A 243,793-nucleotide genomic window follows, 5' to 3' on the forward strand; every position below is an offset into this window, starting at 1 on the left:
ATTTAGAATTTTTGTTCAAGTAGATTTGGACAGAGTTTCAAATAGGAAGACTATCTTCTATAAAGGAGGGTCCACAAATGACTTGAACAAGGACCTAGGGAGAATATTGCACATGTTCAGTTTGTTTCATATGTATTTCTTTACTGATCTCCTCAAAACAAAAGCCTTGAGGACTTCTGCTTTTACAATGCAGATATTTTTATTTTTTTCTACTTTACAGATACTACCCACCAGGTGGAAGCAAGCAAACGTCTGAGATGAACTGAAAGTTGATAGTCACCTTTTAGCATCTCAAGAGCATCGCAGGTGAGAATGCGGCCAACAGAAAATTATGTTCAAGGTCTGGAGTTCTCCAGCTTTTCATTGGGCAAGGAAGCAAACAGGGAAGGTACAGAAGGAAAACAGTGGCTACTGTTGACCAGGGAATCTGCAAAGATCACAGTCTTAAGAGGGAAGAGGGAAGGAATTGCAGAGATTCAATTTATGCTTGACTTGCCACTGTGATGATTTTAGCTTACATTTAGGATAATTGACATGAAAAAAAACCAGTGGCTCCCCAGAGCATTTCTGAATGAAATCCAGTTTGCATATGGATCCAAAGAAAACAAGCACAAACAGAATTGTATCAATTTGCATCCCATCCCAACGCAACACAAGGCAAAGCAGGCAGTGATTAAGAGACTAAGAATTCAAGGGGGGGAAAAAACCATTCCTTTAGCATGAAGGAAGAATTAAAGAAACCAGAGGCTGTGATCTTTTCTATTAATGCGCAAAGATAAGGAATGCAGATATATCATATGGGTACCAAACAGAGGTGCATCATTCAAAAGAGTACACTTTCCAGGAAGATCATAATAATAAAAAAAACTGCTTATGTCTTCACATTAAAGTTATCTGACATTTTCAGATTAAACTGTTTTATAGCCTTCAAAATTATTTTACTTTTTCTTTTAGAAGAAGTGAGTTATATATTATTTATTCCCATTATCCTATTCTTCTGCTTGAGATCACGGCTTGGAATATGTATCTAGACACATTTAAATGCAACTTTTCAATGTTCTGCATTCTATAAATAACATTGTAATAGAAGCTCTCCACTCGCTACCTATTTTCACTTTTCTTGTGTTTTGGCTCTTTTCTCTTTGCAGCCTTGCTTTATTCCCCTGGAGAGCAGACTGCTGTCTTTCCAATAGGGTCGTGATAATCGAACCATATTTTATGAACATGAAGCTTCCTAGAAAATTAACTTTTGGAGTTCTGCATTTGCTATCTGAGTGCTGATATAAGGTACTAACCCTCCAAGGTTCCTTCCAACTCTTTTGTTCTGTATTCTGTATCCAGGAGGAAATAACAGGAACAGGAACCAGTTTCAGAAAGAGGGTTATTGATAGACCAAAATAGAACATGTGAAGTGATAGCAGAGGTAAAGCTGGTTAATATTACAATAGAAGATCTCCTAGAAGGTGGCAAATTAAATTGGAATTATTTGGGGAAAAATACTGCTAGAAGATGGTACTTGCAAATTCTTTTTTTTTTTGTACCATTCCCAAGGAACTCAACTTTTGAAGAAGGTGTCATTTTTAAATATAACAGAAATTATAATATACATTTCAGACAACCTGTCAAGAATAAAGGGAGGGTGGGAAAGATATGGAAAGAAAAATGAAGTGGTATAAAATTTTCAGTTGCTGGGTGGCAGGAAACTTTTGCATGCTACTGTGTATAAACAGACAGCAAACACCACACTCACTCTCACTGATGATTTTACCTTGTCAGATAATTAAAGGTCTGTAGGGAAACAATCAAGCTAAGAGAGCAGCATGGACTCCACAGGTAACTCTGCACATGTTAAACAAGTAACAGAGACCATTCATAAGCAAACCATATCTATATGTCAGCATTTCTCCTCTTTCACCATCTATACCTACAGCAGTGGGTCTCAACCTTCCCAATGCTGCGACCCTTTAATACAGTTCCTCATATTGTGGTGACCCCCAACCATAAAATTGGTGTCTCGGTTCCTAAGACCATCGAAAATATGTGTTTTCCGATGGTCTTAGGCGACCCCTGTGAAAGGGTCGTTCGACCCCCAAAGGGGTCCCGAGCCACAGGTTGAGAACCACTGACCTACAGCCTTACCATTTTTTATTATTCTCACAGCATTCATGACTTTCATCATGACTACAATATTACTGAATAACATTTACTCAGTTGCAATCTTCAGCCCATCACTTTCAGTTCCATACAATTTTCTAAAATGGGCCTTCCAGTATTCCTTCATTTCAGTTTTATTCCAAATCATTGTGACATATTTATTTTAAAGTTCCTTCTCTCTCCTGCAAGCTCCTTACTTAGCTCTCTTAACCACTTCCAAAAATTATTTTTATTTCCACTGAAATTGTTCTTAGTTTTCTCTGTCTCATCTTATATTAACTATTTCTTGCTCATTGACTATTCAATTCAATTCAATTTATTTGATTTGTTAGCCGCTCCCTCTCTACAAGGGACTCGGGGCGGCGTACAATAAATAGAAACACATATATATATTACATTACACGGAGGAGGTAACAACCATTACAATATATAAAAATAGAACAACCATTACAATATATAAAAATAGAAATTAAAATACCCCAGTTTAAAATTACTAATTTAAAAAGACTGTCAGGAGGAATAAGATGTAACTATGCTTGAGCCAGGCCAGATAATTGAAATAGGTGGGTCTTGAGTTAAAGTACTATGTACTTTATCTTTTGTGCATTAATTGTTCTGTTATATGCATTGTTTTTCATCTACTTCTTTCATGTAATCATTACATTAAGCATCCTTTTACATACTTCTTTACATTTTTTTTATTTTGACTCTGTTCCCAGTAGTAGTTTAATTGTCTTTTCTTATGTATATGTTCTACTCCATTCCACTGAGGGTTAATCTGTCTTCTGATTAAGGAATAGACTATTTCTTTCAACAACGAGTCACTCTTGTTTTTTTTATACACACACACAGATCAATAGTTGACACCACAAACAAATTGTCCTTCATTCCGAACATCTCATTAACCTTTGACTCCTTCATTAATTTTTTCAGTCTTTCATAACAAAGTCAAATCAGTGATGCATTTAGATTTTTATTCATTGCCAAGCAATATGTATACAGGTGAATGAATTCATTCTTTAGCTATAGTAGTACTTTGGTACTCCTCATTAATTGGTTCCAGGAGGTGAGATGAGTACCAGAAACAGTGAGTACCAAACAAATTTTTCCCATAAGAAATAATGTAATGAGCCACAAGGCAGCTGATGCCAATAAGTTCTAGCTTGTGCATTGAGTACCAAACAAATAATGAGTATCGGGATAAAATTTTCATGTCAAAATGTGTTGAATATCAAATTTGATGCATTTCAAAGCAGTCAAGTATCAAAGTGCCACTGTATATCTGAATTAAACATTTTTTCCCTAAATAAATATCTAGCAGCTCAATTCTCATTCTTCTTAAGTCTCTGAATAACTTGGGCACTTCGCCTTTTATTTCCACCCTAGATCTCATTCATTCAGAATATTGCACTTCCACCTCCCCCCAAAAAACCCTCATCTTTGGCCAGTATATATCAAAAATGCTACCCAACCAATTTTATTACCATCTTCTCCTAGATTGCTATACTGTGCAATCTAGATTTCTACTCCAGAAACTTCCTTCAAGCCATTATACTGTCTCCTGCATCTCTGCTGGAGTATATCAGAAATGTTACCCAAACCAACGTTATTACAGTCTTCTCCTAGATACCAATACTATGTAATCTAGGCTTCTAATCCAGAAAGTATTTTTCAAGCCAGTATACTGTCTCCTGTATCATGCTAATTTAAAAATGCATGCAGTATACCAAAATGCATTCAGGATACATGTATCACACTTTATTTGAATTTAATAGCATATTTTTGTTTCTCTCATTTTGTTTACTAATTCATGCTCTTTATTTTTTTTTTAATATTCCTAACTGCAATCTACTATGGTCATCATCACCCATCACAGTAATTTTGAATAAAGTAAAGCAGATGTAGATTAGTCCATCAACTTTAGTTTTAATGGGATTGCTCCAGTTCCTCTCAGTGACACCTTGCTATCTGGCAGGACCCAAGAGACATACACTATATTGCCAAAAGTATTTACTCACCTGCCTTTACTCGCATATGAACTTACTGTAAGTGACATCCCATTCCTAATCCATAGGGTTCAATATGACGTGGGTCTACCCTTTGCAACTATAACAGCTTCAACTCTTCTGGGAAGGCTGTCCACAAGGTTTAGGAGTGTGTTTATGGGAATTTTTGACCATTCTTCCAGAAGCACATTTGTGAGGTCTCACACTGATGTTGGACGAGTTTATGTGGCCTACAACTTCATGGCTGAGTTGTTGTCGTTCCCAAACACTTCCACGTTCTTATAATGCAGCTGACAGTTGACTGTGGAATATTTAGGAGCGAGGAAATTTCACGACTGGATTTGTTGCACAGGTGGCATCCTATTACAGTTCCACGCTGGAATTCCTGAGAGCCACCCATTCTTTCACAAATGTTTGTAAAAACAGCCTGCATGCCTAGGTACTTGATTTTATACACCTGTGTCCATGGGAGTGATTGGAACACCTGATTCTGATTATTTGGATGGGTGAGCGAATAATTTTGGCAATATAGTGTACCAGAGATGGCATTCAGCAGGTTCTGACCAGTTCTGGAGAACGGGTAGCAGAAACTTTGAGTAGTTCAGAGAATCTGCCTCCTGAGTCCCAGCTGATGTGGAGGAAATGGAGATTTTACAGTATCTGTTAAGTCCTCGAGGCTACGATGCCATTGACTATCATTGCCGGCCCCTGATTGGTTGGGACGCGAGCAGCCAACTGGCGGGAGAATGCAGCCATTCTATTGGTTCAGCGTCTGACAGCTCTAGTATAAAAGTACTGTCAGCTGTCAAATGTTGCTGTTTGCCGGTTCGAAGTTTGCCTTACATTTTGCCGTGTTAAACTGTTAATAATTGTGTTAGCTTCAACCTGCCTTGCCTCAGTTCCCGCCTGCCTCATTCTCCCTACAGAATAGTATCCTTCCCCTGCCACACCCACCAAGCCACACCCACCAAGCCAAGGCAAGCCCACCAAGCCACGCCCACAGAACTGGTAGTAAAAAAACTTAAATCCCACCATTGAGACATACCTTCTTTGTCGCAATACCTATTCTGTGTAGATAGCTCCACCTTGTCAGCCTTCTAGAAGATTGAGAAATCTGATATTTTTTTCCCCACAGGTGTTGGGGTTGCGTTATTAGCACAGTTTGATATAGATGAAACTGTGGTTAGGGGAAATGTATGAAATGTTTCAAGCTTTGGGGTTTTGTATTGATTGTGTTTGTTTGGATTTGAATGTATGCTATTTTTATCCTTTGGCACCGTGAGTCACCCCGAGGTATTTGCTTAAGATGAACAGCCATATAAATTTCATAGATGAATAAATTGCCAAGATTGATGCAATTGTACTTCAGTTGCCAGGAACAAATATTGTGGCAAGAATTTTTTTTAAAGTATCACATGGGATTCTGAATAGATTTTCATTTTCCTCATGGCTCTGAAAGAAATTGCTTCCCTCAAAGGCAGATATAGCAAATTTGCAAAACTATTCATAGATATCAAGTTAATTTTTATATTTTTAGCAACCGTGGAGGAGTTGCTATTCTGCCTTATTTTGTTTGCTTAGGCACAAATATGCTTTATGCAATTAAAAGATGCAGACTGGAGTAGTAATATCAGAATTGCCCAAATGAGCAATGTTGGTGGGAAGCCCTTTCACACATACGTTTTCCTAAACAGATCCAACCCCATGGACATCCACATTTCTTTCGTTTCTGTTGGTTTACCCTTCATATCATATTAGTTGGTTGGGCAAGAAATGACACTATTTATCAGTAATTGTATCTCTAATTTCAATGTTCATCCTTTTAACATTCAGTCATTAACAGCCTTCCTTCTTTCCATTTCCCATCTCAGTCATTGTTACTATTGCTAATCTGGAATGAGGTTGGGAGAAACTGTGGCTTTTCCATCAGCACCAGATAAAACATGATTCCATAACACTGGATAGGTTATCTGTTCCTTTTTTATTGTATGTGTGTATGTGTGTGTGTGTGTATGTGTGTGTGTGTGTTGTATTTGTGCTGATAAATAAATAAAGGGAGACTAGTATAGATCTATTTCAAACTATTTAGCTCTCATCAGCTAGCCATACCTTTACTGGGAATCGAACCTGGGCTGTATTACATATCAGGCAGTTGTACTAGCCACTAAGCCACAGGCTCTCCTCCTTTATCAGCTAAGCCAGGGAAATAGGTATGTATTGTGTCACAACCCCTGGTATGCCCAAATATGGGAGGGAGCATACATACATACAGGCAGAAAGCCATTTTTTTATATGCAACACAAATGTAACAAAGGCAACATTAAAAAATGGCTTTCTGCCTGGATGGCTCCTAGGCAGGATATATAGTATATAGTAAAGTAGAAATGGGAAATTAGGGAAAGAAAAAAGAGAGGGGAAAAGAAAATGTAAGGTACAGGGGAAAAAGAAAAAAAAGGTGTTGACTTCCGACTCTTTTTAGCACTGTATAATATAAAAACACTACCATCACAACTTTTTGCTTTTACACATTAGTGTATAACTAGCCATTTCTATAATGACAAATCTGTCTAATTGACACAACCAAAGTCAACATTTCTTTTTTTTTTCATCACAAGCACAAAATGCAGAATGATATCCAATTTGGATATCACTTCAGATTGTCTATTCCTAAACGAGAAGCAATATTTAGAGACGAAGGGTCATCTCTAGAACTTGAGAAGAAATGCTTTTCCAAAAGTTGTCGTTCAGACTTATTTTACACAAATATGCTTTAAGCAATCAAGAGAGGCATACTATAGTAGTGAGATCTTGTACGTCTAATAAGAGACAGAACAATCATGCTATCACTCAGCAATACATAATCAGTATGCTGCTCTGCTTTAGTGTCATTTTCATTTTGGTGTGTCGGTATAGCAATTATTTTATGAGTCTGGCTTATTGAAAAAGGTGCACTTGTTCTATTATCAAAGATGGGATTGCAGTTAGACAACAGAGTGAAAAAGCCGAGGAATGTTATTATATAATTGGCTTTTCAATTTATTGAAGGTTTTCTTTCTCTATTTAAAAGAGCTTCTATTTTATTGAGGATATTTTCTTCTTCTTTTGCATTACCCTTGGAAGTATTTTTCAGCTAACTTGGTTTATATTACTATCATATTTATTTTACATTAATTTTATGCCAGTCTTGGCAACTTATATCATCCTCCTAATGCTATTCTTGTAGAAATGGTGCAAGTTACATAATTTGCATCAATTTTTATCAATTGCATAACACCTTTATTATACATAACATAAAAACACTTATTTAATTTATATTTTAATCAATGTTTGGAATAATACACACTCTTTCCTATGCATGCCTTCAAGTCTCTGTTAATTCTTGATAGCTGTCTGGAGTAGTTCCTTTCCTAAATACTCAATTAAAGCAGGTTTTCACCATAGTGCCCAACTTGAGAAAACCCAGTAGAACAATTTTTCTCATGATGGGTTCCCATAGAATTTAATTAATATATATATAATTGCTGAAGAGATTACTGTACAATCAAATACAAGGGTTGCACACAAATCCATTATCTACTTTGAAGTAAGTTCCCAGAAGACCACATTCTATCCAAGAAGAACTTCTCCAAAAAGCTCCTCTTTGAAAGAACTGAATAAAGAATCATAAGAAAAAAAATAGATCAATTCTTAGAACATAGAATTAGAGTCGAAAAGGACCTTGGAGATCAGCTAGTCCAGTGTTTCTCAAACTTGGCGACTTTAAGTCCTGTGGACTTCAACTCCCAGAATTCCCCAGCCAGCTATGCTGGCTGGGGGATTCTGGGAGTTGAAGTCCACAGGACTTAAAGTCGCCAAGTTTGAGAAACACTGATCTAGTCCAAGTCCCTGAACAAGCAGAAGAGTCTACACCATTTCAGACAAGTGGCTGTCCAGTTTTTTCTTGAAAGCCTCCAGTGATGGGGCAACCACAACTTCTGAAGGCAGGCATTCCACTGGTTGATTGTTCTCACTGTTATGAAGTTTCTCCTTAGTTCTAGTTGCTTCTCTCCTTGATTAGTTTCCATCCATTGGTTTTTCTGCATGGTCTTGGTGTGGGAGAGGGTTTTTTTTCCCCTGTGGATGGTTGCACTCCCTTAATGGTAGCATGATGGAGAACTCATCTTACAGAATACAGAATACCAGAGTTGGAAGAGACCTTGGAAGTCTTCTAGTCCAACCCCTGATCAAGCCTATACCGTTTCAGACAAATACTCATCCAAACTCTTCTTGAAAACCTCCAAATACCCACAACTTCTGGAAGCAACCTATCCCTCTGATTAATTTTTCTTGCTATCAGGATTCTCCTTAGTTCTTGATTGGATCTCTCCTTGGTAAGTTTCCATCTATTACTTCCTGCCTAAACAGGGGGTTGGACTAGGAGACCTCCAAGGTCCCTTCCAACTCTGCTATTCTATTCTATTCTATTCTATTCTATTCTATTCTATTCTAGTCTAGTCTAGTCTAGTCTAGTCTATATGACTTCAATAGATAGTTACTTTATGGTGGAAAAATCCAAAGCAGATAGATGTGCAGATAGGCTAGTGTTAAAAAGGAAGAGAAACCATTGTTTTCTCTTCTTTTTCTCATCTTGCTTCCCCTCACTCTTTTTTTTATTTTTCCTAACACCCCCTTCTCTTTCTATTGTTCATTTTTCCAACCACTGCTGAGGGATCAAAGGCAACTGTAGGAAGGGTCAAAAGGTCGAGATGGCAACTATGCATTTGAAGCTTCACTCATATTTAGTAGCCAAAGCTACACACACATACAAAGGGGAAGGGCTTTGTTGTGCTGTCATAATTGCCATCTTGACTTTTTGATACCCTCTGCAGACACTGCTGTGAAGAGCACTTTCACCAGGATCTAAAATGCATCACTTTCAGATACCTTTTGAAATTAACACTGCATGAAATGAATCTGTGGGCATGTCCACTCTTGATCTTCCCCCCAAATAGCAAATCTCTCCCAAAAGAATTTGAATCATCATCATTGTCAAATCATTGTTACTAATGTAGCTGCTATCAAGGCAATTGTTGATTTACAAGCCACTTTTGCATGCTCATGAGTGAGGTAATGATACTTTTTTCTGTGGAATATTTGTATTTGCCTTTTCATTTGTGATTCTGTGTTTGTCCCCTTGTTCTATCAGCAACATCTGAAAAAGCTGGAAAGTATAAAGAGAATTGTGTGTCAGAACAATCCCACAGGTGTGTAAGGCCTAAATGCAAGGCCTAAATACTGGTTGAGATAAATTTTCTTGAAGCATCTCATTCCACATATGTTGTCTGCAGAAAGATTGTTAAGTGTGTTACGTTAAAAACCAATCAAATCCTTTTATGGTATGAAACAGACTTCCTAAAACTGATGGAATCCAGATGTATGGGACTATAATTGGCTGTGGATTCAATCCCACGTGAAATCCTAAAATTTCTGGAGGACAGCAGATTGGTGAAAGCTGGCATAAACTATTCTACTGTGCAGTGCATAATTATCCCTCTTGAAGCAGCAGTTCTCCAAGAAAACTTCACCAAGAGGGTTCTGGTTTCCGTTCTGGAATCAAGCCAGAAAAAAGAATTAGAGAAATCCAATGTGAAATATAAATTAGATACATTTCAAAGGAGCCAGAGCAGGAGCAAAGATAGCGTGAAAAATAGTAACATGGTCATACTAATCAAGAAGAAGGGCAGTGGAAATCAGCAGAAATGATTTATTGAAGCTATTCCTATGACTGCCAATCTGTACATAGGTTTGGGGTTTTTTTCCTACCTCTAAAATCAGGGAGGGTTTTATTTCTCTCGAATGTTTCTGTAACTTTCTCTTTCAAAGAATTGGCAGTAACTAAAATCCCGCACATCTGAATCAATTACCGTTTCTATCTTGCTTTGCATTCTGGCCAGAGGACTACGTTTCCACAGTTCTCCGCCAAGCTTTCTCCTTCATTTTTAGACCTGATTTACCTGGAACAATAAACTCAGGAAAGCACAAGCCACAATATCATCCAATGCTGAAGGAATGGTGAGAGTTTTAAAGATGGGATGCCATTATTACTTCAAACATGATGTCAGGCACTGGAAACAGATTTGGAAACTAAACCTGCTATGCCTTGGTCCAATGAATTGTATTTGGCTGTAGAAAAATGTGACAGCTCTTCCTTTCTCATATTTTATCCATTTCTGCATTGCAAAACAAGGTACCTATACTCACATTGGCACAACATTAAGTACAGAGGTGGGTTTCAAATCCTGGCACTACCGTTTCACTCTTGCTCGCACACATATTCACAGAAGCATCCGGGCGGAGCCTCATTCCTCCACCACTACCAGTTTGGCCAATCCAGGCTGAACAGGGAGCAACCCACCTCTGATTCAGTACTATAATACTATGCAAGCACCAATGTTCAGGTGTTATAGTGAAGGGGGAAAATGCACATAACAGAAGCTTCCAGTACGCATGAGGCTGTGGTAAATAAATAATGAATGCAGGTTTGATTAAGTGTTTGCCCCATTAATGACATTAGTCTCTCCATTAACGACACAAGAATTGAGCAATTTAGATCTGTGTTTGGAAAAATCAAGATTCTAATCTTTCCATCTGGCCAACCTTTCCAGACACTTGATTGCTTGCAAAAAGTAGAGGAAAATAAGACTTGATTGCTTGCAAAAAGTATAGGTATTGTTCAATGGGTTGTCGATGCTAACAGTCTATGATCTGTTTTCTTTCAAGGTCCAGGCAGGAAAGAACAAGAAGAGAAATAATTGTATTTTCTATCCCAATTTCCACAGTAATTGAGTACATTTTTCTGGAAATACAAACTTTTCAGTAGAGCAAAAAGGAGAAAAATTCAATCAGTCAAAATTTGGAATTGAACAGAATAATTAACAAAACAGAAAATAAAGTACATTTTTTTTTAAAAAATGATAACGGTATGCTTGCGAAAAACAGCTTATGGAAGAATACAGTGTATTAGTGTTCCTTGAACTCCTATGAGTATTGTAAGCTTTCAGAATCCCATTGTCTAGACTTACACATTAAACAAAGCCGAAAACATGACTTGGTTGGGATTTGTATGATCCTAACCACTGCATCTTGTAAACTGTGGTTATGGCTAGCACATTGGGTGAAGCCACTCAATTGTGATTTGAGAATCTACAGTTAAGACATGTTTTGTGTGATGAACCCAGTCTAGCTACTTTTGAATTCCAGGATGAGAACCTGATGAACAGAATCAGCCATTCTAATGTAATTCTGTTCTAAACAACTTTGAATGTTGTTCTTCCAATGGCTGACCAGAGTCCTAGGCTCTGATATGACTGCTGCTCCCTTTATAACAAAACTATCTTTCAATAATTAAGTATATTTGTATTAATAAAACTAATGCCACTATTAAACGATTTACTCTCAGATAGCTTGTTGGAGCACATCTTACAACTGCTGTAAAAATAGAGGAACTTTTTAAAGGAAATTTTTAAAGCAAACAGAAATGCAAATAATGGCTTATGTAAATTTTTGTCTTTTATTCCTTTGCCTTGGTTTATTTGTACAATATTTTGCTATACAGGTACTCGACTTACAACCACAATTGAGGCCAAAATGTATGTTGCTAAGTGAGAAATTTGTTAAGAGAAGTCACTTTATGACTTTCCTTGCTACATTTGTTAAGTGAATCACTGCAGGTGTTAAATTAGTAACATGTTTCTTAAGTGAATCTGGTTTTTCCATTGACTTTGCTTGTCATAAAGTCACAAAAAGGGATCACATGTCCCTGGGACACTGCAACTGTCATAAAGCATCTGGATTTTGATCAGGGGATGCTGCAACAGTTACAAATGTAAAAAACGGTCATAAGTCACTGTTTTCAGTTCCATTGTCGCTTCAAACAGTCATTAAATGAACTGTTGTAAGTTGAGGACTACCTGTGTTTTGAGGAATGAACTGAGTGAACTGATGGTCATGTAAAAAGGCTATATAACACCATACTTACTTTTTCTCACTGTTTTAAGCTAAAGCCACTACTGTATTGGCAAAAGCACTAGCAAAGCCAGACTCATTCCTGCATCTTCAACACATTGTAAAAGGGTTTGCCCTGACTCAAAGTTATTTAGAACAAAATTATAACCAGTGGCATCTAGGGAGGGAGTGTAGGAGCGTTTGATATAATGTAAAGCCCCAGGAGATGGCACAATCTTTATTGCTAGTAGAGTGATGTAGCACAGTCTTGAAAACCTACCAAATTAATTATCCTCTATAATTTATATTTAGTCTAATTAAAGCAGAATTACTGAGTCTCTTTCTCACACTCTGTCTGGTGCCCAGTCTCAAGAATCTCATTTGTCTTAATCCTGTTTCCTTCCCTAATTGTCTTGCTGCCTCCTGTTTTCGAGGTCTCTATTGGGCATCACAAAAAATCATGATACAAACCTCACACTTTTGTATGTGCATCCTGATGTTGGCTCTATGCACGGAAAGTGCAGCACTTGTCCCTGTGAGAGAGCAGAGTGCTCAGAAAATTGCTAGCATCTGTGCTGCTTTCTTCCTGTCCCTTTAAGCCCTCTCCACAACAGCAGCCTATTGACTATAAAAGCTTTGCGGTGAAGCAGCTGGGTGTGTGTGTGTGGGAGAGAAGGGGGGAAAGAGGTCTCTGTGCAGCCAGAAAGCGGTGTTTCTCTAGCAGTGCTCACAAAAAAAATAGTAGTAGCAATAGGGGAAGAAGTAGTAACAAATGGGAAGAGTGGACAAAAGTAGTAGGTAGTAGTATGTGTGCATGTTGTCTAAGGACTTGTGTTGTCATTAGCTCTTTTGTGTCCTGGAGCTCAACAAATTGGGTATATTTTAAAAGAACTTTGACAAAGTGGTGGCAATGGTGGTATAGCCAAAAGAAAGTGGGATAGTCATAAAAAGGTGGCACCCACACAGGTAGTATTGGCTCAGGGCTTGTTAAGTTCTCTGTATGAAAAGAAAGCAAGCATTAGCTGCAAAAGGGAGTTTGGCCCGCCCAAAGCTCAGGCTTTGAATGCAATAGCCAACATCCTGTGGGAGAAGCCACACCTCTCACTACACCAAACAAACAGGAATGAAAAAGGCAGAAGGGGCAGATTCTCCCTTAGACATAGAAGAGGCTACTACTTGGTAGAGATGGGTAGGTAAGTTTTTTTTTTAAAAAAAAAAAACCCAGAGCAGTCAGAAAAGGGGCTAAGCTCAGATACTCAGGCCAACGTCATTACAGAAATGTTGAAGAAACAGCAAGAGGAAAACTCTTTGATTCATTCAAAAGGAGGAAGAAGAGTGGCTTTGGAGAGACGAAGAAGGACATCCCAAAATGGGAAAAGAATGAAAGAGAAGCAAGGCAGGGAGAGTTCAGGAGGCTGAAAGACTTAAAGGGGTCTAGTCACCAAGAAGGGCATGTTCACTTCTAGAGTTTTCATAATATAGAAAGGAGATGGTAGCAAAGATATCTAGATACCTAAGTTAATAGAAGAAGAAGAAGATACAGAAACCTATTTTACCATGTTTGAAAGAGTTGCTATCTCTTGTAAATGAATGACGTGTCAGATTAGCCCCAAGTTTAACAGGAAAAGCTCTAAGAGCTAGTAATGTTCCAACTAGAGAAGTTAATGGGTTATTATCATGTTAAAGAGGTAATCCTATACAGGTATGGCATAACTCTTTATACCTATAGACAGAGGTTTAGCCATGGAACCCATGACAAACATGAAGGGATTTATGAATTGTCCTAGGTAGGAAATGGTTGAGACCAGATGAAAGGAGCAAATAAAAAGTAGTAGAGGAAATAATTTTAGAACAGTTTCTACCTGTACTCCCTTAATGTGAGGTTTTGGATTGGAAAGATCCAAGTTGTAAAGAAGCCCAAATGATAGGAAGGCAAGGGAAAGCTAGAGAACTTAGTATCTCTCTAAGGAAAGAAACATATTTGTCAAAAAAACTGTAAGTCAGAGAAAAGGAATATCTGCAGTTGTGCAAACACCATTGGGGAGAAAAATCATAGCCTAACTAAAATTAATGGGGCGACTGTTACAGACCTATTAGACACCGGATATTGGTAGGTCTTTATTTAGTGAAAAAAAAGGCAACATCTGTGGGAAAAGAGTATGTTTGCTAGTATGTATGAGCAAACTGAGATGGTCTCATTTGTTAAAACCATCATAGAAGCACAGGAAAATGAGCAGATAATAGTGGTAGGAATAATCTGTAATCTAGTGATAGGGACAGGTTTTCCACTTATGAAGAGTTGGACTCAGGCTAAGATAGTGGAAGTAACCACAAGAACCCAATTGAACCCATACTGCATTCAGTTCTGGTCACCACGATGTAAAAAAGATGTGGAGACTCTAGAAAGAGTGCAGAGAAGAGCAACAAAGATGATTTGTTGGGGACTGGAGACTAAAACATATGAAGAATGGTTGCAGGAACTGGGTATGTTTAGCTTAAGAGAAAGAAGGACTAGGGGAGACATGATAGCAGTGTTCCAATATCTCAGGGGCTGCCACAAAGAAGAGGGAGTAAAACTATTCTCCAAGGCACCTGAGGGTAGAACAAGAAGCAATGGGTGGAAACTAATCAAGGAGAGAAGCAACTTAGAACTGAGGAGAAATTTCCTGACAGTTAGAACAATTAATCAGTGGAACAGCTTGCCTCCAGAAGTTGTGAATGCCCCAACACTGGAAGTCTTTAAGAAGATGTTGGATAGCTATTTGTCTGAAACGGTATAGGGTTTCCTGCCTAGGCAGGGGGTTGGACTAGAAGACCTCCAAGGTCCCTTCCAACTCTACTATTGTATTGTATTGTATTGTATTGAAGGCAAAGATGAAGCAGGAAGGGCTATGGAACCTGGGATCCTCCCTAGTGAGACTGGTTTAATAGAAGGATGTCCTGGAAAGGAGAAAGCCTTATGAAGGGCCAACAAAGCTGTCAGGGGAAAAAACACCCTGTTAGAGACCGATGAACCGTGGCTGATTCCCTTCTGCATATCTTTTGAGATATTGAGAAAAATAAGTCTTTAAAAGTATTCTAATTAATAAACAAACTTTAGAAAAAAAAAAAAAAAAAAAAAGGGTTCTTATCTGAAAGTGATTTATTGCGCACGCGTCACACATTCCAAATTCCTCTCTTCTTTGTTCGGCAGCCAACTTTGGCAAACGTAGCTTTTCATTATCAAAATGTAACCAATTAGTTATTTTCTGTTTTATTTTATTATTAAAGTTTGTTTATTAATTAGAATACTTTTAAAGACTTATTTTTCTCAATATCTCAAAAGATATGCAGAAGGGAATCAGCCACGGTTCATCGGTCTCTAACAGGGTGTTTTTTCCCCTGACACCTTGGTAGCAGAGGATGGTTGACATCTTGGTAGCAGAGTTTTGGCTTTTGATGACTACAATTTATGGCTGTATTTTCCCTTCATGCTATCTAAAGATAACCGACTAAGCCTAATTAGCAATGTCGGAGAAAAAGAAAAAAAAGAAAAAGAAAGATGGGGCGAGCACAGATGGATCAGCTTCCTCTGACAAGGAGGCTCCCTCGGACACAGAGAAGCAAGATCAAAACGTGCTTCAGGAACAACAAATTCCTTCAGGTGCCGAGCCAAATATGGGAGAAGGAGCTACAGGACGCGACATCCACGAAACGAGGTCAGTGGTTCCTCCTTCTAAAATATCTCCAGGAGATTATGAATTTTTGGGGGCCAAGCCAAAACTTCCCACTCTGCCAGAGCCACTCCATTCCCAGACCCTCGCAGATTATCAAACGATTGATGAATGGCAACTGCCGGCACAGAAAAATTCCTCCCACGCAGAAAGCAAAGTTTATGAAATTCCCCCAGATGGTGAGCAAGAAATGCAAAGCTATCTAGATCAAATAGAACTGTTTGAAAAATATGCTAGGGAGGCGAGAGTGTGTTTTGAAGAGATAAGGCGAAGTAGAAGAAGCTCCCCCACTCCCAAAATGTCTGAGGACGCCATCTTGTCTTCTTCAAAACAACAGCCTAAGACACACCCCACAGAGTTCATTGGTCAATTAGAACAAAGAGACATGTACACGTCACCGAGGTCACGTGGTCCCTTTGAGTCAACCGAGCTTCCGCATACGTATAAAAAGGAGAGGCAGCCAAAAAGTGAAGCTGCACTGCCATCTGCTGGCGGAGAAAAATTATTACAGCAAAAGATTAAGAAATTGGACCAGATTTTCAGAGATATGTCTATGAGTCCTTTAGAAGCCAAAACTTTGTCTCCAAAGGTTAAGTCTTCAACACCCCCTGGCGGCGTTGAATTCTCCCTAGATGGAATAAGGCAAAGCCAAAGGCGAATTCGAGGAAGCCAATTTGATGTTGCCACGCAAAGGCCAATGATGCAACCCCAGCATCCCCTGGTTCAACAACCAGATTTGCAACCAGAGCAACAAATTGTTCCTCAGCAGGTATTCACAGTCACCCCCTTGACTGGTGAGTCCAAATTAAAGGAGTCAGGAGAGAATTATAAAGCCTGGGTCAGTGAAATTGCGCTCTTGCTTCGAAGAGAAGGCACATATTCCATGGTTTTTGATCCTCCCCGTCAACCCTGGACACCTGCAATAAGAAACCTTGAAAACAGAGCTATCACGACTTTACTCATGTCAATGGAAATTGAGATCCAAGGTATCTTTCCACCTGATGCAACTGCCCAAGAAATATGGGCTATTTTGGAAGATTGCTACAGGCCCGTTTCAATTGAATCCTCATGTTTGCTCATGTCTGAGTTCCATGGTTCGAAGTTGAAACCTGGTGAACGAATTGGTGGACATTTGACCAAACTGAAAAGAATGAGAAGTGAATTGAGACAAAATGGCCATGTAATCGATGATATCCAAATGATTAGCATCATCATTAACTCATTGAATTATGAATGGAAAGATGCTGTTGCAAAGATTAACTATGTGCCTATTGCTCAACGCACAGTTAACCACGTTTGCAGACTTTTAGTGGAAGACGAAGCTATCAGGTTAGCTACCCCACATCTGCAACGGCCTCCAGCACCAAAGGCTCCAGCCAGACGTCCCTTCCGAGGAAGAGGCTACGCTCCAAGGATGCCAAAATGCTACACCTGCAACCGTGTGGGACATGACACCCGGGATTGTCCCCAACGAGTTCCAGCTCCCGCCACGTACCAGCCCAGAGGAACAGATTCCAGAGGCAGAGGTAGAGGCGGAAGACAAGGTCGTCGTGGTCCAAGGCGTGATCCACAAGCTCCGCTTGCAACACTGGCCATAACCAACGTTCCACAACCTGATCCAAAGTTCGACAGACGTCTTTTGTGGACTTTAGATAGTGGAGCAGCTGTGCACGTTACCCACAGAAGGGAACTTTTCACAGAGATGGGCGAACCAGAGCCCGAGTATCGAGAACTGTATTCCTTCACCAACCACACTTGCAAGGTTATGGGAAAAGGAACTGTTTACATTGAAGAGCTCGATACACACATCCCTGATGTTTATTACATACCTTCAGCAACCAGTAATTTGCTTAGTCAAAGTCACTTGTCTAGAGAGTTAAAGTTCCAGGTTCACCACCTCGAAAAAGCAAGTTACTTAGTTAAAGATGGTGATATTGTTGCTGAAACCATGCTGATTGGTGGTGTTTATTACTTAAAGCCAAAGCCTAAAGGGCAAGCACAGGCAAGTATGCAAACTCCAAAAAGGCACAACGCAAACCCAGAGAGAGTTGTCCCAGAGAGAGAAAGCGTTACTGTGCCAAAGGCTCCTAAAGCCAACAAACAAAGAAAACAGAAACAGATTGCTCAAAGCAAGCCTGAGGGTCCTCATGAAACTGTTAATGTTGAGAATTCACTAACTGGTAAACCTTTGCATTCCAGGTGTATTCACAAGTGGCACAGAAGATTGGGGCATGCCAGTTTCCGTGTTCTTAGAAAGATGCCGGAGTTCGCAAAAGGTTTGGATCTAAAGGGGTGTAAGGTGTTTTTGGATTGTGCGGTTTGCAAAAAGGCTAAATCCAAGGCGGCTGCAATTCCCAAACACGCTACACGCCGGTCAACACGCATTTTTGATTTGGTACACACTGACATAGTGGGTCCTTTCCCACCAACACTTGGTGGCAGAAAGTATTTTTTAACAATTGTAGATAATCATTCTAGATATGGATTTGTATATCCTATGAGAGAGAAATCTGAGACCTTTCAGATCTTTAAAGACTTTGCAGCGTTTGTTTCTACACAATACCAAGTTCGCATCGCCAGAATCCAGAGTGACCGTGGTGCAGAATTCATGTCTCAGCGTTTCCAGGACTGGATGCGTAAGAATGGAATTCTTCATCAGACATCTGCTCCATATACACCGGCTCATAACGGAGTCGTAGAAAGAAGACAAGGGGTTCTACAAACCATGATGCGTTGTCTTCTAGAAGATGCCAATCTCAGTATCGCATACTGGGGTGAAGCAATCAAATATGCAAATTACATTGTCAACCGTACTTGGAGCAGTGTAATCAATCAAACTCCTTTCTACATGCTGTATGGCTACAAGCCTGATCTCAAGAACCTCCATATTTTTGGTTCATATGCTATGGTGAACACTCCCTTAAGTCAAAGAAGAAAGGGAGGTACAGTAGCAAAGAGACTAAGATTTATGGGTATTGATGATAATTCAAAATGGTACAAATTCATTGATACTAAACATGTGATTGTCATTTCACAATCTGCTAATTTTGAGGAAGACATTGACTGGTCCAGGATTCATTCCAATGATCCTGAAGTTTATTTTCCTAGAGATGGTGTTCCAGATGCCACGCAGCCTGATGACAATTCGCAGGCAGATATTCCTTCTACCAGTTCTTCACAACCTGATGTTCCGTCTTCTCAAGCCGCGGATGCTGATGCTAGCGACGAACGTGAGGACGAGGATGATGATGAAGAAGAAGAAGAAGACTGGTCTGTTGTTCCTAGACGCTCCAAGAGGGCCACAAAAGGAATCCCTCCACAACGTTATTCATGGCAACTGACAAAAACACCATTACCTTTGATTTGCAACGTTACTCTTCCTCCAGAGACATTCACACAAATCAAACAGCTTCCTGATTCAGAACAAGACAAATGGTATGATGCAATGCAGGATGAAATGGACAGTTTGAAGAAACTTAATGTATTCACACCTGCAAAACCTCCAGCAAATAAGAAAGTCATTGGCACCCGATGGGTCTACAGAATCAAGAAGAAACCGAATGGTGAGTCTTTATACAAAGCCAGACTGGTAGCTCAGGGTTTCGCTCAACGTTATCCTGAGGACTACACAAACACTTACTCACCAACAGTCAGAACTGAAAGTGTAAAAATTGCTTTAACCACTGCAACTATTCTTGGTTTAGAAGTTTTCCAATTTGATGTGGACACAGCTTATCTACATGCAGACCTAGATGAAGAGATCTACGTGAGAAGCCCTCCAGGATTCCGAAAGCAAGAAGGGGATACCTGGTTCCTGAACAAAAGTCTTTATGGTCTGAAACAGTCAGGTTTAATGTGGTATTTATGTCTTACTGACAAACTAAATTCAATGGGCTTTATTAAGTCCGAAACTGATGAATGCGTGTTCACAAAAAGATCTAACAATGCATATGAGATAATTCTTGTTTATGTTGATGATATTGTTTATATTGGTCCAAATAAGAAAATGAGTGAGATTTTTGCTAAAAGTTTGCAGAGATACTTCACACTAAAATCTTTAGGACACATTAGCACTTATTTAGGTGTTCAAATTGAAAAGACACAGAAGGGGTTTAGTCTTTCACAAGAGGAGAAAATTGACCACATTCTACATCATTGCAACATGAAAGATGCTAGCACAACAAAGACACCCATGCAAACAGATTTTCACAACTTAACACATGAACCAAGTCCTGAGTTCGAGGATCAAACACTTTATCGTTCAGTCATTGGTTCACTATTATACATTAGTAGTTGGACCAGACCTGACATCGCACTTAGTGTTAATCTTTTATCACGACACGTAGGTAAGGCAACACAATTTCATTGGTCATGCATTAAGAAGTTGTTGAAATACCTAAAACACACTAAACACATGAAGTTATTGCTAGAACCAACACACACTGATCAACCAAAGCTGATTTGTTTTGCCGACGCCGACTGGGCGAGCGACAAGAAGTCACGCAAAAGCACTTCTGGTTACATGATGTTCCTAAATGGTTGTCCTGTTTACTGGCAAGTGAGAAAACAGAGTTTTGTTTCATGTTCATCTACTGAAGCTGAATATGCTTGTGTTTCAGATGCTTGTAATTCTCTAACGTGGTTTGATGCTTTGATCACAGATATCTGGACACGTCCGATTCGACCAATCACCGTGATGGAAGATAATGTATCTGTTGTTTATATTTCTGAGTCACATTTTACAGGTTCTAGGTCCAGACACATTGACATTCGTTATCAAAACACAAAGCAATTAGTTAAGCAAGGTTTTGTTAAATTGCAATATGTTTCTACACATGATCAGATCGCAGACATGCTTAACAAACCACTCGCCGCAAATCAACACGAGTATCTGCGAAAGAAGGGTGAACCATAGGGTAGAGACTTCTAAATGGGAAATTCACTTAGGATCTTTACAAAAGAAATACCTTTCTTTTGACTTGTTAGTGGCAGAAAAGAGAGTAACAAGGAAACAATACCCACATTACAAGAAAAATCAGAGTTTCTGTTCTGAATTAGGCTTCATCCATATTCAAAGTAAGTTGAACAATAGTGGTTCCTCAGGAATATTGCAAGGTTATATTGGAACTAGTCCACGAAAATCCATGGTCTGGACATTCAGAATGTTAGGGAGATTTTATTGGCCAGGGATTGGGAAAGATGTGGCCCCATTACTATAAATCCTGCCCCTTTTGTCAAATAACAAAAAGGGGAACATGGATAAAGTTCCAGTGGAGAGAGAGAGAGCCTTTAATCCCTATTCCTTTTTCTAAAATAGCCATGGACATTGTAGGCCCTCTGCCGTGACACAGCAGAGGGAATGAATATTTCCTCATTCTGTGATTTGCAACCCAGCTTCCTGAAGCAATTTCATTAAGGAATATGACAGCTGCACAAGCAAGCGAAGCCTCATCCAGGCACATGTGGGATCCAGGCAATGTGTGAAGCTATGGAAAAACCACCCTCCAAGGAAATGGTCCCTAGTGCCCAAGAAGTTGGGGGGCTACTGCTTTTAAAGAGGGATGTGGTGGCTCGGTGGCTAAGACGCTGAACTTGTTGATCAGAAAGGTCGGCAGTTTGGTGGTTTGGATTCCTAGCGCCGTGTAACCGAGTGAGCTCCCGTTACTTGTCCCAGCTTTTGCCAACCTACCAGTTTGAAAGCACATAAAAACTCAAGCAGAAAAATAGGGACCACCTTTGGTGGGAAGGTAACAGCACTTCGCCCGCCTTCAGGGTTTAGTCATGTTGGCCACATGACCATGGAGACGTCTTCAGACAGTGCTGGCTCTTCAGCTTTGAAACGGAGATGAACACCGGCCCCTAGAGTCAGGAACGACTAGCACATATGTGCAAGAGAACCTTTACCTTTACCTTTTTACTGGTTTAAAAGTACCCAAGACACTCCCTTTGTTTGGATGGAAACAGTTAGACCCACTGGATGCCATGGCTATAATTTAAAACCAATGGCATCCAATGGCATGTGACCCACTGTCTACAAGAAGGATCAATGAAATAATCAATTATCAATGAAATAACTCATTGGAGATCACTTCCTTCATTCTGCCTTTTTTCCCCAGGCACATACAATGCTTTTGAGCCCTCCTCTCAGTAGGATGTGGCAAGCAAAACGATAGTCTTTCACCTTTCCTTATCATTTATATCTTTTTATTAGTTGTAAAGCCTGGTTCACTAGTCACCACCCAGGTCATATTCCAACTCTCAAGCACATATAATGCTTCAGCCTCCTTCCAAAAGAAACAGGAGTACCAGCTATACCAACTTCAAATCAATCAAAACACACACACACACAAACACACACACCCCTACATACATATTTTGAAAGCGATGTTTTATTGCCAACAGCAACATCTTCTCTTATTGGGGGCAGCATTTTGATCATGTTAACGGTTGGGTTTTTTGTTGCTTAAAAAAGGAATAAAGCCCTAACAGTCCACCGGCAACGGGTGTGGAATGAAAGTTGGACTGATCCAGAATTTCTCTCAACATGTTGTGCAGGTTTATAAATAATGCATCAAGCTGGGAACAGAACCAGCACATTTTGTGTTTTCTCATGATATGTGACACACACTTGTTTTTCCCTCCCGCCTGCTGATGCCTGTCAGAAGAGAATAAAATCATTTTTGTCTCCCTTTCATTTTCCAAAGTCCTGCACAGGGCTGAACATTTCCCCAGCAGGATTTTTTTTAAATTCTGTTCCCCTGCAAATCCTTTTCTATATGAAACAGACACAGCAGGTCAGATGCTGTTGCTGTTCCAAATTCCAAGTCCAAATAAAGTTCTTTAAAAGCAAGTCTCTTTCCATACGAATTAATTGCTGCAAAGAAAATGGGCGAGAGGCATCCGGAGTTAGATTCTGCATTGCTAACAATTCTGAATTGTTAAATTTTCAGACGCAATGCGGGCAACCCAATGCATTATTTCCTTTGAGACCTAGGACCCAGTTAAGTGCCACACACTTAGCTATTTATGCAAACAATGAAGGAACTGATATGGGTCTGTATACACAATTCTACCACTGCACAGATGCTATTTCCAACTGCCTAGTTCCTATTCTTATCTTTGTAATTAAAAGATGTGTGTTTCATGTTGTCACTGAGATCAACTATCCAGAATACAGCCAACTTTCAGAAATACTAAGGCCAGATTAAAGCTAACATGCTTTTTCTGTTTGAACAAATTTGACCTTCAGCTTGACTTAAACACTTTCTAAACAAGGGAAAACCTACATTGTATTCATTATTAACATATTCACCTCTTCATCTCTTTCCTAGAGATGTAGTTTCTGTGTTGGTGGAAAGAAACAAATATGCCAACCACAAGAACTGCAGTATGCTAATTCATCTGTACATCTCCCTATTTCTTAACCAGCTTCCTGTCAGAGGCGCCCACCTGTGGCAAATGCATCACGCAAAGGCCGCCTCCACGAAGTTTTGATGAGATTTCCCAATTCACCCCAAATTGCTGTTGCCATTATTTTCATGGCATGCCAATGCACCACAAAAAATTTTGTGGAAACTGGGGGTTATGGGAAGCATTTGGAAAAAGGTGCTTTGGTGTGTGTGTGGGGAATGCTTACAAATGCTTGTTTCTGAAGTTTCTCCTACTGTTTCCACCATTAGCCATCACTTTGCTTCTCTTCTTGGTTTGCAGGATCCTAGCAGAAGTAACGGATGGCGCTCTAGAGCCAGCCGAGACAGCAACTGGTCAGATAGAACCCATCTATCTTTGAACTGCTTGTCCACTTCCATCCTTTTTGCTTCTGGTGTCACATATAATTCCCCCCCTTTTCTACCTCACCTTGTCATCCCCCTTCACTCCTTTCCCCATCTCTTCATCCTTTTTCCTTCCTGCTTCCTCCTCACCCTTATATTTTTCTCTCTCGTTTCCTTGAAGCAAGAGAAACTGTACGAAAATCCACTAAGATCTGCATTCAAGAAAACTCTTAGCTCCTCGCATCAGCCTGCTGAGACGCTGGGAATGGATGGATGGTTTGTGCACAGCCACATCTTCTTTAGACCCACATGGATTTTGAGCAATAGAATGCTGAATAGAACGTTGGTTTAATAAGTACTAAATGCGTTTCCTTAACGAAGTTTCTAGCAAGTTTCTTGCTAACATGGAAATGGCACTGCCGTTGTTCTTTTTAAAGATAGTTCTTGAAGAATGGATCCAAGCACCTTCATCGTTTCATGAAGAAAGGCATTTTTTTTAAAAAAAGGAAAACCCATCCTTGTGCTTTTATTTAAGCAATATAACTTTACTTTTGATGTAGTTGTCTTACAAACATACTTAATGCAGTTGCTAACCAGTTTACACTGTCCTCCTTCCATTCCCACGGACTAGAACTACAAACAGTAAAAAAATAAATAAAAAAATACCAGTAACTGGCAGCTAAGTTTGTTCCTGGATTCCAATTAAGAGAGACTATTTCTGTCTGCTGTATGTTTAAGCCCCCTCTGCTGGACAAATAGTTGATTCAAATGTCAACACTTATAAGAAGAACAGTTGAGTCAGAGTTCCCAGCACAATCTACAATGCAAAGAACATTGCTTGTATCTACGTGAGAAAGACCTTGAGACAAGATGCTGCCTAGGGAACAGTCAGATAAGAGAGGACATTGCCTGCAGCTGCATAATAAGAGAAAGAGGCTCAGAAAGATCCTAGTATCTCACCCCTTTTCAGTAAAGGAGGCCAGTAGAAGATTTGTATACTTAAAACCTTGCAAGATTGTGTTAATGTGGTCTTACAATGAAATAGAATTAGCTTATCTGATCATTTTTTTGGTCTGGTTTACTTGGGAAGGCTGACATCAATCTTGCAAATCTGGGAGACTAATGGGCAAGGGGAAAAAAAAACCACCAATATATTTTTCCAGCTAAAAAGCCAGTGCTTTCAAGAATTTAATTCCTCATAGTCATTTTTCCATGATTCAAAACACACTTTTTTTTAAAAAAAAGACTCTCACTGCCAATCTGATCACGCTGAGTTTCAAAGTAAAGATAGTAAGATTTTTTTGTATGTGTGCGGGGAGCACCAATATTTCTGTAAAATCTACAAAGTAGATTTTACTTTAACTTTATTATTTTACTGTTACATTATACGGTCAACAGATAGAATGTTGTAAAATAAGAGTAGCAGAATGATTGGTTCCTGCCTTCATGAGGCTACAATCTATACTTTATTGAAAAAAACACTTTATAGGAAAGTGTTTGGAAAATAGATTTCTTAACATATATGTTCATTCTGGCTGTTTTAAAACACACACACAATGACAATCATAGTGTTATCTTATGTATGTGTGTCTATAGGGAGGGTCATAAGCAGTGGTGGGTTGCAAATCCCGTTCCAACCAGTACGGTTGGAATGGGGCCGGCATCCTCATGGATGCACGCAGTGCGCGCATGATTCCTAGCACCTCCGCGATGCTCCAGCTGCTCCGCTGAGCATCGTGTAGGCACTGTATGCGCCATGCGCCTGCGCAGAAGCCTTTAAACACCGGTAAGGAGCACGGTATCCGGTGCTCCGGGCTGGCTCTGGTACGCCCGTACCGGGGCGTACCGCCTGCAACCCACCACTGGTCATAAGTAAATTAGAATTCTGGGCTGTGCTTCAATCTTCTCACTGCCATATTCCCATACAGCATGCTGTACCCATTCAGCCACTAACCCAATCCAGGGTCTTTATTAGAGATTTTGATAGCACAGAATCAAATTGAGTAAAAAATCATTTTTATGGAAATATGAAGTACCCACTGAGTGTCTCCAGGATAATACAATAGCAGAGTTGGAAGGTACCTTGGAGGTCTTCTAGTCCAACCCCTGCCTAGGCAGGAAACCCTATACCGTTTCAGACAAATGGCTATCCAACATCTTCTTCAAGACTTCCAGTGTTGGGGCATTCACAACTGAATCTAGCATCTCATGTATCAAAAGAGAAAACCAGCCATCTACTCTGTAATTTCTCAGCTAACATTTTAGCCAGGTATCTATAGTTTTTTTTTTAAACAGTTTAAAATATTTTTTTAAGAAAACCCATTACATTAGCAGACTTGTTAGCACCTCAAATACCTTTTTGCCAGAGATGGCAAAAATCTCTGGCTGCAAATCCTCAATCCGCAAATTCTCAGTAATCACATCAGCTGAGAATTTTGGGAAATGTAGTCCTGTGGTGGGATGCAACCGGTGTAACAACCAGTTCAGTGAGTGTGCACTTCACACACGCACCATATGGTTTTCAGTTTTCTAAAAGGAATGTTAAATGCCACTGAAACACGATTTTTCAAAATGGGAGAAGTTGTCAATAACTGACTGCATTCCACATTAAAAAAAAAGTTGTACAAAAGAGTTAATGTGTACTGTGCTTGACTAGTTATTTAAGTACTCTCTCTAATTAACTTTTAGTTAAATGTATGCAAGCATAATAGAGCAAGAGTTAAAAGTGTACATATATATAATTTATACAAAGCACTTGCAATTCAGACCACCTTTTATGAAATTATTGATTCCCCCATTACCATTACCATTCCAGCTTTTGTTTGCGTGTTATTTAAATCATTTAAGGGCAGGAAGATTCAGGGAATGTACCACTTTTAGTGTCTAAGACTAGGCGCTCAATGAAGCTTGCTATTCTGATTTTTCTTTTCTTTTCTTGAGCTGAAATCCAAAAAATCTAGACTCACATAGAATTCAACTGATCATTATAAAATGTCAGTTTCTCAGCTTCTTCCTGCTGGAGATTGGGCAGTGTGTTTTGAACATACATTAAATCATCACCTCTATAACAAGAAGGGATTTAGAATTTAAAATAACGGAGTTGGAAGGGACCTTGAATGTCTTCCAGTCCAACCCCCTGCTTAGGCAGGAAACCCTACACCAATTCAGACAAGTTTACCAAACTCTGAACTTTTCTTCCTGGGAATTAAAATCCCAATTGATTTTTTTAAAAATTCAATGGATAATACCTATGAAAAATGATATGAGTCCTAACCTTTCCTCAAAGTATATTCAAAGACAGCAGAGAATCATCAACACATGCAGTTTTATAAAAAATTTATATTTTTGCAACATAGCAATGTTCTAATAAAGCCACATTTATTAGGCCTGATTTACTTGGTTGTGGATAGGTGCTCAGAGCTTTGGGATGGGACAAAAGAAAGGAGAAGACATGATTGTTAAACCATCACATGAAGCAGATTTTTTTTTGCAGTCTATGAAGTTTGCACAATGTTTTCTTAAAGTTCTACAATCACTGTAATGAGATAATTGATTTTGCAACATTGGGAAAACTTATTACTGACAATCATCAGTACAGGAAAGCCAAAAACAAACAAACATGGGATTTCAATATAATTGTGCACTTTAATGTTTACATCAATCAGTTACTCATCAAGAAAGAGCAAAACACCAGGAATCTGGTAGATAAAAGATTCCTGATTCATTTATTTATTTTGCCACAGTTTGCTCTCCTTACAAAAAGAGCAAATGTTTCTAAATTCATCCTGCTTGCTCCACTTAACTTTTGTAACTTTTGTTTTGTAAATGACAGCTTACATGTACTCACTTGGCTGACATTAGCTGATTTCAAAAAGTTAAGCAGGATCAAATCTGGTTAGCCCTTGTAGGAAAGACTACCAGGAAATACAGTAATAGAGTTGGATTTTGGTCTGAAAAGTTAAAAATCTCAGGAAGCAGCAGTGGCACATCATTTCCATACTATTCCCAAATTATATGGACGTGTCCCTGATGTCACAGAGAGTGGAGGTTTTATTTATTTTATAAATACGTAACTACAGTACCAGAAGCTGTATTAAGGAGAACTATGGCCTCCATCTGCAATTGTGCTGTGAATGTGTGTGTAATTCTAAAATATTTTATGCTCAAGTTCTGTTTAAATAACTTGTTTAGTTTATGCTCACAACATAATTTAAATTATAAAGCAACTCTGCTCTGTTTTATATTATAGGTGAATTTGGAACATTCTGGTTGGCCTGCTTTTTAAGTAATTTCAGCCGGAAAATGGTTATCTGAGGTCTTTTTCACCTCTCCATTGTGGACTTGTCAATTATCGCCTTAAAATCAGTCTAATGTTACTTAAGACTATACTGAATAATCAAATAACCAAACTTTGTGAAATAATCAATACGGCACTCGTTCACAATTTCAGAAAATGGCAAACTATCAATCCCACTAAGTATGTAGTCCCACAGAGTAAATCCAAAATTCTTAACCACAGTTAGCATACTTTAAAGTTGGATATCACCCACTGAACTGAACATTCAGTTAAACACTTTACAGTTTAATAGTTATATAATGGTCAGTCATTTGTGAAGCATACGGAAGGTGTTTTGAAAAACATGATACGATAATGGTTACTGTATATTGGGCAAGACATTTGCCTGCCATCATTCAGCAAAGCTGGAACAAGAAAGAGATTCTACCACAGTTCTACAAATCTTGCATTACGTAGTTCCATCAGTTGAAAGTATACTGTGAGAATTAAATACTCATCTTTACATATACACAACTTATGCTGTGAAAGCATATTTGCTTACAAACATATAAAAATACTTGTTAACTAGTTTGATAAGAAAATAATGTATAAAAGTATATAGCAAAAAACATTTAATCATCTGACAATGGAAAGAGCAAAATCCTCTTTTTATATTACATGAAAAACAAAAGCTACAGATTAACTTTTCGGGAATCTCCTATCTGGAAATACAAAAGGAAGACACAATTTTATTCCAAACCATGATGCAACATTATTTAAAACTAAAATGCTCCAGTCCATAATGACCCCAGGTATTTGGCCATAAAGATGTAATACTAATAATCCTGTAGCTATTACTGGAGCCATAAAATAAATACAGTAGACAGTTGAGCACTGGAGAAAACTACAGCATAAACAAGAGCTGTAACGCAAAACTTTGCCAATGAAATTCAGTGTATTGGCTTCCTGTAAGGCAGGCTGAATTTTGTTGTCTAATCTAATTAAAGGGAAAAACCTCCAAACCTACTTTTTAAAAAAATACTCTACATATTGATTAGAGAACTCTTTCTCTCTCTCTCTCTTGAGTATGATCAACAAAGATCTCCCTGGGGGTGGGTGGGGGGAGGAATACCCATACAGCCATTTTAAGCTTGACTTCAATAGACTCCTAAAACTACTTTTTTGTCCATTGTGAATAAAACTCCACAAAGTGCAGGTTTCTTGACGTAAGGAAAAAGAATTTGGGAGTATTAAAAGAAGCCTTAGTGTATTGACCTCTGATGTGAGATGACTAAGGTGTCTTCTAGGTCTGGACCAATCTGATTCTTTCCAACTAAGGCTATTTTGGTGACCATTTATACAACATGCACACATAAAGCAAGACAAAACATCAAGACACACAGGAAGAAAAGTGAGGAGAATTAATCTGGCAGTTGATAGCTTGTTTTAAAGGATCTTTAGACGATGACACAGTGGCACCCTTTCTTGTCCTTCTCCTTCCTCGTTGGCTCTGGGGAAGGAGGACATTCTTGTTCTTGAAATTTCCTATGAAAGAAAAAAAAATCAGATAAGACTTTGGGCTTCAATCCTATACAGTTCCACCTATACGTCTGCTTAGCTTATGCATTGCTCCAGCTATCTCTGATTGGATCACACTGACCAATGCCAGTGTTATGTTCTAGCGTTTGTCAAGGACACAAACAGAGAAGCAGGCTGGTATTGTAAATGCTTTATCTCTAATGTTGCCAAAACTTGCAATAACCGGCACCAGGTGACGAACAGCACAAAGGCAAATATTCAAAGTCAGTTCTAACCTGGTTAACCATACCATTGTAATATATACTCTCAACCCCACCCATATCCACCCATAAACCACACCCCCTCCCTGTCCCCCAGTGACGATGCCGCCAACCATTACCTACACCCCCACCCAAAGAGAACCAGCGTCCCACAGACTGTAAACAAATGGAACGGCCACCCTGCCCACAGATGGCCGAGGAGTGAGGGCTATCCAGGCGGGTGCTACCAGATAGAGGAGGGGCAGGGTCCATCCAGGCAATCTCCAGCAAACCGAGAAATGCATCCGCTACAGGGCTGCTGTGGCGCTCTGCTGATGACATCACCAGAGCCGGCTCATGCAAAAGGATTAAACATGGAGCGCCAAAGTCCATTGCGCTGCTGCAGACACCAAAGGCCCCAGGGCTGCTCCGAGCACCCAGAGCCTGAGGGGGGCAGGCAGGACAAACCGGTGGGAGAATGGGAGTCATAGGGTAGCCGACTGTTGGGACGCTGCGTTAAGCATGTAATCAGTTGTGGCAATGTTGTGGTGCTAGATCCGCTTGCCACGCAAATGGCAGCCCAAGGGCTGACAGCCAGATTTCCTCCCATGCACCCATCCCCCCAAAATGGGAGTGAACTTTAATTTTAAGAATCTGTTGATGAAGATGTTATCCATTTAGTCATGTTCAAATCTTGATGATACCATGGGCCAGGTCCCTCCACATCTTCCGATCTTGCACTACTTCTTTGAATTGTTCTATGCTTTGGCTGGTGTCAGCTTTGATGGTGTCCATGTTCTTCAGTGGCCTGGTTTCCTTTTACCACTAGTTTCCTTTTAACACTAACTCTTCTGCACCTAATTGCTTTCTCCAGTGAATTCCCCCGCATGACATGGTCCAAAATAAGTGGGACAGTTTCGTGATTTTGTCTTCCAGTGACATAACTGATGTTAGGTATTCCAGTACTTGCTTGTTAGTCACCTTTGCTGTCTACGGAGTACATAGGAGTCTCCTCCAGCACCACAGCTCAAGTGAATCCATTTTTTTCCTGTCTTGCTTTTCAAAAGTCCATCTGGAATCCACCTTGCCCAGGCTAATTACAGCACTTTGCATCCGCATAAAAGTAAAGTGGATGGAAGTGATTTTTTTCACACTAATGGGTTTAACTGAGATGGGCCATTTAGATATTTGTTCACATTCTGTGCAGCACGTCTTGTCAGCAATATCCGGAATGTTTCCATTCTAGCTTCCTCTCTTATACTATAGCGTGTCCTGCCAATATTTAGTTGGCATGCTCAACTTGTATGTTCCAGGCTTAACTTTTGTGGTCATATTTCAAAGGACAGGACATTGGATTTCCAATATTTTGGAGTCAGACTGCGAAGACCCAGATTGATATCACTATTCAATCACAAAAACATCCTAAGACCATCACAAAATAATAGCTGGGGGAAGTAGCAAGAAGATAATCCATGCTACTATATTCCTTTTATCTGTTAAAAACCTTTTTAGCCATTAACTCCCCCTGCTACTGCTATCTGAATGGGCGGTTCTCCATTTTATTTTTATTCTGCTTGATATTAGAATGATATTATTGTTTATGTAACCCAGTTTGGACTTTCTATGTGAGATGTCATATCCAAAGACTTTTAATTTTAAAAAAAAATCTTAGCAGAAGTATATATTCAGTAATGCCAACAATATGGATATGATAAAAAATATGGTAACATTAATAAAAAAACCATCTCGGGTATATTCAAAGTATTTAGCAGCAGGCACTTTTTACTGATAACATTAATATCAAAAAAACAAGGATGGCAAAGAAAAGAGATTCCAAATTTGAGAAAAGTTCCATCTATCAAATTGGGACTTGTGAACAAAAATAACTTTCCAAGGAATGTCATGTGAATAGAAAAAATAAGCACTCTCTTTTAAGAAACGGATTAAAAATGAACTGAAAACTGATTTGAAAAAAAGAGTTATATCACTGAAATGGAGTCATTATATTATCTAAGGAAAAGAGCATCCTGCAACTCTGGGCAAATTATTTACCTGAGACACAGAAGCTAATACTGTTGAGATTACTATACCTGAAATAACATACCTTCTGCTAATAAAGATAATTCATCTGCACTTTACAGTAGGTTTCGTATTTTTTCCCCAAAACATGAAAACTTTACCTATGACTTTGGCCCTCTGTATATAAAACAATCAAAAAATAAACTCCACAAATAATAAAATGGAAAGAGAAAGGAAGAAAATCTATTTTTAAAAAAAGAAAAAAAAAGGTTAAAGTGCAGTTCTATGCATTTTCAATTCAAGGTTTACCTTATAACTCGGACAAGTTCGTGAAAAGCTTGATCTACGTTGAGCCGGATTTTTGCTGAAGCTTCCATGTAGGTTACTTTCAATTGCCGTGCTAATTGCTGACCTTCCTCCTGTGTTACCTAAAGAAAGATATGCTGTATGTAATAGCAAACATCGATGTGTTTGGGTAACCAGAGTAGCTAATTCGTGCTCTGTCCTCACCGTAGAACAAATTGCATGTAATTTCTCCCATCAACTGTGATTAATTTTTTTGATCAGTTAAAAGGCTTTTTAATTTGAGCCACAAGATACTAAGCAAAGATAACTAATGAAGCCTAACAGACAATTTGTTATGAGAAATTATGCTATATAAGTGCTACACTCAGACATAACAGCAGTCTATATCAGTGGCCAGTTAATAATGGACATGGTGATGTGATAATGGACATGCTAACGAACAAATGGACATGGTATTCAGGGGGAGAGGAGAGCAAGTGATGCCATGTGCATCATGTACAAGTTATGTACTGTATACCATCCACCATATGGCATTTGCATGATATTGTCATGGCACCTGGGACATCACTTCAACAAAGCATCCATGATGCTGGCTGTTAATGGGAAAGGGGAACAGGGGCATCTCCCATAAATGCCAGCTACTTTCACTGACAGGAAGTTTCTACTCTTTTTCATCCACATTCCTCTTTATATGCTTATTTCTTTCAAAATAACTTCTCTTTCAGTTATATTCTAATAAATCAATTTTCTGAAAGGGTTATTATTATTACTACTACGAAGGAAAAACAATTCTCAGTCTCTAATGCGATGAGTAATTGTTGGTATCGGAAATGCTGGAAACATAATTGGAAAGAGACTCATGCTTTAATAATGATGTCATGATAATTGTCTCATCGCTTAGATATTGTCCTGAATAACATTCAAATGGCAGTTGCTCAGAGAAGAAGTTGATTTAATGTAGAAATGCTTTCATAAATTTGGAAGAATGGCTTCCTATCTAAATATTTAAGTATGAAACGTCTTAATTGCAGAGCAAGACAGTCTGATCTATTTTGGGCCAGAATGTGGTTGCTAAAAGTTGACACCAACTTGATGGCAAATAATTAATCCATCAAGAGGTTAACCTCCTAAAAAGTACCTCTTCGGAGTTTCAAATGGAAGCATTCTATCTGGAGATGTCAAGAACTGAGCCCATTGCCATATATTTTTCTATAATAGCATTTTTTAAAAAACAAAATCACATTCTTTTTGGCATTTTGTTCCTACCAAATATCTTACCTGTCTCTGATTGTCCAGGTCAGCTTTGTTTCCAACTAGAATCATAGGGAACTCATCACGATCTTTTACTCTAAGAATTTGTCTTTGAAATTTATAAATTTCTTCAAAACTGGGAAATAAAAGAAGAAAAACTGTTAAGAACTATCCAAGCTATTGGTTCCGTCATCTCACAATCCTTAACAGAATAAGAGTCAGAAGGGACCTTGGAGGTCTTTTAGTCCAGCCCCTTGCTCTGACAGGAAACCCTGTACTATTTCAGACAAATGGTTGTCCAATCTCTTCTTTAAAACTTCCCTTGTTGGAGCATTCACAACTTCTGGAGGCAAGTTGTTCCATTGATTAATTGTTCTAACTGTTAGGAAATTTCTCCTTAGTTCTAGGTTGCTTCTCTCCTTGATTAGTTTCCATTGCTTCTTGTCCTGCCTCGAAACAATCTTTTTGTGGGCTGATAAAGCTACACTCAAGAAAACTAGATCCACCATTTTCTTGTTTGAGCTCAATTAGTCAAACATTTCTATGGATCTTTGCAGAATAATTAATTCACTGTGTTGAAAACCAGGGCCAAATACTCCTAAGTAATCCATGTTGGTTTATTCTAGCCACAGTAGATACGATAGCTCTCATACAAACTTCCATTACCTTCCTCTATCTGTGACTGAAAAGACAAGCAGAAAGCCTTCTCCAGTCCTCATATACTGTTCCCGCATAGCTCCAAATTCTTCTTGGCCTGCTGTATCTAGAACTAAAAAAAGACTGGTTAGTTTTCCTACCTAAAAAACATTCTTTACAACCTCCATGCATTAACTATAGTTTAAATTATTTTTTAAAACTAAGGTCATGTTCTCTTAACCTAAACATGTCCCCTCCCATGCCTTTCTGTTACACACTCCAATGCTTCTTTTAAACTTTGTCTTCAGATTAACTGCAATATTGAAAGTCAACAAAGAGGAAACTTCAAACAGTCAAATGTTGGGAGGTACAAAAGGGGATATTTCCCTGACATACCAAACATAGTTTATTTAATCTCTAAAAATTAACTCTAACATGACTTTGTGGGAAAGCAAACATGAAGTTTTCTCCATCCTATATTACTGTTCTATAATAATTCTACACATGGGTGGTAGAAGGTTACATGGATTTAAGTTCTGCATGTGAAGAAGTATAGAAAAAAATTGTAGAGGAGAAATGGGGCTAATATGCTGCTCCTTCCATGGACGTAGAGCTCTACATGCTTACAGAAACTCAAGAGAGGAACAATTAAAGAAGTGAATGCAAATAATGAAAATGGATCCGGTCCTTAAATAAACATTCCACGCCCAATACAAATTCTATACAGGGACAACATGAATAAAAACTTACTATCTAATCTTGCTGCTCTTTCGTCTATTACACATTGTTTTGTGTAGGAGTCTTCAATTGTGGGATCATAATCTGTAACGAAGTACGACTGCAGAAAAAAAAGAAGAAAAAAGAAGCACATTAAAACACAAAGTTATCGTGAAACCATCAATCAATCCACCGGCATGACTCTAATCCTGAAGGAGAAAAGAAAATCATTGCAATACAATCCTTCATGTTCCCAATCCACTGAGCTGATCCAAAAGAATATCGTGTTCAAGAGTATCAAAAGCCATTGAGAAGACTCCTTCGGGAGAGGGTGCGGCTTAGAAATAAATATTCTATTCTATTCTATACTAAAGGATGCATTTACCAACGTTTGGATCCTTCACATGAGCCAACCCTGGAAGTTAACAGATCATGGATCTAACAGGTAGTTTCCCCAACAACCCAAAGGACATTTTCTGCTACACCAAGGCTAAAAGGGAAGGCCTACAGAGATGTCCTGTCCAGTGTCCACCTGAATGCCATTAGAGACATTTATGAAATTGAGATTCCCAATTGTTCAGTCTGTGCAGAGTGCCTTGTGGGGTAGAAAGGCAGTGTCTTTTTGTACAGAGAGATTGGGGGTGGGGTTACAGTATATAGGGATGGCTGCCATAAAAGAATACACTTTCTATCCAAGCCATAGGCTGCCTCAGAAGTGTATTTCATTGAAGGTAATATCGTTATACAGTCCTCTCCAGAGCCTCTGCCTGCCATCAGTTCACACCCTGCTGATGAAAGCCACACTGGGCAGGCCATGTTGCAAGGATGATAGACCATCGCATCCCCAAACAGCTCCTCTAAGGTGAGCTGCCTCAAGGAAAGCGATCGTATGGGGGACAAAGGAAGCTATACAAAGACACATTGAAAGCCTCCTTCAAGTCCCTGGATATTGACACCACCTCCTGGGAAACCCCGGCACAAGATCAACCGACATGGCGCACGCTGATCCACCAAGGCTGCCAGACACCTGAGGACAGAAGAACATCCATAGCACAAGAGAAGCAAACACTCCGCAAAGCTAGAGCTGCAAATGCTGCAACAATGGTGTCCATACATGTCTGCCCGACGTATGGCAGAACATTTTGTGCCCATATAGGCTTACGAGCCACCTGCGGACACATTGTGGACAGCCCACAACCTGTTAGATGTCAAGGTCCTCTTCAAACATGATGGGCAAACATCATATAGTTATACAGATAGTATATTGCAAACAGAGTGGCAGTTGGTCTTACCTGAACTGCTATTTTGGGGCTGGGACAGGAGGCTCCAGTGGATGGTATTAACACGCCCAATTGGCCACGAGACTGGGATGAAGCTGAAGCCACGCCTCTGTGCTCCACCCTTTACTTCCGGTTTTATCGAAGTGAGCTCCCCCGAAACCTGAAAACTAGGCACAAAGGAGAACTCCCACCACCCCAGCTAGACTAACTACCTTAGGGCAGGAACTGGAGCCTCCTGTCCCAGCCCCGGAAATAGCAGTTCAGGTAAGACCAACTGCCATTTTCCAGACCGAGGGACAGGAAGCTCCAGTGGATGGGACCTACCAAAGCTAAGTCCCATGGGCGGGGAACTAATGATCTGCAATGACCTGCTGTAGCACTCTGTGGTCAAACGCCGCATCAGCCGATGCGAACGCGTCAAATCTGTAATGCCGGATAAACGGCGATGGGGAAGTCCATGTACCCACTCTGCAAATGTCGCCTATCGGAGCCTGGGAGGCCCAAGCTGCCGAGGTGGCAGCGCTCGTCGAATGTGCCGTAATACCGGCTGGCACAGGCAACTTCTAGGACTCGTACGCCAGGGTAATAGCTAAGCAGATCCACCGGCTAATGGTGGAAGACGTCACCTTCTTATCCAGCGACAAAGGTTGGAAAGATAAGAACAGCTCCTCCGATCTCCGGAAGGAGGCCACCCGCTTCAAATAAATACGCAGGGCCTATCGGACATCCAACTGGTGCCACTGCTGTTCACGTTCCCTAACCAGATCCGGACAAAAATCCCGAAGTACAACCTCCTGGGAACAATAAAAAATGGAATTCACCTTTGGCATAAAAACCAGATCTAACCTCAACACAACCCTATTGCTGTGGAATATGCACAAATCCTCCCTGGAGGAAAGTGCTCCCAACTCTGATACTCATCCAGCCGACGTGATAGCCACTAAAAACACCACCTTAAGGGTTAGGAGCTTCAGGCTTGCCAACCCCAGAGCCAAAGAAGGTGACGAGACGTAAAGGACGACGCCATTGCCCTGGAAGCGAACTTCATGGCATTCAATCTGGCATCAGCTGAAAACTGTGCCACCGCCAATAACTTGTTTAGGTCTTGGTGGAACCGCACATCTTCTGGCGGGATGCGTTCCTGGATCTTCTCCATCCACAGGATAGCCGTATGATTGAAGAAAAATAATAGGTCTCGTTTTTTGGCCAGACTGAGATGAAACTGGAAGCAAAGGGTGGAGCACAGAGGCATGGCTTCAGTTTCATCCCAGTCTCCTGGCCAATTGGGCGTGTTAATACCATCCATGGGAGCCTCCTGTCCCTCGCTCCAGAAAATAACTGGATTCTGCATTAAATAGTTATAAACTATAATCCAATCTCTCTTTTAACAAACTGCAGTTTAATTCTGCAGCCAGTGATATGGGCTGGAAGTGTTTCCATTTTTAATAAATTAGAATAAATGAATACAATGCCCCACAACTTGAATTAATGTTATAGCAGCTGAATATAAAATACATAGATATTATTTTTCTTTTTACATGACTGACTATACTTAAAAAACAGATGGGCAGAAATGTTTAGACATGCTATACCCTCAGGAATGCAAGGGCAAGATTAGGATCAAGAGCAAGAGTAGGCTGCTGCATTTCTAAAAGAAAAATACAATTAGGACAGAAAACGGGTTAGCTTTAATTTTCATTCTTTCATTAAACATGAATGTTTTGTGAAATATGGTCTGCTTCTTCAAAATGCACTGTTAACTTTTCTATTCTTTCTCATTAAAAATTACAATTTGGTGGCAAATTTTCAAGGATCTGGGACTATACTTCTGGGTGCTTTTGTGAGTCACTGAGGCCTCACATCATGTGTTCCTTCTAGATTTAGCAATATCTCAAGAGTTTCTTACTCCCTTTTTGTTAGTTGCAATAATAAAAGTGTATGCAATTAAACTGTTTATATACTTTATTATTTACTAATGCTCTATAAAATGCAAACATTTCCACACAAAGTTTTGAACTCAGAATCAACCCCAGATTCAGCATGCTTAAACTCTTTTCCCCAGCTGTTTTAATTCAAGTTAAAATATTTGTCAAATAAAAGCCAGTATGATGGCCACCTACAATTTTCCATTCCACATTTTCAAGGAACCTACTCCAAGTTATTTCAAGAGAAAAACTTCAAAAGACAACCTGTTTCCTGCCTCAGATTCTTAACCTAGGTTTTTTAAAAAGCAATCTGTAGCATGCTGCTTAGCAACAGCTTCCAAATTCTAGAGGGAAAGGGCGTTGGTACTTACATGATACGCCTCTTCTCATAGTGGGGGAGGAGTATCCAGACTGGGTTAACCTTGTCCTCTCATTGATTGGACTGAGTCAGATAAGCTCTTTGGGACACGCCCCTAGTCACAGGTACTACCCAGTTATCAGGGAAGAACTCTATCCGACTCGTTGCACCATTCATTCCAGACTCTTATTCCAGTTATTAGCTTTTATTGGTTTAAATATCCACATAACCTTCTTTAAACAACCAACATAACGCTTAGCGACATAACATTGTCAGGGAGGGACTGGATATTCCTCCCCCACTATGAGAAGAGGTGTATCAGATAAGTACCAACGCCCTTTCTCCATAGTGAGGGGAAGGAGTATCCAGACTGGGACGTACCAAAGCCTACACGTCCCTAGGGAGGGAGACCTACTGAGGCAACATGCCTCCCAACTCCTGCCTGGTGAGGCATGGCTCCCACCCTGTGGACAGCCTGTAACACCCTGCAGTTGAATGAGGCCTCTGCTGAGGCAAAAGAGTCCAACTTATAGTTCCTTACGAAGGAAGAGGGGGAAGCCCACGTGGCTGCCCTGCAGATTTCGGCCAAGGAGGCTTGCGTGGCCCAGGCCTTGGAAGTGGCTGCGCTCCGCGTGGAATGAGCTGTGATATGACTTGGGGCCGGCAGGCCGTGTGATTGGTAGGCCGTGGCAATACAGGTCCGCAACCACCTGCCTATGGTGGTGGAAATTACCTTGTTTCCCAGAGACCTCGGCTGGAAGGAGACAAACAGGGCTTTGGATTTCCTGCTTGGCCTGGTTCTCCTGAGGTAGATCCTCAGAGCCCTCCTTACATCCAGAGTGTGCCACTTCTTTTCTAATGGGTGAGAAGGATCTGGACAGAAGTTGGGCAAGATCAGTTCCTGTGCTCGATGGAAGCAGGTGCACACCTTGGGGATGAAGGATGGGTCCAACCGTAACACCACTCTGTCTTGATGGAACACGCAGAGATCCTCCCTGGTGGACAGCGCTTGCAGCTCGGATGGCTGGCGGAGGTGATGGCCACCAGGAAGGCCACCTTGAGAGTCAGGAACTTAAGAGAAACCATTCGTAAAGGCTCAAACGGAGTGCCTGTCAAAGCGTCCAATACCCTGTGCAAGTCCCAGGACGGTTTGAGGTTGGAAACCCCCTTGAGGAATTGCCTGACCATGGGGTGGTGAGTCAAACTCTGGTTCCTGTCACACAGGAGAATTGATGAGATGGCTGAAACCTGCCTCCTAATCGTGTTGGGAGCTAACCCTCTGTCCAGGCCTGCCTGGAGAAAGTCCAGAACTTGTGGCACCGTGAACTGGAATAGGTGACTCCTGTCTCACTCAGTGGCCAGGGCAGTGTGCTGTCCCAGAGGGCTTCTGACAGTCCTTTCCTGGTGAGAGAAGGCTGTAACGAGGTGCTGGGAGGCAAATTTCATGGGTCCAAGTCTCTTTTCTTTAATTTTGTGCAATTTGCTGGAGATCCAGAATGGTCAACCGTCCAGTGAGTGGACTGAGTTGATAACTGGGTAGTACCTGGTGACCAGGGGCGTGTCCCAAAGAGCTTATCTGACTCAGTCCAATCAATGAGAGGACAAGGTTAACCCAGTCTGGATACTCCTCCCCCTCACTATGGAGAACACCATCCCTTTCTGCCACCCATACATACTGAACAAGAAAAAATGACCCCAAACAATGCATTGGTCTAGCACAGTGATGGCGAACCTTTTTGGTGCCAAGTGCCCAAAACGTGTGCCCCCCCAAAATACAATGCGAGCGCCCTCTGCGCATGCATCCATGTGTCCCCCACATGTGCCCCGCCCTCCACACATACGCCTGCGTGTCCCCCACATGTGCCCTGCCCACCGCGCATGTGCGGCAGAGACTCAGAGAGCAGCTGGCCAGCGGGAGGTACATGCGCATGCGTGGTGGAACTAGGCTGGGGCAATGGCTGGCCCGCAGAGAAAGCTATGTGTACCACCTGTGGCATGTGTGTCATTGGTTGGCCATCGGGGGTCTAGCACAACAGTTGTTTTTATTTTTGGCTGCAGGTTTGAAAGTCCTTTAGAGGACAGCAAGACAAATGCATCTGTGGACTTGCCTCTAATTCACACTCAACCAAAACAAAACAAAAAAAGCAAGTTTTGAATCATTTGAGGTAAGAGCTGTACATATTTAAGAGGTTTATGCTACTCAATGACCACAACACAGAGACCCCTGGAAACAACTGCTATTAAAATATGATCAGCTATCTTTTGAAATACTTGGAAAAATTAAATACTTCCCATCTCCAGCACTGAACACTACTACTTCTGAACTAACTACTTCCACTATTCTGGAAGTATAATACAGATCCTGAAAAAGTGATGCAACAACCTAGAAACAAGCATTCCTGGTAAAAGTGGGGGGGAAATAAAAAAAGTCATTTTTACAGCAATTTTAGTAAATGTCCCCTCGTATCAGGAACAGTCCTAGTGCATGACTCCATAAATAACAAATGAGGTCTAATGAGTCATTAAAATAAAATGATTTGACTAAACTCAGCAGAACAGATGTTGAATTAATCAGAGAATTAGCTTAGAATTTGAGTTATTACTCAGGGACTTTCCTAACCCTGACCAGTTGCCAAACAGCTCTTCACTCACCCACCCACCAAGCCATGTTCCAAAAAAGTATGTATTTGATAATATCTAAGAGTATTAGCCTATATTTACTCTCCAAACTAAGCCCAGAAGAGAACAAAATACTTTTTTTTTACTGTTCTTGACAATGTAACTGCTTTCCTCAACTCTCAAAATCTTATGTTTCTGCGGGTTTTCCCCTTGATGTGGCCTATCTGATCCTGCTAAACTTGAGTTTGTGGTCATTTCTGTAATTGTAGCAAAATTATTCTTGTTGACTTTTCTCCTTCTAGCCTACAGTAGGAAAAAACGATTGGGTACAAGATGGATTTTTTCCCCCTTATTTTATTCCTTGGTAAAATGATTAGAAATATTTCTATGGATTGGCTGTGCTAGTTGTTTCTGCATTTGTCCAACGAACATCCTTCCATAGGTACTATAGTCAGCCGACATTTTTCAAAAAGGGAAAATTACATATACATACATACATACTGTGCATACATATACTTTTCTATGCAGCATCCTTTCACTAGAATGGCCAGTGGGCTCCAAATAAGCTTACAGTAGTGGCCAAAATTGTAGAAACCTTTTGGGAAAAGTGTATTTTTGAGGTTTGATGGCTAATAACACCACTTTCTTTAGTAGTACCATAAAATTATACACCAATGGAAAGATAAGTTAATCAAGAATGTAATGCAACAAAGTTTGTTGAATTATTTGTATGTTATGAAAAGTTATAGCCAGCAATAAAACCCAGTTAATAGAAGCAATCTTTCAATCTTGGTTTCACATTATAACAGCTGCAGAACTAAAAGACTTGGTTCACTCCATGGGAAGATGTTGTAAGGCCATAATTCATGCTAAAGGTTACCCAACTAAATATTAAGTGACATGGTGATAATTTTTGTATATCTCGTTTTTTCTACGTGTTTCACTTTTCTTCTTTATAACTGCTATTCTAATAGAAAATCCTTCATAAAAGTTATTGCATTACATTCTTGATTAAATTATCTTTCCATTGATATATATATAGGTTTATGGTACTACTCCAAAAAAAAAGTAGTGTTATTAGCTGTCAAACCTCAAAAGTACTGTACACTTTTCCCAAAAGGTTTCCACAATGTTGGCCGCCACTGTATATTTAATGTTTTCTATTAGATAACTTTTAGATAAATTCTTGATCTGTGCCTTTTTTAAAAACTTTAGCTTGAAAGTAGGTTTAGGCTCAACTCAAAAGAGAAAAGGTCCTTTGGAACATGATCACAGCATCTGTTGGCAACTCCTGAATTCAAACATATCTCTTCTGGGATTGGGGAGCAACTGCAGGAGCACCCACATAGTCTCAGAAAGATATGCAGCTGCTTTAAAGAGTATTGACACCTGCTACATGACTACCCTACACCTATTAAAGAACCTCTTTCCCGTCAAATCTGACTGTTACAGAGCCTTGGGTTTAAATACAGGCTATTTTCTGTTCATTTTTGTACACCTAGTAATTTTGGATAGTCAATGGCACATTCAATGTACAAAAGGAAAGACCACAATCTTCCCACAAGCACTGGTGAGAATCAGCCACAGTCATTGCTTTACAATAGTTTTTCCATTCTTTAATCATTCTGAAAAAGAAAGTTTTTAGTTTCCAAATATGTCAGCTAGGTAATTCTTATAAACTGAAAGAATTTTATTTGACATCTTTGAGGACATTTATTCTTGCATGTGACCAAAACAGGTCTATATTAAATCAAGTAGTAGGAAATCTTTTCAACAGGTCAAAAGTAACAGTTAATATTTCTTTATTTTTTGTGTTTGGGGGTAAAGTTAGAGATCCTCTTTCAAGGATTTTACCTTGTATGGCAAGATTTTCCAAACAGCTGGAGCCATAATGGCAGAGAAGGCTCTTTTCTTGTATCGCATCAGCCGAAATTTCTTGGCTGACGGGATCCATAGTAAGTCCCTTCTGGCCTTAATGAAGTGGAGCAGGCCAATTCTATTGGGAAAGACAATTCTGCAGATATTTCAAATATACCTCTAATTTAACAAAGTAGGACTATTATCATGTTTAAATTACAATATCTTTACACGGTAATTACTCCTTATACTAATCATACTACATCTTCTATGCAGCATACGTCATTGTGCACTGCATGCCAATAATAAAGATCTGGCTATCATTTGATTCTGCAGGATATTCACACCAATGCATCTGGAAATGAAGTGGGGGTGATATGACTGTCATATGTTAAACCTACTAAAGTTTCTGAAAAGTTTTCAAAGCCAATTCTAAACAGAACTACAATTAGTTCTGTTTAGACTATTACATTTGTGTTTCTCTAGAAAAGGAAGCATCTGAGTAGCAGGCCAAGGGTTTATGGATTATTGTTGCCATTGGAAAATCTTGGGTTTATGGGTTCTACTGAACCACATGCCAGAACTTCAAAAGGATTGTAGTTGCAGCCTCCAACAAGCTGAATGCCTAATCTTAATTCAGACTAATTAAATTATCATATTGCCTACAAAAACACTCAATTTACAACACTGAAAGTTTTAAAGAAAATGTGGATAACCATTTGTCTGAAGTGGTGTAGGGTTTCCTGCCTAAGCAGGGGGTTGGATTAGAAGACCTCCAAGGTCCCTTCCAACTACTCTACTCTACTCTACTCTACTCTACTCTACTCTACTCTACTCTACTCTATTCTTATTAGAAGTGCATCTCCCTGAAACCCCAAGTCCAAGGTGAATCAGGTTAATATGGAACAGATTTTAACACTGGTGGACCAAATAGATTGAAATCCAGGCAGTGACAGTGTTTGGAAAGAGTTGAGAAACACTGAAAGAAAAATGCTTTGCTTCATGGTTTGCTTAGTTTCACTATTGGGGCATGGCATCTCAAGCAGTGAAAAGGGAAAATTAAAAAGAAGTTTTTATAGCCTGATATTGCTTGTTGTACGTTTTCATTGAAGAAAATGGAGTGTCCATCAATCCCCTTGTACTGCAACACAACCAGTTTATAACCTTTATAACAACTCAAACTATTTTGAGTTTTCCCCAGTCTAAACAATGACAGGGTGAAATTTCACTCTTCTAAACTTCATTCCTGATCAGGATTCCAAGTCAGACCTTTGCAAGCCTTGTTAGGTTCTTACAACGTTCCAAATTCACAATGAAAGTAGAATGGATAATTTCTACAAACCTGTTTTTCACCCATATTTAATTATTTTCCACTATTTAAAGAGAAGGCAGTTTTGGTCCTCTCCATATATCTAAAAAAATCAAAAGGAGCATTTTTTCCCAACAAACACATTTTATTGAGACATATATGCCTTTGTGAGGTAAGTTCATTTCATCAGATGTTGCAGCTCATGAAATATTGTGCTTTCTTAATAAAATGTGTTAAAAAATGGTGCTACAACATTCCTCCTGATTTTTTGCCACCACAGACCAGCATGACTCTCCTACAATATCCATGTATCTAAGTACATCTGTTCAAAGTGAGAATAGACTTAACACTTAACAAACATGGCTTCATTTATTAAACCACTGTAATGAATTATTTTAAACCTATAAAATTTTCATCTATAATTGGACTTGAACCTGACCTTAGCCCTTTTATTTGAAGCCCATATCCCCCATTTCATCTTGAGATATTCCCAGAACAGTTCACATAAAAACAAAAATCAGACACCCCTTGCTTCTCAGGTTTAGAATCCAGGTGCATGACCTCAAAATGAACTTGGCTGCTAATTTTATATTTTCAGGGATTGCTCATAGAAAGGCCACAGATTAAGATTTTCATTTTGAAAAGGTTCTATAGCCCTTTCCCTAACAGCAATGGGGCCCAAGGACCTCCATTTAGAGAGCAACTACCCTCCAGAACAATTCATTGCAGTACCACTGAAGAAGATGGCAAAGTAGAATACACGGCATACCCAATTTTTTAAGCAAAAGGAGATGCTGCATTTTGTTTTTCATCCCTGCAGTAGATAAGGGTAGCGAAGAAGAGATGCTGATACTACATACTCCTACAATGCAGTAACTGGATGCAAAGAGTGTTTAAAAGGCTGCATCAGCAGATTACCAGTGCAAAATAAAGTTGTGGTGACTAAAATCTATCTTTTGACATTTCTTAGAAGATGTCCTTTGTCAATATCAACCCACATTTCAGAAATGAAGATATTTGAAAAGCAAAACCAAGTTGAAGTGGGAAATTAAATGTGGCTGCTCTCAGAGGTTAGAATGAAGCAATTAAAGGAATAGAGGTCTGATGCTTGGAATAGTGTTAAGACTGTACACCACAGTGTCAAAACCAAGCTTTTCTTTTGGGTATATAAAAAACAAAATTTACTACAAAAACATGCTTATTAACACTGACGTGTCTTCTGGTTACAACTGACAATTATAAAATTAACCAAACAGGCTCATGCCTCCTGGTTTTAACCTCAGTCCCAAGCCTGGCTTTAGCCCTTAAAAACAACTGTCATATTAACTGAACTCTTGCTAATCACAAACCTAGCATTTTCTTGCAGAAGCCTATTAATTGACTATATTTTTCACTAACTTCCACATTCCCAAAGAAGCATGTGAGATTTAGTCCAACATATTTGGATGCCTCAAGGTTTAAAAGATTGCCAACCTCAGGAAAAGTTGTATTTTTAGAGTTAGTAAACATCACAAGCTAGGGATGTGGTGGCTCAGTGGCTAAAATGCTGAGCTTGTCGATCAGAAAGGTCGGCAGATCTAATCCCTAGCACTGTGTAACAGAGTGAGCTCCCGTTTCTTGTCTCAGCTTCTGCCAACCTAGCAGTTCAAAAGCATGTAAAAATGCAAGCAGAAAAATAGGAACTGCCTTTGGTGGGAAGGTAACAGTGTTCCGGTGTTTAATCATGCTGGCCACATGACCACAGAGAAGTCTTCGGACAGCGCTGGCTCCTTGGCTTTGAAACGGAGATGAGCACCTTACAGTCGAGAATGACTAGTACCGTGATGGCGAACCTATGGCACGCGTGCCACAGGTGGCACGCGGAGCCATTTCTTAGGGCACGTGAGGGGTTGCCCTGTCAGCTCCAGTGCGCATGCACACTAGCCAGCTGACTTTGGCCTTCATTTTTGGCCGTTTTTCGCCTGCCTCCGGAGGGCAAAAAACAACCCAACACAGAAACCGGAACTTCGGGAACGGACTTCCAGTTTGCATGTTGGGTTGTGCTTTGCAACAGCCATGGGGTCGGAGGGAGTTTGCTCAGAAGCGATGCCGGCAGGGTTAGAGGGAGGGGTAGCCCAAGCTCTCTGGGATGAGTAAGCAAGTGTGGGGAGGCGAAGGGGAGATAGAAAAGAGAGAGCTGGGCAGGAGCCACAGGAGGGGTAAAGCGGCAGCCGAGGGGGTGAGGAGATCCCGGCTTGCACACAGGAGCGAGGGCACCTTTAAGCTTGCGGCTTTCTCAGCGCTGTTGCAAACCATGGCGGCCCCGATGCCCAGCACCTTCCATCCACAGCAGCTGCACCCCGCCGCCTTTGGAGGCAGCCGCTTTTCTTGGTGGGGTAGCTTGTGAAACCCCCCCCTCTGCTGGGCCAAGAGCAGCTGACCTGTGAGGGTGCCGTTTCTCGCCATCATTTGTGGGGCTAAAAAGCTGCATGAAACAGTCTCTCCCACCCCGCCTCGCCTGTCTGTTTAATTCACGCCTCTTTGTCTCCCCCTGAAATGACCTCATCCTCAGTAGAAAGCAATTGGGAAAGGTTTGTGTGTGTTTCGGGCTGGGAGAAATAAGGTAAGGAGGAAGGACAGAGGCTTCTCGGCTCGCTCTCACCTCCCGGATAGCAGAGGTTCCTGTGTTGGGATGCCCTGCCCTTCCCTCCCTGAACTGGTGCTGGAGAGTGGGAATCTGATGTCTGTCCAGAGGCTGATGAGCCCAGGAGCAGCACACCCATAAAGCCCAGCTGGGCGGAGGGACACAGAGTCCGGGAGACGAGCAAAAATGCCTCCGTTCTTCCTCCTTGTCTTATTCTCCCCCACCGATCCACAGTCTCTCTCTCTCTCTCTCACTCACACACAAAAATCCTTTCCCAATTGCTTTGTCCCGCTCCGGCACTTTAGGCAAAGAGGCGCGATTTAAAGAGACAGGCGAGCTGGAGGGGGGGGGAAGGAAGCAGCAATCGCCCCGGCACATATTCCTCCTCGCCCATCGTGGCTGCCAGGGCTTCTTCATAATGGGCTGCAGGAGGAGGAGGGAACCCCATCTCCCCCATTGGGAACTCTGCCAGAAAAGCCATCCGGGAGGCGAGAGTGAGCGCACACACTCCCACCCTTTTTCTCAAGTCCACGGAGGGAGATTTCCTTCAGAATCAAAACGGCTGGTGGGACACCTCAGCGCAGCACTGCTCCTTCCATGGACTTGAGGGGAAAGAAAGCCCCCTTTCCCCCTTCTCAAATTGCAGTATGCCTGGAGAGAGTGGCGGGGAGGGAGGAAGAGCACATGCCACCTCCAATTAGTTATCCAAGCTCAGTTTCCTGCTGCCAAGGCCAGCGCTCTAAAGGCGGCAAGGTGCGGCAGGTCCTCCGGGTGTGAATGGAACGTGCTGGAAGCCTCCAGAGGGCCTGCGTGGGGGCGTTTTCACCCTCCCCAGGCCCTAGAAATCCTCTGGAGCCTGGGAAGGGTAAAAAAACGGGACCATCACGTAACAAAAGGGGGAGGGTGGGGGTCGCACGCGCATGCGGGGGGTGGTAGTTACATGCACATGCACATTGGGGTCTGCACGCATAGGATTATGGGTTTGGCACGCATGGCCATGACCCCCCTGCCCTCCCCCCCCTTTGGCATGCGAAGCCAAAAAGGTTCGCCATCACTGGACTAGTACATATGTGGAAGAACTTTTACTTTAAACATCACAAGCTGGCTTTAATATTCAAAAGCCAGCTCAAAATCATAGGATTTCTAATTCTGAATTGTTTGTCAAAGCTGGCTTGCTGATTGTTGCTAATTTTAGTTTTGTATATAAGGGAAGACAAGGGAGAAGCCATCAAGATCAAGGAAATAATGTTGACCTACTGTAACAATTATGACTAGAGATGTCTTAGTTCAATTTAACATCACTTGTGTTTTTAACTACTTCAAAAAAGATCCAAATATGCTTGAAGTAGCAGTAAGCCTTACTTAACTTTGCTTTGATGTAGTAAGTACCCTCTGAGCAGAAAACTGGAATGTAAATGTAAACTGATATAAGTAAATAAACTAGGCTTTTGCTTTGTGTTCCCAGAAATATTCAAAGCTAGGAAAAACATTATCAGTTTCTCCCATTTTTCTAACCAAATATAGAATAGACAAAACTAAGTCTAGCTAATTAAGAGATGATAGAAGGTAGTAGAAGTATATGTTTGAAAAGTCACATCATCACTGCTTAATTTTAGGGATGGAAGAGAATGGAGATTTACTTTGTATTTAGAAAAGTGAATAGAGAACCAGATTAGGTAACATTTTTGAGCTCGTCTCCTCAATTGAGGCCAAGTTAGATACAACATATATGAAACATACAATAAAATTCTCTTTGGATATTCAGTCTTTTACGCAGAAAAGAAAGAAAAATAAGTATCACTGCTAAAGATAGCAAAATGTCATGGATTTCCACCTATACAGGCAAAAAAACTTTTTAAATTTTATTTATGATCATAGACCAGCACTAGGAAGAGCAAAGATACAGACTTATTCCTCATCTTACATCCCTCTTAATATAGATATCTACCGTAACTTACAAGCATTTGTAACAGCACATGAGTTTGATAATGAGACTCCTATTAAAGACAGTAACTAGAAGCTTAATATATGTGTGTGATATATTTGGTATAGAATAGTCTAGAGTCAATTACTTATTTTATTTAGTTCAATCTACAAAGACACCTCCAGTTATTCATACAATGAAAATAAGAAGTACTGATTAACAAAATTTCTTATATCTTATCCTCCATTATAATATTGCCCTACATAATCCCTAATTTTACAATAACATCTAAACTCCAATGATTGTTATGAATATATATATATATATATATATATATATATATATATATATATATATATATATATATATATATATATATATATATATATATATATATATATATATATATATATATATATATATATATATATATATATAATGTTTTATATTTGTACTGATAAATAAATAAAGGGAGACTAGTATAGATCTATTTCGAGCTAATTAGCTCTCATCAGCTAGCCATACCCTTACTGGGATTTGAACCCGGGCTGTATATATCTTAGGCAGGAGTTTTAGCCACTAAGCCACGGGCTCTGTTCCTTATCAATTGAGCCAGGGAAATAGGTATGTATTTGTGTTACAACCCCTGTTATGACTAAATATGGGAGGAAGGTCACTACTCCCACTTTCTGTCCTTCGGCTTATCACAGAAGACCATTGCTTCTTGTTCTGTCCTCAGGTGCCTTGGAGAATAGTTTGACTCATTAGTTAACCCATTCCTGGCTGCTGTCTCCACCAACAATGGAAAAACAGTTGCAATGGTAGTAATTAGTTAGTGGCAGTTGGAAACAAGCATTATATGGTCCTGGAGTCCAGCCTGCAAGGACAAAGCGGAATCGGGGCATATCCACAGATCAAGCACCAAGTTGAGGACTACCTGTAATGATTTAGGTCTGGGCCTTTTTCATGGCCCAGTCGATTTAGATACTTAGATTATATTCCCCTCAACTCCCAGTCAGCATGGCCACAAGAGTTGGATTCCAATACAGCTGGAAGTCCACATTTATCTAATTTGATTTATATCTGGGAAAGGGGACAAAGCTGGAGGGAAAGAACCACCATTCTCATCTCTTTATTTTATAAATCAACATTTTAAATGTCTCCTTCCTTCTACTTACAAGGCTATAGATAAAATAAACGTCATTTTTGAAACTTTTGCTCAACAATTCGAAGCGCTTTTCTTTCAATACTGTAATTACTTTCAGTCTTACCACGGTTAGCCTCAATGGAATTTCAGGAATGCCAGTCCAAACGAGAGTCTATTCTGATGGGCAGCTGGGAACCACATTTTTTAAATAATTGGGTAAGCATAAAGTTAGACTGATGAGAAGGAAAGTTAAGAAATATAATGTTACTAATAGCTAAATTTGGAGAAGACATCTGCTCTTACTCCATTTTTTTCTCCAGGCACTTATCTTTTCTATCTTCATTTCTGTATCTCCTTTTTTTGTCATTCCTTCCATTTCTGTCCACTGTCATTTTCAAATCCCTCCCTTCCCCATGATCTCATTTCTGATCATTAATTCTGATAATGCTGTTGCCAAAAGTCTCCATTTGTCAGCACAACTCTAGGAGGAAGGGTGGTGGAAGAACACAGATAACATCGGTCATAATACAATCCATGCAGTATGAAGCATACGTTTCTTTTGCAGGGCTCACAAGTAACTTAATTAAAATATATATTTAGCCACCATTTGCTAAGTATGTTTTTTAACTAAAAAAAACCAGATTAGAGAATAATCTTTGGAACAAATAATGATTTTCGGTAGAAACCGAGATATTTTTTTTCTGACTAAGAAATGAATATATTAATAGACAAAATGAAAGAAGAGTTAACCAAAGGAAGATGTTTAAAGGAATTATACAAGGAACTTGCAAAGTTTCTATCTCCCTTGTTAAAGTTTTAAAAATGTGATGGTCATGTAACTAGAGTTCAAAGATATTGGAAGGCATGCATCAAAACATTCAGAAAAAAAATGAAAACATAAAATTTGAAAGAAAAATAAATTCGAAAAATATTTTTTGTTTTATGCGACATACAGTGGTAAGAACTAATTTGGTACAATATTGAAGAATATCCAGCAATAGCAAAACTATATCCATAACAGGAGTTTAAGTAAATTTAACCAGATGGCTCACTTATATACAAGACATTACATAGCAAGATGAATTAGACATTTAGAATACATTTTTAGGAAAATAGTGAAGAGATTAATTAGAAATACAAAATGAAATTATTTTAGTAGCAACAGTGTAAGCAATAAACATTCAATATTTAATGTTCAAGCCTAGCATAAATTCTTAGTACCTAGCAGGATAATGGTAGGGGGATGAGAAGGGGAGAATGTGTATCAAAAACATGCAAAATTTGTACTTTTTTGTCTTGATACTCGAATGTCTATTTTTGGAACTTATTGTGCAATTTCTAGTTAAACTAAGGCAGAAATTATAAACAAAACAAAAAACACAAAAAAGCAGCTATGTAGTGTAGATTATTGACTCCTTTTCTTAAAAGCAGCTAATCTGTTGGCAAATGAAAATGCTTTCAGAAACGGACATGCATGAACAATTTTATCCTTTTTATCCTAAAGCTCATATGTTTGAAATTAAGTTTTGGGATCTTTTGGCATAATTTCATCTTCCCAGAGGAATCAGTCAGCTATTTTAAGGAATGGATTTTCTCCAAAATCTAAATAAAGTGTTTCCTTTTAAATCCGAGGCACTTATTTAACAAAATATTCTCTCCACATAAATGAAATTAGGACCAATATACTCTGGAATTAGAGTTTCAGACTAATTCTCATAACACATATTATCCATCAACAGCACTCATTTAGCACTAGGAACATTAGAAGAAGTAATTAACATTATACACAGGACACTCAGAGCTGGAATTCTCTGAATGGTAAACTGGACAGCCCCTGGTTGAATGCCATTAAGATACCCTGAAATCCTAATTTCTTTCTTTTCCAATAAACAAAGCAAAGGCATTTGTTTAGTTTTTATTCCCAAAATTATGGAAAATACGGCATTCAAGTATTCTCTGATTTTTAAGCCTTATAAATGTAGGGTGCATTACCATCATTATTTTGAAATTATAAAAGCTTTACTAGATAAATATTGCTGGTCTGCTTGTTAGATGCTGTTTTAAAATGGTTCAGTATTTGATTTACAGAGGAAAGGCGAAGAGGGAAAGGGAGGCAAAAATTTAGTTCTAGATCTTGGATGGTTCCAATTGTTTCCTTATTCTAACAACCCAGCATGAAATATTTCTATTAGGCGATGTCTTCATTCTAAGAATTTTGTAACTGGTATCATCAGGCAAAAAAACCCTTAAAGAATGGATGCTTTGGGCAGAAGTCCCAGATTCCACATTATTCACCATTCAATAAAGAAATGTAGCCTCGTCCAAAAAAAAGTTAGACAATAGGAGGAACTCTGCTGAATCGGGCCCCAGACCTACAAAACTTTAGACCTTGTTTCCCACAATGACCAACCAGATATCTATAGCAAATCTGCCAGCAATTATCTTATTTTGATTCTCAGCCACTAGTAGTACTAAGCACATTGACTCAGATAAAATAAAATGGCATTTCACACCTGCTAATGTTTACTATTTTAACATTCTTGCCAACTGTGGTTTTTATTTTATTATTTATTTATCCTATTTATACAGTTGCACACTAGATTCTGTCTGGGGCAGTGGCACCCTATCTAATACCAAGTATGGTGTGTTTCTAGAACTGTAAGGTCCCAAAACTCAAAACTATTCAGTCTTGCCAGGGTTCAGCTGAAGCCTTTTGTTCCCCTTCTAGAGCCTCCAGGCACCAGGATAAGACATTCACAGTAATGCTTAATTCGTCAGGTATTAAAAGCTGCAGAATCTCTCTCTCTCACACACACACACACACTCACATACACACACCATCCGGCCTTTGTCAGAGATCATCCAAAAGTGCAACTAATGCCACTTCCATCCCATGCCCAAGTCTGAATCCTACTGAAAGGGATCCAGATAAACCATTCAAATTCCTTTGAAGCTATTGTGCAATCCTCTTCTCAATATACCTTCCATCAAAAGGGTATATCAGATTCTGGACAAAAATTATCCAATATAGAGGGGGGGGGGGTCTAGTGGGAGCTTCTTGAGGAGAAGGTGAACCAATGCCTCCTTAAGAGGGGAAGGAATGACCGCATTACTCAAGAAAGAATTAGCGTATTTTTCAAAGTATAAGAAGCACCAAGATTTTGAAGAGCCAAATTTTAAAAAACAAGTTTTTGCACTCTGCAGACCTCCCCCAAACAGCCCATTTTTTGCAAAAACAGGTCTATTTTTTTTTAAAAAAATTGCCTTTAAGAGGCTTCTAGAGTGCTCCTGGGGAGTGGGGGGGGGCAAAAAACGAGCCAAAAATGGCCTGTTTTTTGTCAAAAAGGGCATGCATAGCCTTTAGGAGGATTATAGAGTGCTCCTGGGGAGTGGGGGGGGCAAAATTGAGCAAAAAACGACCCATTTTTCTCTCATTTCTGCCCTTCCCAGTCCCCAGGAGCACTCTGGAAGCCTCCTAAAGGCTATACACCGCAATTTTGGTGAAGGGGCGGGGTTTCAGGAGGCAAAAAATGCTGTATTAAGTGTATAAGACGCAGCCAGATTTTCACCCTCTTTTTTGAGGAAAAAAAGTTGTGTCTTATACTCTGAAAAATATGGTAACCATTGCCAGAATCCACTCGCATGATAATCATTAGGCTGTTCTAATAAGCTAGAAGGGGCATGAATCTAAAGAGCAGGTGACTGAACTCACAGCCCCTGTCCACTTTCTCAGGTCCAACAATTTTAATCTGTCCCCAGTTAATAGGGCAAGACTCCTCCCTAGGTCCTTCCAATGGGTCCACAACAAGGTTGCTACCCCTCTGAGAATAAATCTGAGTGACTTTGTCTGACAGATGCTGAGCAAATTCCTTCACATAACCCTGCAAGAGGGCTTGTGTCACCTAGAAAAGGGCAGCTATCTGTGGACAGGGGCAGACAATCTAATAGGTCCAGCCTCTCTCAGTAGATAGTGGTGCAGGTAATCAGAGCATAATCTGACTATGACAAGGGAGACACCAAAACCACCCCCAATTTCAGATAAATTGTCACTGCTCCAGAAGGGACTACCAAATTTGGAATGTGACCACTGTGCCTTGTCAGCTCTGGATTATCTGGGATAGTCCTATGAACATCATGGTGGCCATAAACTCCTGAGCCATCTCAGACCACATTCTAGAGAAGGGAGATTGAAGTCTCCCACAGTGGGGAACTCCACTGCCATCCCATAAATGGCATCAAGAAGCTCAGACAGGCAAGTTGCTGTGCCTGTGGAGCACATACAAGTCCTGAAAGCAAGCTGTTCCACTGGTTAATTGTTCTCGTTGTTAGGAAATTTCTCTTTAGTTCTAGATTGTTTCTCTCCTTGATTTGTTTCCATCTATTATTTCTTGCCCTTCGGGTGCTTTGGAAAATAGGTTGACTCCCTCTTCTTTGTGGCAATCCTTGAGATATTGCAACACTGCTATCATGTCACACCTAGTCGTTCTTTTCACTACACTACACATACCCATTCTGCAACCATTCTTCATATGTTTTAATCTCCAGGGCTCTAATTATCTTCACAATACAATAGTAGAGTTGGAAGGGACCTTGGAGGTCTTCTAGTCCAAAACCCTGCCTAGGCAGGAAACCCTATACCGTTTCAGACAAATAGCTATCAAACATCTTCTTAAAGACTTCCAGTGTTGGGGCATTCACAACTTCTGGAGGCAAGCTGTTCCACTGATTAATTGTTCTAACTATCAGGAAATTTCTCCTCAATTCTAAGTTGCTTCTCTCCTTGATTAGTTTCCACCCATTGCTTCTTGTTCTACCCTCAGGTGCCTTGGAAAATAGTTTGACTCCCTCTTCTTTGTGGCAACCCCTGAGATATTGGAACAATGCTATCATGTCTCCCCTAGTCCTTCTTTCTCTTAAGCTAAACATACCCAGTTCCTGCAACCGTTCTTCATGTGTTTTAGTCTCCAGTCCCCTAATCATCTTTGTTGCTCTTCTCTGCACTCTTTCTAGAGTCTCCACATCTTTTTTACATCGTGGTGACCAGAACTGAATGCAGTATTCCAAGTGTGGCCTTACCAAGGCATTATAAAGTGGTATTAACACTTCACGTGATATTGATTCTATCCCTCTGTTGATGCAGCCTAGAACTGTGTTGGCTTTTTTGGGCAGCTGCTGCACACTGCTGGCTCATATTTAAATGGTTGTCCACTAGGACTCCAAGATCCATTTCACAGTTACTACTACTGAGCAAGGTACCACCTATACTGTACCTGTGCATTCCATTTTTGTTGCCTAAATGTAGAACCTTACTCTTTTCACCATTGAATTTCATTTTATTAGATAGTGCCCAATGTTCAAGTTTGTCAAGATCCTTCTGTATCTTAAGCCTATCTTCTGGAGTGTTGGCTATTCCTGCCAGATTGGTGTCATCTGCAAATTTGATGAGTTCCCCATTTATTCCCTCATCCAAATCATTGATGAAGATGTTGAAGAGTACTGGGCCTAAAACAGAGCCTTGGGGTACTCCACTGCATACTTCCCTCCATGTAGATGCAGTTCCATTGAGGACTACACATTGAATGTGGTTGGTCAGCCAGTTACGAATCCATCTGGTGGTGATGCTGTCTAACCCACATTCTTCTACTTTATCTAGTAGTAGGTTATGGTCTACCTTATCAAAAGCCTTACTGAAGTCCAAGTAAACTATATTGACGGCATTCCTCTGGTCCACTAATTTTGTCACATTATCAAAGAATGCAATAAGATTAGTCTGGCATGATCTGTTTTTGACAAATCCATGTTGGCTTTTGGCTATTACTTTGTTTGTTTCTAGGTGTTCGCAAATTCGTTGTTTGATTATTTTTTCCAGAATCTTTCTTGGTATTGAGGTCAGGCTGATAGGTCTGTAGTTTCCTGGATCTATTTTTTTCCTGTTTTTGAAGATGGGATGGTTCCCATCAGCTCTTTTCCAGTCCTCTGGTAGTTCCCCAGTGTTCCAGGATCTCTGAAAGATATAATTCAGTGGTTCTGAGATTTCGTCTGCTAGTTCCTTCAGAAACCTGGGGTGTAATCCATCCGGTCCTAGTGATTTGAACTCGTCTTTGTTGATCTTCTCTACACTCTTTCCAGAGTCTCAACATCTTTTTTATATTGTGGTTACCAAAACTTCATCTTCATCCCCACAATGGCAACCATCTTTATTTCCACGATGGCAGCCCCATCTCCATCCAAGTCCCTCATTTCTCAAGACCAGAAGCCACCCACTGTCCTCTGACCATCCCTGGCACCCTGAAGCAGTTTAGCTTTACCAGCTCTCGCACCATCAGGATATCCAGAAACCATATCCCCACTCTATTACAACACATTCACACAGACTAACTAGCATAGCAAAAATCTAGCCACAGATTGTTTTTAGATAAGATATCTGTCATGGAACTGCATCTCGCCTCTTCAGCTATATAATTTCAAGAACAATCCAGAGGCAGCTATTTTGCATTTGTATCACATGTTTCCAATTTGTTTCCTTTTTTAAAAAATTAACAGCACTAGATGCCATCTGTCTGGAAGAAATCTGAAAATATAAGACACTATTTAGTGTTATTTCTCAGAGCAGAAAATTCTAAGCCATATACAATGCCATTCTCAAATTTTCAAAATGATATGATTATAGTCCTTCCCCCCTTTTCATTATTGTTGCTATGGTTCACAGTGATCAGCTAGCAATTGTCAAAATAGAAGAACTGAGCAAGAAAAATCAATCTATTCTGAATTAGGTAATGTCCTACCTTTAACTACATATTATTCCCATCAGCCATTGATGAACATTTTTCCCAAAAGGATCCTTTAAGAATATTTCATGTCCTTGCCATTGCTGCTGTTCTCTTACCACTCACTGCTTGAAAGTTTATCTGGCTTCTGCTCAGATAACCATAATTTATCTTCTATGTACATATACAAACTATCAAACTATTCAGTACAGATGTTTTATATCCTTTGCGAAAGTTTGTGCGGCACCCGATTTGGTCGTGGTCAGAAGCGTTCGTGACCCGAGGTTCTATTGTATATTGTTTTTTCTCTCTTAAGAACACAAACACATTGATGATAATGCTCAGTGTTTGTCAGCCTCCTCCCTCAGGTAAATCAGACAGGAAACCTAACTAGAGGGGCTAATTCTATTTTATTGCAAGGCTGCGCTAATAAAATCTTGCCAGGTTACGAACTTCCCACCGACACATTTAAATGATGAATTAGAGCAAGTCCTTCCTAAGTTTCTTTCTCTGACTGTTAAGCCACTGGGGGGGGAGGGGGGAGTCCTGCCTCTCTTGTCCAATTGTTTCCCAGGCACCATCTCTTCCCTTCTTTCTCCAAGGCCATTCACACACCTTCCATTACATTGTTACACCTAGAAGCTCTGCACACACCAAGCAACTTAACATTAGCCAAAGCGCACTTTCTTAAAACTCTGGAGGATATAGAGATGCATTTATGAATGGCAGTGAAATGAGTTTCTTTGTGATGTTGGTATTTTTGTGGCTAAATGATTAGTCTTGACTTATATGCCCTGCATCATTCACAAGCTATTTAAGGTTGAATACTTTGAATACACTCTCCTAACATGGCTCACTAGATCTATTTATCCCACAGCAAAAATCAATTGCACTACTAGATGGTAGCAAAAAGTAAGAACATTCTTTTTGCTACCATCTAGGGAAGAAATTGCTATTTTCCAAACTTAGATATGATAGCTCTAGATCAAGTAAAGAACATGAGAATACATTCAAAGCACCTCGCCTTGGACTGGGAAATTCCCTCCCGTTGCCTATCCTGTCCCAAAGGAAAAGAAAAAAAAGGTAGTCATACTCCAAATACCGTCACTGTTTTCACATATAGCACATATATTATAAGACAGCTGGGTTAATCATTAGCTGCTAATGATTAGCAGATCAGAAAATCAGATTGGACACTGTTTAGATGTCAAAGCAATGTTAATCATTAACTTACACCAGGGCAAAATACTTAAGATAACCTGGCTATGGCTAATCATGTCCACCACCCCATTTACCGAGGGACAACATTGAAGCAAGACAAATATAGCAATCATTTCCATTTACCCCAAACCCCAAATTTAAAATAACACCAATTAGGGTAGTAATTCAGGCATCAGGCTAGAAACCAGGAGTCTCAAGGTGTACCCTCGCAAAGAAAGTTGTTGCCACTTGCCAGGTAGTCACCTGGTGCCAACACTCACTAGAAGGCACACACTATTTTGCAACCATGCTAGTTGCAATGCAGTGGAGCACAATGGCAAATATATCTACAAGATCTACAACTAAAAAGAAATAACGTTAGATCTTTGAGCACTAATAAGAATAAGAAACTTGCTTTTCAAAACATGAATTTGGGGGACATCAAAGTCATGGGCGAGAAAAGAAACTTGGAGAGGGTGGGGACAATTCTGAAGAAAGGAATGGCAATCCACTCCCATACCAGTGCAAACAAATCTACTTGATGTAGCCATGAGGTCACTAGGAGTTAATCTTTAACTCAAGGCTGCACGAGAAAACATGTACCATAAAATCAAAATAAGATTCAGATCATTTAAATACAAATAAATAAGAATAAACATGCATAGGTACACACACACACACACACACACACACACACACTGCAGGGGGTTTCCAGAAAGGTGCTTCCCCCTGATATCTTTCATCCCAACTAATTTCCATTTCTTGTTCTTTGCGTAACTCTTGTTCTCAGGTTACAAATAAATCGCCTAAGACAGTGAAAACAATGAAGCAATGTTAGCTATCTAAATGGGAAAGAAAAGCAGACCAAATAACATAGTTGTTCTCAGCAGGATTCTAGGTTTTGAATTCCATGCTCATAAAGCTCCCACGTTTGCAACTGTAAATGAAGGATAACCTGCATATTTAAAAAGGTACATACCCAAAACTCTAAATTTGGAGCTTATTTGAAACAAATAAGAATCATCTGATAACAAACATTGATTTCCATCTCTTATAATTACATACCGTATTTTTTGGAGTATAAGACACACTGGAGTATAAGACACACCTTAGTTTATGGAGAGTAAAATAAAATTCTGCCTACCAGGTATTCATCTGGATAGCATCCTTAGTCTGGTCAGCTTCAGCACATAGGTTTGCTGGTTTTGAGCAAGCGCACACACGCTTTTTATCCCCTGGTTGGGGATAAAAAAACAGCTTCTAACAGCTGATCATCGGAGACAGAAGAAATGAGAAAAGCAGGGGAAGCCCAAAAGAGCGCTTCACTCACTAGCGCCTCATTAGGGTTGAAAAAAAGCTTCGAAAAAGCTACATTCAAAGTATAAGACACCCCCCAATTTTTAGCCTCTTTTAGGGGGAGGAAAGTGAGTATTATATTCTGAAAAATATGGGAAATCTTTTCGATCATTAATTCCAGGTCATAGGAAATTCCATCAATTAAAACACCCTGAAATTTAATTCCTGGTGACTACATCCATTATGGAAGTAAATATCACTATCAAGCTTGGTTTTAACTTCCCCATCTATCTAACAGTCATGGAATTTCCAGGGAGTTCCCCACGCAAGTACTAACCAAGACGAGTTAGTTTACTTAGTTTCTGAGATCAGCCAGAGCTTGTGAGATCAGCTAACATCAGCTAGGTAATGTCAATAAGTGCAATAAAAATGGTTTTGTACATCTAGCCATAAACAGAGATAAATACACTTATTCATAAAATAGGACCCAATGATGTGGTGTGGGGGGAGATTGCCAGCCCTGAGCAGAGCCCCAAAGGCCTGAGGTGTCAATAGGGATCCTTGCTTGCAAAGCTGGGTCCTTCTCTGTGGCCTCGTTGGGTGAGGAAATCCCTGGAGCCTTCCTCTCTGTTCCCGGGCCTGGGGTAGTCTTTTGGCTGGCCGCCTTTTTGCAGATCCGCTCCAAGGCCTTGTGCCTTCGCTTTTCAAACTTTGAAGAGGGTTTAGATGGCTTGGGGCCACCCTCTGCATCTAACTCTGCCCTGGGGTAAATGTGCTTCCTCTTGGCCTTAGCCTTTGTGCCCCCCATTCTGGGCAGCGTGTGATTGTTGCGGCAGGGAGACAAATTCCGTATTTCAGTTCAGTATTTTTCCAAGTTCACAGGAGATCCAGGATGGCAAACAGTCCAGTTGAGGGACTGAGTCGATAACTGGGCAGTAACTGGTGACCAGGGCATGTCCCAAAGAGCTTATCTGACTCAGTCCAATCAACAAGAGGACAAGGTCAACCCAACCCATCCTGGATACTCCTCCCCTCACTATGGAGAAAGGAGCAGACCTGAGATATCAGCGGCTTGTATGTTTGAATCAATTTCTTGGTTAGCTAAGTGTCTCTGCAGAGGAGCTTCCTAACTGGCTATATGTAAGTTGAAACTAGAACTTAAAACTATTTTATTAAAAGCAACTTTAAAGCAGACAAGAAAAAAAAGGTATGTGAAATGTAGCTCTTCCCAACTACATTTTTAGCATCTTTACTTTCTATATAAGTATTTGAGATTGCTTTTTTTTTAAATAAAAGGATATGCAGGATGTGTATGCAGTATTTCTGTCAAGACATCTGGTAAGCTACAATTTGAGTTGTTAAACCACTTTCTTTTTATTTGCAAAATAAAAGCTTTTTTTGCCTTTTTTGGCAAATAAAAATAATTCACTAAATTGCAATTATGTGAATTGGAGCATTACATCAGTTTCTGAACTCCAGAGGAAGGTTTTAAGGAGACAATACATTTCCCTCCTATTTTGCTGGTTGATTTTTAAAGAAGAAAGACGAGATGCTTCATAAAATAAGCTTAGCTCATATACTCCAGTTATTCATTTACTTCAAGATTCTTATCCTGTCACAAATGATCCTTGAATTAGAAAGTACCAAGGACCCCCTACTCACAAAGCTTGCATTTATGTCCTTGGAGAAGCTTACATGGAAGCTTTCTGCATTGTTTGGCAAGAAGCAATGTCTGCAAACTACTTTCACATGTTTTTACATGTTAGTGATAATAAGGACACTAATAGTATCAAAGGATCATAAATGATACTAATATTGTCAAAGGATTTGATAGTAATCCTGTGTAACCCTGCCACATATTACTCTTGAAAATGCACTTGAGCAGTTTGGTAGAGAACTTGCAGGATCTATGGAATGAACAGAAAATTAATATGCTCACTGCTTATAGAATCTAGTTTCTTAGTAAAAAAAAAATGCCACTTCCACTCTGTGGTAAGTCAATGTGCCATTTACTTTTAATTGGTGGCTCAAACTGAGGCAGAAGGAAAGTTATACTACAGGAACAGATTCTATCTCAAGATGGGTCATAGTTATTAACCTTCTGTAACCCATTTCTCTCCAAATGTTGTGGAACTGTATACCCCGAAATTTTGATTTTATATAAAGATCCTGCATTCCTATGAAAGAAAAGACAGCATTAGCAGAAGGTGTTAAATGGAAATTACATTGTTTGAAGACCTGAAAGACTAGGTTATGGACAGATCATCATGGAAGAAATCTATATAGGTGGTTGCTCAGATTCAATAATGGCACATTATCATCATCCTACATTTCTGAAGTGCCTTATGTACCTCATATTTGGATCCAGTGATTCAGACAATCAAGTTATCATTTATTGTTGCTTTGGCATTTCTGTCTGATGAGCCGTTCTTATGGCATTTTCTTCCACCCTAACTGACCATCATGAAATTCCTATAAACGTATTGGCGTTTGTGGTAAATATTTCCTCGTGGTACATCATTTAGCCATGACATATTCAAAAGCTTTTTTAAAAAAAAAGTTCCACAAAAGGGAATAGATAATTATGGTTGTATTTCAGAAAACTATTTTAACATATTGCTATTGCGAGGCAAATTCAGCTTTTTTCACATTGATTTAGTCAGATTTAGGAGTAAAATCTTACTCAGTATTACTAAAACCCAACCTCTTTTCAAATCAGACTCCTTGCCCCACTTCTCTTAAGGAAAAGATTGTTTTTCTGCCCTATCTAACAGCAGGTTTGCAGTAATTATAGGCCACAAAACCAAACTGTTAAAAGTACTGTGACAGCTGGCCTCCTCTATTTGGATAAATGCGGTGGTTCTAGGAGGATAAACACTATTTCTGAAAAACTCTTCAAGTGAACAGACATCCCCATCGCAATAAAAGTATGTACAGTCCACAGATAAGGCTTCTGTATTGGGATTGCAAACATTCAAATTACAACTTGACATGAAATATTGATGCTAGTTTCTCTTTGATGCCACCTGGATTTTTGTAGGTCAAATATCACATGCCTAACATGCATCAAATGGCAGCCAAGTGTGCTTGGAGTCGTTGTGGTTACTGGAGTGCATTGCCCATAATACACAGTCATCTCTGGTGAGGAACGATGCAGTGGTGGCTCTTCTTTGGTTATTTACCATACCGGATTGCATATAAGCCCATCTGCAGATAAGTCAGCCTCAATTTATCCAAAATATGAAAAAGGACGTTGGTACTTACCTGATACGCCTCTTCTCATAGTGGGGGAGGAGTATCCAGGATGGGTTGACCTTGTCCTCTCATTGATTGGGCTGAGTCAGATAAGCTCTTTGGGCCACGCCCTGGTCACCAAGTACCACCCAGTTATCGGCAAAAAACTCTATCCAACTCACTGTGTCATCCATTCTAGACTTTATCTTAGTTTCAACCTTTTTTTATTTCTTCAACAGAACAGCTCAACCATCAAACATAACGCTCATGTTACATAACCATATCAGGGCGGGGCTGGATACTCCTCCCCCACTATGAGAAGAGGTGTATCAGGTAAGTACCAACGCCCTTTCTCCATAGTGAGGGAAGGAGTATCCAGGATGGGACGTACCAAGGCTTACACGTCCTTAGGGAGGGTTACCCATGTTAAGAGCTCACACAAACCTTATGCCTGGTGAGGCGTCACCTCCGCCCTGTGCACAGCCTGCAACACCCTACGCCCTAATGAAGCCTCAAGTCAAGAATCGCTCTCCAGCCACCCAAGTTTCCTTCCCCAGGATTCTGGCCAGGGGTAGCCCTCTTGCTGCTGGCCTTGTGGCAAATGTGCTCCAAGGCTTGGTGCCTCCGCCTTTCATATTTGGACCCAGACTTAGGGGGCTTGGAGCTGCAGCCTGCCTCTTTGCCCCGCTTGGAGGAGACGTGTTTTCTCTTTTCCTTTGCCTTGCCTCCTCCTCTTCCCTTAGCAGCCTCTGTAGCAGTCTCTGACCTGGTTAGTTGCTCCTCTGCTCCTCCGGTAGGACTGCTGGCTGCTGGGTTGGAGGCTTGAGTCCTGCCGGCATCCTCTGTGCTGCTGGGCACCGCCATGTTGGATCACATGGTTCCAAAATGGCCACCGGCTCCAAATTCAAAAAGTTCCTCTCCCTGGGAACACGTGGAAGCAGCTTGTGCCTTTGGGGCTTCCGTGTGGCTTTGCCACTGGAGAGCTCTCTCTATCACTTCCTCCACTCTCTTCCGAGCTCCTGTGGGCTGCCATCTCTTTCTGCCACTTGCAAGCAGGCGCGGGCGCTCCGCTGCGTATAAAAATACCGCATTTGCCGCTTGACCCTCTGTGGTGGTAGCGGCGGAACACTCCGGCGCCGGCTGAGCCTCTCCAGCGTGACTGCTTTCCCGGGACTTCCAGGGGAGCATCCCCTCGCCCGCAGTCTCAATTAGTGCCCTAGGTCTCTCTCTTTATGACCTGGGCTGCGCGTTGCCCTGAAGAGCTTGCTGCTCTCTCTCTCTCTTTCTGGCCAGGGACTCAGCCAAGAGCCAGTTACTCACTCAGGCAGGGAGGCAGTGAATGCAATCAAGTAAACAGTGAGTTCAATCCTTTCTTTAAAATTTTCCAGGAGTTTGGGATGATCACAGCCGCCCGTTGAGGGGCTGAGTCGATAACTGGGTGGTACCTGGTGACCAGGGCGTGGCCCAAAGAGCTTCTCTGACTCAGCCCAATCAATGAGAGGACAGGGTCAACCCATCCTGGATACTCCTCCCCTCACTATGGAGAAATGCTCCACTCGTAGATAAGCCAACTTGCACTTTTATTAATATTTGGGTTCAAGGATCAGTTTATCCTTGTATATATATACATACATACATACATACATACATACATACTTACTTACTTACTTACTTACTTACTTACTTTTTAAAAAGTGCACACATATATACTCACAGATAAGCCTATCCCTGGATAAGATGAACCAGAGTTTTGGGTGTATTTTGGTATTCTATCCCCATGATATGTGAACTGTCAAATTTGCATCAGGTTAGCACAGGCAATTCACTCTATTTTTTTCAACTCAGCTAACAGATAACAAATACACGCCAATTTATTCTTCCAGAAATAATATAAAATTTGTGATCTTTATATTAGGGAGAATGTTTTGAAAGATTACTTTGATACATTTAGAATTAGTACCAATTTACTCTGCATTTTTGCATAATATTTTTTTCAATTAGATTGAAAGGGAGCTGCTTATTATTCACTTTTTCACTGTCAAAAGTTTCATAAAATTGTAGATACAGCTTTTATAGTTACATTTAAACAGTGGGTAGTTGAATCTGTATATGTGCTGTGTGTAGGGAGGGGAAGAGAGATAGAGAGGGAGGGGGAAAGGGAGGAGGGAGACTGAGAGAGGAGGGGGAGGGAGGGAGGGAGGGAGGGAGGGAGAGAAAAAGAGAGAAAATATATTTGAACATGTAAGATACAAACACTTTTTAAATTAGAAAATTGTAATCCCAGTGTTCTGCAGCCTCCCTGGCACCCTATCATCCTGGCTCAGTTCTAAGAGAAGACATCATAGGGTCACTTTTTTTTCCAAATCTAACAATGGGTTCACACAAGGCTGTGACATGTGCCCTTCTTCCACTGTCTTCTGGAGTTTGCTCAATTACGATGACACTATTTAATCATCTCATCTTCTGCCATTCCTTTTAGATAAACTCACTAGAAATGAACAGCAATTAGATATGCAGGTTATTACATTGTAGGAATATGATTTACCAGTTAAGTTGTTTCCCAGATCAAACTGTTATTATCAGCTTTTGTTTAAGGGAAAGTTCAAGGCACCAGGACTAAAAGTAATAATCTTGTTTTGTATTCTTACATGTATACAGAGATAGAAAACTATTATTTGTTGTACAACTAAGTTTTAATTATAAATTTAGAACAGTTTACATTTAATCATGAGCAATATCATATGGACAGAATAAGCACTGTTTCACTTTGAGTGAACATGCTTCGTAATATCAATACCAAATTAAACTTACTCAAAAGTGGATAAAACTACAGGTGAGATAAGATACTGGCATCTGAACACAGGCCAAGGTCATTTATAAACAGTCTTACCGGTTTTGCCCAAAAAGAAAGTTATTTATTTTTAACTTCTACGATGCACCATAGACATGTACCTAAATCATTGCATTTAAAACACATTTCATTCAACTATCCAAGTTCAGCTTAGTGTCAACTAGATTGTTCAGCTTTAGCTCCCTTAAAGCTTAGCCATAAGCCATAGACAATTTAAAATGCCGGTACAATCTTATTTATTAAGCCATTTGACACAGTGTTATTTTAAGAGCATATATCATACATTCACATTCTACTTTAAGTTGTACGTGGTTCTTTTTTTTCTTTTTTCTTTTTTTGTAAAGTCAGGTCTTAAACACTTTGTTTACCACTTCCTTTACTCTACTCTACCAAATACATCCATAAAGAAAAGTGTAAAAACCTCAAAAACAGCTTACATACCAGCCCAGTGAAAAACAATCTCCTGGTTTTAAACTATAGAGAACTAAGCATTTTCAAATCTAATCTGTTATCAGTTATCTATTCAAACAGCTATAAATTCTTCCCAAAATAAAATTGTTTCCTCATATCTATTTTTGTAAACCTGTTAGAACGCCCAGGTATCAAAGTGCATCTCCAATTGTATGTTATTTCTATATTTGTTGCAGTTGTTAATATACTTGCAATAGCCTTATCAAAATATTGACAATAAAAATATTTCTCAGCTTCAAGTGGTTTCTTTCTTGATATATTATCCACTTAAAGAATTTTACAATTTCAGTATGATATAGAGATGCCAGTTCTACTCCCTCCCCACCACCATCACATATACATTGTGTAATGTTTTATTCTATTCTTTTAAATTCCTATTCTAATGGAGAAAAGCAAGCACAGATTATCAAAGCACCTGTCAGAAGCTGTTGTGAAATCAGGAATATGTCTGCAACAAGAATGAAGTTTTTTTTTAAAAAAATAGTCATTTCTATAGGAAGAATTGCATTCTTTTTCCTGCTTGGAAAAGTAATTTTACTAAGGGGAAAAAAAGATACTTTTAGAGCTTGACTTTAAAAAAAATTTAAATTGGCATATTCTGCAATGTCACTAAAATCTACTCTATATTCGGAAATTTGGTACTATTTAAGTTAATGTGTTCAGCAAGTAAATGTTCAGAATTCAGATAAAGTAAAAAATCAAAATATAAAATAAAGAACAGTAATAAGACCATAGGTTGTAAACAGAGTGAATTAAGTAAAAGAAATAGAAATACTTCTGTGTTACCCCTACCATTTAACCCAATCAGATGCACATATACAGTTATCAATTGCCACAACTTTGCTAACACAACTGGTCTGAAGATTCTTTATTAATTCCACTAATATAATGGGTCTTGGATTTTGTACACATTATTTAAGTTAGCTGCTTGAAGTACAATGGTTCAAACTGCTGCACTATGACGCACCATTTTGGCTAACTGAAGGTTACAAACAGACAAATACAGGGAGTTTTAGTAGCACATAGATGCAGTGATTCCACCACCCTCTGTTCTTCTAAGCAGAGAAGCACAAATGTTAAGAGGGTTAAACTAGAAGATAATGCAGAGTTGGCTGGCATGTGACAGCTGGGGAAAGCTCCGTGACAGCAGCTGCTCATGTTATATAGTAAATCACAAAGAAGCTCATTTCTACCTTATTTCAGGCAACAGCAATTGATTCAGCTCACTTTTCCAAGCAATTGGCTAAGATCAGTTTCTTCAATGAGTTCAGCGTGCAAACCGCTTTTGTCCCCCATCCTCATCTTTCAGCTGAAATAACTAACCTTATCTTACCCGTGTTTAGTGTAGCATTTCTTGTCCATGTAGCCAAACTGAGGCATACTTGACCATTTATTGATGTTTTGTTTGCAAGCAGAAACAAATAAGGATTAATTACATCCAGGAAAACAAAATTTGCATTTCCTCATTAGTCAATACTTCATTTACAATCCCTAATGAGATTAAATCATTGAAATGATGTTCTTTTTTTAAAAGGACAACAATCCAAGCAAGTTAACATATCATAATATCTGAGTGTTATATGGCTCTTCCCATTGTGACTGGTGACTATGCTTGTGTGCATACTTGGAGAATGGTCTTGCTCCTGATTAATACTGATCCGATTGTAAACACCATTGTTTGTCACTCTGAAACAATCCTTTAACTATGCCTCCCTGCCACTGTGGCTTAATCAAGCTAACAACAAACACACCTAGATCTATTCCATCACAGTGGGACTTTGATTCAGGATAGCCAGTATAAGTTGAAAACAAAGGAGAGCAGTTTTATGAGCACAGCAGCATAATAAACAAAAACAAGGCAGTGGTTTAAGTTTGAAATAGTCCAAGAATTCATGGACTGAAAACACTTCATCTATCTCCGCATTGAGTAACAGAGATATGGCAAACAGTCCTTGCACTGTTCAATAGACCGTAACATAGATCTAATACTACTTAATTTTAGGCACTCCTAAGAACTCTTTGCACAATCAGTTCATTATTTCTCTGCCGAAAAGATGATAGCAATTCTCCTTCCCACCCCCCAGTACTTCAGAATAGAACTGGGGGCTGGTTTATATAATAGCAATAACTTTATTTAGCCTTTAAAAGACCTCGTTTTATTGCTAAAATTAAATGAATGTTTTACTGTGTTTCTATGTCAATTATGAAGGGTTTTGTGCGGAGACAATGAATGGATTGTGGAAATAGTTGGCCTAATTAAGAAGCCTATTAACACGCTAACTTTGATCTAGAATTCTCTGCTACTGTCATGCAGCTACTGTTCAGGCCTGGCTACGTTATCACACATTTTCCCATATTTTTAATTGCTACTGAGCAATTAAATTTATTTTTTAATATGATTTCACTAAAAGTTTTATGAAAGAAAATAAAAAGAACAGAAATTAATGTAAAGCAAGAGGGAAAAAAGGAAACGACCCAGAAGCAAAGAAAATACAAAGACATAGCTTCCAATTTTCTTCACAGCAATTATAAATACAATAATAAATTTACCTTTTGCTCTTGTAGTATTACTCAGTTTTTTTTTCTATAGCTTATCCTATTTAATCATCAAAACCATAAATCATACGTTTATTTTTTTCCCCTGCTTCACGTAAAAAGTCCCTGAGAGTTTTCCAGTCAGCAATTGATGTAGTTAACATCTTTTGCTTAGTCAACTAAATCAGCTTGGCCATTTCCACAAGTTCGACCATCTTCACCATCTACTCCTCCACTGTGGATAACACCAAATCCTTTCATAATCTCACTGCAATTGTCATGCATAAAAGTTCCATGACTATTTTTTACAACTGTTCATCTCTCAGTACAAAATGGAAAGCCTTCAGTTCCAATTGCATATTAATTTTTAACTGCTCTGCATTAGCATGTGTATCTGAATCCAACTCTTTCCAGTTTTTTTTACAAGTCCACCAAGCATAGTTGGAAGTACACCAAAAATCATTACCTTCCAATATCTTGAACAAAAAAAGACCAGTTCAAATTGTCAAGGGCCTTTGCTACATCCAAGATTAGTGTGGATTGTTTTTTATTATGTTGCTCCCAAATATTCCAAAAATGTCCAGCACATTTCTAACAGTCCTTTAACTATCTTTTAGGTTAAAAAAAAAATAACAACACTGACCCTCATGAAATCTTGCACAATTATTTTCAATATATCAGCTAGAATCATTATGAACAACTTATAATCATTATTCAGTACTGGTATCAGTCTGTACAGCTTTTTGTTAAATTCCAATCTTGACCCTCTTCGGGCATTAATGCTTTATTAGTCTCTTTTCAAGTGTCTGGCAACTTTCCTCTCTGCAAGATTGCATTCATTGTGTCTTGTAGAGATTGTAAAAGTTCATCCTTAAGACATTTGTAATAAATATCTGATAGTGAGCCTAATCCAGGTACCTTTCCCGATTTAATCTTTTTTATAGTTTCAGAAACATATTGTTATACGCCTATTCAGATAATAACAATAAATAAATATTCATCTATTTTCTCTAAAGAGATGTCACTTCTTTATACAAATTAGAATAATGTTGATAAAATGCATTCTGCATGGTCATATTGTCTATTAATACGGTATCTATCTCCCTCTTGCAATTTCAATATCATATTTTTTTTGTCATTTATATGCCAACCAATATCCTGGTTGACTTGCTTTGCATAGTTCATTTTTATTTCCATTCCTCCTACTGTTAATATACCTAGATAACTGGTATTGTAATAGCTTAATCTTCTAGGAAATATTAATATTCTTGAGGAATTCTTCTTGAATTTATTGTTATATTGTAACAGTAAAATAACTTCTAATAAAAGCTTCACTTGTATCCTAAGCCATTCTTAGTGCCTTTGCATATATTACCATATCTTTAAAAATATTTTCTTTTTACAATTCTCCAGCATTGCTGATTTGTAACAGCATTTTATTTAGTCTCCATCTAAAAGATCTGGATTGCCTTTTATCAACACTACTGAGCAATTAAATTAAATGTAGCAAGAAAGACGTTTAACCAAGATATCATAGAAACTCTATAAATATATTCAAAACATTTACTTTAGTTATATATTAGGGCTGTGATTACCTTTGTATGTCTTTCTGACATGAATACAGGCAGACTTTGGATTCAATACCAAAACAGAAAATATGAGGGCATCAACCTGGCATCTGCCTGCAACACATTAAACCATCTCTGTCTTCTTCCATGATGATGCAACTCCTCTCTATATCTGCTCTGCAATTTCTGGGAAACCCATCTTTGGTTTAAGAAGTTGCAGATGGTATGCATCCCTGTGCATCAGTGGTGGGTTTCAAAATTTTTTGGAACCTACTCTGTGGGTGTGGCCTCCTTTGTGGGAGTGGCTTGCCGGCCATGTGACTGGGTGGGAGTGGCTTGCCAGCCAAGTTCAGAGAACACCAAAGGACCCCACAGTCCTCTCCCTCATCTTTTTCCTTTTTGTCCTTCGACTTCTCCTCCTCCTCCTTTCCCCACAACCCCACTCCCTTCTAGCACTGATGATGTTACCTAGTTTGGTAATGAAATGTCTGTAAGAAAACCACCAAGCTCAGAAAGCAGCAGGGATCCACTATCCCCCACCTCCTCTTTCTCCCTTTCATTCTCCTTTTTGTCTTTTCTGCTCTTCCCCCCCCCCCCCCTTCTAGCACTTCACCAGCTCAGGCGCGACCGGAGAAGTTTCTTTTCTCAGAAATGTCTTCAGTGGAGCGGTGGCAGCCTGGTAGGATCCGGTCGCGCCCGAGCTGGTGGAGCGCAGGCAAGCGCCGTCCCGTTGCCAGGGAGATAGTGAGTAAGGTGAATCACGTGGTTGCTCAGATCACACGGGCGCAACCCAACCGGAGAAATTTCTCTTCTCAGAAATGTCTTCTGGGGTTTTCCCGTGTGATCCAAGCAACCACGTGATTCACCTCACTCACTATCTCCCTGGCGACGGGACGGCGCTTGCCTGCGCTCCACCAGCTCGGGCGCGACCGGAGAAGTTTCCTCACTGGAGCTCCTGAAAGGGACACAGGCTGCCACCACTCCACTGAAGACATTTCTGAGAAGAGAAACTTCTCCGGTCGCGCCCAAGCTGGTGGAGCGCAGGCAAGCGCCGCCCCGTGACAGGGGCGGGGCAGGAACTTACTTCTGGGTTCATTGACCAACGGGATCGCGCAATCCGGTGCGATCCAGCAGAAACCCACCACTGCTGTGCATTCTTACGTTTCTTGAAACTAATCAAGCAAAGCAGCAACCTAGAACTGAGAAGACATTTCTTGACAGTTAGAACAATTACGGTAATCCAAGGAAAAACTTGCCTCCAGAAGTTGTCAATGATCCAACACTGCAAGTTGTTTAAAAAAAGAGATTGGACAACCATTTGTCTGAAATAGTATAGGGCTTCCTGACTTGAGCAGGGGGTTGAACTAGAAGACCTCTGAGGTCCCTTCCAAAACCATGTTATTCCTTTTTCTCTCTGTATACAAAGTGCTGCACAGTCTATTATATATAGGCATTACTGGAGACTGTGTTGTACTTCATGAGCCACTCCACACTACAGTCAGATTTTACAAAATTGGGCCCAACTGCAGTGTGCCACACATCTTCATAACAGTATCCAGGCTCAAATCTGCTCACGGGGTTCAATATATAATTGACACTGAAGCTCTTCAATACAAATGCCTGGGCTGTATTATCTCTACTTGCTTTCCAGTGAAAGCAGTAACCAATCTGCTGCATGCCAAGAGATACGGCACATGGATGACTCCTTCCATTTCAATTATGTGTTGCTAAAATTATGTCAACGGTAAAATCAATGAAGAAAACTAAGCTCAAGTCTAGACAGCAAATGTTGTCAACAGCATTAGCTTTCTAAAGTAAGACAAAGCAAATGTGAAACCAGTGATGTTTGCCCAAAAGAAATTTCTGCAAAGTCTGCACAGCTGAGATGAGATATACTGAAGGACAATAAGAACAATTTTGTTTAACATTCAGATGTAATAATGAAAGAAAAACAAACAATTTTATCCAGAAGGAAAATTGTTCAACAAAGGCCTAACTGGGTAAAGCTAACCTAGTAAAATACATCTTCTTAGGTGATTAAAAGTCAATTATTAATTTGGCAAACATAACCTATTCAGTTATTAACAACTATCTGAAGTCACATGTACCTTGATAAATGCTGATAGCAGGTTAGACATTTCAATGGAACAAAAGATAAGACTGCAGCCATATACCTTGTTTCCAATAATAGGGAGGGGGAGGAGAGTAGAAAGGAGAGAAGAGGAGGGGAGGGGAAGGGAGGGGAGGTATGTAGTTCCCTAGGTATTTTATTTCGTTGATGCTGAGCCAAAGAAACTTGACTAAATAATAGTTTTGTGATCCGTTTCTCAGATAGTAAATGACACAACTTGATTCCAGAATTCTTCTCCAAACACAGTTGAGGTCTTTCACGACCAAACATTTAAAAAAAGCAACCAAACCAGACAAAGAAGTACCATACCACATAGAATGCTAGGTATCAGAGGTATCATCTTGGTTTTTCCAGTAGTGTGGAGGGAGGGGTCACGGCAGGGTTATCGCAGCCTGATTGGTCCATTTGACTGAGAGAAAGCTTCTTAACCTTCGGCTTCTCCCGTTGGTTCCCAGTTTCCTCTCAGTCAAGGTCCAAGACTCAGGTTTGGTTCCTAGTTAGAGAGTTTTTATAGTATTTTAGTATTGGATTTGGTAAAAAAATTGAACATTCTAAATTTAAAGTTTTTTTGCTAGTTGGTCTGCCTTGCAGGGCTGTTGTTACTGCCCTCGGAAGGCTGAGAGACAGGGGGGGGGGGCGTTCCGTGCCTTTCCTCTCCCAGGGGATCGCCCGGACTGATGCCTGGAGTCTCGGGCGTGCTGGGCGATCCTATAACCTCTTTTGCTGCCTAGTTTGCAGCGACACGTTCAAATTGACTGGAGCCGCAGCGCGCTGGGGTTTTTCGGCGCGAAAGCGGCAGATCGGCTTCCTTTCCAGTCGCCTTGATCCCGGGGCCGGTTGCGGCTTGCGGCAGAGGCGCGGGGGCATTTTTTTCTTGCCTACGGGGGTTTTTGGGCTCCCCCAGTGAGTGCAGGCTTGGATCGGGGCGGCGAGCTTGCGAGCGGTCGCCCAGAGGCTCGGGAAGCGTCAGCCAAGGTCGGCGGCCATTTTTGGGCGCGCTTTGTCGGAGGACCGCCCACAGAAGCCGGCGGCCATTTTTACCACACGTGGCTGGGCCTGCAGCACGTAGAGGCCGGAGGATCGTGCTGGTGCGAGTAGCAGCATCGCAGGCAGCCCAGAGCAGGCGTCTTCTCACCAGCTAAAGGGCTGTGGCTGCTGATTTTCCCTGTTTTTCGGCTGTTTACCACCTGGAGCACGTGAGTGGGGCGATGGCGGAGAGATCAGAGTCCCAGCAGGCCGCGCCACCCCAGGCGGGCGAAGATAGGGCGGATCCCACCCCCACAGTTAGGCCTCGAGCTCCTCGGCCTTGCGCAGAGGAAAGGCCTTCAAGAGCTCTGCAGAGAGATGAGCTCAGGCGATCAAGGGCCATTGAAAAAGTTATTGAAAGGGCCGAGAAAAGGCAGGCTCGGGATCCTGGGCCTAGATCCGGATCCCCACGTGCTTTGGCTTCCTGTCCTTCTCCTCCTGTGGCCAGGGGGTTTAGCCCTTCATCTTCATCTGACTCCTCAGGTAGATCTGATAGGAGTCAGGGGCGGGGGGATCCTCGCTCTCCTTCTCCTTCCCGGGGGACTAGAGGGGCAGATAGGGAGGACCCATTGGAGGGTACCTCTGCAGGCCCGAGTAGGGGCAGTAAACGTAGCAGGGCCCATGTGGCACCAGATTATGATTCAGAGGGCGATGAGGAGGATCTGGAACACCTTCCTGAGAACCTCAAAAGGCTTATTTCTGCGGCCATCTCTAGGGGCATAGCCCAAAGGGACAGGCCGTATCATCACAGTAGGCTTACTCCTTTTGGTAGATCTAGGTCTAGGGCTTCTTCCCCCTCCCTCATGAGTGAGGTCTCCTCAAGGGGGGAGGCGAGGAGGGATGATTGGGGGTTTTCGGAGGAGGAGGATGCGGCCCCCGAGCCGCCTCGTTCCTCAAACCTGTTCCTTCAGGCCATGTTCAAGCCTTTACTTAAGAAGGCTAGGAGGACTACCAAGGTGGGCACTGGGGACCCCACAGTCCCCCCGCCCACTGATCCGGACATGGTCATGTTCTCAGCGACAGCCACCAATAAGGAGGAGATCCCTGCTCCTCCCCTGTTTTTGGAGGTAGCTACTAGTCAGTGGGCCCGTCCTTCTAACTTTTCTCCGCCTGGCAGCAACGACCGTCGCGCCTATAACATGGAAAAGTCGTTTGTGCAGGCTATTCAGCTTCCGAGTATAGATCAGCCCATAGCAGCTCTAGTCTCATCCTCCCCAGTGGTCTCGGGGGACGCGGCAGACAAGCTTAAACCAGAGGACAAGAGGGCGGAGCTCACTTTACGTAAAAATTTCAAGGCCTCAGCATGGGCGGTGCGGGCGGCGGCTGCCGCCTCGTACTTCAACCGTACAACGGTTATGTGGCTTCGCCAGCTTCAGGACCGTATCCCGATCCAAGATGAGCGGGTACACCAGGATTTGGCTAAAATAATGGCAGCGTGTCAGTATTCGGCTGATGCGACCCTAGACGCTGTTAGATTTGGGTCAAGTGCTTTGGCCACCTCTGTGGCCTCTCGTAGGCTCCTGTGGCTCAGGAACTGGCAGATGGACTATAAAGCCAAGTGGGATCTAGTAGCTGCCCCCTTTGAGGGTCCAAATTTGTTCGGGGCTTCTTTAGACCCGATTTTGGTGGAAAATAAAGATAAGAAGAAAGTTATGCCCACATCCACCAAGAAGGCGGAGTCCCGTAGTCATCCCTATCGCAGACCCCAGTTCAGGTCTTATGACAGGGATCAGGACCAGCGATACCAACCGTATAGACAGGACAGGTCTTTCAATAGGCAGAGTTTTCAGGACCGTTCTAGATATCAGCCGCAGGCCAAGCGGCCCTTTCGTGGGGGGGGCGGTCGCCCCTTCCGCAGAGGGAAATGACTCAAACCCGAGTCATCCCATCGGAGGCTGCCTGGCACTGTATGCGGACGAGTGGGATCGGATCACGTCAGACGGTTGGGTCAGGGCGACCGTTCGCCACGGCCTAAGGTTAGAATTCCTTTCCAAACCCCCAAGTTTTTTCAAAGTTTTTCCCCCGGCTCGGGACCCGAGGCGACGTCGCCTCATGGACCTCGCGGTCGCCCATCTTCTAGAAATCAGGGCAGTGGAGGTCGTTCCGGAGCCAGAGAGGGGGCGGGGCTTCTATTCCCACCTGTTTGTAGTTCCAAAATCCTCGGGGGGTTGGAGGGCGATCCTCAACCTGAAACGCCTGAACCGCTACCTAGTATACAGGCGGTTCAAGATGGCGTCCCTGAAATCCATTCTGCAGGGCATTCGGAAGGGGGATTACATGGCCTCAGTAGATTTGACGGAGGCCTATCTCCACGTCCCCATCCTTCAGTCTCACCGGCGTTATCTCAGGTTCTCTCACCGGGGCAGGCATTACCAGTACCGGGCCCTCCCGTTTGGTCTGGCCTCAGCTCCGCGGACGTTCACCAAAGTCCTGGCAGCACTGGCAGCTTACCTGCGTTCCGTCCCGGTGAGACTTCAGTGTTACTTGGACGACGTCCTTGTTCAGGCAGGGTCCTTATCCAGAGCCAAGTCGGATCTTCGGCTGACGATCCGTTGGCTTCAGGTGTTGGGGTTTTCCGTGAACTTTCCCAAGAGCCACCTGTCCCCATCCAGGCAGATCCTACACCTAGGGACAGTGATAGACTCAGAGTCAGGGAGGGTCCGCCTGTCTCCAGAACGTTTGTCCAGCTTACGCCAGCTGGTCTCTTCCGTACGAAAAAGAAGGTCTGTTTCCATCCTGACCTTGTCTCAGCTCCTGGGGAAGATGGTCTCTTGCATAGGGATAGTGCCCTGGGCCCGGCTCCACCTGCGACCTCTCCAGTGGGCCTTGATCCCAGTCCAGAGAAGGATGATGAGCAATTCCTTGCGGCCAGTCCCTCTACCAGCGGAGGTGAGACTCTCTCTTCGGTGGTGGCTGTCCCCAGCGCTGCAACAGGGGGCTTGCTTTTGGGAGCCCGAGAGAGTCACAGTGACGACGGATGCCAGCCTTTTCGGCTGGGGGGCCGTGATGGACTCCGACATGACCCAGGGGCGTTGGTCTGCCTCGGATCTCCGCCACAACATCAATTGGCTGGAGCTGAAAGCCGCCAGACTTGCCCTCAGGACTTTTCGTCATCACCTGCGGGGGCAACATGTTCTCTTGTTCACGGACAATGTGGCGGCGAAGGCCCATGTCAATCGCCAAGGGGGCACCCGCTCCCGCGCTCTCTGGCGGGAGGCACAGTTGTTGGGACTATGGGCGGAGAGGCATTTGGCCTCGATCGTAGCGGAGCACATCTCGGGAGTGTCGAATCTCCAGGCGGATTGGCTCAGCCGCACGACTCTGGACGAGGGCGAGTGGCAACTGGGCACGGAGCTGTTCCGGAAGATCTGCATCAGATTCGGCTTGCCGCTGGTGGACCTGTTTGCCTCACCCGAGAACGCCCAGCTGCCGCGTTTCTTCACCCGGTTCCAGACTCCCTCGGCGGAAGGAGCGGACGCCCTCAGGAGCCGGTGGCCTCCGGGCCTTCTTTATGCCTTTCCTCCCCTTCCCCTCATTCCCCGAACGATAAGGAAGGTAGTCACAGAGAGGGCTCTCGTGGTCATGCTAGCCCCGTACTGGCCGAGGAGACCGTGGTTCGCGGACCTGGTCCAGCTGTCGGTAGTAGATCCATGGAGGATTCCCCCAGGGGAGGTCGTTCTGCGTCAGGGTACCGTGGATCACCCAGAGCCACAGTGGCTTCATCTGACCGCTTGGCTCTTGAACGGGGGATTTTGAGGGGGCGGAGGCTCTCGTCAGGGGTCATTGCCACCTTAGAGGCGTCTAGGAGGCCTTCCACGGTTAGGATTTACAACGCCACGTGGAGGGCGTTCGCAAAATGGTGTATCCCACTGGGGTTGGATCCCTCTAGGGCTACCGTCCCGGATGTGTTGGAATTCCTCCAGAAGGGATTGGAGGACGGCTTGTCGCATAATACTCTCCGGCGACAGGTGGCGGCCTTGGCCACCATTTTGGGGGGGGAAGGTTCTCCGACTCTTTCCCGTTCCCCCCTGATTAAGCGTTTTCTGAAGGGGGCGGCTAATATCCGTCCGCCTCCGGTTCATAGATTTCCGACCTGGGATCTGACCCTGGTTCTCCAGGCTCTGACGGGCTCCCCGTTCGAGCCGCTTAGAACGATACATATGCGTCTGCTTACCCTTAAGGTGGTGTTTTTAGTGGCCATTACATCGGCCAGGCGCATTTCAGAGTTGGGGGCCCTGTCTTCCCGTAGTGACCTATGTGTAATTCACCAGGACAGGGTGGTCCTTCGTTTAGATCCTTCGTTCATTCCGAAAGTGAATTCACAGTTTCACAGGGCCCAGGAAGTTGTGCTCCCGAATTTCTGTCCCAATCCTTCGAGGGAGCAGGAGTTAGTGTGGCATAAGCTAGATGTCCGCCGGGCGGTTCGCATTTACCTAAAGCGAACGGAGAGCATTAGGAGGACCGAGGCGTTGTTTGTTTCTTTTCACCCAGGCTCGTTAGGACGCAAGGTGTCGTCTTCCACCATAGGACGGTGGATAAGGTTGGCCATAGTTGAGGCTTATGGAGCTTCCGGGAAGCCTCCCCCATCAGGGATCACTGCTCACTCCACCCGCAGTGCCGCTACTTCTGCGGCCTGGGCCACCAGGGCGCCCTTAGAGGATATTTGTAGGGCGGCTGCCTGGGCTTCCCCCACGCCTTTTATTAGGCATTATCGTTTGGATGTTTATGCCTCGGCTGAGGCATCGTTTGGCCGGAGGGTCCTTCAGAGGGTGGTGTCCGATTCTTCACCTGGGACCCAGTCTGCCCGCCCAGGGACGTAGCGTGGGTATGTCCCTGCCGTGACCCCTCCCTCCACACTACTGGAAAAAGAACGTTGGTCTTACCTGAACGTTTTTTTCTGGAGATGTGGAGGGAGGGGTCACATTCCCGCCCTAGTTAGTTAGACAGGGTCCGGGAGGTGTAGAATCGGGAGGCCCCGGGGGGGCTTGCCCTTGTTTGTGTTTGATTTACAGGTGCTGACCGTGACATTGCGGAAACTGGGAACCAACGGGAGAAGCCGAAGGTTAAGAAGCTTTCTCTCAGTCAAATGGACCAATCAGGCTGCGATAACCCTGCCGTGACCCCTCCCTCCACATCTCCAGAAAAAAACGTTCAGGTAAGACCAACGTTCTTTCTCTCCAGAAGCCACCCCCATTAATTATCGTAGTTTTTTTTTTATTTGCAGGCTTAACAATACATCCTAAAAATACACCATCCCCAAGCAAGTTCAGTGACAGAAGACATGGCACACCTCCACTTTTATCTGAAATTAATTGAAACATATTTATTCCAGGACTTGGGGTTGCCTCTTTTTCCTATAATAGTTTCCTGTATTTCTAAACTTCCATGGAAGGAAGCCAATTTTTCCCCAGAAAATCAGAAGAACTTGCTATGGTAGATTAGTAAAGAAGCAGCGGACAACATGGAAGAAGGCAGGTGGTTTGGGCTGCTGGCACAAAAAATGAGAAGCCAGATGAGGCTCTTCGGGTAGGTTCTCAGAGAGAGAGAGAGAGAGAGAAAGGATTGCCTTGATGGGTTTGTAGCTCCCATCAAGGTGCAACATTTAAGAGCAATAATGGAGGAACAGGATGAACAGTTGTCATAGTGAGCAAATGGTACCTAAATATACCTGCAAATTTGGGACTGATTGCACCCACAGTCTTCTCACTGGATGAGGAAATGTGCATTAAAACCAACTATGTGTCATATATAACACAGTGTGTAATACAGCAAAATGTTCTTTTTGGCCTTCAAACCTTACAGCAATCTTTCAGCTCTAAGAGCTTCAAAAGCTCTTAAGAGGCAACCATGTACAAAATAAACATACAGGGGCTCACCCTGGTTTAAATTCTGTTGCTAATCTTTTGCCATTGCTACTTACTGATCCCTGTACAGAACCAGGACAAATGAAGCACCACTACCCTTCTATGTATTTCTGCCTTTGGGGATTCATGAGATGAAAGCCTGCTTAGCAGGCCAGATCCTAAGCTCACAAAAGCTTGTACAGTTGCAGCATTACAATGCCACATCAATCAATCTGTGTTACAAAAGATTATCAAGAGGATCCTTCCACACATTAAAACTATCTAGCCATAGTCAGCATCCAGACAGCACCCTCTATACACAGCCTGCCTGAATGTGAACTAAAGCTTCAGCCATGCAGGGATAAACTAATTATCTCCATCCATCAGCAAAAATCCACTGATAAGATTAACAAAATAGGATTATAATAATTCTAATCCCAGCATTTCAGAGATGCCAAGCTATTCGGACCTTTGCTGCCACATGACAACAATGGAAGACAGCAAACATTCAGCGAGATAAACAAATCCAACAGTACGGTGTGGATAGCCATAAAGAGCCCTTTAATTCAAACCAGGACTGAAATGTAAATGGATACTTTTATGGTGCAACTTGGGCTTTCATTTTTGGCTTTATTAGTCTGGCATCCAAAATGACATCAGTAGAGAGGCAGAACACAAGAGGCACCAGATACAGTTACAACTCGATTCTGGGCACGCTTATGTTTAAAGGCAAGTAGCAGCAGTGAGTTCAGTTGGGAGGATCCCTTGGAAAGAATGTATAAGCGTATCATCTTAAAATGCAGCAAATAGTTGACAAGGCTTTAGGATAAGCTATCTAAGGCCAATGCAAAACTTTAAAAAATAAATTGTTCATCGAATATCTCCCCCATCTCCAGAACAGGATGGCTCTGACTTCCCCTGGAACAAGTCTTTAAAGCAGTGTTTCCCAACCTTGGCAACTTGAAGAGGTCTGGACTTCAACTCCCAGAATTCGCCAGCCAGCGCTGGCTGGGGAATTCTGGGAGTTGAAGTCCAGTCCTCTTCAAGTTGCCAAGGTTGGAAAACACTGCTTTAAACTGACCACAGAATAAAGCAAGAGGTATCCAAAAGGGCTCCTAAATAAGAGACTAACAGCTGTTACAGACTGCAGCCTCCTTCCCTTTAGATTAGAAGGTCTTCAGCCAGATTTGCGTTTCCTATTCAGGCTGCTCAGTTGTTAACTGTTTTGATCTGCTCCAAGACCCAAGATTGAAGTTTCCCAAAAGCTTGTCGGGAAGCGGGCGAGGGGCTACGGTCCCCTCCCCACAATAAAGTCGCCACGAAGGGCAGCGGTAACAAAACAAAACAAAAAAAAGGAGACAAGTTTAGACGGCGCATTGGCTTAAACCGATGACAGCGCTCGTGAAAAGCCTCCGCGCAGTGTTTCAGATCAAAGAAATTTAACCGGAAAAGAGCTTTAACTTTATGGAGTTTATAAACATAGGGTAGCGCCGTGGAAGTATTTTGCACGGTGTTTGGTCAGCCATGATTGCCAACGGAGGATCGGAACGGATCGAAGCGGGATAAAAAGCAACTGGAATGGACGATAAAGACAAGGAAGGCGGCTGGGCGCTGCTGGGTTCCAGAGAGCGACTGAGGGAACCTGTTGAACCCGCTTTCATCGCAACCAGCCTGCAACTCCAGCGAGCGCCGGCCGCCGCGGACCTTACGACTAAGGAAACGCGGCTGCTGCGCCCAGAAAAGCTCCAGCTCTCGGCTGCACAACAGCGACGAAGGCAAACCATGGGCTTCCAAGGCGCTCAGCTCAACCCAGCCCCGGAGTTCCCGTCGGGAAACCCGCAGCGAAGGTCGGATGCCCGGAGCAAAAGGGCGCCGAGGAAGACGGGCACCTAACACAACCAGGCGACACCCCCTCCCACCACCACCCTCTCAGCCTCCAGACAAGAGGACTCCCGAGGTTAAGCTCCAGGTTTCTCCCGCCGCTTCCAAGCAGGGAAGGGTCCCTCCCTTCCAGGTCTCGAAAGCCTCTGTCCCCAGAGCGCGCGCTGGGCTCTCTCCTTACGGGGCGAGGGCATCTCCCGAGGAGGCGCCCACCCCACCAGCAGCGAGGCCAGGACGGAGGAAGAGGAAGGGGCTCCAGGCGCTTGGCCGTTCTGCTGCGCCCCCTCCCCTTACCGGAGCAGAGCGCCAAGGAAGAGGAGGAAACTGCCGCCGACGCCCCATTCCGGGCCTCTCACCTGGATGAACTGGATGGTGAGCGCAGATTTGCCTACTCCGCCGCCTCCCACCACCACCAGCCGGTACTTTTCCTGCCCCGGGCCGTCCCTGCAGCCCGCGGCCATCGAGGAAGAGCCCAGGCCAGGAGAGGCGAGCGAGGCGCAGCGCTGCAAAGGTTGACGGCTCCCTCTCTGAGATCCTTCCCACCACGGGCGGTGGATTGCCGATTGCCGATTGCCGATCGCCGCCTTGCCAGCCACGGGAACCGCAGGCCCAGCCGCTTCTAAGCGCCGAGCGAACAGTAGCGAAAGGAGGGGCGAGAAGCCGAATCCGCGACTCGAAGGCGGCTCCAGACTCCTCCTCCCCCTGCCCTCCTCCTCCCCCCTCCCCCTGCTGCTTGCTTTCCTGCGCGGCGGCCTCCCGTCCCCGCCCCCGTCCCTTGCTTGGGCTAACAAATGGCCGTCGGTAGGTGGGGGCAGCCATGCAAATAGGGGTGAACATGCAGCGGGTGGACAGGGGTTTTCTTTCTCGGCGAGCGGAGGGAGGCGCGCCCGGGGGAAAAAGAGCCGAGGCACGTGCCCAGGCATTGTCTCAGCGCGGGAGGGGAGGGGACGATTTCACACTTTGGAACCTCTGGGGAAGATCGACGCCTTTTCCTTGCCCCAGCCCGGGCTAGAAAGAGATTTCCCTTTCTTTTTTAAACATCTCCTGAGTGAAGAACCCCGCCCCGCCCCAAACTGCCGCCTGTGGAAGGAATTCATCACTCCCGGCGGAATCAGAGGTTGCGCCACGCCTCGTTACTCATTCGCATAGTAGTAGGGCCACCTTTTTGGTCCTGAAATGTCTTCCAGCTTGTCGAGAGGAATGGATTCCAGATGTATAAATCACTTCGTTTTAAAGCAAATAACCTCGCTAAGCCCTTTGTGGAAATGTTTCATTTCAGGAAGAGATAAGCCCGGATGCTGCTTTAACCTAGCCGGGCAACATAAGAATAGAATAGAATTCTTTATTGGCCAAGTGTGATTGGACACACAAGGAATTTGTCTTTGATGCATATGCTCTCAATGTACATAAATGTCGGTCTTACCTGAACTGCATGTCTCGAAGATGGTGTGGGAGTAGTCACACGTGGGTATTAACACAGCCCTTTTGCCCTGGAGGCTGAGGTAAATCTTGAGGCCACACCTCCGTTCCTCCTCTGACCTCCCCAGATTAACCGATGGTTGGTGGTTCGTAGCAGAGCACCTGGAAGGAAGGAACAAAAAACACACACACATCCTTCCTGCCGGCCCTGACTGACCACTGAAATACTCAGGTGCGGGGCACCCTAAAAAAAGGTGGGTGAAGTGACTACTCTCACGCCATCTTCAAGACATGCAGTTCAGGTAAGACCAACTGACAGTCTCTGAAGTGAGGTGTGGGAGGAATCACATGGGACATACCAAAGCTAGATGTCCTTGGGAGGGAATCAATGGGCCTGAGCCCCCCGAGAGTCCAGGACTCCCTGAAGAACCCTCCTCCCAAAGGCCGCGTCCGCAGAGGCGTACGCGTCTAGCCGGTAGTGCTTGATGAAAGGCGATGGAGAAGACCAGGCGGTAGCCCTGCAGATCTCCTCTATGGGAGCCTGAGTGGCCCAAGCCGCTGAGGTGGCCGCATTCCTGGTGGAATGCGCTGTGATGCCCCCTGGGACTTGGAGACCTCGTGCCTTGTAGGCTTTGGAAATAGCCACTCTGATCCACCTGCTCATGGTTGCTGGGGAAACCTTGGCTCCCCGGGTGGAATTCTGAAAGGAGACGAAGAGGGCTTCTGAACGCCTAAAGGGTGCCATGCGCTTCAGGTAGATGCGCAGGGCTCTTCTCACGTCCAGTCAGTGCCAAGATCTTTCTCTATCCCTGGAAGGCTGCGGGCACAAATCTGGCATAACTATATCTAGTTCCCTGTGGAAAGGGGAGTTGATCTTGGGCATGAACACGGGATCCAGTCTGAGGATGACCTGGTTCTCCAGGAAGGAGCAGAGGTCCTCCCTGCTGGACAGAGCATTAAGCTCGGATACTCTCCTGGCTGATGTGATGGCAACCAGGAAAACGACCTTAAGGGTCAGGAATTAGAGGGAAACCTCCCTCAAGGGTTTGAAAGGTGCCTCCGTCAGTGACTGGAGGACCGTGGGTAGATCCCAGGTAGGGAATCGATGGACCACAGGGGGTTTCAGATTCGCCGCTCCCTTAAGGAAAAGCCTTAGGACCGGATGTTGTGACAAAGGCGGGGAGTCCACCACCCCCAGGACCGTGGAGAGGGCAGAAACTTGCCTCCTGAGGGTGCTGGGGACCAGACCTTTTTCCAGTCCTTCCTGTAGGAAGTCTAGAACCTGGGGCACGGAAGCTGAAGCTGGGACAATGTCTCTTGTTTGGCACCAATCCCCAAAAGCGGCCCAGGAGAGGTTGTAAATGCAAGTGGTGGACTGCCTCCTGGATGCTTCGATGGTCTTAATGACCTCCGTGGAGAAGTGGGCCCCTCTCAGTTGTTCCCGCTCAATCGCCAGACGGTCAGATGGAGCCACTCCGGGTCTGGATGCTCCAGCGACCCCTGATGCAGGACACCTCCCCTAGCAGAATCTTCCAGTGGGGAGCTGATGACAGCTCCACCAGGTCTGCTAGCCAAAAAGGAGCCACTAGAACCATCTCTGCTCTTTCTGACACTAACTTCCTCAGAACCCCGGGAATGAGGGGAAGGGGAGGGAAGGCATAGAGGAGCCCAGTCGGCTATCTGCAACGAAGAGCATCTGTGTCCATGGCGCCTCTAGACAGGAACCTCGACACGAAGGTTGGCAGCTGGGAGTTCGTTGGTGTTGCGAAGAGATCCACCGTCGGGCATCCGAACCTCTCGCAGATCTGTAGGAAGATGTCGGGATGGAGCTGCCACTCTCCATTGTCGACTGTCTCCCTGCTGAGCCAGTCCACCTGCTGGTTTTCTGTCCCGGAGATGTGTTCTGCTCTGATGGACCGGAGGTTCCTCTCTGCCCAGTTCCCTAACCGGAGGGCCTCGTCGTGCAGGGCCTTGGAGTGGGTGCCTCCCTGTCTGTTCACGTGGGCCTTGGCTGCCACATTGTCCGTCAGGACCAGGACATGATGGTCTTTCACCGTAGTCTTGAAGTGGTGAAGAGCCAGATGGATGGCCCTGAGCTTCAACCAGTTGATGTTGTTGTGCAGGTCTGTTGGAGTCCAGCGGCCCTGGGCTATCTGGGCCTCCAGGTGAGCTCCCCAGCTGAACAGGCTCGCGTCTGTCGTGAGTACCTTGTTGGTTCTCTGAAGAGTGACCCCTTGTCTAGGGCTGGGGTCAACCACCAACGAAGTGGTAGGAGGACCTGGGGAGACACTTGGACCTTGAAACTGGTGTCGCTCGTCCCGGCTCTCTGGTGTGGGAGCAGAAACCACTGGAGCTCCCTGGCGTGGAGACGAGCCCAAGGAACGATTCCTATGCAAGAAATAAATTTCCCAAGGAGCCTGGAAAGAAGAACTACAGGAACAGAACGTAATTTGCGTATCTCCTGGACCAGCTGAACGATGCTGTCCCTACGTTTCTGGGAAAGGAAAACCTCTCCAGACACCGAATCTATGATGGACCCTAGGTGTTGGAGTCAGGTAGATGGGGCAAGATGGCTCTTCTCGAGATTGATTGAGAACCCCAGGGACCTTAGCGTGTCGATGGTGAGCCCCGGTCCTGCTTAGCAGTGTCTGGGGACCTGGCTAGGAGAAGGATATCATCCAGGTAGCAATGGAGATGGACTGGGAAGGAACGAAGGTGGACCGCGGCCGTGGCCAGCACCTTGGTGAAGGTACTGGGAGCTGAGGCCAGCCTGAAGGGGAGGGCTCTATACTGGAAGTGGCTACCCTCGTAGGAGAATCTGAGGAATCTCCGATGTTCCGGGGCGATTCTGATATGCAGATAGGCTTCCGTGAGGTCTATGGAGGCCAGATAATCGCCGTGTCTGATGCCGTGAGGTCTCTAGAATGGACTTCAGCGAGGCCTATGGTAGACCACTCTGGAGTTGAGCAGTTTAAGGTGCAAGATGGCCCTCCACTCCCCTGAACTCTTGGGAACCAGGAACAGGTTCGAATGGAATCCAGAACCCTTCTCCCCCTCTGGTACTCTCTCTATAGCCCTGATGTCTAACAGGTGTTTTATGGCCTTGGCCATAAGGGCCCGTTTGGCCGGATCTGTGGAGGAGGCGAAGGTATGGAATCTATTCGGGGGCTGTGAGCGAAACTCCAGCTGGAGCCCGAGCTTAACCGTCTGGAGGACCCACTCGTCTGAAGTGACGCGATCCCAGGCATCCGCAAATAAGGAGAGGCGACCGCCTATGGGATGATCCACGGTCAGATCATTGAACCTGTGGAAAGGACGGCTGCCCCCTCTTCGAAAGGGCCGCTTGCTCTGCTGCTGGCCTCTGAATCTGTCCCTTGGGAACTGTCTGTCCCCCTGCCTATGAAACCTGGGAACTGGGTACCTCTGATTCTGGGGGTCTGTGTCAGGCGGGCGGTAAGATGCTCTCCTGGGGTACAGGATCTGACCTTCTGGTCATGGCCGGAAAGACCTTCCGCTTATTCTTGTCCCCCACCAGGATTGGATCCAGTGACGAACCGAACAGCTTGTCCCCGGTGTAGTCAGCTCCTGTCAGATGCCACTTAGTTCGAGACTCCGCCTGCCAGTGACGCAGCCATAACAGGCACCTGGATGCTACAGAGGACGACAAGGCTCGCGAGGCATACTTAACTGCATCCAGCGTGGCGTCTGCCGAGAACTGGGAGCACCTTGGAGATGTCCTGTAGTAGGCGTACTTCGGTGGCCTATCTCTTAGCTGTTCCAGCCATAGGACTGTTGACCTGTTAAAAAAGGAAGCGGTTGCGGCTGCCCTGATAGCCCAGGTTATGGCCTGAAAGGACTTACGCATAACCATCTCCGCCTTCTTGTCTTCTGCCTTGAGGCAGTTGGCTATGTCTCCAGTCACCACCGCAGACGCTGAGGCCAAGCTGGCGACTGGAGTGTCCACTGAAGGTACCTGCAGAGCTTGGGCAAAGATAGAGTTGAGATTATAAAATCTGTGTTCATTGCCCCCCGGATTGGGGAAAGACCCTGGCTTAATCCACTGGGACCTAAGCACCTCTAGGAACATCTCTGGAGTGGGGATCTCCTCCTTCTCCACTTGGGGCCTGTGGAAGGGCCTCTTCTTGTTCCCCCCGCTAGTGCTGGGGGTGACAGACGTAACACTGGGTTCAGGAGGGGTATCCAGGTCTGCTGTGGCTCTGGCCTTGCGCAGTAAGGAACCAAACAAGGAGGGGGGAAAAAGCCCGGTGATGTTGGGGGCCTCAGGGGCCTGGGCATCCTCATCCTCAGAAAACCCCACCTCCTTCAACTCCCCTTCCTCCAGATCCGAAGCCTCACTGGCAGTGAAGGGAGAGGATGACCTGGGTTCTCTGGTGGTGGAGGACCTGGGGCAATCCTGATGACCCCTGGCTTGATCCTGGGAAGATCTACTCCTGGAACCCTGTGACTGGTGTTTCATCCCAGAAGCAATCCCTTGGGCTATGGCCCTGGCTAGCACCTCTTGGAAACTCTCAGGAACCTTTGGAAGGGAGGGCTGCAGCTCTGGGGGTTGCAGAGACTCCCTTGGCTCAGGTGATTGCGGTGCCAGCCAGTGTCTGGCAGAGCTGGGGGCCCTGAGCCCAAAGGGGTCTCCCCTAGCCTCCGATGGAAGGGCAGGCAATAGGGGGGGGTGATAGGGAGCTGAGCCCTCTGCCTGGGCCCCTTGAGGAACCAGGGGATACCTCCCTGGTCTCTTCCAGAACAGGAAGCCTGCAGGGGGGGTGCGAGATCTGGAAGGGGAGGGGCTGATGGTGTCCCTGAACCTTCTAGCAGAAGCCCTGGTAATCTGAACCTCCTTCCCAGAGGTTCCCTTCCTATGGGGCCTGGGGGTGCCTTTCTTGGTGGGGGACCTCCCTCTGGGGACTGGGGGAACCCGCCTGGAGGTCCCCTCGCCTGGATCCGAATCTCCTGTGGATCTAGGCCCAGCACCCCCGCTCCTCGCCGCCTCCGCCATAGTACTCACGGTTACTGTACCACCTCCTCTCTCCCTGCCGGCCTCTTCTCTCTGTGTGGCTTGATATCCAAGCCCCATGCTATTCCCAGGATTGGGACTCAATTGCCGGCTCACCTCTGCTTCTGGGCCCTCCCCGGATTGCCAGCAGAGTTGAGGCATCCTCTTGTAGCCTCTTCCGGCTACAGTGGTGTCTTCTGAGTGCTCTCAGCCTCTGTAGGAGGGTCACATGCTCTCCCACATGCTCCAAGATGGCAGGGAATCCAAAATAGCTGCCGATCTGCGACCCGATCTCCTCCAAGGCTTGGGAACGTTGGAGGAAGGCCCTGGCCGGTTTCTCGATCGCTGGCGCCCTTGCGGAGGTCTCCTGGAGGTCCTGCAGACATCCCCGCAGACCTCGTGGTGCAATGGCTACTTTCCCCTTTACACGGCCGTCTGGCCGCTAGGGAGCTGCGCTGGTACACGGCGAGGCTTGCCTGCCAGCAGCGCTGAGCACGGGCGGAGAGAGGAGCAGATCTGAGGTAAAACCAAAAAGGGAAAAAACCTAAAGGCCTAGATAGAAACCTAGAAAAAACTAGAAAGAAGCCTAGACAAAAACATAGAAGTCTACGAAGTGAGGGAGAGTCAGGTAAAAGCACTCCTTCTGGGCCGAAGGCTGAGGTTAATCTGGGGAGGTCAGAGGAGGAACGGAGGTGTGGCCTCAAGATTTACCTCAGCCTCCAGGGCAAAAGGGCTGTGTTAATGCCCACGTGTGACTCCTCCCACGCCTCACTTCGGAGACAGAAAAGATACATTCGTCAAGAATCATAAGGTACAACACTTCATGATAGTCATAGGGTCAGGGATATGATAGTCAATAAGCAATCAGGAAACAATATCAATACAAATCATATATGAAATAAGGATTTTATTTTATTTTTATTTATTTATTTATTTTGCCAAGCATGTATTAGATAATAACATATAAGTATAAACATGATTATGGATACATGAAATGGATACGAATAAAAGGGAACATTAGGACAGGGATGGTAGGCAAGTTGTGCGCTTATACAGACCCCTTACATAGGAAGGATTTTTTAAAAAAAACTTGTACCAATCCTTTCTCTGAGGAATAGGCTCAGAATTGAATAGCCCTCTCAACAGAGGGAGAGGGATGCTTATGGCCCCACAATTCTGCAAAACAAAGAAGGCCGAGGCCTCTGGGCACAACTTTTCCGTGGCTGCAACCCTATTATAGACCAGCCTCAGGGATAAATCCCTTTAGCCCCCCCCCCCCCCATGTTGTTAGCTTCTGAAAGCTATTAAAAACTGAATCAGACAGGAAGAAATCAGTCAGCAGAGTCATGGCCAGTAGTTTCTTGAAATCATGAGTGGACGCTTCTAGATCAGGAGTGGACAGCCTATATCTGTCGCCAAGCTCTTTTCTGCACTCTCCAGAATTTGTGGTACCAACATTCAGCAGATGATCCTTTATAAATAGGCAATATTTTTCATGCCTTGTGAGAGGAAAACAACATGAAAAAGACATGGGGGTGATAGGATAAGGGGTGCAAAATAAAAAGGAAGCAATTGAAAAGAGAGAAAAGCTTATTTTCATGAATTCTTCCCTAAACCCTGTTCCGGCATATTTGTGTGATGTCATAAGAACATCACCCTACTCACTGCTGTCATTAGTGGCCCTTCTCCCAAAAATGTGCAACGTTCAATCTGTTGTAGACAGATGACGCCTAAGCATCATCAGCCTCACCACACTGTGCAGCTGTTGTCTTCCTTCAGCAGATGTTCTGTGAAAAGAAAAAAGATTAAGTTTGCCAGCAGAAAATGATATAGTGTAAATGTATTTTAAAATCTTATGAATGAGATGGAATTTGACCAGTGAGCATTCAACCTCAACCTTAACCTACAATCTTCAGGAGATAACTCGGTTGTACCTAATTCTGATCTTCTTGTTTTCACATCTTCATTTATATCAGCAAAATCAGTTTAAAATATTTTCCTGATAACCCTTGTAGCAAATAAAAATCATGTATGTATGTATGTATGTATGTATGTATGTATGTATGTATGTAGTGGCCCAGCAGTGGCCAGCTGAGCTGTTGCTGGACTCTGACAGCTCAGACCATTATGGGACTGCTCTGGATGATGAAGAAGACTCTGCAGAGTGTTTGGAGTCAGAGCAGGAACTAGAGAGGCCTGTTGGCCACCAGGTGGCATCTGAGTCAGGGAGCAGTGAGGAGGAACAGAGGGAGGTTGTCCCTGATGTGAGTGTACCTAGAGCTAAGAAGAGAAAGGAACAGCTGTGGAGACAACGTCATAGAAGGAAGTAAGGACAGCTGGCTAAGGGTGCAGCCCCTCCCAAAGAGTTTATAGGTGAAGCGACGGGAGGGGAATATTTGCAGGAAACAACAGTCCATTTTACAAGACGTTGAGAAAGCATTCCGTAAGTCTAATCTTGGTTCTTGAAGATAGCTTTCTAGGCTCCTAGCCAAGGGGTGGCTTTATCTATTTAATTAGTCGTGGCAGGCAGCCAAGTCTGTGTCTGTATATAGATCTATTTCAAGCTATTTAGTTCTCATCAGCTAGCCATACCCTTACTGGGATTTGAACCATACCAATCTCCTTGAGAGACAAGTATAAGATATATATTTGCTTAGACTATGTTAAATTAATGCTAAGTGGCTTGTAGAATAGTGACCAAGTTCAAGTAGGGCATCTCTGGTTAGAGAAGGCAGAAAAGATACAATGAACCTGAATTCTGAGGGTCATTGACCCTTCACTTTTCAGTGATTCAACATGGAGGCTTGTCTCTTAGTTCATGTCCCACTTCAATCATAGGTATCGGACATGAGCTGTACAGTATATGTAGACGACCTCCTCTTATTATCCTTTTTTCAGCCTCCAAGGGCCCTTAGGTTGAATGAAGGAAACATTTTTGTCTTGTTTTTGTTGTAAGACTAGTGCTACCCTCAAATATGTTATATTTAAAACATTGTAGGCCAAACTGAGGCTTCCCCAGAGATTACAGTTGGATTACAGTATTTAGCATCCACAAATAGCAAAGTGGTATGTTGAACAGGGATGACAGATCTTGTAGATTAAGATATTTGGAGGGCACTAGAGAAAGAAAGCGCTTATAAATTTCAGACTGAAACAGACAATAATGCCCACAGCTGCTGTGTCTCTGTGTGTGGTTTCAATATCCATTGTCTAGAATATGTTTCCTATGAAGCGGATTGGAAATACTTTTTGTTATAACTGTTCTAAAAAGAAGCATACGCTTTTCAATAATAACAATAAAGATACTCCTAAGGCATAGCCAAGAGAATAGATGATTAGTGCAGCTTGTAGTCATGAAACAAAGTTTTGAAAACAGAGCACACCCCTATGGTATTAATGTTGCTCTTCCATCTATTAGATTTTGGATTGTAATTTCTTTGGGCTAGAAAGCCCCTTCTTTTGTGCAATAGCGTAATTAAGTACAGATGCTGAGTTTTACATATTGCCAGGACTGCACATGGGGCTGTCACATAAACTGCTAAAAGAAGCAGCAAGCAATAGACTCGTGATGGTGAACCTATGGCACAGGTGGCACGCAGAACCATTTGTGAGGGCACGTGAGGCGTTGCCCTGTCAGCTGGCCAGTGTGCATGCCCCTGAAGGCTCCACAGGCTAAAACCGGCCCTACGAGCAAACCGGAAGTCTGTTCCTGAACTTCCGGTTTGCCTGCACGGCCTGTTTTTCACACTCCAGAGGCTTCAGTGAAACTCCTGAAGCCTCTGGAGGGCCTTGAGGGGGGGGAGGAGGCTGTTTTCGCCCTCTTCGGGCTCCCATAAAGTCTCTGGAGCCTGGGGAGGGCAAAAAAAGCATGACAAAAATGGAGGGGAGTGCTGGTCATGCATACATACACGGGGGGGTCGTGCACATGGCATTATGGGTGTGGCACGCCTGCGCACAACCCCCCTGTGCTCCCCCCGCTTTTGGCACACAAGCCAAAAAAGGTTTGCCATCACTGCAATAGACTCTTCCAAGTCAAATTTATTTCAGAGGTGAGGAGGACCACTCAATGGGAGTTTCCAAAGGAGCAGTCCAAATGGACAGAGGAGAACCAGTCTCAGATAGAATTGTGCACAACAATTTCCAATTTCACAGACTGCACTAAGAGGAGAAGTGGAATCTCCTTCTAACACCCAAGGAGGAAAATATTGTGCTCCAGCATCTTCTCTCCACCACCCCTCCGCAGCAGATGGCCAGGACTATAGGCTCTAATAGTACACCTCACTGTTTAAGGGGAAGATAGAGCCTGAGTTCTTATTTTGCTGCCCACCAGATGGCCAATAGATAGAGCACTGAACATCTGCACTGTGAGAGAAGGGAAGGACTTTGTGTCAGATCTTCAGCTTGGCTTCTACATGGTGGACTTCAGCCAAAGTTGCTAAACAGTCACACAAAGGACAATGATATCGGATGGGTAAAATGATGCCATGTTGTAAGGACATAGGGCTCACTATAATTGTTTGAATGAAAGTATTCCAAGGAGTATCAACTGTCATGAATAGAGGGGTGGGATCATGGTAAAACAAAACAATGAAAGTGATTGGACCAGTCAGACATTCAAGAATTAATTATAATGGCAATTGCTTAGAAAAGGGTTTGTTTTCAGTATGTGGCATATTCATCTATGTATATGGAAGAAGAATTAATCAAAACCACAATTGATTTAATTGCTTCAGATGAAATATTTAGAGCGTTGATGAAAGATCCAAAGATGATGAGATGGAAAGAAGGGGAGGGTTACTAAATATAAATAGAACACTTGCAACAAGAGAAAGTGCAAAAAAAGAAGAAGTTAAGATTAATCTCTCAGAATGAATTAAATCTGGGTGAGAAGCCGCCTTGAAACAGAGAGCAAACAATTATATTTCAGTGTGGATAGTTATGCTGGTGGAAGTAAGAAAAAGAATGATTGGTGCAATGATGAAATGAAAGAGGCCATGGATGTAAAACAAAGGCATATTAAAAAATGATTGCTGCAAAACCCCTCCAAGGTGGTTGGTTGACTAACTATGTGCCATCTCCTTGCTGTTGAGTCATTATAATCACATGGATAGATTTTCACCATGACAATCTGTTCTTTCAAGTCTTCTAAGGATGCATTCTTAGTTCGAAACCCTAGCACTGTGTAACAGAGTGAGCTCCCGTTACTTGTCCCAGCTTCTGCCAACTTAGCAGTTTGAAAGCATGTAAAAATGCAAGAATCAAAATAGGAACCACCTTTGGTGGGAAGGTAACAGCGCTCTGGGCGCCTTTGGTATTTAGTCATAGTGGCCACATGACCATGGAGACGTCTTCGGACAGCACTGGCTCTTTGGCTTTGAAATGGAGATGAGCAATGCCCCCTAGAGTTGGAAATGAATAGCACATATGTGCGAGGGGAACCTTTACCTCTTTAAGGATGCATCCAAGGCCACTGTAACTGAATCTACTCACTTTGCTGCCGGTCTTCCTTCTCTCTCTTTCCTTCTACTCCAGCAGTGGACACAATCAGAACTAAAAGTGATTAAATTTGGGTTGAAACAAAAGTGAGCCAATGCTGGAAAGAGTATTTTAGAGATTTGCATAGTAATAATAATGATATGTCAAAAATAGAATTGGAATTAGTGCTACAAGTATTAGTGTCTGTTAAAAAGGAAGGAAAAGGCAATCGCCAAGGAATGGCAAGCCTGATAAGGCTGCAGATACAGCCAGTGTAACCCGAGAAGCATTAAAATATGAATACAATATGAATGTGGGTTCTTATAAAACGATTGTATTTAATGTGTATGTGAGGACTGCATTTGTGCTTGATGGGGGAAAGAATGCTTTTATTGTTCCAAAGAAAAGGTACCAAGAGTGAATGCAAAAGTACAGGGAGATTATTTATTTGTTAAGTATGCCTGGGAAATGGTTTGGAAAGTGCAGTACAGTGCAGAGTTTTGCAGTGTTCATCAGTTGGTGATTGAGAAGTATCTGAATGTCAATATGTTTATTATATATCTGTTGATATAACATATATATATATATATATATATATATATATATATGTGTGTGTGTGTGTGTGTGTGTGTGTGTGTGTGTGTGTCTCTGTGTGTGTGTGTGTGTGTGTGTGTGTATGTGTATATGTATATGTATTTGTGTTACAACCCCTGGTATGCCTAAATATGGGAGGAAGGTCAATACTCCCTCTTTCTGTCCTTCGGCTCATCACAGAAGACCATGGAGGCAGAAAACCATATTTTTATTTTTAATGTTGCCTTTTTATATTTGTGTTGTATTTGTACTGATAAATAAATAAAGGGAGACTAGTATAGATCTATTTCGAGCTAATTAGCTCTCATCAGCTAGCCATACCCTTACTGGGATTTGAACCTGGGCTGTATTACATATTAGGCAGGAGTCTTAGTCACTAAGCCACAGGCTCTCCTCCTTATCAGTTGAGCCAGTGAAATAGGTATGTATTTGTGTTACAACCCCTGGTATGCCTAAATATGGGAGGAAGGTCACTACTCCCTCCCTCTTTAGGCTACTTTAGCCAGGTGATTGTCCTCTGTACGAAACCTTCTTACAGTGTCGGCAGTTAATAAAAGTGTCTCTTTTCTCCTCGCCTAGACTGATGCATTCAAGTCCTTCTTGTCTGGTGATGATTTCCTAGATTAGTCCCTTCAGCTTTCTTAGCAAGATTTCAGTGATTCCTTTGCCTCCTTATTCCAATAGCACTAGCAATAGCACTTAGACTTACATACCGCTACATAGTGCTTTACAGTCCTCTCTAAGAGGTTTACAGATATTGCCCCCAACAATCTGGGTCATCACTTTACCAATCTGAAAAGAATGGAAGGTTGAGTCAAGCTTTAGCCTCGTGAGATTTGAACTGCTGAATTGCAGGCAGCTGGCAGACAGCATAAGTAGCCTACAGTATTGCACTCTAACCACTGCACCATCGTGGCACCAATACTATGCCAGGGCAGGTTATAAAATGGGTTAGGCTTTGCAGGCTATTATTGGTGGGAGAAGGGAGAGTCAGGTGACCAGTCCTGATTAAGAAGAGTGGTAACAAAGGCCAGATTAGGATTGACAATAGGATCAATCAATATAAAGTGAGCATATTGCCGGAAAAGCTTTTATTTCAAAAGTAACAAAACTCCATGAAAGCACTTTTTAAATTTAATTTCTTTTTTTCCCCTCACTTCACCATATACCGCAAGGTTTCATGGCACTTATATAGCAAAGACCATTTAAGCTGTTAAAAAGGCCACTCCCCAGCAGCAGGAATCAAATGAATTAAAAAGCAGAGATGCCAAAACATTATTCGCTCTTTACAGTATATGCGTCTTTCTTCCTTATTTGTAAAGAGCAGAGAGCTCCTTACTGTATGAATGATCATGCTGAAGATAAACCAGCTAAGCTGAAAGCTGTTATTTCGCTGAGTTGGCTTTTCTCTTTCCTATTATCATTGTGCTAATCAACGTATCAGTTGGTTCAGGGGAAATATTTTTTTTATTTTTATAGTTGAAGTTGCATATACATTTTGTTCTTTCATGTTTTATGCTGTTTTTAAAAGGCTGCCCAGAGTTGTAAATTTGAGATGGGTGGCCAAACGAACAACAAACTCTAGGCAACACAAGAATATGTGGATTCCTAGAGTACCGGCCTGTGGATGGGAATTCTGCTATAATTTTAAATCTGTATGTATGTGTGTGTGTGTGCGTGTATGCACGCACATGTCCACCATCTTTTTTTTTTTAATGCTGAAGTCAGCAACATAAGAAATGAATTAATTACCATTATAATGTTGCCATTAAAATGGAAAGCCTATTCTCAATTAATGGTGAATTCCTTAGAGACTCTAGTGACAACATGAGTTTGTGAAGTGGTAAATATTATCGCGGTGATTTACAGTTGCTTCAGAAAGCAAATAATTCTTTGCTCCCTTTGCCAGCTCACATTCCAGGTTCCCTCCTATCTAATACATTTTTTAAATTCCAGAGATAGTGGAACAGCTTTGTGAATTTTTGCAAGAAAACGGTTGAATCTTAAACAGTTGTTATTATGTTTAATCATTATAATTTCTGTACATAAATAGATGCATATGTTTGTTTACATGTACATGTTACATGTACTGAGATTTCAAAGGGTTTTTTTTAGCCAACATAGGCAACATCTCACCAGGAGTCTTGCAATTATCATAAATATTTGTATTAGTTAGTCCCATTGTATTCTCAGCCTTCTGTCTGCTTTTTTTAAAATTGGACTGTTGCTTACTGTTCAAACTCTTGATCTAATGGTAATCTTGGTCTTAATTCTTGCTCATTTTGGAGTAGATTGTTGGTGAAGAGGTGTTTTGATTTTGTTTCCTTTTTGGTTTTTTGATTGTCTCTTTTGCATAGCATGTACAGGTAGATCTTGTTTATCTCTAGGGGTCTGCTGATGACCAATTTGCCAAAAAGGAAAGAAAACAACGAAGTAAACAAGCTCAGAGAGCACCAAGGACCCCATGCTAACCCTTTTCTAATCACATTTGGGAATTGCTTATTATCTACTTTTGAGTTGTTATAAACCTTAAAATGCCAAGTTCTCGGGTAAGAGATGGTATATGGGAAGAAGAAATCATGTTATTTAAGAAAAATGAGAAAAGCTACTACAATTGCTTATATTTGTTGTGATGAATGTTAGGAGTCATTTATTTATATATTTTCTTTTTCGTTACTATACTCTTAGTTATCTTTCTTTTCTTTTTTATTTCTATTCTTTATGTCTCTTCTAATTTTTATTCTTTGCACTGTTTACTCCTTTCTATTTTTCTATCTTTATTTCAGTTAGTTTTTACTATTATTATCATTATTATAAACTTAAGTACAGTTACTTGGGGAAATAATGAATGGCAGTAGATGTTTGAAAGCTGTATTGGGTAGTTTTGGATATTTAGAATATAAAAGCCAGACATTTGGAAGAGATTTCTTCCATGGGACATGATAACAGTGTTCCAATGTTTGTGGGGCTGCCACAAAGAAGAGGTGGGTCTTGTCTTGCCTTGCACCAGAAAGCAAGACAAGAAACAATGGATGGAAATTAATCAAGGAGAGAAACAACCTAGAACTAAGGAGAAACTTCCTAACAGTGAGAACAATTAGCCAATGAAACAGCTTGCCTTCAGGAGTTGGGGGTGCTTCATCACTGGAGGCTTTTAAGAAAAGACTGGACAGCCACTTGTCTGGAATGGCATAGGGTCTCCAGCTTGTGCAGGAACCTGAAGACATCCATGGTCCCTTCCGACTCTGCTATTCTGCTATTGTATTATTCTAACTGAGTCTCCTTCTAAGCCCAGCCATCAAGTTTATTGCCGTCAGAAGCTGGAAGGTGAAAGATTCAATTTGAAAGACAGCGGTGAATGTTTTGGTTTGATATAGATCTGGAGAACTTTCCTTAAGGTTCTGCTACAGCATCCTCATGTGTCATTTCAATGTTTGTATTAATTACAGTATCTATTTCTTTGCTAAACAGTGGAGAAAAAAAAACAGCAAGGGTGGAGAATGATTCAAAATCGTGTTGGTCAAACCATTTGCATCGCAGCTCATGCTTGTAAAATAAGTGCTGAGGTTTTGTAAGTTGCATTAAAAAGTAGTTATTTTGATCTAGAAGCAAAAGGTGAACATATCATCGAGGTACACTACTGGAGTAAACTACTTGTAATAATGGAGAGTGTCTTTACTGGGCTCCTAGTTGTCAGCAAACAACAATAATGCATACATGTTTGCTAGCACCTATAAATGATGGTTATTATTAGTTTACATCTTTTGTGAATTTTGAATGACATGGCACAGTGTCATTCAAGTAAACCTTATCAATTGCTTGTCCAACTTTCTTTCTGAGCACAGTATTTGTCATTGTTGCTTTTCACCTACAATATGGTATGACTTTCTATTTGCTTTTGCTATAGAGAACAAATGCCCGAATGATGCCTTGGGTTGTTTATTTTTTAACCAACGCTTGACAATAAGTTATTGCTTCCTGATCAGAATGAATTGTTCTGCGCATGTTTCAAAAGAAAAACTCTATTGGCTAGCTAGTGCATTCATTTATTTGAAAGTGCTGCAAAGCTTGACTGTCAGCGTTCCAAATATCATCCAAAATTAAATCAGAGTTCAAGGCAAAGTAATCCTCAAAGATCCAATTTATTAAGAGAGACATGTTGGTACATCTGTGGAAAACCTGAATCTGAAAGCTTCCTGGGTTTTCCACCCAGTTGAAAGTTCATGATCTTGCCCCCACACCCACAAGTCCATCACATGGTCCAATCTTCCACTGCCACGCTGGCAGTTCCACCCATCCAGTTCCGGTCAGGCTCAGAGGTGCAGAGACAAAAGATGACCTTGGGCTTCTAGAAAGGATTTTTTTTATTTTGACAACAACACATTCTACTCCTTACTATTCCCCCTCCCAATTCCCCACTAATGAAAAAGCATAGTAAAATCATAGAGAGTGTGGCAGGCCAAAGATCCTAAAAGGAACCGGCTGCTGGCCTGACACTGACATTATCAGACAAACATGCCTAGAAAAATACACACACCAATAAGGCATGAGTGGCATCTGAGCCCAATGAAATATCATCTTTAGATATTAATCATATTTATATTCAGAGTTTTCCTTTTTTTTTCTTTTTCATTTGCAAGATTACAGTTCCACTCGGCACTGCACATATGGACTCCCCGTCAGTAACTCACTTGAGACTTTTTGGCTATTGTCCATTCTCTTGAGTTTCAGTATTTACTTTGTCACTTGTATGTGTGCTTCCATTAAGCAATTTTCAGCCCCAGCTCCAGCTGGCTAGCAGAGAATACTGGATGCCAAGACCTGAGGTGTGAGGGAGCTAACTGGTGATGCACGTGGGGAAGTTGCAGTGAACTCTAAAGATCATTAATTGTCCATGGGCCAAAAGGTAACAGTCACGGATATACCGTAGTTAATTTCCAGCCCGTTCAATATCAGAGCACAGACATAGTTTGCTAATCAGATATAATATTTTCTGTATGATTATTCTTTTCTTCCATTTCTAAATGTCTCCCACACAACTGGCAGAATATCACTTGAATCATATTATTATAGAAATAGCACTAGGCATCTGTTAGTATAATTGGTGTAATTGATTGTTTCTGTTCATCTGTGAAGCATACTTGAGCTTTTGTCCCTACAAAATTAGATCTTAATTGAATTCATATTCATATGGCTAATAAGTGCTCAAGGAAATAATGCTGTCAAAGCCAGCACAACTGAGAGGCAGGCTGAAAATTAAGGTACAGTTCAAGGCAAGTTTAAATATCTATGCAGATTCTCAATCATCTAAGTCATTTTTCAAAAAGGCAACTGGACTTTCTTAGTTTTTTTCTTCTTTGAATATGTTTTACTTCTCATTAAAAAAACTTGTCAATTTAGTTCAATTTTGGGGTGGGGGAGGGAGAGGAGGGGGAGGGGAAGGGAGGAGGAGAGGAGGGAAAGGGGAAGGGAAGGAGGAGAAGAGGGGAGGGAGAGGAGAAGATTTGAGTAGTACTTGGATAAGACACCATTAGAGCAATGGTCCCCAACCTTTGGGACACCATGGACCGGTTCTGTGGGGAGAGGTTTTTCTGCAGATCAGAGAGGGTGTAGTTTCATGTGCTGCCTGCATCCCATGGATAGAACGTTGCTTGTTTGCAGTTTCTGGCATGTCACGGACCAGTCCATGGACCAGGGCGGTGGTGGATTTCAATTTATTTTACTACCAGTTTATTCGTGTGTGACACTTCTGTGCATGTGCAGAAGCGTCTCCGCATGCGCAGAAGCGTCCGAGAGGGTGGGTGGAGCCTCCCACTGCCGCCACTACCGGTTCGCCCAATCCAGGCCGAACCAACAGAAAACCAACCCCTAGGCCATGGTTTGGGGACCCCTGCATTCGAGAATCTTATTTATCTGGAAATGCAATATGCTACATCATATTGGATAAATTTAATAATGATAATGCAGAAAATATTTAAAATGCAAATATTAAGGAAACCTGAAGTCTCTCTTTGAGGTATTATGGACAAATTGGTTGAAAAACAATTTGGGATATTATTTTTCTACATGGTGACTGCTGCTAGGAGTCACAAAAATGGGACATCAATTGTTGAAGACTGGACTTTAAAATTGGCAGAGATGGCAAAATTAACCACATTGATTAGAGACAATGGATTAGATAAGTTTATAAGAGGCTGGAAGCCATTTCAGTAAGAAGACTACAGGAAGCTATTTTAGAATAATTATTTAGTGGAAAATTCTGTCAGCTATACTTTTATCATCTTGATTGTTCTCTATTGTTTCTGAGATGTTATCATTCTTAACTCATCCCTATGAGTCAGTATTTAACGTCATTAAAGTTTAAACTAAGAACCGCATGTAAGCAAATGCCGTGCTTTAAAAAAAACACATTCTGGATTTCTGAGTCATGTTGAGATGTAATTGCTAAACATTACAACTAAAAACACTACTTTGCTTCTGGACAAATTTGAAAGTTTAAAGCATCACTGAAAACATCTCCTGTTCCAGATTAGGGGAAGATGATTAGGGGACTGGAGACTAAAACATATGAAGAACGGTTGCAGGAACTAGGTATGTCTAGCTTAAGAGAAAGAAGGACTAGGAGAGACATGATAGCATTATTCCAATATCTCAGGGGTTGCCACAAAGAAGAGGGAGTCAAACTATTTTCCAAGGCACCTGAGGGTAGAACAAGAAGCAATGGGTGGAAACTAATCAAGGAGAGAAGCAACTTAGAACTGAGGAGAAACTTCCTGACAGTTAGAACAATTAATCAGTGGAATAGCTTGCCTCCAGAAGTTGTGAATGCCCCAACACTGGAAGTCTTTAAGAAGATGTTGGATAGCCATTTGTCTGAAACAGTATAGGGTTTCCTGCCTAGGCAGGGGGTTGGACTAGAAGACCTCCAAGGTCCCTTCCAACTCTGCTATTATATTGTATTGTAGATTAACTGAAACCAATGAGATGTCCACAAACATGTTAGATATTTGAAGAAGATGGGAAATAAACAAGAGAGAAAAAACCTAAACCTGTATCAAGGAGAAGAATCAGATCCAACAGAAAGCAAGTGTTACTACCGTCTTCCCATATTGTCTTACAAGAAGAGTTCAAGTTATCTAGATGTCACAGTGCAGAAGGCAGAGGTATGGTGGTTCAGCGGCTTAATGATGCTAGATGTCATTAAGCCTCTCCTCTGGCAGTTTGAGTCCTACCATCACTTTGGAGCAAGATCCCACCACTTGCCTCACTTTCTGCCCACCCAGCAGTTAGAAAGCATGTTATATGCAAGTAGATAAATAGGTACCACTTCGGTGGGAAGAAGAGCTGGTGTTTCGTGCAGACAGATCCCTGCTGGTGCTTCCCTGATGCAACACCCATTTTTGAGGTGACTTCAGTGGAGGGAGAAAATCCCTGTTGCTGCTGCAGTTCATCTTTCTTTGCAGTGTGGAGCTAGCTCCCTCCCTTGGTGTACCAATGTTAGTGTGTGAATTTGAACCGAATGAGCTAGCAATCTTAAGGCAGTCAAATAACTACTTTGTATCAGCATTGTAGTCTGCTGGCTATTGTAACATCACCATATGATAAACAAATAAACAAACAAGTAAACGAATGAATAAATAAATAAAATAATGCAGGAGGCAGAGCAGGTATAGAAAACTGGAGCTTGGATCTTACTGCTATGATCACTATCCTGATGGTGATCCAGAGGGCAGATACTGTGACAGAGAAGATATCAAATCCCATCAAATAATACTGTTTAATACATGGGACTTGTTGGATTATACAAGCAGAGGAGAAATCACAGAGGACAGGCAGTGAGCGTTACCTTTAGTACATCCATTCTACCTCCACTAATTCTGTGCCAGTACTATAACTGAAAAGTGTCCAGATAATTGTTTTCCTCCAGGGTATTCTGTAGTGGCACCCTTCTCTCCAACCTTCCCTAAGATGGGAAGACTGGAGACTTAAATGAATGAAAGCCCAGTACTTTTTGTCCAGAGAAGACTTCTTAAAGAGAGATTGTTGAACTACAAAGAAGGATCCACCCATCTTTCACCAAAGTAGATATTACACAGGGACCCAAATACATGTTTCCTCCTCATAGAACTTACCAACCATGAGGAACATGGATCTAATACATCTGTGGTTGAGTTACTGGTAGTAGACTAAAGAATCCTGCACATCTCCACGGAAGTTATAGGTTGAGTTGTATAACCATACAAGATCTTGCTTCTATCACCTTGATAGTACCTGCCTAGTCCAAGCACATCCAAGCAACCTCATCTACTAGATGCCTAGAATATTCTTCACAGAATATTAACAGGGAACAAGTTACATCAGTAACAGAAGATTATTCCTAGTAAGTCTGTTTTCAGTTGTCCAAAATCTTTTGGCAAGTAATTGTAGGAAGGTGCTGGATTTGGTAGACCATTTTTAGCTAAGGGGTTAAGGTTGTTAATAACATTCAGTAATTGAAATATATTTATAACCTGCAAGAAATGAATGGATCCTGAGAGTGCTATCCATTCAGGCAGAGGAATCGTATTATGAACTGAACAAAAGGTAAATCACAAATTGTATATGGTTTCCTAGGAAATTTTATTGGGGGGGAAATCTATTTTTTCCACATTGTGTTACGTTTTCTTTTGATTTTTCAGGTAACAAGAAGCAATTGCGGGAAGGCTGAAGTTGTTCCTCTTGTTGCAATGCAATGAGCAACCGAAAAATGCAGGTAGTCTATACAATCAAGCTAAGACAATTGCAGAATGTAAAGCAGTTGAAGAAGGAAACTTGCAGACATGATAATTTCTGTAAATGAAGGACTTGCAAGAACAGGCAAGGAACAAGCCAAACAATAATTGTTCTGAAAATAAACCTTATTACTGTACAGTGTAATTTATTTCAGACATTTCCTCGCCTTTACGATGTCTTTTACACAATTGTTTCTGCAATATAAGGAGGTTTTTTTAAAAAAAACCTATTGCTTCTCTTATTACGGAAAATCTTGGGACAGGAAGCAATACTGTCATTTGTCTGCTCAGGTGCAATTTTCCATTTCTCCTTTATATATAAATGTACAGCCGAGGCTTCTTTTTTTCATAAATAAATGGTCCTTAATGACTTACAGATGAATATCTATTGGTTCTTCATGTCAGCGCGATGGCAGTACAGATTTCCTTGGCATTCCAACACATAATTATCATTTCCAAAAGTGACAATGTTCCCATGGCAACATAAGCATGTTTATTATTGAAGAACTCAAATATTCCTAAGTGAGAACACACATTGTAATGGTTAAAAAGAAAAAAGAAAAAGTAAGTAAGTTATCACTTACTAAGGAAGAGGCATAAAAAGCCAGATGCAGTGCTCTAAAATGAGAGATGTACAAGCGTGAAGAACAGCCTCACTTAGTCTCCATTATTTCTTCACACGTATATTATTTGCAGAAAGCAGCTTTTAGATTATTTCAATGTGTGAAACAGCGTGGGCTAGTCTTTTTCTTTTCCAGCTGATAAATGCACTTTTTTTTAATTTTTACTTTTGGCTTCTGTAGCTAGGTCCAATACAGTAGTCCTCGACTTACAACAGTTTGTGTAGTGGCCGTTCAAAGTTACAACAGCACTGAAAAAAATGACTATTTTTTATGACTATTTTTCATACTTACATACTATTGCAGTGTCACTATGGTCATGTGACCAAAATTCAGCTGCTTGGCAGCTGACCTATATTTACAATGGTTGCAGTGTCCTGGGGTGATGTGATCCCCTTTTGTGGCCTCCTGACAAGTAAAGTCAATGGGAGAAACCAAGCTTCCACACTTCTGATTTTCAGCACCAATATTATTATTTAACGCATGATGAGAATATATATATATATATTTACTTATATACCGCTTTACAGCCCTCTCTAAGCAGTTTACAGAGTCAGCATATTGCCCCCAACAATCTGGGTCCTCATTTTGCCAATCTCAAAAGGATGGAAGATTGAGTCAACCTTGAGCCTGGTGAGATTCGAACTGCCAAATTGCAGGCAGCTGGCAGTCAGCAGAAGTAGCCTGCAGTACTGCATTCTAACCACTGCACCATCATGGCTCTTTACCTTTGACCTCTGTTTGCAGGGATCAGAGCACCCCACACCATAGCGCTGTCCTGGAGGCTGTCTCAACCTTGAGCCTGGTGAGATTCAAACTGCTGAATTGCAGGCAGCTGGCAGTCAGTAGAAATAGCCTGTAACACTGAACTCTAACCACTGTGCCACTGCGGCTCTTGTTGCACATATCAGCACCACAATCACAACGGGAGTTAACTTTCCATCCCCATTGATACAGAGCACAGACTATTCTTCCAGTATCACACCCAATTCTGTTCAATTTCAAAGTGAGGCAGGTCAAAACCTTTAAAGCTATTCAAGCGGAGTTGCCGATGGATAAATGGTTCCAAGAGAATCAGAGTATTCTTAGCTGTAGAGATGGTTTAGCTTGGAAGGAGAATAAGATCCATGTCCCTAAATCTCTCAGGTTGGAGGTACTAAGACGTTGCCATGATGCCCAGGCAGCTGGTCATTTTGGTTTCCTCAAAACCTTGCACTTAACAAAATGCCATTTCTGGTGGTCTCAGAATAAAAAGGAACTAGAGGACTATGTACGCAGTTGCGTGATGTGTACTACTATGAAGAAACAGCAAGGAAAGCCTTGTGGTCTGTTGCAACCAGTGGCAACACCTGAAAGATCAGGGGAGGAGATAGGCATGGATTTTATAGTAGATTTGCCAGAGAGCCAGGGCAATACAGTCATATGGACAGTTATCGACATATTCAAAGCAAGTCCATTTAGTTCAGGCTTATCACCCACCAGAAAGCTGGCAAAGCTCTTTATAACCCATGTCTATCGCCTCCATGGAATACCATGAAGGATTCTTACCACAGAGTATAATTTACTATGACATTTTGGTGACGGTTTCTGGCTATGGTGGGGTTATCGCAGGGGCTCCATTCGGCATTCCATCCTACCAACAGAGCTGCCGAAAGAACCAATGCTATGGGAAGCAGTATATCCGCTGTTATGTTGGTTACCAACAATCTGATTGAGCCGAACTGCTCCCCTTTGCTGAGGTGACATATAACAACACTGTTCACCAAAGCACAGGGTTTACACCATTCAAAATAGCTACAGGTAATGATTTTGTTCCGATACCTGAACGCCCATGACAAACCCCTGATGATGTTGGGAGTGCAGGATTGATTAACAAGGATGTAAATCATGTGGGGAAAAGTCAGTGAAGCCTTATGTAAGTCAGCCTGACGATATAAATATCAGGCCGATAAAAGAAAGCAGCAACCTAACTTCCAGGTGGGACAAAAAGTCTACATATCTACCAAGTATTTAAGATTAAAGGTTCCTTGTAAGAAGCTGGTACCAAAATACATTGGCCCATTTCCAACAGTAAGGATTATAAACCCAGTCACTGTCTGTTTACAACTCCCACCATTATTAGGGAAGACATAGCCTGTTTTCCACAGTAATGTTCTCTGTCCAGTTTGAACCTCAGCTGAGAGAACCCTGTCCTGATCTACCCCCTCCCATGGATGTAGGACGGAAGCGACATTTTGACATAGAAGATATCCTAGATGCGCGGAGGCGCCATGGTTGCTTACAATATTTGGGATTATGGAAAGGATATCCATTATTGGAGGCATCATGGGTGTTACAGTAGGGATGTAAACGCAGATCGATTGATCAACAAATTCCACCGGAAGTACCTAAGCCCGGGGGGTGGGGGGGTGGAATCCAGTGATGTGAACCTATCTCATTGTATATGCTCTTTTCCAGATGCGGTCTCCATGATAGGGGGGCAGAATGTCAGCTAGCTGCACCATGCAGTTCAGGGCTCCCATTCAGCCAGAAGGGGCAATCACTCTCCTTACCCGTTGCTGCTGAGAGGAGGGGGTTGAGTAGCTACGTCAAGCATCTGCTACACAGCTGATAGCCGGAACTGATGTTTGGGATTGGAGCAGGTGCAATAGGTTGCGCTTAGCGTCTGTGCACGGAACAACCAACTTTCATTATGGACATGCAGAACTTGTTGGGGGGGGGGTCTGGGCGGTGGGGAGGAGCTGTGGGAACACTTAAAAGGTGGAGGGGAGCACGGAGTGGCAGCTCTGAATTCAACTCATTCTAGTATTTCTCTGGGTGATGGTTGGAATGTGCCGGTGCGTCAGGGATAGAACTATCTTACACTTTGATCTGTGTGTTTCGTTGTTTATTCCTTGTTCACCAAACCGGAACCTGACATCAAATTTCAAGTTGATACCAAAGTAGCACCACAAGAAATGGCTAGGTTTACACAGCATGTTAAGCCATAATATGGCTTCATTGTTTTGGTTTATAATTATGTGGGAACCTAGCAAATGTTGGGCTTTTTAAATAAGCCTTACCTTCATTCAGTATGTGAACCCATCAGTGATTCATCATATTTGAACGTTTGACATTCATTTTCATTTAATATAAAGGAATTGCTCAGAGTGCAAATGTACTAATGTTGGAATGACCTGAAGTTCTGTTTCATGATCTGAAAATTTTGCTAGGCATTTACTCCTGAAGATCACAAGTCCAGAGAAAACAAATCCAACTTAAAGGGTTAAGAATGTGCTCAAGTTCAAAGCCTAAAAATAATCCCATTTGCATGTATAGACTATTAAGTTTAATGACACATTGGGGTTAGAGCCCCCAATCAGGATACCAGAAGACCCATACACAGTAACAGGTTTCACTGCTGTTACACTGCTTACTGGAACACATAAAACCTCAGGAAACATGGCATCCTTGCTGCTAATTTATATGAAATTAATTCATTCCAGAAGACCTTTTTTGGCATGGGCCCCGCTCTCTGGAACATCCTCTTCCTCAAGGTCAGATCTACCCCCATCCTCTTGGCCTCCATAACAGCCTAAAATCCTAGTTCTTCTGACTGGCCATAGGGCATTCCATATTGGAGGTGGTTTTTGGAGTAGGAAGATACCTTTTCACCCCATAGTATTCTATTTTTAAAACTTATTTATTTTTTAGTTTAATATTTAAATGTTCCATACTTGTTTTTATTATGTTTGTAAGCCACTCAAAGTCACTTGATAGTGAGTTGGGTGGCATATAAATTAAAGACGTCTATGTGTGTATGACAAGAAATCCTAATTTTGCTCATCCTCTATCCTAAAGTTTACTATGAAACTTTTGTTAAGATCTCAATAATATAGATCTGATGTCCAAGTAACACACCACAGCTATAGAGAATTGTATTTTATTTAAGTTTGGAAAGAGTACATGTAAGGGACTAGACAAATTGACTTTTACAGACATAGAGAAAAAATATATTTGAAGTTTTATCAACAATGATCTTGAATGATAAGTAAAACCTAAAAATTATTTACTGGAATTTATTCATTACAAGTTCGGTTTCTGCAACCCAACAACACAGAATATGCAAAATGTTCTGATCCCCAACAAGCAAAATTCCAAGCATTTAGTTGTAAATGTTCAGAAGAACCTTATAAATTAGTTTTCTTCTGAGAGAGATTGATCTTGTCACCAAGACTTAACGCCATTCCCTGTAAGGAACAGAATGACAATTTAAATAATCATTTCAATATTCAGTAATTCAGTAAGGAAAATATCCACTCCTCCCCCAAGTCTGCATCTGCATGACTCTTGATAAGATTTTTAGGAAATTTGGAGAGTTTTATGAGAAAACTCTGAAATAATTAAATCATAGTTAATTCTCCAGTTCAGTGCTGAACATATTTTCTCCTAGTTTCTCTTACAACTATAGCTCAGAAAAACTTTGGGTAATGCCTTTTAGTCAGTTAACTTTTAGTTACAATCTTAAAATTTATCATTTCATAGCAACCTCTCCATTTGATGCTATAATAAATCAAAACCCCTTTAGATCATCACATAAATGATGCAAAAGGCAGCCACCTAATCACGAGGGAGAGCATCCAATCACAATATTCGCCTTTCTCCAGAGCTTTCCGGATTATGAGTGTGCATACTGAGTAAGATGAAAATCTTATAATTGAAAACACTTCTCATTGAATATGTGTTTTTTGTCAGAATGAATTTAAATGTAATTTTATTACATTCTGATTTCCTAAGACTTTGGAGAAAAATTACTTTTGAGTGTATGCTATCATGGTACTGTATACATTTGGTAAAAAATAAGATGATCAGAATTGGTATGTCACAACATTAAAATTGGCAGTTCATAGGTTTTAAAAGTAACTGTATAATTCTTCATGAAGTGCAATGATACATAAATTTTGAGATTCTGAATTATTGTTAATTGCCAAACCCAACTATACTGTAATTGGGAATAAAGGAAAACCAAGTATTTCATGATACCTGGTTTCACTGAATTATAAGTACTTTTAAAAGTTTCTAAATCATGGCACTTCAGAAAATTCCCATTTCATTTTTTTTGGACTGGTCTACTTTATCAGCACTTCTACTAATAACATATTTACCTGTTTATTCTACAAAGATTTACAGGGCATTTTCTGTAGGCTGAAGAATTCATTCAGGATAATGTGCTATATCAGTCAATATACAGTAATCAGATTAATCATTTGAGTAATGATAAACAGCAAAATAAGAGCAAATATTTCACCAATGTAAAATGTTCCCAAATTTAAGGAGACAGCTGCATAACTACCTGACTTTTTGCCCGAATTCTTATGTGTCCTGTGACTGGAGCATCAGGTCCAAGATGAATTGGCTTTTCAATGCTGACATTTGCAAGTGCGTCTTCTCCAAATATGGAGCGTGCATACAGGTTGGCAGCCATGAAGCCACAATAACCTGAAAGTGCCTAGAAAACAGTATTTGATACAATGTTTATAAATATATATTTTCCCCTTGAAGCAGATCTGTGACTTAATGCTTTATCTTTTTCTCATTACATTACAGTTCAAACTATCCCAAAAGCAATGAACATATACTCGCCTTATTTATCCAATAACAGATTTACGTGAATGGTGAAGTGAAGCCAAATTAAAGCAATTTTTAAATCCATTAATCTCTTTAAAGTAATATTGGTAAACTGCACTTGTCACTGGTGTTCTTTGCACCAACATATCCTATACCATTCCAAGGATATAAGCCTCAAAAAAAGTTTTCAGCAGATGCATCCCTGGCATGGGTGATTAGAAAGGAAGAAGTACCAACAAAGCCCCAAATTAATTCCAGATCTGGATCTAAGGTCTTACCTTTTCTGGGGTAAGGCATTTCATGTTAGTTGATTTTAAGATATGTTGCAAGTATTCATTCAGATCCACTATATTGGTGTTCACTGTAACCTTCAAAAATAAATAGAAATTAAATAGAAAGACAAGCTGTCTTTCAATTGATAAGCAATAATTGAAGACATGGCTTTTAATCTCAGATTTCTTTAAACATCACTTTGGTTTTTAAATGGTACCATCAATTGTATTCTAAAAGAACCCTAGTTTTCAAATACTTCAACATAGCCTACGAGGATTTGTATCCATATCCATATCAATCAATCATTTTTTTTCAATATTTTTGTCAATGGTGATAATTCAATGATATTGAAGTATTTAAAACCTGATACTGATTAAATTCATTATTGCTTATAATTATAGTGATTTATATTATGCTAACCAGGTATTCTTAATTTAAAGCTTAATAGTGATTTTTAATTTTTCTTTCAGCAATGCAACACATTTTATAATCTCAGGGGTTGCCACAAAGAAGAGGGAGTCAAGCTATTCTCCAAGGCACCTGAGGACAGAACAAGAAGCAATGGGTGGAAACTAATCAAGGAGAGAAGCAACTTAGAACTGAGGAGAAACTTCCTGACAGTTAGAACAATTAATCAGTGGAACAGCTTGCCTCCAGAAGTTGTGAATGCCCCAACACTGGAAGTCTTTAAGAAGATGTTGGATAGCCATTTGTCTGGAACGGTATAGGGTTTCCTGCCTAGGCAGGGGTTTGGACTGGAAGACCTCCAAGGTCCCTTCCAACTCTACTATTGTATTGTATTGTATTGTATTATAACTTTATAAATAACTAATATATTTTAAGAAAATAATTTCTGTTCCATATTTACATATGTATATCTTATTAATTATATTTTAGATTTTTATTCTTTTAGATGTTTCTTATCCTTCATGGGTTACATGTTTCTTTCTTTAAAATGTTCAGTAATAAAAAGTATAAACATTGAAACAGTTTATAGAGCTCACTTTGTTTTCCCATTCAAATTCTGCCCACATCTGACGGAACTCAGCATCAGTACAAGTAGCAGGCTGGATGTAATCCATGATGTCAATGTGTATGTCACTAAGAACAACACAGTTTCTATCACTGGCTGCTCCAGAAACATCATATACTAAAAATAGAGAAAGACAAAAGTTAGTAGAAATTAACAACATGCCTTGTGAGAGTTTTGAAGCTGAATAAAGCACAACATTTCATTCTGAAAAGTGCCACATTTCTGAAAATAGTATTCCCCAGCATTTTAGGTGTTGCTGATTCCTATATTGCAGGGGTGTCCAAACTTGGGAACTTTAAGACTTGCGGACTTCAACTCCCAGAATTCCCCAGCCAGCATGGCTGGCTGGGGAATTCTGGGAGTTGAAGTCCACAAGTCTTAAAGTTCCCAAGTTTGGACACCCCTGCTATATTGTAATATACTGTATATAACTTATCCAACCATTCATTCATTTTCTCTGAACAGGGATCTGACACTTTCAAAATCCCATATAATATATAAAATAGAACATTTACCGATGTTGCCAAAAATAATTCCATTTTCAGTGGAAGCTACTTTCACATTTGCTTTTATATTGGCAAAATCATGGGGCGCAAGAGTCAGAGGAGATGGCTTTTCCACCAGCTTCAAGTCACCTAATTAAAATGGTTTGAAGGGAACACAACAAGACAATGTTAATGAGAAACACAGAAAAAAATATTCAGAAGAAATAAGTAAAAAATAGTGGATTACTTACCCAACGTAGCCAATTCTAGTGTACAATTCTGCAAAGTATCACTGGTCTGGTTTACCACAAGCACATCTAACACAATATCATACTGGTTGACGTGGACATATGCTTCGGCGTAGACTGGATCTGAAAAACCTGTCAACTGAGTTACCTATCAAGGATAAGAATTTTGGGGGGGGAAATGCATATTATTTTTTTTATTAGCAATACAATTTAATCCTGTTTAGCTCAACAAGTCACTCTTGGTCTCACTAATATCCAGTGGTGGGATTCAAATAATTTAACAACTGGTTTGCCCAGGGTCAGGTTGGCTATTGTGGGAGGTGTGGCCCATCCCTGTGCCTCAGCTCCGGCACACCTGCAGCTCAAGCCTCCAGCAATGGCCAACCTGACCCTGGGTGAACTGGTTGTTAAATTTCCACCCTTTGGCAAAATGCTGTTTCCGAGGGTGCTTGTTGCACATTGGTCTCGCGGCTGTTTCAGACTTCTGGACATGGCTCCTTTAAGAAGCGAGGTTTCTGAGGAACGAGGAGGGGGAAACTACCAAAGAGACAAGGAGTTGATGCTCCCGAGCGAGAATTCATGCGGGAAGATGAAGAATTGGGGGGAAGTGGAGGGATTCCCCCTTTTTGTGAAGCTGTGCGCAGGGGGTGTTGGTCAGTCTGTGGGCAAAAGTGGGAGGGCGAGGGATTAAGTTGGCAGCATGATTGAAGTTGGGCCCAATGTAAGGGAAACCGCGGGGTTAGTTTGGCCAGGCAAATTATTACAACCCCCATCCTCTGCTATGAATGTGGATCCTGGGCGCTATGCTGCAATGGAGAAATGGACAACGGAGCAGCCAGCATGAGGGAAGGAGGAGCAGGGAGAAGAAAGAGGGAAAGTGGCCTTCTCCTTCTGTCGTGCCGACCACTCTGTTGGCTGCTTCTCAATTGCAGCGCCCAGGATCCACTTTCATAGTGGGGGGAGAGAGATTGAACAACTGATTCGCTCGAACCGGTGCAAACGGGCTGAATCCCACCATTGCTAATATCCCAAAGCTATTAAAATGATTTACTGTATTCCAAAATACAATTACTCTCTTTCTCACCTGCATGGCAACTCATACTTGGAGAAATTCAATCATAGTTAAATAAACTTCATATTTAAAGTTCTAATAGTACTTCCTTGTTTCGGCCTAAGAAGCTATGCTATTTGTTTCTCTTCACCCACAGCTAAGCCCTATTTGTATTTTTCTCCAAGGCTTTCATTACATTTCACTATTTGAAATGAGATAAAGTACTTCCCTGGATTAAGACTGCCTGGAAAGAATCTATGTTACCTTGTTGAGCTTGGATGCCAGTGGGTCAGCAGCTTCTTTTCTCTGAGTATTTCCCATAGCTGCTAAAAGACTGAGCTGAAACTGATCTTCCTTTGAGCTCATTTCATTTTTAGCAGTGAGCTGCATAAAAGAAATAGGATCATCTGGCTGAATGGTCACGTTCCTCTTCTCAGACTCTTTCTGGTGTAAGGGGGGGAAAAAGAAATGGTTAAGAGAAGTGTACACAAAAAAGAAAAGGCTTCTCCTAAGAACTGATCCTTGGCATTGGCACTGAACTGATGTTTTCCAATGATCTTAAGTGCAGATGTGGAGATCAGTTCTCACCTTCTGAGACAGCTTCTCCTCTTCCAGCTTGGCAGACAACATATGAGAAAGGGATTGCCGGCACTCCTTGTTGAAAATATCATTCATCAGAGGGGAACATTCTGAGAGCACTTTCAGGCATAGAGAAATCCGATCCACATCATCATCTGTGATTGGCTTCTTGGGGAGAGATGATTTGCCCAAATGGAGGATACTGGCCATAAGCAGCATGGCCTCAGCTACAAAAGACTAATAAGGAAGCAAGAGAGATGATAATAAAACTTACATTTCTTTTAATCCCATGCATTCCACTATTCTCTTCTTCAAAATGACATGTAAGACTGAATTAAGACCTTAAAAAGTAGCAATTGCAAGACACAGGCTACTTCATGCTAAATATGTCCAAGTAGCGCCATATAAAAACCATAATGGAACCTCCCCTCTTTAGGGAAGATGGTATGGCAAGCAATTTCTAATCATCATGGTTTAAAAAGTCATCCAAATTGTGGTTTGTGGTGACACCTTCTCTTTCTCTCTCTAAATTAAATATATAGATAAGGCAGTTTTACAGCGTATGGTCTCCCTCGATTTATTTCAAATACTGTAAGGCACAATAAACCAAGCTGCTGCCTTGGGAAACCTGTGCAATAATAATATATTATCCTGACAGCAAACAGTTTGCTCAATTGTACCCCTATATGAGACTGCAAAGAACTATAAGCGAGCTGAGTACACAGCTATTGCCTAAAAATTGAAATTTAATGATACAAAACTCTCTATGAGAAATCACTTACATTTTGTTTCTTCTTTTCTTGAGCCAGAGTCACATAACGTAAAGCAATCTTGGTCAGAGTTGTTGCAAGGGAAGCCGCAACAAAAAAATCACCATCTAACAAAAAGCCTCTCAGTGGAGGTCTGCAAAGAAAAGGCAAAATTAACGTTCAGAAAAAGAGCAGCTGGCAATCCCTTGCGTTCTATTTGAGTTTAACTGTATGAAGGCGTTTGTATTCTTAATAGTATTCTACTGGGTTTTTAAATGATATATTGCAACTATGATAAAATTATCATAGTTGCAACTTTCCCCAGATAGGCTCAAGACATATGATGAATACAGGTGAGTTTCAAATGCCTTTGGGAACTCTGACCTGTCTCCTGCATCTAAGGTTCTTTCATTACAGTTTTAACTTCTGGGAAGTTCATTAATTTATGTACTAAAGGGAAATTTATGCTTCAGTAACTTTAGATAATTACTGTTAACTATTACCAATCTAATACTGGCTGGTAAGTGGCACATACTTTACATGGTTAAGGCACCCATCTAAGCAATAGGTACCAAAGAATTATGAGAACAGACATTCACAAGTGGTCAGTGACAAAGGCAATTATCTGTTCCATCTCCCTCCAAAAGTGGATAAAAACAGCGCAGAAATTTTGGTGTTTGTGGTAAGATTCCACGTTTTAGAAGGCATCCATGACCAAAGAAATAGCAGAAATCTCAGTTTTTTAAGGTTCTAATTCTAGTACAAAAATACTAAAATGGATGAGAAAAGTCTGCTGCCATGACAATCAATTTCATTTGTCAGGTACAAGAAACCAAGAGCAAGAACAGAGTTCAAAAGCATATTATCTATACCAAGACATTGATCTACTAATGTTCAATGCAAATTGGTGCCAAGTAACAGCCAAGAGACTTTGGTGTGGTGTGTGTGTGTGTGTGTGTGTGTGTGTGTGTGTGTGTGTGTTAGGGCTGGACTTAAGTGTCTTTTAGGGGCATGGGAGTCCAAACTGATGATACATTTGACCCCACCCTCAGACTCAGCCTGGTAATCTCCTACATATTTTTTTGTATAAGGCTTACTAAATAAGCCATTTTTATGGCCAAAATGTACAATTAAAAAACCCATTTCAGTCTTTTCAAATACTTCTATTATAATACATTATTATCATTACATTCTGAACTCTAGCCCAGCAATCAATCAAGTACAATATAGATATTATGAAAGATTAAAAAAAAGAAATCACATTAAGCGACTTGTGCAAAAATAAGAAAAAAAAACATGACATATGTATGTTTAGATATACACCATTCTAAGAACAGCAAAAACGTAAGCACCTCTCTTCTTCCTTTTTGGCAGGTCTGGAGCTACTAAGAGCACTCTGGGTAGCATAAGTTCCCATTTCAGTTACCAGCTTTTGGGCAGGACCCACAGTGATTTCCTCCTCAGGTTTTAGCTCACCAGCTTCTTTCTTAATTTCAGATTCTACTATTGGGATCTGAATGTAAAAAAGCAGCAGCAGTAAAGTGGTTAAAAACACAAACTTGCTTTCTTCTCTCTCATTCAAGCTTAATATTCTTGAAGCTGTTCAATCTGAACTTACTAGTTTTCAATGTGGTTACAACATGTATTAAGAAACACGCACAACATAAGTGCTTGTTACTATGCCAAAGTTAAACTTTTTTCCTAGTGGGTTTGGACCCATGAGAGGGGGAGAGGGAGTCCATGAAAAGCACTTTAACTTTGATTAAACAAAGCTACTGGCAAGCTTCACACTCTAGGACTTTCTTTGGGAAAACCTCTGCCTCCTAGGCTTTGAAAGTATGAGAAGTGCCCTGTATGTTCCTGTGAAGATGACTCAGGTTGTCCCTGACCCATATACTCCCTTTTTGTTTTTTCTATAGGGGATCTTAGATTTCATATATTCAACTGATCATTAAGAAATTCCCTAGTAGAGAATAAAACTTTGGTTTGCTTCTTTTGTTTGAGTAAGATCCAGATTGCTCAATTTTGTTCTTTCAAATGTACCACCCATCTGTTCTTGAGTCAAAACTAACCCAAAACCATGTACACTTTGCATACAGATCTCTCTCTTTCTCTCTCTCTCTCTCTCCACCCGCCCCCTCCTCTCTGTGTTGTTTATATTTGACTTCTGGTTGTAACAAAAATGATTTCAAACAATAAGATAAATGCATTGCAATCAAAAGATGGGAAAATAAAATATAGGTTTAGGAAATCTGATTACTAATAATCTTATTACCGCTGTATGCATTATGTATGTTGCAATGAGAAATGGTTGTAAATTCCAACTTGGGTTCAAATGAGGAAGTTTGTGATAGTCATGGGGATTGATGGTTATCAACCTTCATGGCAGTGAAGACCATCTGCTGGAAGACTAGTGAGCTTCCTTGTGCAGTTGTTTGGTCACTGTAAGAATAGATTGCTGGAGTGGTTAGGGCAGGGATCGAATCCAGCAGAGAATTGTTTATGTTCCTGTTAGACTCATAAGATCGCAATATTTGTAGAGTTGTGTAAATTTATTTCATTTAAGGTAAAGCCATCTCTTCATTATTACACAAAATCCTTTAGTCAAAAGACTTTGGGAGCAGGAAGACAATTTGGATTTGATCTTGGATCTCATTAGAATTTTCTGTACCATCTGTTCAACATTATCTGAGCTGCTTTGCAAATGTGCTGTTGGAAGTCTCATAATTGTCTTTGCTGTACATTTCCCCAATACCGCTTGCAAGGATTTCCGATTGAAACAAGGGCAGAAAAGAATTATTTCCACTGGGAGCTGAAAGTTGGCAGATACAATCCATTATCTCAAATGCCTTCCCAGTTAATCAATCCTTTTTATAAGAAAGCCCCTATTAATTAGATTTCTGTCAAAAGATTGCTATTAGTTTCCTTCCCCATCAAAGAGATGCTCAATTACTTCAATGTAATGAAACGCTGCTCAGAGTTTGAAACTTTATTAGAAATTGGGGATACTATCACATTGCTTTTTGTTTAAAGAATTCCTAAATGCATCTTCAAGAAACGAAGAACCAGCTTCAAGATTCTATAGAATTTTTTAAAGACTATGATTTTCCTCTGAAATACTGTACATCAACTTAGAAAAATAGTTCCAATTAACGAAAGTGCAAACACATACCTCTCCCAATGATCTACGGACCTCTGTCATTACACTCTGTATATCTTCCTTTGTGCTGCAGTATTCACCAAGGATCCAGAGTGCTCCCCGATAAATTCTGCAAAGCAAAGCAAAGCAAAATAAACCACAATTGAGACCAAAATTTTTGTTGCTAAGGAAGCCAGTTAAGCTGAGTTTTGCCCCATTTTACGACCTTTCTTGCCAGTTATTAAGTGAATCACTGTAATTGTTAATTTAGCAATATTAAGTGAATCTAGCTATCCCATTGATTTTGCTTGTCAGAAGACTGCAAAATGTAATCACATGACCCTGGGACATTGCAACCGTCATAAATACATGCCAGTTACCAAGCATCCGAATTTTGATCATGTGACTGTGGAGAATGCTGCAACGGTCATGTGAAAAATGGCTATGTCACCTTTTCAGTTCTTTGTAACTTCAAACAGTCCCCAAAGGAATGGCTGTATGTCAAGGACTACCTATAATCAGCCAGGTTATTTATGATAATAGATTTGTAAAATAAATAAATCATAACTTAAAGATGGTGTAATTTCCTTTTGCACTTTTCTACTCTATTGATTACCAAGAGTGAGAGTCAATTATGCATACAAAAGCAGAAGAGCAGCAAAGTAACTCTTCTTCTCTATTTCTCCCTGTCTCCAGTAAAAACATCTTTCCAGCAATAAGATGAGTTGTAGAAATGTCACAGATGCATGCTTGTGTCTAAGTAAAGGAACTGCAAAGAGAAGGCTGCCAGTGCAGGGACAATTTGTCAGGTATGACAGAAAATGTCATAGGAATGAACTTTCTGCAACTACCGTACTTTTCAGAGTATAAGATGCACATTTTTTCCTCAAAAAAGAGGCTGAAAATCTGGGTGCGTCTTACACATCAAATACAGCATTTTTTTTGCCTCCCGAAGGCCCTCCCCCCTCACCAAAATGGCTGTGCATAGCCTTATGAAGACTTTCAGAGAGCTCCTGGGGGCTGGGGAGGGCAGAAATGAGCAAAAAAATGGGCTGTTTTTTTGCCCCCCCCAGCCCCCAGCAGCACTCTATAAGCCTCCATAAGACTATGCATGCAATTTTTTTGACAAAAAACGGGCCATTTTTTGCTCCCCCCCCCCCCAGAGCATTCTGCACACCTCCCCAAGGCTGTTCATGCCTTTTATTTGGGAAAAAACGGGCCTGTTTTCATGAAAAACGGGCCGTTTGGGGGAGGTTTGCAGAGTGCAAAAACGTCCCCCCCCCCTTTCGGAAGCTCTTTAGTTAGACCAGTGGTAGTCAACCTGGTCCCTACCGCCCACTAGTGGGCGTTCCAGCTTTCATGGTTGGCTGTAGGGGTTTGCTGTAACTCCGCTTTATAAATTTTATAAAGTAAAGTTACTTCCCTACTTTATAAATCACCATTACTGTGGAAACGGTGGGCAGTTAGAAAATTTTACTACTAATGGAGATACAAAAGTGGGCGGTAGGTATAAAAAGGTTGACTACCCCTGAGTTAGAGTGATTGATGAGAATTACGTTGATCAAGTGCTGTGCCAACAGAAACAAGTCTTAGGTGCTGCAGGTTGTCAGATTTCCTTCTCCAGTACATGGATAAATACACCTGGAAACATCTACATATCTACTCTCTCTCTTTCTCTACTACCTACTGTATTTCTCTCTCTCTTTCTCTATCCCTCTACCTACCTACCTACTCTCTCTCTCCCTACCTACTGTATTTCTCTCTCTCTCTATTCCTCTACCTACCTACCTACTCTCTCTCTCTCCCTACCTACCTACTGTATTTCTCTCTCTCTCCCGCTCTCTCCTCTATCTACCTACCTACTTTTTTTAAAAAATTGCCTCTTCAAAACCTTGGTGCGTCTTATACTCCGAAAAATACGGTAACCAAAAAAATTTACTGATAGCAAAATCCTATACCTATCTAAGTTTTCTGACAAATTCACCCATCTACTCTCAGTATATACAATTGCATCCTTGAGAGACTTTTAATACAAGTTGTAGCTTATTAATTATGCTTCATATTCCTCCTGAAGCAAAATAAATAAATATATATTATTTGAAAAATAATCCAGGTTTCCTGGATCTTACTAATATAAGATTTTCTTTAAAAAATGCCCTCTTGGACATTGCCTTTTTAAAATTGTGTGGGCTAGAAAACTAGTTTATATAGATGAATGAAAATCAAAACTCCCTGAATGTTAATCTACATATATTTTACTCAGAAACTGTCCCTTCTACTTCAGATTGCTTTAAGTATTTAATGCAATTCTATGATAAAGTACAATGCAATTCTATGATAAAGTGATGTAACAAAGGCTGCAATCCTGGGAATACAGCCAACTAAAGACAATAAGATATTTTCAGTAGGCATTAGAGAACTGCAGTGCAGGCTTTTTTAAAGATGAGATTTAGATCTGGCAAGTTTTATATACCCATCAAAATGGAATTTTAAATGCATTCAGATACAAAGAAATCTTCAGCAGTAAAATAAATTCCTACCGCAAGAAAGTCATTTGTATATGGATTATTTCAGTGGTGCTGATGGTATTACAAACACCAAGCCTTAAAAGTAATACATGCTGAAATTCAGGTAGTGAATTTTCAAAGCAGATCTTAAACTTACTTGACAGACTTAATCGCATGGAAGACTTCCAACATTTTCTCTACAATTAACAGCCTGAGATTATCAAAACGCTGAATGGCTTCACGAACAAACTCCAATACATCTGCAGCTGCTGCTTCATTGTAATCACTTAAAAACTCCATCAACTAGAAGAGTAAGTATGAACATGAGTATTACAAAATTTGGAACAAACCACTCACTGTCTAATACTAGATACAGAAAGATGGTACCTGACTAGGTGTGCCAGCAATAACCCCCCTCCCACCATTAAATTAAACACTACTAAAATCTTAAGAATTTGGTAAAATTTGGAGATTTTATATGACTGACTCATATCTTTGCCTGGATAATTATGGACAACCATGGGATGACATAAAAGATTAACTTTTGGCAAATCCAAGTTTAAAAAGAGAATGACTGCCAGGTTAAAAGCATTTGTGTTCAAATGTTTTTGACATGGTAATTTACATTGACAAAAGGCATTTGGGTGCAACGTATTAGCACCATAGTACATTCCACTAATAAATTAGAGATCTCTTAACATGTAGATCAGGAATGCAGAATGGAAGGTCTTCAGCTTAGTAAAAGATGTGTTATCTTAAATGATAGCTGTGGCACAGTTCACTTTTTAATCAATATAACATATGTGAAATAGATTTGTCTCGAATTTAGGTCCTGACCCAGTGAAGCTAAATTATGAACACTTAAATGAAAGTGACATATCTCTGTAAACAGAAAATTCTTAATACAATTCTATAAAAGAAATGGTATGTATGTGTGAGGGGGTGGGGAGGGAGGGAGGGAGGGGGAGAGAGAGAGAGAGGGAGAGAGAGGACAGCCTCGCCAATAGGCTGACCTATAAACTATTCAATCTCATTTTAATCTACCCCAGAGGGTAGATTTGGAAAGTCGATTGATTCTACCATGAATCCAGCAAACTGATTGTTAACAACATTGTAACCTCGGTCCTTTAAAATCCAGCTCAGAAAAATGAATACAGAATTTTCCTAACCCCGTTGAAAGTAAATGGGAATGGAATAAGAGTTAAGACTGAGTTGGAAGTAACTCTGGACCCAGAACCTAGATTGCTTGCTTTTGGGCCAGCTTTTTGACTAAATCAGGCTAAAGTCAAAAGGTCATTGTTCTCCACTATTTTCAATGAAATGAAAATATATGTTTAAAATCTACAAATTAATCAAAACCAATCCTGGCTGGATGAAGCAAGCACCAGGCATTGGGTAGTGACTATTCATTACTTCTCAAATAAGTTAGAAGTATCTCAAAGATAAACAGTTAATTAAGGAAGCAATGTATAGGAAACCTGAATTAAGGATGAATAATGATTTGTCCAAAGTTAAGCTGGTAACAGCGTAAGTTAACAATAGCAAGTATTGCAGAGCAATGAAAACAAAGTTGATTTACATACCACAGGAATGACGTTGGCAGCCATGTCTGGGAAGCGAACACTACAAGAATGTAAAGTCCGAACAAGCAACTGTCTGTATTTATCAGTGTCTTCGTGCTCAGTCACATTATTTGTTTTAATGACTTCTTTCTTCAAAACAATCACCAACTAGTGACAAAATAATACTATTAATTGTGTATTATATAATTCTGCACAATGTTAATTTTACATTAAAATAAGAATCTAAATATTTCCAAGTAAATTGATAGAGTAACATTTATTTTACCTCTTCTACATTTCTGGAAGATACAAGATCAAGAGCCAACTGTAATGTCTTTTTGCGAACTTCCAAATCAGGAGTACTCAAAACTCTCAGTATGTCCATAACCAAATCCTGAAATAAAACATATTTCATTTAAAGGCATTCATTAACCAGCCTGGGAAAATTTAATTAAATTTTGTATAGAATCATAAGAATTTCCAAACAGCATCAAAAAGTATTACAAATGAAGAAATGGATACTGCATCTAGTGGCATATCACAGAAATTAGAACAAAACTGTTATTATTAAAAAGCAGACTTTGAGAGAGTAACTTAAAATCAGAGATGTATGTTTGAAAAGTTGTAAAATTCATTCTTGACCTGTTTAATAATCAAGGTGCCAACTACTCTCTTCATTTTTGCAAGAGCAGACTGGTATTTGGAACCCCTGAAGCAGGGATCTCCAACCTTGGCAACTTTAAGACATGTGGACACTGGCTTGGGAATTCTGGGAGTTGAAGTCCATAAATCTTAAAGTTGCCAAGGCTGGAAACCCCTGCCCTAAAAAGTGAAAGCTAAGAAGTTGCCTTGAATGGTGTCTACACCAGGTCACCAATGACATCATGACCCACGTCTCATATTGTTACCTACTTCAAATTCTGACTCAAATATGTTAAGTATGATATCTGAGTCCCAATGTTATGGTGAAAATTTTGTCCTTTGCCCTCCTTTGAAGATTCCCATAGTGATGTGGAATTTTGAGCAGAAAAAAAGCATACTTAGAAATGTGGTTCCTTTGTTCTCTTACCAAGGAAGCTTTTTTTATTCAAAGACATAAAATAAAAGACCACTTGAGGCATCACTATATTCATTAACTCCATCCCTTTCTTCACAATATACTATTAGCATTTTATGTAATTACTTTAAATTTAGGAGAACAAGTGAAGTTTGCATTGTACTTACTTGTAATACTCTTTCATGGGAAGGGTGATCCTTGAGTTCAATCAAGCGATCCAGGACAATCAGCTTCACATTGTTGTCACTTTCTTTAATAATCAGGTCAATATAGCACTGAGCTGCTGCCTTAAGTTACAAGACAGAATTAAGGTATTTAAAACACTGATGCAAAAAAAAACGTTTTAAAAAAATCAATAAAATACAATCATTTAAGCAAATACAGCAACTTGCAAAAGAGGAAAAATTAGGAAGTCTGTATTATATTTGTGTACATTTAAGACCACTTTTACGGAAATAATCCAACTTGCAAAAGTGGAAAAACCAGAAGTCCTATAACATTTGTGAAGATTTTAAACCCACTTGCATGTGCAAGGTTACCTGAAAGATTGGAAATAAAATGTTATGTTTCAAATATCTTTCTCTTTCGAAACTCGAAAACCAACAATGGATGCTTTGGATTTTTTGAGTTCTCCTTTATATTTGTCATTATTTTCCCTGAAATGTTTGATTTTGGTTCGGTGAGAATTTCTCACACAGCTTTTCAGTTTCATGCACAAGCCAAATAGTTCTACAAAGCAACCAGATTTCCCATTCTCCTGGCCCACAACACTTTCCAAACCTGGTTGACAAGCATCGTTAATCTGCATGAAGATTGCCTAGTCTCTAACTATGCAGTATTCACACATTTTAGTCAGATACAATGCACTGTGATACCTTGACTGCAGTTGGAGCACTGGAAAGAGTGACTAATGTTCCTGCTGCTTCATATTTTACTGCAGGGCTCGATGATTGTAGTAGATTGTAGATACAGCGAATAAATCGAGCTCTTTCTGATGGATTAGCATGACAAACCTAAATTTGGAAATGAGACAGAAACATTATTTATGCAGAGTATTTTTTTAAAAAAAATCAATTCCTTATTTCCTTTATAACTCCATTAGAATGGAAGACCATCATCAGTCAGACTATCTCAAAATACTCTGTATTAAAAAAAATACAGCTACAAATGTAATAAATTTCAAGCAGTACATTATTTCACAGCATCCTATTCTTTTGGCAATACAACCCCCAATTGTGAATCGTAAGAACTGAAAAAACCTCAAGCACAATGTATAAACACAAAAAAGATTAATGGAAGATACAGCTATCCACAATCATAGATGGTAGAAACAGAATTGTCTTCTATTGCTTGGATCTAACTCTCTTTCCATCTAATAGTGTATACTCTAGCTTATGAAATTCTGTCACAATTTCTTCTCACTTTTCAAATTACTGAAAACTAATTTATTTCAGTACCTTGTTCAAAGGTAATTGATTTCATTGTTACAGATTGATTTGTTTTACTGTACCTTATAGATTAGCTCCACAATAACCAGCTGGAGAATATCACCAAATGTCTGGACTTGGTCAATGCAGGTACTCAAGAAATCTAAAGCTCGGTCCTTTAAAAAAAAACCAAGTATGAATTTTGCTATACTGATTTGAAATTTAACACCACAATATTTCTTATACATAATTACATTTGACATTCCACCTATGAGGGACCTCATAATTACTTTATCAGAATTATTATTTAGATGGTGTCTCCCAAATCTACAAAAAATAAAACAGCGATGAAAAGTAAATTTTGGGGGAAGGGGTTGGAGGGAGGATTAGCAAACATGCATCATAGCGCTGGAATTTTCTGGAATTTCTTTTCAGGCTGTTGAAGGATTAGAGGTTCAGGAATTTGCATAGTTTTAGATGATAGACGTGCATAAGGAAACTTAGGCAAGCATGACTCAACATATATCAGTGAAGAAATAAAACTGAAGTGTTAGTGCCAAGTTAACAACAATTATTAAATAAATATCAGAATTAGGTAGGCTATATTTTTACCTGATCAGCATGAATTAGCATCATGAAGGCATTTCTTTTGCAACTTGCATCTTTCTCATTCACCAAAAAATCATGGATCAGCTCAGGGGCATCAGGTATAAGATGTTCAAAGTTTCTTTTGGGAAAGAAAGCACCAATAATACTTAGAAGCAAATAAATTGGATAATACAACATACAGAAACCATATCCAATTGGGTGGATGGGGGAGTTAAAGAACAATTCTTCTTTCAAGGTATGTAATTTGCATTTCAACAAGATTTCCCAAATTGGTATAGCTGTATTTCCGTAAAAGCAAAAATTCAATAGTGAGAAACTGTAAAACTAAAATTGCATCCATGTTAGCAAACAACTAAAGATTAATAGGAGCTGAAAGTTTGATTGTTTACCTTCTTATTTTTGAATGCACTGTTTAACAAGATACTAGCAAGTGTGTAAAAGTGCTTCCTAAGACAATCTAACAACCAATTGGCAAGTAAAATAATTTCATAAAGGTAATTTATGGCTTATGGCCTAAGCTTGGCATGCTAATTCTTTCAATTTCATTTTTCCTAAATTTACATTACTTCACTTGCATCAAAAATAAAATAAACATTTTTCAAAATGATTAATGTTTCAAACCCGAGACAAAGGCTTATACTAGCTTGCAGGCTAATAGGGATATATTGCTGATATACAATTTATTTGTTATATATTATCATCTATAACAGCGATGGCGAACCTTTTTTGGCTCGCGTGCCATAAGTGGGGAGCGCGCAGGGGGGTCGTGTGTGGGCGTGCCACACCCATAATGCAATGCGCGACCCCCAGTGCGCATGCACGCACTACAGGTGCGACCCCCCCCATTTTTACATGCTTTTTTCGCTCTCCCCAGGCTCCAGAGGCTTTATGGGAGCCTGGGGAGGCGAAAACAGCCTCCCCCGTCCCCCCGGACGCCCTCCAGAGGCATCAGGGAAGCCTCCGGACAGTCCCTGGAGCCTTTGGAGTGCTCAAAATGATCCTCCAAGCAACCTGGAAGCGACTTCCAGTTTGCTCGGAGGGTCGTTTTAAGCACTCCGAAGGCTTCAGGGACCGTCCAGAGGCTTCCCTGACGCCTCCGGAGGGTGTCCAGGAGCCTGTTTTCACCCTCGTATGCCCTGACAAATGGCTCCGCGTGCCACCTGTGGCACGCGTGCCATAGGTTCGCCATCACTGACCTATAATGTATGTTCTATCCAGATGTGTATAATATAATTATATATATACAGAAACTACTATAATTTTTTAAAAAAAAGATAACATCAGATTACTTTAAAGTATGACTACTATAAATCCTTAAATGTTAGTATTTTCATTATGCCTATGAATTTCAGCAGAAATGATACCCTTTCATTTTAATATCTGCAATTTATAATCTCAAACATGTGCTAATGTTATAAATGTGTCTATATATATACACACATACATACATGCATGTATTTATGTATATATGTACACACACATACAGACATAATTACTCTGGGGTTTAATCTTTTTTGAGAAATATCAAAACAGATAAATGACCCCGTAATTAAGCCAACAAAATCAATTTCAAGAAAAAATAAACAAACGTTTACCATTTAGCTTAACATTTAAGCATACTGTTTTTTTATATGCAGGCTTTGTGATATCAGTCAATAGATAGAATTTACCTGTAAATAGTATAAATTGCAAGGACTGCATTTCTGCGCACATAACTATGACGATGTTCCAGACATGCCCGTATAGCTGGCATCAATGGCTCTAGCAGTTCTGGTTCTTTAAGTTTGCAAAGAAAACGGAGAGTGGAGCCTCTGATAAATTCATTTGGATGTTGAAGATCCTAAGGCAATAAAATTAACAAAACATATTACAAGATTTATATCTAGTAGTGTCAGCTAAATGATTACTCTCTGCTTTGAATCTGTTTTAGATCTATGAATGGCTCTATTCATATTGTTTTGCTTTATACATTTTAACATGCATTGTTATGTTTTTAAAATATATATTAAACACTTAATCTAAAATATCTATTTTTTAATTCAATGTTTCAATAAAAAAAAAGAAGTGTCTATTTTTGAGAGAATTAAAAACTGGCATAAAGTGACACCTGGCTGTTTTTAGCAAGATGACATCCTAAATGCATTTTGAAACCCAGATCACAAATCATGCAATTCTAAAGATTTAGCATATTTAAACGTATTTGGCAATTGGTCTTATGCCCAGTAAACTTCTTTATAGTTGCTCACTGGGAAACAGAAAATATTAATCCAATTAAAATATTTACCTTTCTGTAGGCATCACAAACAAGGATCATTTCTTGCAACAATCTACCATCTGGAGTAGTTTTGGGAACAATCTCCCAAAATACTAAAAGCAGTTTCTTTATGGTGTGGTCTTGAAGTGGCAGCACAAACCGAATAATAGTCATCAGAAGTCCTGGTAATTTTTCACCGTTTAAGATCATTATTATCACTTTTTTCAAGGCCTCGGTCTTCAATTTTACATCTCCTTTTTCTGTTAAATGAAAAAGTTTAAAATAAGCACAACGTATGTTAGCAATGCATGTTATTTTGTGCTGCAAATCACTTCTGTTTGCTTACTTTTTACACTTCTTTTAGATATAACTATGTTATCAATAGCTCTTATACTTTGATGAAGGTATAATTCAGTATTGTTCAAACTTTAAAGATGTGTGCACTTCAAGTCCCAGAATTTTCCAAGCAGTATACATAATATTCCAAATTTGAAAAATACTGCAGATAATTTCTACTTCGTTCATACCTCCAGTTACTGAAGGGAATTCTATTTAGAATACAAACAGAATAATCATAGAACAAAGAGCTTGATAAGTGTCTAAATGAGAAATAATCAATTGCGAAGAACAAGACCTTCACACTGCAGAAAAGCAATATTTAAGAGTGTGAAAAATAGTTTACTTCAAAATGTTTTGAGTATGAAACTTCATAAAAATCTAGTTTTAGATGCAAAGCAGATGCTTTGAATGCAGAATAGATGCTTGCCTTTGAGAGCCATTTTCAGTGTGCCCAAAGCTTTGTTTCATGCTGAAGGTATTTTCAAAATGCTCAAAACAGCCCATTTCATAATTAATGTAAATTAAGTTCTGACAGTTGCTTAATCATCTGTCTCCCTGCCTGTCTCTTTCATTCTAATTATTCAAACAACTCGTGTTTCTAAAAGAACTTTTCCTTTCATTACTCTTAGTTTATTAATCACTTCAGTTATCACTATATATTTTAAACTGTTCATCTACAATATCATTGCAACTTTGTAATATTTAAAAGAATTGAAAATTTTGATTGCTTAATTGCAAAATATGCTATTTAAATTTCTGATTTAAATACACCTAAAACTATAAACAATAGCCTAGGAAATATTACTTACCCAAATCGTTCTTTAAACTTATTTCAGATGGTGGCTCTGAGTCCATTGGCACTATAATTAACGTGTAACAGACATTCTCTGCAGCCGTCATTGTGATTTTTTTGTACAAGGCTTTCCCAATGTAAGTTCTTCCAAATAGGTCTCAGAAATTCTAGAAAATAAATCAACAGAGCTAATTATTCATTATGATTCTACATGCAATTTAGTAGAAAATGACAACAAATTCTTCTGATAAAAGTTTGAAGTCTCTAATTTACCAAAGCACACAACACAGAATTTTCATAAACAGAAGAGCCTTAGGGGAAAAAGAATAGGAATATTTAATCTCCGGGACATTCTACATTTTAAAATAGTCACTTTGGTTTAGACCACACACAGTATGAAGTTGACCATGTTTCACTAAAATAACCAGGCATGATTTCAAGTTACACACCTAAGTGCATAAGGTACACATTGTTTCTACTTTTTCCAAAATCTAACCTAGAATCAAACACACAGGACTACCAAAACCATTTCTTCACCACCACCACCAGCCTGCAGTTTTAAGAATTATTTCAGTGGTTCTTAAATTGTTTGACCCAATTACCCTTTTTCCTAGGCTCAAATAGTGTCATTATCCCAAAAATAAATCCAAGAATCTGTTGTTTTATATAAGCATTTTGGCAGCAACAGTCCCATATTGGATCCTACATTCACAAACAAGTGACTCTCCTCTTAACGGTTTAGCCAAACCACTTCAGTGCCTCCCAAACTCATCCTATGAAGATGCAGACTCAGAGGTAACACAACTATGGTGGCAAGACAACATGGGGAACTCTCTGAAATAACTCCTTCTTCAAAAAGACACAGTGCTTAAAGCCATAGCTTCAGAGAAATACTTCATATATTGTTGCTCTTAATGGTTTTACATAGTATAACAAAGACCTGTCTTATCTACAATGGGTTCAAGTAAACATGGAAATTGTACATGCACTAAATCTTTGTTGGTTTATCAGGTGACATGCTTAAACATAAAATTCTAAGAAGTTTTTGAATCCAGAATCAGTCCACCTATAGAATATAAATAAAACCATAATGAAAGTTTATCCATACTAAATGTAAACAATATTTTGGTGCCTTTCAACTAAGACAATTAGGAAATATAATTAGATATATAAATAATATTCAATGGATACAAACTGAAGTTAGCATTAGATCCTGTATGGATTGGATGATACCATTCCTTCTGACATAAATAAATTAATATATAGTTATCTGAAATCCACACATAATCATAATTGGAAAACATGGAGAGGATTTTTTCCTTATCCTCTATTATACTCTTTTAAAATTTAAAGCTACATTTGTTTTATAAAAAGGATTTTGTAGAATCAGAAATTTACCGTAATTATGTTAAAATCTGTTATTGTAAAAAGATAGGTCAAAAATCCTAACCTGCTTTTAGAGCAGTCAAGCTTAATCTTTTCCTTCTAAATCTTTGGGACACGATCATTGAAAATATTACCTCTAAAGAATAGGTATTTATCTACTTTGACCCTTGTCAATATTATGTAACATTTGTACATCTTGATAGTCTTCAAAATCTTCAATAAATTATTGGCAGCTGAGTTCAGATGTGAAATTAGTCAATCTTGTACAAGTTAATACAGCAAAAAGTTTTGAAAAATCCTATAGTGAAAGATAAATTCATTCAAATCTGGTCTCTTTTATTAGCTACATTATCAATGTTTCTTAATAGATAAACTTTATACAAATATGACTGGATAAAAATATCAATATTTAAACATTGAATTCTCTGTAAGATCCCATACACATTCATATTTTTACTTTCTTTCCTCTTTTTTATCTTTCTCCCTAATTTATTTTTATTTTTTATTTTTATTATTTTAATTCTGCATTTTTCTGGTCCTGCAATTATATTTATTTAGTAAATGATTTTATAAACAAATAAAGAACAAATAGTTATTTGGACCAGTCGTATTAATAAAAGATAAACAGAAAAATGGATGAAAGCTCAGATATTGAGAAGTTCCAAATGAATACTCTAATTCTTGTGAATATTCAAGAAAAAATAATGTAAATACTGGTACATCTGAAATGCCAGATGGTTTACAATTGTTTGTAAAATGCGATGTCCCCTAAGCTTTAGAAAGTAAACCAAATTTTTGTTATTAAAATTTCCAGATTGAAGGGTTTAAATATTCTTTTCTGGAGAAGCTAGGCTGACAAGTAAATAAAACAGATGGATTATAAATGGTTCACTTGTTTATACACAGAAGAGACCGAGAGAGAAAGAAAAACACAGAGATAATTGAAATATATGACAAATGACCAAGAATGATATAATGAATGGCTCAATATAAATCTGACTACTGTGAGAATTCCATGAACACACAAGAAAAGACTTGATGCTGAGGTTTACTGGAAAAATGTCAAATTAAAGGGGTCAATAAATACAATAATGGCTTTCCTATAATTTTATAACAAGGGTGGAGTTAGGCTTTGACCAGCCCATCTAAAAATGGCATAATACGAATTTGACTTAATATAATACGTTTGCATTTAAGATTCAAGCTGGGTTTGTGGCGTGACCCATGTTTTGTCATTTTTTATCATTGTGGTTTGTACTTTCTTTATATAAGTTATAAACAATAGGTTATACAGACCTTCTTTATATAACAGATATGTAAACAATAAACTTCCATATAAACAGTAATCATTTACAAATCAAGCACTATTCCAAAAGATTAAATGGATATATCTGCATACAGTAGCTTCTTTTGTGAACAATATGGGAGACATTTGCTATTGCATTCTTCCAGGGTTTTTTTATTTCCCCAACATCCCAATATATGCTAGTGGACCTCTGGGCTTTCCTGAAGATTTCCCACCCAAGTACTAACCAGATCTGAGCCTGCCTAAGCTTTTGGAGATCAGCTAAAAGTAAGCTACATCCTGCTAGCTGGCTGGAAAAGGCAGAACCACTATTTATGACTTCGAGAGACAGTTAAAAGTTAATAACATTTATAATAGAATAGAATATAATTATTTATTGGCCAAGTGTGATTGAACACACAAGGAATTTGTCTGGTGCATATGCTCTCAGTGTACATAAAAAGACAAGATACATTTGTCAAGAATCATAAGGTACAACACTTAATGATAGTCATAGAGTACAAATAAGCAATCAGGAAACAATCAATATCAATATCAATTGTAGGGATACAAGCAACAAAATTATAGTCATGACCTAGTTATTTGCGGGATCGCATCCTACCCCATACATCCCTACGACCAATTCGCTCTCACAGAGAGGGACTCCTCCGGGTACCATCCGCTAAGCAATGCCGGCGGGCGGTGCCCAGGAGTAGGGCCTTCTCTGTGATGGGCCCAACCCTCTGGAACGACCTCCCCCCTGATATTAGAATTACTGCAGATCTCCGCTCCTTCCGTAAGAAACTCAAGACCCACCTGTTCCAATTAGCTGGCCTGGCCCAACCATAATCATAACCATAATCTAATCCCGACCTTCCTGGCTGGTATTTTACATTTTAAATTTTGGGGTATTTTAATTGGTTTTAATTATTAGTTAATTTATGATTACTGTACAGACTCTTTGTTGAATTTATTTGTCTAGGGCTTAGTATTTCTGTTGTTTATTGTGTATTTTATTTCTGTCTGTACACCGCCCCGAGTCCCCTTCGGGAGTGGGGGCAGTTTATAAATTTAATAAACTAAACTAACTAAACTAACTATGCAGTCATAAGTGGGAGATCGGTGAGAAGACTTAATAGTAATAGTACTGCAGCCTTAGTGAATAGTTTGACTGTGTTGAGGGAATTATTTGTTTAGCAGAGTGATGGCATTTTGGGAAAAACTGTTCTTGTGTCTAGTTGTCTTGGTGTGCAGTGCTCTATAGCGTCGTTTTGAGAGTAGGAGTTGAAACAATTTATGTTCAGGATGCGAGGGGTTAGGGTTAACTGGCTAGATCAATTTGGAGGATTTACTTTTAGTTCATTTAGCAAATTCCCTCCTTAGTGGCGTTCAAAGGCAGGATTGAAAGATCGATATCAACCTGGGGATGCTCTTAATCTGAGCTCCTATAGCGAGAGTCATTTGATGTGGTGGTGAAGGGCACAAGGTTACAAACCAGGAGCCTGAATTTAAAGTCCTGCTTTAGCCACCAAGCCAGCCAGACCTTGGGCCTAGCCCTAGAAAAGAGGCAATGACAAGCCACATATGAAAAATACGGCCAAGAAAGCTGTAGGGGGGTCCAGTTTAGGTAATTGCCGGGTGTCAAGACTGACTGGAAGGCACAGGGAGGGTGGGGGAGAAAAAGAAAACAGTAACAGAGTTGGACGGGACCTTGGAGGTCATCTAGTCCAACCCCCTGCTCACACAGTAGACCTAGGGATTCGAACCGCTGACAAGCTCAATGTCTTAGCCACTGAGTCACTGTCTGCCACTATAAAGATGCCGAGTAGATGGTTGACACTGATGGACCCTAAGGGGCTCTTTCGCCTACTCTCTAGTTGGATGGCTCCTCCTTGGCCCAGCCGTTCAGAGGACCAAACAGCACCGATGCTTTCGGAGGAGCCCCAAATGAATCCCTGGAAGGCAGGGAGGCTCCAGCCCCAGCCAAGCCATTCACCATCCCGCTCTGCCTTTTCATTCATTGGGAGGGAAATCCCTGAACCCGCCGTTCTGTTATTCCTGGCGGGAATACCTCTCCCCCCCCCCCATCCCCCGTTTGCAACGGAAGGTCCGCAAAGTCCACCCTTGCCCCGACAGGACGAGGCTGGCCGGTCTGCCTTAGGCCCCGCGGGAGGATCCGAAAAGGTGGCCTCTTCGGGAAGGGAAAGCCGGGTGCACACCGGAGAGGAGGAGAAGGAAAGAAACGGAGGTGGGGGTGGCGGCGGAGTCCTTCGCCCGGAAAGCCCGCTGCTTCGGCCCGCTGCCTGCCTGTCTGTCTTGCAGACATCCATTCGGTGTTAAGCGTCCACTTCCTCGGCCCTCCCAGCCCTCGGCAAAACCGGTGGCCGCCTAAGCTTACCTCAGCCGAGGGACCACGTGGCAGAATCGGAGGGGGCTGTGGAACCCGGGCGGCAGGGGGGGCCGCCTCTTCCTCAATGGGCCCCGTCGCACAGCTCCCTTTCCCGGTCCTGCTTGGCACCTCCGCCGCCTGCTCCAGCTGACGTGGAAGCCCTAGGCGCACAGGCCACCTCGCGACTACGGCGGCCCCATCAGGACACGCCTCCTCGGTTAGCAAAAACGCTCCCTGGCTTCCGAGAAGGCCGTCCTCTTCTGGCGAACTTCGAGCGCCACGAGACTCGGGGCGGAAGCAGGGAGAAAGGCCGAAGAGGGCGAGTGTGGGTGCGCCCTTCATTACACGTGCCTGGGAACTTAGTTTATGTAGTTTACGGGGATACTTGGTTGTTGTTTTTTTCTTCAAAACTTGCCCACAGGACTCGCTAAGTTAAGCACAGTTTGAAGTACCGAATCTAGTTACTTGTCAGAAAGTTGCTTTTTTTCAGGAGGCAAGTGGACTTTGTTTTTCTTTTGAAGACGTTTTGCTTCTCATCCAAGAAGCTTCTTCAGTTCTGACAGGATAGTGGGGAATGGAAGGATATTCCTTGCAGACAGCTGGTCTTTTGCATCCTTTAAGACGATCTTGAAGCCTTGGAGGTTTATGTATGTCCTCAAGGTCACCTGAGTAGTTCTGGTTCTTGTAGTCTGCCATTTTTTCTCCCTCCCACAGCATTCACAGGGTGTTGACCCCAAATTGTATAGCTGAAAGTCTGAAGAGATTCTCAAGTCATCCAGGTCATGGTAATCCCAAAAGTGCTTTTTCAGGAGGCAACTGGACTTTCTTGAGAATCTCTAGACTTCTGGTCACTTGTTTCACATTTTCCTTGGAATCTGTTAAATGCCCCATTTTAGTTGTTTACATTCTGGCTACTTAGGTAGACCATTAATATAAACCTGGCTTATTAAAGAACCAGATTTTCCTTACCAAGATAGTTGCTCTCCCCCCAAAAAAGAAATTTCGCACATTAATATCCTTGCCTTTTAAAAAAATGTCCTACGGATGCAGAATGCGTGTATAAGTTGTATACCTAGGTATAGAGAGCCAGTTTGGTATAACAGTTAAGTCACCAGGCTAGAGGACCCTGAGCAGTAGTCCTGTGTTAGGAATGAAGCCAATTGTGTGACTTTGGACAGTCACTCCCTTTTAACCCTAGAAAGCAGGCATGACTAAAAACTGGTCCAAGCAGCTGCCAGGAATGAAATGATCCAAAAGCCCAGGTGTGAATTCATTTGAAAGGTTACAATATAAATTATCTGAAGTCTATTTGGTTCTTTGTTTTACAGCAGTCAAGGGTTCTGTCAGACACCACGGAATGTGTTAAAAGCTTAATTTCCAAGTCCACGGATTTTACAAACTTTAATCCACTTTTTTACAGCAAGTTTTGAGATTGTTCTACCTCCACACTTTATGCTTGAAGCTCTCCAACACACTGATATAACTTAGTGGCTCTTAAGATCAGCCACATTTATTGTTTTCCCTTTTTTATTCTTTGCTGGAAATAATCCTTGAAAATCGGATCCAACTAATTTAAAGAAATTCACAGAGAAAGATCTCCCTATCAATTCTGCACGTCCTTGATGAAAATCTTTCTCTGTGAATTTCTTTAAATTAGTTGGATCCGATTTATATTTTAACTGGTTTGATTGTTACAAATTATACATTCTAATTTAAGTTGGTATGAGATTCATCATATGTAAATAGACATAGATACAGGATTCCATAAGCATGGGATACAATGATATTGTATACATTTTTTTATTTACGGAATACAAAAAAGTTTCACAATTTTTCATACAAGAAAAATTTATTTCAGAGATGTTTATACAACATAAAAGCAACATGCTTTTTCATATAAAACAGTGTTTCAGGCTTTTCTAGAAAATGACATCTTTTCTTAATAGAAGTGGTCAGTTATTTTTTTCTGCCAACAAAAAGGTTTTTTTTTTTTTGGTAATTCGTTTTAAACACTGATGTTTTATCACTACATTATGCCTTGAATCTTAAAGCTAAGTTACCACAATACAAATAATGCTTCTCGCACTATTCCCTTTGAAGTAACCCATGTTATGCAGTGTAATTTAGTGCTCCATTGGTTCCTCAGGCTTTTCTGCGGTATCTTCAGCAGGCTGAACAGTCTTAAGAGAGTTAAAAGAAATAAAGAGAACAGTCATTGGGGGGGAAAATCGCACAAAATATTCTACAAATACAGTGTCTCTCAATATTCAGTGTAGTAATAAATAGGCAGGGGGATTTTCAATACTCTACTTTTTCTGCTTTAAAAATCCAATACAAATCAGTGGCAAAAATTGGTTTGATATACAATATTTTTAAATGTTTTGTTCCTTTTGTATATTTCATAAAACAGCCCAATCTCTAGAAAAACTAAATATTCATGTTTTCTACACTTCTTGATTGGCTCATTTATTTGTCATACCTTCAAAGTTGTCATTTGTAATATGTATGTATGTATGTATGTATGTATGTATGTATGTATGTATGTATGTATGCATATACACACACACTTGAAATACTTATGTGTAGGTATAAATATATGAAAATAATCATTTGGTCTGTTAAGCAAAATGTCAAATTTATTTAATATGCCAATGGAATGTATATATGGAAAGAAATCAATTCTCCCACTTTTTCTAAAAAGTCTGCTTGGAGCATAGGAAAAAAAAGAAAGGGAAAATGTTTTTGCATTACTTAGAGGATTCATTGAAAGAGCAAGAGAGGAATACATTTTTTGCAGAAATTAAAATCCAAAACTTACTAGTCAGGTTAAAAAGACTTAAAAGCTTACTGATCAGGTTAGGGACCTTTTTAAAGGTTTTTTTAGTGTCAAATGAATACATTATCATGAGGAGAGCATTAAATAGGCAGAATATCACACCCTGAAGGCATTGTCTTATATCACCAGTCATCTAATCTCAGAGGACGGGGCAATCTAGCAAAAATCGTCAGAATGGAAAGTCTCATAATGTGATCCAGCTACTGATTTACAAAGCGTGATGGGCGATGCTGTCTTTCTATAAATATTGGTGTGTGTGTGTGGAGTGCTGGCTTCGTTGCTCTAAGCAGGTTGGCTGGCTGTGTTGTTACATCTTGATTAGTTGATGGAGTTGATGTATGCAGATTAGTTGGCTGTTTTGTAACATCCTGTGTGGCTGAGGTACTCTGTGCCCATTAGTCTTTTGTGTTGTAACGACCTGGATATTGGGCCGTGTGATGGCATCCTGAGCTCTAGTGTAGTGATATCCTGAGTCCTGTGCTGCAACATCTTGGGACGTTGGCTGTGTTGTAACTGGTGTTCAGCCAGTTTAGCAAATGGTTTCCCATCCAATCGCTTCAGAAACACGTGCCGTGTCAGGAAAGCAATGCAAGAAACGTGTTTTGGAGGGGAGAGACAAGACTCAGGATATCACTACACTAGAGCTCAGGATGTCATCACACAGCCCAATACCCAGGTCGTTACAACACAAAAGACTAATGGGCACACAGCTAGTACCTCAGCCACACAGGATGTTACAAAACAGCCAACTAATCTGCATACATCAACTCCATCAACTAATCAAGATGTTACAACACAGCCAACCAACCCGCTTACAGTAACAAAGCCAGCACTCCACACCCACCAATATTTATAGAAAGACGGCAGCTCCGATCATGCTTTGCTCACACAAGCACGAAGCCACCAGCCTGAAGATGGCGAGTGGGACCTCGTTGAAACGTCGCCAAGATACTCTCAATCTTACACGGGAAAAGACCTGAATACGCCAAGACCTGCATACCTGTACCCGTGAAAATCTACGAAAACAAATTATATATATATATATATATATATATATATATATATATATATATATATATATATATATATATATATATGATAGATAGATGATTGATAGATAGATCGATCGATCAATAGATAGATGATAGATAGATAGATAGATAGATAGATAGATAGATAGATAGATAGATAGACAGATTAGATAGATAGAAAGATTTGCCTACCTTTCTCTGTGGTCTTTCTTCCAGTCCTTCCAGGAATGGTGCTACATCATCATCATCATAAATTGTAAACTCCATTTCTTTACCAACAATCCCAACAGAAACATTCTGTAAAATGACAATTGAAAAAAAATGGGGGTGGGGTAGAAATTGTGGGAAATTAGGAGGAAGGAGCATTATTTATTATATAAAAGTGGAATAAATATCTAATAAAAAATCTAGTACCACAATTAGCTGGGGTTGTTGAGAGTCAATGTTCAGGAAACTGGACTGTAATATAATCTTCTACCACTGGTCTATAGTAAACTGTCATCTTCATGAACCATGGAACATTTTCTGATAAAGCCATCTTTTTCTGCTTATAAGGAACCCACTCTTAGAATTGTTTTGACTATCATAATCAGTGTTATTTGTAACTAGAAAAACATAGTTCTTGGTATGACTTTATTGTATCGAACTGATGAACTTTAAGTCACATAAACCTCATTATATTTTGCAAGATACTGGAAGTGACAGCATTAGAACTGTGGATAGACTTCTACTCTTAACTTCCATTTCAAGAAATACTGAATCGGAAGTAACCATGTTTAAATCTTTAAGCTTGCTTAGAATCCTCTTCAGATTTACATTTCCTTAATATTATATATTACAGAGAGTTAGTGACTCAAATTATTTTAATGTGCAAAGTGTATCTCCCCATACTCTTATATGTGCATGTTTAATAACAAATTTGGATTCTGCTTTACAGAAATAAATGTGTCACTCTTTCACAATGTTTATAACTACTATTACCTGTTTTTCAGAACGATAGAATTGCAAGAAAAAACAATTTCAGCCTTGCCTTAATAGTTAGATCTTGTTCAGCAGGAAGTGTCTCTCTCAGAGCACGCAGTCCATGCTTCACTAATTCATTCAGATTACCTGCAAAATAACGTTTATGACTAGTTCAGAAATGCTGTATATTCTGGGCTGACTTGGTTAAACACACTTTCAAATTCCTCATCACATGTATAATAGACAATAACTGTTCAGCAATCAAACACACACACACACTGTGTATGTGTGGAGAGAGAAAACAGCAGAAATCTTTAAAAATATAGTATACTTCAAAGACACTGCACTTACAGTCAGAAAACTCAGTCATGTGCCGTTCCAAGTAAGTTCGAGCTGATTGGGATCTTGCACCAATGGACATTGCTTTGCAATCAAAATAATTTGCAGAAGGGCAAGTCTGGAAGATATGGGGGCCCATATCCTGACAAATTAAAATGACATTTTTTTTAAAAAAAGAAGGAATCTATCAGTCAGCTTATATATAGTGTTTCACTCTCACCACGCAGATAAAAATATATGCTTTCCCAGCTGTTTTACAGTGTAACTATATTGGGAACATTCAACACATTTCATTCTGAACTGTTTCAAATGTAATATTCCCAAAGCTCCTCACTTCAAACGCAAAATTAGTTCAAGCGTTTTTAAAATGGCTCCTTTCATGTTTGAAACAGCAGTCTCCTTGAGAAATATAACTTCTAAAGAACCTGATGCTCCAAAACAATTTGAAATATTATGTAGCATTGTCAATACTGGCTTGAATTGAGGAGAAACCAATTCTCCAATATCTGGAGAACAATATATTAAAACTGAAATTCATCTTGCAAGATGTTCCAAATCCAAGTTTCCTTTTCAACATTTATAATTACTTACAAAATGTTTTATGATACAGAATAAGACTCCAAACCCTCTTCGCTGCAATTGTACTGTGTTTACTCAAGGGAGGGGAAATCTCCAGAAAACATATACAATATACATGTCTCCCATAGATGATGCACTTACATCATAGCCTGCAATAAGAAGTCCTACGCCATATGGTCTTCTGCCATAACGCTGCGTTGGTATCTGTGTTTCTTAAACAAGCTGAGGAAAACATCTCAAAAAGCTGATTTACACATTCATACTTTCTTATGAAAAATTTCATGCACACTCTTCAAGATTTAAAAAAACAATCCCACAATCAGGTTATAAAGAGTATGAAAATAATCTTGCCCTCAGTCTCCTCTCCAATAAGCTTCAACAAGAAGAAAAAAGAAAGCATGCGATTCTGGTTTGAACAAAATCCAAAATACTCAACAAGAATGTTCGACATCTACTTTATGAACCATTATGGAATTTTTTGAAATGATAAGAGGCAATATTAAAATAGTACTTTGAACGTGATGAAATGTAATTCATGTAAATTATGTAATATTGAAGTGAAAAGTGTGGATGAATCTGCCTGAACAGATTAATTTGCTCTAAAATCCAGAATATTCTTATTTTACTATTCAACTTTTCTTATGCTATTATGTGGCTGAGGTTTTCAATCAAATGGAGTAGATTTTTAGCATCAAAGTGAACTGTCCCTAATTCCCTGATTGCCTCACTTTCTTTAAAAGTAATAGTTAACAGCCAGGTTGACTCATCCTTCCAAGATTGGTAAAATGAGGGGGCAATATTGTTGGGGGCAATAGGCTGACATTTATAAACCACTTAAAGAGTGCTGTAAATCACTATGGAACAGTATATATGTCTAAGTACTTAATGCTATTACTATTGCTATTATACAAAATAACTAACTGAGTCCTTTGCAGTCAGATGATTATCCAACAGTTAATTCTATTGGCAGCTTTGAGAAACCCAAAATGATTATCACATAGGAAAAAAGGATACTGCTTCCAATCAGAGACACTAATCGAGATACTGGAAGAGGCCTGTCAAATACAAATCTGGAATCCAAACATTCCTGACGCATGAAATTGCTGCAGGAGTAAAACAGAATGTATTCCACTTGTAACTTCAACACTTCTTAGATTAATTCAATAGAAACTTTACTTGTATAAAATACTCTTTGATTGTAAAAGAGTTAGGGCAGGCAAGGGGAATGAACTCATTTTGGCATGAAATTATTGAATGCTCTTTTAGCAAGTATGTTCCACGTGTTTCCTCTTATTTCTGCAGCAGCAATTTCAATAAGGCATACTGTCAGCTCCTGTGTGTTTTCAGTGACTTGTGGACGGAGCAGTGGAATTAATCTTCCCCACAACCATTCTTATACAATGCTGTCATAATCTTCACAAATGACTAAGAACAAACGTCATACATTTACTTAAACCCATCAGTAGTTTATTAGGAGACCTGGTTATGGTGTGCAGCAATTGCACTAGACAAGGTTAAGAATGGAGAAACATAGATACCGTCTCAGGAACCAAAGGCTTGAATTAGGAATCAGATACAAACCCACTCCATATATATTTATAAACTTAAAACAAGTCCACATTCAATCAATCAAATAATCAAATTCCAAATTTACCACAAGAGTCTTGCATCAGCAGTAAGTCCAGCAATGGATATACCAATATGGTTATCAACATACAAGATTTTCTTCTGATGAGCTGCCAGTTCAGATTGTGCTCTCTAAACGACAAATATCCAAAGTAACAGTTATGAATCATACACTTATGACAATTTTTTTTTGGGGGGGGGGGGAGAAGTGTGCATTATTTCTGTCTGTTAAACTAGAAAGTATATAATCTGTAGTAACAATAGCAAGTGACCCCCATGATATAATTTGCAGAAATTGACACTGTATATAATGCCATTTCAGAAAAACACATACAATGACATTAATACAGTGGAGATTTTATGCATTGCATCTGAAGCCCATTGGATTGAGGTTTCATTGTATTAATAGTATTTTAATTCACTGTATTAATAAATGTATTTTAAAGAGTTATATTAAAGTTTGTTAAACTCTTGTTACTGCTTATGTAAACATAAGGAGCTGCTTTATGCAATTATTTTATGATGACTTAAATGGCTTCTAATTCACAGGATTCCAAAAACCTGCAAACCATCTCTGTACAGTGTAATTTGGAAGGAAATTTGACACTGTGTAGAAGGAACATTCTAGAGAAGTCTTAACTTTCTGTTACCGAATCAATAAATGTAGTACTACATGTAGTGCAAGTGAAATAATCAAAAGTATTGTGTCTGTCTTTGCTCAGTAAGTTTACACTTTAACTGCATCTCTAGCCTCCTGTCCCTACATACCAGGCCTAGTAAGGAAGCACCTATAGAGAACCCGAAAGCAGCCTGTGCAGGGAAATCCCACCATTGTTTTCTCCAGGAAAAACTATGTGGTCTTTACTGATGGAAATTGAACCATTATCTATTATTCATAGCACATATAGCCTTACTGTAACAAAAATTTGCAATGCTCTCTTAATTGCATTTAGAATCAAATAATATACCTGATTCTTTTGCCACATGATCCCTCACTGGCCCTACAAAATTGCTTGGCTCTTTCCTGTCATTTTATTCTGAAAATATTGTTGTAACATTTTAGGTTTCCAAACTTTACAATAATTTATGTCCTAACTTATCTCCCACGCCTGGTACTAGGTAAACAATAAGGAGTACAATAATTGAAATATTCTATTTTCAAGCTAAATACAGTATTTATTTAGAACAGACCTTCTCAGCTCTTGCCCCTACAAACCAAAAGAAATTACATTTTTTTTCTTCCTCAACAGATACATTTTCTAGATTGCAAAAAACTACTTTAAGATTGTGAATATTATAATGCTGTACGTATCACATATGCTTTAAAAAAAGCAAACTGGTTTTCTTCTTGAGTTTACCTTTAAGGCAACTAAAACAGCATGGGTTTTTGATTTTAGCCCAACAGTTGCAGATCCTTGTTTGACAGCCTCCATTGCATATTCTATTTGATGAATTCGACCCTAAAAACACAAGATAGCCTTATGAACATGCTGAAGGTGCAAATGAAGTGAGCATATTACCATAGTAAGAATGAGAACAATGAATGCCTGAGGAACTCACAGCATATATGTATATAAGCTTGTACGTGTATGGCTTTATCATCCTACTTACATCCACAGCAATCACCTGAGGCAGGCTGGGCGGAGAGAGAGAGATGCTGACTCCGAATTAGCCAATGAGTTACAACTAATAACACTTTGTTAGTCTTGCATCTTTCATTGCAATGGTTGCTCCTTCAAATGTTACTTAATATGTTTAGTGAATAAAAAATATTCCATTCCATGACAGAACACTTAACATTATCTTTATCACAATTGCAATAAATCAGGACATTTGAGCACAAATTAGTAACAATTTCTGATGACCTATATGAGCACAGCACATACACTAAATTCTATAGTATGACAAATACCTTTATCAGACCAATAAAAAATGACATAGCATAGGTAGAGTTTTCCAAAACTTTTCAATAGATGAAAGCAAGGAAAAAGGAATAGCGTTAATGTTTTGGGTTCTACGTCATGCTTAGTTATCATGCTGCCAGTCTGGAAAAATTGTTTTCCCCAAAATCGGTCCCTGGTATCAAAAAGGTTGGGGGCTGCTGGTTTAATCAACAAGCTATGGTTTCCATAAACCTGGCTCAATCTGACATAATTGTAATCACATCTTTAAAAGAGAATGTAAGTACAGCATTCTTACACTTAGATTCCCTCTAAAGCCACAATCTAGATTGCCAAATTCTTAATCTATGCAGATATCCCTTACTGTCCCTGAAATTAGCAAACAGCAGACAACAGTGATTATCTTATTATTCAGACTCAGTAGTCTCATACTCTTGGGCCTAGCATCACAGAAGCAACTGTTAAGTAGGCTAGGCTGCATTTTCCATAGCTATTAGCACAGAAAGTCCAATAAATTACTTTCCAGTTGAGAAAGTTATCTTATGTATAAATGGCTCATGCACATTACTCTAAATGGCTCATGCAGGTTGTTACTATAATGAACACATTTCACATATATATGTATCTGCAAATCTCTTATTTTTGCTTTTAAGGTCAGATTTAAATCCTTTGATTATTCAAATGGTGAGCAAAGGAAACATACAAAGAAAAATAGAAATACAAAAACAATACCTGGGGACTCCATACAGTGACATCGTTATCATATTGGTTGCGAAACTAAAGTGAATAAAAGGAATCCATTAATGTGACTGCCATTAAAATATGAAAAATTAAAACTAAGTCATCCTTACTATGGATTATCATTTCTGTAACCAAAAAAAATATATCTGGAAATAATAGGACTTTAGTATGACATTTGATAACTAATTTTATTTTCAAGATAGGGATGAATGAACTTGTAGAGGTGTGCAGTATGCAGATTCAAAGCAGGGAAGATTCGTCCTGCTTCAGATTCAGTGTGAAAATTCTCATAGCTGCAATACCACAAAAAAGCATGGCTTCTTTACAATATTACCACATCAAGTATGCTCTGAGTCAAATTCAAGCAACCTTTCCAATTTGGGGATAGTGCGCATTGTTACCGAATAGTATCTTTGGTTTGGTCAATACATGGAAGTATATCACTCATAATTATTAAGCTTTATTAAGAAATGCAGGAAACAAATCTTGACAAAGGAAAAATAAAAGATGGGTTGAAAGAAGTTTCATGGAGGAAATAGTAAATGCACATTTAAAGCATGTATATGTAACCCAAATCACAGTATTATGAATCAAGGCAAACGGGGAACTTTGCTAAAGTAACATCCAACACTTCATTTCAAAAATATAATTAGAAATAAGCCCACATTTCCAATTTGCATGTGAGGGTCTATAAACTAAAACTGTAATCTAACTAAGTAAAAAACAGTTTTGCTTTCAGTTTCTGTAAGAACAAAGTATTGCACATCTAGTGACTGATCAGAAAGAAAGAAAAGAAAAAAATATGCCATTAACTATTTGCATAATACCTCTTCCTATGGGCAAATGAAATTTACTTTTGATTATTTGTAGGATTGCACTGTGAGGATTTAATAAGTGATACCCCCCTTTTGAAATTGAGAAAATTATACTCAACAACTGTTTTAATTTAATGCCAGACTTCATTAAGATGCATCTCTATACATATCATCTCTATGTTGATATGTTTATCTGCTGTCCTAAATTGGCTTAATATGTTTTTGTTGTCCGATTTTATTTTGTGACACCACAAGGACTCTCTACATAACTAGGATGCATAACGAGATGCAGTATGTAAAACTTTGGATCTGCTCATCTCCTGCACTCCTTTCCGCAACCAAATCCAGCAAAAGGCTGGAAACAAAAATATATCAAAATGCTGACTCATTATATGTGTATTTACATATACGAAGTGGGGGAACGACGGAGGTACGGCAAGGAAATTGGGTTTGGGAATCGCTTCCTTTAGTGGGGTCCTGAATTTTTTTAAAGAAATGCATAAAAGAATAAAGAAGGCCAGCCTATTTTGTAATGGGTTTCAAAAGTAGGTGTGAAAGCACAACTTCGATACTACTTAGAAAGTCTTTTCAGATTACTCGAGCGACTCAATGTATTAAAGATACATTAACAAAAGGAGATATAGAAGCATAGCCAGCTACACAAACAGGCTGAAGAACAGTTTTTATCCATGGACTGTCAGATTCCTGAATGCGAAACACCACCATAACTTAAGTAGTACGATGGACTTGCATGTTCACAGTGGTGTAATGGACTGGGTGTTTGTTAATATGATTTATTGGGTTAGGGATTTATTTTATTTTATTTTGTCTTCACTGGGAGTTGTATTGTGTTGGGATGGTGCACTGAGGGAGCACAACCAATCTCATTGTACATATGTTGTGAACTGACAATAAATTATTATTATTATTATTATTATTATTATTATTATTATTATTATTATTATTATTATTATTATTTTATTCATTAGACATGAAACTCAGTCAAGTAAACATTTAAAAATAGGTCACAAATACCACTGACTGGTGCTAATGGTTGATACGGGTTTCTGCCAACACCCTAGGTATCAATCAGGTATCTTCTTAAATATATGATATTCCTAGTAGCCCACTTTTTTGCAGTTCCGCTGGTGTTATTGTAGAAAGCTGCAATTTCTTGATGTGTTTTGTAAAATTCTTGAACATGGTACCAAGTGCCCCGATGACAATGGGTATCACTGTTTACATGTTTCATCCATAGCAGTGTAGTTTCGATGGCCAGATCGCAATATTTCATATTTTTTTCTAGTTCTTTTTCTTTGACTCTGGCATCTCCTGGTACAGCGATGTCAATAAACTGTACGTTTTGGCCCTCCACAACTGTGATATCTGACGTGTTGTGTTTCAAATGACAATCTGTCTGTATTCGAAAATCCCACAAGATCTTGACCTTCTCATTTTCAGTAACATTTTCTCCTTGGTGCTCCCATGACTTTTTGGATACAGGTAAGTCGTATTTTTTACATAGTGACTGGAGGACTAATTTAGCAACTTGGTTGTGTCTAGCTTTTTACTCTGTTTCTGCAATTTTGCTGCATTCACATATTATTATTTAAATATATTTATTAAAGGGTTTTTTTAAGAGACTTTTTTTTTGGCAATTTCCTTGTGTACAACATTTCCACCTCGATATACATCCATTGTAAATGTATTTCTCCACTCTTATTTCAGTTTCTCTTTGTCTATACATATGATACTATTATATACATTCCTTAATTTACAATCCTTAATTCAATTTATACAAGTTTGTTAATCTCTACCTATCCATTGCTAATTTCTAACTCCTGTGTCTTCATTTAGTCTTTCCTTAAACTTTACACTTGTCCGCTAGCCATATGTACCACTCGTTCCATACCATATAATATTCTGTTTCCTCCTTTTCTTTTATTTCTTTTGAAAATTTGTCCATCTCTGCACACTCTTAAATGTGAAACAGTTTAGATTTTGTTGTTGCAAAGTCGCCAGTTTGGATTGTTAGTAGATTTTTGTATCTTCACTTTCATCATCATCATCATCATCATCATCATCATCATGTGGTTAATCTTTGGTGAGATTCACAGCCTTTGGGGCTGGTTGGTAGCTCAATAGCTGAGTCCTAACCAAGGACCTAGGAACTGTTAAGGTAATGTCAGAGGATATAAGCTGTCCCAAGTAGGGTGGTTTTTTGTAGAGTCAGAATGTTCAAGTCCGATAAATTTAGAATTTCCAAATAGCGAGGTAGCCTTTTAGGTGTTGCTCCAAGGGCTCCAATTACAATCGGGACAATACTCGATTTCTTTTTCCACAGTCGCTCAACTTCAATTTGTAAGTCCCGGTACTTTGTGATTTTTTCTTGCTCCTTATCTTCAATTCGCGCATCACCAGGTATTGCAATGTCAATGAACCAAACTTTTTTCTTTTCAATTATTGTTATGTCAGGTGTTTTGTAGGCCAAATGCCTGTCAAGTCTGAATTCTGAAGTCCCACAAGATCTTGACTTTCTCATTCTCTAAAACCTTCTTAACCTGATAGTCCCAGTGTTTTTTGCTGTACTCAAATCCAAACTTCTGGCACAATTTCCAGTGAATGATTTAGCAACTTGGTCATGGTGTTGTAGGTAGTCAGTTTGTGAAATTTTGCTGTACCCACTGATCAAATGGTAGACTGTCTCATCTTTCTTATTACAGAGGTGACATTTGCTATTGGTGGTAACATGCTGAATTTTTGCCTTCATGTAATATTACTACTACTACTACTACTACTACTACTATATACCAGCTATACTACTACTACTATTATATACCAGCTAATGGTTGATACGGTTTGCTGCCAGCATCCTAGATATCAACCAAGTACCTTCTTAAAATTACTACTACTACTACTACTACTTTATTCATTAAACATGAAACTCAGCCAACTGAACATTTAAAAATGCATCTCAAATTCCATTGACTGGTGCTAAAGGTTGATTATTATTATTATTAGTAGTAGTAGTATTAAGGAAACAAAAAGGAAACGAATGCTTTTTCGGTAGAGAAAGTCTGCTGGGCTGCCTACGGGAAGGGCCGATGAGAGTGCAAAAACAAAATGGGAGGAGGGGAAAGGACCGGGCCAAACGGAGCAGGAACTCCAAGAACGCGGGAGACATGCGGATCACCCCTAATAGATTTAAGGTTTGCAAAATGAAAGGGAAAATGGCAATTAAAAACAAGGCAATTTGGGCCTTGGAATGTTAGCCGGCCGAGTGCTGAGTCACACCTATCGCCCCGGGTGAAGGAAAGCGCGCCCTCTCTCCCTCTTCCGCCTCCCCGCTCGCCCCAAAGTCCCCCCCTCTCCCTACTCCCCCCCCCCACCAAAAAACTCGGTGGTTCGTCTCTCACCATGTCGGGCAACGTTCGGACAGCAGCGCCGGCGCCTGAGCAGAAAAGATGACGGGAAGCGACGGCGAGCTCGGAAAGCGATAGGTTTGGGCCCGGACGCTTCTTTCCTTTTCCGCCAATCAGCCGATTGCCGAGCTTCCGATTCCGACACGCTTTAAAAGCCGACTCCCACTTTCAAGAAATCGTAGTTGGGCGTGGCCGAATCTTGAGTGCACATGCGCGTTGGGTCCTCGATGAAACGGGCGCTGCGGAAGGGGAGAGTTAGAGCAGAGATCTTCAAACTTTGCAGCTTTAAGCTCTGCTGGCTGGAGAATTCTGGGAGTTGAAGTCCACAAGTTTTAAAGTTGCCAAGTTTGGGGACTCCTGAATTGGAGAGAAGGACGTGTGTCTTTCATTCGGTTTATAGTGCGGTAAGATTGTAGTATCTCCGGCGTAGTAAGTAACGGCAGTCGTTTCGCCGTACAGAGGAAGAAGAAAAAGGTAACACAGCTTCTCCACCCCTAGGCAGCGCTGAGAATTGATTAGTTTGCACTTTACAAAGTGTAAAAAAGAACACGGAAATTGTACGTAGTTTCAGTTAGGAAAAAATAAACAAACGATTTCTCTCACACAAGGGCTTGGTACACGATTTACAAACAGTCGCGCTTTTTGCCTGTATTGACTTCTGGTGAGATTTATCCCATTTTTATTTTGCGTTATCGTTTTGACCAATTCCCTTCCATCAGTTGTTGCGAACTGCTAATACCTAAGTGCAAGGTTACAGTCTTCTACCGGTAGTAGATCTATTTCTTGTCCTCTCTCTCCGAATATATATGTACTGAGCTACTGAACTGCACCTTTGTGTGTTTATGTGTATTTCTCAATCTCTGCAATTTTAAGATGTGTGGACTTCCAACTGGCAGAATTCCCCAGCAATTCTGAAAGTTGAAATCCACACGTTAAAATTGCTAAGGTTGAGAAAAAAAAATGTAAGTTTAGACAGCAGGCTGGCACACCCTCCCTCCCAAAATGTTGTTGTTGCTGCCCTCTGGGCATTACTGAACGTGAATCTTTTTTTTTTTTTTGGTGGCGGGGTCTGGGTGTATCTCTGCCTCTCCAAGATGAAATGACTTTTATACAAAATTAAAGTATTACAGGGCACAAACATGCATGCAGGCAGACAGTTGCAAAATTTATTTTTTTAATGCAATCTTTACAATAGCATTACAATAGGACAATGTTTTAGGTTTGCCTGGTGTATAGAATGTTGCCGATTTGAAACCTTGAGCTTTTTAAATTACTATTTCCCTTTCTTTGAAATTACCTCCTTTCCCACTCCTTAAAGTACAAATGCAACAATGCACTCTTGCATCACTTCTCCACAGACATACAAACATATATCTTGGTGATTAAGTTAATAGTTATGGTATTTCTCTCTACATCTAGAAGCAGGAAAACCTACACTTTGGCACAAAAGCAGGCTGGGTAACTTTGAGCCAGTCATTCTCTCAAAGCCTCAGCCTGAAACATCAGAAAACGTTTTATCAATTGCACTGGATCACATAGTAGATTAGAGTTCATAGCCTTAGTGGCAGTGGATTAAAAATTGTTTTGCCTAATTGGGACTGGCAACTATCCATTGATTCTGCTTGTTGGAATTTAGCTGTGAAGGGTGCAAATGGTGATCATGTGATCATAGGACATTGTTGTGTTTGTCAATGCTTGCAGCTCCAAAGACCTAAATCTTGTGCATGTAACTATGGAAACACTGCAATTGTTGTTAGTGGGAGGACCTGTCATAAAGTTACTTTTTCCATTGAACTTCCACAATAAGTTCAAACAGACAAGGCAATTGTCAAGTGAGAACTACCTGTATATACATGTGGTCCTCATTTAATGACTTACTTGTTCAGCAACTGAACTTGCAGTGATGCTGATTGATGGTACTTATGAGCAATCCTTGAAGTTCTGGCTGTTGCAGCACCCTGTGGTCATGTGATTGCAATCTAGGAACTGGTGAGCCGCCCAGATTTCTGACAGTTGCAGTATCCCATATTCACTTAATCATGATTTTTGACTTTCCCTGCTGGATTCCCAGGAACAAAGTTCATGGGGAAGCCTGCAGGTTTCAATCACATAAAGTCCTCACTTAAGAAATCCATGGTGTTTTGCTTAACAGTGGTAACTGAGGTTGCTAAAACTGCCATTTCAATATGATGTGGTCATGCGATCTCATGCTTTATGTCATTTAATGATGGAATTGCTGATCCTAATTACCAATGTTAAGTGAGAAATAGTTCTGTTTGTTTTATTGCTTTATCTGCTGGCTTTCAAAGCAGCAATATAGTTACATGCCAGGCAAGTATTGTAATCACCATGCTGTGGTAGAGCTTCTGATAAAGATACCTCTATAACAGAGATGTCAAACTGGTGGCCCGCAGGCCGGATGTGTCACATGCTGGCCATGCCCACCTCTGGTTTAGCAAAGGGGAAAAAAGTTGTGATATGTCATGTGAGGACAATGTATCATTGCAGGTTTGACACCCCTGCTCTATACGGTATTAGAGAAGTGAATGCCACTTCTTTCTGGTAAGAAACCAATGTGCCACATGTTCTTTTTATTTTAAATTGTGGAAGGAATTTTGTTTTTCTGCATCTCACTCTGGGATCCAGACATAAAGTAAGATTGCCTTATCTCCAAAGCACACTAGACCAGGTTGGGTGGATTCTGCATATTCCTATTCTATATCAGCTTCTGGAATTCCCATATCTTTAACAATATTCTTCCTTATCTTTTCCCACAAACCATTTAACCTAATTGCTCAGAGCTATTTCCCTAAACAGTGGAAAGAGGAATTCTTGTGAAGGAAATGATTTCGTTGCACTCTTTTTACTGCCAGCAAAAACAAGCGATTGAAACAGAGATTTGACTGTAACAAAAAGTAGCTTGGAATTATTTTGAAAAACTAGGATTGCTATTTTCTTCCCGTATTTTCTACAACAAGGGATAACTACGTTTATTATTACTTGATCTACTATTTTCAGGATGCCTTTGTTTTGGCTGTAGGCTCTTTCAGTCTTGTTCAGCAAATATTTTCTTTTACATCTTGTTTGCAAGTCGTGTTTATCCAACCATTTTCCTTTAGTTGTCAAGCAACAACCAGCCAAGCTACGTTCTTTGAACCAATACCAGCCTAAGAAAGAACAGCAGATGGCCTAGCTGCTAAAACAAAGAGTTGCTTTCATTCTTAATTTTGTTTCCTGTGCTCTTTTCATTAAGGAACTCTGTAATGGAATACCTGACCTTTATAAAGATCAAAATGTAAATATTGTTCTTTACATGTTGGTCTTGAATGTTTGACTTTTTAAAAGGTTGCTAAAGCCCTGTTATGCTTAAAAACATATTCTTGTTACCAAGATATATCTATTCTTTTCCTCCTTACCCTCTTTCAACCTTTAAATATTTTCTTTTATTTATTTACAGCATAGAGAAAGGAAACCTCTAATAACTGGCTTTTTTGTGAACACATAATTGCATGCCTGGTTTAAACTAAAGATGTGCATGTACCAAACAGTTTACAGCCTATTGTGCACAATATACCTGTTTCTGGTATTTTCTTCTGGACACGAAATAAAACAGACCATTTGTTCTGGACAGAAATGAGTGAGGACAAGGAAAATGCTGAAGAGAGGGAGAACACTGGAATATTACAGAGGCAGATGGACCAATGGGATATGCCACCCCAGTATCTAGAGAAAGGCAAGGAGGAGTACCAACGTTTTGCTGCTTAACCCATCCAGAGTTGCTTTTGCACCATCCAAATCAATTAGAGTGTTCTGAGGTTGCCTGAAAAGTTCAGCAGAATTGCTGGAACCTATTTAACTTTCCTGGATTCCAAAATTTCCCTCCTTTCGTTCATATTTGTGTATTTGAATTATAATCTGCCCAGAGTAATTTGCTGAGATGGGTAGTTATAGAAATTAATCAAACAAAGAAATGAATAAATAAATATGAGGAATATGAATTCATACAAAAAGCCACACTAGATCAGTCAGAGGGTTTGTGCTCAGTCAGCCTTCAGTTCTCATAGTGAACAATTCTTCATTAGAAGTCTGCAAACAAATAAGCCAGTGCTACAGTGCCCCTCCATAGGTATTCCCCAGTCTGGTGTTCATCGTGTATTGGAATTCAAACTCCCAAATTCCTTCAGTTCTCATAATTCTTTGGCCAAGAAGGTTTGGAATTATGGGAGCCAAAATCTCATTCATCTTAGAAAAATGGTAATTTAGGTATGTGGTTATTAAACACTGATGCCTTTATTTTCCAAAAATTAGCTTATTTTTCTTTTAAACAAATCCAGGTTGGTAAAACCATCTTGCAGAAAGAAAAAAATCCCATTTAATTTCTAGATGATTCCAAGTTTAATTATGATTTCAGAATGAAAAAAAAACTCATTCTCCTCTACCTCATATCTATACTTTTACATAATTTTATCATGTTTCTGTCTTTGCATTTTTTCCAGCTGTTCAGCTTACTTTTTTCAGTTCAACAGTATCTTATTTCTGTTGTAATGATCAGTAGTTACTGGTAGTCCTAGATTTAGGACCATTTGTTTAGTGACTGTTCAAAATTATAGCAGGGCTGACTTATGACCAGTCCTCACATATATGACGGTTGCACCTTCCTATGGGCCACATGATCAAACTTCATGCGCTTGGCAACTGGCCTTTATTTACAATGGTTGCACTGTCCTGGGTCACATGATCACAATTTGTGACTTTTCCAGCTGGCCTCCAAAAAGCAAAGTCAATGAGGGGAAGTTGTATTCTCTAAATGATTGCGTAATTCACTTAATGGCCACAGCAAGAAAGCTTGCAACATCAAGTGTGCTCACTTGGCAAAGCTTCAGTCCCAATTGTGGTTCAAAGTTGAGGCCCACCTGTATTCCAAATAGTCCTATAATAGAATTCTATAAATGAGGTGACATTCTGATAGACAAAATCACTTTAAAATCATTTCTTTTTTAAAAAAATAATTTTTTTATTTTTTTGGTTATCAGTTGGTTAAAAAAAGGCTTACGTGCATCTCTTCCACAGTCAACAAACATAATTCATATTAACTCAAGTATTTTAACTCAGATATTTATACATGTTACCGTCATCCTACCTCCATTTTCATTTGACTATAATTGTTTAAACATCCTTCATCATAAAATATACCAAGATTTAATACAGAACCACATACTGGCATTTCATTTACTATTTCTAAAATCCTCCAATAACACTGAATCCTTATATCCTATTCTAGCTAAACATCCATAATATTTAATAACAAAGTTTTCTAATCCTTCTTTCCAAATCACTGTTTACAATTTGCATCCAGTTTCCTTATGTTGTACCCATACCTGTATATACGTTGTTATCATTATCCCTCCTTTATTTAACTATATCCTGCATCATAACATTTTGGATTATATATAAAGGTTAATAAAAAAGAACTAAGTTAGATACAGTTAAGTCTTGATTATTAGGGGGAAAATACTTTAAAACATTTCTAAATTGCTGTCTGGTTTCATGAATTAAAATTTTAAAATAGATTAAAAGTAGATTACAGAAGCTTCTTCGTTAGAAAAATAAATACATGCTCTGCACAATTTGTATTGTAGGGAATGAAAGTATGTGTTAGACAAGCCCTGAAGAACTCAAGGTACTTTTATTGGAATTTACTGATGATAAACAATCATGGAGCTACAAATCATTTCATAAAGAACTGAATCACTTTTTTATGACTAGAAAAGTACACAGTTTTTTTTTAAAATTTGTCTTTCAACTATTATAGGAGACATATTTATGAAGAGTCAAAACTCTGCAGAAGGAACTACTTGTTTGCTCACTTTTTGTCATGGAAATGTTTCTGGATTATAGACAGTCTACTTTCCTTCATAAAATAAATTTGAGGTCCAGAAATAGTTCAGTTTTCTTTCTGGAGAGTGAAAAGCGCATAGTTCCATTTTTAATAGCAATTCTCGGAGACACATAAGTGCATCTTAAATAAATACTATAAAAATAAGCCAAAATGTTTGTAGGCTCCTAGCCAAGTATATTGCAAATAGCAAAATAATTTAATTTTGCAAAAAAAAAAAAAGAACTTATGACCCATCAGGACCAATGTAATCCAACTATATTACTTTTAGCACTATATTAAAACTTATTTGGGTTGTTATTTTCATCTACATTGTGTTTGTGTGTAAATTCTGAAAGCCATCTGGAGTCCTCCCAATTTTGTTGAATAGGTTAATCCCATAATAAATCACAAATGTAATTACTGTAGATTCATAAAGTAATAAAGAATCAAACAAGTCTTAAGATCTGGATAGCATGGTTTTCCAAGAATGTTCAGGAAGCTATAAAAATGAATAAATCTTCATTTCAGAATTAGAGAATCTGTCTTGATGAGAAGAAAAAGAAGCACAAACTCTTGCAGAAAAGGGAAAAGGTGATAAATGCAAACCCCTCCCAAACCTGAGGAATGTATCATACTTAGTTACATACATACATACCAGTGGTGGGTTTCAAAAATTTTTGGAACCTATTCTATGGGTGTGGCCTCCTTTGTGGGAGTGGCTTGCCGGCCATGTGACCGGGTGGGAGTGGCTTGCCGGCCATGTGACCGAGTGGGGGTGGCTTGGCAGCCATATGACCGAGTGGGGGTGGCTTGCCGGCCATATGACCGGGCGGGAGTGGCTTGCCGGCCATGTGACTGGGTGGGAGTGGCTTGCCGTGTCACGATGTTAAAAAGTTTGCTAGGCCTGAACTGCCTAAACTGACATTCAAGAGTTAAACTAAGAAAGCTTTATTGCGCAGGTCATAAAACAAAAAAGGGTTCTTATCTGAAAGTGATTTATTGCGCACGCGTTACACATTCCAAAAATTCCTCTCTTCTTTGTTCGGCAGCCAACTTTGGCAAACGTAGCTTTCATTATCAAAATGTAACCAATTAGTTATTTTCTGTTTTATTTTATTATTAAAGTTTGTTTATTAATTAGAATACTTTTAAAGACTTATTTTTCTCAATATCTCAAAAGATATGCAGAAGGGAATCAGCCACGGTCCATTGATCTCTAACAGGGTTTTTTTTCCCCTGACAACTTGGTAGCAGAGGTTTGGTTGACAACTTGGTAGCTGAGATGGCTACAATTTATGGCTGTATTTTCCCTTCATGCTATCTAAAGATAACCGACTAAGCCTAATTAGCAATGTCGAAGAAGAAAAAGAAAAAGAAAGATGGGGCGAGCACAGAAGGATCAGCTTCCTCTGACAAGGAGGCTCCCTCGGACACAGAGAAGCAAGATCAAAACGTGCTTCAGGAACAACAAATTCCTTCAGGTGCCGAGCCAAATATGGGAGAAGGAGCTACAGGACGCGACATCCACGAAACGAGGTCAGTGGTTCCTCCTTCTAAAATATCTCCAGGAGATTATGAATTTTTGGGGGCCAAGCCAAAACTTCCCACTCTGCCAGAGCCACTCCATTCCCAGACCCTCGCAGATTATCAAACGATTGATGAATGGCAACTGCCGGCAGAGTTAAAATCCTCCCACGCAGAAAGCAGATTTTATAACATCTCCCCAGATGGTGAGCAAGAAATGCAAAGCTATCTATATCAAATAGAACGTTTAGAAAAATATGTTAGGGAGGCGAGAGTGTGTTTTGAAGAGATAAGGCGAAGTAGAAGAAGCTCCCCCACTCCCAAAAAGTCTGAGGACGCCATCTTGTCTTCTTCAAAACAACAGCCTAAGACACACCTCACAGAGTTCACTGGTCAATTAGAACAAAGAGACATGTACACGTCACCGAGGTCACGTGGTCCCTTTGAGCCCATTGAACTTCAGCATACCTATAGAAAGGAGAGGCAGCCAAAAAGTGAAGCTGCACTGCCATCTGCTGGCGGAGAAAAATTATTACAGCAAAAGATTAAGCAATTGGACCAGATTTTCAGAGATATGTCTATGAGTCCTTTAGAAGCCAAAACTTTGTCTCCAAAGGTTAAGTCTTCAACACCTCCTGGCGGTGTGGAATTCTCCCTAGATGGAATAAGGCAAAGCCAGAGGCGAATTCGAGGAAGCCAATTTGATGTTGCCACGCAAAGGCCAATGATGCAACCCCAGCATCCCCTGGTTCAACAACCAGATTTGCAACCAGAGCAACAAATTGTTCCTCAGCAGGTATTCACAGTCACCCCCTTGACTGGTGAGTCCAAATTAAAGGAGTCAGGAGAGAATTATAAAGCCTGGGTCAGTGAAATTGCGCTCTTGCTTCGAAGAGAAGGCACATATTCCATGGTTTTTAATCCTCCCCGTCAACCCTGGACACCTGCAATAAGAAACCTCGAAAACAGAGCTATCACGACTTTACTCATGTCAATGGAAATTGAGATCCAAGGTATCTTTCCACCTGATGCAACTGCCCAAGAAATTTGGGCTATTTTGGAAGATTGCTACAGGCCCGTTTCAATTGAATCCTCATGTTTGCTCATGTCTGAGTTCCATGGTTCGAAGTTGAAACCTGGTGAACGAATTGGTGGACATTTGACCAAACTGAAAAGAATGAGAAGTGAATTGAGACAAAATGGCCATGTAATCGATGACATCCAAATGATTAGCATCATCATTAACTCATTGAATTATGAATGGAAAGATGCTGTTGCAAAGATTAACTACGTGCCTATTGCTCAACGCACAGTTAACCACGTTTGCAGACTTTTAGTGGAAGACGAAGCTATCAGGTTAGCTACCCCACATCTGCAACGACCTCCAGCACCAAAGGCTCCAGCCAGACGTCCCTTCCGAGGAAGAGGCTACGCTCCAAGGATGCCAAAATGCTACACCTGCAACCGTGTGGGACATGACACCCGGGATTGTCCCCAACGAGTTCCAGCTCCCGTCACGTACCAGCCCAGAGGAACAGTTTCCAGAGGCAGAGGTAGAGGCGGAAGACAAGGTCGTCGTGGTCCAAGGCGTGATCCACAAGCTCCACTTGCAACACTGGCCATAACCAACGTTCCACAACCTGATCCAAAGTTCGACAGACGTCTTTTGTGGACTTTAGATAGTGGAGCAGCTGTGCACGTTACCCACAGAAGGGAACTTTTCACAGAGATGGGCGAACCAGAGCCCGAGTATCGAGAACTGTATTCCTTCACCAACCACACTTGCAAGGTTATGGGAAAAGGAACTGTTTACATTGAAGAGCTCGATACACACATCCCTGATGTTTATTACATACCTTCAGCAACCAGTAATTTGCTTAGTCAAAGTCACTTGTCTAGAGAGTTAAAGTTCCAGGTTCACCACCTCGAAAAAGCAAGTTACTTAGTTAAAGATGGTGATATTGTTGCTGAAACCATGCTGATTGGTGGTGTTTATTACTTAAAGCCAAAGCCTAAAGGGCAAGCACAGGCAAGTATGCAAACTCCAAAAAGGCACAACGCAAACCCAGAGAGAGTTGTCCCAGAGAGAGAAAGCGTTACTGTGCCAAAGGCTCCTAAAGCCAACAAACAAAGAAAACAGAAACAGATTGTTCAGGGCAAGCCTGAGGGTCCTCATGAAACTGTTAATGTTGAGAATTCACTAACTGGTAAACCTTTGCATTCCAGGTGTATTCACAAGTGGCACAGAAGATTGGGGCATGCCAGTTTCCGTGTTCTTAGAAAGATGCCGGAGTTCGCAAAAGGTTTGGATCTAAAGGGGTGTAAGGTGTTTTTGGATTGTGCCGTTTGCAAAAAGGCTAAATCCAAGGCGGCTGCAATTCCCAAACACGCTACACGCCGGTCAACACGCATTTTTGATTTGGTACACACTGACATAGTGGGTCCTTTCCCACCAACACTTGGTGGCAGAAAGTATTTTTTAACAATTGTAGATAATCATTCTAGATATGGATTTGTATATCCTATGAGAGAGAAATCTGAGACCTTTCAGATCTTTAAAGACTTTGCAGCGTTTGTTTCTACACAATACCAAGTTCGCATCGCCAGAATCCAGAGTGACCGTGGTGCAGAATTCATGTCTCAGCGTTTCCAGGACTGGATGCGTAAGAATGGAATTCTTCATCAGACATCTGCTCCATATACACCGGCTCATAACGGAGTCGTAGAAAGAAGACAAGGGGTTCTACAAACCATGATGCGTTGTCTTCTAGAAGATGCCAATCTCAGTAACGCATACTGGGGTGAAGCAATCAAATATGCAAATTACATTGTCAACCGTACTTGGAGCAGTGTAATCAATCAAACTCCTTTCTACATGCTGTATGGCTACAAGCCTAATCTCAAGAACCTCCATATTTTTGGTTCATATGCTATGGTGAACACTCCTATAACTCAAGGACCAAAGAGACTAAGATTTATGGGTATTGATGATAATTCAAAATGGTACAAATTCATTGATACTAAACATGTGATTGTCATTTCACAATCTGCTAATTTTGAGGAAGACATTGACTGGTCCAGGATTCATTCCAATGATCCTGAAGTTTATTTTCCTAGAGATGGTGTTCCAGATGCCACGCAGCCTGATGACAATTCGCAGGCAGATGTTCCTTCTACCAGTTCTTCACAACCTGATGTTCCGTCTTCTCAAGCCGCGGATGCTGATGCTAGCGACGAACGTGAGGACGAGGATGATGATGAAGAAGAAGAAGAAGACTGGTCTGTTGTTCCTAGACGCTCCAAGAGGGCCACAAAAGGAATCCCTCCACAACGTTATTCATGGCAACTGACAAAATCACCAGTACCTTTGATTTGCAACGTTACTCTTCCTCCAGAGACATTCACACAAATCAAACAGCTTCCTGATTCAGAACAAGACAAATGGTATGATGCAATGCAGGATGAAATGGACAGTTTGAAGAAACTTAATGTATTCACACCTGCAAAACCTCCAGCAAACAAGAAAGTCATTGGCACCCGATGGGTCTACAGAATCAAGAAGAAACCAAATGGTGAGTCTTTATACAAAGCCAGACTTGTAGCTCAGGGTTTCGCTCAACGTTATCCTGAGGACTACACAAACACTTACTCACCAACAGTCAGAACTGAAAGTGTAAAAATTGCTTTAACCACTGCAACTATTCTTGGTTTAGAAGTTTTCCAATTTGATGTGGACACAGCTTATCTACATGCAGACCTAGATGAAGAGATCTACGTGAGAAGCCCTCCAGGATTCCGAAAGCAAGAAGGGGATACCTGGTTCCTGAACAAAAGTCTTTATGGTCTGAAACAGTCAGGTTTAATGTGGTATTTATGTCTTACTGACAAACTAAATTCAATGGGCTTTATTAAGTCCGAAACTGATGAATGCGTGTTCACAAAAAGATCTAACAATGCATATGAGATAATTCTTGTTTATGTTGATGATATTGTTTATATTGGTCCAAATAAGAAAATGAGTGAGATTTTTGCCAAAAGTTTGCAGAGATACTTCACACTAAAATCTTTAGGACACATTAGCACTTATTTAGGTGTTCAAATTGAAAAGACACAGAAGGGGTTTAGTCTTTCACAAGAAGAGAAAATTGACCACATTCTACATCATTGCAACATGAAAGATGCTAGCACAACAAAGACACCCATGCAAACAGATTTTCACAACTTAACACATGAACCAAGTCCTGAGTTCGAGGATCAAACACTTTATCGTTCAGTCATTGGTTCACTATTATACATTAGTAGTTGGACCAGACCTGACATCGCACTTAGTGTTAATCTTTTATCACGACACGTAGGTAAGGCAACACAATTTCATTGGTCATGCATTAAGAAGTTGTTGAAATACCTAAAACACACTAAGCACATGAAGTTATTGCTAGAACCAACACACACTGATCAACCAAAGTTGATTTGTTTTGCCGACGCCGACTGGGCGAGCGACAAGAAGTCACGCAAAAGCACTTCTGGTTACATGATGTTCCTAAATGGTTGTCCTGTTTACTGGCAAGTGAGAAAACAGAGTTTTGTTTCATGTTCATCTACTGAAGCTGAATATGCTTGTGTTTCAGATGCTTGTAATTCTCTAACGTGGTTTGATGCTTTGATCACAGATATCTGGACACGTCCGATTCGACCAATCACCGTGATGGAAGATAATGTATCTGTTGTTTATATTTCTGAGTCACATTTTACAGGTTCTAGGTCCAGACACATTGACATTCGTTATCAAAACACAAAGCAATTAGTTAAGCAAGGTTTTGTTAAATTGCAATATGTTTCTACACATGATCAGATCGCAGACATGCTTAACAAACCACTTGCCGCAAATCAACACGAGTATCTGCGAAAGAAGATGTGCCTTAATTGATGATTTGATGACGTCAGCCCAGACTAGCAAAAGAAGGGGTGTCACGATGTTAAAAAGTTTGCTAGGCCTGAACTGCCTAAACTGACATTCAAGAGTTAAACTAAGAAAGCTTTATTGCGCAGGTCATAAAACAAAAAAGGGTTCTTATCTGAAAGTGATTTATTGCGCACGCGTTACACATTCCAAAAATTCCTCTCTTCTTTGTTCGGCAGCCAACTTTGGCAAACGTAGCTTTCATTATCAAAATGTAACCAATTAGTTATTTTCTGTTTTATTTTATTATTAAAGTTTGTTTATTAATTAGAATACTTTTAAAGACTTATTTTTCTCAATATCTCAAAAGATATGCAGAAGGGAATCAGCCACGGTCCATTGATCTCTAACAGGGTTTTTTTTCCCCTGACAAGCCGGCCATGTGACTGGATGGGAGTGGCCAAGACGATGTCACTGAATTCTTTGCCCCAATGGATGATCTACAAAAAGAAGATATAAAAAAGGAAATTTATTATTTTGTGCACTTACTACTTAAATAAGATTAAAATAAGTACACAAAACAATAAAAGAGCTTACAGAAGGTAAGTAGCTTACTAACTACTTGTATTTCAAAGGGAATAAATACATATTTAATTTTACACATGTTAACAGCTGTTGGAATTGTGTTTGCACAACAGTGGAAAAAACAAAGATATGAAAGTGAATATTAGAATGCAGGTATGAATAAATTGACAATTAAAATCAAGAAGGCTTCAAATACTTTTTCACGTGGGATTTGTTTTATCAATTACTAACTAACAGAAACATCAATTAGAAATCTAAAAGTATGAAAGAAAACACCAATTATGTAAGGGAAGGTCACTAAAATGTATAAGGAAATATTATTAGTATTTGATCATTATTAATGTGTAGATAATTGCGGGACATTACATACCCACACACACAAACTATGACAGTGCCAGGAAAACACAAAAAAATAATTTCCCCCCCAAAAGACTGCAGATGAAGCCAGTTTTTTCCCTAACCCCAAGAACAGGAAAGACAAAGCCACTGGAATAAAAACCATCAAGGCATTGTGGGAAATTATAAAGGACAGTGCCAGGAAGCTCACAGAACTAGCAACCACCTCACAATTACCTAAACAACCAGGTATCACACAGAAACACACAAAATCTGGCAGCCACCTTGAGACACATAAACCATGCACCAGCCTGTACACTTAAAAGCAACATATTGCATCACAAATAAAACATTTGCAAAAAGGAATAACATTTCTTGTAATAAGCATTCTATAAACAATAAATAAATAAAATTTCCCTAAAAATAATTAAAAACCACCAAACTCAGGGAACACCAAGGACCCCGCTGTCGTCTCTTCCCCCCCCCCCACTCCTGTTCCTCCTCTCAATATATCCCACTCTTTCTAGCGCTGATGATGATGATAATACCTGGTTTGGGTAATGAAACATCTGCAAGAAAACAAGCAAGCTCAGAGAGCACCAAGGACCACCACACAGTCATCGCCCTCCTCCTCCACCTCCTCCTCTCTGTATACCCCATTTTTTCTAGCAGTGATGATGACACCTGGTTGGGTAATGAGATGCCTGCAAGAAAACCACCAAGTTCAGAGAACACCAAAGGACCCCACAGTCCTCTCCCTCCTTATCTTTTTCCTTTTTATCCTTCGACTTCTCCTCCTCTGCCTTTCCCCACAACCCCATTCCCTTCTAGCACTGATGATGTTACCTAGTTTGGTAATGAAATGTCTGTAAGAAAACCACCAAGCTCAGAAAGCAGCAAGGATCCTACTATCCCACACCTCCTCCTCTTCTCTTTCTCCTTTTGTCCTACCTTTCTCCCCACCCCCAACCCTACTCTCTTCTAGCACTGATGATGTTACCTACTTTGGTAATGAAATGTCTATAAGAAAACCACCAAGCTCAGAAAGCAGCAAGGATCCCACTATCCCCCACACCTCTTTCTCCCTCTCTTTCTCCTTTTTGTCCTTTCTCCTCCTCCCCCCCGCACTCCCTTCTAGCACTGATGATGTTACCTAGGTTAGGGTGTGTGTGTGTGTGTGTGTGAGGCTGGATTTACGTCACCCCTTGCACCCTCCCTCCCGGGGGTCGAAGCGCCTCAAAGGGACAGGCAGGCTGCCACAGCTCCACTGAGAAGATATTTCTGAGAAGAAAAACTTCTCCGGTCAGGCTGCACCGGAGCTGGTGGAGCCCCGGCAACAGCCTGCCTGTCCCTTTCAGGAACTCTACTGAGAAGACATTTCTAAAGTGTCCAGTCAGTATAAAGAAGGATCAGTCAGAGAAATAGAACAGCCAAGAGAGTCCAGGAGGCAGAGAGTCCAGGCACAGGGGAATTTTCTAATCACCCTGGCAAAAGAGCAGTCGTTTTTCACTCCAGGGGGTTCAGAAGCAAACAATCCACAAGAGAATTATCCAGGTAGCACGGAGACAAAGACCAGAAGCCTGAAGTTAAAAGGTGGAGTCAAGTCTCACATCTCATGAAGACAACGGAAGTGTGTCATCTTGCCCTGCCAGCTTCGGGTATTGAGGCAACAAATAAAGTTTTCAAAGTTCAAAGTTCCCAAGGCTTCCAGATCTCATTGTCTTAAACCTTAAAAGTTTAAATCTGAAAATCCATTTAATATGGGTGTGACATCTTTAGTTTGGCTCTCCCCCTCCTCCTTCCCTTGGGGCTGAGAGCTCTCTTGTGTCCAGCCGCTTGTCCAAGCCGCACCTCTCCAATTCAAGCCAAAAGTTCAAGTTTGCACAGCAGACAGATTTTATAGTTGGTGATAGGAATGAAGGGAGTCTACACCTCACCGCTCCGCCGCTGCATCCTTCAGCTTTCTGTTTTTCACTCCGAACAGCCTGTCAGCGAAGACGCGCCCACACACCCTCCGATCTGCTCCCCGGTGCCTTGAGCGCGCAGGGGACCTCCCGCCGGCCGCCGCCGATGCAGGGATTCCCCGCGATGCCGCCCCTCCGGCAGGACGCCTCTACAGGGCGTCCTGTGCCCCCCAAGGAGTGGGGAAGCCCACCGGGGAGCAGGAGCGAGCAACGAGTTGCCCGCCGCCGTCAGCCGCCGGAACCGGAAGTCCTACTGAGAAGACATTTCTGAGAAGAGAAACATCTCCGGTCGGGCTGCAGCCGTGCGATTGGAGCAATCACATGGTTCCCCTCACTGACTCTCTCCCTGGCGACGGGCCGGCGATTGTGGTGCTCCACCAGGTCGGACGCAACCAGAGAAGTTTCTCTTCTCAGAAATGTCTTCTCAGTAGAGTTCCTGAAAGGGACAGGCAGGCTAGCCTCCCTGGACATTGCAGCAGCAGCCCCAAGTGCACCGATCTCGCCATTTTTGCATCGGGGCATGCTGCAAGGGTGGGGGGAGTGAAGACTTTTTCCAGCTGGCGCAAAGGACTTCTCCGGGCTTGCTTTAATGAGCACAGGCCCACACCTCCACCACCAACAATCCGGAAAAGGTATTTACTCCCTCTCTTGCAGCATGCCCCGATGCAAAAAACGCCAAGGTCTTGCAAGGTCCCCGAACTCCTGCTGCCGTCCCCACCCCTGCACTTTCTGGCGGCCCTGCGCTATAAGCGAGCCCGGGATCCTTGCAAGGCCGCAAAAGGTCATAGTGCAGGGCCATGGCAGCCCCCTCCGCCCCACGCTTAGTTGCAGCTTACTTACCTCCCCGGAGTCGGCAGGCAGCAATAGAGCGCCAAACAGGAAAAAAAGGTCACTGGGTTTAGATAGGGTTCTTAGAGGTGGGCAGGGCAATTGGTGAGGTAGCCAATCAGTGAGCAGTGGGCGGGGCTAGGATAGTGCAGATGGGCGGGGGAGCGAGCAATGGAGCGGCTTCTGGACAGGCGGGGGCGAGCGAGCAAGTGAGTGACGGGCGGGGCAGGAACTTACTTCCGGATCTATTGACCATCCAGTTCGCCCAATCCGGTGCAAAATGGCAGAAATCCACCACTGATACATACATACATACATACATACATACATACCATGGAATCAGTTGGATCATTTGATGATAAAGAAAGGAATGCTCAAATATAGTACTTAGAGAGAAACTTCCTACTTTGTATATCGATTACAAAAGATATAAGGCAGATATTTGATTTTTTCACAGACTTTAGGATATCTTTAAAGTCTACCCAGTAATAAATAGTTTGATCCCGATCTCTGTACCGTGGAATCCTTAAACAATTCAGATATGAAATCTTACCAAAAAATGTATAACTTTCCTCAAGTCAGGCTCAGTGAAAGTGTGATACCATGTTTGAAAGAGAGATCCTGGAAAGTGTACAGTAATAAAAAGTAATGTAAATACACTGAGGAATAAGATTTGCTGAAGGAAATCGGTAAGGATTCTACAAAAGTAAATTCTGCCTCATCAACACTTCATTTTGAAAAACGCTTTGGCAAAGCTTACTAAGTCAGAGTAAACACGGCAGTCATGGGATAAGAGAACTTGACTATTTAAGGATTGCTAACTGGTTAAAAACAAAAATAGACTGCCAATTTTCAGTATAAAGGATCTAACTAAAATGGTCAGCCAAATGCAAGTACGTATGCTTCAGTTTAAGTAATTGTAAAGTGATGCATACTGGAGCACAAAATTCTAACTTCCTGCATGGCATGTAAATAAAACTATTTTTGTTGCTGCAGAATCTGTGCAGCTCAGAAAAGACAATGATCTTTGGTCTTTATTCTCATCACTGCCCTTGTTTTCAGTGTTGCTTTTAACCCCTTGGGAAGTCCCAGGAAATGTGTGACATGCGAGCACACCCTTGTTGTATCAGTTCTTGGTTGATAAGACTACCTGTCCTATTTGCTATGCCTTATAAGGAAGAAAAGAGGCCAAAGGGTGTAAACTTAACGTCATAACCATAAAAAAATACCTTGTCAGATAATAAATGAGAAATAAAAATCAAACAGGTGCTCATGTTCAAAAATCTGGGAGTGCTTTTCCATGCTTAGGGAGGCTGAAAAGCCTGTCAGAAATATTTTATTTAAAGAACCTTAAAGTCCTCAACAAAAGATCATTCTACTCCATCAAGAGATTCTTCTACTTCAAATTAATAATAGCAAATTAATTTTATATTATTAACAAACTAATAGCAGCAGCCTTAAAATTATTTGAGGTCAAAATTCTCACTCAACCTTTATACAAAGATCAGGTAGCACCTTATATTAAAAAATGCAGTCAACTGCATACTGTGGCCCCAAGGGAAATCTCTAGGTAGTTCAGGCTTGAGATGGGATTGACCAAATTAATAGCAACAGCATGGCATTTAGTCTTGATATGTTGGTTTAAGATTAGAGTCTTTCCCAATGGCATGATTAGGCTATTATTTTTGGATAAGACCCATCACCATGATAATCACAGTGGAACAGAAACTCAGGGGCTATGGGCTGGCCACAGATTCACTCTTAGCTTCTGACCTTGACCAGGCAAAAAAGACAAAAGGCTAGGTGACATTGAGGATTGTACCCAAGCTAGTACCCTTTCCCAAAATACCAGAACCTAAATAGTGAAATACCACTGACAACCTGCAAGTTATCTATAATGCTGAGCTTCTCCAAGTTGAGGGAGGCTTTCTTCAGAGCCAAACTATGATTTAAAAGGTAAAGATTCCCCCTTGCACAAATGTGCTAGTCATTTCCAACTTTAGGGGGCAGTGTTCATCTCCATTTAAAAACCAAAGAGCCAGCGCTGTCTGAAGATGTGGCCAGCATGACTAAATGTTGAAGGTGCACGGAACACTATTACCTTCCCACCAAAGGTGGTTCCTATTTTTCTACTTGCATTTTTACATGCTTCAAACTGCTAGGTTGGCAGAAGCTGGAGCAAGTAGCAGGAGCTCACCCCATTACACGGCACTAGGAATTCGAACCGCCAAACTGCCGACCTTTCTGATTGACAAGCTCAGCATCTTAGCCACAGAGCCACCGCATCTGCATTTATAGGTTGCTTTGTATACTATTAAAGCTGTCATATCGGTTACTTTAACTGGACAAAACCTTTTCAACCAAGATACTTCAAATGGACTAACTTGGGTCCAAAATCCAGAACCCCATGAGTGAAGTCCCATGGAATTAAAATTAGGCAAATTTTAGAAAACATGTTATGACATAATGAAAATATAATAAAATATGGTCTGTGGTCAACTACTGATTGATTGTACCGAACAGTTCAAAATGGGCTATTTTTTTAAGGCAGATAACATTCATGAATATCTCCCTGAATTTTAAAGAAATTTACCAGTTCATTAAGAAGTTCTGCCATTGTTGAAAACATCTAGGAACCTGGAAATAGTTTCATTTCTGAAATAATAAGCCAGGTTACCGACTATCTAGTAATTAATTACATTTGTATGCTGCCCAGTTCTCAATGGGTGGCTCACTACAATGAAAGAAATTACAATAAAATCAATAATAAAGATCAAAAATGAAAAGTGTGGGATCTCATTTTCTCCTGGGTGAAAGCCTGGGTGAAAAGCCTTCCAAACAACAGAATGGATATGAGTGGTGGAGTTTATTCGAGGGCAGATGCTGCCACAGAGAAGGCATACTTCCAGGGTGCAAATAGATAATGTGGTCTAATCCAAGAAATTCGGAGTGTGCCAATCTTGCAGGATCAAAGTGGCAAACACTATGTTGTTTAATTTCATTTAATACAGGTGCTCCTCGACTTACAGCAGTTCACTTAGTGACTGTTCAAAGTTACAACAGTACTGAAAAAAGTGACCCATGACCGTTGTTCAAACTTATGACCGTTGCAGCATCCCCATGGTCACATGATTTACTTTCGGATGCTTGACAACTGATTCACATTTATGACAGTTGCAGTGTCCCAGGGTCATGTGATCACCTTTTGCAATTTTCTGACAAGCAAAATCAATGGGGAAACCAGTGACTTTGATCCACTTAGCAAGAAAAGTCATAAAATGGAGCAAAACTCACCTAACAAATTCTTCACTTGGCAACATAAATTTTGGCCTCAATTGGGAAGTTGAGGATATTACCGTATATCTTTGATCTGTCACGTTTGATTTGAATTCAGCATCAAGATAAGCCTAGCTTAGCTCAAGTTGGAAAGGGGTGGTGGAGAATTCGTGCAAATTCCCAAGAATCAGAGGAAAGGGCGGGAATCGGAAGCGAAAGCCAGAGGCGGGTGGTTTAAAGCCAAGCTAGCTGACGCTTCGCGAGAGCCTTAGAAAGGGCCAACCCGCGCCTTAAGACTGCATTCCTGCCCTCACAAGGATTAAACTTCCGCAAAACTCGTTAGAATCCACAGTACCGTATTTCTCATCAGCCTTACGGAGCCGCTCCTCCCCTATCAATTGGGGGGGGACACACACAAACACACACTTTCTCCTCCTCCTCCTCCTCCTCCTCCGTACTTTATGACGTGCGCCCTGCAGGGCGGTCGGCGGGCAGGAGGAGAGGGAGAGAAAGCAGAAGCCAGCTCCTCCATTCGTGCCGTCACAGGAGGGCGTGCCTTGGAAAGAGCGCGTGCGGACCTTGCTGCCCTGGAACTCTGGGAAGCGGCAGCGCGTTCTCTCCGAGAGCGAGGCGAGAGGGGGAAAGGGATACTTTTTACCCCTTTCTATCTTCCTTTTCCCTCCCTCCTGTCTTTTCCCGCCCACCATGCTCCGAGTCTGGACTCTGCGCTCCCGCCGCCGTTTGCGCTTCAGGAGCGAAGCTTACCCTTATTGCTGGCTTTCCACGGCTTTCCCTTCTCTTGGGCAAAGATGAAGAAGGCAGGGTCGAGGAGGTAGGAGAAACTGACCGAGCCCGGCTGCTGCTTCTTCTTCTCCTTCCCTCCTCCTCCTCCTACAGCTTTTCCCGCTCGACCAGCATGAGGGACGAGAAAGAAACCTCTGCCTCCGCTTCTTTGCCCAGCGGGCTCAACAAACTTCTAAGCCAGCAGCCTCCGGCTCGCGGCTCTACAGAGCCCCATCTGCGGAACGGCTACTACGCGAAGGGATGCGCGGCGGCTCCTCTGGCCCGGAGTAGCCTCTTGCTGGACCTTCGGGCGCTTCTCCCAGCCGCCCCTCGCCGGACTCTGGTCTGGGGTCTGGGTGGTGCGGCGGCTACCTTGGCGCTCCTGCCGTGCGCCTTGCTCTGGGGAAACCGCCAAAGGAAAGCGGGCGCAGCTGCCAGCAGCCCCGAAGCAACCGGGCTGTGGGCGCCGCTGGGACTGTGCCGGTGCCTGAGTCCGCTCTTCAGCCTCGCCTGTGCCTTCTTCTTCTTCACCTGCTACCTGGCCCGGGAGGAGCCCGGCGGCCCCCGGTGGCTCCTGGTGTTGCCGGTTTGTTGCTACGCGGGGGATTTGGTGACACTGCAGTGGCTCCTGCTGTCCCGCCAGGCTGAAGCCCAGGAAGGCGCCCCTCACCTTCCTCCAGCCGAATTGCAGATGCTGGCGGGGCGGTGGTTGGCGGCGCTTGGCGCTGTGGCCGGACTGACCCTTTGGCAGCGCGGCCTCAAACTCCGCAGCAGCCTCCTGGTTTTGGTTTTCTCCAGCCTCGTGTGGCTGGTCTCTCTCACCAGCCTGGGGTCCCTGCCTCCTCCTCTTAGACCGCTGCTGTCCTGCTTCGCCGGGACGGCGGGATGCTTGTGGGCGCTGCTGAGAGGAGAGCGCTGCGTTTTCTCTTCCCGCTCCCCTTTGGGTCGGGGTTTACAGCAGCACCTCCAGGGATCGCATCCGAAGTTGCCTGGCAGTGCCGAGCACAAAGTTCCTGTCACCCGACCCAAGAGAAGATCCAGTTGCGTGTCCTTGGGAGAGACTTCTGCCGCTTACCGTGGCGGCTGGAAAACGTCCAGGAGACCTTCGTTGCCTTGCATTTCCAAAGAACAGGTAAGCCTGACTCTGCCAAGAAAAGACCTTAGGCACAGCTACAGCCTGGGGGATGCTTTCTGCAAGAGCATCCTGCAACTCTAATGCAGAACTCTCTTTTCCTGTTAGGCGGTGTGGCGTTCCTTTTCCAGCCAGTGCTTATGGAAATTGTACCTGTGTAATTTGGTCAAGACTGTGCAGTCTCCAAAACGGAATGTAACTCACTTGACTCAAAACCTATATCCTCCAGGAATAGACACCTTATAGCCTGTTGCAAAAATACAATCTGGGTATTGTACACTGATATTGGGAGGCTGCATAGAGAATTACTTCATGTTGCGTTACTTTAGTTGATAATTTGCAAAACAACTGCACGCTCTAAGCCAAACTAAACTTTTAAAGGACTTTGTAACTATGCCCCATCTGATAGCTTTTATTGCTCAGGGCCAACTTAGTATAAATTTTCAAAATGCGGGCTATGGATTCTCAACAAGAATACAAACTAGGTTAACACTGAGTTGTTGAATGCTTTGAAACTAATTCAGCATTACTTTTATCATTCCAAAATAGGCTGAGAAAAGGAGGAGGAACAGTCATATAAAGTTTGTTCTCTAATAGGTTCTTGGAACTATTCACAAGTACTCAGCAGTGTGACAAACACGGTCAATTTTGTTTTGACAAACAGGAGACAGATAAAGGTTTCATATTATTGGAAATGGCAAGAAAGATAAAAGCCTAGGGACAGAACAGTGAGAAAGGTGTACCAACTGTGGAAAAACTAGAAAACATTTCTAAAAAAATCTCATAAGTAGTATTGCTTTCAAATTGTACCCAGTAATTGTATTTAGAAAAGATTATAAGTGAGCAAAAATTTCTCTTTTCTTACACTGAAAAGATTAAAATTATAATATTACATTACAACCATCTGAAGTGAACGTTGTCAGTTGCTAGAAAAGCCTCATAGCTAATTGACTTCATTATGAAAGATTCCATAATTTGAAAAACTTACGATATAAAATCTATTAGCAAATAAAGAAAGCTTCTCTGCAGTTTTGGATGATTTGGGTTTATCATGTACCATCATCTTTTTAAAAATTAATTTGTACAATAAGATTGCACTTATGTGCATCTCTACATATGTGTAAGTTCTAAGGAAAATTGAGTTTATTCTGTACATATGATTCGACCGTTCATTCTCAAGTATCTTCTTCCCTGAACTTTTAAATATGAAGTTGTATATTATATAGTAAATTCTTTGTTAAATGTATTACAACTGAAATAATTTGCTTTGTATTTATATAAGATGGAAGGAAAATAGTTACAAGGTACAAAATACTGTCGCAACTATTCCTTCTAAGGAACAATATGTTTTCTAGTAGCCTTTTATAAAGTAGTTTACTACTAATTTTCTTAAATACATAAGCTTATAAATATGCAATGACTGCAAACAATAGATACCCTTGAAACTAATCACTTAAGATTAGATCATTGCCCTCAGTGAACTTTAATTAATATTAACTTTTTATTATTTTGTTTTAAAATATTAACATGAATATTGGCAAATAAATTCATGACTGGTAATGTATCAATTGTCAACTTTTCTTTTAAAAAGTTATCCTTTCCTTATACTGTAGAAGCCGCCATTACAGATTAGTACGGTATTAATTTAGATTAATTTACTATTTAAAATAAAGATTAATTTACTATTTAATGTTATAAATGCTAAGGTTAATATTTAATGTGGCACTAACATTTCCAAACATTTTGTTTTTTTAAATACTGAGTTTTGATTAATATAGAATAAGAAATGTATATTCTTAAAACAATTTGGATTTTATATGAAAACATTTAAATATTTTAGAAAAATATAAAACAATAGATATCCTTTAATTCAGGAAAGTTCTGAGGAAATACAAAAAAAGTTGATTAGGTCATTATTTAGCACATCTTTGTAACTTGAGATTTATTTTTTTGAAAATTAGACAATGATACATCATTAAAACACAGATCAAATAATCCAAGCTGGAAAAAGATGTGCTATACACAACCATGAGTGAAACAAATAGGACATTTTGAGTGCTCTAATAGACACTGTTCTCAGTGAAAGTATTTGTCATTTACATGAGATTACATATGTGAGGCAGTATATTAAGAATAGTTTTGGATAAACTCATGATGCCTGAAAAAATGAAATAGTTCACTTCTTATTTTTTTGGAACTGGTGGAAGCATTGGAAAAAAGAACATGAATGGGAAGGATATGCATATTTTAAATAAAATCTGTTTGCATATTTCTCCAGTATAGTTCATTTTCTAAGGTCACACCTGCCACAGCAAAACAGGAAGTACATTTTATTTGTGAATTATACTTCTACTGTTTTATTGCAAACGTATAGTACCAGTAAATGAAGCTTGAACTGTGATTGAACATTCCTTTTTAGGCTTTGTATAATACTAATAGGAATGAGCTGTAGAAACAAGAATTTTGTTTATTAATATTTCATTAGCTAATGTTAAAAGAATTATCAATTCCAATAATCTGCATTATAGCTTTATTAATCATATTATAGTCTGAAAAAGCCAAGAATCTTACGGGTAGCATATATCATTTCAAATGATTCAACAAAATATGGTAGTGAAATTTAGGTTCAAACCATTAGAAACTATTGACTACTATTGCGAAACTATGGATTATTCTGTAATTCAAAATTCTTTTAAATTGAAATTTCAAGGTAGGCATCTTCCAAGGCATAAATTTAAAAATACCGTTCAAGTAAGAATTACACAAGTGGGATTTTATTAAACACTTGATTCATTCATCTGAATTTGGTAACATCTTCTTTGGAGCAGACTAGCATTCCATGTAAACATTCCAGGAAGATAATTGCAACAAAACTGTCAGGAGTAAGGAGCCAAGACACAATGAATTGCTCACAGTAGTTTCATTGTTGCTCTTTGCCCATAGACAGGAATCTTGCCAGATTAAAGCACATCTGCATAACTATCAGATTTATTCTGTGAAGGTTTAGGGAAGAGCCCTCCTGGACCTTTTTCTGCACAAAGACTCAAAGCTGGTTTGCCTTTTAGCTCTTTGGGAAGACCACTTTTCCACCTGCAACTCAGTGCCAGATTCCACCACAAAAACACATGTCTTAGGATCAGTTTTGTTCTTTAACTAATTATCCAGAAAGTAAGGAATAATAGGCATGTAGGTTAGCTTTTTCTATTTTACAGGGTGTGGGCATTTTAAAAAGTAGAAACCATCACAACATACTTCATTCCAAAGATTGAGTTTTTGGAAAGTCTGGTTGCATTATTTTTTTTACAACTTAGGGAAAAAGGTTTGCGTAAATGTGCGAGCTGTAAAAAATTGATATTTGTTTGGTTAACAATATCAATTTTTAAAGCTCGCACATTTACCCAAACATTTCGTGTAAATAATTCTATTTTATACAATAGTATTCTTTACCGAAGAAAGAAAATACATTGCAACACTGTAGAAATGAACTGGCATATCATTTAAATCAGTGCTTCCCAAACCTGGCTAAATTACTCAAAATTGGCTAAAGTATTTTTTTCTTTTAGTAATGATACCATGCCCATTACTCAATTGTAGTAAGGACATTTAAAGTGACTTAAAAGTATTTGACCTGTGTTTTACCTACTTTATGATAAGCAGTTTTAGGTATTGAAGGAAAATGTGGGGCAGGAAGGGGGGAGAAATTACAGATTTAATAAATAATTTAATATGTTACATTACTTTTTAAAAATGGCTACTATGTTGCATACTGTATTTTTGAGAGTATAAGACCCACCTTTCCCCCCTATCCCCCCAAAAGTGGGTGAAAATTTAGGTGTGTCTTATAGACTGAATACAGGCATTTTTGGCTTTCCAAACCCTCTACCCTTCATGCTTTCACCCTCCCCAGCCCCCAGAAGTACACTGCAGAGCTCTGCGTGTCCCATTTTTGGACTCCCAAGCCCTCCATGTGTCACATTTTCCCCCTCCCAGGCCTCCAGAAGCCCTCTGCAGAAGCCCTCTGCAGGCCAAAAATAGGCATGTTTTTATCAAAAACGGGCTGTGCAGAGCACTGCAGAGTGCTTCTGTGGGCTTGGGATATCAAAACAGCGATGCATGGAAGGCTTGGGAGCCAAAAAACGGGCCGTGCAGAGCACTGCAGAGTGCTTCTAGGGGCCTGGGGGGAATGCAATGCACTGAGGGCTTGGAGCCCAAAAACGAACTCGTTTTTGGTGAAAACGGGATGTATGGAACACTGCAGATTGCTTCTGGGGACCAGGAAGGGCAAAAACACAATGCGCAGAGGCCAAAAACTTTTTTTCTTGTTTTCCTCCTGTAAATTTAGGTCTTATAGTCCAGTGCATCTTATAGTCTGGAAAATATAGTACTTTGTGTAACTTCGTATGTGCTGTTGTATTACAATAGTTATTTCATATTTTATTCTGCATTATTTCAGGAAGCAAGTATGTTAAGCCTGATTCCATGAACTTTGAACTGTGATTTATTTGCTCTTTCTCCCTATGTTACAACAAATTAATTTGTCAAAATAGAATGCATTATAGCAAAGTTTGCACCAAGTTATTTGTCTTCTATAGAGAGCAAAATGACAACACAATGTCATTATGATATATCATTAGAACAATTGTTTCATCCCGACAGCAAGGAATGCACAGATAGTCCCAAAGGTGTTTTTTTTTTCAAGAGGCAATTGGAATTTCCTTTTTTTTTTTTTCATTTTTTAAAATGAAAGAAAAATCCAAGAAGCTTCTTCAGCTCTGACCGGATGATGGGCAAATGGAAATGGAAGATTTTATATTCCTTACAGACAGTGGGTAATTTGCATTCTTTTAGAGCAGTGTTTCTCAAACTTGGCGACTTTAAGTCCTGTGGACTTCAACTCCCAGAATCCCCCAGCCAGCATAGCTGGCTGGGGAATTCTGGGAGTTGAAGTCCACAGGACTTAAAGTCGCCAAGTTTGAGAAACACTGTTTTAGAGAGTCATTGAGGCCATTTGAAGGTTTATCTCAGGGTCACCTGAGTAGTGCAAATGACTCCAAATCATTTGAAGAAAAGAAAAACAAGAAAACCCAATTGCCTTTTGGGAAAAAAAACACTTTTGGGACAACCATGACCTAAATGCCTTAGAATCTCTGTAGACACGAATGCACAAGTAGTTTTAGACAGCACTGGATTAATAGCTTCAACAGTCCAAAAGAAATTCTGCATTAATATATTCAGTGATTATAGTTATTCTATACTGCCATGTTTTCTGTAGTTGTTTTTAACCTCCTTTGCAACATATCTTCCCCTCTTAAGTTTCTGCTGTTGTTTTTTTCCCCATTTAAGCCAATAATTTAAATAAATAAGGAAGAAGCTTCTATCCTTATTTGGAGGGGAAAATTGGGCATTTCTGGCTGCTGCTTATTCAGGTTTTTGCACATAGAACCAAAGGTTTGCAAGAGAGTGGTAAGCATATTCAATAAGCATGCATAGAAGCCTTTCCATAAGTGGGAGCACATGCTTCTCATTCACTACAATGCTCAGTTATGAGGAAGCTTCTGTGTTTAGTTCAGTGCTTCTCAATTATTTTCTGTCATGCCCCCCCTAGGAAGAAGAAAACATTTCGCGCCCCCCCCCACGCGACTGTAAATAGTATAATTTGTCTATAAAATTGTTATAAGTACACCTCTGCATAACATAGCACACCGGTCTTTCCTCGTCTCCCACCGTAGTCACATGCTTTCTTTCCTCTTTCCCTCTTACTTGTCTATCCTTCCTTCCACCCTCCCTTCCTCCTTCCCTTCCTTCCTGCCTCCCTTCCAGTTCCCTCCTTCCTCTTTCCCCCTGCCTGCCTGCCTTCTTTCCTCTTTCCCTATCCTCCTATCCTTCCTTTCTCCCTCCCTCCTTCCCTGCCTCCCTTCCAGTTCCATTCTTCCCTCCTTCCTTCTGCCTCCTTCCTGCCTGCTTGCCTTCTTTCCTCTTTCCCTCTTGCTTGTCTATCCTTCCTTCCTTCCACCCTCCCTTCCTCCTTCCCTTCCTTCCTGCCTCCCTTCCAGTTCCCTCCTTCCTCTTTCCCCCTGCCTGCCTGCCTTCTTTCCTCTTTCCCTATCCTCCTATCCTTCCTTTCTCCCTCCCTCCTTCCCTGCCTCCCTTCCAGTTCCATTCTTCCCTCCTTCCTTCTGCCTCCTTCCTGCCTGCTTGCCTTCTTTCCTCTTTCCCTCTTGCTTGTCTATCCTTCCTTCCACCCTCCCTTCCTCCTTCCCTTCCTTCCTGCCTCCCTTCCAGTTCCCTCCTTCCTCTTTCCCCCTGCCTGCCTGCCTTCTTTCCTCTTTCCCTATCCTCCTATCCTTCCTTTCTCCCTCCTTCCCTGCCTCCCTTCCAGTTCCATTCTTCCCTCCTTCCTTCTGCCTCCTTCCTGCCTGCTTGCCTTCTTTCCTCTTTCCCTCTTGCTTGTCTATCCTTCCTTCCACCCTCCCTTCCTCCTTCCCTTCCTTCCTGCCTCCCTTCCAGTTCCCTCCTTCCTCTTTCCCCCTGCCTGCCTGCCTTCTTTCCTCTTTCCCTATCCTCCTATCCTTCCTTTCTCCCTCCCTCCTTCCCTGCCTCCCTTCCAGTTCCATTCTTCCCTCCTTCCTGCCTGCTTGCCTTCTTTCCTCTTTCCCTCTTGCTTGTCTATCCTTACTCCCTCCTCCCTTTCTTCCCTCCCTCCCTGCCAGCAGCTCCTCCAGCATCCCAGCTGGAAGCAGCAGCACAACAGTCGCCGTTACCAGGGGCGAAGGGGTGGCGGTGGCAAGATCGGGCGACCGCCGCCCCTTTGTCCCTTCCCCAACAGCGGCTGTTGCGCTTCCGCTTCCAGACGGAATCCTGGCGGTGGAGCTGCTGGCGGGGAGGCGAGCTACCTGCATAAAGACGCCGCCGAGGGCATGGCAGAATATATCCCGGCTTGAAGTGGCAGCGCTGGGGACTGCTCAGAGACTCATCAGAGCCGTGGGCTGGAGCTGTGCAAAAAGTCTGCTTGGGCTGGGGGGGGGGAAGGGAGGGAAGCCTGGGACAGCCATGCTTCCCTCCCTCCCACCCCCGCCCGAGCAGGCTTCTTGCACAGCTGCAGCCTGCGGCTCCAATGAAAATCCACAGTCCGAAGTGCTGCCACTTCCAGGCGGGATATATTATGCCTCGCCCACGCCGCCGCCGTTGCACCCAGATGGAAAGGGAGCCTTCGCGTCCCCCTTTACGGAGCCTCGCGCCCCCCCAGGGGGGCGCGCCCCACTATTTGAGAACCGCTGGTTTAGTTGAACATGCACTTTAGAATATAATATCCATAGGGCTTTGTAGCTATGGATCCTGCAGGATTTTTACTGAAAGGGAAAATTATGTGGTCTTGCCCTTATCACATTTTAGCTCTTCCAAAGATAAATAAGTGGTTGCTAGCTAAGTAATTGGCATGTCAAGTAATTTAGACCCATGCTTTGGTTCCCTGGAGTGCTGTTACCTAGGATTGAGATACTTTGGAAGGTGCCCTGAAGAAGACCTAAAAGGACACGAATCAGGGCTGACAGTTTTGGATTGATAGTATGATTACCATGAGGAGATTGCTGCTGTTCCATGGAGTCTTGTTTGGACCATGTTCCAAACTGAGTACTGCCCCACTGGCTCTCTCCCTTGGACTCAGGCTCAATTTCCCTGACTTTCGAGCTGGTTACATCTGGTTTCCTTACCAAGAAACAGTGGGGAAGGGGTCATAGGATAAGTTAAAGATGTAATGGTCTGATTTTCCTTCTATCAAGTGCCTAAGGTAGGTGCAGTTTGAGGAAGGCCTGTTGGGCTACAGTGAGGACCTGGCATGAATGTGAGTGTAGATTTGAGGTAAGTGGGTGGGGCAAATGGAAGCCTTGGCCTGAGAAAGGATAAAGAGGGATTGGAGAGACTTGGGGGGAGGATATATGAGGGCAAGGTGGAACTCCTAGTTCCGCCTTAGTCATGAAAGCCAGCTGGATGACTTTGGGCCAGTCACTCTGTCAGCCCAAACCACCTCACAGATTGTTGCTGTGGGCAAAATAGAAGGAGGACGGTGTGTTGGATATGTTTGTGGCCTTAAGTTATTTGTAAAAATAATAAAGGCATGACACAAATTTAAAAAAAATTTTTTTAGAAGATAGCTACCATAAAATTGTTTGTCCCTGCAATTTTCTTGACATTTTTTTTCAAAGTGGTTTGCCATTGTCTACTTCCTAAGTCTGTGGGACTGACCCAATGTCACTCAGCTGATTGTGTACCTTAAGGCAGGACTAGAACTCTCAAGCTCCTGGTTTTTAGCATAGTGCCTTCAAGTCTTTCCTAAAGTAGTTCTTAATTTAAAAAAATATTTTTCAAAAAACAAAACAAAAACCTTCCCAAAATGACTATCTGGATACCAAACAAAAAAAAAAAAACAATAGTTATGCATTCCTTAGGAACTGAAACATTTTTAATGCAACTAATTGCTATGGTTATTTGAAAGATATAGCATATGAGCTAAGATAGTAGAATAGTTGTTAACAGTTTTTAAACTGCATTGCTCCAATCCTCTATTTCTCTCTTTTATATTTTTAGAGAGAGATCACCTTTGAATGATATGTAATATAATTGGCAAGAAAAGAGCTTTTTTGTTTTGTTTTGAGAAACAGATTGACCCTTTTGCAACTAACTGGTGTTTATATTATTTTGATGAGTATCACTAGAGGAGCAGGACAAAGTTAAATACAGATATTCCTCCTTTCCCAGTGATCCTTATTAAAAATGTTTTTTTCCTGTGCATCTATTAATTGCTGGAATACACATTGCTGGATGCTAACAGCTGGCTGGCAGTGAAAAGTGCAGTAATTGAGCTCAGGGAAAGATTTTGGGTCATGGGTTGCCTGTGTGAGCTATTAAATATAATGCTGTAGGTTTTCTAAAAGTAGGGGGGGGGAAACTCTGCAAACCACAGGTACTGTATTTTAGAGAATCTGCTACTGCTGATAGAGACTTCCAAAGATAGAATAGTTTGTGGTTTGACCTCTTAGGGTTTTTGCTCTGGGATCTAATAGAGTTACATTTTCTCTTTCTTTCTAAGTTTCTACTTGGCTCAATAAATTCAACTGAAATACTGTAAAATGTAAAGTTTTATACTAATTTTTTTACTGATATTAGGGAAGATACGGGAGCTGCTAAATAGGTCTCTGTGAAACTTTGGATGTAACTTTGAGTAAAGGCTGACATAAATGTTCTTTCAAGTCTCCTCTGGTAGCTTTCTCAATTGGAGAATTTGAGGTGGGGGAACCTCAGTTGTTTTTAGCTAAAGGACTCATAGTGCTTTATCATTCCTGGCTTCATGTTAATGCTTTAAACCATCAGCCACTGTTTTTAAAGTCACTAATTTAAACATTATTTTTTCCCCCTATAAAACAGGTTGTGATATTGTAATATTACAACAATGTTATTGATTCGTAGTAATTTTGAGAGAAAAGCAAACACATTATTTCTTTTTCATATTCTCTGCATTGGGATACATTTTTCCAAGTACATGTTTAGATGGGTATAAATACACTTCTTGAAATATATGCATGTATGAATTTTTAATTGTTATGTTAATGAAACATAAAAACCAAAATATTGGTATGAAGGATGCTTTCGAAACTATGCAAAGGTTAGTTAAGGGTTAAACGTTGCAGCCTCTATATTTCTGTATCTTTTAAGAGAAACAGGATGTAGTGACTGCACTGTCAGGCTCCTGGTCTGAGAGCAAAGAGATGAGGAAGTACAAGGCAGACACTCCAGTTCTTGTTGTCGTGGAAACTTTTTGCGTCATTCTACCCAGCAATTACCTTATAATGCCTTTATTTTTGATAGTGGAATCAGTTGAACTTGACTGTAATGAAGGAAGGTCAGATTTCAGATGTCATTATTGCAATCTCATTTTGAAGACGTGGCTTCATTGGAACGGCTTAGAAAATAAATATTTAGGAGCAAATTGCAATTTGAACAATGTCTGTAGTGAAAATCATCTTGATTTTGAATGGATATTAGGTATCCCTTTTAACTAGGTAGCCCTTTTAGTGACTAATAACAAAGTTGATTAGGGGACTAGAGGCCAAAATATATGAAGACCGGTTGCAGGTATTAGGCATGTCTAGTTTAATGAAAAGAAGGACTAGAGGTGACCTGATAGTAGTATTCTAATATCTAAGGGGCTGCTACAAAGAAGAGGGGGTTATTCTCCAAAGCACTGAAGGTAGGACAAGAAGCAATGGATGGAAACTAATAATGCAGAGAACCAACCTAGACTGAAGGATAAATTTCCTGACAGTTAGAACAATTAATCAGTGCAATAACTTGCCTCCAGAATTTGTGGGTGCTCCAACACTGGAGGTTTTAAAAAAGAGATTGGACAACCATTTGTCTGAAATGGTATAGGGTTTCCTACTTGAGCAGAGGGTTGGACTAGAAGACCTCCAAAGTTGTTCTGTTCTGTTTTCTGTTCTGTTCTGTTCTAATACCTCAAAGAGCCACTAAAAGTAACTTTGCCACCGAAGACCAATTCTCGCATTTACAATCTTCACAGGTCTCAAGTAAGATAATAAGTGCAGTCACAGTTTTACTTCACGACCCCTTCATTGAACAACTGAGTTGCCTCTCCCAATTGTGGTTGCTAAATGAGGACACCAGGAAAAGCAAACTGAGTCAAATCTGTTAAATTTTGTTCACTTGACATTGAATTGTAAATAAATAGTATCTGTTAACTTTTGCTGCAACCCAAATAGTCTATGCTTATTTGTGATTGTTTTGAATGGAATGTGAATTATATACTTCTGTCTCTTTTGCTCTTTTGCTTTATTTATGCTTGTCATTCCACATATTCTTTGTTCTTTCTTCAGTCATCTCTACAATTTACTATTAACTGTTCCTCATTTCTTTTTGCTACTCTCAAATTTCTTTTAAATTCCACCACATAATTAGATTTTATTGGAATTTGCAGAAAGTTTGGTTGAAATTAAACCTCTTTCCACAGAAATGCGTAAGAGAATTTTTGACATTGCTGAAGCAGTTTTAGATGTAGCTGGGAAATATTCTGTATTGCCATAAAATGTATGAAGGAGCCTCTAAGGCCATGAAGGCGAAACTATGGCACGCATGCCAGAAGTGGCACGCAGAGCCATCTCTCCGGGCACGCTAGCTGTCACCTGTTGCTTTTCCAGTTTCCAGCACATGCATGGATGCTGGCTAGTTTGGCTTTGCTTTCATATGCACGCCAAAAACCAGAAGAACCGGGGAACTGCTGTTCCAGTTTCTGATGCTCCCCCACGTGTGTGCACTCGGTGCCGAAAAGGTTCATCAATACTGCTCTAAGGGTTACATTTTTCTGTATGGACATAACACATTGCATGTGTTAATTAATCAAGGATATGTTACTATTTTAATGCAATTATTTATATCCCAGTTTTCAGAATAATTTATTATTTCAAAATGGCTTATAAACAATGGAAAGAATTGTTTAAACAATCCAATAAATATTCTTTTTTAAAAAAAAAAAACTTCAAGCATCTTTCCTGCAAGGCAGTGTATTGCTTTGGGCTAAGGAAAAATGTCTGCTACTGAGAGGCCCTTCCACTCACCCTGTGTCTTTAAGGAACCTTCCTACGGGGTAACTGATGGTACCTAACAGCCTAGCAGTTTTATTTTACTTTAAGTTACTAGTTTTAGCATTATTATTGGTCAAGACAGTTTTAATTATCATCCGCTCATAACTGTGGAAACCTACCATATTTTCAAATATAGCTGAAATAAAACATATGATTGCTTTCTGCAGCGAGTGACAAATAGTTAACAATATTTTTACACATAATTTCTGGATTTAAGCAATGTTATCTCTTAAACAGCAATTTGGGGCATGTGTTTTAATGTTTGTATTGTAGTAGAAGTTATTTACATAAATGACTAAAGACAGATGAATCTGTAAGTGAGGTCTTTCAAATAGAAACATTCCATTGATAAATTCCTAACAAGGGAAGATGTTAATATGCCTCATTTTGGGGGAGTATTTGTCAGTGGTGGCCCGAATCAATTGAGTGGTTCCCCATTCTTCAAGACCAGGTTGGCATCTAACAAAATTCACACAGAAACACACACACACACACACACACACACACACAGAGCTTTGCTGCGTCATTAAAATGACAATTAAAATAATTGTCACTAACATGAGCTTCCACCTCTAGCATTTTTCTGTCCTGCCCTTCCGGTTTTAGCTGGAGAGCTGGAATGACCTTTATACCATGGTGACCCTGCTAAAGATTATATACTCTGTGTATACATTTTCAGTCTTCACTCATCTCTCTCAGGAACACTCCCTTGCCACAACGAGGCAGCAAAGCTCTCTCTCTCTCTCTCTCTCTCTCTCTCTCTCTCTCTCTCTCTCTCTCTCTCTCTCTCTCTCTCTCCCGTCTGTCTATCTATCTATCTCTATCTGTGTGTGTGTGTGTGTGTTTGCATGCAAGCACGTACTCAGGCATGCATGCACTTACTTCCATCTTATTTATTTATTCATTTAATTATTTATGCATTCATTTATATTTTGGTTGCATTGTTGTTACAAATAATTCAAGGCTGGAAACATATCCAACACCCCTTCCTCCTCCTATTTTTCCTACAACAGCAACCCTGTAAAGTGAATTGAGCTGAGAGAATGACTGCCCCAAAAATCACCCAACTGGCTTTCATGGCTAGGGCAGATCTTGAATTCGTGGTCTCCCGTTTTCTAACTTGGTGCCTTAACCACTAGACCAAATTGGCTCTCTATTACAGTAGCTATACTTCTATTGAACCTAGGGTAAGATGGTGGTAAGCATTTACCAGGAAGAGGGAAATGACAAGAAGCTATTTTCTAATCACTAGAATAAATTCTACCAATTCATCCTTTATTGCTTTTTAGTCAAAGTTTAGCGTGAATGAGCGATCTAGAATAAAGAAATAATACTTGAATAGCCAGAAGCATACAGTTAAACATTCGGAAATAAGCTTTATGATCTAAATAATGCTTATTGAGCCACGGTGGTGCAGTACTGCAGGCTAATTTTGCTGACTGCCGGCTGACTGTAATTTGGCAGTTCAAATCTCATCAGGCTCAAAGTTGACTCTGCCTACCATCTTTCCAAGATTGGTAAAATGAGGACACAGATTGTTGGGGTTAATATGCTGACTCTATAAACCACTTAGAGAGGGCTTTAAAGCACTGTAAAGCAGTATATGTGTAAGTGCTATTGCTATTATTTAGAGGAACAAGGAACCACAAGAAAAGTAGCAGTCAAAAAAAAGTAAAATAGTTTACTTATTAAAATTACTTTGAAAAACAATTTTGAGAAATTTGACAATTTATACAACAGATGTAAAGATGTCTCAACACAAAAGATGAAAAACAGGTGATATATGAGAAATTCTTTTGAAGAGCATGAGGAAGGGAAAATAATACATTAATGGGGTATCACAGTGACAAAGTGGTAAACTTTTTGGACAATTGGGAAATCAGGTTTTAATTTTGAGTTAATCTAGAATAACAGAAATAAGATCTTGGCAACAGTAACTCATTCTTAGCTGCCATTTTAGATTCTCTGCCTGAAATATTTAGTTTTCATATTTAAAAGTGTGGCAGAAAGTCAGTGGTTCCCAAATCTGGGTAAATTTCCCACAAATTGTGCAGAAGGTTTTTTTTTCCCCTTTGAGTGAGACACATGAACCTATTATCTGATCACAATAAGAACATTCAAATCAATTTAAAGTTCTTATACTGGGTAAAAAGGATTTTGTGATAAGCAGTTTGGAGTAATGAAGAAAAGTTTGTTTAACATAATATGTTCTTTTTGTAAAAATAGTGTTTCTCTTTCAAAAATAAACCGTAAAGATCTTTGCAGATTTGCTTTCTGAATCAAGTTGCTATGATGTTATTGTCTGTTTGATTAATGCTGTGCTTAGTTTCCATGGAAATATTTATTTACTGAGCTAGACCTGATGAGATGCTGTTGGCATATCTGAACTATTTTTAATTAATAAAAATGTGGAATAAGACAGATGTCAAAATAACATTAAATGAATTTTGTCTACCACATATTTTTTACACTTAAAATATTACATTGTTGGATCTTCTTAGGGCAGTGATGGCGAACCTATGGCACGCGTGCCACAGGTGGCACACGGAGCCATTTGTCAGGGCACGTGAGGCGCTGCCCTGTTAGCTGGCCAGAGCGCATGCGCGCACTGGCCAGCTGAGTTCACCTTTTTAAAAGCCATTTTTTACCCTCCCCAGGCTCCAAAGGCTTTATAGGAGCCTTGGGAGGGCGAAAAGAGCCTCCCCCGTTCCCCCAGAGGCCCTCCAGAGGCTTCAGGGACCATCTGGATAAGTCACTTCCGGTTTGCTCGGAGGGTCGTTTTAAGCGCTCCGAAGGCATCAGGGAAGCCTCCGGACAGTCCCTGAAGCCTTTGGAACACTTAAAACGACCCTCCGAGCAAACCGGAAGTCACTTCCGGTTTGCTCGGAGGGTCGTTTTAAGCGTTCCAAAGACTTCAGGGAAGCCTCCGAACGATCCCTGAAGCCTCCGGAGGGCCTCTGGGGGGGTGGGGGAGGCTCTTTTCACCCTCCCCAGGCTCCTATAAAGCCTCTGGAGCCTGGGGAGGGCGAAAAAAGCATGTAAAAAAGGGGGGGAGCGCCTGTGCGTGCATGTGCACCGGGGCGTCGCACATTGCATTATAGGTGCGGCACGCCTGCACACGACCCCCCTGCGTTCCCCCCACTTGTGGCATGCGAGCCAAAAAAGGTTCGCCATCGCTGTTTTAGGGTAATTCGGATTATCTATCATCTGATGCCCTACTCAAATTTTACATTTTGTATGTTGGGAAGATTGGCACATATATCCACTATTCTACTGTACTGAGCCTGTATTAAAATAGTGTAACTATCAATTTGAAACTGCAATCCTGTAAATTCTTATGAGGAATTTACATATGCATGAGTTCAGTATAAATCTTTGACCTGCCTAAATGACAATCCTGGGGAGCAGTGACGTGCGGTGAGGTTTATGGCTGGTGAGGCACTGACACAGTGGTGGGTTTCAAATATTTTTAGACTTGTGGACTTCAACTCCCAGAATTCCACAGCCAGGCATGCTCAGTTCCGATTTAAAACGACAGCATTTGTTTTTATCCTTTGCAAAATAAGTTTCCTGTTTTCATTTTCTTTTTCTTCTCCCTTCCCCTCCTCCCTCCCTCTCTCCCTTCCTCCCCCTCTCTCAAACACACACACACACACACACACACACACACAAAGAAACAAGTTGGAATGGACTATCTCTCCGACCCCCCTCCCTCTCTCACTCACTCTCAAACAAACACACACAGAAACACAAAAGTTGGATTGGATATCTTCCAGTGGCTTGAAAGCAACTCCTCTGCCATCCCCCGCATTCCCCTGCTGCCTTCCCAAACACCTCCACCATTGCAAATGCAGCCTGCTGTCTGGGTGGGAAATGCCTGGAATGCAATAAAGCCCACCCACTTACCTCCTGCTGGCAGGCTGGGGTGAGAGGAGAGGCAGAGAAGCCGGAGGGGAGCCGATCCGAGCCTTCCAAAAGAAAGAGGCTGGGAGAAAGTGTGTGTGCTACAGCATGGCTCTTTGCCTGGCTTCCGTGGATGACTTTGCTTAACTGTTAAAAAAAGCCTCTTAAAAGTGCCCTCAACTATGAGGCAGGAGAACTGCGTGCCTCACCTACGTCAGGAATTTTTAGGCTTTTAACCCTTGCTTAACTCTGCTCGAGTGATCATAAAACGCCTAAAGTCAGACTAGATGAGGCATGCAGTTCTCCTGCCTCATAGTAGAGGGCACTTTTTTAGAGGTTTTTTTAAACAGTTAAGCAGAGTCATCCACAGTGAGGCAGCAACTAGCTCAGCTTTTTCCTTTTACATTTTCTTTTCTTTTCATGATGAGAGTGGTGAGGCTGTGCCTCACTTGCCTCACCTGACCACGTCACTGCTGGGGAGCAATCATATTAATTGCATTTAAATAGTTATTTGATTAAAATTAAATTGTGTTTCATGACTGGCTCTGCAAACCTTATGGAATACTACTCCCTAGAAGGCAATTAAAATCCGACATTCAAAAAGTAGCATCATTTGGAAAAATTGCTATAAATTACTTTGTTTTGCCTGAAATTAGTTAATTGGTATTTGTTATTGTTAAATTTGCTACTGATCCTCCCATCTCCATTGTTGTTTGATAGATAATGCAGTTACTAATAGACAGTCTTATCAAGATGATGCCCGTCAGACCATTGATCATAGATCAGATAAAAAATGAGAGCAACTGAATGAGAGAACATGAAAATTGGGTGGAATATACCCGTATTTTTCGGAGTATAAGATGCACCGGAGTATAAGACACACCAAGATTTTGAAGAGGCAAATTAAAAAAAAAGTTTTTGCACTCTTCAGACCTCCCCAAAACGGCCTCCCCAGCCCTCAGGATACTCTGGAAGCTTTCTAAATGCTATGCACATCCATTTTTGCAAAAGTGGTGGGGTTTGGGGAGGCCAAAAATGCTGTATTCAGTGTATAAGATGCACCCAGATTTTCACCCTCTTTTTTGAGGGAAAAAGGTGCATCTTATACTCTGAAAAATACTGTAAGATTTGATCCATGGGCTGAATCTTCCTCTAATATGCCCTATGTGGGCTAGATGAAATCATAATCACATAATCTTTGGTGCTAGAACTCAGTCACATCCGTTCAAGAGATCTACAGCTCTTGAGAGAACCACTTCAAGCAATAAAAGTGCTTGACATCACTCCTTCCATAATATTGTTGGGCTTACAGGTGCCTTATCCAGAGAATCAATAAGTAAAGCTCTTGTGATCTTTCTACTTCAGAAATGTTACAGAGCGGCTGAGATGATCATTTTGCAGGCACTTGAAGTTCTTGTTGCAGGCAGAAAGACCAGGTGGATTTATGAACAAAGTTTCACTCAAGGTCTTATGAAATGAAAGCAGCATGACCAATTCTGAAATGGCCAGGATTGTAGTTCTGTTGCAGTAGCATATTTTGTTTTGTTTTTGGTATTTCTTACCTATTAACATTTTCATCACCTCCTAAACCTATTCTTTACATCTATAAAACTTCTATTATTTGGAATATATTTTAGTCATTTATCTTCTATCATGAAGGATAGATAGCACTTTGTTAACTCTATCATGGGTCCTCTAGGCAGGATAATCGTGTATTTTGAAATTATTCTCATTTTCTTAACTTTCAGAAAGACAAAAAGATCTCCAACATCCCTTAAAGTTGATACTTTTCAAATCAGATGTTCTTAACTTCCCACCAACTTTCAGTGTGGAAATAATTTAAAATTGCTGCACCCTTTTCTTTATTTAAAGGCCTAGCAATTTGGTACCCTCACATCAGTGGTGGGTTTCAATTTTTTTAAAAAAATTTTTAGAACCTCTTCTGTAGGTGTGGCCTGCTTTGTGGGAGTGGCTTGCTGGCCATGTGACTGGGTGGGTGTGGCCAACTTGTAAAATGTGGTGAAACTCACTTAACGCTCTTGCTTAGCAACCAAAATGTTGGCTCTGAAACGCTGGCATTTGAAGCACGCAAGTCTTAAAGCTGTCAAGTTACAAGACCCTTGCACCCCTAACCCTTTAGAAAAAAAACCCCAGGGGTGTTCAAACTTGACAACTTTAAGACTTGTGGACTTCAACTCCCAGAATTCCTCCTCTCGCTCTTCATCTTGATGATGGGCGGACGGGCGGTGGGAGGGAGCTGGAACTGGTTCTAAACGGCACTGTAGATTTGTGGAACCTCTTCTATAGAAGAGGTTAGAACTGGCGGGAACCCACCCCTGCTTCACATTCAAATGAGACCCATCTCTTATTATTGCAAAATACAATCACATCATAATCACTAGTACTCTTTGATATTTATTGATTTGATTTATAGCTGTTTCTTCAGGAATTCATGGAGGCTTACCTAGGAATCTGCCTTTATTTTATTGTTCTTTATCAGAACAACCCTATAAGATCATCCAATTTCCATGGCTAGCGGTAGATTTGAACTTGGGTCTCCAGTTTTAGTCCATTACCTAATCCATATTGACTCTTTACTGTACTATTTAGACATATAAAATCAACAATCTTTTCATGAGATAGGGGACTGTGAGTTGTAATCCCACCTTTGGCATGAAAGCTAGCAGGGTAACTTCGGGCCATTCACTCTCTGTCAGCTCAACCTACCTCACAGGATTGTTGTTGTGGGGACAATAGGAAAAGGAAGGAGTATTAGGTATGTTTCACTGCCTTGTGTCACTCATAAAGTAATAAAGAATACATAAAAACCTAATAATAAAAATGATGAAGGAAGGTGTCAATCTTATAAGCAAGTCTTAAAGCTAGATTTATTCAAGCAATATCTGTAGTAGTCTCATTTTTCACTGAAAAATAATAAAGGAAGGCTTCAACCTGATCAGTAAGTCTTAAAGTTAGATTTATTTAAGTAACATCTTTAGTATTCTCATTTTTCACTGAATAAAGAGTCAGGAACCTAAATTAAATAATAATTTCTCCGAGAATTATGTTTTGAGCACCACCTTGTGGAAGCTTCTAACATTTGAAAAAAAAATATCTTTGTCTACATCCAACATCACAGAATGAAGCTCAAAGATTCACTAGTTCAGTTTCTAACTGTTGCAGGAAATTCAGAATTGTAACATCAATTCTAAAAAACATCAATCCAGCTTTTCATTAGCCCCACGTCATGTTCCATTCTTTGATATTTTGTCTCCTAAAATGTAAGTTAGATCTTTTGTAGTTGTTTTAATGTGGTTTAAGACCTACAGTTCTAAACAAAAAGAAAACAAAACCCTTCACGGTAGATTTATTAAAGAAACTTATACAGTGATCCATCCAACACAGGCAGCAAACAAAATAAAAACACAATGCACTAAAAGGACCTTTAAAAAATTAAACAAGGTTGAGGCCTCAATACTTGAACACTAGTAAGAATTCATATTAAATCCTACTTAGTGGCAATAAAAGTGGCAAAACGGCAACATTTTTCCACTATTATCGCATCCACAGATAACTTCCCAGCCACCTGTTTAGGGTGACCCGCTCCTTACTTAACCAAGGAACTGGGAAAGACCCCTTGCAGGGTAGGGCTGAAAAATTTGTTGAGTGTCTGCAGGCTAAAATCGCTCAGATCAGGACAAGCTAGGACTCTGACTGGGTAGATTCAGGCGAGTCGACAGGGATGAATCTTGTGGAGATAATCTAGGATGAGTTTGACCCTGTGACCCCCAAGGGCATGGACAGGATTATGGGGAGACTCAGTGCTGCTACTTGTGTGCTGGACCCATGTCCCTCTTGGTTAGTTTCGGCTTCACGGGAGGTGACTCCAGGCGATTACCAATGCTTCATTGAGAGAGGGGTTCTTTCCCACCACCTTGAAGGAGGTGTTGGTGAGGCCCCTCCTTAAGAAGCCTTCCCTGGAGCCAGCTTCTTTAGCCAACTATCATCCGTTCTGCAACCTTCGCTTTGTAGCAAAGATTGTTGAGAGTTTGGTAGCATGTCAGCTTCTCCAGTACCTGGATGAAGCTGTCTACCTGGATCCGTTTCAGTCGGGTTTCAGGCCCGGGTACAGCACAGAGACGGCGTTGGTCGATGATCTCTGGCAGGCCCGGGACAGGGGCTGCTCCTCTGTCCTGGTCCTATTAGACCTCTTGGCAGCTTTCGATACCATCAACCATGGTTCCTACTGCGACGACTCGGGGGGTTGGGAGTGGGGGGCACCGTTTTACGGTGGTTCTCCTCCTACCTGTCGGATCGGTCGCAGTTCATATTGACTGGAGGGCAGGGATCGACCCTGAGGCACGTCACTCGTGGGGTGCCCCAGGGGTCAGTTCTCTCACCCCTCCTGTTCAACATATATATGAAACCGCTGGGTGAGATCATCTGTGGTTTTGGGGTACGGTATCATCAATATGCTGATGATACCCAACTTTTCATCTCTACCCCAAACCACCCAAACAATGCCCTCGACGTGATGTCCTGATGCCTGGAGGCTCTGCGGATCTGGATGGGGAGGAACAGGCTCAGGCTCAATCCCTCCAAGACTGAGTGGCTGTGGTTTCCGTCATCCCAATTTGCACATCTTGTTCCATCTTTGATGACAAGGGGAGAAATTTTAGCCCCCTCAGAGAGGGCCCACAATCTGGGAGTCCTCCTGGACACGTGGCTTAGTTTAGAAGAACACCTGACAGCCGTGACCAGGGGGGCCTTTTACCAGGTTCACCTGGTACGTCACCTTCCTGGATCGGGATGCTCTATGCACAGTCACTCATGCCCTCGTCCTTTCTCGTCTGGACTACTGCAACACTCTCTACATGGGGCCACCCTTGAAGAGCACCCAGAGGCTTCAACTGGTCCAGAATGTGGCAGCGCGGGTTATTATGGGGGCACCTAGGTGCTCCCATGTTACACCCCTTTTAGGCGGCCTGCACTGGTTGCCAGTTGTTTTCTGGGTGTGATTCAAGGGACTAATTATGACCTTTAAAGCGCTCCATGGCTTAGGCCCAGGGTACCTGCGAGACCACCTACTGCCACCAGTAGCCTCCCACCGTCCAGTACGATCCCACAGTTGGCCTCCTCAGGGTGCCGTCGGCCAGACAGTGTTGGCTGGCGACCCCCAGGGGGAGAGCCTTCTCTGTGGGAGCGCCTTCCCTCTGGAATGAGCTGCCCCTGGAGCTTCACATAATCCCCAATCTCCGGTCCTTCTGACGCGCCCTAAAAAGTTGGCTTTTCCAGCAAGCCGGCCTGGCCTGTTAATTTTATCTAATTTTTAAAATGTTATTGTTATATTAGTTGGGTTTGTTTTTTTGGATACTTATCTAATTTCCTTTTAACTTTTGTGATGTGTGTTTTTTAATGTTGTACGCCACCCTGAGTCCTTTGGGAGAAGGGCGGCATATAAATCCAATAACTCCAAATCCAAATCAATACAATTGCATTCATCCTAAGCCAGGTCCCTCAATATTCTTTCCCCAGTGCTTCAGAAAAAGCTTTCTGCTTTCCTAAAGGCCAACAGGGTCAGACTCGGGGCTAACTGTATCTCTGGAGGGAGGCTTCTTCTTAAGGTGGGTGCTATGGGAGACACCACAGTAGATAACATTCTTTCACTGAGAGGACCTGGAACATGTCCACCTGTGCAGATTTAGTGGGAAGATGGTTATCAAATCACTTAACTTTTGCCTGGAGAGGAAAGGGTTATCTATTTTCAGCTTTTCGTTATTTGATTGATCTCTAGGCCCCTTACCAATTTAGTCTCCCTTCTCTGCATACATTCTAATTTCTCAGCATGTTTTTTAAACTGCAGTGTCCAGAATATAAGCAACTAATATTCCAGGTGCTATTAACTAAAGCAGGACTGTTATTTCTTTTACCTGATAGTTGTATCTGATGGTCTGCTTGCACAATCTGACTGAAGCCTTACTTGCCACCAATGAGAGGGCAACTGTGGGCATTGGAATGGATTGCATCCATGTGACCTCTCCCTAATAATAATAATAATAATAATAATAATAATAATAATAATAATAATAATAATAATAATAATAATAATAAATATTTATTTCTTAGCCGCACCCTCTCCCGAAGGACTCGGGGCGGCGTACAACAAAACATAGGAAATAAATATATAGACAAACATACATATACCAAAAACATATACCAAGACATATACAAAACATACACTAGGAGGAGGCGAACTGGTAGATAAAAACAAGTAAAAACACAATGTTTAAAAACCCCTAAGTAAATTGGATGCAATTAAAATATCCCAGATAAAAAACCCGTCAGGAGCGATATAATTGGATCAGAGTTGAGCCAGGCCAGCTACTTGGAATAGGTGGGTCTTGAGCTTTACACGAAAGGAGCGGAGGTCAGAGGTATTCCTAATATCCGGGGGGAGGTCATTCCACAGGGCTGGGCCCGCCACAGAGAAGGCTCTACTCCTAGGCGCCGCCCCCCGGCACTGCCTGGTGGACGGCACCTGGAGGAGACCCTCTCTGTGCGAGCGGATTGGTCGCAGGGGTGTATGGGGCAGAATACGATCCCATCACTATCCATAGTTAGTGCTGAGGAAGATGATGCATGAGAAGAGACATCTAGAGCGTTATTGGGGGTCCGCAAGGGACAAATGTGTTCAAACACAGGGTATGGGATAAAATCAAGAGAACTGATGGCAGAGGAATATAGTTTCTAATGTTTTCTTATTTACAGCTGTTAGAAAGACTTAAAGTAGACAAAAGAGTTTGTGGTTGTGAATATTGCAAGACCAAATTTGAAATTAAATGATGTATAAATGATGAATATGTGATTGCTAAAATACATAAACTTCTACTGAAATTTGAAAAATGAGAACATGTGAATGAATGATAAAATGACAACTATCTCCATGCAAATAAAGTTCTTCTGCCTATCCCATTGTCTCTAAATCTGAAATGGAAAACGTTTGGTGATGTGGATCCTGCTAAATTTCTACACTGTTAAAAGCTTGGTTTAAATGCTCATAGATGGTTTTTTACAGTTTTCATTTTAAATGTGTTAGTCTTGTAGATTGTATTTTTAATGGTTTTTAAGGTTTTAATTTTGAATTATTTTGATTGTTGTTATTTAATATGTGTTAGTTTGGTTTTTTTTTTAATATTTTCCCTTTTTGACCTGCCTAGTCACATATGAGCACCTATATATATTGAACAAATAAATAATTTTAATGAATATATTGAAAAAGTATGTATAGGGAAAGAAATTTGTGAAATACAAAATTGTTTAAATTACTTTCTAAACCAATTAACTATTTCCAGGAACCTCCTTATATTCACTTTTTATTTATTGAAGTGAAGTGCAGCAGCTAAATGCAGCAAATACAGATAATTTGTAGAAGTATTTTTTATTTGTAATTCATGATTTGAAGACTTAAATGTTGCCAAATATGGACAATTTGCTTACAACTTCCTGTTTTTTTGGTTTTACAGATGATTCTTTGGGACTGGGACTTAAAGCAATGGTATAAACCTCATCATCAGGTCAGTACATGTAAAATATAAAAAGAACTCTAGCAGGAAAAAATACCAAATTGATATTTGCCTTGTAAATAAAAATTTGCATCAAACAAAGTAGATTCTTTCTCAGGAAATCTAGGGAAATTTTATATAGGCAGTCAGTCATTCTCTTTTGTCATGAATAGTTTAAAGCACAGGCAACTTCACCAAAACTTCCATAACACATATTCTACCTATATATATTCATAATATATTCATCCGGCCTCCTCTTAAAATTGAAATTGATGTCGCACTTCATACCTAGGGCCCATTAGAGAGACCACCAAACCAGAGGTGGGTTGCCAATTTCTTTACTACCACTTTGGGCGCACTCCCCCGTGTGATCGGTACGACACTTCTGCACATGCACAGAAGCGTCCGGGTGGGGGGGCGGAGCCTCTCGCCACTGCTACTACCAGTTCGGCCAACTGGGCCAAACTGGCAGCAACCCATCTCTGCACCAAACCTCTAGAACTCAGCAATCATTAGGAATTGTTACAGCTTTATTTAGCTTCTCCATTATATTTTTCGATAGACTTGGGCACTGACTTGCTACACACTCACAATTGACATATTCATTGGGCCTAAGATAATCACCTTTGATTCCCCAGGGTACAAGATTTACAACCCTCAAAACATCATCCTTCTACTTGACCTGAAAAATATGGAACAGCCCTATGGAATAACCTGTTCTTGAGAAATGAATGGTCCCTCCCCATTGTTTTTCCAGAAGCCAGGATATTTCTTCCTCCATGACTCTTCTCCTACGTCTGGTTGGACATGGGAAATTTCCCCTTCCCCAATACTCTGACACTCATTCACATGAGTCCCTTAGAACTGCAACCTTCTTAGAACTGGCTAAATTAATTACGCCAGTGTTAATATAATTAGCCTAAATTAATTTAGCCAGTGGAACAGCTTGCCTCCGGAAGTCTTTAAGAAGATGTTGCATAGCCATTTGTCTGAAATGGTATAGGGTTTCCTGCCTAGGCAGGGGGTTGGATTAGAAGTCCTCCAAGGTCCCTTCCAACTCTGCTATTGTATTGTATTGTCTGTATAATTGTGAAGTTGATGTTTCCACTGAGATATCTCCATTTTGGGCCAGATATATCACAAGCACTCTTACTTATTGCTGGACATATATCTGGCTCTTTTATATTCCTCCTATTTTGTCCCAGAAATTTGAAGCCTTTCAGCATCCTCTTGTGGATCAAGTGAATTGCGTATGAGTACACTCTTAAGCATCCTTATCAGGAAGGCCAGCCATGTTAGGTGCTTTTACTTTGCCTGGTGTTGAGAAAGGGGATAAGAATTATGAAAAGTTGGATACAAGGCCATAGAGAACAAGGGTGAAAAGGATATGAAACCTTCTCAAAGAGAAGGAGAAGAAGAAAAGGAGAATGAGATAATGAAGTTGGCAAGTAGCAGTAGTTCTCTTGAGAGAAGTCAACACAACTGCCTCTTCTTGTCTTGAAGAAAGTGACAAAACATCCAGTGACTGAGAAAGTTGAGAGGAAAAAGCTTAGGGTTAAAAGTTTGCAGCGTGAATAAATACAACTCACCACCACTATCACCACCCTAGTTTTGATTGCTTTCAATTGTGGAATTTCATTTGTATATTGTTTACCGTAAGTAACTAATCTCATTTGGTACTCTCTATGAGCTTTCTAGGACCGTGTCTGGAAGATCAATATTTCCTATAATATCTAAAGGGAAAACAGACATTAGAATCCAATGAAGTAGCATTATATATGGGCAAAATGAAGCAAGAATCAGATTTGTTGATTTTTTGTAATTAAGAATAATTTCAGAATAACTCTGAAAAAATGGATTTGTGCCTCAGAAAATGTAATGCCGAATAACTGATACACTTCAGTGTTACTTGTATAATGTTCATATTATGTAGCAAAAAAATGCTTGCTTCTGTATCTTGTAAACTGTTTCATTTTTTAATGTTTTTTTAAAAATCATGTCACTGAGAATGCCATATCCTTCCAGTTAAATATGGTAATCTTCCAGTTACGACAGTTCGCTTAGCAGCCATTTGAAGTTATGACGTAACCCACCCAAATACTTACAATATCGTTCCAAAGTTACAAATGTTGCAGCCCCATGGCAGTAATTCACACGGACGACCACAGAGACCCTGCAACATTCGCCCTGCCTATTTCCCCCTCCCACCGGGCCTCCACAGGCATTGGGTGTGTGTGGAGACTCACTTACCTTGTGATGATCTAGTAAGCTGTTAGTTCCTTTGCCTGTTTTGGTGCATTCGCGGAGAACAGAGCCTAAAGTTGTGCAATATCAGTAGTGTGAGATGTTGTGATAGTGATCTCACATAATCTTGCACTACAGTACTTTAGGCCTCTGTTCTCAGTGAACCAAGGACTGCATCACATCCAGCCCAAGAGCATTTGCAAGTCAATGAAACTTTGGGGCAGAGAAATTACATTGCTTCAAGCCTCCCATTGGCTTGCAAATGCTTTTCCCGCTGAGACTGGAAGCTTCTGTGGGCCGTGATCTCATGCGAGATTAGTGAATGCCTGGGTGAAAGCAGGGAGTGATCATATTTGTTTTACGTGACTCACTCCAACATATCCTCAGGTTGCGAACGTAATTGGCAGGCTCCATTACATTCATAACTCAAGGCTTACCTGTACAATTGAAAATAAAGATTTAAATACATTTGGCAATATTGTGCCAAAATGTACACTATTCTCACTTTGGTTTAAAAAGCCTAGAAATGAGACCGTTTTATTTATGCAGATCTGCAAATATTTTCCCCAAAATTGTACATAAGGAGCAAAACTTAAAATATTTTTGTACTATCTTAATATTACAGTATATTTCCACAATATTTACTTGTTAAAATATATTGTGCATCCCATTGTTGAATGTACCTTTACAGAATATCTGAGATGTATTTCCTATTTCTATTAAAAAATGCACAAGGTAAAAGCTCCTGTTATTAATAGCCAATATTATTTTTCTCTATTATAGAATGCATGCAGTGGAACAGAAGTTGATCTTTCTGTACTAAATCAGACTCGCAGTATAGTGTCTGAACTTCTGTCTGATCCAGTCCTTCCTCCACATGTGATTTCTTCTCTTCAAAGCATCAATAACTCACTAAGTGCTTTCTCAGGTTCATGCAGGCCAAAGAGTAACCTGTTTACTCCCTTTCCGGGGTTTTATTCCTGTCCAGAAATGGAAGACTCACCTGAAAGAGGAGACTGTAAGCTGCACAAGGTTAAAATATTACCATTGTAATCAATACATAGCATGTACATAACATATTTAAATACCTTCCAATGTAATAAAGTACTTTGTGCTTAAAGTGTTCCTGAATTTCTCTTCTACTCCTCCCTTAATTTTCACATTATTTTATTAGAATTTAATCAATAATAAGGAGAAAATGTATTTTAAATAAACAGAAGATAAAATAAACCTATTGCTTAATGAAAATAACAAAATGCTGATAAGTAATGAAAAGCAGAATTGCTTAATTCTACCTAGAGCACTGATGATGTTACCTAGTTTGGGTAATGAAACATCTTTAAGAAAGCAAGCAAACTCACAGAGCACCAAGGAACCCTCAAGTCAACCCTGAGCTACAAATATTCTTTGTTAGAATTGCTGAACTCCTGTTATTTGCAGTGAAACTGATAACTTTCCACTCATACTAAAGACTTACTTTAAAGTTTAACTGCCTAAGAAATGAACGTTCTGTTACTATAGCAGGCCTTTCAATCAATGTTGTAGACAGTGTTGTCTCAAGTCCAATATTAATATATTTGTATAAATGCAATCCTCTACGGTGCTTATGGCAGAAAAATAAATGGATAAAGAGAACTGATAATGGGGTAGTCAAACTTTTTAAAGATAAAGTGGTTTACAATTTAATTACTTTAGTTATTATATACCTAGCTGATTTAAATTAAATGATTTAAATTCAATGATGCTAATATCTGTGTACTGCTGAGAATAACAAAGCATGATTTAAATGGATTTTTTTTTGTGGGAATAAAGTATAATTTTTCTTAACTTGTTCTTTAACTAGGTACTGAGCAGCCGAAATAGTTTACCAACAGCACAGTTAAGACGAAATTTAGGAAGCTTGTTGCCTGTTGATCCAACTTCTAGATGGGAACGTAATAATGGTAAAAGGTCGCACCATGAATATAATCTTTCAAGGTTAGCATATTACCAATGTAGATTTCATAGTATTTTTTTACCTACAGTAAAAAATATTCAGACATATGTATTGAATTAAATCAATATTGAACAATATAAATAGTGTAAAATATATGTAATTACATTCATTATTTCATTCTTCTAAGGTGTTTAATGTATGGTGTTTTAGGCAGTAATTAATAGCAAACACTAATTCTGAACATCAAGAGTTAAGAAACGAAATTGTAACGAATGATAAGTCATTTCTGTATAATGTTTATTGGATAGTGAAATAAAAAGCAGGAATCTAGCACCACTTGGAAGCATTTAGTCAGTTTCTATCATTCTAGTTTAGGTGGATAATTTTCAGAAATAATATAAAAGGGATGAATGCCATCAGCTTGCCTACAGTCTGTTTTGCTCTTGTAAGAAGAACCTGTAAAATTTAAATGCCAGAGGTGAATTACTTTTATTAAATGAATTCTTAGGTTTTTAATTTTTTTTTCTATAAGTTAGAAAGTTGAAGCTAATGCATAAGAGCTACCAAGCAGTTACTAGAACACAAGAATTTTCAGAACAGAACTGCAGAAATCCAGATGACCACTAGATGACAGCAAATAATTAAATACCAGTCAATAATAATCTAGATTTTTGCTGCCTATATCTGAAAGCCTAAAAATGACATTATTGAGAATCATGTTGATTTAAAAAAAAATATCTACTCATATATTTAAATCTCCAATCTGCATGCTAATAGTTCCTTTGTGCAAACTGAAAAATTAAACTTAACTGATAAAAGTCAGAGAAAGTGAGTTTTAGAAATGCAGCTTCTAGTACAGAGGTCAGGAAATTGTGATGGAAAGGCCTTCTACTGGGCAAGGTAAGAAACATTTAAGCAAATGTTTAAAAAGAAAGAAAACAGCGAGAACATACACATAAGCCAGGGCTGTCAAACTCTTGGTCTGCAGGCCAGCTGCATCACGTGCTAGCCAGACCCACACCCGGTTTAGTGAAGGGGGAAAAGTCCCATTATGTCATGTGATGCCTCTGTGACGATGTGAGTTTGACACTCCTGACATAAGTAATACAGAATGACCAATATAGAAGCTGTAAGAGTCTAACTAATTTTTCAGTCATGAAAAAGCTGGAGGATAATGGAAGCCAAAATACATAGGCAGGAGAAAGTTTATTAACAAATTTTCCACAAATATATTAAATAGATATAATAATCGGTGCAAGAATAGTTACTGAATCATATTATTGATTGGTTCAAATAAACAAGTTTCAGATTTCATTCGTCACCAAAATTTCAATAAGTATAAGTTAAATTATTAATTTAATTTGTATTATATTTAACCTAATTATATATATGATAAAACTTCTTTCCAAACAGACAAAGGATTAATAGAGATATGCAGCTTAAATTATGCAATTTTATGTATGATCTAAAATGTATATAAAATACAAGTTCCCCCTATCTAGACAATGAAACACCAGACTTCACTTCAAAAATCTTGTGAGTTCTGACCACATACCTAAATGCTCCATGTGTACTTTAAACATTTTAAACAGCAGATGGCATAGTTTTATAACATAGTGGCTATTTTTCTATTCATTTTTAAAGTGAAAATTGTATAACATAAACTTTTCCTTAACTCTTAAGTATTCTTTTTGAATAGCAACCCCAAGATAGATTTGATAAAAATACATGCTCAGTGTGCATTGGGACTAAATTGGCACTTGTAGGGTTACACATTAATGTTATAAGTAGTAGAATGCATTCATTAATGGGCACAGAGTTGCACAGCGGACTAGTTAATAAATAAAAGAATGTAATGATAAAACTCTCCAGAAATATGTTACCCTACATTCCATCTCCTAGTTAAAAGTATTGTCTGGAGAGCATTTGTAATTTGGACTATTCTTTTTAATAGGAAACAATCTGTTTAAATATATTAATGAAATATGTATTAGTAGTTAAGGATTTCTAAACTCTTCACGTATGTTTCTCATTTAAAATTATATTATACATTTCTTAAATAATCAATATATAATCATTGCCCAGAGCCTCTTTCATCGCTCAGAAACTCTCTTTGAGGGAGCTGGGCAGCTGAGAAAATACAAACAAAATAATAATAATAATAATAATAATAATAATAATAATAATAATAATAATAAAAATTTATTTCTTAGCCGCACCCTCTCCCGAAGGACTCGGGGCGGCGTACAAGAAAACACGTAAAATATAAAATAGACAGCACACACACAATAAACAAATACATGTACATGGACATGGAGAAGGGAGGCAGATGGATAGAGACAATTAAAACACAGTAAAATCTAAAAACCCCAGAATTAAAATTAAAAAACCCGTCAGGAGCAGAATGAACGAACTATGGTTGAGCCAGGTCAGCTATTTGGAATAGGTGGGTCTTGAGCTTTATCCGAAAGGCGCGGAGGTCAGAGGTAGTCCTAATATCCGGGGGAAGGTCATTCCACAGGGCTGGGCCCGCTACAGAGAAGGCTCTGCTCCTAGACACCGCCCCCCGACATTGTCTGGCGGACGGCACCTGGAGGAGTCCCTCTCTGTGCGAGCGGATGGGTCGTAGGGATGTATGGGGCAGAATACGATCCCGCAGGTAACTAGGTCCTGAGCCATGGAGCGCTTTAAAGATCATTATCAAGACCTTGAAACGCACCCGGTAGACCACAGGGAGCCAGTGCAGCTCGCGCAGGAAAGGTGTCACATGGGAGTACTTTGTACTCCCCATAATTACCCGCGCGGCCGCGTTCTGGACCAACTGTAGTCTCCGAGTGCATTTCAAGGGAAGCCCCATGTTGCAGTAGTCCAGGCGAGACGTCACCAGCGCATGAGTGACTGTGCGCAAGGCATCCCGGTCCAATAGGGGGCGCAATTGGCGCACCAGGCGAACCTGGTGGAATGCCCCCCTTGCCACGGCCGTCACATGGTCATCCATGGACAGCCGGGCATCCAGGAGGACGCCCAAATTGCGCGCCCGCTCCACCGGGGCAAGTTGTACGCCCCCGATGGCCAGAGATGGAATTAACTGGTTGAACCGGGGGGCCGGAAGCCACAGCCACTCTGTCTTGGAAGGGTTGAGCCTGAGTCGGTTGTCATCCATCCAGACCCGTACGGCTTCCACACACCGGGACATCACTTCGACGGCTTCGTTGGGGTGGTTCGGGGTGGAAATGTACAGCTGAGTGTCATCAGCGTACAGATGATATCCCACCCCAAAACCACGGATGATCTCACCCAGCGGCTTCATATATGTGTTGAACAGGAGCGGCGAGAGGACCGACCCCTGCGGCACCCCACAAATAAGGGGGCTTAGAGTCGACCTCTGCTCCCCTGTCAACACACGTTGCGTCCGGCCGGAAAGGTAGGAGCCGAACCACCGTAGAACGGTGCCCCCGACCCCCAACCCCTCCAGTCGGTGCAACAGGATACCATGGTCGATGGTATCAAAAGCCGCCGAGAGATCTAATAGGACCAGGATAGAGGAACAACCCCTATCTCTGGCCCTCCAGAGATCATCCACCAATGCGACCAAGGCCGTCTCCGTGCTGTGTCCGGGGCGAAAGCCGGACTGGCGCGGGTCTAGATAATCATTTTCCTCCAGATGTCGTGGAAACTGATAAGCCACCACACTCTCTACAACCTTCGCCAAAAAGGGAAGGTTGGAGACAGGACGATAATTGGCCAGCTCCATAGGGTCCAGGGAAGGCTTCTTGAGCAAGGGTCTCACCACCGCCTCTTTCAAGGCGGCTGGAAGAGACCCCTCGCCCAGCGAAGCGTTCACTAGGCCCTGGAGCCAGTCGCGTGTAACTTCCCAGGATGCCAGTACAAGCCAGGAGGGACACGGGTCCAGCAAACATGTGGTAGGTCGCAGTCGTCCACGCACTCTGTCCAAATCCTCGATGGCAACCAAATCAAACTCTTCCCAGGTTGGTTTCTCAAGACTCGCCACGGACGTCTCCACTGGGCCACTGAAAGGGACCCAATCCTTCCGGATTTGAGCGATTTTATCCTGCAGGTATTTCCCAAATTCCCCTGCCCTACCCTGTAAAGGGGCCTCCCGCGGCCTCTGAAACAGAAGGGAGCGGGACACCCGAAACAGGGCGGCAGGGCGGTTTTCCGCGGATGCAATGAGAGCGGCACAATATTGACGTTTGGCCGCTCTCAATGCCACAAGGTACGTCCTTAAATGGGCTCGTACCTGTGTTCGGTCAAATTCGGAACGGGAGGATCTCCAACGACTCTCTAGGCATCTCTTGCGGTGCTTCATCACCCTTAGCTCCTCGGTGAACCAAGGGGCCAGGGTGGATCGTTGCCGCCGGAGAGGCCACAAAGGCGCCACCCGGTTCAAGGCCCCGGTAGTCGCGTTGTTCCACGCGACCACCAGGTCCTCTACCCGAGGGCGGGTCAGGGCTACAGGAGGTGGCCCAAGCTCCATCTGGAACCTATCTGGTTCCATCAGGCGCCTGGGGCGGAACCATCTAGTATTTTCCGGTTCCGCCTCCCCGCAGTGGGGGGTAGCTCCAGGGAAGTCAAGTCGGAGGAGTGAGTGGTCTGACCATGACAGCGGAGTGATGGTTAAGTCTCCTCCTCCCAGATCATTCAGCCACTGGCCAGAGACAAAAACAAGGTCCAAGGTGTGACCTCCCTCGTGTGTAGGGCCCTGAATCAATTGAGTCAGGTCCATGGCTGTCATGGAGGCCATGAACTGCCGAACCCCCTCAGATGCTCCTCCCACCGATGGCAGGTTAAAGTCCCCCATCACTAAAAGTTTGGGGGTCTCAACCGCCACCGATGCGACCAGCTCGAGGAGTTCGGGCAGGGCCGCTGATGTATAGCGAGGAGCCAGGTATACTATCAGCAGGCCCAACTGTCTCCCAGGGCCCCATTTCACAACAAGGGATTCACATCCGGACGTCTGTGGCGCAGTAGACTCCCTCGGCTCTAAGTCCTCCCGAATAATCACTGCTACCCCACCGCCCCTTCCCTGGGCCCGGGGCTGGTGAAATGCTCGATAACCTGGCGGGCACATTTACACGAGGAAAATAAGTGGTTTTCTTTCCTCCTGAGCAATGAACTTAGAATTAAGAAAAGTGCTATACAGATTGTCCTCATTTCGTGACTGTCTTGTTTAGCTGCTGTTTGTAGTTATGACAGTGATGGGAAAGAAACTTTACAGCTAATCCTCGCATTTACAATCTTTGCAGGTCAGTAAAGCAAAGGAAAGCTGAAATAAGATCATAAGCATAGTTATGGTTTCACTTTGCTTTCACTTTGACAAGTTACTGGTCCTGACTGAGGTCACTAAACAAGGATTATATGCAAATATTTGAGATGATTTTTTTTTAAATTATGCTGTGCATTGTAAATTGTATGTTCGCTTTGCAGACAAGGCATTGCAATATTTAAAAAAGTATCACAGACTGAAAGGGCATGACCAAGTGCATCCCTGCTTTTAAATTCCCTCAACAGTGCCTGTGTCTTCAGCTTGTGGTTACCTTTTATTAATTGATAATAGCACATAGTTGCTAGGGAGCATGAAAAGTATATTCTCTTGTACCGATGTCCTATGCTTGGGCTTCTCGCAAGAGATTGCTGGAGTAATTAGGCCTGTGGTCTGATACAGTACAATTCTTTTTATTATGTTTCCAAAATATATTATGTTTCTATGCCATATTTTATAGCACTTAGCTGCATTTCTGTGTGTTTAACCTTTACTATATCTGTTAGTATATAATTATGTATCAGTGCATAGAGAACTTTATGAATAAGGTACACTTATAATAATGATTATACTGCTGTGTTGTTCTGATGACTTGCATGAAGTGGCAGTAATAACCAGGAAAAATAACTATCCTCAAAATACCACACCTGCACCGTCTTATCGTGGAATATTTTGGAATGGTAGCCAAAATGAAAAGACTATTTCTTTTTAAAATATTTTTCAAAATGTGACGTTTTTGTATTATACTACAAATGAGTTACAACTGAATTAGACTAAAGTAGGTTTTATATTCATTCAGTTTGTCCCAGTGAGGTGAGAGACCCAAGGGTGGATTAGTAAATCCTCCTGCCCTATTTTGTAAGAGTAATTTGTACATACCTCTAAATAGGTCCCAAATAAAGTTATACTGAAAAATATATCAAACAATATGGCAAAGAAAAAAAATCAATTTATATTAATTGGTGTAGTTTAAATCCTAGTATGGGTTATAATGGTCATACTTTGTACTTACAATTTTAATGTTAGTATCTGGATGAATCTGGCCAATTTGATCCTTCTTCAAGAGAAAGTGACCTTTAGGTTAAGAGTACTGACTAAATTGTAGAAATGTTTATCATGACTTCAGCACTCTGGATAGCTGACTCCAATTACTTAGCAGAAAGTCTAACTAGAATCAGTTAAGACTAGTAAGATGCGGAATAATGAACTTTCCTTACCTGAAATAAATTAAAGCGAATTGTAACTGATAGCCCTCCTTGTTGATATCTCTGTTTATATTTATTGATCAAACAGAAAAGATTCCTAAGAAGTAGAATGGAGGTAGCCATAAGTCCCCAAAAATAATATTGAAGGCCTACCTAATTATAGACCTATAAGTCTACTAAATGTTATAAGAAAATTATGTTCAAAGCATCTTGGTAATAAACTCCAGGTTTGGATGAAATCTGAATAAATTTTATAGGGGACGGGGACACACACTCACACACACACACACTGATTGCCCTAAGTTTATTCCAACTTAAAACTTTGTTTCAACTATTTTAAAAAACTTTATATTGGGAAGAATGCTTTTTAAACTTTACTTTAAATTTCTAAGATTTATATGCCTTAGCCAAAAATGCAGTTCATACCCTGAACCCCCACTTTAAAATGATTCTCTGGTGGCTCACAATAACAATAACAGTAAAACCCCAAACAATAAAATCCATAAAACCCAATCAAATTCCACACCTTAGTCATCCCCTTGGGATGTTTCCCCTCCTTGCTCTACTCTACTTTTGAAAGCTGAAACAATGTCATAGAGCAAAAGTTTAGGACTTGTAGGTTATCAGCAAATTTCATGTGAATCTTAGAATATAATCTTGCCAAGCATACACGTCTGCAGAGAATTGAGTGATATTAAGTTCCAATTGGAAGTATCAGGTAGTACAAGGAAGTAGCACCTGGGTGACAACAGATTTTTGGGAAGGAGCCAATTATCTGTCCATATTTACCTTTCCCAAATTAAGGAACACTTTTTTTCTGGGTTAAGTATAATATTTTTCCTTTTGCACTATAATGGGAGAGAGGATATTTTGAAACCCTTATTGGAAACGTATGTGCCCATGAAAAACCGGGCATATTGAAACAATGTCTTATTTTACATTTGTGGGGACATATGCAAACAAAGCTTACTCTTGCATCATCATTATCATGGAAGAACAATTTATATTCATTTCTGTATGCACTTTGCTTTTTTTAGACTGCAAAGCCTCAATAGCCCAAATTATAGCAAAATACACTTGCTTTTTTTAGACTGCAAAGCCCAAATTATAGCAAAATACTGTGTAGGAGCAGTGAAAGTGAGGCATCAACTAATTTAAACTCTCCCATAATCAGAATTTAGTTTATTTGTTAGGCAGCATGATGTCATTATAAGAGAAGGACTGGTAGTGCCAGGGGGAGGAGTAAAAAGAGGGGTCAGCCTAGAATCCTTTATGTAGCCACAAACTAAGTCCAAGCCCCTTTGATTGCCATTGACCCTTATCTCAGTATAACCAGGTACTTACCATTAGTTGATAGCAATAGCATTTAGACCTATATACCACTTCATAGTGCTTTACAGCCCTCTCTAAACAGTTTACAGAGTCAGTTTATTGCCCCAACAATCTGGGTCCTCATTTTACCCACCTTGGAAAGATGGAAGGCTGAGTCAACCTTGAGCCTGGTGAGATTTGAACTGCCAAATTGCTGGCAGCTGGTGATCAGAAGTAGCCTGCAGTACTGCACTCTAACCACTGCGCCACCGTGGCTCATGATTCCTTTTAGCAATAAAACAGTTAATTTGAACTTTCATATGTGGACCTTGGTCTTTTGCACCTGAGAATCATTCAATGTTTTGTTTTAGGGTTCTTATTACTTCTTTACTATTTTACTACTATTTGTTTATTTTACTATCTTTACTATTCAATATCCCTCCCTTTGATTAATCATTGATTGATGTCTTACGTTTAATTGCAATTTTAAAATGTAGTTTCCTGTATTTTAGTTTAGTAAAACAAGAGGAAAAAGATTTCTTTTTCTGTTTTTCAATTAGCCAAGGATCTTATCCAAATGGGCCTCTTGTTGGCACAAACCTACTGACAATTCCGAAACAAAGATCACCTTCAGTGACCTCAGCAAACAATACAGGTTCTAAACGAGACGGTAAGACTGTAATAATTATTTGTAAATTGTCTATAGGGATGTCCATAGAATGACATTGTTTATTTTGAAAGCAGTACATTTATGCAACTTAAAATTATATATTGCTTAGATTATTTTATTTTAATTAAAATATTTTGTTGCTTGCTCAAGTAATAAAATACATATTATGCAAATGATAAAGGATGTTTTTATTATTCTGTTTGCTACCAAAGTTAAGGGTGTGAGTTGCTTATTGCGTATGTAGCTAAAATAAAACGGCCGAAGGGACTTGTAGAATGTCCCCCTGCTAGATTGAATTGGAGGGGTAGAAATCACTAGGATAGGATAGTCCCTTAGGTAACCCATCCCCAAGCTATGAAGGGCTTTAAAGGTGATAACCAGCGAGTTCAATTGCCCCCAGAAACACACTGGGAACCAATGCAGTTCACAAAACAGTGGTGTTACATGTGTGGCAGTAAAGATTCCCCCTTTAATAAACATCATTCCAATTTTGCTAAGTGAAATCTGTTATAGATTTTTTATATTTAAGTAGTCATTGGCTTATGACCACAATTGAACCCAAAATTCCCATTGCTAAGCAAGGCAATTGTTGAGTTATTCCTCATTTTATGATCACTGCAGTTGATAATGCCTGGAGGCTGTGCGGATCTGGATGGGGAGGAACAGGCTCAAGCTCAATCCCTCCAAGACTGAGTGGCTGTGGTTTCCATCATCCTGATTTGTACATCTTGTTCCATCTTTGACAATAGGGGGAGAAATTTTAGCCCCCTCAGAGAAGGCCCGCAATCTGGGAGTCCTCCTGGATATGCGGCTTAGTTTAGCAGAACACCTGGCGGCCGTGACCAGGGAGCCTTTTACCAGGTTCGCCTGGTATGTCAGTTGCGCCACTTCCTGGATCGGGATCCTCTGTGCACAGTCACTCATGCCCTCGTCCTTTCTCGCCTGGACTACTGCAATGCTCTCTACATGGGGCTGCCCTTGAAGAGTACCCGGAGGCTTCAGCTGGTCCAGAATGTGGCCACGTGGGCTGTCATGGGGGTACCTAGGTGCTCCCATGTTACACCCCTTTTAGGCGGCCTGCACTGGTTGCCGGTTGTTTTCCGGGTGCGATTCAAGGTATTAATTATGACCTTTAAAGCACTCCATGGCTTAGGCCCAGGGTACCTGCGAGACCACCTACTGCCACCACTAGCCTTCCTCCGTCCAGTATGATCCCACAGAGTTGGCTTCCTCAGGGTGCCGTCGGCCAGACAGTGTTGGCTGGTGACCCCCAGGGGGAGAGCCTTCTCTGTGGGAGCGCCTTCCCTCTGGAATGAGCTGCCCCCGGAGCTTCGCATAATCCCTGACCTCCGGTCCTTCCGACGCGCCCTAAAAAGTTGGCTTTTCCAGCAAGCCGGCCTGGCCTGTTAATTTTTAACTTATTTTAAATGTATTGTCTTTTAAATTCGGTTTGGTTTTTTTGGATATGGATTTATTTATTTTTTTAACTTTTGGGATGTATGTTTTTTAATGTTGTACGCTGCTCTGAGTCCTTTTGGAGAAGGGCGGCATATAAATCCAAATAAACAAAACAAACAAACAAACAATTGTGCAGTTCTTAAGCAAATCTGGCTTCCTCCATGACTTCACTTGTTTGAAGCCGGCTGGGAAGGTTACAAATAGCGATCACATGACTCGAGGACAGTGCAATTGCCATAAATGCTTCCAGTTGCCAAGCACCCAAATTTTGATCACATGACCATGGGGATCCTGCAAAGGTTGTGTGAAAATGGTCATAAGTCATTTTTTTCAGTACTGTTTTAACTTCACTGGTTGCAAGTTGGGGACTACCTATACTTGCAAATATTTACAAAGCAGTCCAGAGCTTGTCCTTGACAGCAAGCTTTGCAGGCTGCAAATATTGCTAGCTGAAATTTTGTCAGCCTTTTAATGTTTGAACAGTCTTTAAATCTTCAGTATAGTTCCAGTTCCTCCCTCTGTCTCTCTTTATCTCTGGGACATTCTGAAAAGCTATAGGAGAAGGTGTGAAATCTCTGCATGTGAATCCATAGATAATCAAATGAAGAATTACATATAAGTAACCAGATACAGTTCAAAATTGTACAAGTGCTGTAGGATACACAGCTCACTCACATTGTGTGCATGCGTGTGTTTATGCCTATGTATGGTGCTGGCTGGTATTAATAAAAACACAAGTATGAATTAGCATGTGAAACAAGTTCTAACAATAATGTATAAGTAGAACTCCATTTTTTTTGCAAAATAACTCATAATTGTTAATAGATCTGAGATACCCTTGTGGAAAATTAAATTAAAACTGGTTAATGAAAAGTTCACTGCATGAAAAGTATATAAGCAGAAATCACAATATATTGAAAATCAGTAGCTAGCATTTTTTAAAATATTTAGGTAGGTTATGGAGAGAATGCCTTTCTGAAAATAAAGATTTTGACTCAGTAGAAGTATACCAACAAAGAGGTTCCAAGCCACCTTTCTAGACAGAGAGTTCCAGATTTTACCTGCAACCTGAGAACATTTGTTGAACCAGTGCTATTCTTCTAACATTTTATTTCTTTGGTTTCTCCTTCATCTTCCCTTTAGGAATTTCTCAGAATTTAAGTCCTGGCATTTCACCCAGTAATGGATTTCTCTCCAGTGGGTATCACCGACCACCTGCAGAATTTCCTGATACCGCTGATTTCTTCACTAAACGTAGTATTAATGTACATAAATCTCTGGGAAGCCCATTTAATTTTTCAGATTGTCAACAACAATTTAGAACATCTTCATGTTATACCTGTAATAGGTAATGATCTATTTTTGTTTAAGCAGTTAGCATATATAATATCTTTATTTGATAGATGGTGTCATCTTAGGGTCCCTCCCCATTACTTTTTAAAATTAAATAATAACCTGTTTGTTATAGTATGCAGTTGCAATATTTTTTTAATGCAATTTATGCAATTATTGACTGCTTGTATCTGAACCTAAGTAAGCTTTCTCTAATGATTCTTTGTATTGGCATCAGCCTTTACCTTTTTTTATATATTTCTCTTTTCTCCTGTATCCTAAAAACGTGAGACAGTGTGAAAATATGTGGAAAAAATTCTCTAAAAATATTTGGTCCTCCATGCTCCCTTGAAACCCTTCTTGAATGCAATTAATGCAGATATTGGTGGATGCCAAAATTGGAATTACAGCAGTGATACTCTTACCATCTTACTAGTTTTAATATCTCTTCATTGATAGAGTACTTAAGAAAAATACATTTAGAAAAATGTGAATACAAATTGAAAATGAAATTTCTGGTTTTCTTTTACTCTTCCGTAAGTTGCAGACGACAAGTATTCAACTCTGTTGCAAACTCATTATTTGAATCTGTAGCAGAATGTCAAAGTCAAAAATCAGGTAGGATTATGGTCCATGTGAATATTTAACATCCTTTGTTTCAGTAATAACTATTTCTTTCAGAATATGAATTCATGAAAAACACTCTAGGTGATCCACTTTATGAACTTCAATCTCAGCTACAATGTTTTCCATCCAGAACTTTGTGAAGTGGAAAACATGAGCAGAGTTCACTTGTATAGAAAATGGGAATTTTAAATGTTTTCCCCATCTTCCCCTCCACAAAACATACCGGTAGTAGTGAAAGGTTGATCTTGCCAGCACAGTAGGAGATGACACTAGAAAATTAAGAATTATTTAGTTATATTTATAAAATAAAATCTGAGAGGTATAAAGCATCCGACATAGTACCAACAAAAGAACAAAGGACAATGCATGTCCAGAAAAATAATAATAGTGACAGATAAAATCCCATGAGGGTCTTAATATCTATTTGAATTCAAAGTTAGGGGGAGCAGCCAACCTTTCAGTAATTTCTTAAACATCATCAGGGTAGGAGCATATTGATCTGGAATACTATTTTTAAAAAATATATATTAGTATTTATTTAAAACATTTGTATATTATGTTTTAAAAATCTTAGAGCAATCTATAGTATTTCCAGTATTTCCAATATTTTCAAATGTTAGTATGTTTTATAATGAGATTCAGCTTAGGAAATCATGTTTTTCAACAAATTTGCTTGATTAAATTATTAATATTATATGCACTTGTTTAAGGTGAAGATGGAAACAGCGAAGTTTTAAAAGACCCCAACTATGTTGCAGAGAAATTGCACAGTGAATTGGAAGAAACAAAAAATCCTTCTTGTCAAATGGATCAAACTAAGAATTTTCAGTTTGATGCAAGTATATTATTTCAGATTTACTTTGATAGTTTGATCTCTAGTTTTAATAAGATGTTTAATATTTTATTGTAAAAAAACTACTTCTATACTTCACCTATTTACCTGTTATTATAACATTATTTATACTGAATTTTATTTTATTTGGTTTCTGTTTGAATTGATCTTGAAGTTTTTAAAATATCAGAATCAAAAAAGATGCAATAAATGTATACAAAAATAGTAAAACATATTTACATATATTTCTTTGCCTTACATATTATTTTGCTTCACATTATAACTGCAATAACATTCTGACTCTCTGAGCATCTTTGTTTTTACACAAAGAAACCCAATATCCTGGTACATGGTGGTGTTGATTTTTTGCAGATTGTTAGTGATTCCAAATGTTGAATTATAGGTGCTGTTAACAAAAAAGCTCCACTTATATCTGTACCAACTGCTTCAGCAAAGACCAGATTGAGATTTACAGTACATACATGCATGCATACACACCTATATACAAATTGATTTTAAATTGGGAGAAGAAAGTACCTCATATTGTGAATCTTAAAAAAATAATGCTGTGAAGACTTGACATATTTTTTGAACTAAAATATCTCAGAAGATGCTGCATATTTATTTACAGTAATTACATCAGAACAGTCAAATAATCTTAATTCATATTAAGAATCAAATACATACAAATGTCCCTTTACTTTGTGTAACCATAATAGTACCTAGTTGAATTCTGATTGACAGAGCTTAATTTTATGATAACAAAAGATGTTTGCTTTCAACTTCCTGTTGTTATTTTTTCTGTCACAGATTGAGGAGAATTCTTTAGAAAAGATGTTAATAGAAAACCATAATTTATTAATGGAAGAAATGAACAGCTGGAATTTTCAAATATTTGATCTTGTTCAAAAAATGGGAGATAAATCTAGAAGAATCCTTAGTCAGGTTTGTTGCTACTGTAGAAATTCTGTTTATTTTATTTGAATATTTCTAACCGTACACACATGAACATTTTGAAAGCTGTTCTCTCTGTATAAATACATACAATGATATAAATAAGTAGCATATTTGCAAACAAACGTATCTGTTTTCCAGACTGAACCATGTTTTTCTTCAAATAGTTCCATGTGAATGGGAGGAAGTGAGAATAGTTAAGGATAAAAGAAGCTGTTGAAAACTGTTGTTAGCATAGGGTAGAAATGACTGTATTTACAGCTGGTCTTTTAATCTTTCTGCTTTTTCTGCTGTATATGTTTTATGTGTATTTAGAGAGAATAGTTAATATATACACTTATAGATCATTCGAGTTTATAAATCAATTAAGTTAATTAATCAAGAATATTTCATCTGAGATATATCTAAAAAAATTGAATGTAAATATGCATATACATATATAGATATGACTTGTACAGATTTAACAGGTAGGAAGAAAATCTCAAGGATTGGTTAGCAAATTTATGTTATATTATTAGTATTAAATATTAATTGGATTTTGACAAAAACCATTAATAGTTTCAATGCTATAATTTAAGGTGATTTCTTACCTTCTGTTAAGCCCCATTTCTATGCCCTTCTAATTACATATTCTTCAGACTGAGGTGGACTGCCAGAAAAAGGCAGGGGGGAGGAAAAACAACATCCATTCTTGAAGAATCTTTTAAAAATGAAATGTTTTTCATATGTTTTCATATGTGTCTATTATGTGTTTAGGTTGCATTTACGTTGTTTCAAGACACTGGTTTATTTGAAATTTTCAAAATTCCAATTCAGCATTTCATGAACTACTTTCAAGCACTAGAAAATGGCTATCGAGACATTCCCTGTGAGTAATAGTTGACAAAATTAGGCTAATTTATTAATCTGAGATTTCCATTGAGTTTTATTAGATTATATTTGTAAGGGTTAGGATTAGGGTTGTAAGGAACTATTATTGTAACTTAGTAGTATATTTCTGTTTCTTTTATTTTTTTTCTTAATCTTACTAATTATGTGATAAGTATAGATTTATATAATAATAATAATAAAATAGATAAAACCAAATAGGTGTAAGGCTTTGCTAATCTAAAAAAATATTAAGGAGAGATAGGAATTAAATTATCATTGAGCCTAGCATCTGGAGTCTAGTTGAGTCATGGCAACTAGACTTCTTTTCTTTTTGGTTTGCAATGTTTTTCTGCTTATCCAAGTAGCTTCTTCAGACTGATAAGCAGCAAAACATTTCAAGAAAATTAAAAGAAAAAAGAAGTCCAGTTCCCATGACTCAACTTCCAGACAATTCTACCTGGAAGGAATCTTCATTGACACATTGAGCCTAGTGAAAAATCTTATTGAATCCCCATGTAATTAAGCTGTGGATTTGAAATTCTCATGGTCTATTAACTGATGAAGAACTGGCATGCAAATGGTTTAAGGTGAGAGGGGAATACAGCTGTCGTCTGTGAGGCCATTTTTCTTGAATTAGAATTCTATCTTTGTCTCTGTCTTGTGTTTCTTTGGGTTATTGAGTCTTCATATGTAACAGCAAGTTTACTGTATTATTTTAGATCACAATAGAATACATGCAACAGATGTTCTTCATGCTGTATGGTATCTTACAACGAGACCAATTCCTGGATTTCAGCAAATAGACAGTGACTCCGGGAGAAGAACCACCAGGGGTAAGTCTGTAGTGTTATTTCACAAGGAGGCTGTGTCTGATGGAGTAAAACAAATATACCTGAAGTAAATATACACTTGTCTGAAGATTGCCTCCTTGAAACTAAATTTAGTAGAATTTATAAACAATCAGATTTTAGGAAACTGATTGGATAATTGCTGACAGACTTTACTTCTTAGCCAAGTAAACTGTTTTCATTTGGAATTCTTCTCCTGAATAAGGCCTATATTTTATTGTAGTGGTCAGCATGATTGGTCAGCATGTTTCCAGCAACTAAAGTGCATTAGAGTAATACTTCTTTATTTAATTATTAAAATAAACGCCTCAGACTAAAAATACTTGAAGTCTTTAATTTAATTAGAGCTTTTTAAAATTATTCCACCGGAAAAATGAAATAGTATTCAACATCCTGTTTCAATTAATATATACCTCTTTAGTACATTCTGTTATTTTTAGCATCGCGTGAATTAAATGAATTCTTTAATATTGTGTAAAGTGAACTGTGATGCTAAGGTATATATATATATATTATTTATATCACTTGTGCCTTCCCCCACTTGTGCTGGAAAGTTTGTCTCACTCACTATTAGTGCAATTTACAGAACCTTTAAAGAAAGCTCAGCAGAATCAAAAGTTCTACTCTGATAGAGTCCTGATTGAGGAAATATTTAACTGGATCCAGCACAGCGAGATCTATAGATTGCTTGATATGCTGAAAATGTTTATAAAAATTCTGAATATTCTTAAAATGTTATTTTTATGATTATTATTTTGGATACAGAAAGTGATATTTCAGGGGGCCATGTTGCCTATGTTTCCTCCAAAAGCTGTCCTGTTGTAGATGAAAACTATGGATATTTAGCATCAAATATTCCAGCCTTAGAATTAATGGCTTTATATGTAGCAGCAGCCATGCATGATTTTGATCATCCTGGTCGGACAAATGCTTTTCTGGTAGCAACAAATGCGCCACAGGTAGGATCGTTTTCTGTATAATATGAAAAGTCATATATGCTACCTAATTCAACTATTAAATTTAGCATTATATAATCAGATTTCTAGCAATTCTATTATTTTAAGTTTTATACTCACAGAGCAATATATTCAGCACCTGTTCAAAGTTATGATGGTTCTGAATCAGAGAAACTTGACCAGTCCTTGAAGTTGTGGCCATTGCAACATTCCCAAAATCACGTGATTGCAATTTTGGCAAACAGCCGACAATTGCCGTATCCCACAGTTTTGTGATCACCATTGTGATCTTCCCTGCTAGCTTCCCACAAGCAAAGTCAATGGGGAAGCCAGTAGGATATCACACTGCCAGCCCAGAGATGTGGTTAAGCAGCTCAGGAAGAGAGGTGCTCTGCAGAAGGAGATGGCACAACAACTGCGGTCCCAACATTTCCCTGAGGAACAAGACCTCACACCCAATTATTTGTGGAACAGTGCCTCTATAGAGCGTCTGCATGATAGTTGCCCTCCCCTCCTGCCATGGGCCTGCAGCTGCACCCAACCTTAGATGGCCACATTCAGAGCAGGGAAACACTTCCCTCTGCATCCATCCAAGTGTTGGTAATGCAAGCCAGCTTTGCTTTCTCATCTCTGATGAAATTGTAGATAAAGAGAAATTTATTACTGGCATTTAGCAGCTGCAGCTGGAGACCCAGGCCTCCAAGGGTCTGATAATCTAGTTTACAAAATGAGATAATGCATTTTGGGATAATGAATTTTGGAAGTTAATTATATGCAGTGTGAAGGGGTTTTGTGGCTGCTGCTATAGTAGTGGTTCTAAATCTCTTTCCCATCAACTTAATTGGATGGTTTCTGGTCCTACGGTTTTGAGAAAATAGGAAAATTTCTTCCTGCCCACTTTCTCCATGCTATGAGCAATTTTATATGCCCTCCTTCAATCACTTTTCCAACTTCAGCAGTCCTAGACAATATAGCTTTTCTTGTAGGAAAGGCATCTGAATTTCCTAATCATTTTAATTTCAGCTTGGGAACCAGAAATATACACAATATTTCAGAGATAGATGCATGCCCGTTTTTGTAAGGGCACTGCATTATCACTTGTTTTATTTTCAGTCCCTTTCCTAATGATTCCTATGATGAAATTTGTTTTTCTCATAGTTTCTGCACATTCTGGTGACATAGTAATAATCCCATGAACTGCTAGTTTATAGGCAGCTCAGTTCCCATTAGCGTATACGTGAGATTAAGGCTCTCCCTACAATGTGCATAATATTGCATTCACTTGAACTAAATTTATTATTTACGCTTCCCTCTCCCTGTTTCAGCTTTTCCCTCTCTTTCCAAGAAGGTGGAGAAGAATGACTATAAGCAGATGCTTCTATGGTTTATTTGAACATGGTTCTTCCTTAAGAGTAGAAAATTGAACGTAGTCTATGTTTTCTGGACCTAAGGTGGTGTTTTTATTTAGAGATTTATATCTAATTGCTTAGCATAATAGTTCTCATAAAGAAGTAACCGCTTTATTCTATTTCTCAGAGATAACATGAATTGGTTGTTACGGTTTTGTGAAATGTCACGCTTTAAAATATTTGTACTAATTATTTTTCAGGCTGTGTTGTACAATGATAGATCAGTTCTAGAAAATCATCATGCAGCCTCTGCATGGAGCCTCTTCTTATCACTACCGGAATACAATTTTCTGTCTAATCTTGACCATGTACAGTTCAAACGATTTCGATTCTTAGTGATTGAAGCAATACTTGCCACAGATCTCAAGAAACATTTTGATTTTCTTGCTGAATTTAATGCCAAGGTGTGTTGTTCTACTTAATATTATTTATTCATTATATTTATAGAAATTTACAGAAATATGCAGTACGTATGTATGTTGCATGGTTTAAGCAATATTGTATACTACCTATTTAAATATTTTCTTATTAATGTATGTTCTTTACAGTATATAAAGAAAAGGATTATAAATAAATGAAAAATACCGAACAAAGTTAAATTAATCAAACCAAAATAGTACCAAATTATTTCAAACATAAATGCGCTTAATCTGCATAAAGACAAATAAAATTCACATTTTAGTCAAATATAAATATGTTTTGAATGGCTTTTTAATGTGTTACATTAGGGTAAGTTGAAAAAGTAATTCCTTATCCTGCTGTCACATATTTTCTTTGTTCCTGTATACTTTTACATTGCATTAAGAATCCCCTGAATATAGAATAATATAAAATCAGGAAGAAAAGTAGTCCTACTGTGGGGCAGATGTGGGTAATTTTTGGCCGCCCCCCCCTGCTCGCACTCACGTGTGTGCATACATGCAATGTTTTTGCGCTTGGGCAGAAGCATCCAGGTGGATGGGTGGAGCCTCCTGCTGCCGCTACTACCGGTTCGGCTGATCTGGGCCGAACCAGCAGCAACCCACCTCTGCTCTAGAACAAGTCTCATCTATTTGGGTAGTCAGTGCAAGAAGGTTAGGATGGACATCATAATAGTTCCCCTATGGTGATCTTCCCAGGCCGTCACACCATTCCTAGAATGGTGCAGATAGTCTTTAATACACTTGCTGTAAAAAGGTTACGTTAGGTCCTTAGTTCTATCTGTTTTCAGACATTTCTAAGTCATCTATAGCCAGCAAACTTTGGCTTCAATTAAGATTGTGATACCAACTACATTATCTCCTTCTACTTGTTATTGCATGGTGCATTGTTGCCTGCCTGCCTGCCTGCCTATCTCTCTGTCTGTCTGTCTATCTAGCTATCTATCTATCATCTGTCTGTCTGTCTGTCTGTCTGTCTGTCTGTCTGTCTATCTGCCTAGGGCATAGATTGCATATTTCACATTATTGTTATTGCGGGAATGATAGCCTCTCCACTGGGGAAGAGAAGTTACAGTTAGTTGAGGAGAGGGTACTAGTGAAATCGTACAATTCTGTAATCTATACAAATTTCTCAAGTATGACTGGGAAATTTGTATTTAATTTTTATTTAACAACTCTTTCTAACCCATATACTAAATTTCTTAGCTATTATATACCAATTCACTTTGACATGCCAATAATTACTGATCAAACGTAGTGGATTAAAAATTTGTTCAACTCTCAGAATAGAAACAAAGAACAAGGGAATGGAATAGAAAAGGGGAAAAGCACAAGTTTATTGTGATGTTGCTTTTCTAATCTTATAATTCATTTAATCAGACATATAAATTATAATCTAGAGACAGGATCAGCAGTGATATCAGGGGGAATGAAATTCTGAAATTACAAATAATGATACTGAAATCTTAATACCCATTCAACAAGCAGTTGTTTGGTGTGGCAGATATTTATGCACTGGGGATTTGATTAATATCTTTATTCTGGAAAGAACAGTTGGCCTCAATTCAATTAATCATCAGAAAGATGTTGAACCTCTTAAGAGATTCTTGCTCAGATGAATTCTCTTCACAGGAATTGGCACTTTAATTATTTGTAAGATATGTGGCATAGCAATGATAATCTCACTCGTTTTGGAGGTATCCAAATTCTAGACTGTTTAATATATTGCCCTATCTGAGAGCTGGTTTGTTCTTTTATTCTTTTATATACCATAGTGACTGGCTAATTTATTCTGTGTAAAATGTGATAAGCAAATAATATATATCACACTGGAAGATGTGCAGACATATAGATTCTTGATCTATGCATGATATCAGTGAATTCTGTAATAGAGTCACCTGAGTGATAATACGGAAAACATTAAGATCAGTTTCTTATTGTGATACCTTTGAGGAATTTTAGCTAAAAACTATTAGTAGGTTCTGTTTTGTAGTAGATTTTTCACGGTGTTCAGTGTTTAGTTTATTTGTTCCATCATGAGATGGAAGATCCAGTGCCTGGAGGTGTGAAGGATTAGCTGGGAAGGAACAGATTCAGAATGAATTGTAGCAAGATAAAAGTGCTGTTTTTTGTATAGGCCCTTTGCTAATCTGTTAGTTCCATCTTTATCTCTTGACATCGGGTTTTCCTAGACTTGTGACTTCTGCTAGCACAGCAAGAATAGGTCATTGCCAGATGACGCACTGGCCTGTTCCAGCTAGCACACCAATTACAACCTTTTCTAGATTAGGAGATGCTGTCTATAGTGAATCATGACCTTTCATCTCCCAGTTAGACTACTGTAATTTGCTTTACATGGGACTATTCTTGAACATTACTTGAAAGTTACAGCATGAATTAAACATAATCCCTTACTTCCAGACTGATTGAAACCAGTACCTCAGAATGATACCAGTACTATGGAGACTGCATTGTTGCTTTGAGTTTTGGGCCCATTTCAATATGCGGGACATTACTTAAAATATTCTTAGTAGCTCATTTTTTTGGGGGGGGACTCTCTCCTCCAGGTAGGATCTGCCTGCCCAATTCATGCAGGCCAAGTAGTCATATTGAGTATTTTATGCCTGGAAGGAGGTGGCTTTTTTGTTTGTTTGTTTCTTGAGGTCAAGCAGGTACTTTCTTTGCTGTTATCCAGGAAATCAATGAAGATTTTTGAGTGGTCCATAGGATTCCTTGAAGAATGGTTGTCAGGTTGACTAATGTGATGCAGTTATTATTGTCTTATACAAATATACATGCAGGTAACTGAACATAAATTAATATCAGTGCATTGTGTATTTTTAATTATTTGCTGAATTCAGTGGGTTTTTTCTGTAAGTATTAAGCACAAAATTCTAGACAGGAACAAGGAGATGAATGTCAACAGCGAAATTCTTTAAAAATACTTTAGGTAGGTAGGTAGAGAGAGAGAGGGACAGAGAGATGGATATATATATATAGATAGACGGACAGACAGACAGGAATTAGTTCAATTCACTGCATTCAGTGATACTTAAATCACAAATAAGTGTAAACCTGTGCCCCCTTCCTTGGAACTAAGCCATATACCTAGGAATTAGTTCAAATTACACATGAATACTGCAAAATGTAAGAACAAATTAAACTGTAATTTATATAAGAAACTCCCAAAATGTTTTAAATTTATATATAAAAGCTATGAAGGATTGAAGAAAATATTTAATTTATGCCTTTGTCTCTCTTCTAAATAGGTAAACATGAATGGACATGGTATTGAATGGAGCAATGAGAGCGATCGACTGTTAATATGTCAGATATGCATCAAGCTTGCAGATATCAATGGTCCAGCCAAAGTTAGAGATCTCCACCTGAAATGGACAGAGGGAATTATTAATGAATTTTATGAACAGGTAAACCTGTGTAAACAGAACACATATGAGAAAACAATGCAAATAATCTTGTACATGGAATGACTATATGCATAAAATCTAATCTTAAAATATTTAAGTGTATTATTTATAGAGGGATCTAAAATCATGCCAAAAGCTGGAATGTAAGTAATACAAAGCCTGCATGCTGCCTATTCCTCTATTAGACTGCTATTTGTGTGAAGATACGTTTATCATAGAACTTGTCCATCTTTTATATTCCATTTCATCTGTTTAGAAAATATCTATGTGCAATGCAATTTTAAAAGCAAACATCTAGTGATTTTGGCTCTTTGTAACACTAGGTAAGATTATGGGAAGAATTCCCCCTTTTTTCTTCTCGTGTTCTGTCCAATCTATTCTAAGTGTTTTGTATGTATAAATTTCCAGGGAGATGAAGAAGCAAGCCTGGGGCTACCTATTAGCCCTTTTATGAACCGACATTCTCCTCAACTTGCCAAATTACAAGAATCTTTTATTGCTGACATTGTTGGTCCTCTTTGCAATTCTTACGATGCAGCCAGCTTGCTTCCAGGCAGGTGGATTGAAAAAGATGAGAGGGAAAGCTCTGAAGAGTGTGATGCGGAAGAGGATAGCGAAGAGGAAATGGAAGATTTAGGAACAAGTAAGAGTAAATGCTGTTTTGAACAATTTGATTTCGGTTACAAGTAGTCCTCGACTTACAAAGATAATTGAGTCCAAATATTCCATTGCTAAGTGAGACATTTGTTAAGTGAATTTCCCCCCATTTTACAACTTTTCTTTCCTCGATTGTTAAGTGAATCACTGCAGTTGTTAAGTTAGTGACATGGTTGTTAAGTGAACCTGGCTTCTCCATTGACTTTGCTTGTCCAAAGGGTTGCAAAAGATGATCTCATGATCCCAGGACACTGCAATTATAAATTTGAATCAATTGCCGAGCAACCGAATTTTGATCCCATGACCATGGAGATGATACAATGGTCTTAAGTGTGAAAAATGGTCATAAATCACTTTTTACAGTGCCGTTGTAACCTTGAACAGTCACTAAATGATCTGTTGTTGAGGACTACCTGTATTTCCATAAAAGAAGAAATTGTAATAGAATGTCACCATTATACATTATCTAGGAAGCTTGCTTATTTCTTAATATTTTCTTCTGTAACTTCCAAATGATAACAAGCCTCGTTTTTCCCCTCTTTTCCTTAAACAGGACATAAATTAAACATATGATTTATTTCTTAAAAATGTGTTATTTATTTGAAGTGAGTTTGAAAATTTTGTTTTCTTTTGCAGAATTACAAAGAAGAAACGGACAGCAAATATTTAGTCAGCTGACATACCATTTGAATGAAAACCATAAAATGTGGAAGAAAATAATTGAAGAAGAGGAACTAAATAAACCAGAAGAAAATGAACATTCAGAAAATACCTCCTTATGTCAAACAGATGAGATTCAGGTCATTGAGGAAGCCGACGAAGAAGACGAACGACATTAAGAACAAGGGGAAAAAAACACTTTACAAAGACTTCGTAACAGTGTTCTAGACCAGTGTTTTTCAACCTTGGCCTACCTGAAGATGTGTGGACTTCAACTCCCAGAATCCCCCAGCCAGCAAAGCTGGCTGGGGAATTCTGGGAGTTGAAGTCCACGCATCTTCAGGAAGGCCAAGGTTGAAAAACACTGTTCTAGACTGCTACAAAAATATACTTTTGCCCATAATGCTGGCTGTAAACTGACAGACCTGAAGAAGTATGAAAAATAGTATACTGAATCAGAGGTGGGTTCGGCCAAGTAGGTAGTAACTTCGCCAGCCACGCCCCCAAACCAGTTCTGTCTTGTTTTTTGCTTCTCCGCACGCACAAAGGCATTTTTTAACCTACTGCGCATGCGGCGCATCAAGCAAACCGGCAGTAGAAGAAGCTGGAACCCACCCCTGTACTGAATAATGTGAAAGGATACTTATTTCTTCAGCATTATCACACTTCTATGCACTTTTGCCACATGGAAATTTTAAAAAAAAAAACTTCATAGACTTACTGAACACAGTACTGCGTTCCATGATGAGACGATTTTATATCCAGCTTGGTCTTCATGTATCTTGTTTTGCTGCCTTCCTAAAAGTAACTTTTTAATATCAAAAGGGAATTAACAGTTTGGAGAAAAATTAAAACCGAAATACCCAAGTTATAAGGACATTGTGTTTTGCAGACGCTGCTGAGATAAAGGCCTATACTATTTTAGAATTTTGTTTTTAACGCGAACCTTAAAATCACTGTGCCTGTCAATAAGCAGTTCCCATAAATTTAATTTGCAAGAGTTTGATTAATGAAGTTATTGGATTGATTTAACCATTAGGTGGCTGCAATCAGAATTGCCAGGTCCTTATGTTTAAAATTGAATTTCCTCTGCATCTGTTTGATGCTTTTGTTTTTACTGTGGCAAATGGCTTGCTATTTTATTTTTCTAAAAACGTACAGGTTTCCAATGAGTATTCAGGCTAATTTGCTAAATATACCTGTGGCCTTTTTCCCCTCATTGTTCTGTAATAGAGCATACAAGCTATTTAACTATTTTAATAATTACAGGATTTTATTCTTCTAGTCAATGTTATAAATATGTTCCACTCTTTCTCAGGATTCACGTTTAAAAACCTGGCACAGTAGATTTTATATTTACAGACTTATGCTAATGCTAGATGGTCATTAAAAATTGACTTTTGCTCTGTATATAATCTTCATAAAAATTAAAAGATGGTTTTATATAAATGTTCTAAACTCAGTTTTAGTCACATGGTATCTAACATATCAGAAATATTATTGAATTAATTTTAATAGGAAAAGCTTGAAAGAAACATTACTATATTACCCTGATTTATTTTATGTTAATCAAGTTTCAATTTCTCTTTTTATAAAGTATCTGTTTGTACCTGGATGTGGCAGATAGATCGATTGCTGTTTCGGAATTGTATTCTTAATTGCAACCAAACTGTTTTATTTTGTCTGGGGCCAATAAGTAATTAGCAATTACTCCTTTCTTTTTTTTTAAGGGGAGTAATATTTGATGGTTTGTAATATTCTCCTCCCATCACCACCCAATATTAGAAGGGAACCAGGTGATTTATAGAGTTGATTCTAGGACTCTGCTAAAAATACTTTAAAAACACACTTTAAAACACCATAAACTCCTTCTGCCAAAGAAATGACAATTATATATTGTGTCCTGAAGAATGGCTTAATTTACCTTGATAACACAGAATATTTTTGTTTAAAATGAATTTTGCTAAATTTTTCAACAAAGTGTTTTAAAAGATTGTCTGAAATTCAGCATACAACAGATATAGTTTTTTTTTACTTTTCATAGTTTTTAACATGTCTTTTATTTCTATGTGGCTTAAATGTTGAGATAATAGTTATTATTGACTTACCATATTTTTCAGAGTATAAGATGCTCCGCAATATAACCTAGCTTTTGGGGAGGAAAACAAGGGGGTGGGAATCTGCCTCTGCCTCCCAGCAATTTGCCTCCTTGCACCAAACGGCAAACAGTACAGAAGATATACTATACATTGTTTGTGGTGTTACATTTCAGACTATACTTATACAGATCCTGTTAAAATTGATGTGGCTTTCTGGAAGTATACATTATTCTCTGCTATTTAAAAGAAGATACAATAGCACTGGGCCTCTTCAGATCAAGCATTTATTTTAAAAAGCTTCTTCATTTTGTTAAGTTGTCTAGAACAATAATAAAGCAGTCTTCAAAAAATAAGTCTAATAATTTGAACATTCTATAGGCATTTCTAGTTATTGACTTACCTCCTTGCACCAAAGAGCAAACAGCAAACAACCTGTTTCAGTTTAGCCTGATTGGAAGAAAAAAAATCTGCCTCTGCCTCCCAGCAATTTGCTCCTTACAACAAACAGCCTGTTTCAGTTTAGCCTTATTAGAAGGGGAAAAAATCTGCCTCTGCCTCCCAGCAATTTGCCTCTTGCAATGAACAGCAAGTTTCACTTTCAATTTCAGTACTGGCCTCCCAAGGTGTGTCTTATACTCTGAAAAATACGGTATATTTGATTTGTAAGAGGAGCAGTTGATAAAATATGGTGTATTTGGTTCTTTCACCTGGGCTCTCAGAGGTTTGAATTGGAAACCACACTGGGATTCATGTTGCAGTGAACATCAACTTTGGATATTTATCTATTAGATTCGGTGCCTTTCTTTCAAGAATTAAGGGCACTGGACACAATTGTCCTTCTGTGTTTGCCCACAATAAACCTTTGACATGAGTTGGAGTGAAAGAAACCACCCAAAGGCTAGTAGGGTAGACTAGAAGTGGACTGTCCCCAGTCCTAGGACAACTTCTGAATCAGTATATCACAGTGGCTCTCAAGTTCATTGGCACTGTTTATGAAACTTCCATAAAGAGGCCATTATTGGGCAGAAAGACTGTTTTTGCTTATTCACAAAGTTGGCAAGTGTGTCCCTGAGTCACTTGTGTTCCTCAAGGCTAACATGACACATCCAGGAATAACAAGAACAGTGTGTCACTCAAACTTACTTCAAGCAGAGAATTTTAACCAGAATTTGAAACCATGGCTTGTTTTAAGATTGCTTATTGCAACGTAGTTTTGTGTGCTGCCTCAGGGGGAAATAAATTGAGACCCCACTGCTCTTGGATAGGTAACATACCACCCACATTTGCAAGAATGTCCATGGCCAAATTGATGCGGAGAAAATAACTAGGCTTCCTTTATCCCAGGGATGTCAAACCTGATTTCATTGAGAACTGCTTAAAGGTTGTGTTTGACCTCAGGGGGCCAGGATGGGTGTGGCCAGGGTGGATGGGGCCAGCTTGATGTCACCTATGTCAGGGGCACCTGTGGTAGCTCGAGCGCTCTGCCAGTGAAAATGGTCTCCCAAGCTACGTCCTCCTGCAACCATTTTCCAGCAAAAATTGAGTTTGGGTGGGCCTCATGCGGCCCTCTCCAGCTCCATTTTTGCTGACAGAGGTACCGCGGGCCAGTCTTTCACTGTTCCTGGGCGGCCCCATTGGCTAGATATAAGTACCCCGTGGGCCTTGAGATTTGGAGGGCCTTGAGTTTGACACCCCTGCTTTATCCCATCTGGTGGGATTCTACCTCCACTTGGCTCTCAACCTCCAAAACATAAAAAAAATAAAGTAAGATAAAAGGACCCACTGGTGAGCTACTAAAAGGAATGCTGGGATAGTAACTGGAGAAGAAGGCAAAAAGGTGTGGTTTTCCAGATTTTCTGCTGGGTTTCCATAGATAGTTCTCACCCATGATCCTTGTGTATCACACATAAGCACATTACAAACATATATTCACTTACTAAGTGTTTATACTGCTGATGCCTTTAATCTCCTAGTGGTCAACTGTACAAGATATGCATAAACAATATCAATTAAAATAAATGAAAACAAGTTCAAATCATCCTGTTTCTTTTTAAAATATTTAAGGACCTTTTAAATGCCTATAAAGCATTTAAGATTTCATGACTAATTTCAAGTTTGCAATACATTTTGTCAATCGGAAATATCACAAATCCTATTTCCAACTGAACTATTCCAAAAGCCAGGGAAAATATTGACCATGTCTTGGTCAGTAGGGGAAACGGAGGGGGGGCAGTTTGCAGTTCTGAAAAAATGAAAGAATCACCCAAACTTCTACATTAACATTATTGTTCATTATTATTTAGACTGATGCATTAAAAAGGGATACACACAGTGTGAAATGTTTTAGAAAGTCCCCCTACCACTCTCATTGTGCTTTCCCTGTGTTCCAGTAACGCTGCCAAAAGACAGAATGACTCAGACTTTTGACTCATCTCCTCCCATCAGTGTTATCCTCAGAATCACTCACTGCTAGATGAGATCAGGAGAATCAGGAAGTGCATTTCTTTTGCTCTTGTGATCAAAATAGCTGAAGCCCATCTTAAAAGGTGTCCATTATGGAGCGTCAGACTAGAAATCACCCTCTGCTCTATTTTGAAAACCAGGACGTATAGATTTATGGCATGCAGAAAGAAGCTGAGTTTACCTTGACTTGTGTATTGGTTAAAGAACCCCACAATAGTGTCTGTAATAAGTCATGATGACTGCAAATGAACATATGTGCTATGACACCATTGCCCAAAAAATTCAACCTAAAACTTGAATCATGACAGCTACAGTTGACAGCTTCTTAAATACACATCATGTCCTTTGTATCAGGAAATCACAATGGCATGTCATAATTTACCCATCACCCCTGCACGTGGAAGTATTTAGAAATTGGGTTGCTAAATTGGCATGTATTAAGATTCTTTTTAAAAAAATATGTTTTTATTATATAAGTGCATGAATACAAAACCAGGGTTCACCACAACATACAAAATAGGATAACCTGTTTGTGACTTAGTTTATCATAAGAACTGACTAATATAATTAGTATGCCAAAATGTATGGATTAGTGTGTTGGGGGAATCCTATACGAGTAACTTATTTAGTTAAACTATATAAAAAAAAGCAGAGTACAGCTTAGCTGTTTTATAAACAAAGCAGTTATAAGATACAAACATTTTGTCCAGTTTATCCTCATTTTAGTAGTGTCTCTATAGGTGACCACTACCAACTATGAGATTGCAAATGTGTATGCGTATGAAACCTAAATCGAAATGTTCAGGTTTGCAATGGGAAAAACACAATTATTTCACTATATTAATATTAATCATGTTTCCTAACTTACTATAGGATTTGTGTTAAATGTTTGCTCATTTTAAAATGTTTGGTGGTTATCCTACTAGGAAACTTCATAGACGTTCACAAAACTATTGCTCAAGCTGCAACCTGGGAGAATGTCAAGTTGACCTCACTTGAGTAGATGCCAACATGTTGCTCCTAATAAATAACTGGTTTTGGCTCGAGACTCATGAGTTAATTAGGACATCTGTTGGAACCTTGGCAGTATATATATATATATCATTTACGTGTGTGTGTGTGTATATATATATATACACACACGTAAATGATAGGATCCCTTTGATTCTCAGATTTAGCAGAGGACTAAGCAAGATGGAGTATGTGGCACAATGCTCCACTGCCAAGGGTCATAATTCACTAAGATCAAATTTTTCACATCAAGATGGATGTAAGTAGTTGTAGATGTATGTATGTATGTAGATAGTTTCTTAACCGCAAGACGGATGTAGATGATTTTTTAATCACTGTTATTCTAATACCATTCATGGTGGAGAAATGTCTTTTGGATTCAAAATAGTTAATAGTTGGTTATGATCAGATGCTTGGCTTTCTGCTTTAAGAAACCAATTTGTCTTTCCTCGGCTCATAGCCAGTAGTCAGCTGTTTTACATTGTTCTCATTGGTTGAAAGGGTGATTCACCTTATATACATCAGCATGATCCTATGGTTTTGTTTCTTATCAGTTTTTGTTTGTTATATGGTAGGGAGAATTCATTATAATGGTCAGAAAAATAGTTATCCATACATAAATTCTTGTTCTATTGGTGTCTTCAATTATTGTAATGGATCTGGCTTGGTCAAGGAAAATTGGTGACCCAGAGATGGTGTAGTCTGGATGTTAGCCAAAATGTCCTCATCCTCCTCTTTTCTAACCTTCAAGACTTGCCATTCTTAATAATAATGCCATAAAAGAGGGTTAATCTTTTAAAAGTTCAGCCATGGTATCATCAGGAAGATGGTATATAATAAAACTAAAATAGTTGTACCAGAGAAACAGAATGTTGTGTTTCCCCGGTGTAATAATGTTAGTTTTATTAATAAATAACATTAATAACTGCCCATTAAATGATAAGTATATATTATAAGTTACCCATATTTTAATAGCTACCCATATTAATATATACTGTTTCCCACCAGAATTCATAAAAGTTCTTGAAAATATTTTCACTGGGGTTTTTTCCAACAATGTTTAGAGAAGCATTAAGTTGGTTTTCTTTTCTATCTCTTGTAAATCCTGCAGTCTGTCTTGTCTTACTTTTCCTTATATCATTTTTTGTAAAGCCCAGTTATCCATTCCCTTCCTCTCTAAATCCCAAAGCCCTTTAAATGCATACAAAGGAATACAATGCCTTTGATTTGTACTTGCCAACAACTATTATAATAAATATCTGTGTGTGTATCCTTTGATCATGGCTGCATTCCAAAGTAACACCAACACCGTCTGTGAAATTACTCAGGCGGAATCCTTCCTTTATGCTTACTAGCTATTGCCTTGAATGAACCAAACTTCAAAAGTTACTATTGAGATATGAATATAAAATCTAAGGGAAAAAAAGACAAAAGTCACATACTGTACATGCTTTGTGAACTAATTCCATTATAATTTTATTTTGTTTATTTACAACATTCAAAACCCTGGGTGGCTAACCATCAAAAGTTAAGACAGCCTAATAACCGTATTAAAACTAAATACATTACAAAAACCTGGCACCAAGTCAAACGTCTAATGTGCAGTCAGCTCATCTTATTTGGTTGTTTGGGAGGAAATAATTTTTTCCATTTTCTGAAAGAGAGATGCCTGGTGGGCTGTTGGGAGAATGTTCGTGTAAGACAATATTATGAAGGAATGGGATAAGAAAGAAGACATGTTTTGTCACTGGAAGCTCTCGTTTGCTTCTTCTCTTTTTGGAAAAACCCTTGGCAAGTTAGAAGTGCCATTTTCTCACTTCAGGGAAAGAGCTACTAGTAGAAACGATACTATAGCATAACTGTTTCAACTGAAAAACCAGCATTTCTTTTCCTCAGTTCCAGTATCTTTGCTTTATATTATAAATGAATATTACATATCAGGTGAACAGAGAAAATTAAATTCTAATACTTCATATAATGTGGATATAGGCTGTTTTGCACATATACTAAAAATTTAATACTTTTCCCCAAATTTTCTTCTTTCACTTTTTCTTTTCTTTTCAGGTAAAACACAAGCAATAATAAAACCATACGCATATGCTTTAATGGTATTTCAGTCGGTCATTAAATTTGTAGACATAAGATTTTTTTCTACAATTTATTGCTTCATTTATTTTACAAAAAGTGAATTAAATATATTAATAGTGATATATTTAGAATATAATCTCATAAGAGATTACTCTTCCTTCTAACACTCCTTTATATGTATTTAATAAATACTCCATATAAAATTCATCTTTCTTTCTGAACATTACTGTCATTCTAATTTTAACAGTTATCTAGTATGATAGTATTTTTAATAGGAGAGTATCAATGTAAAAAAAAAATGCTAGGCATACAAGATATGATACCAATAAAGATTATTTGTAGCTCGTGGTTGACATAAGGGGTCCTTGGTGCTTTCTGAGCTTATTGTTTTCTTGCAGAGGTTCATTACCCAAACTAGGTAAGATCATATCTTCCCTGTTAGTAAGGAGTGGGCTTTGCTCTCAATTTATATTCTAGTGTTTTGCCATGTCATTGTTTATGAAGGTTCTCAATCATTCAGGTCAGGGTTATTCCAAAGGTTCTTTTTCAAGAGGCAACTGGGCTTTCCTTGTTTTTCCTTGAACATGTTTCACTTCTCATCCAAGAAGCTGAAGAACTGAAGAAGGAAAAACAAAGGAAGTCCAGTTTGTAAAGAATTACCGCTGGCGGGCCTCCCATGGAACAGCCGAATAAGAGAATTCACACAGAGTTCTTGGGATGGAAGCGCACAGGTCTATCCCTGCACGTCCTTTTTATTGGTTTCAATAGGGTGGGTGGATACACATTCATAAACAAGAGAACTACGTAAGAAAAGATACAATTTCATGTATGGAAAACTTCACATGTACATATATCATTGGTTAGACAGTCAGAGATATCACAGTGACAGTAAGGGATGGAATGTTTATCTATGAGCCCCTTTTTATGGCGGCCATAAATAAGATGTTATCTTCGAGAAATTCCTTAATGCCCTTGTTTACCTCACACTCAGAAGTGTGAGACTCCATGGCACCAAATAAATCAAATAATCCAACATAAATCAGAAGATTTGCAACACCAGTTGCCTCTTGAAAAAGAACCTGTCAGTGTTAGTGGGGGTGGCCTTGATGGCGCTTTGATTGGCCTGTTTACTGTTAGCTTTGTAATACCCCAATCAAGGAACTGCCAAAGAAGCTAACAGTAAACAGGTCAATCAAAGAACTACCCAGGCTACCCCCAATAATGCTGACAGGGCACTATAACATAAAATTAGAGCAAGCCCCATTCCCTACCAGCACTGATTTGTCTGGCTGAGGACGCAACCACTCCGAGAGCAGCCAAATTAGCTGATCTTTGGGTGATGAAGTAACAATATGACAAGACTGGAAGGTTTAGAAAGATATTGTCAGGCCTGAAAGCCATCTTTTGCATTGGGCCTTCAGGCCAGCCACAAATAATGCTGTGGGAAATTGGGAGGGGGATTATATGGAGAATGGGAGATATATAGTCTAAATAACATTTCTTTCTCAGAGTCAAGGACACCTTGCCCTGCAGCTGCGATGGTGTGACTGGGAGGCATCTCCAGTTTTGATGGTGCCTGATTGGACCATGTGATGGACATGTGGGTGTTGGGCAGGGAGTTGGACTTTCATTTGGGTGGGGAAAACCTGGAAGCTTTCAGATTCGGGTTTTCCCAGATGTGCCAATATGACATCTCTAATAAAATGGAACTTTGAGAAAACTCAAGCCTCGGAGTATCCTTTCGTTAGGGGTGCTACTTGGAATCCTGACATTAACCCAAATCATGGGAGGGGGGAATGACAGGTATTAGATGTTTTCAGTTTTTGTAATGGAATGTGTGGATGACCTTAAGGGACAAGTGAAAGAGATGCTGCCTAAGAAACAATCAGACGGGAGAGAGTGGAGCCTCCAAGAGGTTAATGGTAAGAGAAAGAAATGTAGGAAGAATGCACCCTAATTGATTAGATGATTAAAAGTGGTACCAGGAAATTTGTATCTTCAGACTTGCAAGATTCTGTTAACGTACCTTACAATAAAGTAAATTTAGCTCATCTAGTCATGTTTGGGTTACTCAGGATTTCCAATGGGGCCCAACTTTCCATGAAAGGTAGTAGAAATAACCCTTTACCTGACTTGAATAGTTAAATTAGATCAAACTAGATTAAATTAGATTTTACCCCATTTCTCACTTCAATTTTTTTTAAACTCCTTTTTTTTCTATTTAGCTTCTCAGAAAGCTTGTTCATGACTTTTTCTTAACAGTAAGTCAGAAACCAGTTCATTCCAGGCAAAAGAATGGAATCTGTATGTAACATCATTTCCCTATGCCTCTGTGGCCGTCATGGTAATATTTAATATCGTCTCTCTGCACAAATGAGATATGGATGAGGTTGCAATGTCATGCCAAATTTTGGCTTAAGGTTTGGAACCAAAGCACTAGGAAAATGTAGATGAAATCTTTGAAGTAATGCTGTAAAAAATAAAAACATTTCCATTCTGGCCAGCTGCTCTCCTAAACAGTGTCTTCGTCCTGAAAGGGAGGAATGGGAAGACAGAGAAAGTTGTTTTTTTAAAAAAAACAAGAACTACATATGAAATAAAGCAAAATATAGAAGCCCGTTTTTAAAAAAACCAATCAGATTGATAATGAATCAATCTATGCCGCATACAGTATGTATTTACAGGTTGAATCTATGTATATTTATGGATTACTCTACATTAAAAATAGGAGATCAATAAAAGCATGTTTTTGAGTAAATAATTATTGATTTTTAAATTATGTATAACTTAAAATTATATATTCCTTATTCTTAGAAAACAGAATGAATTTTCATTGATATGCTTCTCAGCTACTAATTTTGGAAATGCTTTCTAAAGATGAAATTAAAAACTAATATAATTTATTTTATATTGTATCTTATTTCAGCAAGTCATTGATAATTCACTATGAAGATAAACCATTAGTAAAACTTTAAAAGTTTTACACAGGAATTTCAGCAGTCCTTGTAGATTGTGATAAGGAAATTGGTACATATTGCATCTTTGGAGGGAATGCACCATTTGTTTAATGTTTGGTTCAATGTTTTTTCCCCATAATAAATCCAGCTAATGTTTTACCAATCACACAAACATGTAACATTAAGAAAGCAATTCAATTGTTAATTGACAGTTTCTTATCATAAAATTCTTGGAGGTTAAAATATAGCTCATTCAAAAAGAGATGTTTGAAACATGATACGACTAAAAAACTGAAAAAACAGCTTCTTTGAAAAATTGTAAGTGATTACCATTTGTTATATATACCGTATTAACAAACAAATCTCCCCAGGGAGATAAGTTTTACCTATACAAATTCATTCTGGATAAGAATCCTAAATATTAATTTTTAAAATATTTGTATTTCTTTTCATGGTCACACACATACAAACACACGGAAAAACTTTGAAAAATATTTTCAAAGTGTTTATTCTTTTTCCTTTGCTTTTAACGCTGTCTAAAGCTTATTGTTCTTTTTAACTGTTTCTAACTCAGCAACACCACACCTGCCACAATACTCCACAAGATTTCCTGTAACAGCTAGTCAAGGAGAAGTAATGGGGGGGAAAAAATCTGAGGAGGAAGGTAAAATATGAAATGGTAGGAAAAGTCATTCTTCTTAGACTACCTCGTCAATTTATCTGTCTTCAGTTTAATCCTTGACACACATTTCTCCCCTTTTCACACAAAAAGCCCTTTAAAAGGTAAAAATTAAACCTACTCATTATTAAAAGGAAACCTATGAAAAAAGATTGCAAAGGTATTTGTCACCACTGTGGTGGGGGTGGGTTGGAAATATCTGAGGGTTTAAAATTCTGGCTTTTCATTGCTTTATACCACCAAGAGTCATTATGTGTGAACTGGGCGGATACATAAATCTGTTTAGTAATAAATAACTATACTGAAATCTTCTGCACAATTCTTAAGCTGAGGGCGGGGGAAGAGATATAAGAAACCATTAGGCAGCCAGTCACCTATGAGAAACTCCATTATTTTCACCTTTGCATTGTGTATCTGAGTTCAAATAAAAACAATGATAATACCATGAAATGTTTACCAGTGAAGATTTCATTGTTTTCTTGCATTGCAAAGATAAAAATAAAATCCCACTCAAATCAAGCTTGACTCTTGGTGACTTCAAGCAGATGTTATAGCAATAAGTAGGGTTTTTTTTTCAACTTCTCAGCCCAACTTTCATTTCTGGAATATCCTTATGATCTTCCATCTGCTTCTACTAAGCAGATCCTACTTCATTTTTCAGTTAGGCACCGCCACCACCTGTGTGTTAGTATCCTGATTTTTCAGATTAATAATAAACACTGCCCTTTTACACAAAGTTATTAAAGCAGAATATGTAAAGCATTTTACTGTTACATATTATATCACATTCATTATCTATTTACTCATCAGATTTACACATTTTTTTATGCTTACCTAGTGAAAAAGGAATAAATGCTTCTTTCTTGACAAACTGTCCTGAGTTGTCCAAAAATCTTTCAGGACAAAACATTTCAGGGTTATTCCAGTATTTTTCATCAAAATGTACAGAATAAAGATTTGTGATTACAGTAGTGCCTTGGGGGATAGAGTAACCACGGACAACTGTATCCTTAGAAGTTGCATGAAAAATGCCTAATGGAACTATATTACAGAACCTTAAAATTTCATGTAGCACTGCCTCCGTATATGGCATTTTACACTTATCTTCTAGGCATGCTGTTTTGTTGGGACCAATGACTAAGTCAATTTCTTTATGCACTTGTCCTGTTAAAAGAAAAAGCTTTTAGATTGTATGTAAGCATCTACATGACACGTACACCATAACATTTGTACTTACGTATGAAATTTCAATGTAAGATTAACAAAGGGGTGTGTTTTTAGATTGTCATTTGAACATTTGTGGACTATACAGAACTGTATGATTGCTGTTTCTGTTACTTCTAAAGTTATCTTCCCCCCTTTCTATTCAGGTATGTATATAAACTCTATGTAGATTATATAATCAACCTCGAGGGGTTGCGGTGGCTCAGGTGGTAAGACACTGGGTCTGCTCGCTGCTAAGGTCAACAGCTCAGCAGTTCGATTCCCGTGAGCGAATAAACCACGGAGGGACAAGAAAGGAGTCTTCCCCAACTGCCTACTGGCTAAGGTTGACAGTTGGCAGTTCAATTCCTGTTTGCGAATAAACCGCAGAGGACAAGAAAGGAACCTTTCCCGATTGCCTACCAGCATTCAGGCATCCCACGGTTAAAGATAACACTGCCCGAAAAAATTCCTTTCACAGAGGCAGCAACCTACCTCGGAGATCCCTGGGTAACACGTGATTTTTCCACAGGACTCTAAGGAAAAAAAGTCTCTGTTGGGCCTTTCCAATCCCAGAGACGTGTTGTTTTTCCAGGTGAGATCTTGACTAATAAGCACTCCCAAGAATTTAAAAGAGGAAACCCTCTCTACACAGCCCTTCTTGATATACAATGGGGCAGGCTCCTCTCTTTTTAGAGGAAAAAAGGTGCATCTTATAGTCCAAAAAAATACGGTATGTATGTATGTATTAGTGACGTGCAGTCAGGTGAGGCAAGTGAGGCACAGCCTCACCACTCTCATCATGAAAAAAAAAGTAAAAGGAAAAAGCTGAGCTAGTTACTGCCTCACCGTAGATGACTCTGCTTAACTGTTAAAAAAAGCTGGAAAAGGTACGTGTGGGTTGGAGGGAGGGGGAGGAATTCAAAGTTCATCCTCCTGGTGCTGTGCAGGGCTTTGGGCAAAGGCTGGAGGGAAGGACCCTGGCTCGCTTGTGCTCTCCCTCCCCAAGAGTAGTTTGATTGTAGGCAGAGCCACGTTGTGGGGCCGGTATGTGTGCTACAGCATGGCTCTTTGCCTGGCTTCCTGCCTCCTCCTGTGGTCTCCTCACTGGTGCTCTCCCTCCCCAAGTGTAGTGACTTCCTCCCCAGGCCCCCATTCATTTCTCTCTCTCACACACACAGCTGGATAAAACTATATAAAAATCTAGCCCAGCTTCACTGATTACAAGTTTGAAAAGGCAACATGGCTCCACCTGCAATCAAACTACACTTGGGGAGGGAGAGCACAAGCGAGCACTGAGGAGACCACAGGAGGAGGCAGGAAGCCAGGCAAAGAGCCATGCTGTAGTACACACACTTCCCCCCAGCCTCTTTCTTTTGGAAGGCTCAGATCGGCTTCTCTGCCTTTCCTCTCACCCCAGCCTGCCAGCAGGAGGTGAGTGGGTGGGCTTTATTGTGTTCCAGGCATTTCCCACCCAGACAGCAGGCTGCATTTGCAATGGTGGAGGTGTTTGGTAAAGGCAGCAGGGGAATGGGGGGGATGGCAGAGGAGCTGCTTTCAAGCCACTGGAAAAGATATCCAATCCAACTTTTGTGTGTGGGGGGGTTTGTTTGAGAGTGAGTGAGAGAGGGAAGGGGTAGGAGAGATAATCCAATCCAATTTGTGTATGTGTGTGTGTGTGTGTGCGTGTGTGTGTGTGTTTGAGAGAGGGGGTGGAAGGGAGAGAGGGAGGAAGGAGGGGAAGGAGAAGAAAAAGAAAAAGAAAGGAGCAGCAAAGGAGAAAAACAAATGCTGTCGCTTTAAATTGGAACTGATCATGCCTGGCTGTGGAATTCTGGGAGTTGAAGTCCACAAGTCTAAAAATATTTGAAACCCAGCACTGTGTCAGTGCCTCACCAGTCATAAACCTCACCGCACGTCACTGGTATGTATGTATGTCAGGTTCAGTATACAAGGCCATTAATTTATGTCAAATAATATTAATTGCAATTTATTCTCCAAAATAATAGTAAGGTAAGGTAAAGGTTCCCCCCGCACATATGTGCTAGTTGTTCCCGACTCTAGGGGGCGGTGCTCATCTCCATTTCAAAGCTGAAGAGCCAGCGCAGTCCAAAGACGTCTCTGTGGTCATGTGACCGGCATGACTAAACGCCGAAAGCGCACAGAACACTATTACCTTCCCACCAAAGGTCCCTATTTTTCTATTTGTATTTTTTACGTGCTTTCAAACTGCTAGGTTGACTGAAGCTGGGGCAAGTAACGGGAACTCAGTCTGTTACGCGCAGGGATTTGAACTGCCAAACTTTCTGATTGACAAACTCAGCGTCTTAGCCACTGAGCCACCGCATGCCTAAAATACCAGTAGGAACTGATTAATAGTGGCCAAAGAAGCCCAATTTTCTCATCAAAATAACCTCACCAGTGCAATAATTTGACAGGTCACTGTTTTAATATATCATCCAAATTTCAGTAATTTTAGGGAAACTCCCCCAAATCTTTAAGCTGAATGTGGGCTACAGTGTTATAAATTGTATTAAAAGATGTAGTAGAAAAATGATGTTCTTAGTCATCATTCCATGCAAACCTCTCATCATAACAACTGCATATTACTTACCTTGAATATTAGGATAAAGAGCCATGAACAAGACTGCCCATCGTAGAACATTTGTTGTAGTTTCTGTTCCAGCAATTATAAGTTCTCCAACTGAAAAAATTAAATTTTCCATTGAAAATACAGATTCGGGATCATTTTTATTCTTATCCATTTCATCTAAATATACATCTACAAAATGCCGAGGTGCTTGAGGCTTCCTGTTCTGCGAGAAGCGCTGAATAAGGTGTAGTAAAAAAGTATAGACTTCAGCAGCATTTCTAAACAGTTGTTGATGTTTTCCAAAGGGCAAGTTTCCAATCCATGGGAAAGCATTGTATAAAAATACCGAAGCGCTGGCAGCCAATTCAATATTTTCACTGAATATTTCCATCATATGTTGAAATTCAGTGTCTTCGTAGGTAAATCGTTCTCCAAAAATAATTAAGTTACTAATGTTTGAAACGGCATTTGTTATCAAGTACTTTAGATCAAAAGCTTTGCCTTTGTAAGTATCAATGGCATCAAGAAAAATAACCGATTCTTCTGCTATTTTGCTTTCAAAGGACTTTTGGCAATATCCAAAATTTCGAAAGCTAGTTACTGCTAATTTGCGATGCTCTGTCCAACCTCTGCCATATCTTGCATTCAGCAAACCTGAAACATGCAACATATTTATTTTATTTAACTCATAATTAACTCGTAATTCATAATTATTTGTTATAATTTTATTTTATTATCATCTATTACCTTTCTTTATCTTTTCAGACAGAATTTGTTTTTGCCAAAAATAGTAAACTACTAACTATTGGGAACATAATTTCTATGTTTTGATTCATTAAGTGCACAAATCATATTATTCTACTCAACGACTCAATTTTTTGTATCTATCTTTATATCTACAAGAAGGTCTCTGAGTATAGGAGAATAGGCATCTTTAAGCAGTTACCCTAACAAATTTATCATAAAGTCCCCCCCCCCCCAAAAGGACATTTTCATTGAAGAAATCTATTTCATTAAATAATTATCTTAAACTATGTCTACAAGGTAGTCCTATTTTTTAAAAATGAAAAAGCTATACAGGATCATATGGAAAAATGAATGCACCTGAAACAACAATTGTAAACAATTAATATACAGGAGGACAACAGTATTAGAATCATGCATTACCATAATTCAGTGATGCCAGCCAATTACATGGCATCTTTTAAAAAGAGAAAAAGTAGATTCTACTTGAGGACTAATTAGAGAAGAGTTTCTACACTAATGTTTTTATGTAACCATATAGTGAGATGCCACATATACTACAGAAACAGAATGCAGTTTTGGTCATAGTATCAGAAACACCTAGCCTGAAGAGTCTGTTTTGTTATTCATTTTCTGAAAAGACTATGTGTTTGCTTGCCTTAACTTTGCTTCTTCCTATGAATCCACAACCTACCCAATCTGCTAGTCACCCTTTTGGGCTGGCCCAACTTATACAACTTTGTGACTTGTATATGACTCTAATTTCCTGCCATTTGTTCTCAATATCTTTGTTCCTCTTTTTTTTCGCTTCATGATCATCAATTTGTTGCCTTTTGATGTACTGTTAAAGACTGTGGCTTTTTGTTTTTTGTGGTTTGACTTCTGGTATCTCTGTCCTTTGGGCTATTTTGGCTTAGGAATCCATAGAGGTTTTCCATTTAATCCCAACAACCCAAAGGTTTAAGGTGTAAAGACTTCAGAAGGATTGACAATATGTGTTTAGCTTGAAAGTTTGCTTACTTTCTAAGCACATCCTGGTTATTCTTGGGTGCCAAGTTTTCATTGTCCACCTATCTTCATTCTCTACCTATCCACAGGATTTTAACTTTTAGTGTTACAGTTTTATCAAAAGTATGTGAGTTCGGTTTCATATTATCTAGCTAATTTTTCTTTTATTTAATATACTGGTATCTTATGAAGTTTGGAGAATCATAGGTCAAAGAGAAGTGGGATGCAACACAAGTACAGTGGAACATCCGGTCACGACCATAATCCGTTCCAGGACTTTGGTCAGTACTTGATTTGGCCGTGGCTGGAAGCAAGTCTGATTGCGCATGCGCACAAACACAAAAAGGCGCAGAATGGGAAATCGCTGCAGCAGACAAAATCACTGCAGCTGTGTTTGAACACCACCCAAGGATGTGTTCATGAACAGAGTGAAACATTTAGCGGATTTTTTTTGGCCGGCACCCGATTTGGTCGTGGTCAGAAGCATTCGTGACTTGAAGTTCCACTGTATGCACATGTTCCACAGATATGTATGGATTGCTATGGAATCATATTTGGGACAGACTCTTGTTCGGCATATCTGGACCTATTTGAGACTCAAGTCAAGATTCAGCTTCACTGGCCTGGGAACTCCAACTGCAGCAACTTCAACTTGCACTGCTTGTAAGCCTTTGGTCTAATTTGGCATCTCAAATCAGGGTGAAAACAAAATATATTCAAGACTGGGGTTTTTTCAAAATAAAAGATAAGATTATAGACAGAGTTCAAAACAATTCTGCTATACAATAAACTTTTATTTAAAAAATCACCGATGACAATAGACATACCTCCCATTTTGGTCAGCTTCTTGAACAAAGGTAGAGAAGGCCTATCTGAAAAAACTTCACCTTGCTGAACAAGGCATTCTTTTACTGCGTCATAGCCATTCAGTACAATAGCTGATATGCCTCCAAGATCGAGACTAAAAATCTTAAGAAATAAAAAAAAATTGCTTATAAAAGATATATTAACAAATATTCTCATTCATTTGTATTTTCCAAATTCCAGAGATAATCCGCTGATCTTCTTTGCCTAAGATTACTATCACCATACAAACACAGGGACACTACACACAATGAGCTTCCTGTTTGTTTTTACCTTCCAGTAAAAAGTTATTTTGACTTTTTCTCCTCCTCAGAACTCTGTATCCAAGCTTTCAACTGGTTGCTTAAAATGTTCATTCAAAGCATAAGCAGAGAAGAAAAGCTGTTTGACCCTTATTACATACTTTAACTTGTAACTGATTTTCTTTTAAAAAACCTAGAAAACTCGGCAGCTGACACTTTTAACTTTATACTCAGGGCCGGATTTAGATGAAAAGAGGCCCTAGGCTATTCCACTTATGGGGTCCTTTCACCTCCCATTTTTAAGTTTGTAAATTACATGAGAGATAATAAAATACATCATTACTGTGATATATATTAATATATTAAATGAAACATGTTGTAATTGGTACTAACCTCAAAAGGCGAGAATCAAATGATCGTGTACGCAATCCTAAAATAAGAATCTTTTTTAATAACATTAACACGTGTTTCATATTAGCGAAGTAACACGAATATAACCGAACGTCGGGATATCAATAGGTCTGTTCGTTTGTCTGTTCCAATCTACACCAATTTGCACTTTATTTATGCAAGAACAAACCAGAGCTTAGTAGCATAAGGTACGTCAATATTTGCCATAGCAATCAGTGAACGTATGAACTATACTTTGGTGTAATCTAGTATATACAAACAAACAGACCCAATGAGCCGAACGCATTGATCTTAACCAATACATTTTTATGTTTGTTTATTAGTCATATCTGTAGAATTTCTCCTTATTTGGTTCAGTGTTTTAGTGTTAACTGTTTTTAGAATAGTGTAATTTTAATTTTGCTAACAATTTGAATGTAGGCCCCTCTTGATCTTGAGGCCCTAGGCTGAAGCCTAGTTAGCCTATAGGAAAATCCGGCCCTGTTTATACTGGACAAATTGGTTTGGAGGACAAGTTATTGAAACAAGTGGTCGGTCTATAAGTGCTCTGTTTTATTACTGAAATACTACACAAAGCAAACCATAGTCTATTAAGTCTCTCACGTTGAGTACAGGCAGTCCTTGACTTACAACAGTTCATTTAGTGACCATTCAAAGTTACAACGGTACAAAAAAGTGACTTATGACCATTTTTCACACTTACGACTGTTGCAGCATCCCCATGGTCACATGATTTACATTTAGATGCTTGACAACTGATTCATATTTATGATCGTTGCAGTGTCCCGGGGTCATCTGATCACCTATTGTGACCTTCGGAAAGCAAAGTCAATGGGGAAGTCAGATTCACTTAACCACCGTGTTATTAAATTAACAATTGCAGTGATTCACTTAACAAATGGGGCAAGAAAAGTCGTAAAACGGGGCAAAACTCACTTAACCAATTTCTCACTTAGCAACATAAATTCTGGATTCAATTGTGACCAAAAGTCGAGGACTGTCTGTATAATGAATCAAAGTACAAAGAAATTACATTCTGGCATGTGTGTACCAATAATTACAAAATGACATATTCAGAATTATATCCTGCTGAACCAACAAGTTAATTATATATAGACTGTACAGTGTACTACTGAAATTCCCTCTGCCCCTCGCCACCCCCAGTTAAAGAGTCATAAAAATGTCCCAAAGATCACGGACATAATAGCCTACGCTTGTTTTCTTTCCTTTTTTTTTTTTTTTCATTTTAAGCTTCTTGCAACAACTGCTTTCAGCTTCTTTGCCCTGGGATAATAAGAAGCAAGAAGCAACAATTTCGATAAAGATCAGTAGCCCGATTTCTCCATAGAATGATGCAAACCGAAACCGGGCATCCTCCGATACGCTGCAAAACAACTCCCATCAGTCATTATCAGCAAAGTCAAAAGTTAAGCAGGGATGGGAGTTGTCGTCCAAACCTATGCGGCGTGCAGCTGAACGGAGAAAGCATGAAAAGGCTGCGATGCGAGTGGCGAACAAGCCGACGGCTGGCTTTTGGTCTGCCACGGTCCCTCCGAACCTACTTGCCCGTACAGCTGACTTTGTCTCTTCATGTAGACGTGAGGCTGCTCCGCGGCCAGGGAATGGATACTGCCGATGAGAGGGAGCCCCGCCGGACCAGGCGGAAAGCCTGCGGGTCTCTTCTGCTTCAGCAGCTGCCTCACCACCAGCGCCAGCACGAGGAAGAGAAGAGTCGCGCCGGTAACTAAACCCACCAGCAGCCCCTCGGACCACATTCCTCCCTCCCGGCCCCTCCCAGGCCAGTGGCTAATTGTCAACACAATTAGTCCAACCTCAGAACGCCCTAGTTGCTTTCTCCCTCCTTTTTTATAGGAGGTCGGAACTGCTTGTCACGCCATTGGCGAGTCGGATTGGTCGGTTCTTCTCACCCAGTGGCGCTGCTTTCCCGCTTCCTTCTCGGCGTCTACCCGTGGAATTTCATCAATTTCATCAAGCTGGGACATCTTAGCCACGTGTTGCACGGAGTGAAGGTCCCTCCAAGCCAATGCCAAGGCTACGCACCTTCTGTCCCGCCCCCTTTTTTGAGACAGGCTTTTCCAATAAACAAAGCGGTTTATGTAACAATACGGCGTTGCTGAGAATCTCTTTAAATAGGCTGGAGAACGCTTTAGATTACAACGTATCCAAGCCAGAAGTAGAGGATGCGTCTTCTCGACACTCGGTTTGAAATACCCTATGACTATCATTAAGTGTTTTACCTTATGATTCTTGGCAAATGTATCTTGTTTTTGTATGTACGCTGAGACCATATGCACCAATGACAAATTCCTTGTGTGTCCAGTCACATTTGGCCAATGAAGAATTCTACTCTATTCTATTCGTCTTGAAATCTAGAGAGTTCCCAACAGTTTTACTTATTTGGGCTTTTGACCACTCTTTCTGAAGTCTCTTTCTCAAGGGTCCAGAAGAAAATGTGAAGAAAGAGCTTTAGGCAGCTAATAGTGGGATCCGTTTATGGTTGTGTGTCTAATTTAATTGTAGTTCTTTTTCTTTTGTGAGTTTGAAGTGGATACAAATAAATGAGGCCGTGGGAATAAATGTCTGCCCCACTTTCAAGAAACCATTTTAAATGGCACCATGCTTTTTTTTTAAAAAAAAAATCCGTTTCATCTTTCAAACCTTTTCTTTTGGGGGATGTTAATTGCACAGCCTTGGAACAGGCTACCCTTTTCAAGTATTTGTATTTATTAGTTTGTCAAACATGTACAAGATAGCAGGTATAAATATAAACATGGATATGAGCAGAAGAAATGAATACAAATAGATGGGGACAGTAGGACAGACAGGTCAGTTCAGCCATAAAACACCTTATGAAATGTACACATAATAGAATATGTTTCATCTATTCTATGGGCAAACATGGAAAATTCTGGTGTGAATTAAACAGGCTAATATTTAATTGTAATGGGAACAGCTTAATGGCATCCAAATATGTTTTATTTAAAATATTAACGCATGCTGATATCATCTGGAATATTTGGTTTTAGTTTAATATAAAAGAGGGGGGTTGTTTTTACCTATTACTGAAAGAATTATGGAACTGCCACTGCAAATCTTTATAGAATATTGTCCTTTGCTCATTCTTTTTTTTTATTTTCTTTTGCTTTGAAAAATTACTGAAAGGGATTTTGGGTGGAAAGATAAGCTATTCAGTTGTGCTCTTTAGATATTCAGGGATCATTTCCCCCCTCCCGCCCCAACCATTAGCTATTGACATGCTACTGTTTATTTTTTCTAAAATAGGTTTGAGTTGAACAGTTACCAATCTATAAACTAGTCTTTTGACCAAGATTAAAGCAGTACTTGGTGCTGCAGATGTATTTTTGTAGAAAGCCAGTTGGCTGAAAAGCAAGAAATTGTGAGATCTAGTCTTGTCTAAGGTATGAAAGATGGCTAGGTAACTTTGGACCAATCACTCAGTGACATCAGGTTTGGCCAACAAACTAGTTAGTCACTTCCAGTTAAAAAGCAGACCCTGCTAGGAAGAGAAAAACAATTACTATTCTTCCATCAAGATTCTCCTATAGAGTATAGACAAGGCATGAGTAACCTTTTGATGGCCTTAACATGGGGGTGGGAAGTGGACAACATTGGATTTAGCAATGGTACAAAATAGGTGATGATACAAATAGGTGATGATACAAAAAATGGTATAAGATGCTCATGATCCATGGCATAATATTTCTGTTTTTGTTTTTAAAAAAATATCTTTGATTCTTTTTTTTTGACATTATTCTTGATTTGATTCAGAGATCATGACTGTAAAATAGATAATTATTTGACATGGTACTGGTATCAGACAATTCTTGAAACATCACCAGTGGCAGCTACCAATTTGATGGGATATTTAGGCAATATTTTCCCAATCAAGAGAAAACTTTGCAGAAATATTCTATCAAATTAGTGGTTTTTTTAATCAAATGTCTCTCATGGGAGGCTATGCCTTGAAAGCTGCCCTCAGAATGTATTCATCGTACAAGCATGTGTTTTAATTTTACCACTTCACACAAAAGAAGGGATTAAGGAATATAAATATTCTAAACCTGTGATGGTGAGTCTATGGCACGGGTGGCAGAGGTGGCATGCAGAGCCTCTCTGCTGGCACAAGCACCTTTGTCGCAGGTCAGATCTCCGTGGCATTTCTTTCATGAGCTTCTGTTTCCCTGCAAATGACGAAACAGAAGCTCACAAAAGAAAAATCACTACCGCTGTTGTTGGGATGCCTTGTCTCCCACTGGCCAGCTGATCTTCGGGTCTCTGCTGCACATGCGTACATGTCCGTGCATGCACAGGCACATGTCCATGCATGTGCATGTTCACGCATGTGCATGTTTGCGAATGTCCGTGCATGAAAACGGCCACACAATCACACTTCGAGCGTGCACACCTTTCAGCTTGGGCATGCATGCGCACAGTTTGGGCACTCGGTGTTTAAAAGGTTCGCCATCACTGTTCTAAACTATGGAAGTGCCTTGAGACAGGAACAAAGGTGTCTTTTTTAAAAAAAAAAAGTTCTGACATGCCTTCCTGAAAAAGACCCATAGTTCAGAGTTGAATCTGGTGACAAGGAAGAGCTCGGCATTTAACTGGTGTTGAACTCAGAGAGAAATTAATAGAAGGAAAGAGTCAGGAGAGCAGAAGGAAATAATCAAAGGAGCATCAGTCAAAAGGAAATTTTTAAAAAGGGTAAAAGCAAAGGAAAGGGGAAAAAAAGTTAAAGAAAAGAATGATAGTTAAAACATTCTGAAGCAAGTTTAGAAAAGTCTGCAAACATTTTTAGCCAGAATGACATAAACCCATTAATTTGGGAAGGGGGTACATTAATTAGGTGAAGAAAATTGAGGTTGTAAATGTTTGGAAAGAAAACAGGACTTAGGCCCAAGGGACTGAGCAGTAAGGTGTCATGGCATTAGTCGCTTTGGTAGACTATCTTGTATGGTCCTTGATGGGGGACCATGCCTTTCCTGTCCTATTAGTTCTCTTGACAGTTTTTGATACTATACACCAGGAGTGTCAAACTCGCACTGTCATGGCATTGTCATGTGACATATCATGACTTTTCCCCCCTTTGATAAATCGGGCATGGGTGTGGCCAGCGTATAACTTATCTGGCCTACGAGCCATGAGTTTGACAGCCCTGCTATATAGACCATAGCTGTGACATTCCCAGAAGACGACCTCATTAATTTACAAGCCTCGAGACAAAGTTCAAAAGAAATCCAATCATTTATTAGGATCAACAATCTGGCATGGACTCCTGTGGAGCCAAAACTGCTTTCGCTTAATTACGTTTGAACTTTACCCCTGTATCCCCTCCCTTCTGTCCTGTGTCATAACTCATATTCTCCAACTAGGCTGTAGACATGAGATCCTACTCCGGCTGAAGGCATGCATGGAATTTCCCCTTCCATGCCAGCCTGATAATAGTCATGGCAACGCTTTAGAAGTTGACAAGCATCTTGTTGGACTGCCTAAAGAGATGCAGATGACACTTCTACATGAAAACTTCAGGCAAGGCTGGGAATTCCGTAGGAAGCTTGAATTGTATCTGGAGGCCTATCCAGAATCTAGATAGGGTTAAATTTAGTTAGGCTCAAGAAAAAGTGGAAATGCATTTCAGTAAATATTGCTCATTGAATTCCTCAGCTAAATTTCATAATTGGAAGGGAAGGAAAATGCCCAATTTCATGTGAAACAAAAAAAGGAAGGAAAATTACCCTCTGAAATGATTCATTGTATGTTTGTTTCATTTACTATTACTGCTTCGTAATGACTAATTATTACTCTGGAATTTCCCCTGCACTAATGATACTTTTTAGTAACTTGAGTGCTTGCTTACTGGATTTTAGTTGATCTAAATAGAAAATATTAACTTTTTATTATTTATGGATTTATTCCAATGGCCCAACATGAGGACAATCTGCAAGACCCGTTGGGATCAGACAGCATTAAAAAAGTAATAAATAAGCGGATAAAAGCATATGCATATTTATTCAGACACATTTTTTTTCCTGTTTAACATGATTGTTGCTGATGTGAGGTTTAATTTGGTGGAAGTTATCGTTTATTTTTTGTGTGTTTTTATCTTACAAGTTTTAATTAGGATTGTCATAGCTACCTTGAGCACTGTTCCTGGTGGAAACACAACATGACAACCAGGGGTGGGTTCCTGCCAGTTCTAACATCTTCTATAGAAGAGGTTCCACAAATCTACAGTGCTGTTTAGAACCGGTTCCAGCTCCCTCCCCCCACCCGTCCGCACATCATCAAGATGAAGAGCGAGAGGAGGAATTCTGGGAGTTGAAGTCCACAAGTCTTAAAGCTGTCAAGTTTGAACACCCCTGGGTTTTTTTTTCTAAAGGGTTAGGGGTGCAAGGGTCTTGTAACTTGACAGCTTTAAGACTTGCATGCTTCAAATGCCAGAGCATCTGAGCCAACATTTTGGTTGCTAAACAAGAGCGTTGTTAAGTGAGTTTCACCACATTTTACAAGTTGGCCACTCCTACCCGGTCACATGGCCAGCAAGCCACTCCCACAAAGCAGGCCACACCTACAGAAGAGGTTCTAAAAATTTTTGAAACCCACCACTGATGACAATGTAATGAATAATGAAATGTAACAGAAACTGCAGGACAGCCAACCCCCCCCCCCCCCAAAAAAAAAGCCTCTTCATAGCTATGCAAGTCACTGTTCCATATTGTGGTACACTATTTTGATTAAACATTTAAGAAATGTCATACACTATTTGCACATTGATGAAGAACTCCTGCTGAAGGGATTAAATCCCAAAGCAAAACTTTGATGAGTGTTCATTTTCTGTTTGAGTGCTTCCATAGCCACATACAGGTAGTCCTCGACTTACAGCAGGTCATTTAGTGACTGTTCAAAGGAACAATGTCACTGAAAAAAAGTGACTTATGGCTGTTTTTGACACTTATGACTGTTGCAGCATTCCCATGGTTACATGATCACAATTCATATGCTTAGCAACTAGTTCATATTTTGGGGCGGTTGTAGTGTTTGGGGAGCAAGTGATCACCTTTTGTGACCTCCTGACAAGCAAAGTCAATGAGGAAACTAGATTCACTTAACAACCATGTTACTAACTTAACAACTGCAATGATTCACTTAACAACTATGGCAAGAAAAGTCATAAAAAGAGGCAAAACTCACTTAACAAATGTTTCACTTAGCAACATACATTTTGGGTTCAATTGTGGTGGTAACTCGAGGTCTACCTGTACCAAGGTTGCATTTTGTTTTGAGATCTTTCTGTTCAAACTGCTAAGTTATTTTTGACTCCAAATCCCACAGTTGTGAATTAGTCTTCTGCCTGAGGATTCTGAAAGTTGCAGTCCCATCACATCTTGACTACACTGTGTTAAACTGCCATGCTTAGATGATTTAAGCTAATAAAGATATTACCTCAATATAGATTTTGTTTATAGATATATACTCTTTCGGATAATTTCAGGCATGCATTTAAGATTTACCCAAAGTTCCAAGTTGGCTGATTTCTCTGAATGGGAAGATAAATTTGGACTTTTCCCCTACTGGAAAAATCTGTTTCCCCTTATTCCCCAGTTTTTATTAAGATTTCTGGAGAAAGGAAACATTGCTTCCTGGAGAGAGAGACAGAGACAGAGACAGAGACAGAGAGAGAAAGAGAAAGAGAGAGACAGAGACAGAGAGAAACAGACAATGAGGAAGAAGGGGAGTGGGGGAGCGGGACAGAGGGAGGGGGAGGGAATGAGGAAGGGAGGGAGAGAGAGAGAGAGAGAGAATGAATTTCACTAACTCCTAATGTACATCAAAGGTCAAAGGGCCATGCACTTTTGCTCTGTGTGTGCATATATGCATACAGCTCAAAAACATTGATGTGGCTGCCTCTGTGAAGTAGAAGTGACATGGAAATGATTCTGCAGATACCAAGAACTCTTTAATATTCTCAGAGTTTTCAGCGATTCATAGAATTGGGACTGTTTTACATACAGTATTTCCTTTGTGTACTTGTCCAATCACTAAAGAGATAATTGCTTGCTGTATCAACAGGTTTCATCATCAAATTGGTTAACTAGAATCCTAACTAGGGAAGGAATCTGAGAATTTAACTTAAGTTTCCAAGTTACTTTTGGGTAAGTCGGTTCTATTAGTTTACTCAGTTGTAAGTTCTCCTTGGCTAAATGATCTTTCTCCATTGTAGGCTTAAACTAAAATCCTAAAATTAAAATTGAAATCCTAGGGCTAGGCTTACCTGAGGGCACATACTTCCTTGAAATATACTTCTAAATGGACATGTACAGGATTGCCCAATTGAGTAGCAAGAAACCAGAGGAACTTAATATCCAGACTACAAAGGGGGGAAAAAACTACATTAAAGAATATTTACAATTGTCCCAGCCATCTTGGCAAATGTGCTTAATCTGTCCAGAGAAATACAGTATGAAACACTCAAAAGTCACAGAGTGTCTCTTTTCTGTTAAAATGATTAGATGATGCCCTTACATCTTATCAATGGAACTAAAATAATCTCTTGCATTTCATTGCAGGGACTTTGCAATTTTCCTTAGTTTTGCACAAT

The 243,793-nt window shown here is 40.1% G+C and overlaps 5 protein-coding genes across 8 annotated transcripts; 1 reads left to right on the forward strand and 4 right to left on the reverse strand.

The window, feature by feature from the left end:
- Window positions 1-26,985: 26,985 nt before the first annotated feature.
- On the reverse strand, window positions 26,986-81,130 carry RRAS2 (RAS related 2). Its single transcript, XM_081938325.1, has 6 exons — window positions 80,813-81,130; window positions 34,645-34,732; window positions 33,925-34,027; window positions 33,286-33,394; window positions 32,011-32,129; window positions 26,986-29,449 (listed from the first exon to the last, which is right to left on the reverse strand). The coding sequence occupies exons 1-6, from the start codon at window positions 80,915-80,917 to the stop codon at window positions 29,362-29,364; spliced, it is 612 nt and encodes a 203-aa protein (XP_081794451.1). The 5' UTR covers window positions 80,918-81,130; the 3' UTR covers window positions 26,986-29,361.
- A 25,119-nt stretch (window positions 81,131-106,249) lies between these two features.
- On the reverse strand, window positions 106,250-131,355 carry COPB1 (COPI coat complex subunit beta 1). Its single transcript, XM_081938318.1, has 22 exons — window positions 131,125-131,355; window positions 126,072-126,222; window positions 124,954-125,183; window positions 124,340-124,509; window positions 122,673-122,787; window positions 122,144-122,236; window positions 121,509-121,646; window positions 120,801-120,920; window positions 119,863-119,970; window positions 119,598-119,744; window positions 118,172-118,317; window positions 115,541-115,637; window positions 113,721-113,881; window positions 112,402-112,522; window positions 111,629-111,856; window positions 111,305-111,484; window positions 109,993-110,137; window positions 109,772-109,891; window positions 109,228-109,373; window positions 108,229-108,318; window positions 107,676-107,831; window positions 106,250-106,572 (listed from the first exon to the last, which is right to left on the reverse strand). The coding sequence occupies exons 2-22, from the start codon at window positions 126,160-126,162 to the stop codon at window positions 106,513-106,515; spliced, it is 2,862 nt and encodes a 953-aa protein (XP_081794444.1). The 5' UTR covers window positions 126,163-126,222; window positions 131,125-131,355; the 3' UTR covers window positions 106,250-106,512.
- A 1,590-nt stretch (window positions 131,356-132,945) lies between these two features.
- On the reverse strand, window positions 132,946-145,523 carry PSMA1 (proteasome 20S subunit alpha 1). Its single transcript, XM_081938326.1, has 10 exons — window positions 145,363-145,523; window positions 141,123-141,167; window positions 139,848-139,949; window positions 138,518-138,621; window positions 137,878-137,966; window positions 137,005-137,075; window positions 136,297-136,426; window positions 136,013-136,092; window positions 135,175-135,279; window positions 132,946-133,295 (listed from the first exon to the last, which is right to left on the reverse strand). Exons 1-10 carry the CDS (start codon window positions 145,363-145,365, stop codon window positions 133,239-133,241), a joined length of 786 nt encoding a protein of 261 aa, XP_081794452.1. The 5' UTR covers window positions 145,366-145,523; the 3' UTR covers window positions 132,946-133,238.
- A 19,639-nt stretch (window positions 145,524-165,162) lies between these two features.
- On the forward strand, window positions 165,163-221,056 carry PDE3B (phosphodiesterase 3B). 3 transcript variants are annotated; one of them, XM_081938316.1, is made up of 17 exons: window positions 165,163-166,574; window positions 189,652-189,702; window positions 192,718-192,966; window positions 193,778-193,911; window positions 202,231-202,340; window positions 204,942-205,146; window positions 205,672-205,748; window positions 206,468-206,592; window positions 207,400-207,534; window positions 208,300-208,411; window positions 209,133-209,246; window positions 210,027-210,220; window positions 211,827-212,030; window positions 215,315-215,473; window positions 215,882-216,116; window positions 216,767-217,010; window positions 217,156-221,055. In XM_081938316.1, the coding sequence occupies exons 1-16, from the start codon at window positions 165,576-165,578 to the stop codon at window positions 216,967-216,969; spliced, it is 3,306 nt and encodes a 1,101-aa protein (XP_081794442.1). In that variant the 5' UTR covers window positions 165,163-165,575; the 3' UTR covers window positions 216,970-217,010; window positions 217,156-221,055. The 3 variants fall into 3 exon arrangements, with proteins under 3 accessions (XP_081794442.1, XP_081794443.1, XP_081794441.1); XM_081938317.1 differs by having other exon boundaries at window positions 205,678-205,748; window positions 216,767-221,056; XM_081938315.1 differs by having other exon boundaries at window positions 216,767-221,055.
- A 2,429-nt stretch (window positions 221,057-223,485) lies between these two features.
- On the reverse strand, window positions 223,486-236,973 carry CYP2R1 (cytochrome P450 family 2 subfamily R member 1). 2 transcript variants are annotated; one of them, XM_081938324.1, is made up of 6 exons: window positions 236,711-236,797; window positions 236,089-236,149; window positions 234,463-234,604; window positions 231,905-232,537; window positions 228,922-229,251; window positions 223,486-226,981 (listed from the first exon to the last, which is right to left on the reverse strand). In XM_081938324.1, exons 3-6 carry the CDS (start codon window positions 234,467-234,469, stop codon window positions 226,803-226,805), a joined length of 1,149 nt encoding a protein of 382 aa, XP_081794450.1. In that variant the 5' UTR covers window positions 234,470-234,604; window positions 236,089-236,149; window positions 236,711-236,797; the 3' UTR covers window positions 223,486-226,802. The 2 variants fall into 2 exon arrangements, with proteins under 2 accessions (XP_081794450.1, XP_081794449.1); XM_081938323.1 differs by lacking the exon at window positions 236,089-236,149 and having other exon boundaries at window positions 236,715-236,973.
- Between the last annotated feature and the right edge of the window lie 6,820 nt (window positions 236,974-243,793).

Source organism: Natrix helvetica (genome assembly GCF_964273705.1).
Source record: "Natrix helvetica genome assembly, chromosome: 1".
Classification (NCBI taxonomy): domain Eukaryota; kingdom Metazoa; phylum Chordata; class Lepidosauria; order Squamata; family Natricidae; genus Natrix; species Natrix helvetica.

What these genes read in the sequence shown, in the direction of transcription:
- RRAS2 (XM_081938325.1), bottom strand. Translation starts at nt 80,917, where the DNA reads ATGGCCGCGGGCTGCAGGGACGGCCCGGGGCAGGAAAAGTACCGGCTG. An exon ending in TCACCATCCAGTTCATCCAG is followed by an intron (nt 34,733 to 80,812) that starts GTGAGAGGCCCG and finishes TTTTTTCTGCAG; the next exon opens with TCGTACTTCGTTACAGATTA. An exon ending in ACCTGGACAATCAGAGACAG is followed by an intron (nt 32,130 to 33,285) that starts GTAAGATATTTG and finishes ATCTTTCTTTAG; the next exon opens with GTAACACAGGAGGAAGGTCA.
- COPB1 (XM_081938318.1), bottom strand. Translation starts at nt 126,162, where the DNA reads ATGACGGCTGCAGAGAATGTCTGTTACACGTTAATTATAGTGCCAATG. An exon ending in TTTGTGATGCCTACAGAAAG is followed by an intron (nt 124,510 to 124,953) that starts GTAAATATTTTA and finishes TTATTGCCTTAG; the next exon opens with GATCTTCAACATCCAAATGA. An exon ending in AATGCCTTACCCCAGAAAAG is followed by an intron (nt 107,832 to 108,228) that starts GTAAGACCTTAG and finishes ACTGTTTTCTAG; the next exon opens with GCACTTTCAGGTTATTGTGG.
- PSMA1 (XM_081938326.1), bottom strand. An exon ending in AACAAGATCTAACTATTAAG is followed by an intron (nt 135,280 to 136,012) that starts GCAAGGCTGAAA and finishes GTCATTTTACAG; the next exon opens with AATGTTTCTGTTGGGATTGT. An exon ending in AAGAAAGACCACAGAGAAAG is followed by an intron (nt 133,296 to 135,174) that starts GTAGGCAAATCT and finishes AACTCTCTTAAG; the next exon opens with ACTGTTCAGCCTGCTGAAGA.
- PDE3B (XM_081938315.1), top strand. Translation starts at nt 165,576, where the DNA reads ATGAGGGACGAGAAAGAAACCTCTGCCTCCGCTTCTTTGCCCAGCGGG. An exon ending in GAGACTGTAAGCTGCACAAG is followed by an intron (nt 192,967 to 193,777) that starts GTTAAAATATTA and finishes TTCTTTAACTAG; the next exon opens with GTACTGAGCAGCCGAAATAG. An exon ending in ATGTCAAAGTCAAAAATCAG is followed by an intron (nt 205,749 to 206,467) that starts GTAGGATTATGG and finishes CACTTGTTTAAG; the next exon opens with GTGAAGATGGAAACAGCGAA.
- CYP2R1 (XM_081938323.1), bottom strand. Translation starts at nt 236,927, where the DNA reads ATGTGGTCCGAGGGGCTGCTGGTGGGTTTAGTTACCGGCGCGACTCTT. An exon ending in GAAGCTGACCAAAATGGGAG is followed by an intron (nt 232,538 to 234,462) that starts GTATGTCTATTG and finishes TGCATGTTTCAG; the next exon opens with GTTTGCTGAATGCAAGATAT. An exon ending in TCTTTATCCTAATATTCAAG is followed by an intron (nt 229,252 to 231,904) that starts GTAAGTAATATG and finishes TTCTTTTAACAG; the next exon opens with GACAAGTGCATAAAGAAATT.